Source organism: Onychostoma macrolepis, chromosome 23, assembly GCF_012432095.1.
Source record: "Onychostoma macrolepis isolate SWU-2019 chromosome 23, ASM1243209v1, whole genome shotgun sequence".
Taxonomy (NCBI): domain Eukaryota; kingdom Metazoa; phylum Chordata; class Actinopteri; order Cypriniformes; family Cyprinidae; genus Onychostoma; species Onychostoma macrolepis.
Window position 1 is genome coordinate 26,053,607 of NC_081177.1, and position 288,358 is coordinate 26,341,964.

At 37.8% G+C, this 288,358-nt stretch overlaps 9 protein-coding genes and 1 long non-coding RNA gene across 21 annotated transcripts; 4 read left to right on the top strand and 6 right to left on the bottom strand.

The window, feature by feature from the left end:
• Window positions 1–1,994: 1,994 nt before the first annotated feature.
• LOC131531861 (alpha-2,8-sialyltransferase 8E-like) lies at window positions 1,995–31,166 on the bottom strand. Its single transcript, XM_058762981.1, has 7 exons — window positions 31,051–31,166; window positions 14,238–14,315; window positions 14,036–14,122; window positions 13,476–13,620; window positions 11,777–11,889; window positions 11,290–11,373; window positions 1,995–2,472 (listed from the first exon to the last, which is right to left on the bottom strand). The coding sequence occupies exons 1-7, from the start codon at window positions 31,161–31,163 to the stop codon at window positions 2,010–2,012; spliced, it is 1,083 nt and encodes a 360-aa protein (XP_058618964.1). The 5' UTR covers window positions 31,164–31,166; the 3' UTR covers window positions 1,995–2,009.
• A 4,953-nt stretch (window positions 31,167–36,119) lies between these two features.
• Window positions 36,120–49,470, top strand: LOC131531862 (uncharacterized). 4 transcript variants are annotated; one of them, XR_009268800.1, is made up of 9 exons: window positions 36,123–36,448; window positions 36,876–36,970; window positions 37,233–37,294; window positions 39,942–40,038; window positions 40,126–45,163; window positions 45,419–45,491; window positions 45,820–45,874; window positions 48,223–48,343; window positions 49,253–49,470. It is a non-coding gene; the product is annotated as an uncharacterized LOC131531862 (long non-coding RNA). The 4 variants fall into 4 exon arrangements; XR_009268799.1 differs by having other exon boundaries at window positions 36,122–36,448; window positions 40,126–45,491; XR_009268798.1 differs by having other exon boundaries at window positions 36,120–36,448; window positions 40,126–45,874.
• A 762-nt stretch (window positions 49,471–50,232) lies between these two features.
• tgm1 (transglutaminase 1, K polypeptide) lies at window positions 50,233–59,777 on the bottom strand. 2 transcript variants are annotated; one of them, XM_058762976.1, is made up of 14 exons: window positions 59,654–59,777; window positions 58,375–58,607; window positions 57,972–58,163; window positions 56,820–57,071; window positions 55,962–56,080; window positions 55,706–55,813; window positions 54,357–54,534; window positions 54,137–54,275; window positions 53,792–53,984; window positions 53,547–53,700; window positions 52,231–52,515; window positions 51,984–52,144; window positions 51,692–51,828; window positions 50,233–51,068 (listed from the first exon to the last, which is right to left on the bottom strand). In XM_058762976.1, exons 2-14 carry the CDS (start codon window positions 58,604–58,606, stop codon window positions 50,924–50,926), a joined length of 2,295 nt encoding a protein of 764 aa, XP_058618959.1. In that variant the 5' UTR covers window position 58,607; window positions 59,654–59,777; the 3' UTR covers window positions 50,233–50,923. The 2 variants fall into 2 exon arrangements, with proteins under 2 accessions (XP_058618959.1, XP_058618960.1); XM_058762977.1 differs by having other exon boundaries at window positions 50,331–51,068; window positions 58,381–58,607.
• Window positions 59,778–64,597: 4,820 nt separating this feature from the next.
• rabggta (Rab geranylgeranyltransferase subunit alpha) lies at window positions 64,598–83,218 on the bottom strand. Of its 2 annotated transcripts, none has more exons than XM_058762980.1 (17): window positions 83,086–83,218; window positions 81,916–81,939; window positions 81,716–81,826; window positions 81,522–81,646; window positions 78,258–78,445; window positions 77,905–78,153; window positions 76,597–76,680; window positions 76,426–76,508; window positions 76,253–76,348; window positions 75,584–75,689; window positions 75,388–75,439; window positions 73,656–73,744; window positions 73,449–73,537; window positions 73,021–73,137; window positions 66,929–67,042; window positions 66,736–66,823; window positions 64,598–65,528 (listed from the first exon to the last, which is right to left on the bottom strand). In XM_058762980.1, the coding sequence occupies exons 2-17, from the start codon at window positions 81,916–81,918 to the stop codon at window positions 65,380–65,382; spliced, it is 1,743 nt and encodes a 580-aa protein (XP_058618963.1). In that variant the 5' UTR covers window positions 81,919–81,939; window positions 83,086–83,218; the 3' UTR covers window positions 64,598–65,379. The 2 variants fall into 2 exon arrangements, with proteins under 2 accessions (XP_058618963.1, XP_058618962.1); XM_058762979.1 differs by lacking the exon at window positions 83,086–83,218 and adding an exon at window positions 82,279–82,409 and having other exon boundaries at window positions 64,603–65,528.
• Window positions 83,219–83,349: 131 nt separating this feature from the next.
• On the bottom strand, window positions 83,350–104,599 carry stxbp3 (syntaxin binding protein 3). The gene is made up of 19 exons (XM_058762978.1): window positions 104,489–104,599; window positions 101,413–101,462; window positions 97,776–97,857; window positions 97,474–97,550; window positions 97,313–97,385; window positions 96,774–96,874; window positions 96,540–96,685; window positions 96,349–96,442; window positions 93,255–93,379; window positions 93,038–93,136; window positions 91,924–91,990; window positions 91,755–91,820; window positions 91,522–91,602; window positions 91,302–91,437; window positions 90,302–90,408; window positions 89,920–90,021; window positions 85,807–85,892; window positions 84,300–84,448; window positions 83,350–84,199 (listed from the first exon to the last, which is right to left on the bottom strand). Exons 1-19 carry the CDS (start codon window positions 104,532–104,534, stop codon window positions 84,099–84,101), a joined length of 1,788 nt encoding a protein of 595 aa, XP_058618961.1. The 5' UTR covers window positions 104,535–104,599; the 3' UTR covers window positions 83,350–84,098.
• Window positions 104,600–105,803: 1,204 nt separating this feature from the next.
• Window positions 105,804–116,637, top strand: LOC131531562 (fibronectin type III domain-containing protein 7). Its single transcript, XM_058762398.1, has 14 exons — window positions 105,804–105,860; window positions 106,172–106,178; window positions 106,313–106,576; window positions 106,857–107,117; window positions 108,146–108,403; window positions 108,819–109,070; window positions 110,249–110,503; window positions 111,210–111,467; window positions 111,565–111,828; window positions 112,327–112,581; window positions 113,749–114,009; window positions 114,385–114,414; window positions 114,530–114,582; window positions 115,890–116,637. Exons 1-13 carry the CDS (start codon window positions 105,804–105,806, stop codon window positions 114,550–114,552), a joined length of 2,445 nt encoding a protein of 814 aa, XP_058618381.1. The 3' UTR covers window positions 114,553–114,582; window positions 115,890–116,637.
• Window positions 116,638–140,144: 23,507 nt separating this feature from the next.
• LOC131531563 (serine-rich adhesin for platelets) lies at window positions 140,145–192,624 on the top strand. The gene is made up of 54 exons (XM_058762399.1): window positions 140,145–140,195; window positions 140,358–140,379; window positions 143,364–143,624; window positions 144,804–145,076; window positions 145,175–145,441; window positions 147,743–148,003; window positions 148,087–148,347; window positions 149,259–149,522; window positions 150,939–151,199; window positions 151,319–151,579; window positions 151,691–151,951; window positions 153,601–153,867; window positions 153,965–154,216; window positions 155,877–156,131; window positions 156,415–156,675; window positions 157,512–157,772; window positions 157,876–158,139; window positions 160,929–161,186; window positions 161,322–161,585; window positions 161,666–161,926; window positions 163,016–163,276; window positions 163,889–164,152; window positions 164,599–164,859; window positions 165,713–165,973; window positions 166,053–166,316; window positions 166,417–166,677; window positions 166,764–167,024; window positions 167,282–167,545; window positions 167,722–167,985; window positions 168,379–168,489; window positions 168,547–168,639; window positions 168,965–169,222; window positions 169,305–169,565; window positions 169,687–169,953; window positions 170,069–170,332; window positions 179,497–179,754; window positions 179,877–180,137; window positions 180,282–180,542; window positions 180,684–180,944; window positions 181,666–181,932; window positions 182,949–183,206; window positions 183,790–184,050; window positions 184,174–184,434; window positions 184,529–184,786; window positions 184,990–185,253; window positions 185,918–186,178; window positions 187,874–188,134; window positions 188,230–188,490; window positions 188,626–188,886; window positions 188,977–189,237; window positions 189,761–190,048; window positions 190,173–190,409; window positions 190,839–190,904; window positions 191,569–192,624. Exons 1-54 carry the CDS (start codon window positions 140,145–140,147, stop codon window positions 191,844–191,846), a joined length of 13,185 nt encoding a protein of 4,394 aa, XP_058618382.1. The 3' UTR covers window positions 191,847–192,624.
• An 8,473-nt stretch (window positions 192,625–201,097) lies between these two features.
• LOC131531856 (NACHT, LRR and PYD domains-containing protein 3-like) lies at window positions 201,098–240,685 on the bottom strand. 7 transcript variants are annotated; one of them, XM_058762970.1, is made up of 16 exons: window positions 240,577–240,685; window positions 240,346–240,412; window positions 239,500–239,601; window positions 237,274–237,375; window positions 235,186–235,243; window positions 227,253–227,460; window positions 225,182–226,931; window positions 224,695–224,868; window positions 223,678–223,851; window positions 218,939–219,112; window positions 218,417–218,590; window positions 217,745–217,918; window positions 210,146–210,319; window positions 209,097–209,270; window positions 208,305–208,469; window positions 201,098–203,801 (listed from the first exon to the last, which is right to left on the bottom strand). In XM_058762970.1, the coding sequence occupies exons 2-16, from the start codon at window positions 240,390–240,392 to the stop codon at window positions 203,786–203,788; spliced, it is 3,666 nt and encodes a 1,221-aa protein (XP_058618953.1). In that variant the 5' UTR covers window positions 240,393–240,412; window positions 240,577–240,685; the 3' UTR covers window positions 201,098–203,785. The 7 variants fall into 7 exon arrangements, 4 of the variants coding, with proteins under 4 accessions (XP_058618953.1, XP_058618954.1, XP_058618955.1 ...); XR_009268796.1 differs by lacking the exons at window positions 201,098–203,801; window positions 208,305–208,469; window positions 209,097–209,270 and having other exon boundaries at window positions 210,179–210,319; window positions 218,436–218,590; XM_058762971.1 differs by lacking the exons at window positions 201,098–203,801; window positions 208,305–208,469; window positions 209,097–209,270; window positions 210,146–210,319 and adding an exon at window positions 210,347–211,542.
• A 27,594-nt stretch (window positions 240,686–268,279) lies between these two features.
• Window positions 268,280–271,613, top strand: LOC131532496 (inactive serine protease 35). The gene is made up of 2 exons (XM_058764188.1): window positions 268,280–268,399; window positions 269,725–271,613. The coding sequence occupies exon 2, from the start codon at window positions 269,735–269,737 to the stop codon at window positions 271,019–271,021; it is 1,287 nt and encodes a 428-aa protein (XP_058620171.1). The 5' UTR covers window positions 268,280–268,399; window positions 269,725–269,734; the 3' UTR covers window positions 271,022–271,613.
• Window positions 271,614–271,741: 128 nt separating this feature from the next.
• Window positions 271,742–285,115, bottom strand: tcp1 (t-complex 1). The gene is made up of 12 exons (XM_058764190.1): window positions 284,855–285,115; window positions 283,201–283,286; window positions 282,916–283,044; window positions 282,580–282,677; window positions 282,377–282,487; window positions 280,737–280,918; window positions 280,535–280,661; window positions 274,811–274,986; window positions 274,563–274,686; window positions 273,532–273,724; window positions 272,473–272,636; window positions 271,742–272,178 (listed from the first exon to the last, which is right to left on the bottom strand). Exons 1-12 carry the CDS (start codon window positions 284,934–284,936, stop codon window positions 271,965–271,967), a joined length of 1,686 nt encoding a protein of 561 aa, XP_058620173.1. The 5' UTR covers window positions 284,937–285,115; the 3' UTR covers window positions 271,742–271,964.
• Between the last annotated feature and the right edge of the window lie 3,243 nt (window positions 285,116–288,358).

A 288,358-nucleotide genomic window follows, 5' to 3' on the forward strand; every position in this document is an offset into this window, starting at 1 on the left:
AACAGAGTACAGTAAATAATCTTCTTGTATTTCAGTAACACATTAATACACTTCATTAAAGTTACTTTACAGTTTTTTACAGACGCTAGGACACATTTCTCAATACTTAGGTCACTTTTGCAAAACTCTTCACACAGTGAGCACAACAGAAGTCTATGTGGGCTAAACTGAGGATCAATTATCATTGCTTTGGCACAAAATGCATTCAATGACTACATCTCTCAAATTTCATGAATTCTTTTCTCACTCAGACACAACAACTGCCAAAACTCTTTGTACGTACAGGCCAATTTGCACATGCTTACATACTGTTTTCAAAACTGTTAAACTTATGTTCAAAACAATAACTATTATGTACAAAACTGAATAAGACAGCAATTTGCTACATTCCTACAGTAATATTTTAATGAAATATATTTTAAATCTTAAAATGCTTAAGATGCTCGCTGATGTGCAGGAAACTACCATTGTTGATATGGTCATCAGAAACAATGGGATAAAACTCACTGAGATTCGAGACAGAGTCTTGGCAGACAATGTTACTTTTGCAAATATTCACAGTGTAAGCATAACAACAATTTCTAGAGTCCTCAAAAAACATCAGGTCAGGATGAAACAGTTGTACACTGTGCCTTTTGAGAGGAACTCTGAACATGTCAAGCAACTCAGTAACCAATATGTCCAGGTAAGATCACAATAAAATACAGAACTGTTTTTGAACAAAACCAAACACACACAAAGACCATTTTTACAAATTTACTACTGTAACAGCTTATGTTGCCTTGTGGATTTATTTTAGAGAGTCATGGAGATTGAAGGCAGGCAAACACCCCACATTTTCATCTTTGTGGATGAGGCGGGTTTCAACTTGGCCAAAACACGGCGACGAGGGAGGAATGTGATTGGGAAGAGAGCCACAGTGAATGTCCCGGGCCAGAGGGGTGCCAACATCACAATGTGCGCAGCAATATCCACTGATGGACTGCTGTTACACAAACCACTAATTGGGCCATACAACACTGAACGTCTCCTTGAGTTCCTGCATGATCTCTATGGAAGGGTTGTGCTAGGTGAGGAAAGGGATGCAGAGAGAAGGAATCAGCCAACATTTATAATTGTATGGGACAATGTGGCATTTCACCACTCCCATGCAGTCACCGAGTGGTTTGCGGCCCATCCCAGAATGGAGTCACTTTTCCTCCCACCTTACTCTCCATTCCTCAACCCCATAGAGGAATTATTTTCCTCATGGAGGTGGAAGGTTTATGACCACCATCCACATGATCAAATGTCCCTCCTGGACGCAATGAATGCTGGATGCCTGGACATATCAGCAGAAGATTGCCAGGGATGGATCAGGCATGGCAGAAGATTCTTTCCTAGGTGTATTGCCCTAGATGACATAAGATGTGATGTGGATGAGAACCTGTGGCCAAATGGAGAAGACCGAGTAGATTAGCGTTACTATTGTATCTGTATCAGTGGATGGTGTGTATACAAATTGTTGTATTTTGAAATTACTTATAAAATAAATAAACGACATAAAATATTGACGAATTCTGCATCATGTCTGATTCATTCCAGTAACATATATTGCAGTGAATTATAAACAGAGATGTGTCCTTGTTTTACACAAGAAAACATTGTATAATGCTACATGTTGTTAGTGTTTTTTAGGTCATTGTTTTGTGGGTGACAAAGTGTGTTTGTCGGCTGTCAACCTTTGCTAGTGTTCTGGAAAAATGAGTTGATTTGAGACCTGAATAAAGTGTTTTGGTAGTTGTAGTGCATTTTGAATGTGAAATGAACTGCTTTGCCAAGCTGAAACTTGGTTAGGAGAACTGTGTGAAGAGTTTTGCAAAAGTGACCTAAGTATTGAGAAATGTGTCCTAGCGTCTGTAAAAAACTGTAATGGTTGTGCTATCTGATCTAGTTCAAACTTATTATTTTTATAGTAATATTCTCTAGCCAAAAATGACAGTAATCAGTAAATAACTGAAAACAGCAAATCATGAGCAGGGCTGCAGGTGTAATGTCAGAGCCCCCTGACTGTGGAACTGCAGCAAGCGGAGAAATTCCTCTGGCATGGAGTGAATACCAACTTTAGGTCCAATGTTGTCGAAATAGTGATGTGGAACTGTCTGCTTCTCCAGATTGATGTCAAACGGCCAGAATCCGTAAACATGCACATGATCACACAGCTCAAGTGCCGAATTAATTAACATAAAACCTGTGGAGAGGCGTCTCCCTTTCAGGCCATGGTCTTTCCAGAAATGGTCCAGTGCCTTGAGGTAGCTGGAGCTGAAGAAGACGACCCGCAGCTGAGGACTCGGCGGCCAGAGCGCTTTGAGAGTGCTGATTGACGTTCGAGTGTTTAACGGGCTTGCAAACGCAGGCATGATTAGAGATGCATTACCATAAACACTCACACGCTGCATTAATGGACCTGGTTTCTTTTGTGCGTTTCTGTAGCTGTAGAGACACAAACAAAACCACCAACATATTAACACACACTCGCTGGACCTTATAGACAGAAATTATTGTACACAAAAAAACAATGTAGCTCCCAAAACCTAGTGAGCTGCCTTGTTGCCTACATAAGCAGCTGGCCTCTGATAAGTCATTGTAACTGGAACTGGAAAGCTCTACTTAGGCAGCAAATCTGTGCATTATAAAAGTAGTGAAACACAGAAGACTCTGTGCCTGTTCTCTTTTTCACTGGTTGTGTAAGTATTTTTATATTTTTATAGTAATATGTTACAAAATGTGCACAGTTGAACATAAACAACACTGATTACGTTGACTACGTTCTGGGGTACTCTCCAAAATGGTGGAAGACAGTACCTCGGGGAGGAGTATTGTTGAATAAATTATGTTATTATTGTTTTCTTTGTACACAAAAAAGTATTCTTGCTGCTTTGTAAACTTACGGTTGAACCCGTGATGCCACATGGACTATTTTACCGATGTCCTTGCTACGTTTCTGTGCCTTGATCATGGTAGTGTCCTTGCTGTTTGGTTCTGCTATTTGAGTGTCAGGTTTCAGAAATTGAGTGACAAGTAAAGATTTTGTGTGTAAGCAGTTGAAAAAAACTGTAAAGATATTGAGTAAGTTACAGGCTTTTGCAGGTAATCTATTGTGTGGTGCTGTTTGCACAAATTGTTTTGAGAAATGCACATACTTCTTTGCCAGTATTACCTTAAGGATAATTCAAAGAAAAACTGTAGGTTTTGAACAATGGATGCAAACAACGTATTTCCTTTCTTTCTTACTGTGTAATACTGTATTCAGAACCATGAATGCTTAACAGTTAAAAAAAATAAAATAATAAATTTTTAAAAAGTTTGTTTTCAATCTTGCGTTCATGTTTACCATGAATTTTTCATGGAATTGTTACAGTTTTTGCCCGTTGCTTGAACACTATAGACCCATGCTTAGACTAAAGTAACACAACTTGAAGCTTTTGTTACCATACCTCAAACACATGTACCCATACCTTAAACAAAAGCGCTGCTTTGCACTCTAGTTGCAATTCTGCAACTCATTTACTCCTTTATGCAACACACTTGGTCCTGCATACTACACTCTATTTCATACATAAGACACTTTGTTCAAAAATGAAATCTCAGGGTGCCATTTAGAAAACACATGTATCCAAAATACAAAACACATCGGGCAATTGCAACCACTCAAATACACACCTGAAGGCACTTACTTGCAAAACTGAATACCAATCAGCCAGCTACAAAAAGCCCTCAGTTTAGCCATTTCAAGAACTTTGCAAGCATGGATGGAGGCAGAGGCAGAGGCAGAGGCAGAGGCAGAGGCAGAGGCAGAGGCAGAGGCAGAGGCAGAGGCAGAGGCAGAGGCAGAGGCAGAGGCAGAGGCAGAGGCAGAGGCAGGCAGAGGCAGAGGCAGAGGCAGGCAAGGCAGAGCAAGGCAAGGCAAGAGCAGGCAAGGCAAGGCAAGGCAGGCAAGGCAGGCAAGAGCAGGCAGGCAAGGCAGGCAGGCAGGCAAGGCAAGGCAAGAGCAAGAGCAGGCAAGAGCAGGCAGGCAAGGCAAGGCAGGCAGGCAGGCAAGGCAAGGCAGGCAAGGCAGGCAGGCAGGCAAGGCAGGCAGGCAAGGCAGAGCAAGGCAGGCAAGAGCAGGCAAGGCAAGGCAAGAGCAAGAGGTCAAGGTCGAAGAGCCCATGCACGGACCCCTATTTCTGATGATATAAGAGCAACTTTGGTGGACCATGTCATCAACCATGGCCTGACTATGAGGGAAGCTGGGCAGAGAGTCCACCCACATCTAAGCCGCTTCACAGTGGCATCTGTAATAAGAACATTCCGACTAGAAAACCGGTATGTCTTCACCTCTCTACCTTCTACTCTACTCAGATGGTATTTACAGCAGTGTACTACAGTATATCACATTACTACATCACGTGTACAGGGTATTGCAGGGTGCTAATGCTCCTTTTGCAGCCAAAGTGGTAGTTTTTGTGAAACATACCATGATTACTTGCAGTATATTGAGATGTTTCAGTACAGTGGATGATACAGTATATACAGTAAAGTACTGTAAGAAAAAGACAATTTGTGGTTGCATTTCTCTAGCATGACTAGAAGACCTTCTGGGGGAGGACGCCAACGCCTGTTCACACAACAGCAGGAACTTGCCGTTGTGGACCTAGTGAGGGCAGACAATGCCATCCGTCTCCACCAGCTACGACAGAAAATACTTGCAGACAGCCAAGTGTTCAACAACATAAACCATGTGAGCATCAGCACCATCAGACGCATCTTGGGAAAACACAACATCACCATGAAGCAGCTCTACAGGGTCCCATTTGAGAGGAACAGCGTCAGGGTCAAAGGACTTCGAGCTGAATATGTACGGGTAAGTGTAACTGTCCTTTACATTTACAATACAGTATTGCTGAAATCCAGTAGCAGCTGAATATGTACCATATCAGTACCACATGGATCCATTCGGAGAGCTACACAGGTACCTATGTGATGGGGTGAGGGTTCTGTATGTGTAGCACTGGAGTACAGTAATATGTTTTTTTTTTTTTGTTACAAAGAATCTTGGCCATGGATGGAGCTGCACAGCCTCATGAATTCATTTTCATTGATGAAGCTGGATTTGACCTGAGCAAAACAAGACGACGGGGTCGTAATGTAATTGGCCAAAGGGCAATTGTGCACGTCCCGGGCAGCTGGGGAAATATCACATTGTGTGCCGCCATAAGCCTTCGGGGGCTTCTGCATCATCATGCAAAACTAGGTCCATACAATAGCCAACATATACTCACATTTCTAGATGCTCTCCATAATATAGTTGTACAGAACAGACCAGATCAGCCCAGGTTTGTGGTGGTATGGGATAATGTCAGTTTCCATCGGGCTGCTCTGGTCCAGACCTGGTTCACCAACCACAATCAGTTTGAAGTGGTATACTTGCCCCCTTACTCACCATTTTTAAACCCTATAGAGGAATTATTTTCGGCTTGGAGATGGCGTGTATATGACCGCCAACCACATGCCCGCATGCCTCTTCTGCAGGCAATGGATCAGGCCTGCGGCGACATTCAGGTGACAGCAATCCATGGATGGTTTCGACATGCTAGGGATATTTTCCCGGTGCCTAGCGGAGAAGACATTGCTTGCGATGTCGATGAGGTCCTGTGGCCAGACCCCAACAGACGGCGGGATCCATGAGCCCACGTATGCAATTGCCATGATTTTCTGTGTTTACAGTATAGTGTTTTTTCTATTATTATTATTTTTTTTGCTTTATCTGAATTCATGTTACTGCAATGTACAATATTGAGTATTTTGCTTTTTTGGTTGTTTGAAAATGTGCCTCCTGAAAATATGCCTTCTGAATAAACAGTGAAAATCAAAGACTGCAGTGTTTTATATAAAGTAAACTAGTGTGTTCCCCCTGATCTGAAAGTGTATGCATATGATGCAAGTATGTGTCAATTTGTCATCAGAGTTACATTTTGAGAAAGGAATGTTAGGTTTTGATAGCAGAGTTTAGGTTTTGATAGTAGAGTTTCAATTTGACACAGATGTGAATGGTATATTTCCTAGTGTTGTGTCATGTTTACTTGTGTGTAGAGTTTTGGCACAATGAGCGAAGTTTTGCAAAATGTGTTCAAGCAACGGGCAAAAACTGTAATCTCTCTGCCAATTACTTTCAATCTTGTACATAAATGTACATAGGAGCTCATGAAAGAAGAACTTTGTTTTGAATAACTGTGTGTATATGATATATCCAAAAATACAATATTATAGCGAAAGTGTTTGCAACGTAAGACAAATGTTTGCTTTTGAGATGTGTTTGTGATATTTTGAATGCAGTGCTTCATTTTGCAAGAGATGTGAGGCATTTTGCATTTTGTGTGTGCAATTCTTGGATTTGTGTGGAAAGTTTTGAAAAAGAGTGGCAAAGTTTTGAAAATGTGTGTAAGCAGCTGAAAAAAACTGTAATTCATCTCTCAAAAGTAAGTATTTGTCAATGAACATATTAGTGCCATCAGATCAAAAAGTCCTTGTTTCATTGTTCACAAACAAGATAGTCAAAATGCTTAGTCGTGTTGTCAAAATAACACTGCACTCTGTTAGTGTTACCTGATGTAAACTATGGCAACAGTTTAGATGATGGTTACTGTACTGAAATGCAGAAGGCTGAGCTTCTTATGTATGCCATATATCCATTTCAAAAGTACAAATTTACACTACTGTATGTGTGATATTGATTGAAAGAGACTGGGTCGAATTCACAGTTACACTTTTACTAGTGGTCTGACTTGCACAGATAACTATATAATACATTTTGAGCAACATGATATTAGCAACTGATAATGTAGGAAACCATAGACAAGTGTACATAATCAGCTGCATGAATGTACCGAAGCAATCACAACTTGTTCAAAAGAATGGGAAACTGCTTTTATGATGTGCACAAGTGACTAGATGATGTGGAGGTTGAACAAAGTAGTTTTGAGAATTTCATTTTTGATCTGAGAAATCCATCAAAGCGATGAAGCAAGAAAAACTGTATAACTTGACCTGTGGCCTATTTATAGACCTATTCTAAAGCCATGATTGGTTGGTGTTAAATAAAGCAATGAGTGTTTGTGCATGTGAGAAGTTAGTGTGAAGCACTGATTAATTAGTGTGGCATTTTAAATGGTTGTGTTTGAAAAAGGAAATCAAGATACTTCCTGTTAGATGTTTGTGTGTTACATAGAGAATTGTGTGTTGTGTTTTTCAAAAAGTGTTTTCTGAAATTGAAAACTGAGTCAAAGGCCGAGAATTAGTGTAAGGTTTTGCAGATTTGGTGCAAAACCTTACACTATCGACCTATGACTGTCATATCTGTAACTCTGTATCAGAAGGTACTTTTCGCCACATGTTTTAGGAATGTCCAATTGTTGTCAATCTATGGACTCATGTTTTGTCCTTTTTACTACAAATTGAAATTGAAATTGTTGATGGTGTGTCTGTTGTTCCCCCTCCCTGTTGTTTGTTTGAGTGGATGTTGTTTTGTTGATTTGAAAAAATAAAAAGTTGATCACAAAAAAAAAAAAAAACACAGTCCTGCCATTCGGGCTGTCCCTGGCCCCACTTACGAAGTGCATAGATGTGGCTCTTTCCCCTCTGAGACAGATGGGAATCCACATTCTGAACTACCTCGACAATTGGCTTGTTTTTAGCCAGATCAGAATGGAATTAGTCGTTCACAGGGCGATGCTGCTCAGCCACCTATAGCCCTTCGGGTTGATAATCAACCCACCCAAGAGTCATTTGTTACCCAGACAGCGAGCTGTCTTTCTGGGGATGATTATAGGCTCTGCACGGATGTAGGCATGGATTACGCCGGAACTGACTATTCAGTGACTGGTAGCATATTTCATACTAGGGACAACATGGCCCCTTTAGGGTTTTACAGTGGATGATTGGCCTCATGGCGGCCACCTCCTCTGTGATTCCTCTAAACCTGCTTCACATGCAGCCTCTTAAATATTGGCCCAAAGCCCATCCCACGCCTGGTGACTGGGCTGGTTTTACATCAGGGTAACCCATCGCTGTATCCAAGCTGTGGCTCCCTAGACAACTTCTTGCCTGTTTCAATCAGGTGTGCAGGGAGAAGTCGATTAGTCACCAGAAGAGACGGACGGCAGCGCGTAAGTATTTTAATACTTGTTCGTAGTTCTGTTGTTTAAATTAATTACTTGCTGCTAGGAAAGAATACTTAGTTTCCTACCTATTTCTATTCTGCTTTTTCGTTTTGTGGTTTATATTTTTGATTGCACTTACTGTGCAATCAAACTTACTTAGCTTAGCTCCTTTCGTGCACTTAAGTGCGAAGTGTTAGTTTCGATTTGAGCCATTGGCCCTGCTATAGGCTGGTGGCTGTGCTAATTAAAGGCAGCCACAGCTTTTTTTCACTCTAGACTGTGTATTTGTTTGAGGTCAGCCGTCGTGTTCAGCCTCCTCATGTGAAGACCTGCAACTTTTTCCTGCGCGACTTTAACCGAGCAACAACATCGAGCTACACACTTAAGTATCCTTTTTCTCTTCCCTCACACTCTCCTTTCCTATCCTCTTTCCTTCCACCTCTATCATGTGTCTCCAAAACATTCTGGTTCTCTCTCAACCACGCTCTAACATCACACGCAGACGGCAACGTAATCCTGCTAACCTACGCCCTATCTCTACATCTTCCACTACACCTCTTGCTTTCTCTGTGGGTCTCTGGAATTGCCAGTCAGCTGTCAACAAAGCTGACTTCATTTCTGCTTCTTCTTTAAAATCCACGCTCAGCATCTTGGGCTTGACTGAGACCTGGATTCGTCCAGAAGACTCAGCAACCCCAGCTGCTCTCTCTAATAATTTCTCTTTCTCTCACACTTCGCGTCAAGTTGGCCGGGGTGGGGGCACTGGCCTGCTCATTTCAAACAATTGGAAATACTCAACCCGCTCTACCCTATGCAAGGGTAGGATGGCACTCCACTCTTAGTCTTTGGTGATTTCAACATTCACCTAGACAAGCCTTATGCTACAGACTTCCATTCACTCCTAGCTTCATTTGATTTCAAACGCCTTACCACTACTAGCATGCACAAATAAGGCAACCAACTTGATTTAATTTACACACGCAATTGTACTGCAGATAACATTCTGGTACAACCAATACATATCTCCATTTCTTCATTACATTTACACTACATTTTGTTACCCGTGTGCCACCAACCCCCCTACCAGTTACTTTTAGACGAAACCTATGCTCCCTTTCTCCCTCCCATCTTTCCTCTGTAGTATCCTCCTCTCTTCCCTCACCTACCCATTTCTTATCTCTGGATGTAAACGCAGCTACTGACACTTTATGTTCTACCTTAACCTCTTGTCTAGACGATATTTGTCCTCTCTCCTCTAGGTCAGCACAGGCTGCCCCTTCTAACCCCTGGTTATCTGATGTTCTTCGTGAACATCGGACTAAACTCAGAGAGAAAATGGCACAAATCAAACGATCCGTCGGACCTGAGCATGTATCAGTCTTTCTCAGGTTGCCTGGCGGATATCTCGACATGGATGAAAGAACATCACCTGCAGCTCAACCTGGCAAAGACTGAGCTTCTTGTCTTTCCCGCCGCTCCGACTCTACAGCATGACTTCACGATCCAGTAAGGGTTATCAACAATTACCCCATCAACTTCGGTCAGAAATCTTGGTGTAATCTTTGATGACCAGCTGACCTTCAAAGACCACATTGCAAAGGCTGCTCGATCTTGCAGGTTTGCACTACACAACATCAGAAAGATCAGGCCCTTTCTGACGGAGCATGCTGCACAACTTCTTGTCCAGGCCCTTGTCATTTCTAGGCTGGACTACTGCAATGCTCTTCTGGCTGGACTTCCATCAAACACAGTCAAACCTCTACAAATGATTCAGAATGCGGCGGCACGACTGGTCTTCAATGAACCCAAAAGAGCCCATGTTACACCTCTCTTTATCTCATTGCATTGGCTACCAGTCGCAGCTCGCATCAAGTTCAAGACACTGATGCTTGCTCATAGAACAACCACAGGCTCAGCACCCGCCTACATGCACTCACTATTAAGAATCTACATCCCCTCCAGAAGTCTGAGATCTGCTAGTGAGCGACGCCTCGTGGTACCATCACAAAGAGGCTCAAAATCACTCTCCAGAACATTCTCATTCACCATTCCTGGCTGGTGGAATGATCTTCCCATCCATATTCGGAGTGCTGGATCCCTGTCAATCTTCAAGCAACTGCTGAAAACTCATCTCTTTCGACACTACTTGACTTCATCCTACACTTAAAAAATAAATAAAATAAAATAAAAAAATCTCTTTTTCTTTACTTATTCCTTCCCTTGCTAGCTTGTACTTATTTAAACAATGCCTGAGACTAGGTGTTACAAGCACTTCGTCTGTCTGATCGCCTCTTCAAGATTAATCGCTTAATGTATTCCCCAATTGTAAGTCACTTTGGATAAAAGCGTCTGCAAAATGACTAAATGTAAATGTAAATGTAGGTGTGCAGTTGGGACTGGCCTCCAGGAGGAAGGTCGTCACAACAAACTCCTCCAACTCGGGTTGGGGTGCACTGTATAAGGCCAATCCAGCATTTGGCACCTGGTCAGCCCCAAGCAAGGTCTGCATATCAACTGCCTTGAGATGATGGTAGTTTTCCTGGCCCTAAAAACCTTACTGCCAGCCTTAAAGGGGCACCGAATCCTGGTCCGGTGGGACAACATGATGGTGGTAGCCTACATCAATCACCAAGTCGGTGTCAGGTCACATTACTTCTATTTCTATATTTAGTCTCACTGCAATTCTGATAGATCATTTTGCAATGAACAGTACTTTTTTTTTTTTTTTTGTGACTTCCAAGTAATTAAAACAAACATTCAAATTTAACTTTTCGTCATTCAGGCTTTATTTTGTAGTAGTTTTACCATGTCGGTATTGACTGACAGGTGGCTGCTTTCAGACACCCCTGTGTATATTTGTGTAAGTGCTCTGTGAAGAACGTTAGAACTTTCTATTTACATGTTTTCACACTCAACTCATCTCCCACTCAGACTGGGACTCGACTCTGACTCAACCAGGTAGACTTGGACCCAACACTATTCCTTTAACATTTTGCCTATATAAGCTGCTCACTAGGTTTTAGATTCACTATCAAAAATATAATATAAAAAATGAAATCAAAAATAACATTTAGAATGTGTATATATTATTTTGTTAATGTTTTCTCACCCTCTCAAGATCTGACTGGGATTGACTGTGATTAGATCAGTCTTTAGCCCAACATCACTGTTATTAATGGGAGCCATGTTAAACCTGAAAGAAACAGGGCAAGGTTCACTGGTTAGAGTACTTTTTCAAATACAAATGTTCAGTATGTTATGCTGAAAGAAGCTTTTAACAAAGCTTTTCTTTAAAAAAATATCTGTGATGGTATGTGGTCTCGCACAAAACAGCAAAACCTTCAACAAAGGATAACAGATGAAAAAGATGACAGTGACATTACTGGTATGTCTTGTTTTACTGCTGCACCCTGCTAATATTTGCAATATTCCGATAAAATTCAGATGGTTTTACAAACCAAGCTGGGATAACATACTCAAACAATAAGTTAATAACTACATTCTGCTCTTTGAATTTGACTGGCCAAGCAGAGTTCTGAGTTTCTGTAACAGTGCCATGATGTGTGTGAGCATATAGTAAGGTACTGTAGTTCTACCTGATGACATAGTCAGCACTGTCAATCTCTCTTCCACAATTGCTGTTCTTCAGAATCCCTCCACTTCCCACCACAGCACACCGACCCAGACGACGCTCACTCCAGGGAAAAGCCTTTGATCCAAAACAAGGAGGTGGGTTTTCAAACTAGGGTGCTTGCAATTTCGGGACTGTTAAAGGGATAGTTCACCCAAAAATGAAAATTAGCCAAAGATTTACTCACCCTCAGGGCATCCTAGGCGTGTCTGACATTCCTCTTTCAGACAAACACATTCGGAGTTATATTCCATTTTGTTCTGTTTGTTCCAATCTGTATAATTGCAGTGAATTGTGCCCCTGTTTCTGATTCTGAAAAAAAAGTATGCATCCATCATAAAACTACTCCACATGGCTTCGGGGTGTTAATAAAGGCCTTCTGAAGCGAAACGATATGTTAGTTTAAGAAAAATGTAGATTCTTAAAACTTTATAAACTATAATGTGCAGCTTCCGGTCTCTCGAGCAGGTGCGTTCACGACAAGGCGGTTGAGCGTATGACGTAGGCGTAACGAAAGATCCAGAAAGAAAAACTGTAGTCTTGCGAGAGCAAGCTCCGGGGAGAAGCGTGTAATCCTGCGAGAACAAAGTTTTGTGTACAGCACAGGGAAACTATGTGAACAAGTAAATTGTATCTGTTTAGATTAAAATGGTGTGTTCGTGTCAATACCCAGAATGTTTAAATAAGTTCATGAGAGGTGTTTTGTTTTGCTTTCTCCTCTGTGCATGCACGGTCGTCACTCTCTCCCCGGATTTTACGTTCGCCTTTCGTTACGCCTACGGCCTTGTTGTGAACGCACCTGCTTGAGAGACCGGACGCTGCACATTATAGTTTATAAAGTTTTAAGAATCAACATTTTTCTTAAACTAATGCATCGTTTTGCTTCAGAAGGCGTTTATTAACACCCGGAGCCGTATGGAGTAGTTCTATGATGGATGCATACTTTTTTTTTCCGGAATCAGAAATAGGGGCACCATTCACTGCAATTATACAGATTGGAACAGACAGAACAATGTGGAATATAACTCCGAATGTGTTCGTCTGAAAGAGGAATGTCAGACACGTCTAGGATGCTCTGAGGGTGAGTAAATCTTTGGCTAATTTTCATTTTTGGGTGAACTATCCCTTTAAAGTTATTGTGCACTTAAACAGTGTTGTTCACCCAAAAAATGACAATCATTTAATTATTTACTAACATTTATCTCATTCCATATCATTGTGCAAAATGTCTCTGTTTTTTTCTTAAACAACAGAAGTTATTGTTGTTGTTTCTCAGAAGAAAGAATGTCATAAGGGTTTGAACAACATTAGATTGACCAAATGATGACAGGTTTTTATTTCTGAAATATCCACTTAAGATATAATTGTGTTTAACAGTAAGATATAGAAAGTGCATATTAATACATATATATATATATATATATATATACATATATATATATTAAGTGTTTATCTTATTTCTGTCACCTCTGTAAAATCTGCTTTGGAGCATATTTGGTGAAAAGCCCTTTATTTTGAATATTAATACAAGGACAATATAAAAGCCGGTTATTTAATATTGAGAACAATATTATGTCTTTATGTCACACCTGATTTTACTGTATTGCAGACTTTTTCATATTTTAGGAAGAGGGTGATTAATTTTGGCTGTATATGACACATACCTCAGGTAGCAAGTTGTGAAGAGCTTCATTCATTGTGTAGTTGGGATATACATCAGACTCATAGGGAAGTTTTTGATGCACAGCTGTGTTTTGCTTTGTCAGGTATAAATAGTCTGTGGCATTACAACAGGAACGCAGCAATGCTCTTATGTAGAGAGGAAGAGAGAAAAACTAAATTCCATTATTATAATGTACTGTGTACAATTTTTTCCCTCCGATTTTTAGACATCCTTGCATGTATCATGTACCAAATTCAGTGGAGAACAAAAAATATAGATAAAGCCATAAAAACTGTAAATATTTACTATACTATACTGATTTACACGGTAAAATATCAACATAATAAATAATAATAATAATAATAATAATTTTGACATGGGTTCCTTGCACAATTTTCTCGGAGGTTTAAGAACAGTGGATTCGAAGCAGCAAGGAAGCTCAAGGGCTTTTGGAACAGAGTCAGCGTGTGTTGATGTCTGATATGGTGAATAAATCCATTAATCAATCGTGCTTACCTGAGATAAAGACTAACAGACAGACAGTGAACAAGATTTACAGACCTGTTCAGCTCTTTCTGGATGATATTGGACTTGTACGGGCAGCTCAATAACTCAGAGACTTTCTCAGAGAAGCTCATCATATCAGTACTAAAATGAATGGATCATCAAGAGCAAACTATAGAATGCAGTACTGTCAAAACATTTAATTTAATCATTTGCATGAATGTATTGAAAATGCATGAACATGAAGTGTTGGACTTACATTGCTGGAGTGTAGACAGAAAATGTCTGACGAACTTTTGTGCAGCGCAACTGTGAAACATCATTTCTGGTCTCATCTCTTTCATGAAAAAAAAAATCCACATTAATAACTGTCCCGCCTGGTTTTGTTTCATGTTGTTGTTTTCATGTCTTTTATTTTGTAATTTGATTAAGTACATTTACATTTAGTTATTTAGCAGACGCTTTTATTACAAGCGTAATACATTTTTATTGCGACTTACAAATGAGGACAATAGATTCATGCTGTTAGTGTCATGCTTCCCTTGCCCTCATGTATTTCTGCCTTGTGTGTGTCATGTTTTGACTGGTTATTGTCCTGTCATGTGGTGCTCAGTTCTGTTTGCTCAATGGTTGGTTCTTGTCATGTGACCCTTAGTGTTTGCTATAAGTAGCCCTCTTGTTGTCAATATCTTGTTCGACTTCATGCAGCACTGCAAAAATTGGTTGCCGCCTGACAAAAGCAATGCATTCTGATTAGAACATTTGTCCGACTTTGATCGGCACTGCACATGTGCCATCAAAGTACCGCGAGAGAAAAACGAGGCCAGCTGCCGAGGTCAGGCACTGCAGTTGCTCAAAATCGGCTGCAAGAGCCTTGATGACGACACATTTTATCCTTATTGGTTAGATTCTGTGATGACAAGCACGAGGTGTGTTGCGTGTTTATTCTAACAATTCAATTCCAATAATTCTCACAAATCTGTGTTTTTTTAACAGTAAAATCATTTTTAGTGTAGTCACACTGTTATATTGAATCACATTTATCAATAAAACACAGATAAAAGCATATATACCCCCACTTTATTGGTATTTAAATAGTTAGGTTGGCTTGAGAGAGCCAACCTACTGATCTGCTACTTAAGCTTATTATTAGTGGTGCTTGCCAAAGGCAAGGCATCACTATTGTTATCTTGCATACTTATTATTCTGCTTCTTCTTCTGGACAAAACTTCGGTTCGCTACTCCTCCTGCACCGTTTGTCACAGACCCATGAATGAGACGTCAAATCGTGCGGCTTATTGAGGAATGGTGTGCTATATCTTTTATAAACGATCGGGCGTACGATAATCGTACAGTGGGCGAAAAATCGGCCGAAAAATCCCATAGACTTAACATTGCGCCAACTTTGACGACTCGTAGCTCAGAGCGAGAATTTCGAAGAAACATATGAATCACCACATTTAGAGAAGCTATCAAGCTGTGCGAGAACATACCCCGCAATGGGGTATAAGTTGTACCCCTGGGGCACAAAAGCGCCCCAAAATTGCCCCATTGACATACTATGGTGAGGGACGGCCCATGAAACAGCACACGTTTTTTTCCTACTATGGTAATTTACATAGGAATTTTGCATTGAACATAACTCTGCATCACAATATCATAGAGACATGGGGGTGGGCTCATTTTACTCAGCCAACCAATCAGACTCTCAGGATCATTATGAAGCTATCAAGCCTCCTCCTAGAGCTTTTAAGCTAGAATCACCAAACTCAGCCCAGCTGTTCAGACTGATCTCACTTAGTGTGCTATATCTTTTTTAACTGATTCGACTTATAGTTTTCATAAAACTGAAGATTAAAAATCATAAAATCCCATTGATTTACAATTACGGAATGTTCAAATGAGCCAAGACAATTCAAACTCCAACTGTCAAAATACAAATTTTAAACTCCCAGAATCTTTGAGACTCAATCAAGCTTCCCTTCTATGTACTATTTGTAATCCATTCAAACTCATCTATCTAATATTTCTAATCTTTCTATCTATGCTAGCAACATACTAACCATGCTAGAAACATGCTAGCGACATGTTAGTCACATGCTAATCATGCTATATACATGCTAACGACATGCTAGTCACTTGCTAGTCATGCTAGCAAAACATGCTAGTAGCATGCTAATCATGTTAGAAACATGCTAGTCACTTGCTAGTCACTTGCTAATCATGCTAGCAACATGCTAGTAACATGCTAATCATGTTAGAAACATGCTAGCGATATGCTAGTCACTTGCTAGTCATGCTAGCAACATGCTAGTAACATGCTAATCATGTTAGAAACATGCTAGTGACATGCTAGTCACTTGCTAGTCATGCTAGAAATATGCTAGTAACATGCTAATCATGCTGGAAACATGCTAGTCACTTGCTAGTCATGCTAGCCAGATGCTAGTCACTTGCTAATCATGCTAGCAACATGCTAGTAACATGTTAATCATGTTAGAAACATGCTAGCGACATGCTAGTAGCATGCTAATCAAGTAAGCAACATGCTAGTAACATGCTAATCAAGTTAGAAACATGCTAGCGACATGCTAGTCACTTGCTAGTCGTGCTAGCAATATGCTAGTAACATGCTAATCATGTTAGAAACATGCTAGCGACATGCTAGTCACTTGCTAATCATGCTAGTAACATGCTAATCATGCTATCAACCTTTTTCTGTTTTTTACCTTTTAAAAACTAGTAAATGAACACTTAACTAGCCTATTTCAAACTGAAAACCTTTAAACTTGAAGCTTTCACAACTGCTTTAAACATTCAGGCTAGGCTTTCTCAAGCCAACCTAAAGTTTGTCTCAACGAACTTTTTTATCTAGTTTATGTTAATGTTGAACTTTATTCATGAACAGATGGCGCTGTATTAAGCAGTATATAAAAAGTATTTCTGTTGCTCATGAAAACGTTTCTGTGTATTTTAAAAATATAGCATTTAATTTACTTCATCTGTGATAAGACTATGCACGTCTCCACTTTTAATTGCGCCCCGACTGCAAGCGGCTACTCTCGCCAGCCGGTGGCAGGCTAGTATAGTGCATCTCGAACGCACCTATTGTCTCTCGTCGTGTATTGATGTTGTAACCTGCTGTCGGTGAGTCTAGTCTGTTCAAGTCAAGTCAAGTCAAGTCAAGTCTCTGTTTGGATTTTGGATTACTTTTGTAAATAAAGCTGCACTTGGGTTCTCACTACATTCGCCTCCAGTGGACTAATCATTACAGAATACTCGACCGCTACCATGAACCCAGCAGTTTCACGCCTCCTCTGCCTTCGTCAAGGTAATAGGGGACTATGTGGAGGACTTTTGTGGTTTGTGTCATCTTGTGGATTTTAATGATGTGGCACTTAAGGACATTTTTTGTTTTGGCTTGAATGAACCCTTACGTTCTCAGTTGCCAGGGGGAAAGATCATCTGGTCTCTGGAGAGATATATTGACTTTGCTTTGTTGCTAAGTGGCAATGATGTCAGTGCGAGCAGCTGGCATCCCCAGGACCTCAGCACAGGCTATCACAGAGACTGTTACCCTATACTCAGCACTTCCTGTTATGGCGATAGCCATCCTGTGTGTTTGAGCTACTTACTGCTCTGTAACCCAAGTCCACGAGTCTGCCCCAGAGGCCTCTCCTGTCCATGAGTCTGTGTTTGTTTTACTCAACTACATTTATATCAAGGTCCCCAAGAAGAAAGTCTGTTATATGTCGCAGTTTTTACAGTGTGTGCATTTTCAGATTCACTGAACCCTTTTTTATGCGAAAATCTGGCCTGCGATCTGCCAGGACCAACCTGTGTTGCCAAGTCTTACAGTATTTCTAAGCCTGCAGTTTTATGCCTAGCTTTGAATGGACATTTGGCTGATTTTTTTACGTAAATCTGGCAACCTCAGGATCTTCCCCACTAAACTAATGTAAACTTCTGCTTTTAGAGTGCTTTTAGCTACTGCACAGCTAAAAGCACTCTAAAAAGGCATGTGTTAACTCATTAAAGCCCTTTGGAAAATGAACTATGTTTTTACTATAGTAACCATAACTATGGTATTTGCAGTAAAATCACAGTATCCACAAATTTACTATTATCTCACTATAGTAACCATAATTATGCTATTTGTAGTAAAACTTCAGTAACCACAAATTTACCATAGTTTCATTATAGTAACTATAATTAAATTTTTGTAGTTAAAATATGGCAATACAAATGATTGGCTAATATATCTGTCAAAAATGACTGCCCTCACTTTACCATATATATATATATATATATATATATATACATATATATACTGTATATTAGGGGTGGCGCGGTACACAGATGTCACGGTTCGGGGGTCACGTTTCGATACGATTTCGGTACAACAGGGGAAAAAAAAGAAATCTACTATGCTCAGTTTCTTTTCATTTATTTTGAACAGACAGTAGTAAAAATTAAAAAAAAATGTATATGTTACATAAAATCTGTTTTGTTTTTATTGTGAGTGTACACAAATAAAAGCAGACCTTTATACAGTGATTATTAATAGGACAATAAGTGTTTAAAGTTGATTCTGCTGGTATAAGGAAACAGTTGAAGTGATCGCGCCGGAGCACACACACACACACAAGACATCAGTTCCAGCATTGCTAACTTGACAGCGCAGTTGGTACTTTATCAAAATAAAATACAGTGAGCCAAACATCAGCGCACCCACCTCTGTGTCACCGCTGGAACGCATCTGAAGTACAAAGCCTATCATTTACATAATAAATAATAGTTTCGCATTCAGATACGTTACATCGCAAATATGGAATATTTGGATTTGTGCCTAATGAGAGAGGTAGGATACATGAGCAAAAAGCTCCTTTCTGCAAACAGTTGAGTGTGCAAGCCTTTAAAGTATACTCCCTTGTTAGTGAGAGATGCGTTCAGAATCAGCACATGGTCACTGTCTAGGGGGCTTTGTTTTCAAGTGCGCAACTCATGGCATTCGCTGTTATTCTGCTGCCGCTGGCGGTTATCAAACAGCGTTGCATTACTGCGTTGCATTGCCTGTATTCGTCATAAGGCTTCATGCACCGAACTGAGATGTCCGTACCATGACGGTTCGGTACGAATACATGTACTGTGCCACCCCTAATATATATATATATATATATATAATCATGGTCAAAAATATCGGCACCCTTGGTAAATATGATCAAAGAAGGCTGTGAAAATTAATCTGCATTGTTAATCCTTTTGATCTTTTATTTAAAAAATGCAAAAAAAATCGAACCTTTTATTGGATAATAAGAATTTAAAATAGGGGGAAATATCATTATAAAATAAATGTTTTTATCTAATACACATTGGCCACAATTAACTGCACCCTTTTATTCAATACTTTTTGAAACCTCCATTTGCCAGTTTAACAGCTCTAAATGTTCTCCTAATGCCTGATGAGGTTAGAGAACACCTGACAAGAGATCAGAGACCATTCCTTCATCCAGAATCACTCCAGACCCTTTAGATTCCCAGCTCCATGTTGGTGCTTCTTCTCTTCAGTTCACCCCACTTATTGTCTATAGGGTTCAGGTCAGAGGACTGGAATGACCATAGCAGAAGCTTGGTTTTGTTCTCAGTGACCCGTTTTTGAGGTTTGTGTTTGGATTATTGTACGGTTGGAAGATCCAAACATGGCCCATTATAAGATTTCTAACAGAGTCAGTCACTTAATGATTTTTTATCTGTTGGTATTTGATAGTATTCATGATGCCATGTGTCTAAACAAGATGTCCAGGGCCTCCAGCAGAAATATAGGCCCACAACATAAAAATACAGCAGTATATTTCATTGTACACATGGGGTACTTTTTATCCCTGTGTTCACCAAACCCATCTTTGAGTGTTTGCTGCTGAAAAGCTAATTTTTTAGTTTCATCTGACCATAGAAGCCAGTCCCAGTTGAAGTTCCAGTCGTGTCTGATAACTGAATATGCTGGAGTTTATTTTTGGATGAGCTAGGATAATTTTTCTTGAAACCCTCCCAAACAACATGTGGTGATGTAGGTGCTGTTTGAAAATATATATATATTTTTAAGGTTTTATGACCCCGAGACTCAACTATTTTCTGCAATTCTCCAACTGTGGTCCTTGGAGAGTCTTTAGCCACTCAAACTCTCCTTCTCACCATGCATTAGGATGATATAGACACACGTCCTCTTCCAGGCAGTTTCCTAACATTTTATGTTGATTGGAAATTCTTAATTATTGCCCTGATGGTGGAAATGAGAATTTTCACTGCTCTAGTTCTTTACTTAAAGCCACTTCACAAATTTGTGAAGCTCAATTATCTTTTGCTGCACATCAGAAATGTATTCTTTGGTTTTTCTCATTTTGAGGGAATTTGGGCTTTGTTTTCCCTCCTATTTATATGTCTGTAAAACAGGAAGCCATGGCTGGATAATTTCATGTTCATAATCACCCAGGAGTGCTCAAAATTGTGAATATGAATGGGAATATACTTCAGAGATTTTTTACTCATAAGAATTTCTAGGGGTGCCAATAATTGTGTCCAACGTGTATTAGAGAAAAACATTTATTTCATAATGATATTTCATAATGATATTAAATAAAAGATCAAAAGGATTAACAATGCAGATTCATTTTCACAGCTGCCTTTGATCATGTTTTCCAAGGGTGCCAATATTTTTGGCCATGACTGTATGCATATACAGGTGCTGGTCATATAATTAGAATATCATCAAAAAGTTGATTTATTTCACTAATTCCATTCAAAAAGTGAAACTTGTATATTATATTCATTCATTACACACAGACTGATATATTTCAAATGTTTGTTTCTTTTAATTTTGATGATTATAACTGACAACTAAGGAAAATCCCAAATTCAGTATCTCAGAAAATTAGAATATTGTGAAAAGGTTCAATATTGAAGACACCTGGTGCCACACTCCAATCAGCTAATTAACTCAAAACACCTGCAAAGGCCTTTAAATTGTCTCTCAGTCTAGTTCTGTAGGCTACACAATCATGGGGAAGACTGCTGACTTGACAGTTGTCCAAAAGACGACCATTGACACGTTGCACAAGGAGGGCAAGACACAAAAGGTCATTGCAAAAGAGGCTGGCTGTTCACAGAGCTCTGTGTCCAAGCACATTAATAGAGAGGCGAAGGGAAGGAAAAGATGTGGTAGAAACAAGCAATAGGGATAACCGCACCCTGGAGAGGATTGTGAAACAAAACCCATTCAAAAATGTGGGGGAGATTCACAAAGAGTGGACTGCAGCTGGAGTCAGTGCTTCAAGAACCACTACACACAGACGTATGCAAGACATGGGTTTCAGCTGTCGCATTCCTTGTGTCAAGCCACTCTTGAACAACAGACAGCGTCAGAAGTGTCTCGCCTGGGCTAAAGACAAAAAGGACTGGACTGCTGCTGAGTGGTCCAAAGTTATGTTCTCTGAAGAAAGTAAATTTTGCATTTCCTTTGGAAATCAGGGTCCCAGAGTCTGGAGGAAGAGAGGAGAGGCACACAATCCACGTTGCTTGAGGTCCAGTGTAAAGTTTCCACAGTCAGTGATGGTTTGGGGTGCCATGTCATCTGCTGGTGTTGGTCCACTGTGTTTTCTGAGGTCCAAGGTCAACGCAGCCATATACCAGGAAGTTTTAGAGCACTTCATGCTTCCTGCTGCTGACCAACTTTATGGAGATGCAGATTTCATTTTCCAACAGGACTTGGCACCTGCACACAGTGCCAAAGCAACCAGTATCTGGTTTAAGGACCATGGTATCCCTGTTCTTAATTGGCCAGCAAACTCGCCTGACCTTAACCCCATAGAAAATCTATGGGGTATTGTGAAGAGGAAGATGTGATATGCCAGACCCAACAATGCAGAAGAGCTGAAGGCCACTATCAGAGCAACCTGGGCTCTCATAACACCTGAGCAGTGCCACAGACTGATCGACTCCATGCCACGCCACATTGCTGCAGTAATTCAGGCAAAAGGAGCCCCAACTAAGTATTGAGTGCTGTACATGCTCATACTTTTCATGTTCATACTTTTCAGTTGGCCAAGATTTCTAAAAATCCTTTCTTTGTATTGGTCTTAAGTAATATTCTAATTTTCTGAGATACTGAATTTGGGATTTTCCTTAGTTATCAGTTATAATCATCAAAATTAAAAGAAATAAACATTTGAAATATATCAGTCTGTGTGTAATGAATGAATATAATATACAAGTTTCACTTTTTGAATGGAATTAGTGAAATAAATCAACTTTTTGATGATATTCTAATTATATGACCAGCACCTGTATATGTATATGTATATGTATATGTATATATATATATAAAACTTAGGCCTACTGGTAAATTGCTGCTAAAAACTGGTCAGGGAAGTATATAAATCTGAACATTATTTTATTGTCAAAACACTGCACATAAATACATATATTTTTTTGCAAACAAATGATCAAAAAGTAGGCTAAATGAAAACTTTAGAATCTAAACTGGGAATTGATAAGAATTGAAATCAATAAGCAGAATCGGAATGGATAAAATTCAAACAATACCCAACCTTAGCCACATGTTGTGAAATTCACTGATTTCTGAGCATTTTATGAACATTGATCAGTTGATGGCAAAATTCAAAAAGACGGTTCTTTGGTGCAACGTGCACACCCATGGCCATACTGAGAAAGTGTTACAGTTTTTTGAAGAGACTAAAGATTTGTTTTCTTTTCAATGTTTACTTTGTTTGTCTAAAATTAAACATATCATAGACTTCAATATCTCTTTGAAAAAGAACTTTGTAACTTTTAAACAAGTATTAAAATGAGTTCAGTGAAGCTGAAGGATTGTTAAATAAAAAAAAATAAATAAACATGATTATCTTCATTCAGTTGTTCCATTTCAATAGGTTTTGTAACATTAAAAACTCTTAATTCCAAAGATAATACAAGCTATTAAGTGTATTCAGTTGGTTGCATTAGTGGCATAAGGTATTGTAAGTATACAACAATGCGACAATAAAACAATGCATTAACTTTTTACTTTTGATACTTAAGTGCTTTTAAAAACATGTACTTCCGTACTTTTACTTAAAGTCTGTGTAAAGAGAATTGTTTCTAAACACATTACAAATGTTAGAAATGTATTGCTGAAACACATTACAAAGACTCTGAACTATGTAGTACTGAATTGTGGAGTTAAACAGTTTTTCACCAATTCTATGTTCAGGATTTATTACAGGGGCTAAAATGGTGGCTCGATGAAGCAATGGAGCCACCGAGCGTGGCCCCGCCCCTAACACTATAATAACTATGTTGAGAGGTCAAGTTCTTAGTTCTTCTTTTTGAATATCTGTGATGTTAGATAAACAGATTCTAGGCAGGGACAGTTCTAGGGTGAATGGATACCTGGGTCTTAGCCCAGAGACATCAATATGTGGCAGAATACATACAATTTAAAAACATGGAGCGTTCACAATTCGCATCTAAAAACGCATGGAAACCATAGACTGTATAAAAACATGGATGTAGTGTCCGTGACGTCACCCGTAGGTTTCTGTAAAGCATTTTTGAAGCCTAAAGTGGGCGGAGCCGACCGCCGCCATCTTGGCAAGCGCGTCACCACGCGTCACTCCCTGATAATCGAAAATGGGCAAAAAGGGAGATACAAAAAGGTGGCACATGGGTGGAGCTCGTTGCTGAAACCAAGCCCACCTAGCTCGCCAGTGGTGACAGCAGCGGCAATCGGCCCGTCGCTCAACTGGCCACGCTCTTAATTATGCAGAACTTTAAGGGTCAATATAATTTAAACAGATGAGTTCTAAAAAAAAATCACCCCCCCCTCACAGTTGTCATGAAGGGCAAAATTAGCTATATAGACCAAAATCATTTTTTGCACCAGGCTGTAAACGTGTTTTTTTTCTGCTATAAAGTTGGGCATTTTAACATGGGGAGTCTATGGGATTGACTCCCTTTTGCAGCCAGCCTCCAGCGGCCAGTCGATGAATTGCAGTTTTAGTCACATCCGTGTTGGCTTCACGAGAGAGAGCGGGAGGTTGCCGCTTGCATAGATATAATATACGTAGACGCCTCATGACATGCTGGAATGTAATCCAGTGTCGCCGCCATATTGGTTGGGTCTCCTCACTCTAGGCTAGCTAGAGTCAACGGAGAGCGAGCAATTTATGCCCGTATTTTGTGCAGTTTACTGTTGCAATAACCCGCGCAGATACCAGATCGCGTGGGATTACCTTTCACAAGTAAGATTGAACAATAATTTTGGTTATTTTACCATTTATAATATTATGTAATCGTAACTAACGTTACTTACGTGTAACATTATTACAGCAGGAACTGGTACTCTCTCTCATTATCTCTTGCTGTTTTTTTTTTCTGTTCTTCAACTTTCAGAGGATGTGTTCTTACTCGGGGAGCACATCATTTCATGCTTGTGTCATTTGTGGTCAGTGGCGCCAGCAAGGAGGAGGAAAAGAGGAAACATGACAGCGGTAAGTTAAGTGATGGAGATTTTGCCTGGGGCCCCCACTTCATCTTGGTTCGCCTGCAGGTGTATGGTTGTACGCACTGTGCGTACCATGAGCGCTCAGACTGACCTGGGATTTGCCCCGCAAACATTTCAGCAGTAAATTATAGCCGTATTTCTATCGACTGAACCCTGCCATTAATAATGAACGTATCGGTCTTTTGCATGCCAAAGTCCATTTCTGCTTATAAACAGGTCAGGTTAGACTACCACAATTAATTTGTAGCCTGTTTTACAAATGAGAATACAACAAAAGTCATGACAATGTTTTACATTCAAGCTACCCGTGAAATGTATAGTGAAAATTTCTTTAAAATCATCTGGAATGCAATAAAGTAATTTTTACAGCTGTTTTTAAAGCATTTTGCTGCATGGATTAAAAAATAGGCGGTCACTCTTTATATTAGGTGGCCTTAACTACTATGTACTTACATCAAAAAATAAGTACAATGTACTTATTGTGGTCATATTGTATTGCAAAACACTATTGCTGCTATTGAGGTGGGATACGGGTAAGGTTAGGGACAGGTTTGGTGGTATGGGTAAGTTTAAGGGTGGGTTAAGGTGTAAGGGATGGGTCAACAGTGTAATTATAAATGTAATTACAGAAATTAATTACATATGTAATTACATATAGGTATTTTTTAAAATATAAGTACAATGTAAGAACACAATAAGTGCATTGTACCAAATTATTAATTTAAATGTAAGTACATAGTAGTTAAGGCCACCTAATATAAAGTGGGACCAAATAGGCTAATAAATAATTCACATATCATGCAGACAAAATTACGTTGCAGAAAACCCTTTAAATGTTAAGGAATTAAGGACAGAGCAACGTAAAAATCAGAAAAAAATATAACCGGGCCTGTTTTAGGCTTTTCCTTATTTTTATATTTTGGATGGTGATGAAAAATGACATGCCATCTCCTCATTGAACGTGCCTTTAGAGAGAAATGCATCTTTACGGATTACATAATGAAAGAGTTTTTATTTTCGATTTGAATTATTTCGTTTTAAAGTAGTAATTTAAAGCTTTCTATAGATATATTTATCATATTTGTGACTCAATTCGTTGAGTTTCATCATTGTGAAGCGCTCCTGTTCAAGACGAGACGGCAAGCCTATCCTCTCTTTTCCTATTTATTTTAATAAAAGCACAACGTTTTTTTTATATTGTGAATGCACACAAATAAAAGTAGACCCTTTACAGTTCCGAATCATGTATTACTCTTACCTTTGTGAGCAAACATTATGGCGTATTTTAAGTTGTTTCCACTATTATTTTAAGTTCTTTTCACATGAGTGTGTGTGTGTGTGTGTGTGTGTGTGTGTGTGTTTGAGTGTGTGCGTGAGAGAGAGAGAGAGAAATAAATTCAAATGAACAATCAAACTTGTTTCTTTATTAAAATATAAAATTCATTCATTTATCAATATGCCATAGCCTACCATATGTCTTTGTTAAAGAGCATAATACAAAGTCTTTTAGCATGAAAGCACGTATTTTTCAATGTGTGACAGCGTCCTGTATCATAACTAAATTTCTGCAGTTTGTAACAAACCAAACCGTGCGAAAATCCGGTAAAAATTCGGGTTGTTATTATGATTATTGTAGTTGGGGATACACATTCCTCAATAGAAATTAATGCAGGGGGGGGGGCGCATTGGAGACCCATCCAAGATGGCGGCCGCGCTGTACGTCAGCTCCAGGCAGCGTCAGTCTATGAGGCGTCTACGTGTATTATATCTATGGCCGGCCGCTTCTCTTCTCTTCTTTCAAAGCACACCGGAGCTTGTGCTCTCGTGGTGTTTGCCGTTGCTAAGCAACCATGAGCCGCGCTCTCCTTGAAGACGAGAAGGTTTCAATTCACTGCAGCGCTGACTCGCGTCTACAATTAAATAACGAACTTGCACGCTCAAACATGTATGGCTGTGTAAATCCAATTAAGCTACCAGAGGTAGCATCAGTAGCATCCATTCAGGTTGTAGTGGTATTTTACAGTTGAGAGAAACGGCCGCTCTCCCGCGAGTGGGCGTGGTTTCAGCGCCGACAGCAGACACGCCCCCCAGCGTTTGAGAGCAGAGTCCTGCTTATTTTTCAAAGATTTTGATAACTTATTTTAGTTATTTGGCGGGGTTTTTTATCATTCAAATTTGGCTGGGTGGTTAATAACACATTTTTCTGTTGTGTGACAAACTCAGAGCACATATTTTAATATCACACGGGCTTTAAGTAAAAATCTGTCTTTACAACTTTCACTTGTAGTGGAGTAGAATTTGACCAGTGGTATCTGTACTTTCACTCAAGTAAGGAAGTTGTGTACTTTGTCTGCCTCTGCTTGTAACACTGATTCCAGGTATCCTGAGAGGATGGGCAATATAATTTATTTTATTACATTTCCTGAATCCAAACAAAACAGAGCAAAATGTCCCTAGGTATTCAACCCCAATACACATGAAGACAAAAACGTTCATTTTCTGGTTGTCATACACTCATTAAGTTACAATCTGCTCAAGCAGAACTTCAATGTTATCTTGTGCTTTAGAAAGGTATTTATGGCTAAAACTAGCTAACGTTAAAGTCATAGACTGTAAAAAAAAAAAATGGACATAGTTTCCGTGACGTCACTCGTAGGTTTCTGAAGAACATTTTTGAAGCCTAAAGTGGGCGGAGCCGACCGCCGCCATCTTGGAAACGCGTCACTCCCGGATAATCGAAAATGGGCAAAAAGGCGGGACGTGGGTGAAGCTGAGCTGAAACCACGCCCCTCTATATTGACAGCAGTGCTGCCGTGCAAAGACAAAACACCATAACTTCGTTTTTGGTCGAAAATGAGTTATTGATCATTTTGGGACATTATGAACTTTATCATGTGTTTATCATGGAGAAAAGCCCGGAGAAACCAAGGTAGAACACAATATAACATCAGTTACAGCTCTTTGATTTTGTTTTTGAACGCTCAAATTAAGTTACGGTGCTCTGCATTTGTTTGCATTTGTTCGTCTGTGCCAGCCTGGAGTTACACGCTATTCTGACTTTGTTTAACTTTCCAATAAAGTCTGCCAAGTTTCAATTACGGTGTAACTTGTGTACTTTATACATCTGTCGGCATTTCATTAGACAAACAAATTAGATCGCGATCTAACAAACTGCTCCATATAACAAAGCACTGTAAGCAATAACGATTCGATAACTTGGCAACAATAATTAATCGTAAATAATCTTTAAAGTGTTTTTATATATATATATATATATATATATATATATATATATATAATGCAGATTATTCACTCCGTGTCAGTCTGGGGCTGCACACTTCTGTGCGTGATCCTCAAATGCCGTGACAGCGTATCACACATAAAATCAATATGTTCGCAATTTAATCATTTTCCTTCCTTTTCTTGTAAGCCGACAAAATCCATTGCAATGAACGCCACCGGAGATGTTTAATTCACAATCATTCGGAGCATTATCCCTGCTGGCGTTCACATCAATCCACAAGTCGTTCTTAAACTATTTTAATTCAGTTCGATGTAAAAACAATAGGCTAAGTGTCGACTGCCTTTAATGTTAGCGAACATTGCAAATAAATTGGTTGCAAAACGGTATCCACTCACGTTTAACTATTTGTCTGGTTGTTATGGTCAGAAAAAAAAAAAAAGAATCACATTTCTAGATGTTATAGCCTAGCCAATGATCACTAGATTTTATCCATATGTTACTAAAATGATTCTGTAAGTGGTGATCAGCACCCAAATATTATTTATAATGTGGAAGTTACTGCCTTTTGCCTTGGCGTGACATCTCACTTTTTGCAGACAGTGCAAAAGCAGAGTACAATATCAATATAGCGGTAAAAATCAAGTTAGTGAGTCCATGCTGACTGTTCTCGCGTGTTTGTCTGAGGGAGCAACAATAACTAAGGGGGGCGGGGCTTACCGATAGGTCAATTGCCTGTTACAGTTGATCATTTGTTCACATTTTGAAGGACAATTATGATTATAAATGTTAATGTTAGTTCTAAATAATCACAGAAACTTATAATTAGTTTAAAAAATAATCAAGTCAAATATAAGCTATATTAAACTCTTGTCCACCACTGACAAAAATTTAGAGATTTTAAATATCTTCAACTACTTTTTATCATTCTTTAATCTATTTTCAATGCTTTGTGCGCACTGTTTTCATTTAATAGTAAAGAATATTACAATACAATACAAAACAAAACATCTAAATATGCTAATTGATACAGTTCAGTTGTCAGTGTGACGTGTTGAAATGACAGAGATATTACTTAATATTACGCTAAATATTATATATATATATATATATATATATACACACACACACACACACACACACAAACACCTAAGAAGGGCCGAAGAAGGGGGTACATTTATATATTGCATTATAAATGTACCAAATCCTTGTTATTGTACTAAATAAAGTGTGTATGATTGTACATTTTACATCCTAGTCTACATTTTAATATTAGAAACCATTAGTATTAGATTCCAGAGCCTATTTATTAAGACTCTGGATAATTGATTTTTACAATAGAGATCACAGTTCTCCTAAGATTCTGAAGCAAAACATTAGACAGATACAAAATAATATGTAGGCTAATTCACTTAGGTTTCTTACAAAAATGTTTTATTTAAATGAGTGTAAAATGTTATAAATGAGCCTATTAAAATAAAAATATGTAAAAATTATTTGAAATAAATGAACTTGTTTCGTTTTTGAACGAATCTCTTGATTGAATGAATTGGACATCAGATACTTTTTAACTGCCACCTTTCGCTTCTGGTATAATGTAACATTTATAATCGGGGCGGTGCCAGAGAATTTTAAATGCAGGTGCTCAGGGGATGCTAGATCAATGACAGGGGGAGCTGGGCAATAGTAATGACCAAAATAGGTTATTTTTATTATTATATTAATAATAAAATCGCTGTAGGTGCATTTCAAGTATTTATGAGGAGTGTAGGATTAGGCCTATTATCGCGCTTAATTTATGACATGGGGGCGCCCGCGCAATCTTTTTTTTTTTTTTTTTTCCTGCGGAAAGAACTTAAAATGCTTATTCATTTTTGGAAGTGCTTTTCTGTCGTCTCATGCAGTCTCTGTGGATGGAGCGCGTCGCAACAATGAACCGGCTCACAGACATAAACTAAACTGAAACAAATCTATAGACTGCTTGAAATGTCTACTACAAACTAATTCAAATAAAAAACAAATCTTCTCTAATTATGTAGTCAGTATGAAAATGTGCAGGTCCGTTAGCCTACTGTGGAGATGGAGAGTCAGTGCCGACGTTTGCAGCCGACACTAACTGAGAAAGCACTAGTTTAGTAATAAATAATTAAAATGTCTTTTTTCCCCGCTGCATTCATAATTATTACTTTTGCCGGTGTTTTTCAGAAAGCTTTATGAGCGCGCTTGAGCGCGGAATATAGGCTATAATACGCCTAAATGCTTTTTAAAAGGTGGTTTAGTAGGTTATTATATTAATCTATTTAATATAAACGTTCGACTAGTTTACTAGAAAAATCTGGGGCTGGCCTAGCCTACTTGGCACAAGGAACCGATCCATTTTTTAAATAAAATGCTGTGACATTACGAAATGTACGACTGAAAATCACGTCACGTAGTATTTCATTGCACGAGTTATGCATGTGTAAGTAGACAAATGTTATTGTATTATTTAATCTTTCTTAAACTATGGTCTTTTTAGGGGTGCTGGAGCACCAGCTAGCCCTAGCACCGCCCATTACAATCAACATCAGTTCCAAAGGTCAGTTTCTGATTTTGAACTCGGCTGCCGCAACATCAGAGTCTATATCCGGACTATAAACTTTTATCCCAATACTTTCATTATTATTTAATGTTTGCAACACAGAAATGTAGCCTACTGTGTAGACTGTTTGTAAAGCTGTTTCAAACATAAAGTTTATTTTAGCGCTGCTTTCTCTGGATCAGCGGCGGCGCGAAAGCAGGTTTAAATATTCCGATGTGATTGTGAGTGTGTTTAAAGATTGAGTGTGTTTAAATCGAGATCGCGATCGTTTAATGAGTAATCAATATGAGCCTGTATAGCCTATGTATTTTTGTATGTCATAATTTGTACCAGACACAAAAGTTACCCGGGCCCAGGCCCGGGCGGCCCCCCCCGCTTCCGCGATCCGTATATATATATATATATATATATATATATATATATATATATATATATATATATATATATATATATATATGCAAGATTAGACAAAATTAGTTTCTCAAGGCATTACAGAGTCTGTTGTCATGTCATATAAAACAGGGTGTGATCCTTTTTATGCATTTTAGCATTTTATTTATCCGTTGTAGTCATATGTATAAACACATGTATAAACATCTTATGTAATTAACTCTCTAGCTGCTGTACATAATGCAATATACATAAGTCTATATACCATTAGTAATAAAAATATGATAAAGTCTCTTCCTTACCCAGAGATGTTACGCTCCCTGATGTAGTAGAACAAAATCACGCAATTCAATATTAAAATAACGGTCAGCAGCTTCAAGATCCATTTAATATTTGCCATATTCATCTGTAACATTGACTTCAGTGCAGCGAAGGACAGGTTTCAGAGAGAGAAAGAGCGAGTGAGGGAGGATTCTTGCCTCTCACCTTGTTGGTTTCAGTGTAGCAGAAATGGGAGGGCTCAACTGAATACGCTTGACCGTAAATAGCACATTCTGTGCAAACTGAATTTAGTCTTCTAAAAACTAATACAAATAACACCCCTATGAATCATAAATGCTCCTTCACTTTTTTGTGATCTGGTGGCAAATCAAGGTGAAAATATATGTAATCTGTCCTGTCATTCGGTAATGCTGCTCATCTTGTTTGGACAGGGGTTTATATGCCAGTCCTAGACGTCTAAGCAAAAACTTGTCAGTGGGCCCAGGATCAGACACACTTTCAGACTGGGAAATCTCACACTCATCCAGGCCATCCTATACATCCAGACTGGGAAATCACATAAAAACGTCTAAGGTGTTTTCCTTTTCTTCATTTCCCCCAATATCTCTGTCTCTTGTGTGTGTACTGTTTTCTTGTTGCTGTCACTTCTTCACCAGCTGTTCTACTGTTATGAACAGGATTGTTTTCACCTTGTTGCAAAACAACCACATGAATGTTATTTATCTTAAAATGACGTAAATACCCAAGATTTAACAAACATTTATTTCATACAAATACATTAAAACAAATTTTCTAAAGGGCCTGTTTTTTTTTTCTTTTTTCTAAAATGCTCTAAAAATACAATACATTTAAAGAAAAATCCCAATACTGAACACACTATTGCATTATTAGACTATGACTCATATTTTTGTGTTGCTGTCTGCTCTAGCGCCTAAACTATAAATCCAAATCCAAAATATCTGTGTGCTAAATGTAGTAATGTAACTTTACAATAGATAATAATTATGTCCTTTAGCATACAGTATTCTGACTTTTGATAATAATGGGGTGCTACTGATAGCCTAACAGTTGCTAGCAGTTTAAAGAGAAAATATTTTCGGCCATACCAAAATGACTTGTGTTTTTTACAAATCTCTGCAACAAAGTCCAAATCAAGTCAAGGTTCAAGTAATTTATTTATTTATTTTTATTTTATTTTTTTTGCCTTAAGTGCATCTCGAAAAGCCACAAACCTGTAATAACATTGGTCTGTTTTCACATAAACCTATTGTATGAATTAGGAAGACAAATATAGCGTATATGAGTCCTGTGGACTAGTCTACTGCATGGATCGCGGAAGCGGGGGGGCCGCCCGGGCCTGGGCCCGGGTAACTTTTGGGTCTGGTACAAATTATGACATACAAAAATACAGGCTCATATTGATTACTCATTAAAAGATCGCGATCTCGATTCAAACACACTCAATCTTATTGCTATGTCGATGAGATCATGTCTATTAAACTATTGAAATCACAATCACATCGGAATATTTAAACCTGCTTTCGCGCCGCCGCTGATCCAGAGAAAGCAGCGCTGAAAATAAACTTTATGTTTGAAACAGCTTTACAAACAGTCTACACAGTAGGCTACATTTCTGTGTTGCAAACATTAAATAATAATGAAAGTATTGGGATAAAAGTTTATAGTCCGGATATAGACTCTGATGTTGCGGCAGCCGAGTTCAAAATCAGAAACTGACCTTTGGAACTGATGTTGATTGTAATGGGCGGTGCTAGGGCTAGCTGGTGCTCCAGCACCCCTAAAAAGACCATAGTTTAAGAAAGATTAAATAATACAATAACATTTGTCTACTTACACATGCATAACTCGTGCAATGAAATACTACGTGACGTGATTTTCAGTCGTACATTTCGTAATGTCACAGCATTTTATTTAAAAAATGGATCGGTTCCTTGTGCCAAGTAGGCTAGGCCAGCCCCAGATTTTTCTAGTAAACTAGTCGAACGTTTATATTAAATAGATTAATATAATAACCTACTAAACCACCTTTTAAAAAGCATTTAGGCGTATTATAGCCTATATTCCGCGCTCAAGCGCGCTCATAAAGCTTTCTGAAAAACACCGGCAAAAGTAATAATTATGAATGCAGCGGGGAAAAAAGACATTTTAATTATTTATTACTAAACTAGTGCTTTCTCAGTTAGTGTCGGCTGCAAACGTCGGCACTGACTCTCCATCTCCACAGTAGGCTAACGGACCTGCACATTTTCATACTGACTACATAATTAGAGAAGATTTGTTTTTTATTTGAATTAGTTTGTAGTAGACATTTCAAGCAGTCTATAGATTTGTTTCAGTTTAGTTTATGTCTGTGAGCCGGTTCATTGTTGCGACGCGCTCCATCCACAGAGACTGCATGAGACGACAGAAAAGCACTTCCAAAAATGAATAAGCATTTTAAGTTCTTTCCGCAGGAAAAAAAAAAAAAAAAAAGATTGCGCGGGCGCCCCCATGTCATAAATTAAGCGCGATAATAGGCCTAATCCTACACTCCTCATAAATACTTGAAATGCACCTACAGCGATTTTATTATTAATATAATAATAAAAATAACCTATTCTGGTCATTACTATTGCCCAGCTCCCCCTGTCATTGATCTAGCATCCCCTGAGCACCTGCATTTAAAATTCTCTGGCACCGCCCCGATTATAAATGTTACATTATACCAGAAGCGAAAGGTGGCAGTTAAAAGTATCTGATGTCCAATTCATTCAATCAAGAGATTCGTTCAAAAACGAAACAAGTTCATTTATTTCAAATAATTTTTACATATTTTTATTTTAATAGGCTCATTTATAACATTTTACACTCATTTAAATAAAACATTTTTGTAAGAAACCTAAGTGAATTAGCCTACATATTATTTTGTATCTGTCTAATGTTTTGCTTCAGAATCTTAGGAGAACTGTGATCTCTATTGTAAAAATCAATTATCCAGAGTCTTAATAAATAGGCTCTGGAATCTAATACTAACGGTTTCTAATATTAAAATGTAGACTACACTGTAAAAAAAATCCGTAAAAATACAGTACAATATACCGTAATAATTTGAAGGAATTTTCCGTATTTGGTTTTTACAGGTGTTTTTCCGGTGCTTGAGCAGACGCCATTATTCCCAGAGAGAGTCTCGGTAAAAATTTCATTTTAAAGTCGGATTTCGGGTTTGAGGAACCGTGTTTACACTTCCGTGGTAAATTATATTTTGTTAATGTAACAAACTGTAACGTTAACTTAGTTGTCTTCCTTCCCAGATAGCAAACTGACATAGAATCAACGTCGATTTTTGGTTGTAACGGTCAGTATCGATCGTCAATCAAATTTCGATGTTGAATCAATTTGGTCGGTACATCAGAACGTTATTACGTCGAAAATAAAACATCGATTCAACGTCGAAACCACGTTGGCTTATCAACCGACACAGCCGACGCATCTGATCGAAATCATAACGTCTGATACAGGTTGAAAATTGGTCAGAGGAATCAGAGATCTGCGCCTGCACTCTCACAGAGAGGAACAGGCCTGTAACTGTACCCGGGTAACTAAAACATATTTTTATTTCTCTAAATATTAGCGGAAGATGAAAGTTTTAAACAATGAATGACAAAACATTTTAACTCGAGCTTTGTCGAATGTTTTGTTATTTTTTTCTGCAGTCATTTTTTACACCGCTGGCATATATAGCCTACCCTATAAATTATAAAAATTAATTTATTTTTCCTTATTTTTCTTCATTACACCTCTTGTTTGGTTTTATTTCATATAATTGCACGTTAAAAATAATTTACTTTGTTATGCAGACGCAAAACGTGAAACTGCAGTTTTATTCGCAGCTCTATTTATAGCATTTACATAAATATTTGTAAGATATAATCAGCATATTTTCTTAACCTGTTTTGTATCTTAATTATTTAAACCATGAATTAAAACAAGTTTTTATAACGACATAATCTTGATCAACAACTAATGATAAATAGCGGCATCGGTCCATTGTCATTTTTAAACTCAAATAGCTTCAGTTTTAAGTTATAACTGCATCTGTCTCGGGTGTAGACTGGTGAATTATGTTAATAAACCTATAAATGTGTTCTAGTAGGCCTGGCCCATTCAGTGAATTGTGCGGAGTGTGGAATGCAGGACGGGGCGGCCGCGAGATCACTTGCATTTTTTTTTTCCTAATAATGAAACAACATCAGTTCGAAACTCATAATAGGCCCAACTCATATTAATAAATAATTAAAATTACTACTTTTTTCCCGAGACATTCATAATCATTTGGCGACTTTTTCCTGTGCTTTGTGGCAAACTTTATGCATGTGCTTGAGCGCGGAATTAAGGCTCACTGTGGATTATAAACGTTGGATAAACATGCGATTAGGCCTAGTTGGATTAAATGAACGACTAGTTAAATTGTTGGGGGCAGCTCTATTAAATAGCTACCCGTCTCTGCTTTTAGAACTGTCAAGTCCGTAACGGAGAGATCACGTTGACTAGGCTACATTAATCTTTCCTCTGAAACACACACACACACACAAAAAATAATAATTTATGAATAGACAACATTTCTACATCTGGCAGATATTGCTGCTTGGCTTGTGCATTGTAAATCGTACAAAATAGCCTATGTTATCTCCCCAAAAACTTGTATATAAATAAATAAAATAAAACACATTTATAGACTGATTCTTTTTTGAAGTCTGGACTCTATTTTCGGAAATTTAAAAAATATAAAGAGATGGTTCAACACAGGTCTAATGAATAGCCTATTTATATGAGAATTTATGTTTTGACTGCGAATGTCACGTCAATAACGCTGGAATTGCTCTAATGTGATGCTGGTCTTTGAAATACAGGTACTTGCTTTTTTTTGAGCAAGTACCTGTGTTTTTGAAACACTGCCAAAAATATTTTTTTTTGTTATTTATTTATTTATTATAAAGAATAGTTAGGTTAATCTGGCCCTCTTAACTGCCCAAGTTTCTCTTGGACCCTTAGGGAAATTAATTGCCCACCCCTGGTCTACATGCAAGCAGGCTTTCTAATAAAATAAGGTGGTTAAGTGTTCATTAAAAATAAATATATATAAAAGTGCTGCTTTATCCGACAATAACGTGCAGGGTGTCATAGAACTACATTTAAATAAATTAAATGTATAGATTTAAGTTATTTATTTATATAATGTTCTAATTTTATATGATTATTTATGTAAATTCTGCGTGACTGTGACGTGTTTTAATGCGTGCGTGCTGAACGTTCGAACCGCGTTGGTTCAAACACTGGAGCGGAGGGAGTTGCCATGGAAACGGAGCGGCAACACAACGACTGACAAGCAGGAAGCTCCGTTTCTCGCTGTTGTTTTCGGTAAGTTTAGTCCCTAAAATCTCACAAATATTAAATACAGCTATTCCTGACACCTCTCTTGCTTGTATTTGACTCGTTTCTGGTGAAATTAGTTCATAGAAATGGTTTAGTGTCTTCGAACAAGTCCGTTAGCATCTTAGCCGTTTTCAGAGGACGTAGGCTAACTCCGTAGACTGAGCTCTTTTTGAATGTTTGGGATTTTATTTACATCTTTATGTGTAGATGAGAGGTTTTGACAGTTCTGTAAAAGTTTTGCTGATAATTTTTCAGTGGGTGATTGGAAATAGGCTCATTTATTTAACCTACACTGTACCGTTAATCGGTGACGTCACTTACATCAGCGGGACAATTAACTGAATCTAGTTCAAACGTATTTTGATCTCTCATGGTCAACAAATATTGATAAAAAACTGTTCTGTGATTTCAGAAGAAAAACAAAAACACGGCAAGATGGGATGGCTCCAAGATTTCACAATTTCTGAAGGGAGCCGAGACGGAGAAGTAAGGAACACAAGTGAACAGGTGAAGCTTCTTAACATTTTAAGAGGGCTTTGACATCCACAAATAAGAAGTATGAGCAATATTAAATAAGTAAACCTAGAAGCAAATTATGTTATGTTAAAAGAACGTTTTCTGTATATTCTGTATTTTTCTACATTTCACCTGCTCTAGCTTGGTTCCTTGTAATAAACCTGGCTGACATTGTATACTAAATATTGTTGGCTCTGTGACAAATTGCTTCTTATGTTCCTACATTCTTCCATGTTGATGGCCTGCACCCCAGACTCAGAGCGGACCTCCTGTCGGACAACATCTCCCAGGCACAATGAACAATATGGTTGGCAAGTTAACCTCAAACATGCACTAATGTTCAAAATTCAGTAAAATACTTTGTTTTTGAAAAGAAGTCTGTTATGCTCTCCAAGTCTGAATTTATTAAAAAATTCAGATAAAAAAAAAAAAAACAGTAGTATTACAATTTAAAATATCTGTTCTCTGTGTGAATATATTGTAAAATGTAATTTATTTCTGTGATCAAAGCTGAATTTTCAGCATCATTACTCCAGTCTTCAGAGCCACATGATCCTTCAGAAATCATTCTAACATGCTGATTTGCTGCTCAAGAAACATTTCTGATTATTATCAATCTTGAAAATAGTTGTGCTGCACAATATTTTTGTGTGTGTGTGTTTTTTTTTTTCAGGATTCTTAGATGAATAGAAATGTCAAAAGAACAGCATTAGTTGAAACAGAAAACTTTACACTCATTTTTTATTAATTTAATGCATCCTTGCTGAATAAAAATAAGAATTTCCTTTAAAAAAAATCCTGATAAAAATAAACAAACAAACAAACTTTACACTGTTAAAACATTCACACAAAAATACAACTCAGCACAGGTTACATTCATATTTGGGTCATTCTACAGAAACATCGACTTTTGGTATGGCAAGATGTCTTAAAATGTATTTCTTTTTTTAACATTTAAACTTAGATCACATTATTAGATTACCTTTTTACATTACGAATACACATAAATGACAGCTTAATGATTTTTTAAATATTTTTATAATATTTATTTAAAGACCACATGTAAAAAAAAATAATTTTAACATCTTCTTTGTCAATTTTAGAGGTTTTTATGAAATATTATTTCTCGATTTATTTCAGCACATGTAGTCAGTTACAGAAAAACAATGATAATGCAACAAATAAGGAGATTATGTTTTATTTATTTTAATCAGGTTTGTTAAAAGTGTGATTGAATGATGTTAGTACATTTGCACAACCATGTATTTGTTATAACAATGAAAATATTTTTTGGGAAAAAACAGTAATAAACAAGTAATGATGCAATCCTTTAAATCTTAACTCTTGAGTGAAGCAGAATTCAATGGATGTAAAATTATTATCGTGCCACATGTGACACATTTTATGTAATGTGACAGAAAAAAAAACACGGTAACACCAGTGACACAATGAATCACCAGTGACATACATTAGACCAAAGATACTTATTCTTCAACTATAATTAATAGATGAGACTAAATTGTTACATTTGGCAATTAGTGAAAGCAGTTAGTAAAATAACATAAACATAAACTGATCTTCACTGGTGTAACCCATAAAGAAGCACTCACAAAGACTTCAGATGATGGCAACTAGATGAACATACAAAGCTGCCAAATAATCCTTATATTGTAATCATTGCCCTAAAAGGTAAGTTTGCAGATTTTCAATCCAGATTTGTATTGTTACAGTGATGGCAATAAATGTAAATGAACAAGGTTTACCTGTTCTCTGAATTACTTGTATAAAGATTTCAGCTATTTTTTATTTTATCTTTGTAATTATTAATATGCACCAATGCAAAAAAATAAAAATTATATATATATATATATATATATATATATATACAGGAAAGAAACAAGTAATGTATTACTTTTTTCATTTTACATCTAAACAAAAGCATTCAAGTAAGTAAAACAAATAATCAAATGTAAAAATCACTTTAGTGGGTTCATTATGAATGAACTGATTACAAAAGCAGTTCAATCAAGAGCAGCGAGTGATTCCCTCTTTTCTTTTATTATTAGATTAGAATTGAGACAGACGGCCTATATATTAGACCTACTGTACTGCACGGATATAATGTCACACATCTGATGTTTTTACCCAACATTTCCCCAAACGTTCACTTAAGACATAACATTATTTTTGCATGAATACTTAAATACTGTAATTCCGTGTATGTGTGTATATTTATCGGGATCGCACGCCGTCAGAAGCGCCGTTATGCGCTCGCTTCGGATGACAGTCAGCGCGAGATGCGAGCGGAGAAAAGGTACTCCTTTCAGAAAACATGCAAGTAAAGATATATTTAGATTCTTAAATAATATTTAGAGCATTGGGATCGCTAGAAGAGGGCTTAATGAACTCATTTTTGTGAAAAACTCAAATTCAACCAAAATCAACATCTTTCACTTCTTGAAATTAGCTCGTGTGCATTCCGACTCATTTTGCCAGCACAGGTCACATTTATTAGTAAGCAAAACTCTGCAAGATAATGCAAAATGTTAGGAGGTGATTGTATGTCTCATTTCTTTTTCCTGTGTTCTATAACTTCTGAACAGGAACTAATACTTCTTTGACTTGTTTGAGAAGATTTAGATGGAGGGTTTAGCTGTGTTTCTTCCTTTTCTCTATTCTATTCTATTCATTTTTTATATACTAATTATTAATCAGTTTGGAAATCTTTTTACCACGTTTACTAAGGAGCACTTTGGGACTGAGTATGTATTTATGATGCAAATGTAAATGACTGTAAACGAACCTAAAAAGCTGTTACATGCCTTTCTCATAAGGTCCCGCCTGTTAGCAATGCTAATATTATTTAGCGAAGTTATTAATGAGATCATTTAAAAAGTAATACAGTGACTTCATTAAATGATCCACTATGAAAAAACAGTTTTATCAATGTACTTTTATGGAGGAACTTGTCAACAAATCTACCGCACAGCGCATCAATGAAAGCAGTTTGACAATTACAGACGGGTGTGTTGGATCAGGGTTAGATCTGAATTCTGCAGGTGGGTAGATCTCCAGGAACAGGATTGGGCAGTCCTGTTATATTGGTTATGTATGATGGATTTTGAATTGTACTGTTTTTATTGCAGGTTTTCTGGATTCCCAGTTGAAGACATCAGTACATCAGATGTTGGCCTGGACAGCTGTATCTACAGTACACCACACTGACCTCTGCTTTTGCATAGATGGCTGACTAACTCAAGTTCAGAGGCCAAGCGGGCTGCATTTAAACTACATATTGCTATAATATAATATAATATAAACCACAAATTACAATTTGCATCATCAGATTTTAAGACAATATTTGCAGATTTACTGATTTAGAAATACAGTTTATTACTTATCTAAGTCTTGCTTGTCCTTGTCCTATTTAAAATAAGACTGAGCATGAAATAAATATCAATAAATATATATATTTTTTTAAAGAGTAAAAATCTGGAACAAAAAATTGGATTAAAAGTTTGTTTTGCTATATTGAACAGAGTAGCCTATTGAACAAACTCAAAATGCTAAAACTAAAAACATTCTTGAGCAAACATAGTTCACAAAGTACTTTAGGAAGAAGTATTATTATTTTTCATATTTATATTTTTAAAATAGATATCACTATTCTCCCACCATGATTCTGAAAAATGTAATTTACTAGAGTTTCTAGAAAAAAAATTGCTGCTGTCTATTTATAGAATACAATATTCAACGAACTGATAAAGTGAAACAAATGATTCATAACTCATAACTTCATGACTTGCTCATGAAGACTTCACTTTCCGACACTTTTCCACATTCCGAATGAATCAATGTTTTTTGAACGAATCTCAGTTTAAGTCACTTGTCTCCACCTGCTGGCGTTATGTTGTAATTGATACAATCTTTATTAGAATAAATAACCTTTTTGAAAGTGAAGATGCTTCAATTTTGATCGCTTCTGTATAACGATACAAAAGACTTTGTAAAGATGTTTCACATAAGTAAACTGCTCTCTGGATCAGCGCGAACGCAGATTTGAATGTTACATTGTGATTTAAGGCTTTAATAGACATATGAATCCTGTCATTTATGAACAAGATTGCGTGGGTGATTGAATCTGTTCGCGATCTGACTATTTATTTAAATATCCAACAGTATACGACAATAAACATACGACGCGATATGGTTTAACTGTGTTCTTCAAGCCATCTTTGGTATTTTCATAATAAAGTATATTTATAATCCAATGATAATTGACATTGGCTTTACTGTATAGTAGGGGTGGGAGAAAAAAATCGATTCTCCGATGCATCGCGATTCTCTCTTCAACGATTCTGAATCGATTCAGAATATTTCAGAATCGATTCTTAGCTTGTTTATTTTTCCCGCATATGGCACGTGTCCGCGCTAGAGATGCGGTGGACTTCATTGCACAGAATTTGTGCTGTGAGACAGACTTTCACGTGCGCTTTGTGTTTGTTTGTCCTGAAGCTCGATTGCGGCTGCGGTTAAATGCACTTGCATTTTCGAATACTTTTATACGAAATTGATGTACACACAGTCAAGTTATGTTTTCAGAGCAGGACAAAACATCTGCTATATCGAAATAGATCTGTGCATTAACTAGCAGTCATTAGAGTATTAGTAGTATGTCTGCTAAATATATGCTAACACTTTCTTTTGATGATTCCCCAACAGACAAACTGACTAAAAGTAACTTTGCAAGTACGTCAACATTCTACCGACCCTAACCTTAACCTGAGCCTACTAATACTCTAATGAGAGTTAGTTGACATGTAGTTGCAAAGTTGCTTATAGTCAATAGACTAAGAGGACCATCAAAATAAAATGTAATCCAACAAATAAACACTGCATTTTTTTTCAGTTGAAATTATTAATTAGCTCACATTAAAATTAATATTAGCCTCACAGGGAACACTCAAATAACACTCCACACCTAACCACTTACAAGATGTACTGTAGTAAGATACTATGTAGATCTTAAATAATGTCAAGATATATAGTCCATTATAAATGTAAAAGTAGATTTAATATGGTGTTCATTGTGTTATAAATAATCTTTAATCTTAAAAGTTATAACCACAAATGCATAAGCATTATAATGTATTGTAATTGTTATTATGATTATTTATAAGACGATATAACATATTATAAGGTTTTTTATAATGCATTATGCATTCATTATAATGCCTTAAGAATATCCTTATAATGTATTATAAATATGGGTTTCAAAGAAAGTGTTACTGTAATTTTATTTAATTTTTTTAAAGTAGCCTGCTTATATAATAATAAAAAAATAAAATAAAGTAAATTTTGAACAAAATAAAATTGATATGAAAATGTAGCCGTGTGCAGTAATATTGAAAACTGAGAATGTGACGCATCGTGATATTAAGTTGATAATGATAATTGTAATTGAATTGAATCATGAAACCAGTGAAGATTTACACCCTTATTTTTAAGATGGCAGTACTGACACACAGAGATTCCAACTATAAACAAAAAGCATGGAAACTGCAATTTTGGTTAAGATGTAAAGTTGTAAAGATTAATTGGGGAAAAAATGTAGATCAAGAATCGTTTTGGAATCGGATCGTGAAGCGCCTGAAGATTCCCAGCCCTACCGTATAGAATATATTATCTTCCTCGTTCTGTGACAAAAACCGCACATCAGCTCACAAAATGAAGTCATTTCAAAAACTCGACTGATGTTGTGGAGTAAAATCATGTTGTCCTCTTTTGTTGGACAACGCTTCTCTTTTAAGTTGTTTGGGGCGTGCCGCGCGTGGTTAGTTACAGCGCTTAGAGATCGAGCAGCTTTTACTACTGTGATTGTATAGGTTACATTTAATTTATAAAAAAATCAAACTGCCTAATATTTTGAGCGCAACCTGTAATAAAAATACATTAATCTTCAGCATGACGCAGGCCACAAATTTAATGCGGACGGGCCACCTGTTGAGTACCCCTGTCTAAGGTATTATAGCAAAACTGAGCACCTGTGACAGTGGAATTTGTAGGTGTAAAGAATAGTCACACGTGCGTATTACAGGTAGTAAATTTACAGTCGCAGAGAAAAGTGTTTTTTTTGTTTGTTTTTTTTTAGGAGTTCCAAATGTTTTTTTTACTCTTTCTCTCTAACGAACACAACACAACAGTTACATCATTTCAAATTCTGAGATTCAAATCATATTCTACAAATCACAAATTAAGAAACTTATGTGAATGTGGGGCAAAACACATTCACACACCCGAATCAAAAATGTGAAGTCATGAACAAATTTTGCACATTTGCATATATAAAGTCATAGTCAGAACTATTGGCACCCTTGGTAAATATGAACAAAAGTCTGTAAAAATAAATCTGCATTGTCAATCCTTTTTAATAAAAGATCAAAAAGTGGGTGGGGGGAAGCTCATTAGGAGTAATTTTTTTTCTCTCTAATACACATTGGCCGCAGTTAATGGCACCCTTTTATTCAGTACTTTTTGCAATCTCCTTTTGCCACAATAACAGCTCTGAGTCTCTCCTATAATGCCTGGTGAGTTTGGAGCTCACCTGACAAGAGATCTTTGGAGAGTCTTTGGCCACTCAAACCATCCTCCTCACCTTGCATATAGACACACATCCTCTTCGAGGCAGATCTGTGGCATTTTAAACAGTACAGATTTATTTTTACAGACTTCTTCGATCATATTAACTAAGGGTGCCAATAATTCTGACCACAACTGTAAAGTAGAACTTTTATGTGAGATCTCACATGACATCAGAATGTGAGATCCCACTTGCACGCTTGATTAGAATTTGAAATTCGATCAAACTGAATAGAATTGAACTGAATAGAATAGGTAAGTGATAGCATTAATTGGTCAGGTGTTGATGAAAAAGATGTGTCTTTAGACGTTTTTTGAAAATGGCTAAAGACTCGAAGCTAAAGCTGCTTGAATTGAGATGGGCAGGTCATTCCAACATGAACTTATCTACAAATACCACAGTTAAATTCTGGAAAAATGAAATATAGCCCTGCATAAATCTGGTATAACAGCCTGTGAATTTCGTAATTTGTAGAATAGGATTTATGCACCTGCAGTGAAGATTTTGAGAAGGTTTTGTTGGTTTGAGAGAGAAAGAAGCTAAATACAAGTTTGCAATTCCTAAAACATTTTCTTGATGACTTTACTGAAATATTCTCTACAAATACAAATTCCACGGTCGCAGGTGCTCAGTTTTGCTACAATAATTCTAGACACAATAGACATGTACTCTATGCAAATATAAAAAAGGGACATAAACAACTGAATATTCAGGGATGCAAACGTATCACCTTTAAGTGAAAATTGTAATTTTGAATCTAAAATAGATCATTTGCGTGATTTGTGTAGATCCAGAGTTTTTAAAAGTGTGAGTAGTAAGTAGTAAAAGTAGTATTGACTCGTTTTAGATACCTGCTGAAATTGACTTCTTTCAAATGCTCCTGTGTGTATATTTGTGGTTTGGAATTAGTCAAATGTGCTTAGAAAAAAAAATATATAATCCGAATATTGACTGGTTATCGACTATAATGCACGCTCTGCATAATCCATTCACAATTGGAATAGTGACAACTGTATTTACCCAATTACAGGAGTCAATCTGCTGAAACATTCTGCGAGTCACTTCTTAAACTGCTATGATTGAGATAATAGACTAATAGACTAGCAAAAGCAAAATTTAGCAGCTTCAACATTTAGATAAAAACTTAAAGCACTTTTTTCATGTAGTTTTTTTGTTTAAAATAGACCTATATGATGTGACAGAAATCGTCCACTAAATAGCAGATGGCATATTTTACATGTTATTTCCATTAATGAAGATTAGAAATGTACATTTTACATAAAATGTTGTCATTTTATATGAAAATATACAAAATATAATATTTTTGATGCAAATAATTAAAAAAAATACGTTTCACGTCGGATCAACACCCCGATGAGCAAACTGATGCCGGATCGACGTCGGAGATCAACGTCGTTTCGACGCCACGAGAAACATCGATTCTACGTTGATTCGATGTTAGTTTGCTATTGTTTGCCAAATGAATGTCGGAGCCGTCGCATTTGACCTTTCCAGCACACCGTCACATCTCACTCGACGTGGAGGTAAGTTACGTGTTACAGTGTGCTCACTTTCAGTTTTATAAATAAGTTTATTAACTTTTAATTGTTGTTGATGCGGTGTATTTGTTACTGCGCGTGCCGTAAAGCATCCGGCATGTTAATGTTACTGAGGTGATGTTAAGCAGCTGTGATACCGTTAAATCCTAAGTGTCGTACAACGGTGTTTAAAGCGCTGTGTCCTGTGTGCCTCCAACAGAAGATGCCATTACGACTTTTTTTTTTTTTATTCTTTAAAAGAGATTATACGACTAGGTGAAGATCTGATGTCGCGGAATTCTTCAAGGATAACGCAACTTTTCTGCCAAACGAGGTAGGTTTAGACATTTTATTGTCTTGTTTGTTACACACACACGCACGAGAAGTTTGTTCGGTAACGTTACTGGCACGCTGTCGGTGAACGCACACGCTTCAGACACGCGTCAGGAGCGCATCGAGTTCTCTCGCACTTATACGGACAAAAGCACACAAAATTATGTCAAAATGACCATTTTGTGGCTAGTGACAGTTTTAAATAAGTTAAAATGCCTTGACTGATGTAAAGTTGGGATGTGTCAGATGTGCGTCGATGTGAGTCATGGTTTAAAGGGACAGCAGTTCATGACATTCATTGTTTCTTCTGTTTTCTTTTCTAATGACAGGTCGTAATTGCTGCTGTATTGTGCATCCCAAGTACCCCCTGCATTCTTATCAAGGGTTTGTATTCTGTTTTATTTATTAACACTACAGTTTTTATTTATGGAAGCATATGGGGAGCAAAATTCAGTTTGAAATGCAAAATGCAAAATGGCAATGCATTTCTGTATTTAAATTGACATTTTCCCATACATACAGTTTGTGCAATATTTAGTGCAAAATGAAAATTCAATTATATAATTTACGTTTGCCATTTCCTACACTAGTTTTAATATGCAAAATAAAATCATATTTTAACGCTTTATAAGTTGCAAAATGAAAATGTATTACACAAATTGATTAGATATGTTTAATATGTCCAAGCCAAGACTGTAGTAAAATTATCATTTAATTGCTGTTTTTCCTAAATGCATTTAGACTTAAGGACACTTGGGATTGTATTTTCATCATAATACCGCATGATAATTGTAGAAAAATGCAGTGAGAATTTGAGGATGCGTTCTGAGCCAAGGGTGCAGCAAAAGGGTAGCAAAATGGTGACTTAAATGTCTTTTATTTTTCTTAAATGCATTGACGCTTACATATAAGACGTTTCAATTGCATTTTCATTTAATACCTCGCTATGAATTTAAAGTCAGTGTGGATTTGAAATGCATTTGAAAATGCAACACGCCCCTGACCTGTCAATTGTTAGGTGGGGCTCAGCAACAGGACGCACAATAGGTCAATATTCACCGTCAACCAAACGCTTTCCACATTGACTTGTTCATTGCGGGGTATTAAATGAAAATGTTATTGAAATGTCTTATATGTAAGTGTCAATGCATTTAAGAAAAATAAAAGACATTTAAATCAGCATGTTGCTACCCTTTTGCTGCACCTTTGGCTCAGAATGCATTCTGAAATTCTCACTGCATTGTGCTGCAATTATCATGCGGTATTATGATGGAAATGAAATCCCAAGTGTCCTACCCCTAAGTCTAAATGCATTTAGGAAAAACAGCATTTAAATGATAATTTTGCTACAGTTTTTGCTTGGACATGTTAAATCTAATCAATTTGGGTAATAATTTTTGTTTTAATTAACTTAATATTGTGAATAATTAGCTTATAAAGTGTTAAAATATGTTTTAATTTGCATATTAAAACTAGTGTAGAAAATGGCAAATGTAAATTATATAACTGAATTTTAATGTTACACTATAAGTTGCAAAATGAAAATGTATTACACAAATTGATTAGATATGTTTAATATGTCCAAGCCAAGACTGTAGTAAAATTATCATTTAATTGCTGTTTTTCCTAAATGCATTTAGACTTAAGGACACTTGGGATTGTATTTTCATCATAATACCGCATGATAATTGTAGAAAAATGCAGTGAGAATTTGAGGATGCGTTCTGAGCCAAGGGTGCAGCAAAAGGGTAGCAAAATGGTGACTTAAATGTCTTTTATTTTTCTTAAATGCATTGACGCTTACATATAAGACGTTTCAATTGCATTTTCATTTAATACCGCTATGAATTTAAAGTCAGTGTGGATTTGAAATGCATTTGAAAATGCAACACGCCCCTGACCTGTCAATTGTTAGGTGGGGCTCAGCAACAGGACGCACAATAGGTCAATATTCACCGTCAACCAAACGCTTTCCACATTGACTTGTTCATTGCGGGGTATTAAATGAAAATGTTATTGAAATGTCTTATATGTAAGTGTCAATGCATTTAAGAAAAATAAAAGACATTTAAATCAGCATGTTGCTACCCTTTTGCTGCACCTTTGGCTCAGAATGCATTCTGAAATTCTCACTGCATTGTGCTGCAATTATCATGCGGTATTATGATGGAAATGAAATCCCAAGTGTCCTACCCCTAAGTCTAAATGCATTTAGGAAAAACAGCATTTAAATGATAATTTTGCTACAGTTTTTGCTTGGACATGTTAAATCTAATCAATTTGGGTAATAATTTTTGTTTTAATTAACTTAATATTGTGAATAATTAGCTTATAAAGTGTTAAAATATGTTTTAATTTGCATATTAAAACTAGTGTAGAAAATGGCAAATGTAAATTATATAACTGAATTTTAATGTTACACTAAAATTTGGACACCTGTATGGCAAAATGTAAATAAAAATACAGAACTACATTGCCATTTTATGTATTGCAATGCATTGCCATTTTGCATATTTCAAATAGAATTTTGCTACCCATATGCTTCCATTTTTATTTACCTTTAGGGATGTTCAATACTGACAAAAATTAGTAATTGAGTCGTTTATTCAGTTGGCTTTGTTATTGAAGTTCTTTGTGTAGGAAAGATTTAATCAATGTTTGGAGTGGCTTTCTGAATTTACAATGTGTTGTTTATAATTTCTTATTTTTTTTATTGTTATTGGTGATTCCAGATTGCTGTCATTCAAGAACTCATTTCCTCCCCCATTGTGGCTGAGCTACACATTCTCTTCATTTTATTTTAAACAGAAAACATTCAGAGGAGATGGCACCTACGTTGGAATTCATACAAATGTAAGGAACATATGTGATGAAACTGTGTATAAAGCATTTTGTTGTGTTGCTGTTTAGTTGAAAATAATCAAAGGGGTTAGTTCAGTCAGAAATGAAAATTCAGTCATTAATTACTCACCCTCATGTCGTTCCAAACCCATGAGACCTTCGTTCATCTTTGCAACACAAATTACGATATTTTTGATGAAGTCTGAGAGCTTTCTGACTCTCCATAGACAGCAAGGGTCCTTACACGGTCAAGGCACAGAAACGTAGTATAAGGACATCGTTAAAACAGTCCATCTGCCATCAGTGGTTCAGTCTGAACTTTATGAAGTGATGAGAATACTTTTTGTATGCAAAGAAAATAAAAATAACTTTATTCAAGTCGTTATTTAACAAAAACAGCGTATCCGTGTGGTGCAGCTGACACAGAACAGCGTACGCAGTTTGCGTTCAGCGGATATTCTCCAAAATGACGCTACTGTGACGCAGATGCGACGCATTGTTGAATAAAGTTGTATTTTTATTTTCTTTGTGTTCAAAAAGTATTCTCATCACTTCATAAAGTTTGAGCAGATTGAACCACTGATGGCAGATGGACTATTTTGACGATGCTTTTCATACTTTTCTGGGCCAAAAAATTTTAATTTGTGTTCTGAAGATGAACGAAGCTTTTACGGGTTTGGAACGACATGGGGAAAAGTGATTAATGACAGAATTTTCATTTTGGGGTGGAGTAACCCTTTAAGTATATCATAAAACATTGTTGACAAGATCAGATGACGGATACAATTGGAGACCACTGGAAATGCAAGTTTAGCATTTTATAAACAGTGTTTGAACTGGAACTTGATAATTCAATCTCAACCTGTTCTGCACTTTACTCTATACTTCACTTTCATTCATTTAATCTCTTGTCATTTCCAGTCTTCCTGTGAAGAAATCCGGAACGAGGGTCGACGGTTCAGATGAAGGGAACCGATGCTTCCAAGACTCATGTATGAACAACTTTGAGAACTTTTGTTCTGCCTGGTGCCGTTTAAAACTAAAACACATTGTTAAATTAATTGATGTAATAATATTTTTGTCTTCACCTGTTAAAAGCAAATAAAAGCTACTGAACGCACTTTTAAGAATGTTTACATGAGGTAAAAATAAATCATGTTCAATTTGTATATATTGTGTTGGATTTATTTGCTACTAAAGATAGGCCTATGCTATAATTTTTTTGAAATTTCTGCAAAACGGATTGTCCGTTTATGGTACAGAAGAAAATGTAAATCTACAGAATTTTCCTTTTTAATGTGGAAGGAATTGTCCGTAAATTTAACAGAAAATGTCCTGGTAATTTTCTGACAGTACATTATCCGTTTTTTTACGGAATTTTTTTTTACAGTATAGGATGTAAAATGTACAATCTTACACACTTTATTTAGTACAATAACAAGGATTTGGTACATTTATAATGCAATATAATGCCGCTTCTAATCCATTGTACCAGTGTGCGAAGTCAACAGTACCCCCTTCTTCGCCCCCCCTTCTTTTGGTACGTTCTGCGATCCATGGTCTACTGTACTATTTTACAGTACCAGATGTGAATCATATAGGAAAGATATGAGTTAATCACTGGTTGCCATCTACTGGTGTAATGTTGAACTCAAGAGAATGAGTCACTGAACGAATCCATGAATGAATATTTTTAGTGAATTGATTCAGTGAAGATTCCTAGAAGCTAACAATACATTTAATTTTCTACCTATTTGATTGTTTTACACCTGTGCGTTTACACCTACCCCAACCCTAAACCTACCCCTTACAATAATGCAAAAACATTAATTATTGTTGTACAGTGTGGCAAAAATTACACTATGTTGATATGTGCATGTCCAGTAGCCGTAGCTTTATCCCTTCCAGCCGTAACCCCTAACATTTTGACCATTTTTTATATCCTCCAGTAAATCCTATGAAATGTGAGATAACACCTATGAAACTAATAGGAATAATTGATATAAATATTTTTCTGTATATAAAAGTATTATATTTACATGCCTCAAAAACATGTTCATATAAAATTAGACATGGTTGACAAAACATATTGCCCGAGCCCAGATGTCATATGATTTGAAAATGCTTTTGAATGTATTAGATGGAAAATAGTCCTTTGGCTCTTTGTCAGATATCAGATTACTAACTAAGAACACAAACATGGTTGTTTTGACTTAAATATTTATGAATAATCAGAAATATCTGAAAAATCACATTCTGAGAGAAAAACATAAAAGGATGAATACATTCAACATAAAAAGCAATGTTTTAAAGCAACAAAAGTTCATACAGACATTTTGGTTCATGTATAACAAAAATAAATTATATTTTAAATTGTTAAATAAACCTATTTAAAATGTGCACACGTTTATTCTACTACAATATGCAAAAATGCAGTTGTATTTGATAATGAGTGCCAAAAGACCCACATTCTCAAGCTGTTTACTATAAAAAAACACCCTTCAGATATGTCCTAGACAGAGATTTTCCTAATGAAATTCAGAGCGAATGAAGTTCCAGTGCAGTGCATATTTCTCCTCCTGAAGAGATGTCTCACAGTGCTTTGACAATGATGTTGGTGACTCCATGCACCTGAGGTAGCTGACGGCAGTCGAGTGACACCAGAAGTTTCTGTGGGCCGGCCTCCAAAGGAATAAATTTCTCTGTCAGCGTCACCGTGGCCAAGCTTTCTATATTTCTGAGAAAGAGAACAACAGAGAGAGGAAGATAAATCATGTTGCCATGTTTTTGGTGAAATTTCATACACAGATATATATATATATTTATCAATGACATATTAAATTATTTCAAATGTATTTCAGTCCATTTAAAAAAAATGCTGTTCTTCTGAACTTGCTATTTATCAAAGAATCCTGAAAAAAAAATCACAGTATCATGGTTTTCACAAAAACATGAAGCAGTGCAACTGTGTTCAACATTGATGATAATTGAATAATAATAAAAAAAATAATAGTAAATTATAAATATCAAAACTGTAAAATGATAAGAATTATTATTGTTGTTGTTGTTGAACTTTATGATAATTAAATCATCAACTTTACATCACAAGAATGAATTACATTTTAAAATATATTCACATAGAACTTTTTTTTATTGTAATAATATTTTACAATATTACTGTTTGTATTTTATATTTAATGTTGAGCATTAAAAACATTAAAACATCTTATGGACCCCAAACTTTTGAATCAAAGTGTAATTATATGATGTTTTACCAAGTGTGTATTGAAAGCAATCATAGACCATACTGAAGACAACAGCTAACAATTTCATTATTTAAGTTTACAATGACCGTCTTACCCGTAGGAAACCTCCCTGACACTCTGCATTCCCAGTCCTTCAAAGCGAAACTTCACATTCTTCAGTGTGAGCTTAAGTGGGTTCCGGTAATCAACAATAACCTTCATTTCTTTGCCAACTACAGCGTCCCCTTCAGGCTGGGAGGTAAACGAGCACACAGATGTAAGTGAGATTTCAAAGTTGATCTCATTAAACGAATTCACCCAAAAATCTAAATTAATTTACCACACACATTAACCTCCATGCATACACATGTATAATTTTTAGTTTAACAGAAGTCTTTTAAACTCACTTTGACGTCTAGGTCTGATGTGCGTAGTCTGAAGCGAAACTGAGTAGCCAGAACCTGTTTGGTCTCTGTGACGCGTCCAGTGAGTGTGAGCATCAGCATGGCCTGATCCACCAGCTGGTCTTTATAATGATCATAGAGCAGACACCACTCCACAGTCTCAACTATTATGAGTAAGAGAGGAAAATTCATCTCTAATTGGCAACAGTAATCCAATTTGAATGCGAAATTATTGCCTGAGTTCTCTCACCTTCATTGGGTTGGAGTTCGACAGGTATCTGGTCTTTCTTCACTGTAGCTTTATACACCCCAGTATAGTACATAATGATCACCTGGCCGTGCAGGGTGAACGTGCGCAGTTCTGAGCTTGTGTTCTTTACGGTGATGGCCAGTTTAGCATCTGCACCAAGCTGAGGCTCTTCTCCATCCATGGTGATCTGGATGGAGACATCGTTAGCACTGGAGATGTTGTAGATCGCTGCTTTAGAGCCATACTGACAGGCAGTTTCCACAGCAATGCGCTCTTCTTCTGAATCTAATGAGAGGGACAGCAAATATATGGAATAGTGATGTGGAATAGAATATGGAATCCAGAAGATCTGTGGCAATGTCTCCAAGACACCAGCAAAGCTACCTGAAAACTATGTATTCTGGACAAAAGCTGTTTTAAACACAAAGGTCACACCAAATGTTGAAAGCATCCTCACTTTTACAGCATTTTTACACAAGTGCCTAAAACCTTTAACAGTACTGTAGCTTTGCAGATAGGTCTTGGAGACGTTGTCACAGTTCTTCTGGATTGATTCTGTCTCAGTTTGTTCTGTTTCTTCATGTACAGCACTGGCTGTACTCAGACACAAATCTCACTGGATTATTACAATTAATGGCAAAATGAATGTTTGGAAATGTAAACTGATATTTCCTACTCACACACTGCAGCAAAAGATAGAAATAACCGACTTTAAACCATTTTTTGTTGGTGAAAATACTAATGACCTAAAACATTTGCACAGTAGTGTATATTACTACTTAAGTACTTTTTTCCAAGTATCTGTACTTTATTTTTTACTTCACTACATTCCAAAGCATAATATCATACTTCATACTCCTCTCCGTTTCATTAAAACATATTGTTCCTCGTAATGATGTTCAGTTTGTGAACTAGCTGATTCTTTCCAAAGAACCCGTTTAGTCGATTTGCAAATTGCACTAAATGATTAATTTGCAAATTGGACTGATCAGATTGCAGCTGTTCAACAACTCATTGACTCAGTGATCCAGTCAGAGCAAGTCTCCTCCAGTTAACAACTCTAAGTACATTAAAAATCAAGTACATTCATACTTTTAGTCAGGTATATAAAAGAAGTACTTTTACTGGAATAGTATTTTATTACTTTTCCTCAGGTAATTGATTTACCTCCACTGATGAATGCAACATGCATGTTTTTTAAACTAGATTTAGATTTAAACTAGATCATGATTCTCAGATGGGTGAAGGAACCTGGAAATTACTAATGCCTCATAACATCAGAAAGATTCAATTCAAGTCAATTTTTTTTTTTTTACCTTCTGGATGTTTGTAGAGGTGTGTGATATCCTCACGTTCATCAGAGCCAACTGCTTTAGTGCTGATGCAGCGACCTATTGCTTTCTTCTTAACTTGGACGGGACTAAAGGTGCCATCGGCAGTTCGCTGCCAGTACACTTTATCACTGTTCACCTTGAACAAAAAGAGCAAAGCATTTAGTACCTACAAGTCTCTTTGGGCCTCATTTAAAAAACTAAGTCATAATATAGAGGTTTAGGTATACCTCTGCAAATACAAATGGTGTGTCATGCTTGAGGTAAACCTGTCCATTTCGGACAGCTGCGACGGAAGCAGGACCGCAGCGGAAAACGCCCTGACTGGTCTCCTGAGGGGTGGCATCTACTACTTGCCACCCCCCCATACCCGCGGGTAGGTCTGGACGAGCCATCCAGGAGTCATTCCACACATGGAAGTTCCTGTAGACAGGGACATTTGTATGTTTAATGCCATTTTTTGAGAAGCTAATGATTTACCAGTTTGAACAGTACAGTATATGCACTTTCAGATTTGTGCAATTATAGTGTACTCTTCAAGGTTTTAGACAGTTTTGTGAATGAATTTAACTAACCAGACAGAATCTTGATTGAGCTCCTCAATCGGCTCGTAGTTCTCATCTAAATACACATCTGTTGTCAAGGAAACATCTGTGTCATGAGCAGACTCGAAGTTTGTAACGCACCGGGTTGGAATCCCTAAACACCTCATCACTGAAAATTGGAAAGAGGTTTGAGTGTTATGCTCAAGTCAAATGGATGTGTTCTTACTCATTCTCAAACGCATATTCATACCTGAGGTGGTGACCCCAGAGAAGACCCAACACTGTCCATATCTAACCGGTGTTCCTCCACTTTCATAGTACTGTCTCAGAATGTCACTGCTACCGCTCCAGAACGTGGGGGCTGTGCCATTATCGTACGTACCCGACCAGTTGCCTACCAACACACCGTTGTCATCAGGAGAGTTAATCTGTCAAACGTAGGACAAAAATTATTCATCTGTTGTATACAGATATATTTAAGAGGCTGCATTTTTGCATAGTTCAGTCATGAAACTCATTTTGAGTTCTTTCAAGCTGACAGCAGTCAATCAATCTCTCTTTTCTATCTATTTATTTCCTGCTGTGTGCCAAGAGAATTTTCTTTAGCCCTCCTCCTCCCCAGCACCACTGTTTAGATCTACTATATTAAAAATAAATATTCCAAAAAGGTTTTTTGTTGTTGTTTTTTGGTGATGCCGTAGAAGAACCCCTTTCAGTGAACTGTTCCTAAAAGAGCCTTTCTTAGTGCAAAAAACAAACAAACAAACAAAAAATAAATAAATTTTTAATATTCTAAAGAATTTTTTTCCACTACAAAGACTCTTTTGTGCACTGCAAAGGTTCAACAGATGTTAAAGGTTCTTTATGGAACTATAAATGCTAATAAATAACCTTTTTGAAAGGTTTACTATGCAGCATGTATCCTAATCCCTGTAAAGCTGGTCGCACATGCAGGTATCGCACAAAGGAGGCATCACATTCAGTTCAAGGCTGTGGTACAAATCTAATCACCAAACTGGCAAAAGTTCACCTCAAGAATGAACAAAATGGTGTGGAAGTTTGAGTCTGAGGTTTGAAAAATATTGCAAATTGAAAAAGAAAGGTTGATATAATTCTGTATTGTATTCCTTTAATTGTGACCCCCTTAATTCTGAGTATGTTTCAGCACCACTGACTCACTCCATTCTTGTAACAAAATACTATTAAATCTATTTCATGAGTTGTCACGATTGAAGTAAAACATGATTCAAATGACCGAACATATCTGCATTATATGTTTGGTCGTTTTTAGAAGAAATTTGTTTTTAGAAGAAATGTGTTTATTAATATTAGAAATTAATAACAATCATTTATTAATAACATAGCAATTAAAGGATTGGAATAAGATAGCAATGTTTATGTTTACATTTATTTCAATCATAGACAAGTCATAGTTTTAACTGTAATGAATCCGGTCTATGGGCTTCCATTCACTCACCACCAGAGGTCACCGGCTCACCACATGGACTTTCACACTACACAGCTGAGTGCACTGATTACACACACACAGCTGGAAGATAATAATGATATGACCCATTTAATAGGATCATTCAAACTTACCATTGCAGACAAAAGCCTGACCACATTGATAGGATCTCCACATCCTGAAGCTGGGGCTCCACTGCGCTCCAGCAAAAACAGGCATGCAGGAAGAATGTCCTTATCAAACTACAACACAAGAAAGGAGCAAATCTTTGGATTTTTGAAATCTGGAGAATTGAGATCTGATTTTCTGCCACACGTTAAAGCCAAGAAGGAATCTAGTGACTTTATATTTTATTAAAACACTAGATGTATATGGATGGGTTGCTCTGACCTGGCCAAAATTCCACGGCCTGTCTCCGATCTGGCTGTCAGTTCCATAATAGATTATCCCCATGTCATTTAAAACATACTCTTTCCTCTCTTCCTCATTATCCATGTACACAGAGTCATCTAGGAGAGACAGAGAAACCGGATGATTCAGCCTCTTGGATTGATTTCTTTAGAGTGTACTGAAAGGAAAGAACAATAAAAAGGCGGTCCAAAAACAGGACAAAATAGGCCCTGAAACTTTAACTCCTACTACTCTATAATTTACTTATTTTCCAGGAATGATATATTTGTCTTAGTTATTTAACTGATGTACTTGTATTTACTTTATTTATTAGTCCAAGTCATTTTTGTCCAAATAATGCTTGTCACAATTTAAAAAAAACTGCTTCATTTTTGTAATCATACGTTATGGAGTGAGCAAAATGAGGGAGACAGCTAAATATTATGCTAGTGGTAATTATAATTTAATAAGTGAATTAATTGAATTTCAGTTAAATAGATTATGTAAACATTATAGTAATTAATGGATACAGCTGCAAACGTCAAGATCTCTGAACTGGGACTGGACAAAATTCTCATTTTTAGGCAGGATACAGACATTTGATGTGTTTTAAAACAAGCTACTTTTCATGCTAGATTAATTTGTTAGATAAAATATATCTAATGTCTAACATACAGTATCTAACAGATTTACAGTTAACATGAGATTTGTGCTTTAATGTTTTTAAGAATAGTCACAAGTCTCTAAAGGGTACTGTGCATATGGAATGTGCCAGATAATATCACACTACAACAATTTTTTCATATGTTTTTTTTTTTTTTTTGTATTCCCTCTCTCTCACCCCACCCTTGTTAGTACCTTCACACCAGGGGTTGAACAGCATGTAGATGTCATTGTCAGAACTGTATGGGGACATGGCCTCGCCAGTTGGGGAAGATGTTGCAACACAGAACTTGTATTTGCCAATAGCAGCAGTTGGTGGAGAGTTCACAGACAGTTTTATTCTTTTGGCTTTCTGCTCAACTATCTTGGCCTCCCAGCAGTCATCCTGCAGATCTTCAACCAAAGGAACAATCACATGTGTGCCTTTGGATACATCTGGGAGATTACCTGAAAAATATATGCACACAAACATATAGTGTGACAAATTCAAAATTAAGTAACATGACCACATCCATAGACACATTGATGTATACAGTAGTACCATTCAAAAGTTTGGGGTAAGAATAATGTTTTCAGTTTTTTTTGAAACAAGTCTCTTATGCTCAAAAAGGCTGCATTTATTTGATCAAAAATACAGTAAAAACTACAAAAGTGATACATTCATTGCCAAAAATATCGGCACCTTTGGTATATATAATCAAAGGAGGCTGTGAAAATTAATCTGCATTGTTAATACTTTTGATCTTTTATTTAAAATAATTCACAAAAATCTAACCAGAAATCTAATCATATTTACCAAGGGTGCCGATATTTTTGGCCATGACTATATTGCAATTTATAATAATCGTTGTCTGTTCGAATATATGTTAAAATGTCATTTATTCCTGTGATGCAAAGCTGAATTATCAGCATTATTACTCCAGTCTCTATTTCTTCTTATTATCAATGTTGAAAACAATTGTGTTGCATAATATTTTTGTGAAAACAGTGATCATTTATTTTCAGGGTTATAAAAAAAATACAAAAAAAGAAAAAAGAAAAGCATATAATATATATATATTTTTTGAACATTGTAAAAATCTTTACTTCCATTTTTAACCAATTTAATGTGTTCTTGCTGAATAAAAGTGAAAAAAATAAAACAAAATATAATAAAATAAATAAAATAAAACTAACCCCAAACATTTAAATGATAGTGCAAGTCGATCAATTAAATTAGATTTTAGCTTAAACAAGAAGAATGATAGCAAGTGATGTTACTGTGCACATATACACAAACAACACACAGATTCAAGGTTAGTATGCTTAGGTCTCGTGTTGGGCTAGTAGTAAGGTGGCAAAACTGACCTAGTTTCAGATCTAATTGAAGTTTATCTTTCTTTGAGTTGAAAGCTCGTGAGAGCTCAATAAGCATCTGGAAGGTCTGGCCTCGGCGGATGATGAGGTGTTCGCTGTGATAGCGATCGGTATGATGCTCCAGACGGTTCTGTTCTTTGTTGGATTTCAGAAGGTCTATGGAACGTACCTCCAGTAGAGAATCTGATAGAGAGAGCGAGTTTAAATGTGATGTGTTTTATATTTATACAGAAGTGAGAATTCTGTCATCATTTGACTGTCCTACTTCTATAGAACACAAAAGGATGTTGTCCACATAATGTTAAGTGAATGATGTCAGAATGTTCATTATTAGGTAAATATATACTGTAATATTTATTCAAGACAAGCCAGAACACTTGTCTGGTTAGGTTACCTGTACCTGTCATCCCAATGCTGCCTCCATTATTCGTGGTATCTGTGGCGTCTTCATCAGTTTTTTTGCGGCAGCAGCAGCGCAGGCAACACTGCCGGAACCATGTGCTACATGTCCACTTTGTGTCTTGCTTCTCTGGCTTCACCTTGTCTGGATCCTCCAGTGTAAGAGTACCGGATGGAAAGCGGCCAATGGCAGAGCGGTTTCTGATTGATAATGTTTCTACAGGCATACTGGGAAATAAAACAGAAAACTGGGCATTTCTGAAGGTTTCAGACAAACCCACAATCCCCAATATTGTTCCATCTGACTCATTTAATTGTTTGTCTTGTATAACATGATATTTTTGAGTAACATTTACATCTATTCTTATTTAAAATACACTTTTACATTATTTTTTATTTAATTTTTTTTCACAGAGGAACTCCAGCCCCTTCAACTGATCAGGGTTGTTTTTTTTTAACCCAAAAAATACTTTTTTTTTTCTTCACTATTCAACAATTGCTTAAGACTGTTGATGTAATCACTTTTTCACATTAACGTATTCATTTATTTGGTGAGCATAGTGTAATAATAATGTACAGTTAGCCGGTTATAATTGCAAATCAAACTCAGATTAGTTGACTAATATTCGAAAGTTGATTTCCTGGACACAGTTTCGCTCAAATTAATATACGTTCAAATTAAGTCAATATACTGTTTAAAACTTTATAGTCATTAAGATGTTTTTTTTTTATTATTATTGAATATATTAAACAAAAGTGACAGTAAAAACATTTATAAAAGATTTATATTTCAAATAAATGTTGCTCAAATGTTGTTCAACTTTATATTCATCAAAGAATCCTGAAAAAAACACACAATTTTCACTAAAATGTTATTGTCAATATTAAAAATGAACATTATCTTAAAATGTATTGAAATATAAAAAAAGGTGACTTTAAATTGTAATAACATTTCACAATATTAAAATTTTACTGTATTTTTTTTACTGTATTTTTAATCAAATGAATGCTGCCTTGTTTAGCATAAGTGGCAGTTTACAGTTAGTTTACAGATATTACAGATAATTCCCCATACAATTTTATTTATTTTTTTACAAAAATTGACACCGCTAACTACAGTTTCCAGCAAAATACCATTGTAGTGCTAATGTAAATACAGTAGTAATGGTGATCTTATGATGGAAACTAATTATTATATTTCAAGTTCTGTCTGGTTTTAAACAGGAATATTTTCAGTTGAGTTTCTTTCATATAATGATAAAGAGTTTTCTTACTTGTTTGCAGTCCTTAGATGTTTGTAGAAGTGTCAGTCCTGTTTATGCCCGTCTCCAGTCTAAAAATACCTGTAGACTCATGTGAGTGATTGAGCAGCGTTCAGTGCGACTCAATCAGCGTTTAATTTGGCATTGAACTGAAGTTTCTAGCTTTTAGCATTATATGTAAGGGGTAGGGCTATCAGCTGCAAGGATTGCATGAGAACTGGTTTAACAGGATGACTTCGAATGTGTATCACTATGACATGCAGTGCAGTTTAGCAGGAATCCAAGGGTAAATGTGAATGGAAGATGACACACAGATGGAAGATGATTAGCCTGGTCAATCTACCTACCTACATACCTTTTCTCTGAGAAGGCAAAGGTGGCAGTAAGACTATTTTTATAAAATAAAATAACAAATACTAAATGTAAAACTGAATGTATGAATCATTCATTTTCATAATAGTGCACCAACATCAACGGATGAAGTTATAGAGGGATTCAGCATCACTGTGTTCTCATGTGTGCTAATGAGTGAACTTGCATATGAACAAACTCATGAAGACCAAACACAAGTCACTCCTTAATTCACTAAAACAACCACACGTGAGCACGATTACTTATGATATCATTTCTCCAACACACGTTTAGTGAAAGTTTGTATATCTGGTTTTCGGTGATGTTTGGGCAGGGCACAGGACATAACAGAGAGTATCATCCTAAAGAAAACATTTAATCACAGCTTCATCACACCGCTGGCAGCAGAGTGTGTCACATTCACAAAGATTAATCAGTTAAGTCAACACAAAAGTGCATTCTGTGTGAAAGGCACCTAGTGCTATATTCTACTGTACACACATGGCATCTGTTTACATTCATTCATTACAATTCAACTGATGAAACATTTTTCATTTATACATATTTTTTTTCAAGATGGAAGGTCAAGATCAAAATCAATTCAATATTATTTTAAATCATTTAAATAGCATTTATGCTGACAAGGGTAAGGTTTTTGGTCTGTCCCTCACTATGATTTTTGTGAAGCAATGTTTTTGGCATAAGTATCCATTTTTTCTATAAAATATAAATAATTTTATTGGTGTCCCTTGATTTCATGTCAGCCCTGTTACCTTCATCAAAAACCCTTGTAAAATAATGTACATTCAAGTGACATCACTTCTAGGAGGTTACATCTTCTCTCAACCAGGATTTCAACACTTAAAACACAAGCTTGTTTCTCTCTCACTTCTATATTGTTCTATTTTTGATGATTTATGAGGCTTGCCTGAGGTGGGCCATCATGCATTGTCAATACTGTTACCATTTTTAAAATGTAAATTTAAACAATTATTTCTTAAATTTAATATAATCAATATCTACAAGTAAAATCCTTTCAATGTGTACATCACGTGCTTTTGTGAACTTGACTATTAGCTAGAAATTAGCAAACTAGTTTGAAATCATCAAACCTGTTACTTTTCAGGGTATCAGGTTTTGACGTGGGTAACAGGGATGACATATGTTAGGTGTCACCTTGTTTTTAAAGATTGTCTGTGTAAAATTCAAACATTTTACGTCACCCTGGCTGTATTATTGAGCTAAGTCAAACCAAATTTCACCGTCAAGATCTTGGTCTGGTTTCAGATGATCATACAACCCGAATTCCGGAAATGTTTAAATTTGCATAAAATGAAAACTAAAAGACTTGTCACATGATATCACACGAGCCAGTATTTTATTCACAATAGAACATAGATGACATAACAAACGTTTAAACTGAGAAATTTCACACTTTTATGCACAAAATGAGCTTGTTTCAAATTTGATGCCTGCTACAGGTCTCAAAATAGTTTAGTGCATTATCTAATTACAGTACCCTTAAAACATTACATCTCTTAGAAATGTAAAGTGCTAAATCAACAATGAACTGACTTAAACTGAAAAACTGACTGTTTAGATTGTCATACAACTATGCCAAGTAAGTGCGGAACAATATAATGTAATTTAAAATTGTAAAATTCTACAGAATTATGTAAACAAATATGTGCAGTGTGCTGAAGAATGTGTGTCCTGTCATCTCTGTTACTCTGTCAATTCTGTTTCTGTCATCAATTTCATTAAAAAAAAAAAAAAAAAAAAAACACGTAAAAATGATATTTGATACAGCCTTGCAGGTTTTTCCAATGTAACTTTAACTATATTTTATTTTGGACAAAGCCATTTTTTTTAAACATCTCTCTAAAAAAATAATAATAATAATAATAATAAAAAAATACATATATTTCTTAATTGGCATGTGGTCACCCTCAAAAATTAGGATGTTTTTTGGCCATCTGAATGACAAATATAAAACTAAAAAAATCAAACATTTGAAACAATCCCAGTGAAAAGAGGGACTCAGTTGCTGCTCATATAGGTGAAAACTATCACACAGTTCTAATTACACTATAGTACCTAGTAACGCTTGTGTCAGTAACAAGGTTGACAAAAATACCAAAACATAAGGTAGAAAAATATTTTTATAATGTTGATTAAACTTATTTTATTTTTATTTTATTTTTTCACAAGGACAATTTTGTGGATCGGTCAGATCGATGGACCGATCCATTAGTCAGCAGCTGTTAGTCACCTGAAACATTTTGCAACCTTCAATAGTGAATACAAATGAGATCAATACCAGCGGAATAAACAGAACAATATTGAGTTTCTTAACGTCTATTATGTAATGACACTTGAGCAAAATGATTTCTTACAAAGGAAAGCTACTAATCATGTAACTGAAATACATGATTCACCTCACTGATTTGAATTTTTAGTCTTTAGTGAACATAAAATGCAACACAATATGAAATGAAAACCTTGTAATTACTGTAAAACATACTGTGATTACTGCTCAGTAAACATAACTGCTTTAAAATAATTACTAAACATCTACACATTAAATGTAATTTGCCTTTTGTAGTCATAAACACCACAACTAACAATTATTTACTCCAAACGCCTACCTGAACCCTTGCGCTTACAATGGCCAAACACATCCGTCTAGATAAACAATTAAAAGCAGCACAGTGGAATACAAAACACCTTCTGTAAGAAACAGCCCTAAAACATGACTAGAAATGTTCATAATGTGGCTATGCTTCTTGCCTCCTTCTACTCCTGCTTACTTGCTAATATTCAGATTATTAATGTGAGCTACATGTCTTTTCAAGATATCTTTTTTTCCTCTAAGTTATACATAATGGTATATCTACTTTTTACTTTTGAACTTTATATGTATATCTATAATGTCCGCACAAATCCTTATAATGCACATACAGTATCTCACAGAAGTGAGTACACCCCTCACATTTTTGTAAATATTTTATCTTTTCATGTGACAACACTGAAGAAATGACACTTTGCTACAATGTAAAGTAGTGAGTGTACAGCTTGTATAACAGTCTAAATTTGCTGTCCCCACAAAATAACTCAACACACAGCCATTAATGTCTAAACCGCTGGCCACAAAAGTGAGTACACCCCTAAGTGAAATATTACACCCCAATTAGCCATTTTCTCTCCCCGGTGTCATGTGACTCGTTAGTGTTACAAGGTCTCAGGTGTGAATGGGGAGCAGGTGTGTTAAATTTGGTGTTATCGCTCTCACTCTCTCATACTGGTCACTGGAAGTTCAACATGGCACCTCATGGCAAAGAACTCTCGGAGGATCTGAAAAAAAAGAATTGTTGCTCTACATAAAGTTGGTGTAGGCTATAAGAAGATTGCCAAGACCCTGAAACTGAGCTGCAGCACGGTGGCCAAGACCATACAGCGGTTTAACAGGACAGGTTCCACTCAGAACAGGCCTCGCCATGGTCTACCAAAGAAGTTGAGTGCACATGCTCAGCGTCATATCCAGAGGTTGTGTTCGGGAAATAGACGTATGAGTGCTGCCAGCATTGCTGCAGAGGTTGAAGGGGTGGGGGGTCAGCCTGTCAGTGCTCAGACCATACGCCGCACACTGCATCAAATTGGTCTGCATGGCTGTCGTCCCAGAAGGAAGCCTCTTCTAAAGATGATGCACAAGAAAGCCCGCAAACAGTTTGCCGAAGACAAGCAGAGTAAGGACATGGATTAATCATTACTGGAACCATGTGCTGTGGTCTGATGAGACCAAGATAAACTTATTTGGTTCAGATGGTGTCAAGCGTGTGTGGCGGCAACCAGGTGAGGAGTACAAAGTCAAGTGTGTCTTGCCTACAGTCAAGCATGGTGGTGCGAGTGTCATGGTCTGGGGCTGCATGAGTGCTGCCGGCACTGGGGAGCTACAGTTCACTGAGGGAACCATGAATGCCAACATGTACTGTGACATACTGAAGCAGAGGATGATCCCCTCCCTTCGGAGACTGGGCCGCAGGGCAGTATTCCAACATGATAACGACCCCAAACACACCTCCAAGACAACCACTGCCTTGCTAAAGAAGCTGAGGGTAAAGGTGATGGACTGGCCAAGCATATCTCCAGACCTAACCCCTATTGAGCATCTGTGGGGCATCCTCAAACGGAAGGTGGAGGAGCGCAAGGTCTCTAACATCCACCAGCTCCGTGATGTCGTCATGGAGGAGTGGAAGAGGACTCCAGTGGCAACCTGTGAAGCTCTGGTGAACTCCATGCCCAAGAGGGTTAAGGCAGTGCTGGAAAATAATGGTGGCCACACAAAATGTTGACACTTTGGGCCCAATTTGGACATTTTCACTTTTGTGGTCAGCGGTTTAGACATTAATGGCTGTGTGTTGTTATTTTGAGGGGACACCAAATTTACACTGTTATACAAGCTGTACACTCACTACTTTACATTGTAGCAAAGTGTCATTTCTTCAGTGTTGTCACATGAAAAGATATAATAAAATATTTACAAAAATGTGAGGGTTGTACTCCTGCGAGATACTGTACCATTCGGACTGCTTGTAGGTGTTTTTGAACAAACACAACACTGTTCAGCATCTTGATGAACTCTTATAAGACCCCACAGACTAACAGTACAGTAGAAGGTCCCCATAGAAACCAGTTAGACACAGACATGGGGAAGAAATGTTTCTTTACTGGCATGGAGACTCGTACCTGCAGCTTTCACACCACAAATGCTTGACTTTTGCAGAGCTAAAAAAAAGGTGTCTAATTTATACAGTACAACAAACTCATAGCCAAATATTTGCATCTTCACTGATACATTGCAAGAACAATATCTCTGCCCAAAACAGGACCCTCAGGACTTCAAGAGCTAAAAGCAGATGTGGCAAAACATTTTTCTCAATCAGCATGCAGTGTGTATAGAGGTCAAACTTTATTTGAAATGTGCACCGTCATTTATCACACAAACACAGAAAAACATAAGATGCTGAATGTTTTGAAAGGCATAGTTCAGCCAAAAATAAAATGTGTTCTCTTTCTCAAGTCTTTCCAAACCTGTATGCTATTTTTGCCTTTTAAGCACCTCTAATAACAGCACTGAAAATATTCCCCTCCGTTTTCATTTGCATTACATTAGGACTGTTATTGCATGGAAACGAGCAGCATAAACATTCATCAAAATATCATTCAGCCTACCAAAATACAGATAAATAACTGAATTTTCATTTTTGGCTGAACTATCCCTTTAGGTCCAGTACATGAGGTACAGTTTAGAAATGGTTAGTGAGCTCTAATTAGTCTCTACTGCATTACACACACAGAGAGAGAGAGAGAGAAGCTAATGCTGCACATCAAAGGGCCAGAGCAGTAACCAGTGGCAGGAGCTGGCTCAGTTCAGACTCTATGTTGGCAGTTTTGTGGACAGGGTTCCCACGCAGGTCCAGTCTGATCAGTTTGGTGCAGGACGCCAATGATTCAAGATCAGACAGCTTACAGATTTCTAAAAGATGCGTTAAGAAAATATTTTTTTATGGTTCAGTCAGAGTACCACAATAACATTTAGACGAGACATACTGAGATACAGTGCATTACAGATTCTGATAAAAGAGACATAAAAATATATTATGTACACTACTGATTAAAAATTTGAGGTTGCAAGATTTATTTATTTGTTTAATGCTTTTGAAATCTGCTCAGCAAGGCTGCATTTATTTGATCAAAAATACAGTAAAAACACTAATACTGTGAAATACAATTTACAATGTTTTCTATTTGAATGTATAGTAAAATGTAATTTATTTCTGTGATGTAAAGCTGAATTTTCAGCATCATTACTCCAGTCTTCAGTGTCACATGATCCTTCAGAAATCATTCTGATATGCCGCTCAAGGAACATTTCTGATTATTAGCAATGTTGAAAACAGTTGTGCTGCTTCATATTTTTGTGGAAACTTTGAAACTTTTTCAAAAATGAAGTTTGTAATTGTAAAAAGAATTTATTTGAAAGAAATCCTTTATCTCTACTGTTACTTTTGATCAATTTAATGCATCTCTGCTTAAAGTATTTCTTTAAAAAACAACTATATATTATGAGCAATATAATAATATACAGTATTTTTGTGGAAACAGGATTTTTTGATGGATATAAAGTTCAAAAGAGCAGCATTTATTTGAAATTGAAGCTTTTTGAAACATTATAAATTTACTTTACTCTCACTTTTGCTCATTTTAATGCATCTTTGCTAAAAAGGTATTGTATTTCAAAAACAACTATATATTATTCTGGAAAAGACCCTTGAAATAAGATGCTTTCTAGAGTTTGAAAGAGGAGATTGGTCATCATCAGAGTAAATTCAGAGAACATTAAAGCCATTCTTCATGAAATAGCCATGGGAACTTGGGGTAACTTATGTTGCCTTTTCAGATTTGTTGACCCTCCATAATCAGTAGCTGTTCATATAAAACCCCGAATGCCATCTAAAACACAGAAGAGAGAAACAGACATTGCCAGACTGAATCTAGAGAACAAAGCATTTCTGTCTGAAATAAATGGGTGTAACACAATTTGGCCCAGCTACATCTCTGTATCTGTTTATTAATGAAGAATGCTGAATCCTTGAAACAAGGCCAAACCAGGCACTAGCTCCAACACCAGAAAAGGGGTTTTTTATAAAAAAAAATCTGGATTTCTTTGGAGAAAAGGATACGGTTGTTCCTCAGAGAAACTTCCTCTAGTTTAGGCAAATGATACAGTCCTTCCAGACTTTCAATAGCATTATCATCGGCCTCCAGCACCTGTGTGTGCACAACAGTGTGATCATTCAAAAGAAAGACTGAGTGACAGTCGTTAAGGGAAGGGAAAGGGAAAGGAAAACGGAAAGGAAAGGAACATTAGTTCACCTCAAGGCATTGCAGCATGGCAAACTGAGGCGGCAGTCGCAGCAGCTGATTGGAGGAGAGGTTGATGTGTGTCACCAACAGAAGCTGATCAAGGTGACACAGGGTCGTCAGATTCTGTGTTAGGAGCAAGAGAAAGACAAAGAAAGAAGTTAATCTTTTGTTTCAAGCACTGTAACATTGACTGAAAAGAATGGAAGATTTTCTGGAGAAGTATGAGGCCACCACACTTCAAAAAACCTCAAGAGAATCTGACTAAAAACTGAGTGGTTGTTTGAACGCAAGAAAACAAGTAAAGCACGGATGAGGGATTGGTGTAATACCGGTAATAAAGATTGCGAGATGAATTCCTGTTGTCATCTATGTAGTTTGATAAGCAGGGTGTAACTGCTGTTGTCACAATGCTGATAGAAACAAGGAAGAGGTGTGTGTTTATACAGTGACTTCATCCAGAACACCAGCATGGGTGTTTCTACATGATATCATATTGACCTTAAATCTATTTCTTAATCCATTTTCTAAATCCTTTAATAGGCACACCCAGAAAAAAGCAGCATTAATTATTTGTAGTTTGTCATTCCTTTATAGGAGAGAATTGATGCAACACTGAAATTCAATCATTACACAGCAATAACAACATAATACAATACACCCACAACAAAACTTAATAAATTTACCAATTAAAATGACAATGAAAATTGAAATAAACTTTTTTTTTTATAATAAGAATGTTTTGATTTTTTATATATATATATATATATATATATATATATATATATATATATATATATATATATATATATATATATATATATATATATATATATATATATATACACACACACACACACAGTCGTGGCCATAAACATCGGCACCCTTGGTAAATATGATCAAAGAAGGCTGTGAAAATTAATCTGCATTGTTAATCCTTTTGATCTTTTATTTAAAATATTCACAAAAATCTAACCATTCATTGGACAATAAGAATTTAAAATGGGGGGAAATATCATTATGATATAAATGTTTTTCTCAAATACATGTTGGACACAATTATTGGCACCCCTAGAAATTCTTATGAGTAAAATATCTCTGAAGTATATTCCCATTCATATTCACAATTCTGAGCACTCCAGGGTGATTATGAATATGAAATTATCCAGCCATGGCTTCATGTTTCACAGAAATATAAATAGGAGGGAAAACAAAGCCCAAATTCCCTTAATCATCCATCACAATGAGAAAAACCAAAGAATATATTTCTGTTGTGCAGCAAAAGATAACTGAGCTTCACAAATTAGTGAAGTGGCTTTAAGAAAAGAGCTAGAGCAGTGAAAATTCCCATTTCCACCATCAGGGCAATAATTAAGAATTTCCAATCAACATAAAATGTTAGGAAACTGCCTGGAAGAGGACGTGTCTCTATATCGTCCTAATGCACGGTGAGAAGGAGAGTTTGAGTGGCTAAAGACTCTCCAAGCACCACAGCTGGAGAACTGCAGAAAATAGTTGAGTCTCGGGGTCAGAAAACCTTAAAAAACAACAAAAAAAAATTGTCAAACAGCACCTACAATCAGCACATGTTGTTTGGGAGGGTTTCAAGAAAAATTCTCCTCGCTCATCCAAAAACAAACTCCAGCATATTCAGTTATCAGACACCACTGGAACTTCAAATGGGACTGGCTTCTATGATCAGATTAAACCAAAAAATTTGCTTTTTAGCAGCAAACACTCAAGATGGGTTTGGTGAACAGGGATAAAAAAAGTACCCCATGTGTACAATGAAATATACTGCTGTATTTTTGATGTTGTGGGCCTATATTTCTGCTGAAGGTCCTGGACATCTTGTTTAGACGCATGGCATCATGGATTCTATCAAATACCAACAGATAAAAAAAAAAAATCAATAAGTGACTGACTCTGTTAGAAATCTTATAATGGGTCATGTTTGGATCTTCCAACCATACAATAATCCAAACACAAACCTCAAAAACGGGTCACTGAGCACAAAACCAAGCTTCTGCTGGCCATTCCAGTCCTCTGACCTGAACCCTGTAGAAGTTGAGTGAACTGAAGAGAAGCAGCACCAACATGGAGCTGTGAATCTAAAGGGTCTGGAGTGATTCTGGATGAAGGAATGGTCTCTGATCTCTTGTCAGGTGTTCTTTAACCTCATCAGGCATTATAGGAGAACATTTAGAGCTGTTAAACTGGCAAATGGAGTTTTCAAAAAGTACTGAATAAAAGGGTGCTGTTAATTGTGGACAATGTGTATTAGAGAAAAAAAAAAAACATTTCATGATATTTCCCCCCATTTTAAATTCTTATTAGCCAATGAAAGGTTCGATTTTTAAAGTAAAAGATCAAAAGGATTAACAATGCAGATTAATTTTCACAGCCGCCTTTGATCATATTTTATGATGGAGGGGAGGTTAGCTACAGTGCCATGGGCTGTAAACCTCTTGATGATATTGCGCACAGTGGACACAGGAACATTAATATCTCTGGAGATGGACTTGTAGCCTTGAGATTGTCCGTGTTTTTCCACATTTTTTTCTCTCAAATCCACAGACAACTCTTTACACTTCTTTCTTTTCTCCATGCTCAGTGTGACAACACAAAGGTTGAGTCACCTTTTCTCCATTTTAACTGGTTGCAAGTGTGATTACTACATTGCCCACACCTGTTACTTGCCACAGGTGTGTCTAAATACAAATTACAGGAGCATCACATGCTTGAAAAGCAATTATTTCTCACAATTTTGACAAGGTGCCAATAATTTTGTCCAGTCCATTTTTGAGTTCTGTGTGAAATGGGGACTTATTTAAAAAAAAAAAAAAGAAAAGAATACTGACTTCCCACCTATCTGTTTTTCATTTCAATGTTATTGTTACTTGGAGTAAAACTTCCTACACACACACCTTTTCAATTCTACATTGATATTGTACTACATATATTCATGCTGATATCAATGTAGAAAAAAAAACTAACAAACAAACAAAAACAAAAACAGTACAATGAATGTGTAACTGATCTGTTGAGCAATTTTTGGTTGAGCACATTTTTATTTAGAAAAAAAGAAAATTGTACCATTCTTTTTTTTGGGTGGGGTGGTGCATGGATGTTTTGATATTACATTATAAAGTATGCTTTTGAAATGATTCACAAAGGATTCACATCCTCTGACAGATTTCATTGCTGCTTACATCATAAAGTGATGCAAAGAGTTTTAACTACAGTTTAAACTAATGTAATTAGTAGTTATTTCTGTGCTTAACATTTAATACTCAAATGGATATGATGAGTACAAATATTTATTTTAGCAGGATTTCACATTTAAAACATGCTCTATTAAATAACTGAAATCCCCGTCAAAGATTTCGAGAGTCAAACAGCTATTATCTCTCACGTGCCAATGCTTGAGCAAGACTACTGTTCATTACTCATGTTTCTGTCATCAGTTTCTACACACGGGTGAGCATCTACACAATGCCGTCACTCATTTCCACAAGCACAGGAAGACATGACCTTTTTAAAACATCCTGATGATATCTGAGAAATATGTCGGAAAAAAAATCTGCAATACATTTAGGTTGGAGTTATTTTAATTTAATAAATACAATCTCAGATTTTTACAATTTTAGTTAAATTCATACATATTAACTAGGGCAAGATTATTGGCATAAACTAAATATTACACTGCATGTGTATATTTTATAACCTTTAATAAACTGAAATAGACTAAAATTATTGGGGAAAAAAGTGGTTACAGAACTAACTAAAATAAAAATATTTATTTTTAGTTAACATTTGTATAAAGATGATGATACACAAGGCAACATTTTGAGCAATGTTGCCGTCAATGGGCAACGAGGTGAGACACAGGGGTCTCATTGTCAATGAGAAACAATGCTCAAAAAAGCTGCCCCAAGTTTCATCACCTTAAGATTTGAAACTAGATGTCTCTGTAGAAGAGACACTACTGACACCCAAGACAATTTCAAAATCATTTACAACCTTGATACTGAATGAAGAACTGAGTTCACAGCCTTGCATGTCACAGACTTTATGGCATTCTGAATAAATATTATGAAATAAAAAAAAATACAAAAATAAGACCTGCATTAAGAAAATAAATATAGTAATTTTTATTTCATGCTGACTTTAAAGCTAGGGATGTAACGATTTATGATACTTTTTTTTAATAAATAAAAGGTGTCCTTTTATTATTTCTCAGACAACATGTTGCACATTTCTTTGTGAAATTGAAATATGTCAAATAACAAAACTAAACTGAACTTTTATAACAAATCCCAAATAAAATAAAATACAAATTTAAAAAAAAAAATCTCCTCATATAAACAAAGTAAGGCTTTGCCTGTGCTCTTTACATTTGAAATGAGAGGTAACCACTGTATTTTAATCACGATATGAACAAAGATGCTGCATAAGCAGTTTTTGATTTATTTTTGTGTAGATTGTAAAATAGTTAAATTAGATGATATAATTTCGAAACTTGAAGCAAAAACTGAACTTTAGACTTTGTTTTGTTCAGATGTTTTATGTAGTATAGTTTCACAAAGCCAAAAACAGCAGACGGGCTGAATGACAATGCAAATCCACTCTTTGACAGCAGGTGGCGCTTATGGAACAGCAGCGATACAGCATTTTTTTGTTGTTTTTGTTTGTTTACCCGCCTTTAAACAAAGCAGCACTGCTTATAAATGCTACTTTAAAGGTCACATATTATGCTCCTTTTTACAAGGTATAAAATAAGTCTCTGATGCCCCCAGTGTGAGCATGTGAAGTTTTAGAAGAGGGCGGAGCTTCAAGAGCTCAAATGGCATAGCGGCATTAACAAGCAATGTCACGCACTGAAAATGTCAGAAACCCTCAAGCGGTCGCCTTTCGCCTTTCGGTCGAGTTGCTTTCACATGCACAATGCGTTGGTGTTGATTCCTTTTTCGGTATCAATATATATCCATGTAGGACTTTACCGATGGAGACTCCTATGTTCATTGGTGCATCCCTAAACACAACACTTGTAATTAGGGAAGCACTGATACCATTTTTGAGAACCGAATCGATACCAAAAATTCTGAGTATCAGCCGATACCGATACAGATGCCATACCAGCACTGTTTTTTTTTTTAAATCAATGTAGAATTTCTATACCTCTGTGTGTTGACCTGATCACTGCTTTGTGTGTTAAACACAATCTACTAAATATAGAGAACTTAATTTTAAAGAAAAATAACATGAAAAAAATATATAATCATAATCTATGACAGACAGCTGCAGCGGAGAGAAGAGTTTCCGTGAACTTGAATTTAACGACTTAAATATTCATCTGTACTTCACATTAAACTATGGAACGGCTTCAGAACATTTGGAATATAGTGCACGGAAACTTTATGGTGCTTTATAATGTTTTTTTGGGGGTTTTTGCCTTTCGTGGGGCTTAACAACACAGAATAGTATAAGCAGAATATCGGCAGAAAAAAATACAAGTATCAGAGCCGATACAGAGTATCAGATCGGTGCATCCCTACTTGTAATGCCTCTTTGGGGCTGACTTTGTATCTCCAGCAGCTACAGCAGGAAAACAGTAATGGCGGTCTGCTGCTTCTCACTCAGGGCTGTGTTTATGCTAATAGGGCAGAGACCGTTACAAATGGGCGTGGGACTTTTTCCCAACGATGACGTATACATAGGGAGATTCTGAAATCGCTTGTTCAGAGACTGTTTATGATTTATTGGGATTATAAAAAAAAAAAAAAAAAAAAAAAAAAAGAAGTGGGTGGATTTTTACCATTATAGGCTGGTTGTTTTCACTGCAGCCACACAACTGTGTCCAAACACCTTATAAAAGGTGTTTTTTGCATAATAGGTCCCTTTTAATATGCATGATAGGGAGGCAAGATGAAAAGAAAATACCATCTAAACTTTTCTAAAACAGTCAGTTCCTCTCAGAGATACATTTGTATAAACCCCCACCACCAACTGTATCGTGATTTGTTTAACATCTCAACTGAAAAAAAAAATTACAAACTAAATTAAACTCTAAAAATGGTCAGACCAGATTTGGGCTCTCTTACCTTATTTGACAGGCTAAACACTCGCACCTCTGCATACTCCATTTTCAGAATGGTGTTTTCAATCAGAAACTTGCTGCACAGGTCACTGTAGTAGGTAGAGCGCATCGGGTCCACTTCCTGTGAGAGAGAGAAAGAGAAAAATACCAATTAAACTGCCTTCTTTTAAGTGGTGTTTACAAAGCCAAAAATCTATTACTATATTGCTCATACTGAGGAGTTAGTGATTTGAACTGTGTTACTTTAACGTGTAATTCATCACAGACATGGATGACACATTATTAGAGAATAAATCAAGTCATGAGATTTTAAAATGCATGTCTTATTTCCAGAACCCTAATATTGATTTTGTTATTATGTATATGATCTGATAGTTATTTCCTGCTGCCAGAGCATCTTTTATTGTTGAGGTTGTGATAGTATGTTCTCACTTTAAGGGTTTGAAAATGTGCCAATGTCTCTTTCTCATGGCCTAGAGGATCCAGAGCTCTCATGAGCAGTATGATTGTCAGCAGACACCCTGAAACACACACACACTTACTGACTTACAATAGTTTATTTTGAAAGAATAAGGCAGGAAATACAAATGCAATGTGAAGTATGCATGTACAAGAGACACCCAAATAAAACACACTTACATTTGTTCTGCGGTTCGAGCTCCAGCAGCTGATTGCAGGACTGAAGCTCTGCCTGTAACACTGAACTTTTCTCAACCGATAACTCACTCCTGCCACAAACACAAACACACACACAAGCAATTGACCTAAGGTCTGGTAATAAATTAGTCAACACAATCAAACATTAGTAAGGCATTACTCTCCTCATCACAAGACCTCTTGGACACATGAAACAATTGTGTTGCAAATAACTGGCATAAATCTGAAGTGATTATTTTACTTTATGTCAACGACAGTTAAAGTGTAATACATACATCCACACTTTAAGAAGTCAATTACTCACAAAGTGATAACTTGGATACTGTATGTACAAAATGTATAGGGGTAGTTTTAATCAAAATAATTTTAGATTAAATGCCATTATTATTATTTTTATACACTGTTATATTTTAGACATTATAAGAGTTTCATTCTAACCTCAACCAAAACCCAGCCCTCTAAAGATATGTGAGCAAACCTGAATCTGTGAAACGATTGACAGGCAGAGGACAGGACAACACCCTGACAGCCATTTACTGTGAACTGGGGTGTGATTTCTCAGGACACCTATATCAGTGATATCTGTCAGGCCGTAGGGAGTTTATTTCTGTTTTTTCAAAAACAAATCACCAGCAGTTACTTTATGAAAGTTCAACAAACGTTTCATTCACGAGTGAAACATGAATATGGACAACGGAGCAGTGCAGCAGCAAAACATTACATATTACACATGTTTGATAGTCCATTAAGGAGGAGACATTTTTTATAATATTCGGTTTTTGCAGATCTGAAGGTTTTCCTGTGTCTTGAGAAAAACAGAATATGTTATGGTGTTTAATTAAAACTTCAAATTTAATGTATGCGTAGACAAATAGGACAGGAGGCGGTCTTTGCAACGTTTCAATGTATCAAAATTAATTTGCTATGCTTTAACATCAAATTTTATATTCAATGTATTGTTTGAATAAAATATTTGAATTTAATATATATATATATAGCTTTTATTGTGTGTAAATGTATTGCTTCTGGTTATGACACACTGTTGAATTCAAAAATACTTATTTTTTAGAATTAAATATTTTAATTTATTTAAAAGTTTGAGGTCTGTAATTTTTTTTTTTTATGTATTTACTTTATCAAAAAAATACAATAAAAATTTTAATATTGCACAATATTATTAGAATTTAAAATAACCGTTTTCTAATGTCAATATATTTTCAAATATAATTTATTCTCCAGTCTTCAGTGTCACATGATCCTTCAGAAATTATTCTAATATACTGATTTGCTGCTCAAGAAACATTTCTGATTATTATCAATGTTGAAACAGTTTTTTTGAAGACATTTTTCAGGATTCTTCAAAAGAAAGTTCAGAAAGCTCCAAAAAAAATAAATAATATATATTTCAAATAAATCGTTTGTAGCATCATAAATGTCACTTTTGATCAATTTAATGCATCTTTTCTAAATAAAAGTTCCCAAACTTTAAAATGGTAATGTATTAATTAGGCTAAGGTTGATGGACATGTGTGCGTTGCCAATAAAATGGCTTAATTCAATTGTTTATTGCATATGCACAGTATTAATCTTAAGAATCAAGCTCATCTTCAAATTTTAGAGAAGAATGGTTTAGTTATTGTGTCAAAAAAGTAAAAAATAAAACAATTTAACATCATCTCTTAACATGAACACACATACAGACACACAGCAGTACCTGAAAAGCTCCTGATCGGTGGCAGAATCTCTGCACCAGCTTTCAGCAGAGCCTAAAACATGACAGAGACGTTTACACTTGCTCTCTCTGCCCATCTTCATCCGTCTCCATTCAATAAATACAAAATCATCCTCCTCCTCAGCTGTTTTTCCCCTGCAGACCCTCCATCACGGGCATATGTCAGTGTGGCGCTCACCTGTGTAGAGAGCGCAGTCTCTGTGTGTGTGTTTCTCTGGCCAGTGGATGGTCAGGTTGTGTTCATTACTTAAGTCACTGATGGAGCTGGGAGGAAGATCACACAGCTGACAGAGACAGTTAAAGATCCGTGTGTGAGTGTATGAATAATTAAAACTATAGATCAAGTGCTTTAAAAAGAAAGGAAGAGCTCATTATATAAAAAAGTATCTGAAACATTCTGATAAATGTCTTTTGTCATACAGGTTTAAAGGAATAGTCCCCCAAATATGAAAGTGTGCTCAAAATGTCAGAGTCGGAGTCTCATCTCCCATTCCCTTTAAGAGCCAGTTGCGCTCGTGCCATGGTGGATTCGCCATTTACACGGCGGGATTTGCAAGAGCAAAGACTGAACGCGTCTCCAGAGAGGAAACAGATCGCTCGTGCGCGAGCAAATAGGTAGACTCATTCTGATACATGCAATGACTATCTATTATGACATGTAGGCACTTTTATATTTATATAACATATTGGATGGCCTGAGGGTGAAAACATTTTCAACACATTTTCATTTTTGGATGAACTACTCCTTTAAAAAGAAGCACTGGTGATTAAAGAATGAAAAAAAAAAAAGACATTTTGATCGGTTTTAAACAGGATTGCTGATTGGAGAGGCTGAAGTGAAGGATACCCAGACAGGACTGTGACGGAGACGTGGGTGGGCACTTCTCCACTCCACCTGTTGAGGCTGCCCATCCAACACCAACATCAGACCCTCCAACTGAGCCTGAGAGAGAGAGAGAGACTCATTCAGTCGTAATGTGGTTAAACACTGCTGTTGAACTTCTCTCAGGATTCACTTACATGAACAGGTTTGGAGAAGGCGACAGACACCCTCTCTTCCTCCCGGCTGACATACACACAACTAATCATCTCCTCTCGCTCCGCTAAACACACACACATACAACAGGGGTGAGCAGATGCGTCTTCACAAATACATAGCAATTCTAAACACACACACACACACACACACACCTCTGCCCAGCAGCCAGCGGTAGTAGAACCAGGCGCTCTGGTCATTGGGGTCGGTGAAGAAGGCATTATGCGCCAGCTCATACTCTAGTGGAAAAAAGTCACATGGAAAAAATTTAACACATGGTTCACCAAAATTATTCTGAAATGCTAAACTGAGAGGCAACCTAAGGTCAAATATTTTTGTTAGTAGCACAGCATCCTTAGACGCTTGATTCTGATTGTCTGACAGATACTCTGAAGGGCTGATTATTTTTCTAACTGCAAAGATAGAAGCAGGTCCAGGTCTTGACCATATTACCATAGCCTTTAACAGCAAAAGAGCCACAAAAATACAGACACGTGTCAACAAAAAAGAAACAATAAAATAAAAATGACCTTTATTTAATTATTGTCTTACAGGGTCTCCTCACATAATAAAAATTAATTTAACTCAAAGCTATATTTAATTTAATAATATAATGAGTCATAATGGCATAATGACATTATTATCTCTATAATAATCACATAATCACCAAGAACATGTTTTAATTTTAAATTACAACTAATTTAAATAATAACACCACCAACAATAATAATACGATTAAAATGCTTTTTACTGTACAAAAACGTATGAATTATTTATTTATTTAGTAATGAATTAATTGATTGATTATAGGCCAGATTCAAACTACCGTTTAAAAGTTTGGGGTCAGTAAGAGTTTAATTATTTTTTAAAGAAATTAATTAAATGGCAAGGATGCTTTAAACTGATTAAATAATTGACAAAATATTTGTATTTCAAATAAATGCTGTTGCCGCTTTCAACACTGATAATAATCAGAGATGTTTCTTGAGCAGCAAATCAGAATGAATTAGAATGATTCCTGAAGGATCATGTGACACTGAAGACTGGAATAACGATACTGAAAATTCAGGTTTGCATCACAAAAATAAATTTTATTTTACAATATATTTAATCAGAAAACTTAAGTTGCAATTTTATTTATTAATATTTAATTATTACATTTTAAATTGTATTAACATTTCACAATATTATTTTATAAAAACAAATAATATTTATGAAATATTAAATATATACGGTCTTGGTGAGCATCAGAGACTTCTTATTAAAATCACCAAACTTTTGAGTGGTACATAGTCTGTACACCATGAGCTCATGTACTACTGCTGTGTCATAAATTCAGAGATTAAAAAAACTAATAGTGTTCTGGACGTGCTGCAATTATCAGTGTGGAATATAAACTAAAGCACAATCTCGAGTGCCTTATTGCTTACATTATGTATGCTGCTCTAAATGAGTTCATGTACCTTTAAGAAGCTGCTCCTCGCAGACTCTGTGTGAGTGAATTTGAGGCGACGTGGTGGGGGAGGGGCTTGTGTTGGGGGCGGAGTCAGGGGCAGGCTGTGGGTGGAGCTGAGGTAGCAGCGTGCTCCTGTAATGCCAGCTGGAGTAGTTGGAGAAATTGGAGCCGATCAGACGATCTGTGAACTGCAGCTCCTGCTCCACAGAAACACCAGACTCCTTTACCACCACGCGCCGGTAATCCCAACAGTGGACTGAGAAAAAAAAACAATACACATCAGAAAAACAGAAATATAAAAATCTGAATGACACTAAGTCCATTCTCATATCTATCTTGTTCAGTCCATGACTCTCTCACAGTTGCGCTCGTCCAGGCTGAGGCAGCGGTCGCAGAGGCCGAGCTCTCGTGTCCAGTCAGGCTGTGGCAGGTGCGTGTTTACCCAGGAGCGGTGGTGCCAGCAGCCGTAAGATTTGGGGTTCACTTTCAAACAGGCCTCGATAAAGTGCAGCTCAGACTCATACAGCTTCTGAACCTCGTCCTTCTCTCTAGAGGATGCAGCAAGAAATATATTCGGTCTTTTGCTCATATTTAATGAGGGGTTGTCATTTTTAATGATTATATATTTATTATATTTTTTGACTATTTATTTTTATTTAGTAAAATATGTTTACAGCCTGGTTCAAAAAGTGTTTTTGGTCTATATACAGGTGCATCTCAATAAATTAGAATGTCGTGGAAAAGTTCATTTATTTCAGTAATTCAACTCAAATTGTGAAACTCATGTATTAAATAAATTCAATGCACACAGACTGAAGTAGTTTAAGTCTTTGGTTCTTTTAATTGTGATGATTTTGGCTCACATTTAACAAAAACCCACCAATTCACGATCTCAACAAATTAGAATACTTCATAAGACCAATAAAAAAAATAAAAAAAAAACATTTTTAGTGAATTGTTGGCCTTCTGGAAAGTATGTTCATTTACTGTATATGTGCTCAATACTTGGTAGGGGCTCCTTTTGCTTTAATTACTGCCTCAATTCAGCGTGGCGTGGAGGTGATCAGTTTGTGGCACTGCTGAGGTGGTATGGAAGCCCAGGTTTCTTTGACAGTGGCCTCAGTCTCTTGTTTCTCATTTTCCTCTTGACAATACCCTATAGATTCTCTATGGGGTTCAGGTCTGGTGAGTTTGCTGGCCAGTCAAGCACACCAACACCATGGTCATTTAACCAACTTTTGGTGCTTTTGGCAGTGTGGGCAGGTGCCAAATCCTGCTGGAAAATGAAATCAGCATCTTTAAAAAGCTGCTCAGCAGAAGGAAGCATGAAGTGCTCCAAAATTTCTTGGTAAACGGGTGCAGTGACTTTGGTTTTCAAAAAACACAATGGACCAACACCAGCAGATGACATTGCACCCCAAATCATCACAGACTGTGGAAACTTAACACTGGACTTCAAGCCACTTGGGCTATGAGCTTCTCCACCCTTCCTCCAGACTCTAGGACCTTGGTTTCCAAATGAAATACAAAACTTGCTCTCATCTGAAAAGAGGACTTTGGACCACTGGGCAACAGTCCAGTTCTTCTTCTCCTGAGCCCAGGTAAGGTGCCTCTGACAAGAGGAATTAACAAGAGGAATACGACAACTGTAGCCAAATTCCTCGACACGTCTGTGTGTGGTGGCTCTTGATGCCTTGACCCCAGTCTCAGTCCATTCCTTGTGAAGTTCACCCAAATTCTTGAATTGATTTTGCTTGACAATCCTCATAAGGCTGCGGTTCTCTCGGTTGGTTGTGCATCTTTTTCCTTCCACTCAACTTTCTGTAAACATGCTTGGATACAGCACTCTGTGAACAGCCAGCTTCTTTGGCAATGAATGTTTGTGGCTTACCCTCCTTCTGAAGGGTGTCTTCTAGACAACTGTCAGATCAGCAGTCTTCCCCATGATTGTGTAGCCTAGTGAACCAAACTGAGACACCATTTTGAAGGAAACCTTTGCAGGTGTTTTGAGTTGATCAGCTGATTGGCATGTCAACATATTCTAATTTGTTGAGATAGTGAATTGGTGGGTTTTTGTTAAACGTGAGCCAAAATCATCACAATTAAAAGAACCAAAGACATAAACTACTTCAGTCTGTGTGCATTGAATTTATTTAATACACGAGTTTCACAATTTGAGTTGAATTACTGAAATAAATGAACTTTTCCACAACATTCTAATTTATTGAGATGCACCTGTAGCTAATTTTGCCCTCCATGACAACTGTGAGGGGGGTGAATTTATTTTATAACTCATCCGTTTAAATCACATTAAGCCTTAAAGTTCTGCATAATTAAGGGCGTGGCCACTTGAGTGACAGGTGGATTGCCGGTGCTGTCACTACCGTCGAGCTAGGTGGGCGTGGCTTCAGCAACCAGCTTCACCCAAGTTCCACCTTTTTGCCCATTTTCGATTATCCAGGAGTGACATGCTGCCAAGATGGCGACGGCCGGCTCTGCACACTTTGGGCTTCAAAAATGCTCTTCAGAAACCTACGGGTGTCGTCAAGGACACTACGTTTATTATTATTATTTTTTTATAAATAGTCTATGGTCCTGACACTAGGATTTTTTTATAAGCATTCAAAAAAAAAAAAAAAATCTTTCATAAAGATTCATAGCTGTGAAATATTTCATAGAGCAGTCAGAAATATTTAGACCACAAAACTTATATAATTTCTGCATTTAAGCAGAAAAACAAATTTTCAGTAGAAAAACAAAATGGATTCACAATTTAGTATGTGTGTAACGCGTAAATATGGTTATGTGCATCATAAAAAAATATGGTATAAATCTAGTCACTAATTATATATTATTTTAGTAAAATATGACAAGATTTAGAATAAAGCCCTGGGTAGAAATAAAAATAAAGTTGATTTGTGTATTCAAAAAGTTGATCAAATTATTTATTTATTTATTTGATTTTGCATTTAATACATGTGTGATTTGTATCATAATATAATATAATATAATATAATATAATATAATATAATATAATATAATATAATATAACTAATTTATAGAAGCCCTGGGCAGAATTAATTGAAAAATAAGGATTTCAAATCAAATAAAAAATATATATTTTTAATAATAAATGTTTTGGCATTTTCATGTGTGATTTGAAAAACAAATAAAATATTATATAAATCTAGTCAATAACCATATTATACTGGCAAATTCTAAAACATTTACAAATAAATTTAATCAAAGTTTAATAAATTCAGTAGATGTTGAAAATCAGAGGTAGAGCATTGCATTAGCAGTGCAAAAGGTCGTGGGTTCAATTCCCAGAGAACACACATACTGATAAAAAAATTTTTTTTAAATGTATAGCCTGAATGCACTGTAAGTCACTTTGGATAAAAGCTTCTGCTAAATGCATAAATGTAAATGTATTTAGATACAAAAAAAAAAAAAGAAGTGAGAATGAAAGAACCGGGCGGTTAAATGATTCATCGGCCATCCTAATTTACTACATTCACAACAGAGCAAGCCTCTCATACACTATATCTTAAACAATAACCTGCAGATGTTGTAGGTTTGCATTCTGGCTCGAGGTGTCCCAGACGTGCAGCGGTCTCTTACCGTAACGTCTCCAGGTGTAGGAGCACTTCTCTCCTGTAGTTCCACAGCGTGGCAAAGTCCGGGTTCGAGGACAGGAGCTGCTGAGTCAACTGCAGAGCCTCCTCGTCATGTTCCCCAGCACTCCTCTGAGACAGACAAACTATTACAGACTTCAGCTCCAAACCTGACTTCATTCAATACACAACACACCAAACCTTTTTCAAGACGGCATCACGAGCAGACACAAACGCTTTCAACTTCTTCTCTCTCTCTTTCCTCTTCTCCTCCTCCTGCTGCGCAGTTGACTTTATCTTCACTCGTCCGTGCTGACAGTAACAGAGAGAGACAGATGCCTGATATACAGAGGGCAAACTAGAAGAAATCCCATAATACCGTGACAGAAAGAACAACTCACCATAATTCACCACTTGATGGAGATCTAGAAAGAAAACAGTATAGATTCATTTGTGGCAATAAGGTAACGTGTGTGTGTGTGTGTGTGTGTATATATATATATATATATATATATATATACACACACACACACACACTCAAATGAATTCATATTCATTCAGATTTCTATAAGAGTATTATAGTCCACCAAAAAGATAATGCATAGGTCTGAATACATCTGTAATGATTGATCTGTGACACTGAGGCACAATCGCAGATACTTCTCAACATGCGTTAAACTGTGCTTCACCCTGCGGGTGGAGTTTCGAAATGAACATTATATCTATTAAACAGCATTATATGTTAAAGAGTGTTTTTGTTTTACCTGTGTCTTTGACTTTAGGATGTGCTGGACGTGTAATAAACGCAAGCTGCAACGTTACTACAAACCACTCTTCCGTCGCATCAAAAACACGTCATCGCGACGTCCACTAGCGGGCCGCTTACGCTACTTCTATTATTACTTAATTTCTGTCTTTTGATTTTAGAATTTAATACATAATTGTAATTATACGGGAAACAAGCCTGTTTTTAACAATATATAAAAACAAAATAAAAAATAAAAAGCTGTAGTGCTTCGTTAACTTCGTCTTTTGATTTTATTTCTTTATTTGTGTGTTTTTGTTTATTCTAATGTATCCTCTGGTTACATTCGTAATTACTTTAAACCAATAATAATAATAAAAGCTGATTGGCAGTTAGTGCCCAGAAACAATATCTGCATCTGAAAATATTATGATATTATACATTTGGTTAACAATATTCCTATATTGGCAAATATAACATTATATATACTAATAACATATTAATTAAAATGAAAAATTAAACACTGTTTTAGCATAGATGATTATTCTTGGATACCTTTTTTAATAAAATAGTTATACTCTAGGTGGCAGAAATGTGTTCTTCATTTTCTAGTGCAATCTGTTTGTTCCCACAAATAAAGGTCGTATCAGTTTTCTGTCAGACAGAGCTGTGTAAATGTATACAGGCTTTCGCACAGTATGCATTCAGATGCTCAACACGCACATCCATGTTTTCACGCGTTTCATTAAATCCCAAAATAGGCCAGATTTGATAAGATTAGATTACTCCGCATCACCGGTTCCTCCGAGAGGGTTATTGTAGTTACCTGAGAGCACAGATCTGCAGTAATCAAACCGTCCGCTCCCAGTCTTTTATGAGCCTGATGCTTCTGAATGTTTGCTGAAAAAATATCTTGTTACCTTTGTGCAGTCTGTGTTTTTTTTTTTTCAACTCTAGCAGGAATTTCATAGCTAATGTCTCAAAAAAGCTCACTGGATATTAACAAACAGCTGGTGCCGTGCCTGCCTAAAAATCCCCTTTTGCGTTTTCTTCAGAAATGGCATTACATGCAAATCCATGAAATCACACATAGAGACAATATATTTTTATGTAGAAGTACAGTTGGCATTAGACAGACCATATTACAAACCAAACAGAAGAATTGAACCACGTCATTCATGTTTTGTCAGTTGTTCAATATCAAATATCAAGCATTAAATCTGTTAAATCCCTCATTTTTTCATTCATGAGTAAATGTTTTATACAAGCCAAACACTCCAGCAGCACAATACATATGTACAATTCAACCTAATTCAAAAACAAACTGGAAAATATTAAAACATCTTTTCAAATTGACAGTCAGGAGGATTTTACAAGTAACTACCGTTAGTGTGCGAGATATAAATACAAAAAAGTGTTACAGAAAGTCCAGTGCAAGCGTTTCACTATCACTGGTAAATAAAGGCACCAGTTTGTAAGGCTCTGGTTATGAGCCGATCTATTTTTAGCTTTTGTATTAAAGGGTTATTAAACTAATTGGGTGTTACGCAAGTCCTTAATCATGATGCATATTATTGGATAATGTTTTAATTTTTAGTATTTTATAAAGCTATTTAACACAATTAAAAAAGCCTTAATACCTCAACTACGTTGATCACTGGTTAATGTTAACGTTATATATAACCTAAACTGAGCACAACACAGTTTTAGAAATGAAATGACCTCAAAATGTACAACTATTGGTTTGTTATTTTCACGTGATAAGCTTTTAAGTAAATGAGAAACAATGCTGTATGAGATCTGTTCCCTTCAGTCCTGAGAGGAGGAGGAGGAGGCCGCTCAGGGTTTGTCCTCCTCGATGGTGAAGCTTTCCATGGGCTGTTTGCCCAGGTTATAAATGTCCTCCAGCAGACTGCGTGGAGTCAGGATGTGCGTCGAGCCTACATACAACAAAAAAAGGCATTATTTAAACCTTTTCAAAACACAGGCAGCATTTTAAGCCTCTTTCAGGTTTAGTGAATCATGAGTATGGACTCTTACCAATGATGACTTCGCAGGATTTATTAGCATGTGTGACTTCATAAGCACAGCGCATTTCTGAGTAACTGACCCCACCCAGAACAAAGACGATGAGCCGCGAGCCGCTCCTGAGATCATCCGGAGAGCTGCCCTTGTGCTTCTGCCGCGCACTGACAGGACACAGACCGATCCATGTAGCACACGTTAAACCACACGCTGCATTAGAAAATACTTTATGTACACACACATTACTGTTCACAAGTTTGGGGGTCGCAAGATTTTTTTTGTGTGTTTGTTTTTGAAAGGTTTTTTTTTTTTTTTTTGCTCACCATGGCTGACTTTTATTTGATCAAAAACCAGAAAAACAGTAATATTGTGAAATATTATTACAATTTAAAACAGCTGTTTTCTATGTGAATATATTGTAAAATATAATTTATTTCTGTGATCAAAGCTGATTTTTAAGCATCATTACTCCAGTCTTCAGTGTCACATGATCCTTCAGAAATCAATCTAATATACGTATTTGCTGCTTATAAATAAAATAATATTTATTATTATTATCAATGTTGAAAACAGCTGGACTGCTTCAACTGTGATCCAGGATTTTTTTTAAAGGATTTTTTGATGAACAAAAAATATTTATTTGAAATAGAAATTTTTGTAACATTATACATGTCTTTACGGACACTTTTCATCAGTTTGATACACCCTGATTTATTAATTTAATATTAATTTCATGCAAAATAAACAAACCAACCAAACCCTGGTTATATTTGTAATTCTTTAAAACCACAAAAAAAAAAAAAAAAAACTGCTAAGCAATTAATACCTGGAAACAATCTCTGTATCTGAAAATGTTATATTATATTACATTACATTACATAAGCCTGGTGTAAATTTGGTTAATATTTTAAGTGAATTCAAATGATTAAATCAGCATTTATTTGAAACGGAATTCTTTTATAACATTATAAATGTCTTTTCAGTCATTTTTGATCAATTTGATATGCCCGGAATAAAAGGTATTAATGTCTTTCCATCAACCAGTCAATCGATATTTCTGACCCCAAACCTTTGAACGGTAATGTATGATCTATGATACCATGCAATTAGATCATCAGCAGGAATTGAGAAGCCTTTAAACTTTAGGTAGGCCCATGTTATTTGATAAATAAATAAATAAAGCAACACAAAGAAATGAAACCTAATATGTGTAATGTTGTGTGCACACAGAAAGAACAGGCAATAACCCAAAGGGCCGATCTTCCCTCTCGTCTTACCTCACCACTCTGACAGCCAGAGGAATGAAGAGAGAGACATTGAACTTCACACTCAACAATTATAATGAAACATTCGGGATTTACGGTTTCAAACTGATGGATGAGCTGCCATGAATGTATGCCACAGCTGCTGCTGTACTCACCGTACAATATTGATTTAAGGGTGTATCTTAAGCAAAATTAAAGTTAATAATTTGTTATGTAAGAGACTTGTGAAGTGTGTGAATCAGTCTCTCTGGCCCTACCTTACAGCACGAGAGCCGTTCCACGCAGACGGACATTCAGACTGATACGGCCAGTCTTTGGCCTCCAGTTTGTTCTCCACGGCATCCTGCCAACACACACACACACACACACACACACACACACACAGAGACAGATTTAACCGACACGAGCTGATTTATCAATATACAACAAGACGTTCATCTTTATTGGCTCTTCTCACTAATGACTAAAACGTAACTTTTACATAATATTTGTGTATTAAATCCATTCAAAGTCATCGTGTCTCCTCAGAAGATTTGAATTAAACCACTCGATTCATATGAATTAATTTTACCGTGTCCTTACATATTATTTAAAATTTAAAAATGATGGTGGAATGGATTTTCAATGGAGGGACAGAAATCTCTCACATTTCATTGCAAATATCTTCATTTGTATTTCACAGAAGAAAGCAAGCCATAGAGATTTGGGGCCACATGAGGGTGAGTAAATAATGAAAGAATTTTCATTTCGCAGTTTCACAACTATGAGCTCATTTATATATGACCACATATGTAATATATTTTAAGTATTCAGCAACTTGATCTGCCTTATGCAGGGATACATAGTTATTTACATAGAAGACTTGAAGCTACAGTAACAAAAACAGTCTACAGTTCAATAAGGGGCATTATAGAAGCTACAGAAGTGTACAACAAGAAACTAAGATCAATACTATTCTCATGGTGGCTGCTGTGAACCTGTCTAGGGTTGCAAAATTCCGGGAATTTTCAAGACTGGAAACTTTCCATGGGAATTAACGGGAATTAATGGGAATAAACTGGAAATTTGCTAAATTGCAGGAACTGGGAACTTAAATGTAGTTGAGAACAAAAACTTAATTTGAAGAACAGCATAATCTTGGTTAAAAACAACCAGATTTAATGCAATTTCAGTTTAATTTCTACTCTACACATTGCTCAATAGCACACAGCACACTGCTTACTGCAGGGCTACTGAGGCCACACCCCCTACATGCACTGTGCTTTCCTCCTTAACATGCACAGATCATTTCTTAAATCCTGCACACAAAATATCAAAATGTCCATCTTGGTAAATATTCATATAAATTACATGAATATTACAAAAATGTTTAAAACTTCCTAGTGCTGTGTGTAACATACTGTGCAACTAAATTAGGCTATACCATAGTAAAAACAAATACACTGACTGAACAAACGTTTAGGTGAGAGAATAATAAAACAAAAGTCTAAAAATGACCCTCCCCCCACACACAATCTTTCCTGTAGCTCAAATAGTAGAGCATGGCGCTAGCAACGCCAAGATCATGGGTTCGATTCCCAGTATGTAAAATGTAAAAACTGTAACTTGAATGCAATGTAAGTCGCTTTGGATAAAAAGCGTCTGCCAAATGCATAAATGTAAATGTAAATCCTCTCTAGTCACCTAAGAGAGGGATTCCCCTCCATTTTCTCTGAAGCCGCACTTTCTGCATTTGAGCCCAAAGACTACATCTAAGTTTTGATATTCTAAATATATTTGATCTATGGGATTCACGTTTAACTAATAAATACCAAAAAGTGTTTATACAGCAGCTAGACATTTTATGAGGTATGTGCTATATAGCTCAAGCTGTGATGCTCTTTCTGATAGCAAGTTTTCTGTTATCATACAGAAGTGCAGTACTGGTCAAAAGTTTGGACACATTACTATTTTTAATGTTTTTAAACATTGCATATCTTTTGCTCATCAAGCCTTCATTTATTTGATCAAAAATACAGAAAAAAAAGTGATATTGTGCAGTATTGCCGGTATTACAATTTAAAATATTGGTTTTCTGTTGTAATATACTTTAAAATATAATGTATTTCTGTGATGCAAAGCTACAGTCTTCAGTGTCACATGATTTTTCAGACATCATTCTAATATGCTTATTTATTATCAATTTTGGAAACAGTTGTGCTGCTTATTATTACCTGTGATTCTTTTTTCAGGATTCTTTGATGAATAAAGAGTTTAAAAAAAAAAAAAACATTTATTTAAAATAGAAATCCTTTTTTAACAATACACTACCATTCAAAAGTTTGGGGTCAGTATCTTTTCTCTTTTTTGGAAATAAATTAATACTTTTATTCAACAAGGATGTGTTAAATTAATTTTTAAAAAGTAGTAGCAAAGACTTATATTGTTAGAAAATATTTCTATTTTGATAAACTGTTCATAAGTTTTTATTCATCAATAAATCCTAAAAAAAGCATCACAGATTCCCCCCCAAAAATGTCATTATTAAAATTTGTATTAGTTTGCATGCAAGTGAGCCTATGATCAAAAAAATATATAATTCTGTTTGTATATGATACAGTTTTATAAATTTCCAATTAATTCCATAAATTCCCTTAAATTCCGTAAATTCCCATAAATTCCTGGTAAGTTTCAAATTTGGAATATTTCCAAAGTTCCCCAGATGAAGTTCCCATGGAAAGTTTCCGAAAATTTTCCGCCCCTTTGCAACCCTAAACCTGTCTGACCGAACTTGTGCAATTCAATGTTTCTTTTCACTTTAAAAGGAAACTGCCCTCCTGGAAATCAACACGACTGTCTAACCCTATGAATTTTACCCGTGCTATATATAGCTGACAAGAAAATAAGACATTGTCTTTTTATAATTTCGGGAAGCATGACATTTGATCTGTCAGTCATAACCTGTAATATAATGTCAGTAGCCTTAGCTCTGAACAATACATATGTGCAACAGGGTCTTATTCACATTATACATTATAACTGTAAGCTCATATCCTGCTGTATTATATATCGGGGCTCAACAATAAGGACGGCCTGCCAGCCCAAGGGCAGCGTGAGAGCGCTTCAGGACAGTTACTTGACTTGATGGAAATTTGTACATCCATTTTTATGTCTTGCAAACATAAATATTAAATTTTTCAGTATATAAATTTATGGTTGCATTATATCTATAATTCTCAACTTGTTGCTGTTTCAATTTGTGGCAAATATATTGTGGTTAATAAAAAAAATTAAAATAAAATAAAAAGGTTGGGTGTATTTAAATTTATTGCCATTTCAGCTGCATTGGCTATTTCATGGCAGATACAAATAAAAATAAAAAATCCATAAAAGATTTTTTAAATGCACTTAAATGTAATAAAAATTGTTAACATCCGATGTCAACGTCATTCTGAGTCAATAAATAAGTCCTTAAATGTTTGTTTTGATAGAAATAATTTAATCTATCTAATATTGTGTGTAGTGGACATAGCACAATAAAAAATGATCTGTGATGAAAACATCTTTACTGTTGAGCCCTGCTATGTTTGTATCTGCGCTTTAGACAGTTTGCTCTGCAGTGTTGGGCAGTAACGCATTACTTACTGTAATTTGATTACTTTTTTAGTAACGGCGTTATAATTTTCAAAATAGTAGTGTATAGTTACAAGCCGAGGTCTCTATACGTTACTGCCAAGTTACATTGCTGACAGAATGCAGTGTTTTATAATCTAGATTGTAAAAAGCGTGTTTGCAACATTGAGCAATGTTGATTTCAGGAACGCAATGGCCAATCAGGAATGTGCATGCTCACGAATCCTCTCGTTATAACACACTAATTGTAGACATTATGAAAGATTCATTATGCATATATTCATTGTGTTATAACAATATTATTGTGTTTGTAAGCAGCTCAAATGTATAGTTTTTGTCATGCCAATAAAGCACACTTGAATTGAATAACACTTGTGAGATCGTGATGAACTGAGATGTCATGTTTTTAGAGATTATAAAAGCATATATTTGCTGGCATTATGCCATGCCAAACCACGTATGCAGCAGCCTATGCTTGCTTCAGTTAAAAATAACAGTGTTCTGTGAATGTTGATGCTTTAACAACAAATATTTATTGTAAGCGTTTATGCTGGGATTTCATGTAAATTTCATGGATGTAGTCACAGAAAAAAGTAACGTAATTTGAAATAAAGTAATCAGAACAGTAACGTGATTACTTTTAAAAGGAGCAATAAGTAATCAGTAATTAATTACATTTTCAGAGTAACTTGCTCAACACTGTTGCTCTGTAACATGTGACTGTGGGCAACTGACGTTTAGGACTACGTGTCACTCACCTCCATTACATCTTTAATGATGGGTGTCCAGCGAGACACTTTGTAAGTCTCCTCATCTGACCGGTCTCTCCGAGATTGTTTTCGAAATGAGAACATGCTCGGCTGTTAAGAGGAGAGATGGAGGTGAAAAACTGAGTATCAGGAAGAATAAATTCCTGTAAAACAGCAGTTGTATTTCACACATCCAAACAGAACCGTCAAAAATCAATACTTCGAAAATGCCACTGAGTGTCATGAAATTTAGTTTGTATGGATAACAAATACATTCCAAACTACAAAACTGCAATTAACCAAATAATAAGTCACCAACATGAGTGAATTATGCAATATCAGTAGGAAAAGAAGCAGTGCCAGAGGAGACCGAAAGCATCCGTGGACTCACCGTGGATATGATGGGAACTCCCAGATGTTTCCAGTTCAGGATATACCCGCTCTCGTCCTCGATTTTCACATGCTGAATCAGTTTATTCAGGTTCTCCGCTGTCGTACCTGCTCATCACACAAACACACACACGTTCAGCTGCACTCATCCAGCAGGAAAACATACACTGCCGTTCAAAAGTTTGGGATCAGTAGGATTTTTAATGGAGTCTCTTCTGCTCATTAAGGCTGCATTCATTTGATCAAAAAAAAAAGAAAAAAAATAGGAATATTGTGAAATATTATTGCAATTCCTAATATTGGTTTCCTATTTTAATATACTTTAAAATATAATTTATTTCTGTGACGCAGCGCTGAATTTTCAGCATCATTACTCCAGTCTTCAGCGTCACACGATCCTTCAGAAATCATTGTATTATGCTGATTTATTATCAGTATCGAAACTGCTGTGCTGTTTAAAATTTGTGTGTAACGTGTGATACTTGTTTCTTTGATGAATAAAAAGTTAAAAAGAACAGCATTTATTCAAAATAGAACTCTTTTCTAACAAAATAAGTCTTTACTATCACTTTTTATCCATTTAACACATCATTGCTAAATAAAACTTTTGAACAGTAGTGTAAAAAAAGATTTGAATTTTAAATAAATGCTTTTATTTATCAAAGAATTCTGAAAAAAAGTATCACAGGTCCCACAACTGTATATGACACGGATTATAAATCATCATATTAGATTGATTTCTGAAGGATCATGTGACACTGAAGACTGGAGTAATGATGCTGAAAATTCAGTGCTGCGTCACAGAAATAAATTACATTTTAAAATATATTAAAATAGAAAGCAGTTATTTTAAATTGCAACATTTCACAAAATTATAGTTTGTTTCTGTATTTTTGATCTAATGATGAGCAGAAGAAACTACTTTAAAAAAACAAAAAATCTTACTGATCCCAAACTTTTGAAAGGCAATCACTACATGACAAGAAACGAGAGATGTGCACCGTTCAGACTGAAGATGTAGAGAAGAACGGCCCGGATCTTGTCAGTGGTGTCATGTGGGTGTAACAGCACAGGAAGTAACGTCCTCATGGGGTCCTTGACCTTCTGTCCTTCAGCATCTGCACCTACAGCCAGATCCTACATGCAAAGCACAAAGAGACCATGTGAGACACTCTCGACAGAAGAGGGCATCCTTTCTCTCAAGGCATCATTAAGCTTTACCTGTTCAGCTTTGCAGAGTTTTTCTACATTCTTCTGGTAATGACTCATCAGATCCTCAGCTAAACATAAGTGGACAGTTTTCTGAGGGAGAGAAACGTTAAACGGCAAGTGAGTATTTTAGGCAGCCTCGACCGCCACTATTGAATGTATAGGCAGTATGAATGTGATCTTTCACAGTCACAGGTGTCATGTGATAGCACGCTCTTTCAGGACATGCGAGGTGGCTCCATTACCTGAGTCATCTGCTTGCGGAAGCCTGGCATCTTCTTCATGAGCTGTGATAGGCCTCCGATTGAGATCTGCCAATGACAGGCATCTATGACACACTCATATGAGGGAATCTGCAACTGGACACTTCTGTTATTGTTTGGAGGTGTAATTAATTGTAAAAATATACTGTACCTTATCATCAGCCTGTTTCTTCTCACCTCTGCTGGCAGAGATTTCCTTCACCAGTTTGGGGATTTGCCTTTGGAATAAATAAATACAATACTAGTGCTGGTTGCATTCAAAAGGATATTTATGACAATATTATAGTAGGTTTTGTGCTTAACATCACATCTGCTTGTTTTACAGAATAGGGAAGTTTGTTGCACATAAACCCCATTTGGCAAATACCAAAGCTACAATGCATTTATCTTTGCATAATCATTTATACGTTCTTTAGTGAATAAAGCAATCCCATAATGCACTGCAACAAGCTCCAAGGAGAAAGGAGTTTGGGGTCAGTGTGATTTTTTACTAAGAACACTTTACTTTAATGTGCATTTTAAAGCATTATATCTTCTTAATAAATAACTAACCAAAGTTAAAATGCATTACAATATTTGAAAGTTTGTTTGTGTTTTAATGCATTATACTTTCTAAAGTTGTAACAATGAATGGTTAAGTTTTGTAATATATTATAACTGTTGTAATAATTATTCATGAAATCATACAATGCTTTATATGCTGCATTACAAGGCATAATTAATGCATTAAACCTACTTTTATAATGCATTATATATAAAAGTTTTTTTTTTTTTGACATTTATTCATCAAGGATGTATTGACCGCAAATAACATTTATTATCATATTACAGAAGATTTCTATTTCAAATAAATGCTGTTCTTCTAAACTTTCTAATTACCTGGAAATTACATGGCGGTTTCTCAAAATATGAAGCAGCACAACCGTTTTCAACATTGATAATAATCAGAAATGTTTCTTGAGCATTAAATCAGCATATTAGGTTGATTTCTGAAGAATCATGTGACACTGAAGACTGGAGTAATGATGCTGAAAATTCAGCTTTGATCACAGAAATAAATGTCATTTTACCATATATTCACATAAAAAAGTTATTTTGAACTGCAATAATATTTCATAAAATTAGTTTACATTAGTGAACTGTGGTGTATTTTTTGAATACAGAAAGGTACTGACACACAGTCCAGTTTAAATAAAACCAAGCACCCAATGTTTGTGTGTCAGATAGCAGAGATTGAGCTCAAATGAACAAGTAATTCTACTCACCCAGTGACCTCAGCAATGTGCATGTGACGTAGTTTGACCCATAATTCATCCTCGTCATTCAGTAGAGCGTCTTTCTTAGCGCCATCCTTTAACTTATACCTAAGAGAAGACACACAGAAAAACACCAATACACAGAAAAACCAAAATAAGAGCAGGGATGTCTGTTAAAGTAAATAAAGATTAAGTGATTTGGCTGAATTAAGTTGCGGTGTCATACTCATAGGTGTTGTCCTTTATTGGTATGAGGTCATAAGCCATGGCCTGGTAGGTGAGCTCGTGAAGAATAGGACTAACAGGGTCCAGCGCACGGTCAACAATCAGAAGCTGGGCCTGCGTTTTTCCCTGAATGCGAAAGGAAATTACTGAAGAGGCCGTTTGTGCAAGCAGAAATATCACTTATAAGGCCACATCAGAAAAAGAACAAGATTACAAACATTATAGCTTAAAAATATATATATATAAAAAAGCCTGATTTACCAATCCTACTACAGCCTCTCCTACAAAACTTGAGCTTATACAGTTGGCAATTCATTTTCCTCAATCAGTTCTTTCAAAATGTCTTATCCAATGAAACTGATTCAGTTTGTCAGCAATCCATCAAGCCACTGATTTTTTTTCTACCATTTTGTAACTTTTTTTTTCAAATTTAATTCCCATGTGTTTTGTACTGTATTTTACTTCTAGCTTTAAACACCTGAATTAAGTTAGACTTTCATTTCATATATTAATAAGTACAAATCTTGTCAAAAAGCCTGAAATACACCTTCGTTCAAAAGTTTGGGGTTAGTACGATTTTTTTAATGTTTAAAGTCTCTTCTGCTCACCAAGGTTACATTTATTTGATCTACAGAAAATATAGTAATATTATGACTTAAAATAACTGCTTTCTATCTGAATATATCGTAAACGTAATTTAATCCTGTGATCAAAGCTGAATTTTCAGCATCATTACTCCAGTCTTCAGTGTAGAAACATTTCTCAAGAAACATTTCTGATTATCATCAATGATGAAAAAAGTGGTCCTGCTTAATATTTGAGGAAAAGTAATTTTTATAAGATTCTTTGATGAACAAAGTTAAAAATCTCTTTAGTCACTTTTGATCAATTTAATGCATCCTTGCTGTAGAAAACTATTCATTTCCTTCCTTTAAAAAAATACCCAAGACTTCTGAACATCAGTATATCCGGTGGTGGAAATGGCCAAAATTCACTGGTGGGACGCTAGCTATGTAAAAATGTAGGTTTTTTTCTATGACATTTTGATTTTTAAATAATTTCAATCAAACACTGGTGACACAGCCACTTATGTCATTTTGAAGTAACACCACAGACTTTATATTGCAAGTTACAGTAACACCACAGACAAATCCAGACTTTTCTAAAATGAAGGCTGCCATCATGATGATTTCAAGATCAGGGGACATTTTGGAAATATTAATAAGTATGTATTTATCAAAATTTTGATTAAAATACGTCAGATCTGCAAGTTATCAACATAACACCACAGACACTAATAAAGTGTGACACATGAAATTGTCAGAAATTTAGCTAACTTTAAGAAAATTAATAAGAAAGAATGTACTCCCCATGATTCAACCAGCAATTGCAGTGACCTTTACACACAGGAAGTAGTCCAAATATAATTCCCCCTTTTCTTAAAGGGGCTACATCCATTGTTGTAACACCACAGACATGAATTTGGGGGACACCACCTTTTTTCTTAAATAAAATATGTATTTTTTAAAACAATTTAATAAAATTGTACATGTTAAATAAAATCTATATTTACAATATAACCACTTCAAAAGATTGATTAGTGAAATTAAAGAATGACTAAAAAATGAGAATGATTAGTAATCGTCTCTAATTGGCCTGTTTAACTAAGCCCTCAAAACACTTCTTTAGTGTTACAGTATTGCATGACTGTATAATATTTTTAATAGTTCAAACTTTGCATAACCATTTGTAATTAGTTTTTAAAAGATAGCATTACATTCTTAAGGACTCTACGCCACTTACATTTCTTTTCAGGAGCACTTGTGCTCCTACTTAAAAAAAAAAATTAAAATACCTTCTGATTGTTGACAGAAATTAACTTTCCCATTATACGGCAATATTTGACACTTTCAAGGTTTTTTTAACCGTTGTAATGCTTCTAACTTTATTAAATGTCATTTTTTGTGCCAAAAAATTTAGATTTATAAACTTATCAAAAACTTTAATCAAACAATAAACTCAATTAAAGTAATAAGATACAATCAGGACGAATAAGTTACTAGTCAAATGAAATCGACATCAACAATTCATCTTTGCACGGCACAGAAGAGCACAAATGTGGCATTAAGGAATATTTACAGACTTTTTGACAAGACTCAGAGGTGGCATTAATGCATTTAAAGATTTCATAATAACAATGTTATGAGATTAATGTTTTAAATATAAAGTGTTGAACATAGAAATATTAAACGATTTAAATGACTTAATTTATACTTTAGAAATGAATCTGAAGCGCCAGTAGGTGGCAGCAAGTCACTTTCTTTATCACTGAATCATTTATTCAATCGATTCGTTCGATCGGCTGATTCATTCAGGAATCAAACAAGTGACTCTCTTTATCAATGGGTCACTGAATCATTGACTCATTAGATCTGTTCAAAAACGCAGATTCATTCATAAACGAAACAGCTGTGTTTGCTTAAAGACGGGCAGCGGATCAGACTTCGTTTGGAACTATTTTCACTGACGAAATAGAGCTCAATCAGACAAGTGTTCCTAAAATTTAAGTAACTTAATATTAATATTGTATAAAATCAAAAATGTATAAAACTGTCCTATGAATTCAACTTCACGTTTGCAAACTCCCTTTATAATCATCAAAATCTGTCACTCGTCTTAGTTCATCGCGATCTCACAAACTGTCCGTTTTAATTAATGAAGCTCTCTACAAGGCATAATGAAGCATTTCCATTGGCTGCAGGTATTGTGGCCATTCACAAAAGACGGCATTGCACAGAGAACCATAGACACAAATATATCGCGCTAGGTTTATGTGCAGAACTGGGATCGCCTTCGTAGTCTTTTGAATGGATAAAGTATAGAAATCACTTTAATTTCCAAATAAACCTAACCAGTTGGAAATGAAACGCCTTCCCCTTGAAATTCACTCCTGAACTTCGACCCCCACATCCCCCCCATTTCCAGCCCTGAGTATATCTTAAAAAAAAAGCTATGTTGTCCAGCTCTAAATCCAACCTTATCAATCAGATACACAGTCATGTGAGGTTGTTGTAAACACTCAACAGCTCTCTCACCTTTTTTTTCGAATTATCATCCAACTCATAATGTCGTGCCAGTTTATTATCCACAAGTTCAGCCAACTTCTTTCCATAATAAAGATTCGGATCTCTACATAGAACAGAAAATGTATTACAGAAACGTAGATTAAATATCCATTCAAGCATCAGGTGTAATTTGAGCACATGTGAAGTGAGTAAGACTGTACTTCTTGTATCTGACTCCAGGGTACTCGTCCAGCGTGGCACAGAGCGCTACGATCTGATCAGCTATCATCTCCAGCGTCTGATCTCTGTCCTGACTGTTCGGACTGTAGATGCTCTTGAAGGCCTCTGCGTTATCACAGCTGAACACCTGCACAGGTGACCCAAACAACACACGCAGTCATAAACAACACAAGACTCAGCCATAACAGTCTAAATGAATCTCCAGATACACTCACCTGTGCTTCCAGAGGCAGAAACGAGATGTTGATCTCTTTACACACTTTAATGTGCTTGGCACAGTTCTTCTTCATCTTGTCGAAGAGACCATCAGGACAGTCTGTAGTCATTTTGATATAAAAGTAATAAAAACATCACTCTTGCTGAAAATAACACAGTGCTGTCAAATGATTAATCACATCCAAAATAAAGGTTTTGTTTACGTAATATGTGTGTGTGTACTGTGTATATTTATTATGTATATATAAATACACACACATGCATACATATGTTTTAAAAATATGCTGTTTATATATTAAATAAATGTATATTATATATAAAAATTACAGGAATATAAATACATGTAATTACATGTAAATATTTTCAAAATATATACTGTATGTGCATGTTTTTATATATGCAAAATAAATAAACAGTTCACACATACATTATGTAATCAAAAACTTTTATTTTAGATGTGATTAATCATGATTAATCGTTTGACAGCACTAACACAATCCATTCCACTTCTGAGATAATCAAATCAGTGTGAACTCACAGTCAGTGAAGAAGACATAGGCAGCTTTGTATTTGGGTTTCGGTTTGAAGTCATTAATAAATGCATCAACACACTGTAAATATAAAGCATCCGGGTCACAAACAGATCATCACAGTAAAGTAAGTGATATTATGCTTATTATTTGTCTCCTGAGCTCTGACCTTGGCGGTAGGTGTCATGAAATAGATGGCCTTCATCTCTGGAACTGGTTCTCTGTTTTTGCACAGGTCCTCCACAACTGTGAACAAACGAGAGGTAACACGTAATGACAATAATTCCCCATCCAGCACATGTCTATTCTTTTGCTTGATATGGAGGAAACGAAAAGCTTCCCTTCTGGAAAACACAGGAAGGAAGAGCATCCAACTCTCACTACACAATGAAGTTTAAACACTGAATCGGCAGACAGCTGGATGAACCGGATGTTCAACATAACTGGAGCAAAATCTCTTCTTTTACTTACTTGTGATGCCCTCCGACATGAGATCGGACATTTTGCAGCAGGAGGAGAGGAGTCGCGTGGTGAAATGGTCCAGTATGAGGATCTGTGAGAACAGATTTAACATCAATTACAGAATGTGAAACATTCATTGTATTAAGATAATGTGAATTGATGCATAATTACAAGCAATTAACCCTAAACCAAACCCTGACACTAACCCTATAACATTTATATTTAGTCATTTTGCAGACGCTTTTATCCAAATCGAATTATAAATGAGGACAATGGAAGCAATCAAAATCCAAAAAAGAGTGATATGCAAGTGCTATAACAAGTCTCAGTTCGCTAAACGCAGTACACGTAGCAAGGTTTTAGTTTTTTTATTAAATTATATAATAAATAAAAAGAAAACAGATATAATAGAAAAATAATAGAGCAAGCTAGTCTTAGAGGCCTTTTTTGATTTTGTTAAGTGTATAATAAACTAAAAGAAAAAAAATAGATAGAATACAAAATTTTTTTATTTTTTTATTTTTTTTGGAGAATAGAATTAGAATAGAGAGCGCTAGAGTTAGAGGGTCAAATAAAGATGGAAGAGATGTGTTTTTAGGCGATTCTTGAAGATGGCCAAGGACTCAGCTGCTCGCATCGAGTTGGGCAGGTTGTTCCACCAGGAGGGAACAGTTAATGTAAAAGTCCGTGAAAGTGATTTTGTGCCTCTTTGGGATGAACAATAAAGCGATGTTCACTTGCAGAACATAAGCTTCTAGAGGCACATAAGTGTGAAGTAATGAATTTAGGTAAAGGGGTGCGGAACCAGTGGTGGTTTTGTAGGCAAACATTAATGCCTTGAATTTTATGCGAGCAGCTATTGGTAGCCAGTGCAAATTGATAAACAGAGATGTGACGTGCATTCTTTTTGGCTCATTAAAAATTTATCTTGCTGCTGCGTTCTGGATTAATTGTAAAGGTCTGATAGAACTGGCTGGAAGACCTGCCAAGAGAGCACTGCAATAGTCCAGCCTGGACAGAACAAGAGCTTGAACAAGGAGTTGTGAAGCATGTTCCGAAAGAAAGGGCCTGATCATCTTCTGCAAATCTGCAGGACCGGACAGTTTTAGCAATGTAATAATAAGTATATGTTGTTAATTAATATTACTTATTTAATTATCTGTGTAATTTATGGAAGAAAAATAATGACAAATGTCTTTGAAACAAAAAAGCATGTTGAATTGCACTAACTGAAAAAATAATGCATTGTATTAACAGTGTTTGCATTTTAATGCCTTGCATTTTTAGGGGCTGAAACATAGTTGTTTATTTCATAGTAACTCCATATTTGGAGCTTCAGCGCGAGAGCACCCTCTGGCCTTCGGAAGGAGATTTACTACTGATCACAGAACCGTGCTTCACTGAAAGATACGCATGACAATCGCAGCTTCTGTCTAATCACGATTTTGATTTAATTTCGATCTATCGTGCAGCCCTAACATAAATAAGGAATTCAAGACTGCCTACGTGTACTGTAGCTGCAAATTTAAATAGCTTTTAAGCACTATAGCAATGTATTTGAATTAAAATGACTTTTAACACTTAAAATAACACACTGTCAAACTGCAAATCTTATTACTCGTAGTGATTTACTGCAGGTGAGATTTTGCCAATACCTCCCTTCATATATGTACAGTACACAATTATTTTCATAAAAAAAGATCCCTAGAAAGGGGTTCTCTCATGTTCCGACAGTTGTAATACGTTGCAAGTTACAAGACTGACTTTCTACTTGACATTTTGTCAATATCTCCCTTACTGTATGTACCATTCAATGGTCACTAGGAACATACTACAACATTTGGAACGCAAAAAACCCCGATTTGGTGAATTACTATAATTATTTTCTTAAAAAATATTTGTGTAGTGCACATACGTAGGGAAGGCGAGATTTTGCCAATATACATTTAGTCAGCTTGCCCTCTACGCATTTACTGTAAACATTAATTTGAATGAATTATTGGACCTAAAGCAGCCTCTGCGAATATACAGCGAATATCAGATCTAAAGCTAACTTTACCGTGCTTGGTTTTCTATAGGAGAAAAAAATGGTTAGGTGAAACTTTGTGGGTTGTGGGCTTGTATCTGCTTTACTGTACGTACTACGTAGTATATTTTATTAATTAGATGCCAAATTAGATGCCAAACCTCAAGACAGTAAGTATTTTCTTACTGTGCGGTATGAACGCGAATTTTGTTCTCATCTGCCTGTATTGCATCATCAGTAAAGTGTATTCTGAGCTTAGTCTTTTAATAGCTGTCACTGTTAGTCCACTGAGCCGCATGATGCATTTTTTTAACAGATGTTTGACTGAAACACTGTGAAACCTTGCGTGCTCGTTCATATTCTACATATGCTTAACTGTTTTGTTTTGGTCTTCATCAACAGCCGCTTGCGTCACCTGCTGGTGAGCGGCCGACAGCAGCTGGAGATCATGCATCGGTGCTCTACTGCTATTCCTGCAGATGTGCAACGCTGAATTTTCTGCTGAATTTTAACCACTGAATTTTTGGAAGCGAATTTGTAAAGTGAAATAAAATGGATCGAAAATTGCCTTATTATACATCGTATTTTTAAACAGACTGATTATTTCAGAAGTGAATATGAATTATTTTGAATTGAAATATTCACAGCTTAAATAAACAACTATGTTAAATTTCAGCCCCTAAAAATGCAAGCCCTGAAAAACAAGGCATTAAAATGCAATGTTAATACAATGCATTATTTTTTCCGTTAGTGCAATTCAACATGCTTTTTTGTTTCAAAGACATTTGTCATTATTTTTCTTCCATAGTAATTACAATGTACCTTAACATTTTAAGTTACACTTTATTTTAAGGTGTCCTTGTTCCGGTGTTTATACAGTTAAGTACTGAGTAATATTAAATAACTACATGTACTTAATATAGGGTTAGGATTAGGGTTTGGCTTAGGGTTACATGCATGTTATTATGTATAATTTATTGTTATAATAGTAAGTACATGTAACGGTCAACAAGGACACCTTAAAATAAAGCGTTACCAAATACTGTATCTCTGACTGACTGACTGTCTTCATTTAACCCAAAACCACGATTGGAATACTATAAATGAAATATAACATACTGAACGTCAACTTTCACTACATCCCAGTTTTCTTTAAAGCTGCGATGAACCTAAAGTAGCGACAGATATTTTCTTCTGTATTCTGACATACATGTGAATGTAACAGAATATTGAAGAAGAAGAAAAAAAAGGTTGGCACTTGGTTTTGTGTATTGGTTGTTAACTGGATGTTAAGATGCGTGTTGTACTCAAAAACTGGAGGCAGATAAATGCAAATTTTTAGGGGCTTTTTGGAGGAAAAAAAAAAAAAGATTTAATCTGATGAAGAGATAGTATGGTTTTTGTTTAGTATATAGTAAAGAAAATGTTGTGTAGGTGACCTGCTCAGATGAGCCAGCCTCTGTGTTTAGTATACAGCAGAGGATTACAGCAAGAGCAAACAGTTCAGCTCAATGGGAGTCCAATCAAGCCAGATGAACCTGGAGAGCCCTTAATGGCCATAAATGTGCAAAATATAAACAGAAAGCTTCAGGAGAAAACAAAAAAATCATTCAAACTGACCTTCCATACTTCTGACTTTCTGCAGTCGGCAATGAGGGTGTCCTTGATTCCTGTGATGCCGAATAAAGGAATCTGTTAGTTATGGCAATGAATCAGTTTTGCTGATGCACCATGGAACTGAAAATCAATGAAAAAAATCCAAGACGCTTTACTTTCTGTTTTAAGTTTGTTCTGCTTGAAGAGTGCACAGACATGTAAAAAACAGCTTATAAATATTATAAATGAGCATGCATGTGTGTGTGTGTGTGTGTGTGTAAAATACTCAGTGGTACATTTCAGAAATGTTATTTTACATGTAGATCTTGATCTGTGGATGTTTCTCCTATTCTGATTAAGTTATATAATTTAAAAATAATATATTTAAAATAGAGCTGCGAAACAATTAATCGCAATTAACTGCATCCAAAATAAAAGTATTTGTTTACATAATGTGTGTACTGTGTATATTTATTATGTATATATAAATACACACACATACAGTATATATTTTGAAAGTATTTACATATATATACTTATATTCATAATTTATATTATACATGAATATATTTAATATAAAAACATAACATTTTTCTGAAATATATACACACACAGTACACACACATTTATTATATAATCAAAAACTTTTATTTTGGATGCGATTAATCGTTTGACAGCACTAATTTAAAATAATTTGAGCCATTTTACAGCCTCGGAAATATGCTGAAGGCTGGAATCACTGCAATATTAGGGTCACCATACGTCCTCTTCTCCCCGGACATGTCCTCTTTTTGGACCTACAAAAATGCGTCCGGCTGGGATTTCTTAATCGCCCAAAATGTCCGGGATTCGGCTGTTTTCTTTATCCCACTCCCGATAAATTTCTGACCATTGCCGCCTGCTCCCGCAGCAAGTGTTTCACTCACACGATTTTCGTGTCCACTCCTTTAAACACTCTAATATTGTATATAATTTTGGTCCATCAGGGAGCCGCTATCTGTATGCGGTGTATTTAAATATTTTTGAATGAGCATTTGCGCCGTTTACTTTCACTTTCGATTTCGCGATCACACGCACTCTGTGTAAAGGGAGCACATCTTACAAGATCAGATATTTGTCAATGAGCTCAGGATCTGTTGAGCAGCAAATACTCAAGCATGGTCTTGTCAGTCATCTCTCCTTATTCTCGACCTGTGATCAGTCAAATCTGACTCCTGCAGCTCTTGATGGATGCAGGGTTGACAAGTCCTCGTTTTTTCCACAGAATTGGGCTACTTTTAAACTGTTGCCATGGGTTGATTTTCCCAACTGGGTTAAAGGTTCGAAATACTGCATAAATTACATTTGACTGAAATGCTTGTACTGAAACATTTTGCATTCTATCTATGATAAATCTTTCATGGACTTTTACATTAACTGTTCCCTCCTGCCCAACTGGAGGTTCAATGCTGTTTCATGCATTCAGAGTTGTTTACACCGTTAAAAGAGTTGGATTCTCATGCTAAGCATGGACAAAGTTTCAAAAACAATTTGGATGTATAACAGAGCCAAAAAATCTCACTTCCGGGTTCGTACAAGTTTCGGAGAGTTTTTCGATCGTGGCTTTTGCTGACGTAAACGAGGGTGGAACTCCTTATATGGGCATTTCTCCCGGAAGAACGCGCCCGTGCACTCATCGACCAGCGCGAGAGCAAGAGCGCGCCCATCTCGCTCGGGAAGGGAAGAATGTCTCTAAAGAAGTGTGTTTTTGGTTGTGAGGGAAAGATAACCTTGTTGAGCTTCCCGAAGAACCCAGCATGCAACGGAGTTTCTCAAGTGTGTTTGTTGATGAACGAAACAAGGCCCAGTTCGACGCTGGATTTGCACATTGTTTAATAATGAAAGATGGAGCGGTCCCTTTCATTCAGAACTGCAGATGATAAGTGAAACAGCATCAAATGTCTCTGTTTTGTTGGCGATCAGCGCAAGTGCTCATCACTCTTTAGCTCCGCCCACGGCGCGCCTCCAGGAGCTCGGTTTTTCGGAAAGAATCGTAAAGCCGTATCTTTCTTTTACAAATATGATAAAACTAAAGACTTTTTGGAGATATGAAGGATGCAGTACTACTCTATACGTACTCAAGATTAGCATGAGATTGGGTGAACTGTGTGTGTTATGCCCCCTTTAATATTTTCAAGTAATGGCTGAAAACACATCTGTTTCATCTTCATTCGACCCTCTAACTCTAGCACTCTCAATTCTAATGCTAATTCTAATTTTATCTGCTTTTTTATTATAAATAATGACCTTCTAACACTAGCATTATCTATTCCTTTTCTGTTCTATCTACTTGTTTTCTTTTTATTTATTATAAAAACAAAATAAGCAAACAAACAAAAAAAAAAAAGCCTTGCTAATCATACTGTTAAGCGAAGCCCCTCCCATGTCCCGCCCACTAACCCCGCCCCCTACTGCCCTCTTTTTGGAAACTAAAATATGGTCACCCCATGAAGTATAGATATATGAAAGTGCATATAATCATTTCTAATACTTTTAAAAACACACACATACACCATGAGCATCAGCTTATAATTACTTTTGAATCCATATCTTCAAAATAATTGTGTGTGTGTGTGTGTTATGGCCAGTTTTCATCAAATGTTGTGAACACAAATGCCAGTCCATAACTCTGCCGACCGGAAGTCATTGATAAAGTTCACAGAATGTAACGCACGCGCGGGAGAAGCCCGAGCTACGGACCCGTTCCCCGGTAAAAACGGAAACACCCGGAGCAGAATCATCAAAGTGAGCACAATTGAAACTGAACAGCACTGGCTAACGTTAGCACAGCAGCTAACGGAAACTGTGACTCAATGACACATGCAAGACATGTACTGAGACAAACACAGCGCAGAAAACGGAACACAATCCTTACTGCACCTTGTCTCCTTATTGACACCAAAACAAACGCCTAAACAACTTCATAAAACGACTGTAGCTCTCTGAGCAAACCCAGGATAAACGCATCTCTTTAAACTTCTGACAGCTCCTCCTCTGAGCTGAACTCTTAGAAATGACGATGCATGTAAGAAGTCTGTAGAAAATTACTCCATGAACTTACTTTGCCAAACTATTTTTTTCAAGCCGTGGTCTGCTCCAGTTGCCATCTTGAGTTGAGACGAAACACATGCGCGCCTCCGTCATCTGGGAGGAGTGAGAGAGCGCGCGTTCATGTGTTCATAGTTTTGACAGAGGATTTATAAAAGCATCAATATTTTTAAAATTATATGCAAAAAAAAAAATATATATATATATATATTTTATTGGGTTTTATGAACTCACTGTTTTGATGAAGAAATATTCCTCGGAATGAGTTTAATTTTGAAGGTCTTGATTACAAAAAGCTACGTTTCCATCATTAGGCTACTGCCCAAGGAACAAGATAAAGTTCATTAAACGGGTCATTCTTCAATTCTTGCATATGAAAGGCAGAATTTGTTATTTTAAATAACAATGTTTAAAAAAAATTGGCTAATGCTTAATGGCATTTTGATTTTTAAATAATGTTAGTAATACGGTGTTTCCACCAAGTAATACCACAGATAAATTAGCACTTGTTTTTTTTTTTTTTTTTTAATTGGGATGGCCATCATGACAGTTTCAAGATCGAGGTTTAATTGTTGCCTCTTAAAATTACAAAAAAAAAAAAAATAATAATAATAATAATAAAAAAATAAAATAAATTGAGATTTGGATTCCTATCACAAATATCCACAGAATTATGTAATGCATATGATCCAAAACAGAACAATGGAACAATTGTTCTTTACTTAATTAAGTACTTCTCTAATCTTTTTGTATTCTATCTATTTCTTTTCTTTTTATTTATTATACAATTAACAAAAGCAAAAAGGCCTCTAGCTTGCTCTATTCTTTTTCTATTCTATCTGTTTTCTTTTTATTTACTATATAATTAAAAAAAAACCTTGCTATGTGTACTGCATTAGGCTAACTGAGACTTGTTACAGCACTTGCATATCTTTGCTCTTTTGTTGATTTTGATTGCTTCCATTGTCCTCATTTGTAACCTCCTAGGATAAAAGCATCTGCTAAATGACTAAATGTAAATGTAAAACTAACTACACAAATGTGTATAAACTGCATTATTTCCATTAGACTGCATAGGCAATACAGCATTAGACTTCTTCCTCCAGTCTTCTGTTACACCTGTTTACATGCATGTCTAATCTTCACTTCTGATTGGCCAGCTCATTCTCATCCCCAGCTCTTATTGGCCAGCTCTTCTGAGGAGGCGGGGTTAGGTTAAAGTATCTGAGATGCCTTAAAGAAAAGCTCCATGTATATTCAGCCAAAACACAAGAAACAGAAGAGAGTGCAGAGTTTAGATTAAAAAAGAGAAATCAGGATTCAAACAGATGGCAGGCCTCGGAGGAATCAAGGGGCTGGTGCTTTTGCTCGGAATAGTCTCACAGGTAAAGTTATGTAATTTTATTTATTCACTTCACATTTCCTTTTATTCAGAAATTAAGTACTTTGTAACATGCAGCATACAATGATGTGAACGAAAAGGGAAATGGTACTTCTTTAAATACAAAAGAATGAAATAATAAAATAAAAGAAACATTTTCTATGATTCTGTCATGCATTAATACTTTTAATGCATTAATACTACTTTTAAATTTGATGCATTTATGAAAAACACTTGGAATTAAAAAAAAAATGTACAAATTATACTTGTTATGAATGTTTGCAGTCTAATAAAAGTGAATTGATTCATTTACAGGCATCAGGTACTGCTCATCTGGATCCAATTCACAGTATCTGTTCAAATTCATACTCATAAATACACTGTTCTTGATTATGATTTGCGTTATATTTAACCAGCATTAATGAATACCCCAGCTAAGTTTTTTGTCTTTTACAGGCAGCACAATAACCGTGAGTATTTTTACGGTGACATCAAAGAGCACGGTGTTGCGCTGGAGCAAATATGAAGGCGCATTGTCCTACAAAGTAACAGCTTCTCTCCGAAACACTCAAGTCCCTGTGGTCTTTGCCAGCTTTGGACAGAACACCATTATGGGCTCCGTTAATTCCCTGAATCCCAACACTGCATACACCTTTCGTGTCGAGGCCCTGGGCAGCCACATGAACATGCTCACAGATGCCACTGTGGACGGATCTACTGGTATGTACTGAAATCTACACATGGCTTGCTAAAGAGTAGTGATGGGATCTAGGAGGTAATATGTCTCAGTGTGAAAAAAACTGAATTGAGAGAATCTTTGTATGCCTGGAAGTGACCATTTTTAAATTCCCTGATAATTCCAAGTTTTCCAAATAGATCACATCTTGTTTGTTGAATTAACCTTGTTGCAGTTTAATATTTTGGAATCAGATTGGCTCCCAGTGTCAACCGACAATGTGTGAAATTAATGGTACTGTAAAATTTCTCATCTTTTGTTCAGCTCCTGATGTGCCCACCATTGTGATGGCCTCCTCTAAAGAAAGCCAGCGCATCACTGTGGAATTCACTTCGGTCTCCGGTGCCACTTCCTACATCCTGCGTGCTGAGACAAATGACGGATCTTTCTTCTCAGAGATCTCAGTACCTGGCTCTCCGGGGACTGTCACCAACCTCCAGCCATACACAGACTACACTCTCAGTGTCATGTCCGTCAACAGCGCAGGCAGAAGCCAGCCTTCCGTCTCCGTTGAAGCTAAGACAGGTATATTCTTCTACTCTCTCTCCACCCTCTTTGACCTCGAGGCCAAAGAAATGATCCATTCATGAAGGGACAGAGTTGGCTATTCTCTAACCCTCACCCAGTGCTGTAACCTTATCCTCTCATTGAGAAAGATCAGGATAAGCTACATGGCTGATCTCATGGGCTTGATTTTTAGCAGCATGCATAGCTTGTGTTCACATTTTCAATGAAATAGGTTTCTCACGCATGTATCCCTAAGTAACAATATCCGGGTTTGCTCAGTAGGCAAAATATGAGAAGTTGAACTATGACAAAAGGGCTGCCCTCCTCAAGGGACTGGGCACAGAAAATTAATTCTCTGTCTTCACCTCAGGGCCCTTAGCAGTTTTGTGTCATTGTTCAGGTAGCACGTTTTCCACCTGAGACATTCATCTAATCCTATCACAAATATCCAGAGAATTACGTCATGCATATGATCCAAAACAGAACAATGGGGTATTTTCTTCAAACCACTTAAGCAATCTGAGGCCTGTTCCAGTTCTGACACACCTGGAAGCGATAAGAGCAGAACCAATGCCTAGGGTTTAGTAAGAAGAACCCAGTTTCCAAACGAAACTGTGGAAGGGAAAGGATCAGTAAAGAACAGGAGAGGGACAGACAGGACATTCCAGAGGAAGCGCGGGACAGAACTAGAAATGGACGCGACTGGAGAGGGAAGGGAACAGAGGGACTGAAGGTGATGAAAGAGACCAGAAAGGACCTAAAGGGAATAGAAAGGAACAGAAATTAATGAGAGAGGGATGAATAGGAAATGCCAGGACAGGGCAAGACAGGAAAGAAAAGAAAGGATGAGACAGGAAAAGACAGGACATTAAGGAAAGGAATAGGTGCTGCTCTTATTACATAAAGCCATGCATCTGACACCTGTCAACCGTCCCTCATATCCATATCACTAAATTAATTTAGGATCTTCAATACTTTTGGTTACAATGCAGACGTCTGTCTCATCTCTCACTATTCTCTTTTCTCCCTCTTCTGTTGGACCCCAGTCCTTCCTGCTCCTCAGCTCAACACCAGCTCTCCCAGCAACAGCAGTATCCTGGTGAAGTGGGAGCCAGTGAATCACGCTGTCCTCTACAGTCTCAGCATCATCAAGGACGGCTCGTACAGCAAGATTAGCCTCAACACCACAGAAACGCAGGTTCACTTTCCAAACCTGGAGGCAGGAACCAAATACTGCATTAAAGGAAATGCCTGGAGTCCTGAGAGCATTCCCGGAGATGACTTCACAGTTTGCCAGATCACACGTAAGACAACAGAGATGGAAAGAGATTGTTTACTTCATCCTTAAGCAGGCAGAAACTGTAACACTTGATACACACAGTTTCTGTCATACCTGTAAATAACACTTAAGGAAAAGAAAGGGGTCAGTAAAAGAGCAGCCAAGTACAGCATGTTAGGCAGAGTTGTCCAATTCTGCTCCTTGGACTACAAAATGTGTCACAGAGTTAGCTTCTGTTTAACACACCTGAATGAAAGTTTCTGATAGAGGCCCAAGGCCTTGATTACCTGGTCCCGGTGTGTTTAATTGTGTTTGAAGCTAAACTGCGCAGGACAGTGGTCTTTCAGGAGCAGGAGTGGACACCCCTGAGGTTAGGAAATCTTCACTGCTAAAAATCTGCAATAACTGACGCATTAAACTTTGTGTCTGTGTCTCCACAGGTCCTCCCAATCCTCAGTCCATTGAGCTGTTGGTGACAAGCATCCCTGATGCTGGTATTGTGGTGTCGTGGGACCCAGCCCAGGGTGCAGAGCAGTATGTCGCCTTGAGCTTGACCGGACAGAACTGCTCCTCATCTACTAACTCCTGCACCCTGATTCCTCTGAGCTGTGGAGAGATAAACTCTGTCACAGTGATCGCTATCAACCAGGCTGGAAACAGTGCCCCCTCATACCCAGTACAGGTTATTTCATGTGAGTAAACCCATTCACAAGTTTGTCATTTCATCGATAACAGGACTTCCTTCCTCAATTTTGATGTACTATGTCAAGGGTGTCCAATTCTTCTTCTGAAGGACCACTTTCTTCAACACAACTGCCTGGTAGTTTCTAAAGATCCTAAAGACCTTGATTAGTTGGTTTAATCAGGGTTTAAGCCACTCTGCAGAATAGGGGGCCTTTAAGAGCAGGACTGGACGTGCATTTACTATATAAACCAAGGGTGTCCAATCCTGCTCTTGGATGGTGAATGTCCTGCAGAGTTTAGCCTGAACCAGCTCCCGCACACTTGCCTGGAAGTTTCTAGTAAATTCTGAAAACCTCGAATAGCTGGTTTAGGTGAGTTTAATTAGGTTTGGAGCAAACATTTGCAGTATAGCGGCCCTTTAGGAACAGGTTTGGACACCCTGATGTAGGCATACTGTAATGTTAATGCACAACACAAAGCTTCCTCATCAGTCCACCCAGACCATTTACTGAAACTAAAATCCAAAAACAGGACATTTAATAACTACCATTAACAACCATTACCACACAACATTTGACCGATCATATTTATGATGCATATCAACAGTGCCAGTCCACTGACTGTGTTTAAGTGAAAATTTAACAGACAGATATTTAGACTTTTTTTGTTTTGTTTTGTATTTCTCCATATAAGCCCACATCCAAAGCCCAGAGTAGCCTATCCATGTCTGTGTTTTTCTGTGTCAGATCTCGCACACATAAGGCCGTGGGAACTTTTTCGTTGCTCAATATGAATTTAACTCTTTTTTTTAAGTACTAAACACGTCCAGTGTTGGGGATTGACTATAGTTACGTGTAACAGATTTACATAAATTAATTACAAAATAAACGTAACTGCAATCTGTTACAATTACTGAGAAAAAAAAAAGTGTAATTAGATTACAGTTACTTATGAAAATATGAATGATTACAAAGGGGGGTTACATCCGAATATCAAAATGACAAGGGTCAAAGGTCAAAATCTGCTTTATTGTCAATTCTGCCACATGTATAGCACATACATACAGAGAATTGAAACAGATCTGCCCACAGGTCTGAAGAGCTACAACAGAATAAAAGTTAAGCTATTATCACTCTGAATCTTGCCTTTTGGAGTCTCCCTCACTGCCTAATCTGTTGTTTGTCAGTCCCCTGTCCCCCGCAGCCCATCTGGGTGGAGGAACTGGTGCCCGGTAACTGTTCTGTGAAGTGGAGTGCCGTCCCTCACGCAGAATACTACACCACCTTTATTAAAAGTGACGATGGCATCGAGGGGATGTGCAACTCGACCGAGCTGTACTGTCAGTTTCACTGCCACTGCGGATACTCGTACATCATGAGTGTGTTTGCACACAACCATGCAGGACAAAGTCCCCCGGGGCCTCTCCTCAACCACACCACCCGTGAGTGTTAAAGATGCTGTCAAATGAGTTTTTGTCGTAGTTAGCTCTGAAGTCATATGTGACCCTGGACCACAAAACCATAAAGTCATAAGGGTCCATTTTTGGAAATTGAGATTTATACATCGTATGAAAGCTGAATAAATAAGCTTTCCATTGATGTATGGTTTGTTAGGATCTGACAATATTTGGATACAACTATTTGAAAATCTGAAATCTGAGGGTGCAAAAAAAAAAAAAAAAACATTGAGAAAATCGCCTTTAAAGTTGTCCAAATGAAGTTCTTAGCAATACATATTACTAAACAAAAATTAAGTTTTGATATATTTACTTTAGCAAATTTACAAAATATCTTCATGAAACATGATCTTTACTTAATATCCTAATGATTTTTGGCATAAAAGAAAAATCTATAATTTTGACCCTTACAATGTACTGTTGGCTATTGCTACAAATACATATGCGCTATACTTATGACTGGTGAACTCCTTAAAGAAACACACATTTAAAATGTACAGTACTTTTCTTCTAAGAAACCAGGCAAAACAAATATGGATGACATCACGTTGCACTCACAGGTTTATTGTAGAACTACTATTCTAGAACGACCTTCCTCTATAGTAGCAATAGCTGCTTTCACTGACCATTAAAAAACAAAAAAAGCAATGCTTTTACATAAAACATATTCTTTTCCACATGCTATCCACAGTGCCTTGCTGTCCAGCGCTCACAACGGTTTCTGCAGCTTCTTGGGAGACTCTGATGATGGAGTGGTCTCCTGTGCGTGGTGCGGATCTGTACGAGACTCGTGCTGTGGATGCAAACGAAGTGATTCTGTGTAATGACACAGCACCCAGGTGTGCGCTCTCTGACCTCACTTGCAACAGCAAATACAGTGTAGTCATCATACCGTGCAACGACGTAAGTGGCTGCAACCTCACCTGCAGTCCACAAACACATGAAACAGGTATAATCATGCACACAAAGTGGAGTATACATCCAACATGTCACAGATGTATATGGTACACACACACTCTCTCTCTCTTTTTCTTTCTTCTGGAAAGCTCCATGCATGCCTAAGATCACCGGTGTGAGCCAGACTAACACGTCTAGTTCTAGTGTGCTGGTTAGCTGGACTTCTGATAACACAGCTGCTAACTACACCGTGAGTGTGATTGGCACAGTAGGCGACCCACACAAATGTCACTCAAATGGCTCTTCCTGTCTGGTGTCCAACCTGCCCTGTGGCTCCGTCTATGAAGTCAGTGCCATTGCATCAACCTCAGCTGGAGAGAGCATGCCCAGTTACACCTTTCCACTGGAAACAGGTTAGGGTTTCATTGTGATTCAAACAGTCAAGAAGCCAATTGGGTCAAAAAGAAAAGTTCTAAAACCTACAGTTACATTCAAGATGATTGAAACAAGAGAAAGAGACACGTTACCTTCTGAAAACAAAAAAACAAAAAACAACTACAATAGAAACCATCATAGAATTTGTAATAGTTTTACTGGTTATAATCACTGATCAATATAATTAAATTGTATTAGTTTTAATTGAAACTGTAATGGTTCCTGTGGGTCTCTACTGGTAATGTGTTGCCTTTTATTGGTGGCTTGTTAAAACCACTAAATCCTAATGGAACGTGTGCCAAAACACACTACAGAAAACTATTTTTAAATGGTTATAATGGTTAATAATTGAGGGTTTTTAATGGTATTTGTAGTGGAAACCATTAGAATTTAGAAATTAAAAACCAATATTTGTGTTTTGAAACACAACCCACACATTTTTAATTTTAAAATGTACTTTATTTGGGTTTTTTTCAGCACCTGTTGTTCAGACAGTCTCACGGTGAGCCAGGTGACCCAGGCCATGACTAACGTGACCTGGTCGCCTGCTAACGGCGCCCAGACGTACATCGCCTCTCTGTCTTCACCTCGCGGCCATGCGCAGTGTCACACTATGGAGACAGAATGCGTGATGGGATGCATCACCTGCGGCACTAACTACACGGTCTCGCTGGAGGCCATCAGTCGCACCGGGCACAAGGCGGAGTGCACCTACCACGGATTCTCTGCCAGTACGTCCTCAGAACTGACCGCGATGCCATTAGTGGTAGAACTAGCACAAATACACAGAGTCAGTGTCCAGTGAAAAGCATGTCCAAAAATGCATGACTCAAGAGCATGAAAACACTTATAAAGAATCGTACAAAATGTAATAGAAAATAACACGATTAGAGATATGTGTTTTTCATATGACAGCAATAATGTAAAAATTGCACTACTTTCTTAAATTTATGGAGTGATTTTTAAAGATGCCTTCATGTGCTTTTGGAAATTTCCTATATCCCATCCTTAATTAGAAGTTTTTTGCATTCAAGTGCTTTGTTGTCGTACAGAACAGGAATCATGGAAGACACCAGGCTCCTTCTTGCCTATTCCTTGGTAAAATCTTATTAAACCTAAAAAGTATAGAAGATACAAGATAGCAAATATCCAACAGAATTTGAATAAAATGTAATGTTCCATTTGATGGCACCCAAACTTTCATATAAACGTGCTTGATGGTCAGAATTCCATTCAGAATTCAGAATTAATGTCAGAATTCTGGTCAAATAAATTCTATTCCCTCTCCTTAAATATACATGACTGTGATGGCAAGAAAAAGCAATACACATTTTGAGGAAACCACAAAGAAAACTTAACACAACAAAAATGGTTCTCTCTTCTGCCATATTTAAAGTTTAATGTCCGTCTAACTCAGAAACTTGGATTTTAAAATTATCTCTGGGTTTCCCAGTTGTAAATACAACTTTAGAGGCCATTCGTGTCCAGTTTCTGACTTTTGAATTCGAATAGCATGTGAAGGCAGCATTACTTCTGGAGTCAACATGAAATCAGCATTTAGCCTTTTCATAATAAAAGTTTCTGGACAATTCTTCATTCAAGTGTACATACCCTAAAGAAAAAATAATCTACAATATTTTATTCAAATGTAATAGCTTGCTCTGCCTCTGAAATCCCTGTCCTTTTCAGCTGACATCTTCTAGGCCACACAGCTGGGGAAAATAATGTTAGCCAACAGCCAAATCTTTAGGCATTGTTGTACTGAAGTTAATACAGCATTTATAAAATTTTGCCAGTAATTAATCCCGGCTAATGTGTATAAGCAACAATGTCACCTGTTCAATCTGATCACAGCATGCAAGTGTGAAGTTTCATCAAACGTTCCCGTCTCTCTCAAGGTCAGTGCTGTCCCTCAGGCATCCGTCTCTATAGAGGAACCAATAACACGCTGATTGTGCGCTGGAGGTCCAGCAGTGCCCTCACTAAATACACAGCAGAAGTCACCGGAGGCGCCAGGACTCACGCGTGCAGCCCAGAGCCCGGCAGCTACACATGCACTGTGTCAGAGATCGTGTGCGGTCAGGTCTACTCAGTGGTCGTCGCCCCACTGAATTCAGATGGAAGCAAGGTCCAGTTCTGTAACAGCAGGCTGTATTCAGGTAATGCACTTTAGTGCAGAAGCCCAAACATGATTTAGGTCGTTTTTTTTTTTTGCTTTTCATTTCATCATTAGATAAAATATTAAACCAAATAGAAACAAATCATATGAACATGGAACCCGAAGTGAGACAATAATTTTTGTTTTCCTTTGAATCTGTTGTTATATAATTTTAAACTCAACAAACTTGTGTGAAATGTTTATCTTTCTTTGAAACAATCGCCACTTGCAGTGACATTCAGACTTTTCATAAGTACAGCACAGGTCCAAATATTTTTGAGCCACTATAGTTCAGAATATCTGTTGTGACTGAACAGTTAATAACTGAAATTACTTTAAAAATGCATGTTTTTGTGTGTTATGTTCTGTCATTCAGTCACATGTGTGGGCAGCAGAGTTGGAATGGGTAAGACTGAGAATTTTTACATTTCAAAAATAAAGCAAACATTCATATGAAGTATCATAATGCTCTGTTCCTCAAAACTGAGGACATGAAATATTTACTCTCTCTTTACCCTCAGTGCTCTATCAAGGAAAAAGATAATGATGGGATGGATGCACTTCAAACAGCGAGGTACGGTTGGTACAAACACATGTGTCTTCATTACGCACAATAGAGAGAGTGCTCCCTCTCTGAGCCCAGGACTGCCAGTCCCTCTACAGACTAATCCACAGTAAAGTCTGTTATAATACTCTTCTCTTGTCAGTGTCACATCAGTCTGCAAACCAGGATTCTGTTATAGACTTAAAGGGATAGTTCACCCACAAGTAAAAAATCTGTCATCATTTACTGTATGAGTTTCTTTCTTTTGTTGAACACAAAATAATTATTTTGAAGAATGTTGGTAAGAAAACAATTTTGGTTCCAAAAACATACTATGGCAGTCAGTGTGGACTCAAACAGGCAACATCCTTCACTTTATCACTATTTAGAAAACAGTAGTAACAGCAGGTCAATGTGAAACCAGCAATTACTGATCTGTCGACCTGTAATCAGAGTAATACATTTCCTCACTGGGAACTTTAGAAACAAAAGTGGCATAACTTATATTGTTGTAGTATTGATTTGGTTAATAATAAAATAATTGTATTGCAGTGGCACAATTATGATTTGTTTCATGTGTTGTTTTCATGCATTTCAGAAAAAAAATGACAGCATTTAAAAACTTTTAAAGAAACTTAAATTTAAATTTAAATTTAAACTTAAATTACTTGTATTATTATTAATTAATTAATTATTTTTAACCATTTTCCATTGTCATCAAGGTCTTTTTTATTTTGTTATTAAAGATTAAAAAATAGAATGCATATGCATATCTATAACGAAGTATGCAATCCCTTTTGTTTTTCCATGGGAATGAATGAATGAATGAAAATGAAAAAGTGACTTATCTCACTTTTTCCCCTCAAAATTGCGGGATATAAACTAGCAATTATTGGTAAGCAATCCAAATTGTGATAAGCAAAATTGCCATCTGCGAGAAAAATAAATAAATAAATAAAATGAAAGTCTGAATTGTGAGATAAAAAGTTACCAGTGTTGGGGAAAGTTACTTTTACAAGTAATGCTTTACTGTATTGCGTTACTCCCAAAAAAGTAACTAATTACATTACTTTTTACGGAAAGCTATGGGTTATGTTACTTTTGTGTTATACTTTTTTTCATCTGGGCTGGGCTTGCTTGTTTGTTTTTAATATAAAAAAGTTCTAATTTTGTCAAATTCGTGTCTGTACAGTAGAGGGCAGAGCTTAAACAAACCTCTCAGCTGTGCCGTCATTCTGAACTGCATGAAGAATAGAAGGCACAAAGATAACCCATGACCATACTGAAACCATAACAGTGTTTTAAATAACTTTGACTTATTGTTTTCTCTTGTGCAGCTTCTGATAATATTGGACGACTGGATCCTTCAAAAAATGTCCCCAAACCAGGAAAGAAAATGAATGCTCTGCAACTAAATCATTTTACTGTATGCACTGGCTTCTGAAGTCAGGCAGTGAACTCATTTGAATATAATTACCTGAATAATGTAATTAGTCAGGATTCAACACTGTCCAATCACTTATGTCTATATATTTAAATTGCTTTAAAGATGTAATGTAATTTATGTCAATCATGTAATATGGTTTAATTAGAAGTGACTCTGATTAATGGGAGAATTTTAAATAGGAATTTGCAATTGTCTTACAATGTGGTAAACACACAAAAACTATTCAATTCAACAATCAATGAATATATTTTATTATTTGAACTTAATTTTCAGGGATCCCTAATGTTATCTCAGGGATTTTCACTAAAGACAATTCATGATCTTGTGTGTCACGTTATTTAATTAACTCTGCAATTGGAAATTTCTACAATTCTCCACTTGAAAAACAGTTGATAGTAACTTTAAAAAGTTATTTTGGTGAGGCAGTTATGTTATGAAATAACATTTTGTTCTTAGCAACATCCGAACATCTCACTTTGAAAAAAATAACAAAAACGTAATTTGACAGTGGTTACGTCTAAGCATCAGTTTCCAGGAATAATTTAAACAAACATAAAATGAAACTAACAATAATTTCCCAAATTTTTAAAAAAGAACGATCAATCTGAGCGGTAACTGGATTTGAACTCCCCTACAGTACGCGGTGCCTCTGAGGGAAATCTACATCTTATTGTTAATTGAACTTCCCTTGGATGTTTGTCAAATGCATGATTTGTTGGAATGTGAATGAACATCTCTAGTTTGACAGTAAAATTCATTCCCTGCATTAATAATGTGTGTCTGTTTCTGTTCTGTTTACTTCCCCATTTCTAAAGAGAAATTCGCATACAACTGTAATAAACCATGTTTTCCAAGTGTGTATGGGGTGGGGTGGATTTAAGGCAGCTTCAATTTTAAAGTTGTAACAGACAGAAAAATTGATAGTTACAGACAGGGCCGGACTGGGGTGCAATTTCAGGCCGGGAAATCTCACACTCATCCAGGCCATACAGAATAAAGAGGCCAAAATGGTGCCTTTTGGGGTACAACAGCTTGTCACTGGAGCAGTACCCTTAAAAGAACATCTTTATACCTTTCTTACCCCTAATAGGTAGATATTATAGTAATTCATACACATAAGGCACTAATATTTATCTAAAAAAGGGGCAGAAAAGGCAAAAATACGTCATTTTTAAGGGTACTGCTCCAGTGACAAGCTGTTGTACCCCAAAAGGTAAAATTTTGCCCCTTTTTTCTGTATATAGTTCTATACACCCTCTACAAATTCTGAAAACACAGATAACACTATTATTTAAATGGCTATCACATAAAAAGGTCTAAATCCTTGGTCTGGGGCCCTAAAAAGTAATTAAAGGTTGTCTCTTGAACTGAACCCTCACTTCCCTTTCCCTTTTCTTCATTTCCTTCAATATCTCTGACTCTCCCTTTTTTTCTTGTACCTGTCACTTCTTTACCAGCAGGGGATTGGAACTGTGTCCACCTTGTTGCAAAATGACCACCTCATTGCAATTTGTTATCTTAAAATGACTTGAATACCCGAGATTTAACAAACCCTGTATTTCATACAAACATATCAAAACACATGTTCTAAAGTGCCTACAAGTCAAAATCAAAATCAAATTTTTTAGAAAAATCCTAATACTGAACACACTATTGCATTATTAGGATGTGATAATTTTGTGTTGCTGTCTGCTCAAGCTCCCTCCCTTCCTATACAATAAATCCATGTGAATATCTGTCTGCTAAATTTATTAATGTGACTTCCCAATCGATAATGATGTCCTTTAGAGCAGTATTCTGAATTATAATAGGGTGCCCCTGATAGCCTAACAGGTGCTAGCAGTTTAATACTCAACTAGGTTAATAAAGACAAAACTCTTTAGTGTATTTACAGATGAAACTGACCTGCACCTGAAGCCCTGGACAGGCATTTTTGCTACATTTCGCTGCTTCTTCTACAGAAACGTCCACTTCTGGTATAGCAAGATGTCTTAAAATGTATTTATTTTTCCATCATTTAAACTTTGACCACATTATTAGATTACCTTTTGACTTTATGAATACACATAAATGAAAGCTTAATGACTTTTTTGTGCATTTATTTAAACACCACATGTACCATTTTTTTTTTTTTTTTTTTTGTCACTGGTGTTACCTTACTTCTTTGGAAATATTAAGGTTTTTATGAAATATTATTTCTCGATTTTTTTCACCACATGTAGTCAGAGTTACAGGAAAATAATGATAATGCAACAAATAAGGAGATTATGTTTTATTTATTTTAATCAGGTTTGTTAAAAGTGTGATTGAACGATGTTACTTCATTTGCGCAACCATGTATTTGCTATAACAATGAGAATATTTGAAAAACAGTTTCTCTTATCTCTTGAGTGTAGCATTAGTCAATGGATATAAAATTAATAGCATGCTACAAGTGACACATTTTATTTAATGTAACAGAAAAAAACACAGTAACACCAATGACACAATGAATCACCAGTGACATGCATAAGACCAAATATACTTATTCTTCAACTATAATTAAGTAGATGATACTAAATTGTTACATTTGGCAATTAGTGAAAGCAGTTAGTAAAAGAACATAAACAACATTTTAAAAACATTTGAACTAAAACAACTAAAAACTACAACAAAGACGCTGTCTGTAAGGTCTCTGCTTCTCAAAGAACCAAAGCAGGATTAACAATGATAAAGAAAAGTTAGAATCACAACGCAGTGACAACTTTCATTATATATTTTATAATATTTATTTGGCATTTTGTTTTTTTATGTTGTCGGGGCAATTTTAACTGACTCTCATCAGCATAAGAGACAAACTCGCTCTTAGTTATTAAAAGGTTTTATTCTTTGCAAAGAAGGTCAACAGTCATACAGACACACAGGTTTCTGCAGAGTGCGACACACGGGGAGGGCAGTCCTCCACCTTATATCCTCACCCTAGGCACTCAAGGCCAAAAGCTCACACGTTTTCCACAGCTGTACTTTTCCGTACATGTTGAGAAAACAAATAACACCTATCTCCCTTATATTTAGGGCCTAAATAACCTTTCAGGTCACAAACGTACGTTTCCTCCGTCCCCCACTCATCTGGCTCCCAGCCCAAGATTACCTTGTCACCCATCCATCTTAGGCTAAAGGCCCCAGACCCATTTCTTTCTACACAGCCATACCTGAAAAGTTTTGCACTACATATTCTCATAAACATATGAAAAGTCAGCATAAAATGAATTTTCTTCAACAATTCCCCCTTTTATCATTCATTGATAATTGATTATATAAAAAAAATCATTTCTAAATCTACGATTCTTGAATTATATGTAATACACTCAAAATAACAATAAAGCAAATTTAAGCTATTACATCACATTTATACTCTTCGTCCCTGATATTCGTATAAATGATCACTCTCTTAAATTTGTGAAAGAAGTTAGAAAACCTGCGAAGGCTTTTTGTGCGGGGACAGACCCTAATTTTAAGCAAGCTAAACAGTATAGACACAGATGGGCTAAACACTGGTCAAACATCTTATGTTTCAATTTTCTCTTTACTTCCTTTAACACACGTCACTGTAGCTTTCACTACTAGTGGTATCTCCCTCAGTTTTCTCTTCGCACATGTCCACAAACATGCTGTCAGGATAAACACTCATTTTAAGCAGTTGATGTGACACCTTAGTTTTCGCCAGTCTCTGTACTGAGCTGGATATGAACTGAAAAATGCAAGGTAAACACAATAGCAACAATAATCCTGCCGCCACAAATGGTAACACAGTGTTAAACAACCAATATCCCCATCCTCCCCACAGATGTGTTAAGCATTCAAGCCATAGGCTGTTCACTCGTTCGGGCTCTTTTACGGCCATTCTCATGTGGGTGATGTTGGTAAAGGCACTCTGTGTTTATACAGGATCCTGGCCTTTGTTGACATGTGCCTCAGCTCTCTAACTCTCCCCGTTCCTCCTCCTGAGATACAGATGGAACTTTTCTGCAGTGGCTGGCGTGAATCCACGTTGCCCTCTCAGCTATCTTCACAGCCGTGTGGGTATCAGAAGCACCTGGAACGGTCCCAACCACCTTTTCGCCTTCCAACTCTTTCTCCTCAGATCTCGTACCACCACGAAACCTCCTGGTTTGATGTCGTGCAAGGGGGTTTCTGCAACTCTCCCCTGGGCGGCTTTTACCTGCACACAGACGTTAGACAACAGAGAAGACATTTCTTTGCAGTAACTCAACATGTCATGCTCACACAATTCTGTTGATGGCAGCTGTTGTTTACCCCCTTCCATTCCCATAAATGGTGGTTTACCAAAGAGAATTTCGAATGGGCTCAGGTTTACCCTAGATCGTTTTCTCATTCTCGTGTACATGAGGACAATTGGGAGCACTTTGACCTATGTGAGTCCAGTTTCCTCACAACACTTTTGCGTTCAACAGCGCCCCCCGAGGCGGCTCTGTAATTGCAGTGTGTCCTCAAATTTATTCCTAAAAATTCACCCACTCATTGACAAAATGCGTTTCATTGTCCGAGCTGATTTTTCGTGGAATTCCCCATTTCGGGACTATCTCGGTCAGCAGAGCCTTTGCTACCGCCGCTGCGTCCTGTTTTGATGTTGGGAAAGCCTCGACCCATTTGGACCACATATCCACCATCACCAAACAATATTTCTTTCCTTGGCATGGGGACAGTTCGATGAAGTCCATTTGTAGATATTCAAAAGGGCCTGTTGCAGGCGGTTGGGACACTTGAGACATTTTTATCCCTTTTGCCACATTGTGGGTGTTGCAAATGACACATCTCTTACAAAACTTTTCAGCAAAAGTTGTAAACCCCTTTGTAAACCACAATTCTTTCATTTGTGTAACCATTCCCCCTTTCGATGCATGGTCTTTCCCATGTATCGACTTAGCATAATGAGGAAAGAAGTGTCGAGGTAAACAAGGCTTGCCATCACAGCTCATCCAGACACCATCATTCAATTTACAGCCACACTGTGTCCACTGGTGCCTCTCTGCCCATGAGGCAAAGGCCTGCATGCCCTGTAAAGAAAAGGAAATGTCTGGGTTATTTTCAGATAACATAGTGAACTCTGTTTCTGTTGTCTGCTTAGCCGCCGCGTCTGCTCTGGCGTTTCCTGTTGATACGAAATCTTTGTTATTAGTGTGTGCGACACATTTGCAAATGGCTATTTTGTCTGGCAATGGAATGGCCTCCAGTAAAGCTGCCACAAGAGGAGCATTTAATATTGGGCGCCCATCTGACTTTAAACATTTTCTGTGTTTCCACAGTGCTCCAAAGTCATGCGTAACGCCAAATGCGTAACGCAAATCCGTATAAATTGTGATGCATTTCCCTGCCATCAGTTTACACGCTTCTGTTAACGCCACAAGCTCCGCTGCTTGTGCTGAATAATTTGGTGGCAATGAGCCAGAAGCCACGACTTCAAATTCAGTTGTTACCACATAGCCAACTTTATTCTGGCCTGTTTGTGGATCTTTGTAAGCTGAGCCATCCACAAAGAGGACATTTTCGCAGTTTTCAAGTGGTACGTCAGAAAGATCTGGACGCGGTGTACGCACTTGTTCTAGCGCAGTTAGACAACAATGGTGCTCCCCCCAATCCTCCGCCGTCGGAAGGAGAGTAGCAGCATTCAAGGTTGTGCATCGTCTAACAGTGATATTCGGCATATCGAGCAAGATAGTGTGGTATCGTAACCACCGAGACGTCGATAAATGCAATGTTTTCTGTTCTTGCAGGATCATGGACACAGCGTGTGGCACATTCAATATCAGGTCAGAGTAACCTACAAATTCTCTAGATGCCATTACGGCCTGTTCAGCAGCAGCCACTGCCCTCAGACAGTGTGGCAGGCCTGCTGCAACCGGATCTAGTTTGCTGGAAAAATAAGCCACAGGTCGCAATTTATCTCCATGATGCTGCAACAACACAGAAGTCATAAACCCATTTTTCTCATCCACCATCTGAACAAAAGGCTTAGTTGGTACCGGCAGGCCCAAGGTTGGCGCCAGAGACAGCTGAACTTTTATGTTCACAAATGCCTCCTCTGCCTCCCCTGTCCATTCAATTTTGTCACATGACTTCAACCCCTTCCCTGTTGTTAGGGCTCTCAGAGGCTGCTCAAGAATTGCATAATTTGGAATAAATGTTCGGCAATATGAACACATTCCCAAAAATGACAGCATTTGCTTCTTTGTGATTGGTTTTGGTACATCTTTAATGCCTTGAACTCTTTTTTCAGACAGGGATTTGTTGTTTGGTGTTATGACATGACCCAAAAATGTAACTTGTTGTTCTACAAACTGTAATTTAGACAAACTGACCTTGTGGCCGTCCCGAGCCAGATGCTTCAGGAGAGTCACAGTGTCCGCCACACACGTGGCTTCATCACGTGCACACAAACAAATATCATCCACGTACTGTAACAAAGCAGTTCCAGCTGTCAGGGTCAAAGGTTCCAGACTTCTCCTAAGTGCTTCGTTATAGAGGGTGAGACTGTCACAGTACCCCTGGCCCATTCTCGTGAATTTACAGCCTTTGCCATCAAATTTAAATGCAAACCAAAATTGACTGTCCTTATCCACTGGCACGCTAAAAAAAACATTAGCCAAATCTACCACTGAGAAGAATGTTGCATCTTGTGGTATTTGTGACAAAATCGTATATGGATTTTGTAACTGATGGAGCTCTTTGTCTGACAGCTGCATTTACTGCCTGCAAATCCTGCACAAAACGCCACTCTGTGGGTTGACCTTTGTCTCTTATCTTTTTCACAGGAAAGATTGGGTTCTTACTGGGGAATCACTGCACTCAACAATTATGCCTACTTTTAAAAGTGAGTCAAATACTGGCTTTATTCCCAGTACTGCTTCTCTTTTCAGGGGATACTGGCGTTGACACGGCCTGTAATCCGATTTTGGGGTGATTACAACTGGTTCACATCTCTTAATCAATCCCACATCATACTTATGCTTTGCATACAGCTCGGATGGCACATCCGCTAAAGCTGTGTGAATTTCTGAAGCGCAAATGTCTGCCATGCAGTGATTTCCCTTTGTGTTTTTGTCAATGGGTACCACGTCTCTCTCTACCTCAATTTCATGCTTGCACTCTGACATGAATGCTCCTAGACTCTCGCTGTGTTTCACACCAGTGCCTATCTCACACCAGACTGTAGCATCAACATAGTTTTTCACAAACCCCCCTCATCTCAGCCCATGTCTGCTCTCTGGCCTTGGAGAGTGATAAGTGAGGCACAGACTCTGGCATTAGGAAAAAGGGAAGCTGTTTTTCTGTCAGGCTTACTGAAACAGCACACATATTTTCTGTCCAAAATATCTTCTCACAACTCAAAGTTTCTCCTTTTTCTCCCTCAAACCAGTCTTTTTCATACTGGTTTTCCCGTTCCATTACGACATGTGACGTGCAATGTAAATTGTCAGGCAACATAATTTCTGTGTTAAATGGCTTGGTTTGACTTTTAGCTTGTTCGCACATCATTTCAGCCCAATCATGATTTATGATGTGCCATTCATATGCCCACTGAGGCTCTGCATGCAAACAGCTCCACTGCTCCCCCTCTTCTGTCACTCTGACACCCGAGGAGTCCGCAACTAGCATCAAATTTAATTTGCATAACAGATCTTGACCCAAAATGGGCACAGGGCATTTTGGTGAATAAATTAATGGATGTTTCAGCACTCTTCCCTCCTCTGTTTCACAATTTAGAGGCACTGTGAATCTTTCAAAAATTGTATGCCTTAATGCAGAAATAGACTCATTTGTTTCATCTGATAATGACGGTTGACATGGCAAGTCACATGGTCATATAGTTGACCTCGAAGCCCCAGAATCAGCTAAAAACTCAATCATTACCCCCTCTACCAGCACTTTTGTACATCATTAAACATTTATCATTCTATTTATCTATTTATTCTATTTACATAGAATCTTCATCATTCAATTCAGAATTACACAAAGAAACGCAAGCTTTTTCTTCATTGCAGAGAGCAGTATATACATCAGTGTATGTGTGTATGTGTGTGTGTGTGGTTAAAGAATTTTCACTTCCCTTTTCAGTGGCTCTCGGAGACTGCTCCCCCTTCGCCCGTCCCTGCTGCTCTCCACCATCCTCGCTTCAGTCTGCTTCTTGATCTTGCTGATTTTCTGGGCAATCCTTGGCCCAGTGACCATCTTTCTTGCACAGTCTGCATTTGGTACACTTGTAGATCACATGATCATCAGTTTCGCAGATCCAGCAGGCCCGCTTCTCAGAATTTCTTCCAGCCCCGTTCGAATACCTCTTGCTTCGTCTTTTACCTCTTCCCCTTTCGTCTGCTGACGGCGCTGCACAGAGGGTTCCCCCAGCCTCGAGACAGCTTGCACTAAGGCCAGCTGTAAATCTTTGTCAGTCTTTGCTTTAACTCTTTCTTTCTTTGCTGTCTGCAGTTCTTCTGCATGCAAAGCGTGAGCTAAAACAGCAGATAAACGTCCATTTTTCCATTCAATGTAGCTGGCTTTCACTGCTTGCGCAATCTCAGGTCTTAGTCCATTCAAAAACCAGCTCCGCAAATGACATTCCCATGTCTCAGGCTGATTTCCTCGGTCGGCTGGCTCTATTAAGCCGCTGTGTTTGTTGAATATTTCGTAGAGACGATGATAATAATCTTGAACATTCTCTTCTCTGTTCTGGCAGTAATTGCCAATCTTTGATGTGTCCGCACGTGCTGGAAATGCTGTTCTCATACTTTCAGCCAGCTCCTCGACAGCTGTGCGGTATTCCAGATTGTGTCTGTGTTCCCATTCGTTGTGTTCTCTTCGGCAGTCTTCCCTTTGCAGCCTTCCACTCACTTTGTGCCAGCTTGAAGCCCCCAGTTTCACTGCCAGCAGCCTCCTCAGCTCGTGCACGGTGGGGCTGAATTCTTTGCAGAACGTGACCAGTTCTGTGGAAAATATTTCACCAGCTTCATCAGGGCTTGGCAAATGAACCATTGCTTCTTTCATATCCGTCACAGTCCATGGTCTAAAAACCATCATTGGTGCTGTTACACTCACATTTTCTTCTTTCACCGTTTGTCTGGTTTTCCTTTTCTTTGTCGGGGGTGCTCTGTGCGCTATTTCCTCTTCAGCTTCTTCGTGGGGGGTTTCAGGAATCATGTCGGGGTCTTCCTCTGTTTCTTCTTCTACCCGTGGTGCTGTTGGTCTTTTTGGTGGAGAGCAGTCAAGGTCAGGGTCTATTTTCAGGACTCGCAGCTCCGCCATGGGATAGTGATGATAGGGCGGTGGTGCATGTTTAGAGACAGAAACATCAGAGCGGTTAGTAGTAAATGGACATTTTTCATTTTCTTTTTCAGCTCTACATGCTAATTCTTTTTGCATCGCTCTTCTTTCCCTCTTATCTGCCTGCTCACTCCAATAATTCACTGTCTGCTTACATTTATCACATATATGTTTCACACAGCACCCTTTCTGTTTTTTGCTTCCCTCTTCAACTGATTCCTTTACAGCATTTAATCTTGTGACACTTAATGTTCCCTCTTTTGGAAAATCATGATACTTAATTAGTTTCCCCATGTCTTGCATGCATTTCTGGCCATATAATTTTTTCATCTGCCAAAATACCGGTGTATCATATTTAGCAAGCTTGCTCTGGGACTTCCCCATACTGGCTATTTCTCTTTCTCTGTGGATTTTCCTTTAGGCGCCTAAATAATGGTGATCTCAGTTATGCGCTACCACAGAGTCAGACCCACCAGTATGGTTTATCCCTATCTTAATTCCAATTCTAATTTCAAAACCCAAATTCTTTAAATGACTGATTTATCTCCTACCAGAGAGTTCTGTTGCCACCTGGGTTCGTTTGCTGATTCCAGTGGTGTCCCCTCCGGGCCCCGGCGGTCGGTCCCTCGTCCCTCAATCTGTTCGGGGTAGGGCTGTGACTTCTTTGAGTCCAGGATGATCAGTCACCGTCCGCTCGCAGGGTCCAAAAGGCACATCCAAGGAATCCCACTTCTGACCCCAAATTGTTGGGGCAATTTTAACTGACTCTCATCAGCATAAGAGACAAACTCACTTATTAAAAGGTTTTATTCTTTGCAAAGAAGGTCAACAGTCATACAGACACACAGGTTTCTGCAGAGTGCGACACACGGGGAGGGCAGTCCTCCACCTTATATCCTCACCCTAGGCACTCAAGGCCAAAAGCTCACACGTTTTCCACAGCTGTACTTTTCCGTACATGGTGAGAAAACAAATAACACTCTACTATATCACGCATCTAAAAACCTATCTCCCTTATATTTAGGGCCTAAATAACCTTTCAGGTCACGAATGTACGTTTCCTCCGTCCCCCACTCATCTGGCTCCCAGCCCAAGATTACCTTGTCACCCATCCATCTTAGGCTAAAGGCCCCAGACCCATTTCTTTCTACACAGCCATACCTGAAAAGTTTTGCACTACATATTCTCATAAACATATGAAAAGTCAGCATAAAATGAATTTTCTTCAACAATGTCATTTACATCATAGAAGTCAGCTAAAATGGGCCAAATAAGGTTGTAGCATCATATCTCTTTAAATTTTTACAGAAAATAACAATAACTGATCTTGCATTGTTGCTTCAACACTTGTTGACATGTAACAATAATTTGTATTGGACTGAGTTTTTTAAGGCGGGCAGGGCAGAGTGTTACATGAAGCTCGTCAGAGAAATTGTACTGTAATTGAGGCTGGCATAGAAATTTTCATTAATCACTAATAAGGGTACTAAAGCAATTATAAGTAAGCTTACCAACAAAGCAAAGGTTTATGATCAATGTTTAGACATGCTCTTTCAAATAAAAAAGTTTAATTTATAAAATAAACTTAGATTTTTGTGAAAAAGGTCATTTTAGGTAGAAATGGCTGGTTAAGCTAAAATGGGCCACAATATTCAGCTAAAATGGACTGCGTACACACACACACTTTTAGACAGAAATGGAGGGTGAACATAAATCTATAGGCCTAGATATGTATCCATACAAAATCTTCACAGTCTTTAAAAAAAAATTGCATTGCAGACAGTATGGCAGAAAGACAAGCAAAGAAAGGAAACAGAGAGATGAGAAGAGAAAGGGAGAGAAAGAAAGATGTCAGTAAAATGGGCTGCACACATACACACTTTTACACAGAAATTGAGGGTGAAAATAGGTTTACTGGCCTACTGTAGATATATATCCATACAAACCCTTAACAGTCTTTAAAAAAATACAAGCATACACACATGCACACAAAAGACACCAATGCACAGAAACACACACCTATACAACATGATCAGTTCATTTTTAATTGCATTGTTTAATGAAATGTTCATTCAACTTTCTATTTAATGAAATACATTTATGGTGTTGCTATGGCACACTAAAGACAATAGTGTCAATTTACTGTTAAAAATAAAATTATTTAAGCTGAAATTACCTGTGTTGTTCTCTTTTTATATTGGCCCATTTTACCTGAATGTTGTGCTGTGGCTCATGAAAATACGTATAAATATTACGGCAAAAAACAAAAAAACAAAAAACAAAACTCGTGGTACTGATATGCAAAAAATTGACTTTGGTGTTTATACGCTATGCGTGTTTTTGGCGTGCACATAATACGCAGTTTTCGCGTACATATGATATGCATCTACACCACAACCCTAATCCTACCCATTGCGTAGCATAGACACGCCAAAGTCCATTTTTGCGTATAAATACCACGAGTTTTCGTTTTTATTTGGTGCACTATAGGCACTTTCATGAGATCGGGTTGCTCAAGAAGGTACCTGCTGATACTCTAACTCTCATAATTTTAAAACTTTTGTACTTTTTTCACATTAAAAATATATCAATATATTTAAGAGACCCATGCTAATTTGTAAAAATATCATTAGATCTCATGCTTATTTGATGGTTTACCAAAATGTGGCCCATTTTAGCTGACTTTACCCTATTTTAAATGGTAGAAAAACATGTTTTTGACCTCAAAATAAAGCACTTTCCCTCTGTTCATGGCTGTGGGGACGAGCGGTTTTGTGGTGCTTGGAATTCTTTCCCTGCTGAAAAAACCAATAGAACCCTGCCCAAAACACAATAGAAAATGTAATGGTTTTAATGGTTATAATGGGAATTGTATTGGTTTTAATGGAAACTATAATGGTGTCTACTGGTATGTGATGGATTCTATTGGTGGGATGTTAAATCCTATTGGAAAAATGAATTTTGTAATGGTTTTACTGGAAAAAGCTAATGGTTTATAATGGTATTTTAATGGAAACCATTGGAATTTCTGTGATGGTTTCTATTGGGCTTCTATTGTTTTTTTTTTTTTGTTTGTTTTTTTTTTTTTTTTTAGCAGGGTTATAATTAATTAAAAACAAATATTGCCACATTGATGGTTTAAGAAGGTGTAATTGTTCAAATAACACATATAAAAAAATTGTATACATATTGTATACAAATAAATACATATTTTAATACTGTTTTATACATTTAATAGTGTTGTTAAACCATTTATATTAAAATATTAAAAAATAATTATTAAAATAACATAAATGTTAATAAACATTATACACTATTAATAACCATGGTTTTTGTCATGAGTCCGGGTCCGCGATGATCCCTCTCACCACCAGAGGTCGCCACCTGCCGTCTTCCCGGACTCAATTGCCATTACTCCACACACCTGCCACTCATCACACTCCCAGCTGTTCCCCATCACTATGGACTATTTATACACCTCACTCCCGCTACTCTGTCTGGTGGAATTAATAATTGTTTGTGGTAGTTGCTGGTCTGACTCTGGGGATACATGCACTGTGTTGCCGTTTCATGTATCCCACTCCTTAACCTGTTTTGTTTTTGCCCTGTTGGCTTTCTCGTTGTTTATTAAAGTGTTTTTCCTGCATCTGGACCCAGACCTTGTTCCTTCCTTGCACATCCCTACCGTGCCGTGACAGTTTTAGCCTACTAAAAAAAAATATTACAAAAACACATGGTAACCACAAATTAACCATGGTTTTGCTGCACTAACCATAGTTTAACCATGGTATTTGTGTTAAAACTGTGGTTATACAAGTGATATTACATAACGCTTAACAATAGGTATAGGCGTTTAAATAGATCAATATTATGTTTCTAATTCATAATAATCTTATCTTTCAGACGAATTTCTTTGACTGCGATTCTGTTATTTTCTCCCAAAAAACAATCACAGTTTCATTCAGATAGATGAATAGTTGTACAGTAGCTGCTAGACAAGTGAAATGGAGAATTTCAGGTGATTTCAGATTCCCTCTTGTGGTACAGACAGTGTAGTGCATTATCCTATGAATCCAAAAGTCAATATATAAAAAAACAGCCTCCCAATGGTCAAATAGGCCATCATGACGCATGATAAATGTATTTGTTATAGACCATGTATTTGTTATAGACCGCTCCTATCAATGTGAAATAACTGTTCGTACATAGCAGCATAGCTCCAAGATGTCGTGGAAATCAGGGCTAGATGTGATGTTGTATAATTACATGTTTAAATCTGTAATAAATAAATAAATAAATAGATAAAAATAAAAAAAATTATGTAAAAGTAATAATTATTAAAATACCTATTATACAAACTATAGTAATAACAATTGAGTAATAAGTGAGCACAATAAAGTCACTGACAAAAGTCAACTTGTTTTGATGATTGATATCAGTATTTATATAAATATAAAGGGTAAGTTGTCACATCTTAAATGTTATTTTAAATCATGGTTTCCAGTTTTTGTTCAGTTTGTCTAAAAGCAAGTAACAGAGAAAACATTTTGCTTGACACCAGAGAGCTGGTTGGAAAATATGCATATTTTAGAGATATTACAATAAACATTAAGGTCTTTCAAGTTGTTTTTATAGTAAGGACAACATGTTTTTAGTTTTATGTTATATAAAATCTCAACTTTTAGCTTTTGTTTATGGTGAAATTAAGTTATTATATTATTATAATACAAAATATTACATTAAGTAACATTTTGGCTTATGTCTAAAGAAAATAGAATAGAATGCTTTATTGTCATTGTACACAAAATACAACAAAATTGTTGAGCTTCTGCATAAGGTGTCTCTTCCCAGTGTCTTTCATACAAATTACCTTCTGTCCCAAAAGATGTTAACTCGACTTGGTCAATGCAAATTCCAATTGTTAGTTCCTGTCTCCGTTTTGGGGGACGTTTTTCTTGGTCTGGGTATTTAAAGGGATAGTTCACCCCAAAATTCTGTCATCATTTACTCACCCTCAAGTAGTTCCAAATCTGTATGAATTTCTTTGTTCTGCCGAACACAAAACAAGGTATTTTGAAGAAAGTTTGTAACCAGGCTGTTCTGGGGCACCATTGACTTCCATAGTAGGAAAAAAAAAAATACTATGGAAGTCAATGGTGCCCCAGAACTGCTCTGTTTCTCACATTCTTCAGAATTCTTCAGATATTCATACAGGTTTGGAACTACTTGAGGGTGAGTAAATGATGACAGAATTTAATTTTTGGGTGAACTATCCCTTTAAGGAAATGTTGCAAGAAGATCGGTGCGATTCTGTAGCCAGAAGCCTGTAGTGTGGTGTGTATCCATACACTCCACACTATGTATTTTTTCTAGACAGGTATGCATCTCTTACTCTTAGATTCATCTTTGAGAATTTTATGTATTGTATTGATTTGATATCTCTGAATTGGCTATGTAATTGGCATAATACATATTTACCTGACTGATAATAAATTGTTACATTTGATTTTATTCTGACTTACTCTGAAATTATTGACTCTAGAAGATTACGTTGTATCCTTGTTACCGCATTTGTCTGTGTCAGGTTAGTAATGGACTACAATTCAGTTGAGATGGAGCATAGGGCACGCCAACTGCATCTTTAGAGATCCGGCTAACACTTGGTATTAGTTCAAGTGTACTTAGACTGTAAGGCTTATAGGGAATTTCTGTTTAGGTCAACTGGAGGTTGTTCGACCAACCTAAATAAAATAAAGGTGTTTCACAGCAATTCCATAGAATAACCTTTTTTGTCTAAATCGTTCCATAAAGAACCTTTAACATCTGAAGAACCTTTCTGTTTCACAAAAGGTTCTTTGTGGCGAAAGAAGGTTCTTCAGATTATAACAAGGTAAGAAAGAGACGGTTCTTTAAAGAACCTTTGACTAAATGGTTCTTTGTGGAACTAAAAATGGTTCTTCGATGGCATCGCTGTAAAGAACCTTTTAAGCACCTTTATTTTTAAGAGTGTAGGGTGAGCCTAACCTCTGTTTATTGTAATATTACTCTAGCTAAGTTTACATGGGAAACCATGGCATCACCATACCAAAAGCTCCTATCGGGGAAAGTTGATGTTGGTGTGCTTATATCTATAGTAGTGGTCGTGACCTCTGACTAGAAATAATGTTGCTTTATTCAAGTGTCTACAGATCTATGGGGACTAAATAAAAGTAGGCTACATTCAGAATGAGCAAGCATAGCAGTGGCCATCTAAAGTATTAGTCAACTACCTCTGTCTAATAACCAAGACTGGTGAGTATGTGATCGTGGCTAATGGCCGATGCAATATCCCTGAGCGACATGAGCACCCGAATGAACGAGTACAATAAGATAAAATAATTAGATGTCTAGATAAAGTATCCTATGAACAATCAATAACAATTGGCATTCTAACCTAAATTCGAGGTAATAATAAAATTGTCATGGTGCTACTGTGAGGAGGCGAGGAACGCAGAGACGAAGGAGAGTGAAATGCAGAGACGAAGGAGAGTAACATGTAACAGTCTTTATTCATCCAAACAAGGGCAGGCAGGAATACACATGTAGCACAAAGTAAGGACGACACCGGACAAAGGAAACAAGGAACGGACAACACTTTAAGTGTAGACGAGGGTAATTAATGGGACACACCCGTACCAAATGACTAATCAAATGAGACGGAGAAACTGGGTCACAGGGAGAACATGGGGAGAAAAACACAACAAAACAGGAACACAAGTCTGACATTACCTTTACATTACCGTTCTCGCGCCACTTAACTTCCAGAGGGGAGTGGGGGTGGGCGCCAGGGTGGTACCGGCTCCAGGAACCATGGAGGAGCAGGCAGCTCAGGGGGCCATGGCAGGACGGCTTCCGTGGCCTTGGCCTCAGCACTCGGCCTGGCCACTACAGCTGGAGACGTATAGCCCCCATCCCCCAAAATTTTCTTGGGGAGGTCTCCGGGTCCCCTGGCTGGCAAAGGCACTGGGCTGGGCTCAGGAGTCCACTCCGGGCTGCACTCGGGAACCGCAGCCCTCCTTGGGCTGCATTTGGGAACAGAAGCCCACTCTGGGCTATACTCAGGAACGGGAGCCCTCTCTGGGTCAAACTTGGGAACAGGAGCCCTCTCTGGGCTTGACGTGGAAACAGGAGCCCTCTCTGGGCTAAACTCGGGATCTGAGGCTCTCCCTGGGCCAGACGCGGGAATAGCAGCCCTCTCTGGGCTTGACGTGGGATCTGAGGCCCTCCCTGGGCCAGACGTAGGAACAACAGCCCTCTCTGGGCTGAACTCAGGAACAGAAGCCCTCTGTGGGCTGGACGCAGAAACAGAAGCCCTCTCTGGGCCAGACGCAGGAGCTAGAGCCATCTCTCGACTCTGGTCAGGGGCTAGAGCCCACAGTCTCTTCCTCCTCAATCTCCTCCTTTGGGCTGAGGTGAAGGAGATAGCTGCGGTCATCATCGAGCTCGGGAGTGAATCGGCCAGCGGGCTTGAGAGCGGAGCGACCAGCGGGCTTGACGGTGGAGTGGTTCTGGATCGGGGCTGGACGCTCTCCAGACACCGGAGGATACCTTCCCTCCAGCACAGTCCAGTGGTGTCTGGGAGGTCGACGGGATGATGGTAATTTGCTCAGATCCAGAACAAAGAATTCAGTGTGGCATCGTCTAACACTGTCAAAACGGTGAGCCCGTCAGTGCCTATAGCCTAGTGGTTAGCACACTGACATATAGTGCAACTGCACTTCCGGCCAACCTGGGTTTGAATCTCGACCCAGGGACCTTTGCCGTTCCCACTCCCCCCTCTCCACCCAACACTTTCCTGTCAATCTCCACTGTCTTGTCATGTGGAAAAAAAAAACACAAAAAAAACCCAAGCCCACTGAATTCCCTGGCAAACTCCACAAACGGAAGGTCCTTACGGGCTAGGGTGGCAAATCTCACGGCGATTTCCATTACAATGAAAAGAAAAAAAAAAAAAAAACTTTCAGAAAACGGAAACAAAAAAACTGGGAGAAAGGGCGCTGCTTATGGTCCTGTGTTCTGTCATGGTGCTTCTGTGAGGAGGTGAGGAACGCGGAGACGAAGGAGAGTAACAAGTTACCGTCTTTATTCATCCAAACAAGGGGTAGTATCGGGCAGGCAGAAACACACATGTAGCACAAAGTAAGGACGACACCGGACAAAGGAAATAAGGAACAGACAACACTTTAAATACAAAACTAGACAAGGGTAATTAATGGGACACACCTGAACCAAATGACTAATCAAACAAGAGGGAGAAACTGGGTCACGGGGAGCACATGGGGAGAAAAACAGGAACACAACAAAATAGGAACACAAGTCTGACAAAAATAGAATCAGATTAGAGACTAACTTAAATAACTTTGCGCACTGAAAAGATTGAACACACAAGAAACCTTCATCCACATTTGGATATCTTCCTTGGACCAATTGCGTGGACCTTACAATATGTCATAATACGCAACACAGTGGCCTATAGATTTTAATGACAGCAAAGATGTCTGAAATATTCAACATGACAAAATGTCATAGAGCACTATTTTCCAGGGATGCAAAATTAGATCAGTTAACCTCAAAACTGTTTTGACTGACTAAATCTCACATTCAGATGAAATGACAAAATTAAAAATAGCATAGCCATTCATCAAAAGTGCCGAGATGAGATTTTGTGCTGTCTTATGATCAAGAGAGAAAAAAATGAAAGGGAGGTCATCTTACCCTATATATGGCTAATAAATCAATATAAATTAATTGAAAGTGCTTGTGAAACAACCTTCAAGTCTTTTGGAAATTATTACTTGGGCATGAGAAGTGGTGACACTTCTTTTGTGTGATAAATGCTCCCCATGGAGTTCTGTTAATGGTGTCCACATCTTCAGCATTCACAGACGAAACCACCTTTTGTGTTCAACTCCCTTTAATACAACAAAGTCATGCTATTATTATAATCACGGATATAACAGGAAACATGTTGATGAGCCTCTGGGAATGTTGGGAGTCTTTCGTTGTTTGTAACGAAAAATTAACTAATTTGTAAAAATTAACTGAAACAATTACTGTTAAAAAAAATGATTAAAAGTTACTGAGGGCAATTTACAGTACCCCATGTCAGAGAAAACTATTTAGGCTCAACTACTTCTGTTTTCAGTGGATTCAGTTCATTTGCTTTATTTTCTCCAGAACTTTCTGTAAATCAGCCTGTATTTTTGACAATCGTATATTAGAACACCCAGTCATCAAATATGCTCCTAATCCTCTGGGAAACTCAATGCATGATTCTATACGAATCTCTTGTGTGGCAACGAGTATCCAATAACATCAGTAAACATGCTGGCTTTTTCAAGTTTCTTTGTTGACTCAACAATCAACCAAATCGTGTTTCTCAGATTTAACAGAACGTGGACCATTTGAGTAGCTAATCGACATACAATCTTGCAAACAGAAAGCTCAATTTGATGCTTTAGGTTGCTTGTTCATTCGAACCCTTTGACATGTTGGAGCCCTCAGGAAAAAAAGCAAGAAAGAGGCAACACACAACAGAGCGAAGGTATTCATGATCACATCTACTGTATACTCTCAACATTAAACGCCTTTCATTGTTACGAGGCCTTGTCTGTGGTATTCAGTTCCTCTTTGAACAGAAATGGGCATTTTTGTGAAATAGTGTAAAATAACGGAAGTATAAGACAACCAAACTGTTAATATCATGAAACAGATTGAGAGTTGTGTAATTCGACACACTTTTCTCAAACCGTGTTGCTTTAAGCTCTAAAAACACTTCAAAAGAAGTTCAAAAGAATCTGATACTTTCACCAACAGAATTCTTCATCTAACTTTGGAATATTTCACCCAAAAATTACAATTCTATCAATTACTCTTCCTCATGCCAGTATAACACACACTGGTTTTCGTGTTTTATGTGGACTCTCTATAGGCATAATGGTTTCTATACTGTACAAATATACAGAAGGGGTACTAACCCTACCCCTAAATGTACTCCTCACTCAAAACTTTCTGCATTTTTCTAAAAAATGTCCCCACAAGGTCAAAATGACTGGTATTACTATCCTTGTGGGGACATTTGGACCCCCTAATGTAGGGAATACCAGTACAACACACACAAAATACCCAAGGTGTAAATGGTGATTTATACTCCCAAACTTCAAAACGGGCAAAAAAAAGCACCATTACAGAATCATATTTCACTGGTGTGCTTTATTGCAAGTCTTTTGAAGTCGTTTATTTGACTAGTGTGCTTTATTCAAGTCTTCTGAAGATGTACAATACCTTTGCGTAAAGGGCAGACCGATATTTTGCCATTATTCAATCGACAATCACCTCCCTTCGCCAGAGCTCACAATATTCCATTGGTTTTAGTTTGTCACATGACCAAGCGTAACTGCAAATGGGATCCTGAGTGCTATGGTAGAAGAGATGATGCTAATGATGGGAGAAACAAACCTTTTTCGAAGCACTGAATCAAATGAACCAATTTGCTTTGCTTTGCAAAATTATTCACTGTTTCGAAAAGCTCGAAAGACCAAATGCTGGTGATGCCTGCTGGTCAACATTGTGTAAATGAAAACTCATGGCCTAACATGCATAAAAACAGCTTTTACAAACCAATTGCATTTGTTTTATTGAAAGCATAACATATTAAATGCAATTAACAAATGATCAAATACGATTAAATATAATTGTCTGCATAATGTGTTATATTAATTTGCAGGGTTTGTTTTGTTTGTTTTATAGAGGACAAATGTCTGTCACTGGGAGGTAATCATTCATGGGCTCACAGAGATCATTGTCCCCAATGGCGAACCATTGAAATTTCAAAACATTTCTAAATAGATATAACATAACTAGGCCTTGTTTACTGAAATCTTGTGACGTTAGCAGTGCTCCGAACCACTGGTCCGTTAAAGGTTTCAAAGCTTCATGAAGCTGTGCTTCAAAAACACCCATTACTACTGATTGCTAGCAAAGAACGACTTCAGTTTTGGCCTGTTTCTCAGAAAAATTGCTTAGGGGCCATTCACACAGAGAATGTTTTTGCATTAAAAATGCAAGATGGAGGTTAATTCTAGAGACATGTTTTTTTAACTTGAAAAACACAAGGCACGAGTGCAACAGTAAAACATGCCCATCTATTCCTAGTGCATGTTTACAATGGAAAAACAGAACAGCTCACTGGAATTAAAAAGGAAAAAGCATGCCCCTTAGTATAGTTTTATTTACTTTAATGGCATTTTTTGCCAGGTTTACATTACATTGTTGGTATCCTTCACCAACAAACGTTTGCATAACTAGTAAAATAGCTTCTCGTGTTATAATCTGGCCACTTGAGGTGTCATGTTGAACAGACTTTATTTTTAGTCTTTTAAAGACTTCCCCTCCCAACTGTATCTGATCTACATAATGGACGCCCATTGCATACAACAATCATAAAGGCCCACTAATGGACAGTCTGACAGTGTGAAAGAGTGAAAAAGTGTGAAAAGTCCCACTGCTGCTGGGCTGTTATATCAGCACTTTTGGCCCTTGTGAAACGAAGCAGACTTTAAAAGAGTACTAACTACAAAAAAGAACATCCTTAAGAAAGAACTGAAGGTGAAATTTTCTGACACTTATTTGCAATTATGTGAAAATGTATTAATAGTTTAAATTTATATTGAATGCTGTTAGTTGAACTTTAAAGTACTTTTTTTGACCCACTTATGAAGTACATCTTAATATATAAAATCGTAGTTACTGCTGATTGGTCTGGCAAGCATTTATGGTAAATTAAAATATACTTTAATGTAATTTCTATTGAAAATTGAATATCATGTATTTAAGTATATTTGTAATTACGCATTTGTACAGCTGCAATATAGTAGATTTAAAACAAATTACCTTTAAATATATTATCATATAAAACACTAGAGTTAAAATTAAAAATAAATCCATAACATGTGATTTACTATGTTAGTCAACACTAAAATGTAAAACATAATAAAATATTAACAAAACAATGGTTTAAAATGTATTTTAAAGTAAAACATTTAATTTGACACATTTAGCACACTAAAAAGAGTATCTAATGTATTAAGGAACATTTAAACTCGATTTATCTATTATTTCATATGTCAGGCTACAGGGTTAAGTATACTTACCTTGCCTTTTCTTTAATTAACATTACATCTGCAGTTTTTTTTTTTTTTTTTAAATATACTTTTAAGATTTGAAGTGCACATTTAAAACAGTTAAGCACACTTCTTTTTTCTCAAAGAGGAACACTGCTCAACTAATCACATTTGAGCCCTAGAACTAACTGTATCAATATTAATTCTGTTTGTGTCTTGTTTATTGAACGTTCATGTTTCATAAAACAGTATCACACTTGCAATCACGCTTTTGTGGCTTGAGGAGGGCCCATGAAGTGACATACATTGGAAGCATTTGTTCTCTCTGAGACCCAGTTTCCAAAGTTAACACAGATTGCTTTAGTTTCACCATCACCTTGATCTCAAAGCTGGCAGCTCCTCCCTGTCGGTTATCTGCATCTGTAACGGGTCAAGTCCTACTGTTCCCAGCCTTTGTATCCTGCATGAAATAGAGCAAATGATCTCTCACCTGCTATATTCATTACACATTGCGGCTGTAGGAAATAAAAAGTATAAAAGCTTATATGAGGGTGTTTTACACAACACTTGTTTCTGGGTTAGGCTGAATAGCCAAAGTCATAAAGTTCACAAACTATGTGGCAACTGTCATATTCATCTTCTCACAACATCTGAAAGAACTCCAGAAGTGGACATTCTTAGATAACAACATAGCTTTATCAAACAGTCGGACCAAGTCAAGAAGATAACGTTTTCTTACATAAATAAATATCTTTAGGTTACAGTGAATGCTTTAGGTCACTTATTAAAGCTTTGGAGTTCGTCCAAACATGACAATTCTGTCGTCATTTACTCACCCTCATATTGTTCCAAATTTGTATGGCTTTTTCTTCTGTAAAATGCAAAATTACACATTTTAAAGAATATTTACACTTCTCTTATCCATGCAGTAAAATTATACAGTGACCAAGGGCAGTCACAGATTTAAAAATCTGATTAAACTCATCATAAAAGTGGTCCATTTGTCTCATGAGCTATATAGCTGAAGCCATACAATAGTTTCTTTGAGGAACAGACCAAAGTTGTTAAGGCCCAGTATACTTTAAGCAAAGCTTTAGAGTTAAATAGCATGAACATCAAATTAACTGTGATTTTCAAGTAGAAGTACTGACATAATATTAGTAAAACATACTACAATAATCTCTTCTGTTTACAACTTTAAAATCTTTACTGTTGTTGAGATATTTTGAATTTCATTTTACCCCGAGCAAAGAACAATAAGGAACTTTGCCATGAGTATATGTGCTTTCATTCGATGAAAATCAAGACTCAGCTCTCAAAAATCATTTGTTCTTCAGTATATCCAAATGTGCTGCCATGCAGTGGTGTTTGGTGTCAATGATGTCAAATCTGGCTCTACACGTCGTTATGTGGCAAGCTTGAATAAGCACATATCAGAGCTGTGCTGGTTTGGGTGAGAAAATGATGACCAGAAATTTTGGGTAAACTAGCTGTCAAACTTATTCTGCTCACAGAAACTGCAATTATATTAAGTTCACTGTTTAGAATAGAAAAAATAAACGATTTAATGCAAGCTTTTCCTTAATGTCAGAATGAAATGGAAATTGAAAAAAAAAATTAAATAAATAAAATCGCTATTGTGACATAGTCGAGTGAAATGAGAAAAGAAATGTAGGCCGGGATTTAGCATTATATCACTTGCTCTGCAGTGAATGGGTGCCGTCAGAATGAGAATCCAAACAGCTAAAATATCACAATAATTCACAAGTAATCCACACCACTCCAGTCCATCAATTAACATCTTTTGAAGTGAAAAGCTGCATGTTTGTCCATTCAAACCCACCCTTAAGACATTCAAACTGTTGCTTTTGGCTAAAATACAAATCCATAATCCATAATAGTGCTTCATCCAGTGAAAAAAGTCATCTCATCTGAATCAGCGAAAACAAACATGCAGTTTACTAGGTTAATGGCTGGACTGGAGTAGTGTGGATTACTTGTGAATTATTGTGATATTTTAGCTGTCTGGATTCTCATTCTGACGGCACCCATTCACTGCAGAGGATCCACTGGTGAGCAAGTGATGTAATGCTACATTTTTCCAAATCATAACTAATTTCCATCTTGGATGGTCTTAGGGTGAGTACAAATGTCAATCCTTTTGACATTTAACTCTTTCTTTATGGTCCTTGTCTGTCCTGATTCACAAACACAAAATGTCTGCTTCAGAGTTTCTGTACTCTACCTAAGTGAAGGACCATGTTCAAGATTATTAAGATGTCTTACATACTTATGGTAGAAGATCTGAATCTCAGAATAGTTTTTATTTCACACAAAAGTCTTTGGAAGGATTTCACATAAACTAAAATGCCAGTTCATGAGAGCTGACTAACTCTAATAGGTGACAACAATTTATTTATTTTTTTTCTAATTTCAACCCTCTCTTTCTCTGTATTTTTCCCATCAGTCCCTCCCACTTTACTTTTTTTCCTGTTATTTTCTCATATCTCACATTTCCTCAGGGAATTAAGTAGGAGAGGATGGGGCCACATGGGCTCTACTGATTGGCCACAGGTGTTCCTGCTCGAAAGCTCAAAATAATCCTAAACACCCTTTGTGTCTGACTCCCATGTAAACCACTATTTGTAATATTTTAGGTACTGTCAAAGATGAGAGTGCTGGAGACACTAGGTGTTGTAGTTTTAGCGACTCTAACACAGGTAGATTTATAATTCTGTTCAAACAAAAATATTCACGTATGATGCTTTTTATGCTTTTTTAATGGATTACATGTCTATAATATAAAGTCCTTGTATAATTATTATTTTACATTGTTCTTAATTTCTTTTTCTTTTCTTCTTTCTTTTTTTTTTTTTTGGCAGATATGGACCACTCAGGCACAAGGTAAGTTAATTCTCCAGAAGATTTTTTCAAGTTTGTTTCATCGCTGGCTTAAGTCATTCAGGTGTCCTGTCACGTTTTTATCAGGTCTAATTTTGTGATTGTATTTAAGAAAGACATTAAAAATAGAGTTGCTCAAGGAGGTTGTGGGATGGAGTTATGATTCATGTGAAAACATAAATACATACAGTATACATGTGTATGGTATAAATAAGAAAAATCGTTTTATTTTGCATATCAACATAACAATGTGAAATTTCAAGATTTGAAATAGCACCTTTTGCTTTTAATTTCACATTTGTATGAAACCTAACAATCATGTTCTTTAACAATATGTTCCAAAGAACATCCAATCTTTTGTACGAATGAGTTCAGATTATTATACTCACAAATATTATAAGTGATTAGTGAGCTATATTCATTGTATGTAAACATATCATACTTCCGTTCTCCTTTTTGTTTATACATGTGGTTAGACATCAGTCTGCATAGGTTTATTTACGACTGGAAAATGAATGAATTATAATTACTGTATTTTGTTCCAGAACACAACTTTTACGAGTGACCCTTTTCTATTCCAGAATGCCCCATCGTTTCCATAAACTCTCCTACGGCTTCATCACTGTTGGTTCAATGGAACAGATTCCAGGGATTAACAAATTATTTTTTGGACCTTCGGGTTGTGAATGACTCAAACACCAGTCCAGTTGTAGTGTCGGTCTCAGGGAGTGTGTCAATGAAAGAGGTCTTTGGTTTGAAGCCGGGGACATGGTACAAAGTTGTACTTAAAGGGTTCCTGAATTATTCTCCTTCATGTACGGATTCAAGATTAGCATTAACAGGTAATTTGCTGTGGTTTTCTTTTTTTGATGGCAAGCCAACAATCTCAATCCATCAATCCTGCAAAATTAACATCTACACAATAAATAAATAACAGATACAAATTTGATTTGGCTTTCTTCACACAACATCAATAAATTGTCAGCAGATGATATGATAACAATACTCTTTTCCTTTTGTTCCTACTGTAGGACCGGGAACATCTCAGATAATCTATTCAAAAGCACTATCAAGTACAGCCATCTCGCTAGAATGGGACTGGGTGCAAACAGCACAACGATACTTTTTGCTAATAAATTCAACAGTGACTGGGGAGCGTTACAACATGTCTATTACAAACAATAGCATAGTGCTTGAAAATCTTCGACCGGCAACTACATATGACTGTTATGTGGTCACGTCTAATGCTGGAGGTCTAGGAGCAAGAAGCAGAATACGCACCATTACTACATGTAAGTAGGATACCACGTTGTTTCAATCAGTCTGAATTAATCTAATAGAAAGTTATTGATAAACGTTAACTCCCATTTGTCAATGTCTTGACTTTCAGTGATACAGCCTCCAGTGGTGATTACAGTACTACAAACCAGGCCCCAGTCTGCCCAAATCAGTTGGCAACCTGTGGACAAGGTTCTAGTCTACCAAGTTACAGTCAAGAATTGGAATTCCCTAAACATTACAATATATTCAAACACTGTGTTTGGCACTACATTGGATGTGCAGAATATTTCACCCTGTTCTTCATACCAAATCTCAGTGTCTTCACTTAATGCTCTCTTGGAACCTGGAGAACCCAGGCAGGTCAACTATACCACAAACAGTAAGCAAAGCAGTTTTCTTTTTTTATTTGTTTTTATTATTTGTAACAGACTTTTATAGTTACCTTATTGTCATATTTGATGGTTCTCTAGATGCACTTGACAATGGAAGTGGTGCACCATGGGATTTGTCCAAGTACAACATCTTTTTATTGGTCCAGGTACAAGAACAGGAGAGAGATGATAGGTTGACAAGAACCTTAAGCCCTGTTTATACCTGATATTAAGATGCTTTTTCATTGATTCGATATATGCTAAATAGAGGTGTAAACGGTCTACTTTTTTTTTAGCTTGTTCACTTTTTACAAAAAAATCAGAACAGAAGTGGTCACGAGAGACGCATTTGAAATGCATACTATTTCCACCTGGTATTAAAATGCATCTCGGATGACCACTTGTGATAAGATCACTGAAATGTATCAGGTGGAAACAGTGCCTAACTAACCTCAATCTGAGGTTCAAAGCCCAAGACCAGCTGTAAAACTAACCTTAAAATCTGACTGGTTATTTGGAATGATGTTCATGACTTAATTCTTTATCAAACCCTAGTTTTAATTTGGTTGTACCTTCCTTCTTTTAGCCTAGGATAGGAAAGTGTATGTACTAGATAAGAAAATTATTAGATAAGAAACCCAGTGTAGAAATAAAAGAGGCATGAACTGTTATAGGCATAAGAGGCATGAGATTTAATATTACATTTCAAGGCAATAACTTGCCATTTCATGGACATACCTGCTGGCCTTTGGAATTTGAGCATGTTATCAAAGAAGAGACCAGGGTTTAAACACAGCTCAGGGTCCTTCATTTAAATTATAGTAAGGTACCATTTATGTGGAAAAAATAACAAGAAAACCAGTTCTATCACGGAAGAGGTGGACTGTTTAGAAGTACAGAAAAACAAACAGAGAGAAAATTACATTTTTATTGAGAACTACTTCTGAGATGGTCACATTACCCTTAGATAAACATCTGAATCCTTGCATTCACCTAACTATAGAAACCCTTACCAAAACCCTACAGTCTGATCGGTTGATGAAAATGCTCTTCAAGCCCCAGCCCTAAACCTAGTCATAAACTTTAAATCTGATCATTTATTTCAGGACCAACAAATATAAACTTGTTTTACCTGGGTAAATCAAGTTCAGCTGGAAATGGTAGTGGAAATGCTAGTCATTTGGGGGAATTAAAAGGATTCTTCGCTTTGAATTATCCAAGCCTGGTATAATAGTAAATGTTCATGAATATTTAGTTTAAAAGGTTAGCCCTCTCTTCAAGGTCAGTTTTGTACATTCATTTGTACAAATTCTCCCACACGCCTCTCTCTGCCAGCTCTGGGTCCAGTGACATCAGTCTCAGTGAGCTACACCTGTGCTAGTGGATCTGCTGTGGTCTCCTGGACAGCTGTGTTTGGAGCCACTACTTACCGTGCCACTGCCGTGAGTCACAGCGGTACAGTTCTGTCCTGCTCCTCGAGCACTACAGAATGTGAAATCAGAAATGTAGCATGTGGGGAGAACTACATGGTACACGTCACAGCCCTGTCAAACAACTGTGAGAGCACCGGCAACGCCACCACATCCTTCCAAACAGGTGAGATGTTGGGACAACAAAATCTCAGACCAGTTTTCCTTTCATTCAGCTTTCATAACCTTACTGGTTCGTTCAGGGGAAACTAATCTGAACTAGAATCACCATTGCGGTGTGCATCCTGGATATCTATAGCACTGCAATTTTGATTGTTAATGTCCTCTATTTGTGCATGATGTTTGAAGACACCTGATCCACAACAGAGAAGTCACGCTTTCCCTAGAGATATCATTGTCTCTGCTGGGTTGTTTTGAATAGTCTCACAACAGCAAGTGTTCTTTTTGTTATGCTGACCCATTTCAGATCAATTTGTGTTGATAGACAAAGAGCCAGGTCACAGTTTGGGTGGGAAGCAAGAAATTGTTCTTTATTCAATAGAGGTGTATTTGTTACATGAACGATATGATGCTTCCAAGTTATTGCCATTTATCTTGATTGTGAAGTTATGAAAGGTGGCACGTCATATGAGAAGGCACTGATAGTGTGGTGATAATCCACTTTAATGGTGTCAATTCTCAAATAATTGTATTATGGATGGTTCCTTGGATGGATGAAAAAAGAGGCCTGACAAATTATCACTGTTGCTCCGTTGTAGTTGAGACAACGCTGAGAATGCAATGCATACTTGTGCTCTGACACATTTAGGAAGCTTGAAGCTTGAAGCTAGAAGCGTTTACTTGATGCACTTGTTCAGAATGTGTTTCGGGCAAAAACCTATAACTGGGCTATGGTTTCAGTTCTCTATGTCTGAAAAACTGGCCTTAAATGTGACATAATTCCACTGGGTCTGTGCTTTGTTCTGCCATAGACTTTCAGATAAGTCTCAAAATAAAGATTCTCTGTCTCTCATTTTTGAAAACCAGACAAGAGCTATCCCAGGTGTTGTTTGTTTTCAGGCAGGGAGCTGGTACACACCCTGTTCTCTGCCAGGGAAAATATAGTCCCAGGAGAACATTTTGACTCTTTTTGAGTCATATGGTCTTTGTTACATGCATCGATCTTTCCAGAGCAGCAAGAACGGTAGTAACAATACACTGAAACCCATTACAGAAATTCAAATAACAAGATTAAAAGATTGAAGACACCAGGGACTAAGGTTTGCTTTGTATTGCCCATTTTCTTTGTTCTGACTTTCATGCTTATCTCACTAAACATTAATACTCTTTCTACACGCACTTACAGTTCCTTGCGCCCCATCCGATCTGATGCTGTACCGGGAGTGCAGCAGCAATGTCATTGTCTTTTCCTGGGCTCCAAACAATTACTCAGCTTATTACTATGCGAGGGGTGTGGACTCCACTGGCAAGGTGATGGAATGTATGACCACGGAAACATCCTGCTTCTTTACCGACACCACTTGTGGACGCCTTTACAATTTCACCGTCTCCGGTTCTTCATCGTCGGTCAGAGAGCAGTGTAGCACTGCAACCAGTTCCATGATGCAAATCAGAACCGGTAACACTAAACATTTGATTTTAAGCTTAACCAAACTCATAATATGACACAGCACTAATATCTTATTGTGGTTATGTTCCTATAATCTCACCCCTCAGCACCCTGCCAAACAAGGAACATGCGCACATCAGCAGACTGTCAGACCGGTCTTCTGACCAGCAGCTGGGAGGGTGCAGATGGAGCGCTGCGGTACACCGTGGAGGCCTTTGGAAACCGTGGAAATCAGAGCCACTATATGTGTAGCTCACTAACACAGAGCTGCACAATCTCTGACATACACTGTGGAGAAAGCCTTACCATGTTAATTACTGCTACGGACAATGAGTGCTCCAGCGTTCTGTCTCTGGGAGAAGTAGGTCAGACTGGTGAGTGACAAAGCCCCCTGGTGGACAAATACGGTAGCGTACATATGACTGTCAGGGCCAAATTTGGCGCTAGCTCAAGTGATCAGTTTAATTGCAAAAATAATGGAAATGGGAAAAAAAAATTGTTTGTGAAATGGGTGTCATGGTGGCTAGTGAGTAGCACCTCCATCTCACTCCAAGAAGGTTCTCGAGTGCCTCAGAGCTCCAGTTTTCCTCATAATCCAAATACATGCAGGATAGGTTGATTGGAGACACTAAGGGCCAGATTTAATAAACAGGGAAAATTAGCATGAGAGCACAATCCCATAAATCTCACAAAAGCACTGACAGGAGTGGAAAGTTCTGCAGGTGATCTACTGCCACAGCCATATCACCCTGCAGGCCAAGACTGGTTGCCCACTGTAGCTAAGCATGTTGGGCCTGGTTAGTACCTGGATGGGAGACCACCAGGGAAAAACTAATGGCGCTTTTCCACTGCATGGTACAGCACAGTACGGTTCGCTTTTGGGGATTTTCCACTTGGTGCAGTACCTGGTAGCTGGTATCTAGTACTTTTTTCAGTCCCACCTCGGCCGAGGTTCCAAGCGAACCGTACCGTTACCAAAATGTGATGTGTAAACCCTGCTGATCACTGATTGGCCAGAGAGAATCGTCACTACCTGCATTATTGAACTTTCGATATGAGACACCAGACCCGCTATTAAATCATTTGAATAATTTTTAGCATTTTAATAGATTTAAATCAGCACAGCCAGCGTAGGATTGGACGTAACTTTTTTCTTTTTTTTTTGAATGAACAAGTGTTTTGAACGAGCGCACCTTTTTTAACAACCAAAAAATGTCTGTTTCATGGTCTGTTGAGGAAGTACAGACGTTCCTCTCGTTGATAGCCGAGGAGTGGATCCAGCAAGAGCTTAACGGGCGACATGGAATGAAAAAGTTTTCAGGAGGTCGCTCAGCTCTTGGCCGCGATGTGTATAATCCTGTCCATTTGAGCAGTACTAAACTGCAGTAGAAACGCAAACCAAGCTGAGCCAAGCCGAGTCGCACCACGTAGTGGAAAAACGCCATAAGTTGTTGCTGGAAGAGGTGTTAGTGAGGCCAGCAGGGGGTGCTTACCCTGCAGTCTGTGTGGGTCCTAATGCCCCAGTATAGTGACGGGGACACTATACTATCAAAAAAGCATCTTTCAGATGAGATGTTAAACCGAAGTCCTGACTCTCTGTGGTCATTAAAAATCCCATGGCACTTCTCGTAAAGAGTAGGGGTGTAACCCCGGTGTCCTGGCCAAATTCCCTCCACTGGCCCTTGTCAATCATGGCCTCTTAATAATCCCCATCCACTTCATTGGCTCTATGACTCTCTTTCCTCTCCACCTGTAGCTGGTGTTTGGTGAGAGCACACTGATGGTGGTTGAGGAGAGACCCCCCATATGATTGTAAAGCCCTTTGGGTGTAAAACAATACACAATATTGCGCTATATAAATGTCTCATCCATTTATTCATTTATCCATTCATACTGACAGTGCACAAATCAAAGAATTCAGTCACAGCTCATATCCATAATGACCACTGCAAGCTACCAAGAGCAGCACATACTAGCGTAGGGTACCAAACCAGCAGAGCCAATTAGGTGTGGGTAACACAGGCGCAGACATTTTTTGGGTGTTAAATAATGGCGCTAATACCATTAAACTGAATGCCACAAACCTTAGTAAAGCACCTTGCATGATTAATTGAAATACTCTCCTCCCATAAATGATTCATTTGAAACGGAATCTCCTACAAATGCATAAGCAATAACATCAGCTACAAAAATAACCATGCCTTTTCATTGCTAATTCGTGTCTTTAATAAATCCTAACAGTAGTTTTTAATGCCAAAAGAGGGTGTATTAGTAAATATGGCCCTAAATCTTGTGTGAATGGACTTCAGATTGAGAAGCTGGGTTAGGCTCCAAGTCCCTAGCTAGCACAAATGGTTTGGAGAATGTTAGATCATTGTAGCTTGTGTTTGAATAAATAATGTAGGTTTTTTAGATGTGCTAACCAGCACCTGATTTAGTCACTGAATTAGACTACCCTCTATCATTTCATCAACACACCTTCTTCCCAAAACCCTATCCTCCACAGAAATGCTAACAAACCAGAATGTTCAAAATGTTTGCGATGCAGAGAACATTTCTGATTGGCTAAAAATGTGAGGGCAGTGCTCAGGTTCATCCTTTTGCTGTTAACAGCTTATGTGACAATTTACACATGCCTTACATGTTCTTATGTGTGTTTTTTTTGTTCTTCCCAGCCCCCTGCGTACCTCAAAATGTGTCTGCATTGATGGACTGTGGTTCAGATTCCATCACTCTGACATGGGAGGCTTCATTAGGAGCTTTTCTCTACTTTGCCACAGCGGAGGATCAGTTTGGGACTGCTCACACTTGTACCTCATCAGATACGAAGTGCAAGTTCAGCAGGCTCCGCTGTGGATCCATATACAAAGCCTCTTTAATTGCATCCAACATCCACTGCAACAGCTCTGTCAGTGACTCCATCATTGTAGAAACAGGTACACCACATGTAAAGAAATACAAGAGTGCAGTTCTCTTTATGTCTGAGCCCTCATAACCAACTTCCTGCCCCCTCTCTCAGCTCCCTGTCCCCCTGGGAGTGTAGAAGCTCTTCTGGACTGTCAAGAGAACCAGGCGCTGGTGAGCTGGCTGGGAACTCGGAGCATGATATCCTTCACTGCCACCATGGAGGACCAGCATGGTGGTCTTCTCAGTTGTAGCACCACTGCCAACAGCTGCCGGATCCCCGACTTGAAGTGTGGCCAAGTTTATGACATTAGTGTCATTTACCATGATGGAATCTGTCCCAGTATGCCCTCCTATGCCATACAAATGAAGTCTGGTAAGAAAAGATTATTCCACTTCACTTCTGTTATGAGTTTTTGAAGGTGCGTTTACACTAATAAAGAATAAATCACTGGAGGTCACCAGTCTCTGCGCTGTTGGTTTCTAGTGGGGATTCTGACTGATCTAGGACTGGTAGTTGCTACAATGCTGCTTATTTGCGTAAACGTGAATTGTTAATCAAGAATGCATTCATTTTAGTGCTTTCTGTCTTGCAGAACTGCAACTCTGGCCCTCTAAGTCCATTTTCCTGCAGAGCACAGCCACAAGAACATGTTAATATTATCCCAGTCCCAATATTAAACAGTCCCAACAATGCTAGACTTACAGAATTATGACAGTTATATGAGAGATTGCCCATTTTTAAAGACTTGTTTACACCAAGAATGATAACTATACAAATGGATGATAATGTTATTTTTATTTGAAGCATGCACTTCGGCTATATACTATGAACATAATTGCAGCATGTACTTTAATATCAGGGAAACTCAGAATAACTCCTTCTATACCACTAGATTCTAATGTAGATAAAATAATTTCTCCACAGTGCCATGTGGTCCATCAAATGTTTGGGCTGAGGTGCAGTGCCCCTTAGGTGTTCTCTCACTCAGCTGGGACAGAACAGAAGATGCTGAGGGTTATATCGCTACTATAGTCTCGAGACCTCTGGAGAGCTGGTTTACTGCAACTCTACCTCACCTTCCTGTAACGTGAACAATCTGCAGTGTGGCGATTCGTACTCTGTACAGGTCAGGTCGTACAACGGTTCCTGTCTGAGCATGCCGAGTTCACCTCTAGTGGTTAGAGAAGGTGAGGCGCTGTTTCCTTTACTCATTTTATATCATTATTTGACTTAAGTTCTGCCGTTTGAGTGTTATGCTAATGCTTTTGACTCTGCCTCGCTAGTGCCATGTGTGCCCACTAATGTGACAGCCAGACGGACCTGTGGCAGCAGCACAGTGGAGATATCATGGAGTGCAAGCCGTGGTGCTAAGTCCTATGTTGCTGTTGCTGTGGGTGATGACGGGCATCGCACAAAGTGCTCCTCCAACACAACAACAACATGTAGTATCCTTGACCTGCACTGTAGCAGTGTGTACTCCATCAGCTTGGTGGCTGTAGATGGCAACTGCTCCAGCTGGGAGAGTCAGAATGTTACATTGCGCACAGGTGAGGCTATCAGGGTAGTGATGTCTGATTTGCAAAACAAATCGCTCTTTCGAAGCAGTGTTGTTAACTGACACTAAAATGAATTGCTTTTGTTAATCGAAATAAAACATAATACAAATATTATTTGATAAAATAGAACATAAGAATACCTAAATGAACATCAGAAATGTTGCCTTGACACCTAACTGAAATACGTTATAAAACTATTTAATAAAATAACAAAAACTCATATCCAAATTACTAATAATTTTTAATAATAATAACTACATTTTATTTAAATGTAAAAATAAAAGCTAATTCAATGTGTTAATAATATAGTAATGTAGTATATAGATATGTAGAAAACAGGCTGAGGCGTGGATCTACATGCAGGTACTTTAATTAAATAACAAAGCAAACAAAGAACTGGAAACAAGAACAGAAACACAAGCAGAAAGGCAACACTAACATTCAACACCTGACAAAGCACAAGGGAAACACAAGGCCTATTTATCCAGAGAGCTGAGGCAATGATCTAATCAATAGCCAGGGCAACTAACAGGGAGATGGGTGTGGTTCAATGAGTGTCCATGACAACAAACAAGGGAGCAGAGCAGCAGGGAAACAGGAGGAGAACAAGGCAACAATAGGGACACAGAACTACAAACTAAAAGTCCTTGAACACAGACAGGAATCGTGACAAGATAATACTAAAATAACACTGTTTTGAATAATTTGTGTGTATATATATATATATATATATATATATATATATATATATATATATATATATATATATATTTGTATATTACTTGACTGTAAAGGAGAAATTTATTTGTGAGCAAAATTGTTTTGTGGTATGTCAGGATGCAACCCCCCCCATCAACATCAAAACCTCAGGTTAAAATGTATTAGGTGCTATAAGAAGTCATAGTTTCTCCTTCTCATTTTTATGTTGTCCTTAATGTCCTATGTTAAATTTGTTTTTTTTACAAAAATTAAAACAAAAATAATAAAATTAGTAATATTAATAAAATTAGTTTTATTATGATTTTTTTAACAAATAATTTAAATAAATAAATAAATAAATAAAAATACATGTTTAATTTCGGTACACAAACTTTTACTTAACATTCACACATTTTTTGTCTATATAATTAAATGTCTGTGTAAGTAAATCATTTAAAGTCTTCCATACGTGAATTTGACTCTTTTGCTTTAAAAAAAATGGCTTTAAGTTTTAGATTTCAATGGATGAATTAATATAAATGTCAAAATGTCTTTGTATGTGTACAAAATAACAAAACTTCTAGGGCTTTGTAATACAGGGCACAAACATCTTGATGAAAAGGGTATTTAATTGACTTTTGTCTAAAGTGACACTGACCCACTCAAATTTCTTGTATTTCTCTTTCCTGTCTTTTTCTTGTTTAATAGTTCCCTGCCCACCAACTAATGTCCAGAGCACTATGAACTGTAGTTCCAACTCTGCCGCTCTGTCCTGGACTGCCAGTCCTAACGCTGTGTCCTACAGAGGCAGGGCTTCAGGCAGAGACGGCCACACTGTGACGTGTGATGTCAGAACCCCAGGGTGCCAGTTAAACGGCCTGCACTGTGGTCAGGTGTATGTGTTTGTCGTAACTGCTTCTGACGGAAGCTGTGAAAGTCCAGACAGCGTTGAGAACAGACATGAGACAGGTATCACGTTAATAATAATAATAATAATGTTTACATTTTCTTCAGCAATCACCATCACTGTTAAAAACTCAGAACATTACATAAAGTGTCTCTTTTTCTCCCAATGTGCTTTTTTCCAGCACCTTGTGCACCTCAGAGTGTGTCCAGATTCCTGGACTGTGCCTCTAACAGCCTGAACGTAAGCTGGGCTCTCGGTCTCACAGCTCTAAACTACACAGTCCTCGCCAGGACTACAGGTGGTGCTGTGCTCAGCTGCACCACAACGACCTCCAGCTGTATCATCACTGGTCTGCAGTGCGGTAAGAACTACACCGCTGTCGTCACAGCAAACAACGGAGAGTGTCAAGGGCCAGAGAGCATGACCCGTCCTGTCCAAACAGGTGAGATTTCTGGAACACAGATCCGATGACAACATGACAGATGAGTTTAAAACCCAAAAATCAAAACAAAAAATTACACATGAGAAACACTTTCTGTCTCTCTTCTGGCAGTGCCGTGTATTCCCACGTCAGTCCATGCCAACGTGGATTGTGTGAGTAACACAGTGAGGGCATCATGGGGTCCAGCAGCTGGAGCTTTGTCCTACACCAGTGTTCTGACCGGCCCGGGCCATTACAATGAATCCTGCCTGACCTCTGGCCTCTCCTGCTCCTTCAGGGGCCTGACCTGTGCGCAAACCTTCACGCTAAATGTCATCTCTCACGACAGTCAATGCAACAGCCCAGTCAGCCCCAACGTCTCTGTCACAACAGGTAGGAAACCACAATCCATTTCACCTTAACATGAGCACGTTGCTAAGCTAATGATTAGTGGTCGACCGATATATCGGCAAGTCATTGGCCGATATTTGGCATTTTTCAAATATTGGCATCGGCTGAAAATGTGTTTGAGGTGGGACTTTTATTTTGACGTGCTGAGTGACTGAGCACACAACAGTCAAATTCTCCCTCTTTATTGTTTGCTGTCATCGCTGTTTAACAGTTCTGTCTAATATGGATAGTAATAGTGATGGGCAAATGAAGCCTCACAAAAACAGTGCCATCTGGTGGTTAGTAAAAAATAAAGCAGCCAAAAGCCTGTGAAAGAAGCAGCCACCAGTTGTGGCTAGAAGGGATTCAGCTAACACCGGAAGCTAACAATAAATGTAAATTTCTACCTATTAGATTGTGTTTTATTAATGTCTACAGCTGCTCCTTACAATAATGCAAAAACAGTAATTATTGAATCTGTATACCATCTAGCCTCAACCGCAGCCACCACACAATCCATAGATTGATTCATGTTACATGTGCATATAAAAGCCTGGAGTGTTTGTGTGTGTTTTTTGAATTTCGTGATTAATTCATTTAATTTCTCTCCCTGATTAATTCATTTTACCCAGTAAACTATGGCATTACATGCCAGTGTGAATATCAAAATGATGAAACAGAAGAATAATATACACATACTGTATATATGAAATAACAACAGAGACGGTTCTGGATTCTTCCCCTGTTATTCACAAAACTGTCTGTGAGCATCTGTGACTCAGCAGTCACGCTGGGCATTTGACCAACAGTGCAAATCTTATTGGTTGAGCACTTTTCTTTGCATAGAAAACCAGTCCATAAAACAAAATGCATTGATATCATGCAAATGTTTGTCTCTGTCTAAACAGATGCATTAACTGCTGTTCATTTTAATAAAAACATTTATCACACTAAATTTTCACCTAAATATTTGTTTGGTGTGAGCAGATCTTTAAAGATTAAGCATTAACATACAAATATATCAAGACAAAGCAGATTTGATATTTAAATTTGCTAGTTTGATATAAGCATGTTGCTAAGCTAACAATGCAATACTTAAAGGGATAGTTCACCCAAAATAAAAATTCCTTCATCATTTACTTGCCCTCAAGTAGTTCCAAACCTGTATGAATTTCTTTGTTCTGCCGAACACAAAGGAAGATATTTTGAAGAAAGTTTGTAACCAGGCTGTTTTGGGGCACCATTGACTTCCATAGTAGGAAAAAAAACACTATGGAAGTCAATGGTGCCCCAGAACTGCTCTGTTTCTCACATTCTTCAGAATATCTTCCTTCAGCAGAACAAAGACATTCATACAGGTTTGGAACTACTTGAGGGAGAGTAAATGATGACAGAATTTTCATTTTTGGGTGAACTATCCCTTTAGTATTTGCACATTTTAATCATATTGAACTATTTGAACTAATAATTTGTAGTATTTTATGAGTTATATCAACTATATTTTCCCCTAAACTCATCATTTTCTGAGACTGTCTTCTCAGACAATGACATGTGATGCTGCCTTGGAAATTGACCAAACAGTGCTTAGAAGAGTGCATAATGTCTCTGTAGGTCTCTCACTGGACTCTGCACTAACCTTTGACCTTTTCCAGCTCCTTGTGACCCTGCGAGCGTGACTGCAGTGCTCAAATGTGACTCTCGTATGGTAAATGTGTCGTGGCATGCTTCCGCTGGTGCCAGCACATACACGGTCCTGGCACACACACAGAATCAGAGCATTCCTCCCTCTTCCTGTCGGACCTCAGCCACTTCCTGTGACCTCACGCAAATCCACTGCGGGGAGGTTTTTAATGTCACAGTGCTTGCTGATGACGGAACCTGCAACAGCTCAGCACGGGCCAGCACTACACTGGAGTCGGGTATAAAGAGCACGTGTTTAACTTCAGACTGGATTGGTTTAGTTTGGCCTAATCTGGCTTAATTTCCCTTCGTTTCTCTTCCTGTGTAATGTCTTAGCACCATGTCCTCCAACAATGATGTCTCCTTCACTGAACTGCAGCACTAATGCAGCACTGGTGTCCTGGGTGAAGGACCCAGATGCTGTGAGCGTCCGTGTCAATGTCCTGGGACACACTGTCACCTGCAGCTCTTCTGCAAACAACTGTTCCCTGAATGCCTTGCAGTGTGGTCAGACGTATACTGTGTATGGTGTGGCCCAGGGCCCTCAGTGTGAGAGTGCACCTAGTGCGCCATTCAATATTACCACAGGTAGGTATCCCACATATTCATAATTCAGCATCAGATGAGTTAGAAATAATCTGTTTCAGAGCACTGTACATATTTCTTTATATTTATGCTTTGAAAAAGATCATTGGTTAGTTTTTTAAACAAACGCTGCATGAACAGTAAGAGGTCAATTCTGGTTACCAAAACAGCTAAAATTGATTACAGCACCTTTAAATTCTTCATCATTAGCCAAGTTTTCTTCCAAAGATTTATTTTATTTAAAAAAAAATTTTTTTTCAAAAAAGGTTATCAAAATATACAGATATTGTTGATGGGAGTGCTAATTATCAATCAAGTTTTGACAATTTAATGCAAATAAATGTGGTGTCACATGACAGGGTTACTCAGGTTCTCAATCATGTTAAAAAGGGTACTTTAGACTTAATCATTTTTTCACAGTATCAGTATTTGTATGGTCCCATGAACTGCACATTGAATTTTACATATTAAATTTTGCAATACAAACTTTTTTCTTTTTTTTTGGATCAGACTCTTATGTTTATGTTCAGTTATTTATGGAAGCCCGTTTCCGCCACTGAATAAAAAAATAAAAAAGGTAATTGCGACTTTTTATCTCACAAAAAAACTCGCAATTCTGACTTTAAAACACGCAATTGCGATATAAACTCGCAATTCTGAGCACATATCAATCTTTTTTTCCCTCTCAAAACTGAACTTTATAACTCGAAATTTCGAGTTTATATCTCGCAATTCTGAGAAAAAAAGTCAGAATTGTGAGATAAAAAGTCGCAATAACCTTTTTTTATTTTGTATTCAGTGGCGGAAACGGCTTCCGTTGTTATTTCACTTAAATGGCAATGAAAAGAACCTATTCATTGCCATTAAAGTGAAATTACTGAACCTACACATAGGAGCCTGATAAAAATGGTCATTTTAGAAGAATATTTTAAACGGCACATAGAGGCTTTTTGCATCTGAACTCTTCATATATTATGCTAACAAAAAATCAAATATTCTAAATAATATTGGTTACACTTTATTTTAAGGTGCCCTTCTTCCTGTGTATTTACACAAATACTCTATATACTGTACTGAGTAGCACTAATTAACAACAGGTACTTACCATAGGGTTAGTTACTTGTAATTATGCATAATTCACCATTAACCATTACCATTATGTTATTATTTAAAATGTTTTAGTGGCTCAATAGTTGACACCAATGTACAATATTTATATATACTGTATACTATATTTTCATTGAAGGTACACTATGTAACTTTTTGTTCAAATTTAATATAATGAGTGAGTACATCTTGAATCAATCTGCCAAAAAGTCTTATCCTGAATCGCTATGGTACGCCAATAATAAGTGTTTTTATTCTGACTATTTTAAACCTGTCAGAACCCGCTATGCACAGCCCAATACCTGTGTGACTGGTAATATCTATAAACAAAGTGAATTAACTTTGGCTACAGTGTTCTTCCATAAGACACATGCAGTTTTGTTTATTAACCACTAGAGGACCAAAAGTTACAATGTACCTTTAATGTATAATCCATTGACAATTAAATTTAAAGTCAACTGTCTACTGCATTACTGACAGACAGACAGATAAATCAACCAGGCCAAAACAAACATTCAGAGTTTAATAAAAGCTATCTTCTGTTACTGTTTGCCAGCCCCCTGTACCCCTGCTCAAGTGAGTGCTAACTACAGCTGTGGCACCAGCACAGAGCTGAGCTGGACTGATAGTCTGGGCCGGGAGAGCTTCTATGTGTTTGCACAGACAAACGGTCACTCAGGCTCCTGCAGTACAGTCCAAACCCACTGCTCCATTAAATCACTGAGATGTGGAAGTCTGTATAATGTCTCTGTGGAATCCATCTCTGGACACTGCAACAGCAGCCAAGCAGCTCACACACAGCTACAGACAGGTGATCACTCATAAACACAGCCCTCGAGCAGCATGCACTGCACAAAAATTTGCAAATCTTTATCTGATTATTTACTGTACCTTAATGAAAACATATCATATGTAATTAATTTTAATTACCATTTTCCACAGTCTTTATGATTCTTAAAATTTAAACAGGCCTGTTTTTACTTTTAAGATTTCTATGTAAATTCCCTTATTACATATGTAATTAGTTTGAATAAATAAGAATTTTTAGAGAAAATACTCTGAGAAAACAATAATGGTACTTCCTGTCCACTCAGCCCCTTGTGCCCCAAAGAATGTGACTGTAAGACTACAGTGTTTGAACAACACCGCCGTTGTGTCCTGGGAGGGAAGTCCTGGTGCCGTGGGCTATAACGTCACTGCTGTCGGCCATGATGGGGATATCAAGCACAGTACCGTCACTGGAACCAGTTGTCAACTACCCAACATGCACTGTGGTCAGACCTATGACATTATAATTACACCCTTCTCTCAGATGTGTACTGGATTCCCGACCGCTCCCTACACTTTCAATGCAGGTGTGTATTGGCAGCTTCCACAAATGGGGTACAAATTGCTGTCTCGCACTGCCAAAAAAATGATTTTCTTCCTTAGTATTTTTGTCTTGGTATCTACAAATTCTGGAATTAAGATGCATTTACTTGACAAGTAAAATGACTTAAGATATTATGTCTTGTTTTCTGAAAATATTATCAACATTTTGTTAGTTTTTGCTTAAAACAAGTAAAAATATCTGCCAATGGGGTAAGAAAAATAATTGAATTAAGATTATTTTTTTTTTTTTAGATATTTATTTTTTTACACCATTGACAGATTTTACCTGTCAAGTAAATGCATCCTGATTCAAGAATCTGTAGATATTTATCCTAGAATACAAGACAAAAATACTAAGGAAGAAAACATTTTTTTGCAGTACATTGCTTTTGTAATAGATAATAAAGGGACAAACACCACATATTTTGCAGTGAGAACTATTAGATAAACTCATGTAAGATAAAATGACTGTGAGATGCATCTCAACTGTGTCCAACAATAAAACATCCCATTTAATTCTTTAAATTGAAGAAAAAGTTTTGATTTTTAATTATGAAAAATGCAACCCAGTTACCATATGATTATCATAAAAATGCAACATCGGATATCATTGTGACATCAAGAAATGTGAAATAATTTGGAGTTAGAGCATTGCGAAAAACCACTTGTTTTTGTTTTTGGGTGTACTATAAGAGTTTCAAGCTTCGTTTTTGTACCCTATCTTTGAAAAGTTCCAAGTATGAAAGACATTCTAGGGGTCTTGCAGCTTCCATATTTTTGGTACTAAGAAAACCATTTTCTTCCCTCAACACCCCTTCAGGTTCTTGTCCTGCCAGTGACGTTCAAGTTTTTCTACAATGCAATGGTAATGTTGGACTTGTCCACTGGACTGCCGCTAAGAATGCTGAAAGTTACATTGCCATGGCAACGGGTACGGATGGCCACACCCACACTTGCACCTCCAGTGGCACCAACTGCACCTTCAGTGATCTGCACTGTGGTGAGGACTACACCGTTACAGTGGCGACGGTGGAACGTGGCTGCCAAAGTCGACCCAGCACACCTGTCAATCTAAAATCAGGTCAGGAAACACGACACAAAGTATTATAAGAATGGTCTGGTCTGTGGCATTACACACAAATTAACGTGTCTAATCAGTTTAATTAAATTCCTTATTCCTCTAGCTATCTGCCCACCCTCAAATCTGGCTGGTCATACCAACTGTGCTACGGATGACATCAGTATTACATGGGACCCCAGCCCAGAGTCCGGAGTCACTTACTTCCTGTTCATCCATCAGGTGGATGGGCTGAACTCCACCTTTAACACAACACAAACATCATACGTTCTGACAGGGTTGCACTGTGGAATGAGTTTCATTGCACGGGCGGCTGCCCAGGACAGCACCTGCACCAGTCCTTACGGAAGCCCAACACAGATCTACACAGGTACAAAGACCAAACATTTTCAGTTTTCTCTTTACAACAGCTACAAACAGCATTAGTCTGCTTATTTTGTCAAATATGTTTGGAAAAATGTATAGTAATCCAGATATTATTGCAAAATAATCCCAGACACGATGATCAGTTTCTTGAAGAGGTTTATTTAATGCGGACTGTACATTGTCCTGTTTTTTACAAGGCTACAAACCAAATAAGTGAAGCAACAACACATATTGTTAGAGCAAAGCTGGCTCACTTGCATTACTATGAATGGGAAAAATTGCAACATGCATTATGGAGGAGTCTTGCTTACTAAATAAAAGAGTCAGTCACCAAATTGGTAAAGTCATCGCATTACAGTAGCTACCATTTGAAGCTCTGGTTCTCATTGAAAAAGTGTCTTGAGATGCGCACTTAGGACTGCACATGCACATTGGCTGGTACAACCTCAAATATATGTTTTTTTTTTACTGCTATTTGAGCATAAGAAACAACATTTTTGAAAATAACAACAAATTTCTTGCTGATTTTGAAATTTCAGGAGGTGTCACAAATATGGCCTCTAAGTGAAAGGGTTGAGTTTTTGAAAGGATTTGGGTTAGGGACCCATGAAGAAACCATGGAGTGAGCTATACAGGAATCAACAGGAGTTTCAGCATCATGTAGCTGCTAGATTGCATAAAGTTTAAAGTCAAGTTTCCTGACATGTCCACATTATGCTGCAAATGGCCAATGTCACTAAGGCCGTGTGTCCACCAAAGTGTTTTTAGCCAGCTGAAAGCACCAGGATCATTGCTGAAAATGCCTAGCTGTAAGCGCTAGAGAGCACTTCTGAGGTGCAGCATTTTCATTTGAGGTGCTTCGGATGCTATGATACAGAATATCCACTAAAGTAAAATGACCGACACATCACAAACAAAATGTTTCTCCAAGCGTTATTTTTGAAAACAAAATTGTGGTAGTCTGGGAATTCCATCTGTTGAAGACATGAATACTCGGAGACAAGCAATATTAACGTCTCCTCCATTGTTGTTCAGTTGTAGTACAAGGAGGCTTTGATAGTTGGTCGGTGTGGTAGTAGTCGTCTCGCCCCTCCTCCACTGTGATTAGTTAGCTTGCTAAAAAGTGACAGTGATGCGCGCTGTGTTGTACCCAAATTTTAACATTCTTCAACTCTTGGTGCTGAGAAAAAAGTGTGAAATGAACACTTAGCTCCTCGCCAAGCTTCTGCCGTTTTAAAAAATATGCTAGCCTCAGAAAAAACACTTTGGTGGACACGTGGCCTAATTGACTTGGTCGGTGTCGTGTCATAGCTGTGTGGGCGGAGTCAGCGTGGGGGAAAATGAACGTTTCCCTCTCATTGGAAAAGCATGGTGTTGACTCAGAATGGTGTACATAAAATCATTTCTGCTGCTCGATAGAGCACGATACGTCGAAAAAACTGAGCCGTATTGTGTCGGACTGTCGTACGGAATCTGTGACTGGACAAACGACCCAACGAAATGGCCAGAGGTGTCGTTTCCCGATACTTTTTGTTACCTGATTGAGTCTCCAGTCAAGAGACAGCTTACTACAAGCCTATACATGACGGCTTGTGAAAGTAAACATTAGTTGTTTTGTTTTGCTTAATCTTAATAAAGTGATAAAGACTAGAGTAAAAGCCTGTCATACTTTTTTATTTATATATTAAAAATTATTTTAACATTGACAAAACATAGGTAACATTAAAGGTCTACTGAAGTGCCTTGAAATGCACAGCATTATGTGGTGTGTGCTAAATGTATAGCCTAATCATTTTCACAAATACACGCCGCAAAATAAAAAGATATAAAATAACATGAAAATATCCCTTACGAAAATTAACCGTGGTTACAACCAAAAAAACATGGTTATTACCATGGTAAAAACAAATTAAACATGTTTTGCTACACTAACCATAGTTTAACCATGGTATTTGTAGTAAAACTGTGGTTATAAGCTATAACTGGTAATAAAAACGCGCAAAAAACACGGTTAGCCTATAGCCTACATTTACTATAGTAATACCATTGTTAATTTTCATAAGGCATTGTATATAATAATATTTAATGAATGTTTTAATATGACATTTACATCACAAAATATCAGGGAGTGACATTTATTTGATGTGAAGGACGGTTGTTGTAAACCCATCAGAACTGGGTTGCGGTGCAGGGGGACGGGACTAATGACAGGTCATTTAAGTTGTGTAGTCTATCAGTGCATATAAATATGAATATTAAGCTTGTTATGTTTCATACGTTGTATATCCATAATAACTGCTGTCGGAGTTCTGATGTTGTGTGCCACCCGCTCAGATGTGCTACCTCCGTCAGTTTATTCGGCAGTATATAAATCTTCAGATCGGGTTTTTATTTTTATTTTTTACTTATTAGAGGTACAGAACGCCACACAGCAACTTTTCAGCATTGCACCAAGCAAAAATCAATCGAAATCATAACAAAAAGTAAAGATCAAGCGTCTAACAAGGTCTCTGTACATTAATTTGAACGGTTTGTTTTCCCCCACGGCGTGAACGGATATGACATTTTTGTGGGCATTCCCAGCAATGCCGACCAAGTCAATGTCACAGAAAACTCCAACTCTTGTTGAAAAAGAATGACTTCCAGTGTCCTTACATGTTGCTGAGAGAGAACAGGGCTTTATAACTCCTTACTAAATCCACACAAAAGAAAATTAATGGAATATTAAACACTGTCACATAACAAAGGTCACTAAAAAATGTGTTGATATGAGTCTCATCCATTGATCCACAGCTCCCTGTCCACCCAGTAGCCTGACAGCTGCTGCTAGCTGTGGCACAAACAGAGTCACCATCAGCTGGCTGAATGGCACAGGAGCGCACTCCTATACTGCCACTGTTGTGGGAAACAATGGACAAACTGTATCCTGCACATCCAACACCACCTCCTGTTCTGTGAAGGTTGAGTGTGGACTTACATATACAGCCACTGTGGTTTCCACAGTTGGCCTCTGCAACAGCACCGCTAACAACAGCATCCAGTTTGACTCGGGTAATTTAAAACATTGATCTACTTAACTAAACAAACTGCAATTACTTTTAAGCAGATTTTTTTGTGCAAACCTGACAAAATTGGTATACCGTTTTACTCTTCGTAAAATGTCTATCCTCCACATGTGTTTCACAGCGGATTGCCTGCCTAGTAATGTGATGGCGCAGTTAGACTGCAATTCTGACATGCTAGCTGTACAGTGGGATGCCAGTGCAAACAACCCTGACTCCTATACAGCCCTGGCTATCAGTACGGATGGCACTCGACTTTCCTGCAACACAAGCTCTACGTCCTGTACCATTCAGAACTTAAGATGTGGCCAGACCTATAGCATTGCCGTGACCACATCCAACATCAACTGCGGAGTCATTGAGGGTTCAGACTACCAAATTGAGACAGGTAAACTGACTAGATTCTAAATTCTAAACCAACCCCTTAAAATGTATTAATGTAGCCATCTATCATCTGTTTCCCATCAGCCCCCTGTCAACCACAGAGCCCAACTGTTCAACTGCAGTGCAGCACTAACATTGCTACGGTAACATGGGACAATAATGGAGCAGATCAGTTTGATGTGGTGACTGCGCTCAACTTTACTGGTGGTGCGACAATGTGTAATAGCACAAATAGGTCCTGCACGTTTGCACAGATACTCTGCGGTGAGTCGTACTCACTCAGTGTGGTTGGATTCAATGGACACTGCACCAGTGATCCCAGCGAGAGCTTCAATCTCAATACAGGTAAAACACAAATCTGCACACAGGTGAAGGATACTTTAGCCTGAGACTAATATAGCTAGTAGAGACAGAGACTGATATAGCTTATTGCTATATTAATACAGCAGTTTTAAGAATTGTCCTATAAACAAATGTGATCAAATAAAGACACATTCCAGGGTATTTAAAACTTAAATGCAAACTCAGTTGGCAACAGAATAGAATTTTAAAAATGCATGTGATGAACTTACCATAAAAGCCTACAATGCATGGCAAGCCATTGTCCTCGAGGATGCCACCCACACACTAGCTCTGATTTTCCACTCACCATTAGTTAACGGAGATCATTGAGATAATTTGCCTCAAAATTGGAGGCAAATCAGTACTCATTCACATGAGTGATGATCACTTTCTTTGAATGACCAAATATGCAACCATTGATTCATCTATGGTGCCTGAGAGATATTCAGAAGGTTGAATATCTAGACCTGTCTGCGATCCAAATCCTAATGTTGATGTTTTTTATTATTACTGGAACTAACATTGGTGACAGAAGATAGTTGTTCAGTGTGAAACGAAACAGCAATCCAAAGACTTTGAAAGTAGTATATGGGTGGCATTAGCATATATTCTTGCATTGCTCTGGTGGTAATAAACTCCAGTACTCCAGGGGCGATAGCCCAGGGTTGCCATGTTGACAGTTTCAATAAACTAAACTAACTGAGCAAGATTTTCTTCAAACTGTTGCTTTGCCATGACAGAGAGAGAAAACTGACCATAGAAGAAGTTAACTTGCATTCATGCCTATTATAGTGACCCTTAAGGCAATGATAAAAATGCAACACACAAAGTCAGAACTTCTTTATGTGGTAACCAACAGCACATCACATCTTTAAAAAGTAAGCTTCAGTTTACACAGTTGAGAGGTACAGAGCAATATTCATGAAGACACCATATGGCATTATTGGGTTTATTCCTGAAAATCTTTTCCAAACTCTTGGAGTACACACAGTAGCCACATACCTTTCTTTATACAGCTTTAAACAAAAATATTTTCTGTCCATGTCTGTGGATCCATGGCTTTCTTAAGACATACACTACTGTCTCTTTCAGCTCCATGTGTGCCAACTTTTGTTGTGGCTACCACAAACTGCGACACGTCCATTACCACTGTAACCTGGGACTCTGCGCGTGGTGCCAGCAGTTACACTGTTCATGCCGTGAGCACCTCAGGGCGCAACAGCACATGTACCAACACAGATACCACCTGCTCTATCCCAGACCTGGACTGTGGACAAAACTACACTATAACAGTCACGGCTGAAGATGACAACTGTGTGAGCCTGACCAGTGCACCTATCACTGTCACAACAGGTACTGGTCAATGATACTTACAGTGGGATAAACTCATGGAGTTAGTCATATTTATACAATGGGTGTGTTTAATACGAGGACATAAGCAAACAGTTTTGCTGTGAATTAGCATTAGTTAGTGAACAAACTTCATACATCCAGGCCAGTATGTGTCAGTATAAAGTCCAAGATAATCGAAGATGAGTCAGTTAACTGCAAGCAATGCATTTTTCATTTAAAAAAACATTCCACATTGTTGTCATCATGCTGTATGTGAGTGGTGTCCAGCTGTCATTGGCCCTTTCCCAAATGCCACCATAAGCCCTCACAGACCACACTTTTCATGTTCAAGTGGCAACAACGGGGGTATTTGCGAGCAGCCTTCTGAAACTTAAAATGACAGCTGGGACACCCTACAGTCTCATAGACTTAACCAGGGGTGGCCAACTTTGGTTTTGGAGCATCCAGCAGAGTTTCACTCCAACCCTAATCAAACACCTGAACAAGCTAATCAAGGTCTAAGAGTTGCAAGAAATGAAGTGTGCCATTTGGGATAGGGCGATTCTAGTGGTGCAGAAATTTCACACAGAAGCTTTAACAAAACTACTACGCGTTTGTATCCCACTTCACTAGTTCCATGTCCACACTCTGATCTACAAGCAACTCTGGACTGCAGCACTGACTCTGCTCTGATCTCATGGACACCCGGTAGGGGCACTCTGATTTATAACGCTTCTGCCGAGGGCTTTAATGTAAATCACAAAGTGAGCTGCAGTACACCTGGCTCCAACTGCAATGTCACCAACCTGCACTGTGGCAGCCGTTACCAAGTCAGAGTGAGTGGAGAAGGGCTCACCTGCTCTGACCAATCAGATGACTGGATTGCCCTTGAGACAGGTAACAACCTCATAAACCACTAATTTATACAATTTATTGTACACAGTTTGTCAGTGTGCTATGCTTAAGATAAATGGTAATTGTAAACTATGAAATAATTTGCCTCTGAAACAACTTTTCATTCAATGACATTGCCTTGGCTTTGTGGGCTATTGGTTAATAGTTCAATAGTAATACTTAAAAGTTCTTAATTCTTACTTCTTAGAAGTAAAATGAGTTGCGAATTCCATTTTAAGTGGACTTAAACAGTCGTAATTTATATACTTGAGATATTATTAACAGGTAATTCGCTTGTCCTTTGGCCTTTAAAGAAAAGTACAATATCTGTCCTGTTTTAAATATTGATTTAGCTTGATGAGATGTCTTTAATTAAAGAATATTTCCTTCTAATAAAATGTCAACATTACTGATTAGCATGTTGCTTTGTTGTTCTTTTGCTTCTTCAGCACCATGTCCACCTACTCAGGTGTCCATCCAGTCATCCTGTGACTCAGACATTGTGTCCGTTTCCTGGCAAACCTCTCAGGGATCTGTGTCCTACATGGCTGTGGCCGAGAGCAGTGGAGGTCATAGGACAACTTGCAACACCAGCCACCTCACCTGTGATATTACAGGCCTGCAGTGTGGACAGACTTATCAAATTTATGTTTCTGGTGTGGATGGCGACTGTATTGGATCCAGAAGTGAAGTTCGCATTCTTGAAACAGGTGAGAGTTACAGTCATTTTTTACGATCATTTGCAATATCTATTGCTGCTAAAAACCTCTCAGACCACCTTAGAAACTGCATGGTGACACCTTTGCAACCACTCAAAACACCCTCCCATTTTGACTATGAGTTATGCACAGGCTATACTCACCATATAAATCACCTACTGCTAGTCTCGTGTAGCCAGACTTTCAGATTGATGGCAGAAGGTCTGGGAAACTTGGCTGCTTTGAAAGGACTAACAGGTAAATCAACATCTCCCGGAAATCTAGTAGAATTTGACCGATTAATTAGATCAGATGACTCCTTAAGTGTTTCCAATTTTGTGTGCCATATGCATCAGACGTTCAGCCAATGGCCCATGGGCGTGACGTCTGAGGCTGAGACTAGACGTGACACATAAAACTTTGACCATTGGACCATTGTTGAGTGTCTGTTGACCCAGGTTTTTGCAGTGTGTTTGGAACTCCATTGATGGCTTCAGATGATTGAGCATGTTGAACTGAAAGCACAGGTCTTTGGTGAGACAGATCACTGATTGACGAATGAAGACTACTGCCACCTGCTGGCATGGAGAGTTATTTCTTCTTAAGCAGGTGCAGAATGTACAGTTGACTAGAGTCTCAAGTTTTTGGCCCTGCTGCAAGCGACATGAGGCAACACCACAGTCTTCTTTAGTTAGTTCTTTTTAGATTTTTTTTTGTGAGTTGACAGGAAGTGATGTGGCAGAGAGGGGGGCAGGATCAAGAAAGGTCAATGAGCCAGGACTCAAACACAGGATGCCAAAGTGGATCTCGGCATTTAGGTGCGTGGTCCACTTGTAGTGACTTTTGACCTCTGTGTCCCCTTCAGCCCCTTGTGTGCCTCAGAATGTGCAAACTATCCTGGAGTGTGAAGCTACTGTTCTCAACGTTACCTGGCAGCAGACAGGTCAAGCCCATCAGTACCACGCCACAGTGCGGATCAGCGATGGCCAAGTGCTGGGGTGTGACTCTAATACAACCTTCTGCCAAGTTCCCAACATCCTTTGTGGACTGACTTATAGCGTGACGGTGGTCGCCTATAGTCAAACCTGCAACAGTTCCCAAAGCTCTGTGCAACATGTCACCTCAGGTACCCATATATACGTAAATAAAATATTTTGTATTTCAATATTTGGATGTCTCTAACATCTCTTTTCTGCATTCTTTAGCCCCTTGCCCACCAGATGCAATCTTTGCCATCTTGGACTGTGATTTAAACACTGTGTCAGTGTCCTGGGACTCTAGTGTAGATGGCGTCCTCTACATCGCACAGGCCTTTTACTCCAATAACAACAATGATTACTACATGTGTAACACCACAGAAACCAGCTGTGATATCACTGTGACCTGTGGAAAGGATTATAATGTGACTGTAGTGCCATTAAGGGATGGCTGTACTGGGGAGAATTCACCGGTCCAGTATGTCACGGCAGGTTTGTCATATTTAATGAAACTTTAACACATCACTAAATATTTATTTGTTTAACTGTTTGTCACAAAATTCACTTTTGGGATATGTGTTTGTGTATAAAGCTCCTTGCGTTCCCTTCATGGTGGATGTTGAAATGGATTGCCTGTCTGATTCGGCTTGGCTGACATGGGAAGAGTCAGCAGGGGCGGAGCTCTACATTGCTACAGCAACTCACAGTGATGGACAAGAGTACCAGTGTAACTCAACTGAGAGCCAGTGTACAGTTGAACAGCTACAATGCGGAAGATTCTACAACTTTAGTGTCATTGCATCTAACAGTCAATGTGACAGCCCCTTGAGCAACACGTTGCAGACCGAGACAGGCAAGGGAGTTAGACTGTAAAGGATGATTTTCGGTGTAAAAACAGACTACATAATTTCACACTTCCCATCTCAATCTATCTTTCAGCCCCTTGTCCACCTCAGAATGTGATCACGTCTGTGGGGTGTGACACTGATACAGTGAGTGTTTTGTGGGAAGAGAGAGTTGGCGCGTTAAGCTACACTGCCACTTTGGAGCGTACAGATGGAGAGACCACCTGCTGCACGGCAAGCTCCACTTCCTGTGAGGTCACTTCCCTTCCCTGTGGCCAGATGTATGTCCTGACAGTAACTGCTGAGGGAAGGACATGCAACAGCTCTCAGAGCCTTGAGGTCATTGTACGGTCAGGTAATACACGCTGATCATTCAACCCTGTTACCTATGCTGTTTTTATATACCTTTTGATTTTATTTATTGTAACTGGCATTCATCATAATTTTGGTAACAGGGTTGCAAAACCTTAAATTATCATAAAATAATAGAAAATAACATTACTCAATGCTAGGCTTTTCTCCATTTTGAAGAGTTTCCAACCCTATTATGTGAAAAATGCTATTTATCTTGGCTGTGCTTTTCCTGTCATCACAGTGTGTTTCAATCCACAGTTCCCTGTATTCCGGAGAATCTGGTGTCCAATACTAACTGCAGTGATAATGTAGTCACCATGTCATGGGTGAGCAATGAAGCCGGTGAGCTCTATACAGTCCAGGCCTTCAGTGCTGATGGGTTATTCTCAGACAGCTGCTCAGGGTTTGGTCAGTCATGTGATCTCACATCACTGATGTGTGGTGTGCCATACACTGCCACAGTAATAGCACAAGACAGCATCTGCACCAGCGCGCCAAGTCAAGCTGCTTCAATCAGGACAGGTAAGTGTGATTTTATTGCGATTTGCATTAGAAACACTCATATGGTGCAGAAATATCTACTATACAGTAGTTAATCACTGCAAACCTCAAACATTCCTGTTCCTAATCAGTTTTTCTTTCTTTCTAACAATCACGGATTTGATTCACTGATTCACAGTCATTTCTCTCATCTTTAGCGCCCTGTGTGCCAGATCATGTGACTGCTAATGTGAGCTGCCAAGGGAACGACCTGTCTGTGTCCTGGGAGGAGAGTGCAGGAGCAGACTTATACACGGCTGTGCTTGAGGACAGTAATGGCCAATTCACCAGCTGTCAGAGCATGAACCACACCACCTGTACAGTTAACAGACTTGCCTGCGGACAGACCTACCGTGTCAGTGTGATAGCATCAGACAGATACTGTGACAGCTTGCCTAGTGCTGTCACTGATGTTCATTCAGGTAACTGAACAGCAGTACAAAGATGTTAAACACAGTCACTCAAGAAACAGTCCTAGATATTTTGCAATAAAACCTTTCTGTGTCATATTAAATTTTTTGTTTGTTTTTTAAAACTACACTTCTATGAATTTCAGTACTTGCCATTTAAATTTGATTACACTTTTTGAAATTCACTTGGAATTTAAAATGCATTTGTAAGTAAATTCTGAATTTCACATACTGGTACACATGCTCCAAAGTACCATAGTACATTGATTTGTGGGTGTGTGTGCGCCATTGATAGATGCAGTCAATTTAAAAAAAATAATAATCTGGACCCTGAATTTTTGGTACTTTTGTGTTTTTGATGTAGCATGACATTGTCTGACTGGCAGATATTTGTCTGTATTACAGGTCCTTGTATGCCTCATAACATCCGGGCACTAATAGATTGTCAATCTAGTGCAGCTGTATTATCTTGGCAGCCAGGCACTGGGGCAATGGAATACACGGCCACAGCAGAAGGTAAATCTGGTCATATGCTCAGCTGTGAAAGCAACGATTCTAACTGTGAGCTGACAGGATTGGTCTGTGGAGAGAGCTACAACATCACTGTGTTAGCAGAAGGACAGACCTGCAGCAGTGCTGCAACCATGAGTGGACACCTGAAAACAGGTGAGCAAAACCACTGGGAACACCTCCTAGAATACAACCTAACAATACCCTAACAAACACCCTACTACACATAACACCCTAGCAACCACATAAAAATGCTCTCCACCTTCCATTGTCTTTACTGTAGCAACATCCTTGCATCAACCCAGTACACCATAGGAACCCCATAATAGCATGTTGCTTACCACTCATAACACCTCCCTGATTGCATAGTAATGCCCTTGCAACCACCCACAATTGCTAGCACGGTTGTGGCAAATTTTGTACCACTATACTGTATCTTGCAAATCTATAATCAATTTCTTTCTATTTGTTATGAAATCAGGTCCTTGTGCACCCCAGAATGTTGAAGTTCAGTACGACCTGTCTATTGGCCAGCTGTCGTGGGACAGAAGTGGAGGCGCTTCCATGTACACAGCACAGGCTGCCACTGATCTGGGATCAGTATTGTCCTGCTCCACCAGTGACACCTCCTGTGCCCTCTATAACATGTCATGCAGTCAGACATATGACATCACTGTGACAGCACACAACAACGTCTGCCGAGGAACTGCTGTGTCTGCGTCAACTACTCTAAACACAGGTGCTTTAAATTTGCCATTATACCAATGATTTTCGTGCTTTCTGCACAGGCGTCCAATAACTGACTCTGTATGCTTCACCAGAACCCTGCCCGCCCCAGAACGTGCAAACCCATTTGAATTGTGCAAGTGGTGTAGGGACTGTGTCTTGGGAGGAGAGTTTTGGGGCAGTGGCATACGTGGCTTTCCTGGAGGGTCGCAATGGAGACATCCTGTCCTGCTCCACAACTAGCTCCAGCTGCAGTGTGACAGGGTTGATCTGTGGAACGGTTTACAACACTCAAGTACGCGCCATTGGAGAAATGTACAACAGTACAGACAGCGAGACAGTTCTCTTCACATCAGGTTAGACATCAAAGAAACTACACCATTTAGGAACCATTTACATTCTTTGCCATAACATGTTTAAATAACAGAAAATTGTGCCATCTACCAAGCTGTTCATCGCTGCTGTTTTTGTGTCCAGCCCCCTGTAAGCCAGTTTACAATTCAGTCACTGTTGACGTGAACTGTGAGAATGCCACTGCATTGTTCAGCTGGGCTTGGAGCGGTGGAGCGGCATCCTATGAACTCCGTGCTATTAGTACCAATGGCTACATTGCCTCCTGTATCTCTCAAGAGAATTTCTGTAATATCAGCGAACTGGCCTGTGGACAGACTTATACGGTCACGCTCACAGCAATCAATGATGAATGTCAAATTAGCCAGGAAACAGGAGTGACCTTCCAAACACGTGAGTCACAATATTTTTATTTGCAAAAGGGACAGACTTGCAGTGTAGCTGTAGAAAATGGATACAACTGATAACTGGAATATCAAATTTAACTAATTTGTCATTTGACCTCTAGGCCCCTGTGCTCCCTTGTATGTGAACGTGGACCTTCAGTGCAAGCCAAGCACAGCCATAGTGACTTGGGAACAAAGGGACGATGTGCTATACTACCTTGTTAGCGCCACCCTCAGCACAGGAGAAGCAGATACAATTTGTAACTCTACAACTGATAGCTGTGAAATGAGTGGGTTGCAGTGTGGAGTGGAGTATGCCTTCACCGTCACTGCCTACAGTAGCCACTGCCATAGTGACGTCAGCAGCACTGTACACATTATAACAGGTAGACGATGCTATCCTTCAAATTTCATTTTGAGATATATATATTAGGTGTGTTCCTGACTAAGGATTTACACAGTCGAATCTGAATTTTTGACTCTTGCCGATAGTCGACTGATAGTCGAATCATATGTTTGGGGGCGGGCGGGCGGGGGCAAAATACATTACCAAGAGTCAAGTCAGACATTCGACAAAAAATCCAGTCTTTAACTCTGCCTGTGTCAGTTTGAATCCCGTCAAAGTTTTAAATCCCTGCCGCCAAGATACTCCTCTGTAAGTCACAGATTATGGAAAGTGAAACGTAAATCTATAGGAGTGGTTGGATTTATTCACACATGTTAAAATATTTATTTAAAGCTTCTCTCTTTTCAGATTCTTATTTACAGCATTATCATAATAGGCTGCATATTAACTTATTGGGAGAAAACCGGCAGTTCTATGTGAAATACGACATTTGAGCACCCCCATATTGCCGAAATGGCATGATCCTCGTTTAGTAACACCTCTGCAAATATTCAACTTTGAGATTGGTTGTCGAATCAGGTAGCCTCCTATCGAAGCATTGGATCTTTGACTATTCGGGGTCACCCCAAATATATAAACTACAGGGGTAGCCAACCCTGCTTCTAAGGCCTATTTCACAAAGTTGGTTTTAGTGGCTACCCAGGTGAGTTTGAGTTTAGTTTGAGAACACTCCTGTTTTTCTGGGTTCAAGAGGATGGTTTGATCTTCAGCAGTGTGCATCACCATGGTACATTTCGCTACAAGGCTAACCTTCTCTGAAGCAGGTTTTACTTTGGTGCACCCACCCCAGACTATGAGTCTGCTGAACTTGACCTAAACTGGGTTTGATTTCTTTGGTTTTATTAACTCTTAAATCTGAAACTCAAGAATTTGTTCAATCAAGTTGGTTAACAGGCCACTGGAGGGTTACCATCCTGCAATGTTCAGATCCAACCCTAAGCAAACCTACCTGATTGAGATAATTAAGGTATTCAGGATTACTTGAGAAAACAAGCAGGTGTTTTGGAATTGAAGTTTGCAGGAAGGTAGCCCTCCAGGAGCAGGGCTGCCTACCACTGATACAGAAGAATTCAACGTCTCTGATTGATGATTAATCTCACACTACAACCTAGCATACTAAAAAACAGATACTTGTCATGTTTATCTTTTTACGAGCATGCAACCAAAAGTGCCAGATTGTAGACTCCACATAGTCACACACACCAGATGATACATTTCAAACTTGCTTGAAAAAAACCGATAAAGGTGCAGTGTAAATGTGCATCCCACATAGCAATTTTTCTCTGGCCCAGCTCCGGCCCACACAATCAGCTTTTGCTTGGCCTAGGGTTGGGCGATATGAGCAAAAATTCATATCTCTGTATTTTTTGGCTGATTTGCGGTATACGGTATATATCTCTGTATTTTCTACGCTTTTGTATTTGGATTAAAAAAAATAAACAAATAAAGTGAATGTAACCATATATGATGTTTAAAAAAAGGGTTAAAATTACATTATAACATTGCAATCTAAAAACAAAAATAATACTTTTAAAGCAGAAGTTAAATTTACTGAACTAAAAATGAAAATAATAATAATAAAAAAAGGCACAGACTAAAAAGGCTGTTTTTATTACCCCATTACAGTCACTTTAGTTAGTGCTATCATACAAATACACTTACTTGTAGGTTTAAGATTCTACATATGACACATTTATTGTCCAACTACAAATATTTCAGCAAAATGTATATTTTAATTAGAATTATTGCGCTCCTATTACATTGCGCGTCTGTTTGGCGGCGCTCGTTCAATGAAGTCTGTGAAGTTTAGCGGAGAACCGCAAAGCAGAAGGCTCATGCACTTCTGACAGCAAAATGGAAACATTTCCATGGCTTTCTAACATTTACAGATGGAGAATATACCTGTGAAATGTAAGTTATGCATTTAGGAAAACGGCACATCCCAAACACATGACATTCTACCAGAAACGTACATTTCCACTTGTAAAAATCTTGGGAATTTTTTTTTCTTCTTATTAAATCTGAATGTTGAGTCATATGGAGGACATGTTAAACTATGAGAAACACATATCGTGCCATCTCAGCATGTTTTTATGATTGAATAAAATAAATTTTTAAACGCATTTCACCCATAAAATGTCAGGCCCCGTCACAGACAAATTTGTATATGTTGGAATGGTTACCTAATAAATTTCTTTGATACAAATAGCATTTTCTTACTGGTCACATGTCCCTGATTGTATTTAACATGGTTTTGTAATTCCTGTACGAAATATAAGCAACTTTTCCGTCAACTGTAGTACACAAAAATCACAGAATACGAGAGGAGGCTCGTATAATTGTAAAAAAAATACCTTTACATAGGAGATTTTTACAAAAACATAGTAGTGGATATATACCCCCATCTTCATCTAAACAGTTAAAGAGATTAATTCATCAACATTTCCTTAAATAGTACATTTTTATATCATAATTTCCTGTGTGACAGGACTGACATTGGCGTGACAGGGCTGACGGTGCTGTGACAGGACTGACTTTATGGATTTATTTGATGCAGAAAAAGTTGTGTTTTGTGTTCTTAAGTTTTGATAAGCATTCCTATTTTAAATTATTATTATAATCTTAATGTTAATGTAATATTAGACTGGTAAAGTTACTGTCACACAACCATTTAACAGTCATTAAAAGGTTACACTACTCTATTCAATTACTGTGTAGTTCTATGGAAATATAACTTCATAATATATAAAGTACATTTTACTATGATACAGCAAATGTAATCGATAGACATTTAACTGAATATCACAATGTAAAGTAACTGTGGTGCCACATCATATTATGGCTAAGTAACAACAGGGTAATACTATAGTAATATCTACATTATTACTTAGGAAATTACATGGTAATAGCGGAAATTGCATGTCATTTCCTAGGTAATAATGTAGATATTACCATGGTATCACTCTGTTATTACCAAGCTGTAATATGAAGTGGTACTGTGACCGTAGCCCTTTCTAACCTTGAAGGCCGTGGCCCTGGAACTGCGACCTTTCTCTTAAGCCTAGATTTTTTTCTGTAGCTCTCTCCATAATTTGCACCTATGTGTTTGGTCTCGCTCATTGAACTCATGAATACTTTTCCTTCTTTCCTTTTTCCGCCTCCATCTCTCCCTTTCGCTTTGAAGATGTTTTTCCTTTCTCTCAGGGAGTCTCATTTAGTCATTCACGACATTGTCTTTGTCTCTCAGCTTCACTAACTGGAGCCATCTAACTGCCACCTGTATGAATTGGAATAATTACAGTCATCATTACTCAAAGCTAATATAGATGAGAATTATATCTATATATCTATATAGACCTAGGTAAAAGAGGTACAAATTTTTTTTTTAATTGTCGATGAGCATAAAAAGCTTCAAATTTACAGTGTAATGTCTATTTATTCAAATAATGTTTTACAATGTCATGCGTTAAATACATATTATATGCAATAAAGGTAATAAAAAAGAACAATGCCATTCATTTGTCAGGCCGTGTCACAGGATCGTCATGCTCTGTCACAGAAGGATGTGACAGGGCCTGACGGTCGGCCGCTTTAAACTGCTATTACTCAGCCTGCTAGCATGCTAGCATAAAAACTGTTAACATGCAATCAAGGAATTTCAGTAATCTTTTTAGACATGTTTTGGATTTAAAACATTTTCATTATTTTCTGGGATGTTTTACCGTGACAGGGCCTGACCCTTTAGCTCGTCCTCCTCAAAAAAAAACATACAAAAACAAGCTTAAAATAAAAAAAATTAAATACAGAACTTATCCTTGATCAGTGTCAGCTTCACCTCAGTCTAATGATGTCATTTCCTCTGAGTCATACCCCTTAAAGGCTTATTAAACACATTTTATGTTGAGTTTTATGTAAACGTGACAGGACTGACCGAAAACATGGGGACAGTTGTAAAATAGAATTTATTTCTAGAATTTATGTTTAATTTCATGTTTTTAATCAATTGATGTGAATGATAACAACTTAAACTTGTTATTGATGAAGATTTTTTTCTAAATAACTGTTGAATGAAAGCTGCAGGTCTACTTTGGCTGAGGACAAGGACAAAGACGGGATTTGTAATTTTCAAAAGTGTTTTTAATACAGAAAAAAATATCTGAGAACCTAATGAATGACATATTCCTTTACAGAACAACTCACAGAAATCAACCATCAGTCAGTTTTAGAAATTTTTTGGATGAAATACTTTTTATTCACTGTAAGAAGTCAAGGACAGATAATGTACGTTTCTGGTAGAATGTCAGCACATGCAGCCTTTCTGTCAGAGCCGTTTTAAACTGAAACTAAACTATAGGCTTCTATATCTTACGAGTTTTTAAAACCCTTCATATAAAGTTTGTCACGTGTTTAGAACCAATTGTATTATGCACTTTCTCCGCAGTAGCTCAGTCTGTGTCCTCCGCTATATTTTCAGATGCGCTTGTTTTCAAACTACTGTATATCGATATGAACGGTATTGCCTTATATCGTATCGCTTATAAAGAATATATCGATATATCGTACAAACTTGATATACCGCCCAGCCCTAGCTTGGCCCATATACCGCAATGACTTACGGTCCTAGTGTGTACCAGGTCCGGATTCCAGACAAGGGCCACACATGGGTCATAACTGGCCCAAGTCTCAGCCAAGTTAATTACCCATAACTGGCCCTGAATTGGGCCACTTATGGCCCATGTGTGGCCCTTGTCTGGAATCCAGACCTGGTACACACTAGGACCATAAGTCATTGCGGTATATGGGCCAAGCAAAAGCTGATTGTGTGGGCCAGAGAAAAATTGCTATGTGGGATCTGAGGTCCTGTATGACCATAACTGGCCCTATTCTGGTCCTATACGCTGGACCAGATGGGTTCCACATGTCAGCCTCAACAAAACCATAACCAAGCCACTTGATACACACCCCTCCCAGATGAATAGTCACAACAACGACAATATTCTGAACAAATATTTAATCATGTTTAATCAGCAAACCAAGTTGAATGAATCTCACACCTACCATACAGCATTATGGTCAGTTCACACTTTCACAAAAACGATAAAAAACTATTAAAAAAAACATGCTTATTTGTTTTGCTTGGTCAGTGTGTTCACCCTGTTGGAGTATGGCAGTGTGAATTGGCTTTTAGGTGCTTTGGAAAACAAAACAAAAAACAGTAAATAAATATATATTTGTTTAATGTTCACGCAATTAACACAAAATTCTTAAATAAGGTAATTTCTCTATTTTTGCAATATTCAAGTGTTCATGTCCCTGAATAATATCTGCATGAACCTAAGTCTCAAGAGTACACATAACATCTAGTAGACAGCAATCCTTGTGAGTGAGAAGTCTGGTGTGGAGGCTGGATCTCAAACTGACTTCTGTCCAGGTTATCCGTCTTCACGAACTGCCCTGAAATACAATTCAAACAAACAATGTAGTGTGAGGCTCTTACATTCACAATGCTCATTTTGGCTTCGGTGGTGAAGTGTGCAGAAAATTCTGCTGGACTGAAATTTAGTTTTTGGTGAACAGTCTTCAAGAGTGCAAATAATATTTAAAATTTTAAGTATCTTTCAGGCTCGCGTGAGGTTTCCACAAGCAACAAAGTCTGCTTGAACAAAAACTTCACTACATTTAAAGTTTAGAAAATAATATACATACAGACCGTTACAGTTTGAAGTGAGGTACTCTGGTTCTGTCTTACCGTTATTCATTTTAATTTCAAAGAACGTTTTTATTATCATCTGTGTCTTTTTTTGAATTATGATTGACCCCTCTGTAGGTTGTTGTGTATGAAGAGTCCTCAGAGCAGAGTTAAACAAGACGGCCTTGTAGGACATACAGGAACCCAGACAGCAACATAGTGTTGGCCCAGATCCGGCCCACATCTGGCCCGCGTGAAATCCATGCGGGCCAGATCTAGGCTGACACTGATTGCTGTCTGGGAAATATTTAATATTTATTTGATATATTTTTTTGAATATTTGATAAACTTTTGAATGTTTGAGGTTTTACTTACTAGTCAGATGGTTCATGGCGCTTTGGAGATGTTCTTCGACAGGAGATCCGCTCCGCTCCAGCTCTGCAGCACAGCCATCAGCATGGAAGAATAGGAACAATATGTCACATAGCCAACAAAATGTAGTATACAATGTCAGGATTATTAGAAATAAACAAACTACAGCAGAGGTGAAATGCAATAATAATAATAATATACAAAACATACAAAAAATCTTAAGATACCAGAATTCATATTTTTAGGTTTTACAGATGTATGATGATATAGTTGAAATATATTGTGAAAAATTCATATAAAGTTATTTAATAAGATTTCTCAGATCACCTGTGTTTCCTGTATCTCTGTCAGCAGCTCCCATTACAAATTTTCTTGTAACTTCCCGTTTTAGGTATTTTTTCTGACGCTCCTGAAATCACAGTGCAATTTAGCAATATTTGTTTGCAATGAAAGTTCAAAACGTGTTTGAAATAGTTTCAGCCCATTAGTTCATGTAAGTGACGTCACCGATTGACCCCACAGTGCAGACTTTTAGGTTAAATTAATTAGCTTATAGTTACTTCCATTTATCTATTGACAAAGTATCAGCAAAACATTTACAAAACTATCAAAGCCGCTCATCTACACATAAAAGGTGCTTAAAAGGTCAAACGTTCATTAATAAGAGCTCAAATCTATAAATTAGCTTACCTCTAATTGTTAGCCTCTATAGTTAATGGTTGTGATGCTAACGGTCTTTTTGAAGACACTAAACCAATCCTGTAAAGTAAAGATTCAACAGAAACGTGTCAGTTACATGTAAGAAAGTGTCAGGAGCGGTTGTATGTATTACTTGTGTAACTTTAGGGACTAAACTTACCTGAAAGCAGTGAAAACAGCAGAGAGACAGCCTCTCACTACTTGTCAGTTGAGTGAGTTGACACCGTTACCATGGTAACCTCCTCAGCTTCAGTTTAAATGCGATTTGAATGCTCAATGCGCGCGCTCATTGGCCCTGTCCACACGAACGCGGTTATTTTCAAAACAGCAGCTTTTTCTATGCGGTTTGGCGGTTCGTCCTCACGCAAACGCTGCACCAGGTCACTGAAACCGAACATTTTGAAAACTCCTGCCAGGGTGAAGATTTAAAAAAACTCCGGTTGCAGTTATTGTGTAGACAGCAAAACCAGAGTTTTTGGCTTGTGACGTCGGAGCCTGCACTGTTATCTCCGCCTACTGGAAACTTTTTCAGGCTTCTGATTGGCCAGCATGGCCTACAACACATCAAAGTTATGCATTTACATAAATAATACATAAAAGTAAAATAAAATGTCCTGAAACTTCATCATGTATTGTTTAGTAGGCCTACATCAAACTGTAAATTGAATGAGAATATGAAAGCAGTGAATGCAAAACATGGTTTGAAGTCAGTTGTATATAAATAAAACAACAGGATATACTATTCTATAATATAACATATAATATCATATCATATGAGGCATGAATATCATTTCACATGTAAACACAATTAAACACACAATAGAGCTTTATGTTATGCTTTTAAAAATATATTTTCAAAATGTATTTCAATATATTTAACAGTGTTTCACATATATGTGAATATATTACCTTTCTGTATGGGAAAACATTGGGATTTTAGTCAAAAATATTTGAAATGGATTTTAAATGTGGGTCAAGATCGGCAATACTTATGTGGCCCACATATCTATATTTGACATCTGGGCCAAATACTACATTTGACATCTGGCCCATGTCTTCTGTGCCGTCTTAAACCCGGTACCATCTTTGCCAAACCCGGGCCATGTTTGGTCCACATGCTGTATGCCAGTGCCGGATGAATGCCAGCTGTGCCAGATGCATGCCAAATCTGGGCCAAATTTGTTTGCTGACTGTGATATCTATTGCCAGAAATACAATATAATATACACAACTATGATTTCAGAGGTGTATAAAGACCTTACATAATGAACCGTTATGTTTTTATTACATTACGATGAGCAATATCTATCTACATACACCACGGGCCCCCTTTCACCGAAGTTGCTATTTTGCACCTCCATTTTTCTGCAGTAGCCCTGAATGTACAAACTGCTCTACAGAGCGTTTCGTCACTATGTTGTTCTTGCGAGTAAAACACTTACACAATGATCAACATGTAACAATATTATTCACAATAACATACTGGTTTAGTGAATAATTAAGTAAATACAATTCCTTAATTTACATTTGTTAAGAAACTTCATTGCTTGACTGGCTACTCTTTGCTGTCTCAGACAACAATAACTTTGTCCCAACTTTGTAGCTTCTCTATGTGCAATTCGCAACCTCACTGCTAGCTGCTGCTAAAACTTACACTGCATCCTTTAAAGGGGACATAACACACAGTATTTGCCAAACTCATGTTAATCTTGAGTACCTATATAGTAGTATTGCATCTGTAACCCCCACCCGCCATCGACATAAATAAAACAGGAACAAAAACTATTGACTATTTTTTTTTGTAAAACATTTGTCACCAAAATGCAGAGAACAAACAAATAAAAACATTGCTGCCCTGGAGAAACAAACTGCATCCACTCTTTCCTTAACGCTGGGTACTTTGGGAAGCTGAAGAAGGTTATCTTTTCCCTCACAACCAAAAACACACTTCTTTGGTGACATTGTTGCTTTTGTGGTCTAAAAACAAAACAACAAATCCTTTTCAAGCAAGTCCTGTGCAGTGCTGCAGACAACTTCCGTATCCTGAATGAAGTGCTTTCGCTCTGGTTGATGTGTGTGCGCGCTCTTCTGGGAGAAGTGCCCATACAAGGATTTCTGTCCTTTGTGATGTCATACAGGGCCATACTCGTAAAAAATAAAATAAAATAAAAAAATACTTTACGAGACTTATATGAACCCTTAAGGACTGTACAGAAACTCAGTCATGTGTCCAACTAATTTTTCAAACTTTGGCCATGTTTAGCATGAGAATGCAACTCCCAGTGTAAATAAGTCAGAATGCATGAAACAGCATTAGAACACGTCTTTAATGTTCACTAGGCTTTAACATCACAATGAAACCTCCATCGTATCTGTTTCTTCAGAACCTTGTCAGCCAACTCAACCGACAGTTTCAGGATCATGTGATAATAACACGGTTATCTTAAACTGGAATCACAGCAGAGGTGCATCAAGTTACACAGTGCACATAACAAGCAACCTAGGATATAACGACTCCTTCCAGACATCTGAATCTACACTAACAGTGGAGCTTCTTTGTGGACAGACCTACACCTTCACAACACTGGGGGAAAATGATGTCTGTGACAGCATACCAAGCACTCCCGCACATTTTACCACTGGTAAGACCCAACACTCATAAAGGCTGTAGTGAAAGGCCAAACTCACAAATGACTAAACTGCTAAAGAAAAGTCTTTCTGACATTTATACCACATTTGTATCAATAACTGCTTTTTTCTATAGCCCCATGTGTGCCATACCACATTGAGACCTATGCAGAGTGTGAGAATAACCTTGGAGCTGTCAGCTGGGCTGGCAGTGACGGCGCAGATATTTACACCGCCATTGCCATAGGACAGGATAGCCACACGCATGTCTGCATAACAAATACAACTTACTGTATCTGGGAGGAACTGCACTGTGGAGAAATTTACTTTGTCCAAGTCATCGCCAGTGCCCAAATCTGCAACAGCGGGCCCAGTGATGACACAGTCATCCACATGGGTGAGTGCCTAAGAAAATTTAAGGAATACTTCTGTGTAAGACAACAATAACTGAAACTACTTTGCAGTTCTATAGCTGTAAAGTGATTGTATGCTTACAAAAATGTTTTTGGTAATCTAACGAGATTGTCTGTATTTTGTACAGCTCCATGCATCCCTCAAAACCTGGTGTCCTCTTTCCACTGTGACATGAGAGTGGGTTCCCTCACCTGGGAAGCAAGTGAAAATGCTCAGATGTACCTGGTGTCTGCAGAATCTGATAGCGGTCACCGGGTGGAACTGTCAACTAATACCACAAGTGCACAATTCTCTGAGTTCAAGTGTGGTCAGTCATACTATCTGACTGTGCAAGCTGTGGGAAATGTATGTCGGAGCCACCCCAGTAATGCTTCAGTACTGCAGACAGGTTAGCACCCTCTCGCACACACCCAAAAATATTGTGTCAAAAGAAGTGCATAACTTTTTTGCTTTTGAAAGGACAGCACAGGCTTGGCACAACGCTGTCCCACTTCTTGACTACAGATTATGCCACTCTGTCTTCCTGCAGAGCCCTGCACTCCCACATCTGTCTTTGGCTTTACGGACTGCATCTCCAACATTGCTACTGTATCCTGGGAGCCAGCTGAAGGTGCAGAATACTACACAGCGACAGTGCACGACCCAAATGGACCTTTGGGAACATGCATGTCCTGGTCATCGAGCTGTGGCATGCCCAAACTGTCCTGTGGTGAAACATACAATATTAGCGTGATTGCCTCCAGTCGCAAATGTAACTCCACTCCCAGTGTGCTGAGTGCTCTTAACACAGGTAATGCAAGCAAACAAACAACAACATAAATATAAAACACAAATATACAAGTATTATACACTAAAGCCACATACAATTTCTGGATCATTTGCAGAAAAAATGTTTTGTAACTGTTCTGGCACTGTGTGATTTTGTTCATGCACACACCGATCCTTCCTGTGTCTTCCTGGTACTGAACTGGATAATGTTGCTATGGTTTGACCCCATGATCAAATTTTCCATAGTTCCATAGTTCCAGTGAGTTGCATTCACAAAGAAGGTTATCTAGGAATTTTCAGCAGTCAAATCCCACTGTGAATGTAGCTTAATTAGCCTTAGTATAGATAATCTAATTGAAGTCTGGACTCTAATCGGCCTTAAGCATTATGCTCTATTTCCAGTGATTCCCAACCATATTACTGGAGCCCCCACCATTGCGCATTTTGCATCTTTCTTTTGTCTGACACTCCCATTTCAGTCTTTGGACTCTCTATAATGGACTGGTGAGTTGAGTCAGGTGTGTTTGATTAAGGAAACATGCAAAATGTGCACTGTTGGGGGTACTCTGGGAACATGGTTAGGAACAACTGCCCTATTCAACTAAATTTCATAGCACATAGACAAATTAAAGGAAGCTTAGACTTTTCCATTTGTCAGTAAAGTATGTATAGGGATTTTTTTCATTTGCTCCTGGCTTTGGAGAATTAAGCTGACAGTTTCTCTCTCTCTTTCTCTTTTGCAGTGCCCTGTGTTCCTACAGGTGTGTCTGTGGTGCTGGACTGTGCCACTGCTGAGGCACATGTGTCTTGGAATGCAAGCATGGGGGCGTTGTACTATGTTGCTTATGCCTGGAGCAGAACATTCGATTTCATGTCATGTGAGAGCTCTGGGCCTGTTACACATTGTACTCTTAATGATCTCATCTGTGGAGATAATTACACTATTCAAGTGATTGCTGTTGGAGATGAATGCTCTAGTTTGCCCAGTCAGACAGAACACTTCCGCACAGGTATAGTTATGTTTTCCTAGTTTTTCTGTTGTTGTTCTAGATGAAAGAAATCTGTTCTATCTTTTGATTTGTGTATATTATTTACTTTAATTATTATTGTTTAAGTAAGCAATAAGGTACGAGAGAGGCCTTGCTGTATCTTGAATAAATCACAGCTGAAGGGCGTTGTTAGGCACCTGCAACCCCTTCAGCTGTGATGTATTCATGATACAGAACGGCCTCGAGTACCTTATTGCTTTTATAAAAGGTTACCACACAATAAAAAAATAGTTCCTGACAGCAATAGTAAAAGGCAAGAAAATGTTCCAAACATGCCTCATCTAATGGAGCCTAAATAAAAACAGAGAATAGGATCTCTTCTTATTCGCTGTCTTTTTTTTTGTTTTTTTATCACTATGTAACGTTACATTTTCTCACACAAATACATCTGCTTATCTCTCAGCATGAGAAAACGTCTGTTTTCCATCTTTTAGTTTTAAAACAGATCGATTCGTGGCACAGGGCGAGTTTGCAAGCGTCATTAAAGTGTAAAATGATGGACATATAGACATACAGAATCATACCTGAAAAAGAAAACTAATAAATACAGTAATATTCCCTCCTCGCTTCGGAAACTGTGAGCTTTCACACAGACGCACGCCACACACACATCAGCATATCTCCTCAAGCGTTTAGACGGGGAAGGGCGTGGTCTCAAAATTAGATGAAAGATGCAACATAACTCCAGCAGGAGTCAGCTAATATTGCCGAAATACATAATACACGGAACAGCTTTAATGCTATATTATTGATTGTTTACGTTGCCAAGGGTGTTGCTCAGTGATACACAGAACCGTTGGGTAAAGCGGTCATAGCCGTGCTGTATTGTGAATAAAACACAGCTGCTGACCAATCAGAATCGAGGAATAGAACTAACCGTTTAATAATTATTATTATTATTATTATATTATTTACTTTAATTTTTGTCTTATATGGTTGTACGTTGCATAACTTGTATATTTATATGTTTCCTGTAGTTCCCTGTGCCCCGGAGGTTACTGCTACACTGGACTGCTACACTGACTCTGTGCTGCTGCAGTGGACTCCCACTGATGGGTCTATTTCCTACACTGCTAATGCCAGGGCACCAGAGGGGCTCGTCTCCACCTGCTCCAGCAACTCCACTAACTGTGAACTGAGGGGACTAGCCTGTGGACAAACATACAATGTTACTATGATATCATATGATGGACATTGTCACAGCATGCCTGGCACAGCCCTGGCAGTGGCATCGGGTAAGAAGGAGAAAATTCATTAAAATACAGCACCTACATATAGCGATGTAGTAATTGTGACATTTTTAACGATCAGAAATGTCCATATGATCGACTACTGATGCAGTCTGTAAAGCCATGTGATCTGTCACTCATAAAATTTACCACAAACATGAAACAAAAGAATACGCAAGTATCATTAGCAAATTTTGACATGGCTCAGCGATTTACTGCAGAGCAAATTCATAATTACATATTAGCATCATTTAATGGCAGATCTGATGACAAAGCTGTCAGTGAACAAAATACTTTTAATTTTACAAATACTATTTTGAAGATGATGAAAACAAAAATGTTTGAAAATGCATCAGAAGGTTCCCAATAAGAGCCAGATGCTGTAAGCGATGATGGTGCTAAATGCATTAAAATAATTTGCAAAGAATTTGCAAATAAATAAAAAAAATCTTGAGAATGACCTTTAACCTTTTCAAAACTGTATGCTAATCCAAATATTTTTTTTTAACTTATATCTTTTTTTGCCACAAAGCTTATCTCTGATATTTTGCTCTCTCTCTCTCTCTCTCTCTCTCTCTCATATGAACAGTGCCCTGTCCACCTGAGAACGTGGAGTCGAGTTTGCTCTGTTCTTCAAACTCTGCCCATGTGCAGTGGAATCTTGGTGCAGGGGCTGAATCATATGAGGTGCAAGCCATTAGCACAGACGGCCAGATGACAGGATGTGACAGCACAAATACATCCTGTGTTATGCCTAACCTTGTATGCGGTTCCATTTACAACATCAGTGTGCTTGCCATTGGCCATCAGTGTAATGTGTCAAGGAGTGAGATCACAACACTGCATTCAGGTTGGTGACCCCTAATAAAACACAATACAATGCAGTTGAAATTTATCCATATGACAGTGAGTGCTAGCATCTCCCACCACAACTTTAGAATGATCCAATTATCAATTCCCATTTTGTCCCCAGTGCCATGTGTTCCCAACAACATTCAGGCAAACCTGAGCTGTGGATCTGGTGTGGTTGATGTGTCCTGGCAGCCTAGCAAAGGAGCTTTCTCTTATACTGCTGTTGCTCAGGGCAGCGGGGGTTTTGCGTCTTCATGCAACAGCAGTAGCACTACATGTGAGTTTAGTAATCTACTGTGTGGACTCACATACAGCATCAGCGTGACTGCCTCCGACCATGTGTGTACAAGCGCACCGAGTCATAGCGCACAGCTGGAAACAGGTAGGATGACTGTGCACGCATAATTCATAGATATTTACTTGAAGACCCATTGATACAAACTAAATTTTGCCTGTCCATTCCTTTTTCGTCCCAGTTCCGTGTGAGCCACATGGAATCGTTGCTCAAATGGAGTGTGCTAGCCACACAGGGGTAGTGTCTTGGGAACAAGGAGAGCGTGTTGCCTCCTACCTGGTCCAAGCATCCGGTCCAGATGGGCACCAAGTATATTGTAGCAGCCCCACCACCAGCTGCAAATTAGCCAGCTTGCATTGTGGCCAAGCCTACAACCTCACACTCACCGCCCAGGACAGCCACTGTAACAGCCAAAATGCCTTTTCACAATTACAGTCAGGTACGGAAATTTTCTTCTTCAGCAACATGGAATGCAAAATATGGTAGCATTTTTGGAACCGCTGTACAGCAACAGCACTGTGTATAGACCGTAGTTTTTCTGATATAATCAGCTCATGAAATCCATCTTTGTTGACAAATCCAAACAAACTTTGAATGATCTTCACTATGCCATTAACGCCTCCTATTCCACCACTTCCTCAGTACCATGTGCACCTACCAGCATGCAGGCTTCTCTTGTTTGCCTGTCTAACTCTGCGGCTGTGTCGTGGCAAAGTGCCAGTGGGGCATTGTCCTACCAGGCTGAGGGTATCACTGTAGATGGCACCCATATGGTCTACTGCAATAGCAGTGTGACACACTGTAACCTAGAGCATCTGCTCTGTGCGGAGACTTATAATGTGTCTGTGCTGTCTATGGATCACACATGCAGCAGCGAGGAAAGTTTGTTCACACAAGTTCATACTGGTGAGTGGCACACTCAGACTGTTAAAATGCAGATTTGAGTTTAAAGATGGTGTGATTTTTTTTATTTTATTTTTTAAATGCTGAAATACTTTTGTGTACCCCATGCTTAGAGTTAGTTTGTCAGTAAGCCATTTTTAATTAGATTTTTTTTTAGAGTGTAAACCAGGGGTGTCCAAACTTGCTCCTGAAGGGCCAATATCATGCAATGTTTAGCTCTAACCAGCTCCAACACACTTGCCTGGAGGCTTCTAGAGATTCTGAAAACCATGGTTACTTTGGTTCAAGTGTGTTTAATTAATTTTGGAGATAAACTCTACAGGACATTGGCCCTCCAGGAACAGTTTTGGACACTGCTAGAGTAAACATTGACATTTTCAAAGAAGCCACTTCAGAACACTTTAGCACCACATAACAACATGGTTACAACATCCACTTAGAACACCAGTTAGCAACAAACACATAGAAACACCCTGGCAGCTACCATCAAGAACATCCTAGCATTGCGTTGTTTTGCATGGGCAAGAATCATTCTCATTTTCCTCAGTAAACATCTAGTTACTTTTGCCATAGACATTACACCCTTGACCGCCGAGTCAGGATGAGAGTTTAAGTACATTCTAAACCTCAGTAGAACAGATATATGAAAGCTGTTCTTCTTTTTTAGCGCCCTGTCCTCCTCACACTGTTGATGTTGAGGTGAACTGCTCTGCTGGCTCCATGACTGTCACATGGCCAGCCAATCCAGATGCAGAGTCTTTCCATGTGAGGGCAGAAACCAGTGGAGGAGCTTTCCTGTCATGTGATTCCACCAGCACTAGCTGTTCAATCAGTGGCTTGCCATGTGGACAGTCATATTCTGTCACTGTAACATCTGTCAGGGGTGGCTGTGAGAGCCAGCCCAGCACAGCTGTTAATGTCACCTCAGGTAATCTTCACAACAATGCACAATTACCAGCAGTCCACCGATATGGGATGTAGATACATACATAAAATAATTCAAGGACAGCAAATTAAAAATTGCTGCAATTTAAATTAACAAAATGTTTTACACAATCTTCTCTGAAATCTAAAGTTGTTTACTACCCATTGAAAAGGTCGGGAGATTTTGAAACTGCAGTACCACCGTGTCTACAGTAATTGTCCTAATAATCATTGCACTTATCGATTATCAAAATAATCCTTTGTTGCAGCCCAAGTGTAGAGAGTCTCAAAAAATGCAACAGTGGTCACGCAGGATGCACAGCAATCAACTAGTTGTTGATTATTTCACAGATTATTCAGTAAGCTTTGATTGATTATTCAGCTTTGCCAATTAGTTAAATTATTGTTTCATTGATATACTGTACATGTAGAGCTGCTTTACAGCAGAAAATCTAGTTGTAATTCTAACTGAAAGTGACACTGACACCATTTTTTTCCATGTTTAACATTGTATAACTGCTTGCTTTAAAGTAATCTAATGAATAAAGCATTATATCCTAGTCCAGCCCTAGTCCACACAAAGTTCAGTTCAGTTCAGAATCCATTTGTATTGTTGTCAGAAGTATCGCAGGGACATGGAGTATGTCAGGAATAGGGCTGAGTATCGTTCAGGAGACAGAGAAGCCCTCTCTTCACTGAGGATGTCCCCAGGATCATTTATATTCATTTTCCACTGATTTGTGCAATCTGATTAGCATTAGCTGCTTCTACCGTGGTATGATTGTGTTTTCTCTTCCGCAATCACTGATCTGACTCAGAGGAAGCTCAGCCGCTGTTCACATGTCACTCATATACGCACCATAACCCGCCCTGTCTCTGATGAAGGACATGTTACACTTCCAGAAAAACATTTATAATGATGAAACATGAAGCTAACAAACAAACGATTATGGCAGTATCTGATTTGTATGTGATTTTCATGATATTCTGCCTATTTTTAGAACAATACAGTGTGTTTACATGAGAAATGCTAAGCAGGTGTAGGTATTAGCTTGATATAAAAGGCTACAAATAACATATTTCTGCAACATTATATGACCAAAACCCTCATTAGATCACATTTGGAAGTTATTACAAACACTCGATGGTGGTTTAAAGTGAGTTATGAGTAAAAGCATGGTATACATTTTATACATTTTCTTATGTAGCATGATGCTACAATGTGAATGAATGGTCATGCAATATGCACTTTTTGCTTGATGCCTCGCCAGAGCCAATCACTGATTTAGGCATATAAGGCATGCTGCATGCTTATCACTGACTTTGAGATTCACCCCGTATTGAAATATGGTAACGGACGATGAGACATTTTCCGATACTTGATGGTATCGAGGCATTTGGTCAGTGCCTAAAAAGTATCAAACTCGATACTAGCCCTAGTCAGAAATAGAGCAGGGTATTCATTTACCATTGTGCTGCATCCAATGTAGACAGTATCTTGGGATCTCTTTGATTTGTGTTGCATCGCATGTGTCCAGTGTAAGACAAGGGAAAGTTGACGTTTCTCCTTGTAACTTGCATATGTATTGTACTGTATGTGCTGTGTTGGCAGAGAAAATACTGTTAAATTTACTGGATGTATTTGTGGAAATGCCTATTGATGCTAGCAAGCTAACAGACTGTATTTGCATATTTTTAGCTCCTTGTGTTCCTCAAGGAGAGAAAGGAAACCTGGATTGCGTTACCAACTTAGCTTGGGTGACTTGGCAAGAAGCAAAGGGGGCGGAGTCTTACTCTGTACTGGCAGTGGAAAGGGGCGGAACCAACTCCAGCTGCTCTGCTGCAGATCTGCACTGCAATGTTCCCGATCTGCTCTGTGGAGCCACGTACACCTTCCACATTACTGCTGTGAACTCCTTCTGCAGAAGCGCACCCGGCAACGCCTTCCAGATTCAGACATGTGCAAACACACTCAAACATTCTTGTTTTCCATTTTAAAATGTGGACTAGCTTTCTGTCATCACAGTCACTGATCTCTGTCATTTCTGTCTGCAGCTCCATGTGCCCTCACCTCCATCACTGCACACACGGACTGTTACAGCAACCATATCACAGTTGGGTGGCAGCTGAATGAGGTATCTTCCAACTATGTGGCTACAGCTGAAGGTCATGACCAAAGTTTTTTGATATGCAACAGCACTGGCACGTCCTGTGACCTCTCCGGAGCGAAGTGTGGAATGCAGTACACCATTATAATTTCCGCATCCTCCGACAAATGCAGCAGCTTGCGCAGTCCCCCTCTTAAGATGCACACAGGTACTCAACTACTCAACAAGACACTAACTTGTCGCATCAAAGCACACTGCATATGTGTGAGATTTGAGAGCTACATGTACTCTGCATAATTCACACTCATTTAGAGTATAATCTTTCTTTTAAATTCTCTTACAGCACCTTGTGCTCCTCAGAATATAACAGTGAACCCAGTGTGTGACTCAAACGGCATGACGGCAGCATGGTCACCTTCTCTGGTTGCTGATTCATACTCACTCACAGCCAGCAGTAGAGATGGAGATGTCCGCACCTGCACAGGCACAACAAACAACTGCACCCTGCTTCACCTGCACTGCGGACAGATTTATGACGTTAGCATAACCGCTTCGGCTGGAAACTGCACCAGCATGGCCAGTCAGCAGGTCACCTTCTATACTGGTGAGACCATATGTTGGCTTGAAGACAAATTGAAAAGCATTATTTGGGCGTGAAATTCATGCCATACTATATGTCTTCTGTTCTACATAGTGCCCTGTGAGCCACAGAACATGATTGTGGAAGTGCAGTGTGACACTGGGATTGCCACACTCTCCTGGGTGGAGGGCCAAGGTTCGCTGCAGTACTCCACAATGGCTCAAACCACGGATGGGCACACACTTTACTGCGACACCACGAGCACGTCCTGTAGCATTCATGGATTGACTTGTGGGACGTTGTACAACTTCAGTGCACTGGCTTCAGATGGAACCTGTAACAGCTCCCTCACTGTGCCGATCCAGAAGGGAGCAGGTACACAACCAGATATGTCTGAGATTGTTACAGGATCTATTTATCTGAAGCTTATAGAATGTACAACACAAAACCATAATGCATGTGTTTTGTATGACATTTACATTACTACACAATGACAATTTACATACCAATAATGATATTTCTTTGTGTTCTTGTGACATTATTTTCAGGATATATTTTCAATCAAGCACATTTCTCTCCCAAATTACTGCATCCAGATGTTTTAAATTTGAGTTTTTTTTTCACGTTTCAAAGTAGCTAAATTAATGTAATCTGTGTATGCATTTTATATATCATTTTCTCACATTTAGCAGTTTTCAAAATTGGTGGATGAGTAATGAGAGTTGGTGGATAATATGAAAATAATGTATTTTGCTCTTAAGTGGCTGTTTTCTTGAAGCTTTTATTTTCATATTTTTTTACATTTTTGTAATATTTTGATTAATGCAAATTATTTTTAATTAATAGTTAACAGCAATAACTCTATTACTAATTAACCCTCTGCTGATCTCTTCTGTAGTGCCATGTCCTCCTGCCACCGTGAGGGTGAGGACCCATCTGATGGTTGATGCCACTCTAATCAGGGTCTACTGGAATTTTGTGGACTGTCCTGACGTCATGTACCTGGTACAGGTGACGGGCAATATCCAGGACAACCCAGAGTCCATTATGGACATGTCATCCTACTGGACAGACATCAACTACTTTGAGTTTCCTGTTCCCTGTAGCACCACTTACAGTGTGACTGTGTTTGCACAAAACTCAGCAGGGATCAGCAGACCATCTCAGGCTGTTACTGGTGTCACAGGTACCAGACAACAAGTCAAACTTTAAATGCTGGAGAAAAAGAAGGTCTCAGAAGAATAAGAAGTTGGTATAGAATATGCTAAAATATTCTCTGTCTTGATCTATTACTCTGTACTCTCCTTCAGTGCCCTGTCCACCGATGAATATCACCTTCACGGGTGACAGTTCCTCTGCCACAGTGGCCTGGAGGTCCTCAGCTCTTACTACAGGATACAGGGTTTACCAGCTGAGCTCTGACGGCAGGGTGCCTGTCTGTCTCACTTCAAACCTCAGCTGTGAGGTCTCTGGCCTGCAGGCCTCTAATGTTGCTGTGACAGCCTGGAACAGTGCAGGAGAGAGTCTTGCATCTAGAGTAGCTACTGGTAAGAAAAAAAAAAATGGGCCTGTGGGTTATAGCCCAGATGGAATATGATTTTATCTATTTATTTATTGGATGAAAATGCAATTTCCTCTTTTACTGTAGTGCATGAACACAGGTTGAACATATGTGTATATATATAATATAATATTATTATTATTATTATTACTTTTTATTTTTTTATGTATTCACTCAGTAATTACATTTCTTGCGAGAAATACTTAGCATAGTGTTACATAAAGTAGCTTGAAGTTGTACTGACTATTTATTTTACTTCATTTTTTAATGAACAGAGAAAAATTAGAACTTTTTTATCTTGGAAATAGAGATTAGCTGTTATTTATATATGAATAAGTATGTGAATATTTGGCAAGTACATTATGTAATTTTTGCATGAACAAAATGAATATATTTTAACGCATAGATTTTACAGGTCAAACCTCAAACCGTCGGAAGAGAAATCTGGAATATGCGAGGATATATGCATCACTGACCCCTGGTGAGATGAGCTACAGACTCATTCACAGCTTACTTGCACAATAATTAATAGCATATAAAAATACACAAGGCTTTAAACATTCTGTGAGAATGGGAATTGATTTTCATGAAGTTTAAGGTGGGAGAAAGAAAAAAGAAAGAAAGAAAGAAGGAAAGAAAAGACAAAGAGAACGAAAGAAAGAAAGAAAGAGAAAAAGTCTATTTTAGGACCATTCATAATATCTTTGCATTATTTTCATTACAAATAAGCACAGTTTCCCTTAAATTCACATAACTGTAATGAGTTTAAATATGAAGAGTTCCAATGCAAAAGCCATCTTGGTCAAAAATGAGGTAACGATACTGAGTGAATGCTCTCCACACATTGTATATGTTCATCAAGTACTTTCACTTCAGATGTGCAAAATCCCAGCCTCAACCCATTCAGAAGTACCATAGAAACCTATAAAGAGTAGCCAGAAATAAATGCTCATTTTAAAGAAAAACATCAGATGTACTTAGAGGCTTTCGCATCTGAACTCTTCATATATAATAATATATAGATATAAGAAATATATCTTTCTGCATTACAAAATGTAGCAGAAGTGTGATCCATTGTCATGAAAATAATCTTGGATAGAAGGCAGATTGAGGTTGTTGTTAATCAAATGCTGTTGCCTCTGCAGAGGAGCTGGCCGTCCCTGAGGTGAAGGTTGCTGTGACAGGACAGTCACTACAGGTGGAGTGGTCTCGGGTGACAGGGGCGGAGTCCTACACTCTGATTGTATACGAGGACAGCGAAGAACAGCCGAAGGAGGTTGTGTCTGTGTACAGGACTGAGATTGCTACAGTTGCTGAGTTAGAACCTGCAACACTTTACTGCATCATCGTGTCTGCCAAAAACGACAACATCCAAAGCGCCTATTCCCAGCCTGTGTGTATCACTACTGATGCCTCTGAGTAAACGGCCTTCCTGCAGGGTGGACTGTACAGGACTGTAGATACAAAACAAACCAAAGTGGTGTTGAGTTCTCTGAAATAGCATCTTCTCTTTCTTATATTCCATGATTACTACTAAAAAGACAACAAAATCAGCCTATTTGTCGTAGAAGAAAATCTAAACAAATATAATTAAGAATTTTTGACTGATTATGTCTCCTTAACTAATCCTTTTCCAATGAACCCAATTTAACAAATTACTGAATTTCTATGATATAATATCTAATATATAATAATTTCTGTTGATTGAAAAACATAGGCAAAGTCAATTCAAATGAAGAATAGATGTAAAGAGATTATACCTTGATTGACCATATAGAAACACTGTACTTTAACACATAGTTTTTAAAGAAAGTTGTGTATTTATCTTGAAAAGTCATTTTCTGTAACCAGGTCATAAAATGATTTAATCAAGAATGTTTGTGTAGTTAGATCAAATAAATGGTTAATTTATCAAGCACTATTTTTATACCTTTCTAAACATTTCTGATGTATATGTGGCGCTGTTAACAATCTGAAACAGTACTTTTATACATAAAGCCATATGAAAGATTTAAAGTCTGTGAATGAAAACTTCAAACATGAAATGAAAACTTCACAAGCAATGTACTAATAATTTGAATCTTCATCTTTTATCATCACCTAGTATAATGCAACATGTTTTCTTCTAAAAAATAATGTTGCACGACTTTTCTTCAACTATCTGAAATCAAGATTTTTTTGCCCAGCCATAAAGCCCTAGAAGTGCATGATATTGTGATATAATTGAAATTAACTTAAATAAAATTGTACATTTAAAAAAAAAATTATTTATTTGAATAATTTTAAATGATCATGATTGATGAAAAATATTAACAAAGTTTTAATTATCTGTAAAAAAAAAAAAAAATGTTGAAGATGTTAATTATCAACATTACCTAATATTACTATATCAGTGTCCATTTCAAGTAAATAAATTGAATTGAAGAGAATGGGGTCGTAAATGATCAAGGGGATGAGTTTGGTCAGGGTGGTGTTTGTTCTCTTTGAAGATCTTTTGTCCTCTTTGGAGATCTTTCGTTGTCTTTGGAGATATCTTCTCCAGGTTAGTTTCATGGCTTTATTGCATGGCATCTGTCTGTGGGACAGTTCCTGAGTTTTGGCCTCAGAATTAATTTTATAAGGACATAAATTTGCTCCCTACAATATAAAATATAATCCTGCATCTTAATTAGAAATGAGAAAATTACCCTGTTTATTAAATACCCCAAAGGTTTTTATATTTAAAAAAAAATGCTCATAATTATGCTGCTGTACAGATCTTCTGCTATCTTAAAATATCCAATAGATAGATAGATTATCAACAGATGATTAATGACACATTATAATTGTTTAGATATGAGTAGACGCACTGGCTTTAGAGGTCTGCAAGCCCGTCAGATCCTATATTTTTTTTTTTACAGATCGGGCTCGGGTCGGACTCGGGCTCTATTAGCTTCTCTCCTTTTATTGTGCCCATAGCCAGAGCACACATGGCTACTGTATTAAATACTGATTATATTATAAATATTATACATCGCCTAAGCAATAAGCAACACATATACACAGACATTAGCATACAGGTGACCATGCAGAGCATCAGGGAGAACTTGGAGTGTGGAGTTACAAAAAGTTCCCAATGCTTCGGGAAAAGCTGTATTTTTGATCAGCCATGAATTTGATGATGATCCTGACTCGCCGTCTCCTCATTGGATGCGCCTTTAGAGAGAAATGCATCTTTAGGGATTTTATAATGAAATAGTTTTTGTTTTCGATTCGAATTATTTCATTTTAAAGTAGTAATTCAAAGCTTTCTATAGATACTATATTTATCAAGTCAGTGAGGCAAGTAGGCTATATATATATATATATATATATATATATATATATATATATATATATATATAATAGTGGCGTCCGTTGCTATGGCGCAAAGAGTGCTCCTTTCATAACCACTAAAAAGCTGTCACTCATCTTAGTTCATCGCGATCTCACAAAGATGCGTCATTATTAAAGTGACCATACGGGCCATTTTTACAAGACACACCCTTGCCAGGATTTCTATATTGCCTAAAATATCCAGGTTTTTGGCTGTTTGCAATGTGCAGATCGATCGTTGTATGACACGAGAGCTATAGAGAGCAGAGCAGAGGGCTAATTATGCTTTCAAATCAATCTGGCGGTACTTTGGTGTCATGCAATGATCAGTGCGCAGCTTCAAGTCGAACGAATGAACGAACAAAATATGCGCGTATTTGCATCGCTTTGATCATTCTCACCTTCTCACGCGCCACGATTGGTCGATTATGTGCAATACCTGCATGATATTGGTAAAACTACTTTGGATGTTTTAGGCAATATAAAAATCCTGGCCAGGACGTGTCCCGTATAAGTGGCACATATGGCCACCCTATAAGTTATTATCAATAAAGTTCTCTACGCTGCGCAACAAATCTCTTATTTACATCGCGTCAACACTTTGTTATAATGAGATGATTCGTGCTGAACCTGAACAAGAACTCCGGCGAATTGAGCGGTGAGTGGATTCTAACTTAAACGCCTCTGATTCAAGAAATCAACAGATATATGTGATTGGCTACATTGCTCAATGCTGCAAAAACACGTTGCACATCCAAAGCCTAGCCAAATCTAGCAACCATTACTGGGCCAGAGCTGGCTCACCGCTGCCAGAACACAGCCGAGTGACCTGACACTCAGCCCAATTGCGCTGGCTACCTGGGACTCCTAAGCCTTTTCTGAAGTAGAATTTACTATGTAAATTGGGGCGGCTGTTGAAAAGGCTTATTATATTTTACTGTTTTTTATTGTTTTTATTCTTATTAGTGGACTGTGAATTATTGACAGTGTAGTTTAGTCCCGCCCGCAGAGTTTGATGCAACTTTTCATGTTCCGCCTTCACGCGATGACGGGCTCGCGTATTCAAGCCATAGATGAGTAAAACCACACACGTTTGTAAACCTATTCATAACTGCTTTGTGTATGTCAGCTGGCTTGAAACTTTATTAAAAATGGTGATTAGGCTTATGGACTTCTGTGCATTCTTACCAATCCCCCGTGATGATCCCAACTAAACCAAACCAGTTCAAGAAACATACTTTACATATTTAGCGTTTTTGAGTGGATATGTTGAAGTGTTTTGTAAGTTATGTCTGAAGAAAAGAGGATATTTAATTTAAGTGTATGTCAAGTTTACACGTCAGGTACAGTGCCACCCACTAATATTGGCACCCTTGGTAAATATGAGCAAAGGCGGCTGTGAAAATAAATCTGCATCATTTATCTTTTTGATCTTTCATTAAACAAATTCTAACATTTCATTGAAGTAAAACAATTGAAAGGGGGAAACTTAAATTATGAAATAAATGTTTTTCTCCAATTCATGTTGGCTACCATTATTGGCAACCCTAGAAATTCTTAAATAGTAAAGTAAAATATAGAGAGTAAAATATCTCTGAAGTATATTCATTACATTTTGTAGCACACCAGGGTGACTGAAATTGTCCAGCCATGACTTCCTGTTCCACAGGATTATAAATATGAGGAACACAAAGGCCAATTTCCCTTAATCATCCATCACAAGGAGTAAAACTAAAGAATATAGTTCTGATATACAGAACAAGATTGTTGAGCTTCACAAAATAGAAAATGGCTGTAAGAAAATAGCTAAAGTATTGAATTTCCACCATCAGGGCAATAATTAAGAGGTTCCAAACAACTAAAGATGTTACGAATCTGCCTGGAAGAACACGTGTCTATATTTTCCTAATGCACGGTGAGGACGAGAGTTTGAGTGCCCAAAGACTCTCCAAGGATCACAGTGGGAAAACTGCAGAGATTAGTTGAGTCTAGGGGTCAGAAAGCATAAAACAATATATATATATATATATATATATATATATATATATATATATATATATCAGACAGCCCCTTCATCATCACATGTTGTTCAATTCAAATGGGTTTCAAGAAAAAAAAACTCCAGCATATTCAGTTGTCAGACACGACTGGAACTATAAATGGGAATGGCTTCTATGGTCAGATGAAACATAGAAAAGAGCTTTTTGGCAGCAAACCCACCAGATGGGTTTGGTGCAAACAGGGATAAAATGTACCCCATGCCCACAGTTAAATATACTGCTAGATCTTTAATGTTTTGGGCCTATTTTTCTGCCAAATGTCCTGGACGTCAGGTTGAGATACATGGCATCAAGGATTCTATCAAATACCAACAGACAAAAAATCTAAACCTGACAGCCTCTGTTAGAAATCTTATAATGGACCATGTTTGGAACTCAGAAACGTTATCTTGGGAAAAGGACGTTGCAATAATTGGGTGCCAATAACTGTGGCTAACGTGAACTAGACAAAAACATTTATTTATTACATTTTTTATAACACCCCCATTTTCCATTGTTTTACTTCAATGAAAGGAATTTTGTAAATATTTTGAATGAAAGATCAAAAGGATAAACAATGCAGATTTATTTTCACAGTCACCTTTGCTCATATTTACCAAGGGTGCCAATATTAGTGGGCGGCACTGTAAGTGGCAGTGAATAAATATTTGTACTTAGACTGAATTTATCAAAATGTATATATTAAAAAGATGTAAACATTTGATTTAAAACGTATTCATACACAAATGTAAAACATACATAAAACATTGAATAAGCAATGTATGAATATGTCTGAGGGAAATTAACTGTTTAAGTTAAGAGAACGTGGTATTTCACCTTGTTTAATCCATAAAACATTTGGGTTTAAATTTGGCGTGTTGTATGATATTTTTTAGAGATGCACCGATTCCAATTTCCAATTTTTTGGCCGATACCGATTTTTGCCGCTTCCGATTTTCTCTCTAAGAACTAAAATTGACAGCATATACAAACAAAAATCTATGCAAATTTTAATGCAAAAATTTATTTGTATAATAAAATAAATAATTCCCACAATCTGGACTAAATTACAGATATTCTCTCACTTAACTCTCAAAATAAAGTGCTCTGTGACTGGAAAGAAGTAGAAATAACAATTAACTTAAAATGAGTTGCTGTATGTAAAAAAACATGGTTTGTGTCATCTTCCACATAAAAATATGACTTTGTTTCAATTAATTCTGTCAGAATAATTAAAAACTGTAGAGTTGTTACCATTCAAATGAAATCAGTATCAACAAACTCCATCTTTCCACTGCAGGAAACACAGAAGCTGCATATGAAGTGGCATTAGATGTATTTACACAGACTGTTTGATGAAGCTGAGCATAAATGCATTGCAAATGCATAAATCATTTTATAAGATTAATGGTTTACATATTTTTTTAAACATACAAATAAATGTTGGGATAAGTGCAATGATACTTTTAAATATGACCAAACCACCAGCAGGTGGAGGCAAATTACTTTTTAATGAGTGAGTCATTTCGTAATTTATTCAACCGATTTGTTCAAACTGCTGATTCATTCAGAAACGAGGCAAGTGACTGTAAGAATGGGCCATTCATTCAGTAAGAAAACACCAATGTGTGTTGCTGGGAAACACAACAGTTCTGCTGTGGCTTTGATTGGAACTATTTTTGTCAGCGAAATTGAGCAAAAAGAGTCAATATTTTCTCTAAAATCTAAGTCACTTAATTTTAACTTCTTGTTTATTGAACTATTATTGTATAAAATCAGGGTCACATTGCAATCTTGTTGATATTGATATTCAGGGAAACATCTTGGTCGTTAATGTTGCTTACCTAAATCATATTTTATAAATATATATTTTTTTCTACCACAGTCTGCATCTATAACTTTCTGTGAGTGCTGTTGCGTTTATTTGTTTTGACGAGTTTCTCTCACTCACTCAGGCTGCAAGAGCCTCATCTGGCATGACATACATTATCAGTCGGCGTTTACACTGATTGCAATTAATCGATCGGTGCATCTCTAATATTTTTGTGTTTCCGTGAGATTGAAAGATATGAAGAGCTTGCGCAGTCTTTCTCTGTATGTTGATGCTTAATTTTGATATGACAAACCGCAATCTTTGAAATGTGTAATCAATGTTCCCTCTAATTTTTTTCTTGCTGAGCAAAACTTTTCTCTATTGGGCGGACATTTTAGCCACCTGAGCAAAAACATTCTTTATACCAGACCTGTACAGTGCGTGTAACTTTTAACTTTAATGTGCTATTTATATTTGATTTGACCCTTGATGTAACTAAATGATGTACATTTTAGGTTATCTGAGAAAACATTTTTACAGTACAATACACTGCCATTCAAAAGTTTGGGGTCAGTACATTTTTTTAAAGAAGTTTCTTAGGCTCATCAAGGCTCTATCTATTTGATAAAAAATACTGAATATTATTTCGCAAAATAATATTGTGAAATATTACTGCAATTTTAAATAAAAGTTTTCTATTTGAAAACTATTCAGCAAAGCTGAATTTTCAGTGTCACATGATCCTTCAGAAATCATTCTAATATGCTAATTTATAATAAATGTTGGAAAAAGTTGTGCTGCTTAATATTTTTGGGACCTGTGATACTTTTCAGGATTCTTTGAGAAATAAAAAGTTAAAAGAACAGTTATTCAAAATAGAAATTTTGTGTTACAGTATACACTACTATTCAAAAGTTTGGGGTCAGTCAATTTTTTCTTTCATATTTATTTTTTTATTAATACTTTTATTCAGCAAGGATGTGTTAAATGGATAAAGAGTGATAACAAAGACTTACATTGTTAGAAAATATTTATATTTTTAATTAATGCTGTTCTTTTAACTTTTATTAGCCTAATCAAAGAATCAAAGAAAAAGGTTCCAAAAATATTAAGCAGCACAACACTGATTATAAATCAGAATATTAGAATGATTTCTGAAGGATCACGTGACACTGAAGAGTGGAGTAATGATGCTGAAAATGCAGCTTTGCTTTACAGGAATACACTATATTTTAAAATATATTAAAATAGAAAACCAATATTAGAAATTGCAATAGCCTAAGAGTTCACAATATTACTGGTTTTATTTTTCTGTATTTTGATCAAATAAATACAGCCTTGATGAGCATAAGTGACTCCATTAAAAAACAAGGTCAATTATTTATTAGGTTTATAATATAGGCCGAACATAATATAATATATAAAAACAACTGAAGCATTTAAACTGACAAAAGAGAATAGAAAACAAACTGAAGCATTTAAACTGAGATCTGCAAGTTAAAAAAAAAAAAAAACGTGAATTCTTATATAGTTATCTAAACATCGCTATTAAGTACAGTTTGCACAATACACCTGTGTGTGACTGTAAATGTCTCAGAGTTTTGTTACCGTTCTGTTAATCATCCGCTATTTCCAGCACTTAACGTTAATCAAGCCACTCTTCTTTAATACATGAGGACGTTTTATTTCACATGTCACGGTGTTTGCGTTGCCTCTCGATTTGAGCTCTTTCATCCGCAACCATTGAATTATTCGGTTTCTACAGCGACTCATTTGGCGACTATAGCGGTTTACCCGAGCATTGCAATTCTTTCGTTTTAACTAGAGTACAATCAAATGGCTCTCTCAACTCATTTTAGCGTGTGCGCGGCACATTATTTCTCTGCGCGGCTGCGGTGGAAGAAGTGCGCGGCCGCGCGCGCGCGCAGCTTAGAGGGAACATTGCGTGTAATGTAAACCGCATTAATAAGCTTATTTGAAGTTAACATGGGCGTGTTGAGTGGGTTTTTGCTTGCGCAAACTTTTGCAATTGTCCCGTGAAATTATAAGACAACATTAAACGTGGCTATTAACCAGCCACGCTGAAATGGCGGTCTTTTCAAACAGGGCACATTACAAAAGGTGTTTCTGATCTTGTGAATGGCAGTTCGGAAGAGGAGTTTGACGTTCCGAATGAAAATGAACGACTGAATCCTTTCACAAGGCCATTGCCAAAGCAGGATGCATCTCAGTCAGTTCCTGTGTAGAATCAGTAACTTATGTTGTGCACACCAGTTTGTGCACTGGTAAAGACTGTGGCTCAGAAAACAAAGTTTTGCGTGTGCCAAAAAATGGTTGCAATTGTTTCATCATAAATTTAATTAACAGATATTGTTACATTGTAAATTATTTAAAAGGCATCATTTCATTTTTTGAGATAAATTGTACTTTTCTTTCTCCATAAGGGTATGGTCAAAGGTTTCATTGGTGCTTTTTCAGATGCAACCCAATCAGTTATTCCAAGGCACCAAACACTGGCTCATGACGAGACCACTCCACTGCAACTACATAGTGTGTGTGTACTTTCAAAACTAAGACTTTGCTGTTTTCATTTTTAGGTAATGTGTGTAAATGCTTAGAGATTTTTACTGCAATTATAATGTGCTTTATTGTTCTCAGTGGCATCTACGCTAATATTAGTCTGTTTTATTCTTATTCCGAGGTCACTGCAGTCATCCGGATCCAGTCCGTATCCAGATCGGATGGTGGATCAGCACTTAGAGAAGACCTCGACAGCCCATGAGCCCCAGAGACAGATCCCCTCTGAAGACCTCGACAACCATCGGGACAAGACCACAAGAACCAGATGAGTCCTCTGCACAATCTGACATTTGTTGCAGCCTGAATTAAACCACGCCATGCTGGTTTCATCTGGCCAGAGGAGAACAGGCCCCCTGACTGAACCTGGTTTGGTTTCTCCCAAGGTTTTTTCTCCATTTCTGTCACCAATGGAGTTTTTGTTCCTTGCTGCTGTCGCCTTTGGCTTGCTTATTTGGGGACATTTGACTGATTGCACTGAAACTATTGGAAGAGTGCTGCACTGGATGCATTGCAGAGGTGTAAAAAGTACTCAAATTTTTAAGTGAAAGTACAGATACTCAGTAAAATTTTTATTCAATTAAAACTACAAGTATCTGGCCAAAAACATACTAGGGTAAAAGTAAAATGTACAACTTTAAATTGTACTCAAGTATTATTAGTAGAAGTACTTTTTTTTCTGACAGGCATACAGACGTTTGGTTAAAGGAAGAAAACAAAACAAATTGCAAGGGCACAGGTCAAATACATATATTTAGTGCAACAACAACAATTAAAGAGCAGCACAGTGGAACACACACACACACACACAAAAACACTGTAAAAAAAATCCAGCTTTCGAAAAGTTCTTCCAACAAATGCAAAAAAAAAAAAAGTAGCCTGAACAAATAATTTTTAGTAGAAGTGAGTTTAATTTTTTTTTTGTGTGTGTGTGTGAACCAAACAAAAATACTCTAAACATGTCACTAGCAAAAGTTTTGTTTACCTTACTTAGATACTCAAATATTTGTTCACAACATATCCAAATGTAAAATGTAAACTTTTCAAATTGAGTCATCTGAACAAACAATATTACACTGAACAACATTGTACAAGTTACCAGCATGCATTGCAGCTTGAAAACATTTTATGTTCATTATTATTAAAATATTATCATAAGTATCATGTTTTACATTTTACTGGCTCAATTTATGCTGTTGTCACTGTCAGTTAGCTGTCATGTGGATCAGAGTTAATATTTTTACTAATTAAACATGTGTTGATCCTCACCATGGTTGAGAATCATGTGCTGAGGTACTGTATGTGTGCATCTCATTGCAACTGCTGGATTTAATACATGTATGTCTATCAGCATAAATGTTTACCTTTAGTTTTAAGAGGCACATACTACCTATATTAGGTAGTGGGCTTTGAAAACAAATGTAAATATAAAAGAAAGAGGACTGTTAAAAAATATTAGCATTGCTAAATATTAAAACAATCCCTGGTTGATCTGACAGATCTTTTAAAACTTAATAGACTGACTTTTATTCAATAGATGAACTAAAGTTTTTAAGTTGTTGGTTGCTAGTTGAGTTAACTTAGTTGAGTGCGATAGGTTGCCTTATTTTTTTGAGTTAGGTCAACTTTATTTATTTATTTTTTATTTTACGGTGTACAGGGAAAGGTATATATGACTTTCAACTTTCAAGAGCTTTAGGAAAAAAAACATCATCTCTCTTCATATAATGCAAGTGTATAGGACATCCAAAAATGACACTTCAAAAACTACATAAAGTGAATATGACAGTAACCCCTGTTAATGAATCAGTGTCTTAAGTGAAATGATATGTTACACATCCATATGTAAGAACAATACAAATACTAATATTTTAAACTTGACCGTCATGTTCACTTTGTGTGGTTTCTGGTTCTGGTTCCTGTCCCCACATTATACGGACTAAACATATTTGCTTGTGTCCATCTGAAGAAAGTACGTCATAAACATCTTCAATTTTTCTTTTTTTTTTTTTTTTTCTGGCAGTGATAGGGAAAGCACCTCTCTTTCTCCTACGTGTATACAACATCTAAATATATGTCTTGCACATGATTGTGTATAAATTTTTCATATATTTTTGTATTTTCACATTAAAAATTGCTTGTATTTTTAAAATACTTACATCAGTGTTTTGCATTTTATTTGGATAGATTTGATGAGGAAGTAACAAAATACATTTTTACAAAATTAATTTGTATCAAAATACTTTTTGATGTAATTGTACCCATTTCTGAACATCATATATGAGATTAATGCATGGGTAAAATGCACAAGTAAACCTGCACTGTTACATTCACTACTAGTAATTCATGATCTATTACAATATTGTACTCATAATCTTGTTTTATGATCTTAACATGTTTTTATTATTTTAATTAATTTTGTTAAGGTTTTTTTTATATACAAAATTTTAGAATTTTTGGTTTGTTTTTTCTTGTCCATAGAATAAAATGTTATTTTTGTTGATTTTGTTTGAGTACAGTTCTAAAAAATTTTTATCTAAAATTTTTGTTACTGATATTGAACAACACTAATGTGCATTGGAAGGAACTTCTAAACAAAGATAATCAAAGTGCAGCTCCTCATTCAAAATTGGGTTTATACAAAAAAATGTAATAATAATAATAATACATAATTAAAAATACAAATAAAAAGGTGTTGAGAAATTATTTTAAGCAATTAGTAAAAGTACTAAAGGTTAAAGTGCTCCAATTATGGATTTTTGGATTACCTTTCATGCAGTGTGTAACAGTTCTAAGTGAATGAAAACATCCTGCAAAGTTTTAAATCTGAAAGTGCACAGTGTATAAAGTTATTGTTAGGGTTAAGGTTATTATGATATGGAAATGAAATCGACCAATCACCGCAGATTAGCGTCACAAATCGTTTGGGAGTCATTGAGCAAATAAGATAAAAATAAATGCATATTATAAGACAATGAAAGTGTTTTTTGACCTTGCATGCATGCCCTGTTGTTGGGGACTCCCAAAACCAAAATATGAACCTTTTATTACCCATAATAGGGGCACTTTAAATATATACAGCTGATCAAAATAACAAAAACAAAATAAAACACAAAAACTGTAATGATAACAAATGTATGTGGTGACCAAGAGTGTGTAGTTATCCCTCAGTGAGCCAAATCTAGAATATAAAGAAGGATTCACCATGATAACACTTTTCAAAAGTGAAATGATAAACAGAGGAGTGTGTCTGTGGCTCTTATTTAGAAACCTAAAAATATGTATAAATACTGTATATATCACATATAATATATATTTCACATAATTAATCCTATTACTGCTATTTATTTTCAGGATCTTAGGGCTGTATTGATTGCTCTAACCACAAATGATCAGTGCTGATTTTGTGCTGTCCCAAGTTAAATATGAAAGCCTGGGTCATGCCTGGGTTATCCATGAGGAAGTGTGTCAACCCAGGGGCAGACAAAGAGATGAAGCTGTTAGAATGACTTTCATGATGGTTGCACATTGCAGTAGTAGACATAATATTTATCTTATCCAAGACACCTCCCAGTGTATTCACCAGTTAAAACATCTGGAATTGAGACATGAATAAACACTTATCAAAAAATTCTTATTACATACATGTTCATCAGTGATAAATATGGATGCTCGAGATAATGAAAAAGAACCATCTAGTTCACAATGCATGTGTTGGATTCTTAGAAAATATGTACTAACTGAACTATAGTAAATGTACTAATGATATACCAAACACGCCATGCTAAAGCGCTGCTGTATCTGGACCGATGATGAACCAGATAGTATCCACGGCTGGTTCAAGCAGACAAGACGTTTCAAACCCTGTTTCTGGGACAGCCTTTGGGAAATTACAGTTTTAAGGAGAAAATACTCAGCAATGGTGTTGATTCATGGATTGGCACACGGTCTGTCTAAAAGCATATTAAAAACCCCACACAGACAAATAAACAACTTAAAAATGATTTTCACTACAGGGGGACTGTGTAGTGAGGGGAACTACAAACAAACAAACAAAATTATTTTTTCTTCATTCTTTCTTGTAACTCTTCCCTCCCAGTCACACGCCTGACTGAAAGGCTCATTATGCAGCTCATTATGTGGGCCTTTGTCTTCTCAGGTGTGAATCACAGCATGCAAGATCATTCACGCCTCATTGCATACACCTTTTCTACACAAAAAGTGTCTTAGAAAATTTAAATCAATATATTGCTTTCTGTGAATGAGTAAGATGATTTTCACATCATTTTGAAGCAAAAACTCTAGACTTCAAGATCCATTTCTCAAAAGTCTTGTGAACATATGTGTTCTATATGTGTTTTATGGCCTTATTTCAGTGACTTTAACATTTTACTTTTTCACTGAACACGCATGAACGTTGTTTTCTCAAAAACACAATCACGTACATACATGCTGCGCGCATATTATTGTAGCCCAGTTTGTGCTGATTACAGTGTTATTAAACTTTAGCCATTAATGTGTTAATAAGCAACTGGAAAAAAAACAAATGTCAGGGCATGTAAAAACTTCTCCAGGGCCCCAAAACACCCTCGGACCCCAGAGGGATTTATTTGTGCATTTATTTATATTTTATATTAATTTATTCCCACATTCCCACATCTATTTACTTCTGGATTTATTTATTCATTTACTTTTTTGTACTTTCACGTGTGCAACATGGAAATGAGGGAGGCAATCCTTGTGAAGCTCTGGTGCATCATTGGTTGAGAGCTCACGCAGAAGTCAGATCTAACTAGTGATGGAGAACAAGAATGAGGTCTCTGCAAAACCAAAAAATGCATTTCCCAATTTCAGGCGATTTCAAACCAGGGTGGGCATTTTTCAACCGCTTTACGTGATTTGCTAAAATTGAGTGGGCGATTCCCCAAAAAACACTGAGCGAGATCACATATGAACTTAAGCAGATTGGGGTAAACTACCAGTTGCTTAATGTTTTTGATTAAATTGTGTGATTTTGCTCTCTATAGCCAACCAGTTAGTTTTAAAACGCTCCAAGCAGTCTACTTCCACTCAGTGGGCCTCATTCATGAAACATTCGTACATATAGGAGTAAATTCTGAGTAATTAGCACATAAAATGGATCTTCCAGAAAACTCTCCTCTGGATTCACAAACGCTTCGTAAACTTCCGATTTGACAGTTAAACGTGTATGTTAATGAATTCCAATCATTTGTAAATAGGGCGCTCGTGCACATTCATTCACAATTAGCATAATCCCCGCCTAAAAATTGTGTGTCCAGGAACACAGTGGAATATTCTGGTCTACTTTCTCAGGTTTGGCTCCAGTATATTGCATAAATTCAAAAAAGACTAATAGGCCATATGCCTAAAAATAAATATTCAATTAACGTGTCCATCAAAGCGTTTAGCCAGCTGAAAAATGCCAGGTGCTCTTCTGAAAGCTGGTGGCACTTGAGAATGCTTTGGTGGCACAGCGTTTTTAGCTGAGACGCTTTGGTTGCTATGATTAGGAATATCCACGGCAATAACGTATTACTGTCATGAAGCAGACTCGGGACAGATGATAATGGAAATACACAATCTTTATTTAACAGAATGAGTCAAGAGGCAAACAGCGTGAGGTGCAGGTGAGGAATTCTTCTAAACTGGACTTGCGGATGAACGGAGAATTAAAGGAAATATCTTTGCTTACAGATGCTTGGACGGATTTGGAGAGAAAAAAAAACCCCTAGCAAACGAACTTGTAAAATATTATAATGGCAGTGCATCAACATTCAGTGTCATCAGTTTGCCAAAAAGAACACAACGTTTTACGCACCATTTACAAGTGGTAAGGAGCAGGTGTACATTTATTTTGTACCAACTAACATTTTGAAAATACAAACATTTTCATGAATCTGAAAATTTACGTCAGAACAGCTTTGCGAACGATTTACACAAAAATTTGTTCTGCTCGTGTTTCATGAATGAGGCCCAGTGTGCGAGAATGTCAAAACATAGAACATATAAAGTAGTCTTGTAATATGAAGCTACCTGTAAAATAATTTCTAGCTCTTACAAGTTTTAAATCATAATTTTGGAATGTCACTTGATTTGTTTTAGTTTTGTCATCAGGTTGTGGGTACAGTGTCTATATGATCAAAAAGTGATCCTATTGTATAAAGTTTTCTGAGTGCCATTGTGTTCTGCGCTATTCAGTACCGCATCAACTGTAGCCTATGGCACAAAAAAGCAAAATATGATTTATGAAAGATTTCTATAATAAAGATATTCTCACAGTTTCATCATTAAGACTGGAACCATCAACGTCGTTGATGTTATTGTAGGTTGATGAGACCTCCATAAATACCCGGTGGCGGTTTGTAAGGCCCATGTTCATTTTGTAATTACAGAAAAAAACTTGTGAGCCTAAGTTTATAGTAAACCAACTACACTAAAGTTCTCTACGGTTTACTCATGCTCACAGTTTATTTTGGAAACACGTCTCTTGATTGTTCCGTTCTTCCTGGAAGCCATTGATTGGTTGGGAAACATAACCCAAGTCATTTCAGTTATTGCGGAGTCAAGAATTTCTCCATGATTACAAAATAAACTGGCATTAGTGTAGAAACCTACCGTCCACTGGGTGTCATCAACCTAGAATCTGACTCTGAGTCTATGATTCTAGGCTTGATGATGATGCTATGAGGAAGGATCACACAAGTAGCTGGATACAGATTTGTGCTTCTATTTGTGGAAAACCGTGCTCGCTGCATAATAATTCAACATAATAGTGAGAATCACTAAAAATAACTTTCCAATTAGCTGCCTCATACTGTAGAAAATCCTATTTCAATAGCTTAGTTAGAGCTGACTACTGACGCTTCTATATGTGAGCTTTTAACCAGTGATGCAATGGAGCTCCGCAAGGACCGCCTTCCTCATTTCCATGTTGCACATGCAAAGTAAAATAAAAAAATAAATGAATGATTGAATAAATAAATAAATCTTGAAATAAATACATGTGGGAATAAATATAAGAGTAAATGAATGCACAAATAAATATAAAAATAAACAAACTCATTAAAAATGTAAAATAATTGTAAAAAAAACAAATGAAAAAATAAGTAATAAAAGATAAATGTAAAAATTAAAAGGATATTTTTTAATAAAGAAAATAGGTAATAAAATAAATCCAGTATTAATTTTTTTATTACAAATGAATTATATTTGTCTTATCAAGTCATTTATTCCTGTATGTCATATTTATACTATCCTATTTATTTATTTATGCAGATTTGGTCCTCCATAACATTGTAGCATATGATGTGTTTTTACATGATCCTCAGTAGTTTAGTGTATGATGTTCAGTTTTTCTCTATAACCATTTACAAAGTTGGCAACTGTGTGATGCCAAGTGTTTTAAAATATATTCAGATTTTAGTGTATTCCAGCCTTTTAATAATGAAAATATGCCATCTTTTTGACTCTCTAATACATATTTGTGAACAATGGACCGAAATAAGTTTGCGGCCAATAGAATAAATGTTTTCACTGTACCATATGAATGAATCTGTACTGCAGCTGAACTTTTCAGATGAAGGGTGAGTTACAGTAATTTGGCAGTTTCTAGCATGGTAAGGTCAGTTACATATCAATAAATTCTATAGAATCTATATCTATATAAAATTATAGATGCACCAAACTATAGATTGACCAAACCATTCATTGATTAACCATTAAGGTCATTAGGAATAAAAGACAGAAAAATATTAAACTGAATAAAGAGAGATGCAAATGAATAGCAAAAGTATTATGAAAGGCTGTTGCTGTGAATGAAAAGTTGATACAGATTAAACACTTATCTATAGTGAAAATATATCTTTGTGATTTGGTGAATTCTGGTGACACAATTCAAAACGTGCTAAAATGTTTGAAAAAAAGTTGCATTTTTAATGATTTGTTGTGTGATACTAAGAGTTTTGAAAACTTGCCACGTTTGTGAAAATAGTACCGAAGAAATTTAAAAAAAGGTTTAAGTTGATTTGGATAAAATGTATATTTAAACAAATAAATGAAAACATGAAATGACACTCACTGTAGTTTACAGCATGGATCATTTCGTAGAGCATTGAGCTGCATCACTCCAGAATTTCCTGTTTTATTCTTACTTAGATTCAGATGTTTCAGGTGTGATGGGTTTGATTTCAGAGCTGAAGCAAGGACAACAAAATCTTCCTCTGTGATATTGCAGTTAGACAACCTGCATTGGGTTAAGAGAAAGCACACCTCAGGTTATCCTGTAAACATTTTTGTGGGTGTGTGACCTGTGTATGTTTTACAAATTACTAAAGCCCAAAGTATACTTTACTTTTTACTTGTACGCTAGCATATGCATACAGTGTGTGTGACGTGAATTTTGTCATCAGAATAGTATGCTCGTACTGTACATGCACCTCCCGAGTTCTGTAACCATGCAGGTTGGACATGTGCATTGAATTTGTTTTGCACTAATCAGTTAAGGAGATAACCGGGCTTATGCATACTTTGGACTTAAGCTTAAGCAGCATAACCAACACCCATGGGGGAGAAAAATCCTCAATATCCACTGCAATTATAAATATAGTTATGAGCATAGAGTTAACCAAATAGAGGTAAAAGAGATGCCGGCTCACTCGAAAACGTTGCCCACTGGTGCCACTGTTGGACAATGTTACTAAAAATGAATCTTTTACATATTATTTGAGCTTCAAAATTATTTTTGTATTTTTGCCAATTTCCATATTTTTACCAGAAAAAAAAAAAAAAATACTGCCTGGTTTGCCTCTTTGGATAAAATGCTTGTGCTTCTTCAGAAATATTACCGTATTTTCATAATAATATAACACACCATAGTTTTTCCAGTTTACAGAGTGGATTCTGTAGTAGATCAGAGATGTGCTTCACTCCTGAGTGCCCTAGTTCATTATTGCCCAAATTCAGGAATCTAAGGTGAGAGGGGTTTGACATTAGAGCTGAAGCCAGAACAATACAACCTTCTTCCCCAATACTGCATTCAGACAACCTGCAGAGAGAATCAAACAAATCCTCATTCCAGTGACATGACTTTCATAATTGCACAATATTATACATTATACAGAACAGGAGGTCTGTGTATTTGTATTAGTTCCTGAAAGGTACTTAGACACTAGGAATGGTAGAATTCACTAATTCGCATTGGTGCATTGGCAGAAAAGATAATGATGCGAGCTATGCATTGATTTAAAAATGTATGCATCGGATACAAGAGAGGTTAGCATTTGTATTGCGATGCATCATTTCTAATATATTTGCATCTGTAAAAAAAAACAATTTATTTATAATTATTCCCCCAGGTTCCCCGGGCCTGCGAGGGGGGTATGTGGCGAGTGGGACGGGGCAGAGAGCTGTGGGAGTGCAGCGAGGCCGGTGGAGTTTAATGATAATGAGCGACACCTGCGCCACTCACCAGTCTCGAGTCCCACAGAGGAGCTCTGGAAGGATAAAAGGAGGAATGACGACAGTGGAAGACGAAAGAGGACCAGGCCTGGACTTTTATTTTTGTGTTTTGTGTTCGGCAGTCGTTCGCATTTGCATTGAATCGCATTGTGTTGAATCGAATCGAAATCGGATCATACTGCATGGTAATGGGGTGAATTGTATCACATTGCATCAGTAGCTGCTTCATATGCATCTTTAATGTATCATATCATTGGCTATGCATCGAGATGCGCATCACCTCAGCCTTATTTACGGAGATACACCTCCCTATTAGACACACCTCCTCTTTTTAAACCCCTGTCCTACAAAAACACAATTGAGATCACTGTAGTTCTGCAATTAAAGTCAGTTGGCTCCATTGTTGCTTGGACATCTTCCCCAAATTGTTCTTTAATACATAATATATTAAAATATGCTTACATTAGTTTCTCCAGTTTGCACTGTGGATCCTGCAGTAGATCAGAGAGACGCTTCACCCCTGAATCACCTAGTTTGTTATAATTCAGGTTGAGTTTTCTCAGGTGTGAGGAGTTTGATCTTAGAGCTGAAGCCAGAGCAACACAGCCTTGTTCTCCAATTCTGCATTTCCAAAGCCTCAAGAAAGAATAAATATACTTTACACTTACATTTCAGCACAGCAGTCCAATACAGAAAATTAAGCATCAACATTTAAGTTTGAGTGTTTGGTGTGTATGTGTAAATATGCACAATGTGAACTATTGTTATGGGATGAAAGATGGAATGCATATGCCTGCGTGTGTGTGTGTGTGTGTGTGCATTTGTGAAACCAGTCCATTAATGGCGTGAATGTGCACTAACTTCGCCTCAGCAGGGAATGGAGGAACAAGGTAAGATTGGGGGTGTAAGTGCTATGCTAACCAACACAGAACTCATGAAATTACAAGAATCCTTACTTTTACTTTACTTTTTACTTCCGCCGGTGCCAAATTACAAGCTGCAGGGTCATCAGCTCTTTTGTCAATGCCTTTGAACAGAATTTGTGTGGCTCACCCCAGCCGAGACCCTGTCTTCCCTGATGGGTTTTTCCAACTAACTTTTGATGCTTCAGGTTGGTTATGGCATTGTCAATGCATTCCTCTGCCTTTCACTTCCTGCCAGTCTAAACCTTGGCACCAGCATTTCAAACAAAATGGTCACTTGAGTGTCTGAGCTCAAGTACCAGCCTGGTCTTCTCCAGCCTTTACCCAAGTGAGATGCTCTTTAGTGGGAGCTGAAGAGCATTTATTCTGAACAGTGCTGAAACAGAAAGACATCGCGGCAGGCCAAGCGACTTGCAGATATAGCTATTGGAAATGGCATCCAGCCTTGCTACTATTGTTACTGTTATTTCACTGATATCTTCAGCAGCCACATTACGTGTTGGTAGAGAGTGAACTGGTAGTACCAAAGTTTGTATTTTTTAGTTTTGTTTTGCAGTTCTGGTCAATTCTCTTAATGCCATATTCCCAGGCTTCTTACTGGTTGTTCAGAAAGCTCTGTAATTCTTTCCCCTGCCACTTGGAAAGAAACTGTATCCACTAGTCTGCCTTTGCGGATTAAAAAAACTGCAAGACTTGGCTGACTTGATTCTCATCCCAGCCCAGCTCAGCAGTTCTTCCATCCTGTTGATGAGCCGTGCTGTGCAAGCCGCTGTCTGGAGCAGGATTGTGACATCATCCATGAAGCACCGGAGGGAAGGCAATCCGAGTCCTGCACTATATCATGCTCGCCTCACCATGGTCCTTGTTCTGATCAGGATAACCTCAAAAGCTGCCATGAATAGAATGGGGGATATTGAACACCCCATAGCTATTCCCCTGCCAATTTTATTATAATTATTATATATAATACAATATAATATAATATACAAATTATTATTATTATTATTGTCTATGTAGATTCATCACTAAACCATCCAGGTGTTTGAAACTTTCCAAAAAAGTTACTTTTTATTAAAATCACTGGAAAACTTTATAAAAAACTTTAACAAGACGTTTCGGTGTCTATCCAAACACCTTCATCAGTTCACAACTGAAACAACCTACTCCCAAGGAAACAGCACTGGAAGATCTTGGAGGAACTTTCGTTGAACCAGCTGCACAGCCTATCAGTAATACTGATGCAGAAATAAATAAGTACAGAGCTGAAACATCCATTTCCCTCAATAGCTGTCCACTCAAGCAGTGGAAAGAGAATGCTATGTCGTACCCACTGCTCTCCAGTCTAGCAAAAGCATACCTCTCCACACCAGCCACCTCTGTCCCTAGTGAAAGTGTTTTTTTTTCATCAGCAGGGAATATTGTGAATGTGCAGAGATATCAGCAGAAAATGAAAATGTGGATATACTGATATTTCTTTAAAAAAAAAAAAAACACGTGAAAAAAAATCCAAGCTAGGAAAAATCACAGACAAAGCCTTAGCTTGTTTATGTTGAAGATATTTCTTTTATTTCTATTATTCATTTATTTACTTTATTTGGAATTTGTTTTAAAATTTCAATTTAGCTTTGTTATTTGACATAAAATATATTTCTATTTCCCAAAGAAATGTGCAAAATTTTGTATGAAAGAATAAAAGGACACGTTTCATTTCTAATTTGTCTCAAATCTCATTTTGTTAAAAAAAAAATTATAATGTGCTCTTCCCTTCATTCTTGTGCCCTGCTGTCTTACTCTAAGCCTTTCGCAGAGCTCTTCACTCTTTCACAAGCTGCAAAATTACACATAGTTTTGGGCTTGGTCGCCTTTCTCCTTGCATCGTCAAAGCTCTGAAGGCATTCGTTGTAAATGGTTTCGCAAAAGAGACTAATGTTGATCTCTACATTCCCTTTGAGACCGTTTATCAACAGTCTTGCCAGGTCATCGTCCAGCTTACTCCATGCTGCTTCATCTTTGGCCTTTGGCCACAGAATTAGCTTCTTCCTTCCTGTTTCTTTTTCTTTTCTTCTATTTTCTCTTGCGGGGGCCCATTCTTGGGTTTAGGAAATCACCAGGCTAATTGTGTCTTGGGGTTTTGATGTACTGTGACCGCCAGCCACTTTGGTGCTCAACCTGGCTCTGTGCCCTTCTTGTCTCAACTGCAAGCACAGTGCAAGGTTGTCTCAGATTATCCTGGGGACACTTCATTTTCCCCTGGTGAATCCTCAAACCTCTAAGGGCCAGTTTTACTAAACAGGGCAAATTAGCGTGAGAGCGCAATTACAAAACAGCGCCGATGGGAGGGGAAATTTCTGCAGGTGATTTGCTAATAATGCACAAATTAAAGAACACAGACGCAACATCTCATTTACATATCGACCAACACAATATACCAAGCGCAGCGCAAATTAGCGTAGTTGCAAATAAAGAATAAAGAAATAGAGAAGGCACGTTGAAAAGAACTGGAAGCCAAAAATGAAGGTTTGCTAGAAGTTTTGCTAGACCTGGTATTGCGTGACTCCTAGTTGAGGGTTCCGAGTCGTCTTTTATTTCCTGAAGCAAATTAAAAATAACATGGCTTGGCAAATGATATGTTTGGATAATTTGTTCTTCTGACATTCAAAATAAATTAATAGGTAACACTTTATAATAACTTTCATTAATGAATCATTAAAAAACATTATGTAATGCTTAATGAATCTTTACTTAATATATATTCACATATCTAGAAACGTTAAATAATGTGCTTGTTAATGTTTACTAATAAATGTATTAAACATTACCTAATAATTAAAATTTTTAATGCATAACACTTGCTGCTGTTGAGGTGTGATATGGGTAAGGTTAGGGACAGGTTTGGTGGTACGGGTAGGTTTAAGGGTTGGGTAAGTGGTCAGCAGTGTAAAGGGGTCAATTTGATTACTATAAGGGAACACAATTCAATCTGTTTATATTGCATTTTTAATAAATGATAAATTAAGTATTTTCTTGAAAATTAGTTTTTCCTCCCTCATGTTTATGTATGATTCAAGGAATATTCTGTTTAATGATTCACAATAGTATACTAATGTAAGTGTTGAGGCAATAAAAATGTATTTTGCACCCAAATTACAATGTGTGGAATGTCTTTACCAAGCATTTAGCTAAACTTAACTAACAACCCTTTACACAAACCTTGTTACAGTAGCTAAAAGTCCAGTGCCAATCAAGATGCTAAAAAATTAGTAAATGTTTATAAACATTTACAAATGATGAATAGTCTCAACTTTAGATTGGGTACTGAAAAACATAAACAAATAATTAATAAATGATTTAAGATGTGCAAATAGTAGAAGTTTACATAACAAACAAAGACCAAATAAATGACCTTTACATACTGTGATTATGAGTTAATTAATATATTAACATGAATAGTTTGTGAAGTGCTTAAAATTAATAATCACGCTATATTTTCACAACATTTGTAAATGTAAAAATCAGCATTAGCTAATATGTGAACTGAAGTTTAATAACACTTTAAACTTCATGACTGTAAGCATTCAATAGTACATTAACAAATAAACTTGTAATCATTGTGTCATTTCTGTTAATATAATTTGTAGATTTTTAAAACACATTGAAAGTTTAATGACATTTGTGAACATTAACTAATGATCAGTTAAGCATTATATAATGTTTGTTAATGATTTATTAATGAAACTTTTAATCATTGTAAACCATCTGCCAAAATCATTTGAATTTTTTTTTTTTTTTTTAATGCATGATCATGAAGCATGAAGTTTAATGACATCTGTAAACATTTCAATTTACAATTAATAATGATCTGTTAATAATTTGGTAATGTTTAATAAGTTCATTAGTTAACTTTAACAAGCACATTAGCTCATATTTCTAGATATGTGAATATATATTAAGTAATGATTAGTTAAAAATTATATAATGTTTGTTAATGATTTATTAATGAAAGTTATTATAAAGACTTCATTCAACAATTCTCAGAGTTTCTTGCTGATATCATGTCTCGCTGTGATAGACTGTTGATTCTAGGAGATTTTAATATTCACCTCTGCTGTCCATCCAAACCCCTGGTGAAAGAGTTTTTACACCTTATTGATTCCTTGCATCTGTCACAATTTGTGTCTAGCCCTACTCACAATTTGCGACACACATTGGATCTGGTGTTGTCTTATGGCTTCCCAATAACAAATCTGAGAGTAATTGATGCTGCCTTTTCAGACCATTTGCCAATTGTGTTTGAATCTGTCTGTGTTTCCACTATCTAGCACTATCTAGCAAACTTTGCAGATGCTGCCTTTTTCGACAAATTAAATAATTAAAAGAGATGTTGGAGGTTTTTACTAATTCCTGCTCAATTTCTATTGACTCTGTTGCTCCCCTTAAGCCAAGGAAAGTGAAGAGAAACACCATTACTCAGCCTTGGTTAAATGCTAACACCTGTGCTCTCAGACAGGAGTGTCGTAAGGTAGAGCGAAAATGGAAAAGGGACAAACTCCAAGTCTCATATCAGTGTCTAAGGGCATGCTTAGCTAGTTACCAAAAATCAGTCAAAGAGGCTAAGTCTGAATTTCTTTCTAAACTTATTACTGAAAATGTGAACCGGCCGAGGATGCTGTTTAAGACTTTTGATTTGGTACTAAATCCCGTACCTGCCCCGTCTCTTGATCCGTATCGGGAGACCTGTGAGAACTTTTTAAAAATTTTTGACAATAAAGTACAGGATATCAGAGCTTCTATTAAGCCATCAATATTTGATCCTCCATTGAGCTGTTCACCTACAGAGTTGTTAACCTGTTTTCACCCCATTTCCTCTGTACAGCTAGCTGGTATTGTTTCTAAGGTTAAATTGTCCACCTGTGAGTCTGATGTCATTCCAGCTCGCCTACTTAAGGAAGTGTTTGCAACCTTGAGTCCGGCTGTAACAGCTATCATTAATAACTCTTTGGAAAGTGGAGTTGTACCGGCTAGTTTTAAACATGCTATAGTTCATCCTCTGCTAATGAAACCTCATCTTGACCATTCTATTTTCAGTCATTTCAGGCCTATTTCCAAATTACCTTTTATCTCAAAACTGTTAGAGAGAGTTGTCTACAGTCAGTTGGATTCCTACATTAGTATGTCCAATGTTCTAGACACTTTCCAGTCGGGTTTTAGATCACTACACAGCACTGAAACTGCATTGTTGAAAGTCAGCAATGACCTTCTGCAAGTTCTTGACACTGGTTCTTATGTGGTACTTGTTTTGTTGGATCTTAGTGCGGCATTCGACACAATCGATCATAGTATTCTGTTACAGCGGCTGGAAAAGTTGGTGGGTATTCAGGGTGTCGCTCTGCAGTGGTTGGCCTCTTATCTTAAAGATAGAACCTTCTCAGTGAGTATTGGGAAGTTTTCTTCTTCATTGGCTCCTTTGTCATGTGGCGTGCCCCAAGGTTCCATCTTAGGCCCTCTTCTTTTTTCATTATACATGCTTCCTTTGGGTGTCATTTTTAAGAAATATAAAATCTCCTACCACTGTTATGCTGACGATACACAGTTTTATCTTGCAGCAAAAACTGACGGCGGTGGATCTTTCGATGTGCTGTACGATTGTCTTGAGGAGATAAAAGGTTGGATGGCTGATAATTTTCTACAGTTAAACGAAAGCAAAAGTGAAATTTTGATTTTAGGTCACTCTAGAACTTCATCCGATTTTAATTTAGGGTCCCTTTCCACTAGTGTTCAACCTTATGTAAGAAATCTTGGGGTTACATTTGATTCGTTTCTCAACTTCGATAAACAAATTAGTACAGTGGTAAAGGGCAGCTTTTTCCATCTGAGATCCATTGCTAAGTTGAAACAGTTGTTGCCTCATAAAGACTTGGAGACTGTAATACATGCTTTCATAACATCTCGCCTGGACTACTGTAATTCCCTTTATTGTGGACTGCCTCAAACGGCGATTTCTCGTTTACAAATCGTCCAGAATGCTGCAGCGAGGCCTCTTACTGGAACAAGAAAGAAGGATCACATTTCTCCTATCTTAGCATCTTTACATTGGCTTCCTGTAAAGTTCAGAATCGATTTTAAAATAGCTGTTTTTGTGTACAAGGCGTTAGCTGGCCTTGCACCAAAATATATCAGTGACCTTCTGATTGCTTACTCTCCTCAAAGAGCTCTTAGGTCCAGTAATCAGTTTCTCTTAACGGTCCCTCGTTGTCGCTGTAAAACCAAGGGTGGCCGGGCTTTTTCAGCTACTGCCCCGAAACTTTGGAATAGTCTGCCTGTAAATGTGAGACTCGCTTCTTCACTAGCTAGTTTTAAGTCTGCTCTCAAATCTTATTTGTTCTCCCTGGCTTTTGAATAATGCCTGCTTAAGGCTCTGTTGCCAATTTGGCTTAGATTCTGTTTTTTTTTTTTTTTTTTTATATATATATACTGTATTTGCTGTATTGTATGTGTATCTGTTGTACAGCACTTTGGTGCAACTCTGTTGCTTTTAAACGTGCTATAGAAATAAACTTTGACTTGACTTGACTTGAAAGTGTTACCAATTAATACGTGTGGAAAAAATCCTCTCCGTTCTACCTCGTGGTCTCTGTTCTCTGTATGTCTGAAAGATAAACTCCTAAAATGCATATTCAATAAGGTCAGGTGCAATAAAAACTGTGTCCATGCCTTTTCAGTGCTAATTCATCATTGTGCGTCTTTAGTAAAACCTGTACAATTTTAACACCAAAAGGCAGTTTGCCCTGGCACAAGCTTTTAGTAAAACTGGCCCTAAGAGATGTAACCTTTGTTACATCTCCAGCCACAACTGCATGACCTAGAATTTATCTTATCCATTTCCATTCCCTTCAATACCACGTAATCCATCCTAGATGGCCCTTCTCCCAGCCCACCCACCCCACTTGCAGTCTTCCCCGCTGAGAGTCAGCCTTACTTGACAGTCCTCCAGTCTTCCCTGGAGTCCAGCTGCACTATTCAGCAGTCACTGTTTTCCCAGAAAATATTGTTAGGAACAGGTTCATGGTAGGACCTGCTGGGCATCACTGCCTAACGCACCTTTGTCAGTGCCAAATTACTGTAAAATAATTACACTCACTTGAGCTTCTCCAGTTTACAATGTGGATCCTTCAGCAGAGCAGAAAGCTGCTTCACTCCTGATTCTCCTGGTTTATTACAGCTCAGATCCAGCTTTCTCAGGTGTGAGGGGTTTGATCTCAGAGCTGAAGCCAGAGAAGCACAGCCTTTTTCTTTAATACTGCAATTAGACAACCTACAGCATAATGGGGGACAAAACATATCACACATACAGCCAAACAAACACAAAAGTACAACAGAATTTTAAGTTATTTAGTTTCACTAATGATTTATATGTCCATTGAAGTAGCCATTTTAGATGAAACATTCAAAAATTCCCCATATGATAAAAACTGTCCAAATTGTCTAATATTATATAATTGCAGCATATGGCATCAAATATCTATACATACATTTTCCAAATCTCTGGACCTATGTAGCATCTCTTATGCAGATATCCTGAAATATTTGGTATACTTTACCATGACAACTTTTCAGTATACAAATGTTTGTCACTTTTCTCATGTGTAGCTCTCATTCACAGGAATGTATTGCAGTCTGAGAAACAGAGTCTTTATCTTCGTTAAAAATGAGTTTCAGGACTTTAGTTATACAAAGAATAAACAGGGAAAAAGCAATCATTATCCCCAAGTATGTTCTCCAAAAATAAGAAAAGGAAATTATGAATGCTGACTTTAATTTCTCCAGTTTACATTGTGGATCCTTCAGTAGAGTAGAGAGTAGCTTCACTCCTGACTCTCCAGGTTCATTGTAGTTCAGATTCAATTCTATCAGGTGTGATGGGCTTGACCTTAGAGCTGAAATTAGAGCAGCGCAATCTTCCTCTCCAATACTGCAGTCGTACAGCCTGTAACAAATCTCGTGACACTTAAAACAATTCTTATTAAACCACAGTAATGAATAAGAGCAAAGTAATAAATATTAATAAAAAGTTGTTAAAGTAGAAATAAAGTGAGTGGTTGTGTGTCTGTGACATGTATAAATGGATAATTGGTCCAGACAAGGTCTAACTGCAAACAAACAAACAAATAAATAAATTTAAAAAAAACTGACATCTCACACATACAGGGTTTGAGGAATTTGAATCTGTATCTGTATCTGTATCTGTATCAATTTGAGTTAATAAAACAAATAAATGAAAACTAACATATTAACTTGGAGTTTAATTATAAAATAACAAACTATATGCACTCACATTAATTTCATCAATTTGCAATGCTGATCCTTCAGTAGTGCAGCAAGTTGCTTCATTCCTGAACATCCTGGTTTATTATAGTTCAGGTTGAGTTCTCTCAGGTGTGAGGGGTTTGATCTTAGAGCTGAAGCCAGAGCAGTACAGCCTTCCTCTCCAATATTACAGTCCCACAATCTTAAGAAAGATGGATAAAAGCTTCAAAAAATTATGTGACAATTATCCACATCACTTGCGTACCCTTGAATATAAAATTATATTTCTTGTTGTACATGAAATGAAATTCCAGGTATTCATTACTTAAAGGAATATTTGATATAAAAAATGTCAGTAGCATCTCCAGCATGTTGTTGATTACCTTTAGGCGCCAGGGTTTTTTTGGAAAAATGCTGGATTTTGACATCAAGATTTCAAAAGCTTGTGGCTTGAAAGAGCATAAAGACAGAGATCTACTGTAATTTAGAAAAATGTTGGGCATGACCTAAAGTTTATGTGGGGTGTAAATATACTCATCTAATTTGCATATTATGACGTCATCGGGGGCAGCCCTCTTGAATTTCATAATATTCAGGAAATAGTAGATATTGAATTGATATTTGAACTTATTTGCATGTTTTTTTTTTGTCTTTTTATCCTCATTCCAAATGATCAGAAAAGAGAAAACAAACAATAAAACAGGAGAAAGTACTAAATTCAATACTGTGGAAATAGTATATTATTGTGCCATAGTAAAATACATGTGCCTATTTTTTGATAATTTGACCAGCTATCTGCCCAATCAGGTATCTAGGTGACAGTTTATAGTTCTTGAGAGTATGGTACCTCTCATTGCATGGCACAGCGCACAGTCCTACCCTACACTGACTGCACCTGTACTGTCTGCCGGCGGCCCTTTGAGCACGCGATTAGAAAAAAAGACGCAATCTGGCCGATCATCAGCAACGCAGAGCCTCTCCTATGGACACTAAGACCACGTCCACCCCTGCCACCCCCATCCCCGTCGGGCAAAGTGTCCAAATGATCACTTGATGGTGCTTCGTGAACACTCTCGCCTTTTACGGTGGCGCCATTGCGCATGCAAAGATGTACCGGGAGATGCGCGATCATTGGACGGCCGATCGTCATTTCCAAAAGGCAAATATTCCCCTTCAGAGTCAGAATCGGCGAATAACATTTGCAGCACATCCTCACGGTACAACTTTTTATTAGCCATTTGGCGATTTTCTCTCACAAATCTCACAATTCACTCACACGCTATGAACTGAACTGATTCCGCATCAGTAACACGATAGCTCACTTGCTTTGCTATTTCCTCAAACAATTTTGGTCTAGAATCGAAGTACTACATGTCTGCCATCTAGTGGTAGGGAATACAAATGAGATATTACACCATATTAGGAACTACAGTCTATTTAATGAAGTATGACGTCTTGTCGCAATTTTGCAACTTTGGCGCTTAGAGGGTTAATACTTGTCTCTCTGTTTTTTGAAGTAAAACACATTTGATGCATTGGTCCCACTATATATTAGGTGTCTTTAACTACTTATGTAAAAAAAAAAAAAAAAATACAATAAAATAAAATTACTTAATAAATTAAAAAAAATAAAATAAAACCACTATTAAAAAACAAGAACAGCATATTAACCAAAGCAGCAATATAAACAAAGCAGCACAGCAGAATAAATTAAAAAAAATCAGTCAATGAGGCAGAAAATTATTAAGTCTTAGGAATTCCTAAGTTATGTTTTGTGCAGATTTAACTACCCTCTGCAACGCCTTCTTGTCAGCAACAGAACAGTTCCCATACCAGGTGGTGATGGAAAAAGTGAGTGTACTCTTCACCACACACTGGAAAAAAAGCCATCAGGACCGGAGTACTGCAGCCAGCCCACTTCAGCCTCCTAAGGAAATACAGGCACTGATGGGCCTTCTTTGTAATACTAGCTGTATTAATGACCCATGGGAAGTCTTGGCCTAATGGTTAGAGAGTCGGACTCATAACCAAGTTGGTTGCGAGTTCGAGTCTCAGGTCCGGCAGGAATTGTAGGTGGAGGGAGTGAATGTACAGCGCTCTCTTCCACCTTCAATACCACAACTGAGGTACCCTTGAGCAAGGCACCAAACCCCCAACTGCTCCTCGGGCGCCGCAGCATAAATGGCTGCCCACTGCTCCGGGTGTGTGTTCACGGTGTGTGTGCACTTTGGATGGGTTAAACGCAGAGCACAAATTCCGAGTATGGGTAACCATTAGAGATGCACGGATGAGCTCAAACGTCACCCGAATCCGCTGCTTCAAAGAAATTATCTGCCCGCCACCCACCCGCACCTATATTTTTCTCTGATATAAATAACCGACCGACCCGCACCCGGAATGCAATAAAGTAATTTTAAAAGCTGTTTTTAAAGCATTTGCTGCATGGATTAAAAAATAGGCTAATAAATAATTCACATATCAGACAAAATTGGTTGCAGAAAATCATTTACATTTTAAGGAATTCAGAGCAGAGCAACATAAAAATCAGAAAAAAATATAATCGGGCCTGTTTTAGGCTTTTCCTTATTTTTATATTTTAGACAGTGATGAAAAATGACTCGCCATCTCCTCATTGGAAGTGCCTTTAGTTTAGAGAGAAATGCATCTTTACGGATTACATAATGAAAGAGTTTTTGTTTTCGATTTTAATTATTTCGTTTTAAAGTAGTAATTTAAAGCTTTCTATAGATATATTTATCATATTTCTGACTCAATTCGTTGAGTTTCCGTTCATCATTGTGAAGCGCTCCTGTTCAAGACGAGACGGCAAATGCATCTTCTGTTTTCCTATTTATTTTATAAAGAACAACGTTTTGTTGATATTGTGAATGCACACAAATAAAAGTAGACCCTTTACAGTTCCGAATGATGTATTACTCTTACCTTTATGAGCAAACATTACAGCGTATTTTAAGTTGTTTCCACTATCAAGAAAAAATGCAAGTGACCGCTCTGGTGCCTCCATGTCCTGCAAAGTGTGCTTCAGCTTCCACTCTTCACACAAACGATTAGATATGCACATATAGCGCACATTTATATTGTTCAAACATTTAAACTAACATTGTGATATGCTTGAACTGTTTATATCTATAGATTTTATTTTAGGCAAGTCGTGATGATTTGAGAAGGTTAGATTGATCAAACATAGGCTATGATCAGCTCACTGTCTGCCGTTGGCCGCTTGGTCGTTACTTAAAAAAATAAAATAAATAAAAAAAATTACATTTAACGAACAAAAAGTGCTCCAAACGTTTTTATAAATTAACTTTATAAAAAACTAAACGAAATATAATCACTTTACCATTACATACATACGGAACAAAACATCGTCGGAGCCGTAAGGGGTAAAGGTAACAGGCTAATACAATGATAATAGGTTGCTTTTAAATGAACATTTAATTAAAAAAACAAAAGTTCTTCTTTGGCCATATTATAGTCTACACTTTCTTAATATAAACACACGCTTTACTCCATTCAAACATTATCTGGAATGCCACTGTATCTGTCACTGCAACTTCCCGAACAGGCGAACACACACAAAAATGAAATCTGCGTGTCTGTCTGCCTGATGAAAAAATGAATTTAAAACATGTTCATATTTTAGAGAATATTTGCATCACTAATGATTTATCTCATCCACCCGCGACCCACCCGCAATTAATTAGAATTCATTTACATGATCCACCCGACCCGCGGTTTAACCACGGGCCCCGCGGATACAACCGCCATTCGCGCATCACTAGTAACCATACTTGGCCACATGTCACGTCACTTTTTCACTTTTTTTAAGAAGTCATTGAAAATGTGTACTCCAAGAAACTTGAAACTATTCCCACAGTTGCTCCTCTAATCAAGAGGGGAGGAGGAGTGTAACTCTTGTCCTAAAGTCCACAACCATCTCCTTTCTCTTCCCCATACTGATGCAGAGTTTGTTTGCTCTGTATCAATCCACAAGTTCTTCCACCTCCTGTCTGTAAGATGACTTATGGACTATCAGTCCACTACAATGTGTACAGCAGGGGACTCAGAACAGTGTTACTCAGCTGGTGTTAAGAGTAATAGACAAAGATGAAGTGCCATGAAATGTAATAGTCTGTGGTCTGTTCAAAAAAAGACTGAGATATTTCCTAGTAAAGGTGTCAGTTTGGAGCTGGGGGAGGAGTTTGAGATCTCAAAGCGGGATCCAACATCTCTCCTACTGTAATCAATTACACTCTTGATACTCTTCCTAATGGTCATTGTTACAAAAATGAGCATAACTACACTGTAAAAACCAATTAAATATTTCAAGCTGCTTAACTACTTCCACGGAATTTTTTTTGTTTGTTTTTTACGTTCACAAAATTTTTCTCTTCAAACTGTTACCTGAATTGTAATTTTTTTTTTAGTTTGCTCAACCTTTCCTAAACTAGTTTTATAGTCCATTCAACTAAATTTGTCATACAGACTAAACATGGGATAGTTAAACTTAAAGGGATAGTTCACTCCAGAATTAAAAAAATTAAAATAATTCTGTCAAATAAACTGCACATGGGTTCACAACTCAACTCACCTTTAGAGGATTAAAAAGTAAAATTTTAACATATGCTAAGAATATGTGACTTCAAATAAATTCTCATTTATGGGTTTGTGTTGACAGAATTGTGTAATCATTTCTATTATTCAATAACAAGCAAACAACAACAACAACAAAAAAACAACACTTACTGCAGTTTCTCCAGTTTACAGTGTGGATCCTTCAGTACAACAGAAAGAAGCTTCACTCCTGTGTCTCCAGGTTTGTTCCAGTTTAAATCTAGTGCTCTCAAATGAGAAGGGTTTAATCTCAGAGCTGAAGCCAGGGCAGCACAGCCTTCCTCTCTAATTAGGCATCCAGACAGCCTGCAGAGAAAAATGAATAGTTCTAAACTAGCCTGGTTAATAAAAAAATAAATACTGTTGAGGGGGAGGGGAAGGACACCCACACATTAAGTTGTGTACTTTTTAAAGTACCTGTTCCAAGCATGTATGTATTCCATGTGGTTCTAGTGTTCAAATTCCATGCTTTCTATAATAGCATTTTAAGTTGCTTCTGTATTTGTTTAGGTATTTACATGCTATAAATAATGTCAAACAATTGACCCTTCGCATAGAGCTTGATTGACAGGCGATCTGACCAATCATAATGCTGAATCCGCAATTTGTCCGACAAACAAACCTGACAGGAGAGTAGATTAACGTTGGTGGGTTGGACGTCTTTCCGCAGTTGAAATGAAATACCTTCAGATGTTTACTCATGTTTATTTCGTGCTTTAAGTACATTTGAAAAGATGATCAGTTCACATGCCACTTGAGGCACTACAGTGATCTGTCACAACACATTAAAGGGCCACAAAACAGTACTCATTATTTGAATTTCTGAAAAAATGACAAAATCTAAAATATAAGAGTTTGTTTCATACCAGAAGTAACCTGCTCTGTCTTGTCTGTTGGCATGTTGTCAGTGTCCTCTTTGCTCCGTGATCTTTCACTGCTCTAAGAACATGATAGCCGTGAGAGTGGCATGGCATGTCGGACATAGCAACAGTAACTAAGGGAGTGCAAGTCTTTGCGAAGGGTCATTTTTTTTACAAAGCTTTTATTTTACAACTTTATATTGCCAAAACAGGTCATAAATCCAAAAGTGTTACATTCCTGTTATCTGAGGCCAGTAAAACTTATTGTGACTTCTTTAAGGAATCTTACTTTAATGTCTCCAGTTTACATTGTGGATTCTTTAATTCAGTAGAGAGGTATTTCGGTCCTGAATCTTCTAGGTTGTTGTTGCTCAAGTTCAGCTCTCTCAGACTTGTGGAGTTTGAGCTGAGAACTGAGGCCAGTGCCAAACAACTTTTTTCAGTGAGACCACAGCCACTCAGACTAGGAAATAAATAACCATGTATTCAGCATGACCAGCATAAAATTGTATAGATTAATTCAAATCACTTCAAATTATATAACTAAATAAATAATAACACTGATTTATACAAAATAGTATTTATGCATTTTTGTGTATAATTGTGTTATTGTTAAATACATACACATTTTGTATATACATATAATGCATATATCCTTTATATTTCTATTAAATTTAGATTTTAAATAAATTCTGTACTGTACAGTGTTTGAGTATTGTACTTTATTATACAAAAAAGAAAGAAAAAAATATAGGCTATATATTAAATATACTGACTCTGCTTTTCTAGATGCTTTCACTACTGGCAGCAGCCTCAAAAGACATTCCTCTGACTGATCATATTTACTTAGATTAAACTCATCCAGTTTCTCATCTGAATTTAGCAACACAAACACCAGAGCTGACCACTGAGCAGGAGAAAGTCTGGCTCCAGACAAACGGCTTGCACCTGTTTTGCTCAAGTATGTCTGGACCTCCTGCACTAGTGAATGATCGTTCAGTTCATTCAGACAGTGAAAGAGATTGATGGATTTCTCTGGAGAGATGTTCTCCCTGATCTTCATCTTAATGTACTCAACTATTTCCTCTTGGCTTGAGGACATGCTTTCTGTTTGTGCCAACAAGCCTCGCAGAAGAGCCTGACTGGACACTGACGAGAGACCCAGAAGAAATCGGATGAAAAGATCCAGGTGTCCACTCTCACTCTGTATGGCCCTGTTCACTTCACTCTTTAGAAACTCAATTATATTTGAGTTGTTCTCTTTGTTCCCAATAAAAGAAATTAGCTTGAATAGAGCAGCAAGAAACTCCTGAATGCTCAGGTGCACAAAGCTGTACACTTTCCCCAGGTACAATTCAAACTCCTCTCTGAAGATTTGAGTACAAATTCCAGAGTACACTGATGCTTCTCTGACATCAATGCCACACTCTCTCAAATCCTCCTCATAGAAGATCAGGTTCCCTTTTTCTAGTTGCTCAGAAGCTAGCTTTCCTAGTGACAGAATATTATTCTGAGTCAGCTGAGGATCTACGTTACATTTCCCATCATATTTCTGAGACTTTAGTTTGGTCTGAAAGATCAGGAAGTGAGTGAACATTTGAGTGAGAGTCTTGGGGATCTCTGCACTCTCTGCTTCACACAACATTCTCTGTAGAACAGTGGCTGAAATCCAGCAGAAGACTGGGATGTGACACATGATGTAGAGGCTTCTTGATGATTTGACATGTGTGATGATTCTACTGGCCAAACTCTGATCAATGATTCTCTTCCTGAAATACTCATTCTTCTGAGGGTCATTGAACCCTCGTACTTCTGTGACCTGGTCAACACACTCAGGAGGGATCTGACTGGCTGCTGCTGGTCGAGAGGTGATCCAGAGGAGAGCTAAAGGAAGCAGATTCCCCTTGATGAGATTGGTCAGCAGCACATCCACTGAGGCCGGTTCTGTTATATCAAACAGGTTTGGATTTTTTGTGAAATTTAAAGGAAGTCGACATTCATCCATTCCATCAAATATGAACACAATCTTGTAATCCTCATAGTCTGGTGATCTCAGTTCTTTTGTATCTTTGAAAAAAAGATGAAGAAGCTCCATCAGACTGATGTATTTCTCCTTCATCAAATTGAGCTCCCTGAAAGGAAGTGGAAATATGAAGTGGACATCCTGATTGTCTTTTTCTTCTGCCCAATCCAGAATAAATTTATGCACAGACACTGTTTTGCCAATTCCAGCAACTCCTTTAGTCAGCACGGTTCTGATGGGTTTGTTTTGTCCAGGTAAGGCTTTAAAGATGTCATTGCATATGATTGATGTTTCCGGTGTCTCTGGTCTCCTGAATGCTGTTTCAATCTGTCTCACCTCATGCTCATTATTGACTTCTCCAATCCCTCCTTCTGTGATGTAGAGCTCTGTGTAGATCTCATTAAGCAGTGTTGAGCTAATTTGATTGAAGATCCCTTCGTTAATTCTCTGAAATTTGTCTTTAAGTTTGGATTTAAGTTTTTGTTGACATATAGGGGCACATTCTGAAAGATGAAATGACAATCAAAATGTATGTTCTTATTCACAAATATAAAACCCAAAATAAAGTCTCTGATAGACATGAAATATCCTCAATGCAGTTCTCATTTATAACAAGCTAATTATTTTATCAAATCTTTTTTTTAAATGTCATGTTTTATTTATGCTTATATTACTGACAAAACACAAATGGATATACATCATTAGCATGCATTTATCCAAGTAATTAAGTAAGTCCAAGTAAGTAATTTTGATTTCTCAAGTGATCATTAAATACAAGCTGTGTTTTAATGTAATAAAATAGTCACATGATACAGAGTTCTTACTTGTCTGTAATGTGTTTGCGATGTCTGCCTGGTTCATCTCCCTTAGGACATGCAGTGTTATTTTCAGAATCCCCTGTCTGATTCTGTCTTGACCTTTATCATCATCATCCCACTCTCTCCCAGAGCATACTGGGTAATCTGGATTCAGTAATCTCTTGAACCTTTTCAGCTCTTTTTTCACCAGAGAGATCATTTTGGGCTTAAGCTCCTGAAATAAGTGTAATCACAGTGAATATTCAAAAAAGAACCTCCATTCAGTAAAAGAGAGGCTGAACTGAAGGATTATTATACACAAGTTCAGTTGTGTTTAAATTATGTTTTATTTATTTATTTACTTTTTTTTTTTTTTTTTGGTTACCAGTTACCAGATTACCAGTTAATGGCACAATATGCAAGATTTATGTAATAAAATATCCAAAAACTACTTCCACAGTGTGATATATTTAATGCAGTTGTGTATTTATGTTATCCCAAAAGTTCCCAAGGATTTGTAAATCCAGAGAAATTCCAACTTTAAATAATGACTCGTCCCTGATCATAGTTGCATATCAATGACGTAATATCCGCACTATCCTCAGCTTCTGTTTGTAGAAAATATGGCAACACATGAACACAAATACTGCTGTACAGTTAAACTAAATCCATTAGGGCTGTCGTGAATAAAATGAAAATGAAATTGAAAAGAGTTGACTGTATCATTAAATTTAGATCTGCTCAATGTTGTGCCATGATTTTTTATGTGTTATTACAGCGTTGCACATTATAACCAATCACACAGGAGTACGTTGAACTTATGAATGCAATGGCTAATCAGAGGCGTTCAGATGAGTTTTTGTTGTGCACTGAACATGCTCGCTTACTGAATTCATTTCTCATACAAATTTTCTCATCATAAACAACAAAGTCCAGATGTACATATGATGTAAGAGATTCATTCATCAAACCGTGTATAGACGTCTTTACTGATTATAAGGGGAGTTTTTTGAGAGTGCTTAAACTCGCGCTAGACTTAAGCCAGTCATAATGTTCTTTGACAACATAAGTTCTTTGCTCTGTATAATTTATTCACTGTTTGAATAACTGTGGAAAGTACAGGTAATAATAAAAAAAAAATAATAATTCATCACCTCATCCATGAACATCCTCCTTCATAGCGTAATCAAGCTTCGCCTTTGTTATTGTTTTGAAAATGCGACCTCTAGTGGCGAAAACTTACATATTGTACCTTTAAATAAACCATTAATATTGTTCTTGTTGTAATATGGACAGAGCTGGATAGATTACTTAAAAATTGTAGTTCATTATCGATTACAGAATACATGATGAAAACATCTTGGTTTCATATGCCAACCCTTGTTCCCTGATGGAGGGAACGAAGATGTTGTATCAAAGTCCAAAATTAGGGGTTGCACTTGGGAGCCCAGACACCTCTGACATCATTGAGAAAAGATCAGTTAAAATTGGTGATAAAATTTGCATAGCTGGCCACACCCTAGGTGTAACGGGGCTGACGAGACCAGAGACATGCGGATCCATATGCAAGCTTTATTTGAGCAGAGATTTGAGATCATAACAGGTAGGGTCGAACAGTGGCAAACAGGTATAACATGGGTGAGACAAGAGTAAACAGAGACAAGCGTGGGTCGACGATCGGCGAACAGTATCCAAAGGGGCGAGACAGGAGAGGTAATCCAAAACGTTAGCGGTAGTCCAGGCAGGGGAAAACACAATCCGACAAAAGCAAGGCTAGGCGAGGCGAGGCGAGGCAAGGCAAGACTAGGAAAACTAACGGGGCTCTGTAGGGCAGCGATAATACACTATGGGGGCTGCTAAGAGAGTAGAGGTCTTCACGGGTCCAAAAATTCATACCCGAACCCGAGGAGACCCGTAAATGTGCTGCACTGAACCGACCCGGACCTGTATTTTATTTGAAAGTGGGACCCGAACCCGTGCAGACCCGAGAAATGCCTTAAATGTACTACCCGGACCCGACGCTGACTCGACCATTATTCGAAAGTTGGACCCGAACCCAGCTGGGAAGACACAGACCCGACTGCACCCGATCAGCATATATTGCACAGCAAACTGCTATTAAGTCAATAACAAGTTGCGAGAGAAAAAAATTCCCTTACTACTGTTAGTAGACTTCTCCCTGACTGCGATGCATACAATCCTCCTAGCCAATAAATTTCCATCCATGTTAGGCTGTTCGTTCCTCTCTATTTCCGATTGAAAGAGCCTTCTTAATCCACTGATTATTGCTTTAAAAGTCTACTTGCTGTCACGGTCAGTGACGGATGACTAATGCAACTTCGCAGTTTTTTTTTTTTTTACGCAACAATAACGATACTTTTTGTTGGTTGTAATAAAGACTCGGAGCAATTCTTTTTTTAGCAAAAAACGTGCAGAACAAGAAGTGCGTTACACTTTACTGCATGCGTGTTCAATAACAGGTGCGTCTCTTCAATTTTGTTTCAGCTTTTTTTTTTCAAAATCACTCATGAAGGAATCCATGATTACCGTCTGCGTGCAGTAGGCTACATTAACTTCACCCGCGCTCTGCTTCTGGTGGCTGAGGTAACGCGTGTTTTTTTTTCTTTCTTTTTTTTCCTAATTTTACAAACTGCAAGTTACAAAAGACACACATGCTGACTGACACTGATCTCTGGCGGGTGCGGTATTCTCCGATCGACTCGGGTAGGCTATTACACACAACACAATGTTAAACAGACCCGGGACCCGAAGTAATAGATTGGGACCCAACCCGGACCCGGCTGACAATTTAAAATATAGACCCGAACCCGTACAGGTCCCGGGTCCTCAGGTCTCGGGTCCTCCGTGAAGATCTCTATAAGAGAGCCACAATATATGGAGCACTAATCCATTACAAGAGTTCACTCGACGGATACTTATACGTAATGGTCTCTTGCAGTGAATTCCTTTGGCTAAAATTTTAATATTAAGACATATTGTGTGTCACCGCAGTTAAATGAGTGTTTTATCATGATAAAACCTCAATATCAAACATATACAATGAGTTTGGAAATTTGAGAAATGCATAATAAATGCATTACACTGTAATTAAACCCATTAAATTTTAGCTAACTAAATTTACAGTAGATTTAGTCCACAAAAATCTCATGATATTTATTCGACTAAAGCTAGACTGAAACTAAAACAATTCAGATGACTAAAATATGACTAAAACTAAATGGCATTTTAGTCAAAAGACTATGACTAAAACAATCAAAATTTGCTGTCAAAATTTACACTGGATCCAGATATTTTGGTGCAGGTGCCAGATTGTGCCCTTCCCCTGGGAGAGAAGGTCCCTTCTCAGGGGAATCTGCCAGGAAGGAGCTGATGACAACAGCACGAGCTCCGAAAACCAAGACTTGTTGGGCCAGTATGGAACCACCAACAAAAGCTGTTCTGTGTTCTCCCTGACTTTGCACAGTCTGTTCAATAAGGCTCACTGGTGAAAACATATACTTGCATAGGCCCCTGGGCCAGCTGTGTGCCAATGGGTCTGTGCTGAGGGGGTCCTTGGTCAGGAAATACCACAGTGGGCAATGAGTGGATTCTCGTGAGGCAAACAGATCTGACTGAACTGGCACCAAATCAGTTGAACAATCTAGGGGGGAAGCCTCTACTCGCCTCAGAGCATGACCTGCCGTGAGAGGGAGTCCGCTACATGATTGAGGTCTCGTGGAATGTAAGTGGCATACAGAGACCTGAGTCTCTGCTGGCTCTCTGCTGGCTCCAAAAGAGATAGCCATCCGGACCAACACGTACTTGCCCTGGATCAATGGCAGAAACCTCCTCAAGGCCACAAGCACCGTCAACAACTCCAGGCAATTTATCTGCCAATGCAGCTTTGTGCCTGTCCAGACCCTGGAGACTGGGCACGTATTACATACTGTGCCCCAGCCTGTCTTGTAAGCATTCATTGTTACAATGATGCATCTGGACACTTGCCCTAAGGGCACTCCTGCCTGTAGAAATGAAACGTCCTTCCAAGGATTGAAATTGTGGCGACACTCTGGTGTGATGCTCATACAGTGTGTGCCTTGGTGCCATGCCTATCTTGGGACTCAGGTATAAAGCCAGTGATGAAGTGTTCTCATATGCATCAGTTCCAATGGTGTAACCGCATCTGAGGATGACATATGCCCTCTGAAAGTATTTGAGAGGGACTGCTGTTTTGTGCTTGAGCGTTCTCAAGCAGTTTAGCACTGAATGAATATGATCCTCTGAGAGGCATGCTGACATAGTGACTGAGTACACATACACACAGAGAAAAGAGATACTCTGCAGAGGAGTTTTCTCTTTCCTAGTTGACCCAAAGTCTCAATCGGGCTAGGTGGTTGAGGACTTAAAGTGTCCCTATTATGTCTTTTCGAATATTACCTTTCATGCAGTGTTTCATGTAGCTGTATGTGAACATAAACTATCTGCAAAGTTGTGAAGCCTACAGTGCATGATAAATTAAGTTGTTGTCTATCAAAAAAAAAGAGTCGGCTCGCAATCACCTAAACGAGTCATCAGGAATTCGAATCTTATTCTGTTACAGCTGTATGTCACGAAGTAACACATTTGCATAATGTCTGCCCACGTTCTCGCGAACAACTTGCCCATCCACAAACACAGTAAAATTTCCGTGTGGTTAACATCATGTCAAGCAGTGGCGTGCACAGACCTCCGGAGGCAGGGGCAAAATGGGGGTGGGGGGGGGGGATGGGTTTGGTCCCCCTTGGCTAGGGGTGGGCGATTTGGCAAAAATATCATGATTTTCTTTAGAAATATCACGATCATGTTGGAATTTCTATTTTGCAAGTTGTTTGAGCAGTACAGCCAAACTAATTTCCCTATTATAGAGACAAAGCCTTTCAAGGTAACAAAATATAAAAAAAATATGGCGGATATTTAGGCCAAAGTGGGTGAAGATAAAAATTGTTGTCATTGTTTTACCATTGTTATTAAAAAATGAGAGCAAAGATACACATTACAAATACACATAATATACAAATAAAATAAACAGTGTTTTATTTTCAGGTAGTCTACAATAGGTGTATTTAGCAGGAGCATTCAAGAAATTGAATGAACAAATATAAAAATAAAACAATATATAGATTGATTCCTATTAAAGCAACTGTATTAAAGTTTTTCACTCAAGAGTAGTGGGTGATTTTTCTCTTTGTGTTTGGTGTTTTATTAACATTAAAGGAATAATTCACCCCAAAATTAAAATAGGCTAGTGTTTTATTTTTATACCTTCATTTACTCACTCAAAAGTTGGTTTAAACCTGAACGAGTTTTTTTCTGCTGAAAATAAATGCTATTTTGAAGAATGTGTAGAACAGTTGCTGGTCTACAGTGACTTCCATAGTATTTTTTTCCCTACTGTTAAAGTCAATGTGGACCAGCAACTGTTTGGTTAGCCACATTCTTCAAAATATATTATTTTGTGTTCAGCACAAGAAAGAAATTATTACAGGTTTGGGACAACATGTGAGAGTAAATAATGACAGAAATTAAATTTTAGGGTGAACTATCCCTTTAATTACAGTCGGCAGCATGTTTAGTACTGTCCCTTTAAGACCTGCACACATCTAATATACAGGCACGCATGCGTTTCTCTCAGCTGTTTACCTTCATTTTAGACATAACCAACTGAGTCTATACATAAACATTGTGTGTTTTGACAGTATTAGCACAAAACATAACTTAGTTCAGTAATCAGGCGCTGTTTGACAGGCTTTTTAGAGCACGCGCTTTGGGTGTATGTGCTCAGAAAAGGCGCTAATCAGAACAGCACACGAATGAAACATTTAACCAGTCTTTGAAGCAGATGCAAATAATGTACTTTTGTGACTGCGAATAAGTGCAGTGTCCCGTGAGAGTAACTCTACCGCTGAGTTAACACTGATGTGAATGTATGTGGCCTTGTACAGTATATAGAGACGGCGGCGCCAGAACTGCAGCTGATAGAATGCGTGCTGAAGTACCATACTACGATATTTCTTCAAAAAAGCAGATCGTGGAGACATTTTTATAGTCCACCATCAAAAATCGTCATATCGAACACCCCTACTCTCGGCAGAAATCGCATACCGGGAGCACCGGATTTCATCATCAGAATCCAGCTTGAATTGGTAAGTTACAATAGATACCATCTTTCCTATGTATTGACAAGTCTCCAGTCATTCCGTTATGGCAATGGGCTTTTCGTTTCCGACACTCGCTGTACACGGTAGACCAATGACAAAGCGCCATCTGACCAATCACAAGAGTGAGGGCTCACGGAAAGGAGGGGTTTAGAGAGACTGATTCTTTGAACTGCTTCGCATGAGTCGTTTACGAATAATTTAGAAATGAGGTAAAATTAAATTGATTTTTTGAAAAAACTAAAGTGTTTTTTGACCTTGGATGCATGTAAACCTGTTTTAGGAGAATCATAAAACAATATTAGCAACTGTAAAAATGGCATAATAAGGGCACTTTAATTCATTTTGTGCACAAACCAAACCTCAAGAGTGAACTACAGTAAGCCAGTCATTGAGTTGAGAATGCAAATGCCCACTTCCCTGAGAGGGGCAAGGTGCTAGGAGACAGGGACAGCCTGAAGGGAAGGAATTTGTAGTGATAGGCCTGTCCTTTGAAGGAAAATCGCTTTTGCTCTTCTACAACATAACATTACCTCCCATGCTATTATAACATCAACAACATTTCCTTTGAATTTCATGCTGTTACAGTCACACTCCCTGTAAAAATCCACATCGTAGTTAGCAGGATAGCAGTCATTTTATTATTACTTTTAATCTACATCTACCTTCTTCCACACCACCAACCCCTCTGCAAGTTTCGTTTAGACAAAATCTGAGGTCTCTCTCCTTCTCGACTTTCCTCCATGGTATCATCTTCTCTTCCCACCCCCACAAATTTCTCATCATTAGATGTGAATTGTGCTACAGATACATTATTTACTACCCTAACTAGCTGCCTAGATAATATCTGTCCTACTTCCTCCAGACATGCACATACTACTCCTTCCAACCCCTGGTTAACCAATGTACTCCGCAAACATCAGACTAAACTCAGGGCAGCAGAGAGAAAATGGTGCAAATCAAAAGACTCTGCTGATCTCAGCAGGTATCAGTCACTGCTATCTTCATTTTCCACCAAATTTCACGCTGCCAAAATGGCCTTCTTCCACAACAAGATCAACAGCACATCAGACACACGCAAACTCTTCAAAACATTCAATACCCTCCTTTGTCGTCCTCCACCACCTCTTTAACTGCTGACGATTCTGCTAATTACTTCACTAACAAAACCACATCCAACAGCAGCAATCAGTTCTCGGCTCCATTCACCCAAGAACTCACAGCAAACACTCACACAGCTGACCATCTTCTCTTCTCTTTCTCACCTCTTACAGAAGATGAAGTGTCTAATCTTATCCTCTCCAGCCACCCTACCACCTGCTGTCTGGACCCAGTTCCCTCACATCTCCTGCAAGCTATTTCTCCTGCACTTATGCCTTCACTCACACACATCATCAACACATTTTTTTCTCACAGGCATTCTCCCCACTGCATTTCCCCACTGTATTTTTGACTGTTTTGTTTGATTGGATTCTCTTTGGCTTCTTTCAGGACTTGTAGTTCTAGACCAAATTCACCTTCAGTGCAATGGGATGTAGGCAATATCAGCTGTTGGAATGTGCATGGATCCACACTTTGAAAATATACTTGAAACAGTAAACATCCAAGGACTTCTGGCATATTCTTTTCAACATACTGTGTTTTGCGACACATTTATTCTAATATCAAATACTATTTAGGATGGATAGTATGCACATTGTAACAGAGGGACACATACAATTTATTTTAAAAGTCCCAGCCACAAAAAACATAAAAACCACTCCTACCTTAAAAATGGCGTCCAACTTCTTCTTTTCAAGCAAAACTGATCCATCCTGCTTGTCACTGAAAATATTGGAAATTCTGGTAAATATTTATTCAAGCATGTAATACACAACACTACATATATGGTTTCATACAGTATGTAATTTTCTCAAATATAATAAACTGCACCAGTGTTTCCGCACCCTGTTTCTCTAGGGAACAAACAATACACATTATTGAACTTTTCCTAATTAAACACACCGGATTCAACTCATAAGCTTATTAGTAGAGAATCTCTCGCACCACATTAAAGCAGTTTATAGTGAAATAATTATAGAGCCAAAATTGCCCATCTTTTGCTGTTATTATTATTTTTTTTTATTATATTCATATTATATCCTCCTGAGGAGTGGTGGTTCATAATTCAAATATTCGAGGAGTGTTGCTGAAAGTTAATGCTCTACTGTTTTAGAAATATCCCCTACACCAAACCCAACCCTAAACCTAGCCAATAGTGTTAACAACTGCAAAAGTGATATAAAAATGCAGTTGTTGATGCAATCGTGCTATTTTAACTTCCAAATCCAGCTGATTTGAGCTGTTTTATTAAACTGTAGTTTCAGAGGGTTCGTACTGGAGCTCTTCAGCACTTAAGTGCAATGAGCAATGAGCCTATGTTGACTCTATGTGTGTGAGACAAGGCCAACTGTGCATTAAAACTGGTCAGTTTAATCACAATTCTATATTAATACGCTGCTTTAATTGACATGCACAAACACACACACACACACACACACACACACACGTTTCACTCACTCTGTCACGGCACGGTAGGGATGTGCAAGGAAAGAACAGGGTCTGGGTCCAAACGCAGGGAAAAAACTAATTTAATGGTCAACGAAAAAGCCAACAGGGCAAATACAAAACAGATAAAGGAGTGGGATACATAAAACGGCAACACAGTGCATGTATCCCCAGAGTCAAACAGCAACTACAAATAACAACAAACAATTGATAATTTCACCAGACAGAGTAGCGGGAGTGAGGTGTATAAATAGTCCATGGTGATGGGGAACAGCTGGGAGTGTGATGAGTGGCAGGTGTGTGGAGTAATGGCAATTGAGTCCGGGAAGACGGGAAGTGGCGACCTCTGGTGGTGAGAGGGATTATTGCGGACCCGGACTCATGACACACTTGGCTATTCCCCATATAGCTACATTATCTATGTACAGGAGCAGGCTTGCCCTGTGGCTACAGTGTGATTCACAACTGCATTATTCTTTCTAAATTGGCTTCTAATTATTTCATTATGCAATTGGCAAGATACAATTTTACCTGACTAATAATAAATTGTTATATTTTATTTATTCTGATCTCTTCTATAATCATGATTATTTCTAGTAGATTAAAATCATAGTCTGGTGTTTCTGCAAATCTGCGTCCAGGATAGATAATACTGAAGTACCAATGCATGGACCATGGGGGACATCTTTAGGGACTTCCGATTTCTGACTGTCACTTAACAAGTTACAGTTTTCGTGATTAGTGAAAAGTACACTTTTTGTTATGTGCTAGCAGGGTGCAGCCGACTTTAAGGTATCTAATCACATTGTATCCTCTGAGTAAGTCCAGAACTGGCGAGTTTGTGCCATGCGTTCACTGTTGGCCAAGTGAATTGCTAAATGACACTGGGTCATTAATGAACGAATAATTGAAAGTCTGGGATTTCCAGAATAATTAAATATCTAAATTAATATACAATCGATATTTGTGATCAGTTTTTAATTAGACATATTGTCTAAATTTAATGATCACTTGAAATAAAATCTAAAATCTAAACTAAACTCCTGATAAATTCAGAGGCGCAAGTAAAAGACCGAACAAGCATTAAACCTTCAACCAGGCTTCTGGCCTCTGCTTTTTGGGCCGGCCGGTGGATCCTTACACTCCTAACAGGCTGTGTAACTATGAGGAATGATTACCTCAAAATTAACATTGGTATGCAGTTTTCCCTATTGCTTGCGTGCCAGTGATTATCCCCCTGCGTGCCAATATTTGCACATGTGCCATAGGTTGCTGACCCCTGGTCTAAAACATAAATCTGTACTCACCTGGCATCAGCAGAAGATTCCCTAAAGTTAACTGGTGTGCCCTTTGATTCAGCACTCCTCATGGACACACAGCTGGGCTCAGGAGATTCACGCTGAATTAGACTAAAACACAGCAATGATTAGACACAGTGGGGTCACAGTTCTTTATACAAAATTAAAAATTAAACCACACACATGGGTTAAAGGTGTGCTAACACATATTGTTGCATCTTATGTGCAAGGTCATCATCAAATTTGATTAATCAAGATAGGGAATCCCCTGAGGCAACACAGGACACCCTCGCCATCTAATGGCCACCTGCTCAAAGACAGGGCAGGCCAAATAAGCAAGTCCAAGAGCCAAATGGAGACAATAGGCCCTTTCGCACCGCAGGAACCTTTTCATAGTACCCAAACTAATTGTGGAACTACCCACTTTTTGGCATGTTCGCACCACGGGAACTAGGAACTGTGTTAGTTCCCGGAACTCCGTTTGGAGGAACTAAATTAGCTCCTACTTCAGAGTAGGGTCTAAAACAGTTCCATAGGAACAGTGTACACTGATTGGCTAAGCGCGTACGAAAACGCCCTCACCCACCATGATTTAAAACGCCGTGTAAACACATACTGTGTAAACATCGCATCAACTTATATTTCACAGGAATGGAGAACAGCGATAGATGGACGGACGCTGAAGTGCAGGCACTTTTGAACATTTTGAACTCCTTTCCGATCTTTCAATCGCTTGACGTATAAGTTACGTCGACATTCCATGTCCATTATTGTGAACCCCGCAAGACACAACAAAAACACAGCTCCGATCACAGCGTCCTCCATCCTCCTGTTGTTAACGTTGTTCTTCTTTGTTTTCGTTGTTGAACGCCGTGCACAAATAACGTCGCTGTCAACCAGCTTACGTCACTTCCTAGTACTCACTGTCGGTGCGAATGCAACCCTTTAAATGGTACTGGGAAATAGTTCACGCAAAATCGTCCCAGTACTTTAGTACTGTACTTTTAGTTCTGTAACTAAAGCGGTGTGAAAGGGGCTATTGAAACAATGTGGCGGACCCAATATGAACAGGAATGTGCCAGGAAAGACAGTTACAGAAAATAATGCAACAAATTATCCAAAAATAAAGTTTTGCCCAAAACATAGATTTAGGTCTAAATTTAAGATGTATTCATTGTAGATCTCCTTGAGGCATAAAATTCCCGTCCATTTGGACATAAACGAATAAACATCATGTGATTTTTTTAGTCATACATAAAATGTAACCAGTAAGATTTCCACATTCAAAAAAAAAAAATTAATAAAAAATCATCACATAGTTTAACATTAACATTTTTGATTTTATTTAAATAATTATATTTTTAGAATGTATTTATTGCTTAGAATTAGCATAAATCTGCTCATTGTGAAAATTAAATTCTGTTAAAATGTTTAAACGGTTAAAATACTGTATGGCTAGCTGTGGGACAAGCTATATTAAATGAGATAAAATGTATCGATTACAGATTCTTTCCTGTTTCATTTATGTATGACTGACAAATATGCATCATGTTAGGTTTATTGGTTTGTTCATGTTAAAATGGTGTAATCCAAATGGATGTATTACATATATGCAATTCAACCACACAAATCCTAAATTTAGGCCTAAATATTTTTTGAGTGTAGTAAAATCAAAGCCAAAAGTTAATTCAGACGTATAAAGATTTGGATAAAAGATCCGGGTTGGTGATCCAATATTGTAGGTTCAGTCCCAGAAATATCTGATCCACGATAGGGTTTTACAATCACAGAATTAGACAAATCAAAGTGTCCATGAAAAAGAAAATAATAACTCTTGTACAAATCTCATTCAAAGCACATGTGCTAGGTGTCACAATCTACACTGAAGCAAGGAGAACGCAGGAGTCGAGGAACATAATCAAACCTTCTTTTAATGAAGCACAAACACAGGGAAACAGAGCACGGGGTAAAACGAACAATACCGGACATCAGACACGGGGAAAACCAAGGCTTAAGAATACAGGGGAATCAAATAAAGAGAACTGAAACAGGTGAGGCGAAATCAAACACAGACGGAGACTAATGAACTAATAAAGACAGGAACAGGAAGGACCAAATATGGGCATGGGGAACAAGACACACGTGACACTAGGTTCTTAAAATGTACTACTGTTTGTATTTGTTTTTATAAAAAATGTTTTTTTTAAATACTCCGGACCATGAGACTGTACTCACCTGACATCAGCAGAAGAGTCCTTTAAGTTAACTGGTGTGCCCATTGATTCAGCACTCCTCAAGGACACACAGCTGGGCTCAGGAGATTCACCCTGAATTAGACTAAAACACAGCAACAATCAGACACAGCGGGGTCACAGTTCTTTATACAAAATTGAAACCTCCCACATGGTGATAAGGTTTCCCAGAACATATATTACAGACAGTTAAAGAAAACTATTATCCAAAAATAAGGTTTCACCCAAAACATGATCTCATCTTACATTATTTAATTACAGCTGCCACGTTTAACTAATTGTGAAAAGTGGAATGCTGCAGTCAACACTTGAATCTGTTCCCGCTACTGCAGCTGAGCATTATAACCAACCACACAGATCCTTTGAGTAAAGCAACAGCATCAGTGATTCAGGTGAGTCCTTATTTAAGGAACCTGATCCACAAATGATTGATTTTTAATTCATTTCTGTACATAGTGGCATTGGATGAAGGAAAACTAAATATCTAATAAATAATGAACATTTAAGCTGGAAGAACAGAACACACGTTTTCTGATTTGGTTTGGCCCTGAAAATGATGTTTCAGGTCTTGATCAGAAAATGATCAAAAACTTAAGCTTGTAGCAGCACATCCAATCTGCTAAGTTATAATGCAATAATATTAGAGACTAAACCAAATTATTCAGTTCAGTGCTTTCGACTGAGTTGTCAGATTTATTTGGCAAACAGAACTAAATGATTATACAATGTGAATTTTAACATACTGCATGGAAAATGGATTTTTAGCTAAGTAAAAGCTAGGAATGCTTATACAATTTCATTATTGTAAAAATGCTTAAAATTCTCTCACCTCTTGACAGCGTTGTGGTCCCCAAAGAGACTTCTTTTGGCAGCCATACTGTAGCACTGTTTAAAAACTGCAAGCAGATAGTGAATCACAGTGTTAATCACCATAGAGTGTGCTGTTGTTGTTGTTGTGGTAGGCCCCACAATGAAATACTTAGCTGATGCATAAGTTGGTGAAGATAAAGCTCAAAATATGAACAACTATTTAGATACAAAATATAACTTTGGTACTTACTGTGTGCTTCTCACTTGTCACAACTTGAATTTCCTTCTAACAGCATGTGGAAGCTGCTTATCGTATCACATTGCTTGAAGGTGGTTTGTTCTAGTTCAGTCAGTCACAGAATGATCCAGAAAATGGAATCTTAACTTTCCAGTTTTACAACTTCAGTAAGTGTCATCTATCCACGGGGCGGATGTTGTAGAAAATTACGGTAACACTTTACTTGAAGGGGTGTGCATAAGACTGACATGATACCTTCATAATCATGACATGACACATGTCATGAATATGAGGGAGGTTGTATGCATGTTTATGACAACTGTCATTAAGTGTCATTCACTCAGTTATGTCATTTTTAATGCAAAGATGACATTATTTGACCTAACCCTAGCCCATAACAAAGACATCTCAAACAATGTCATCTTTGCATTAACTGAGCAAATGACACTTAATGGCAGTTGTCATAAACATGCATAAAAACCCTTCATATTCATGACATATGTCATGTCATGATTATGAAGGTGTCATGTCAGTCTTATGCACACCCCTTCATGTAAAGTGTAACCAAATTACTTATAAGGTAAGGGGTGGCTTTATGAAGGACTAAAATAGCACTTAAAAATAAAATGAAAGTATAAGTTGTCATGTTATTTAATAAACATATGTAACAATAATATTTATTAATATTTATTTATTAACATTATATAATAAACATTTGTACATTTTCTTAATTAATACACAGTACCACGGCCCATAAACCAGGCATGCCCAGTCCTGTTCTGGAGATCTACTTTCCTGCAAAGTTCAGCTCCAACCCTGATCAAACTCAAATGAAGCAGCTCATTAAGATCTTCAGAAGCACTTCAGAATTACAGACAAGTGTTCTCAAGCAGGACTGGATCTACAAGTAGATAGAACTAAATGGGAACTATATGCTAATGTTAGGAGAACTTTCTGTTTTCTGAGATTTTCAGAAGAACATACCACTAAGGGGCGCCAATGATCTTATTTAATCATTCAGATGGGACGTTGTGCATCTGACCTGCTGTGGAACCCACTTCCACAGTACTTGAGTATGAGGCTCGTCTGAGTATGAGTTTGAAATGGCTCTTGAGTGATTGTACAGTATATAGCGGTTGTGTGTCCTCTAGTGATGAAGAACTGAGAAAGAGCAGGTTTGTTTCTTTCTGCCACAAGTGTCTTTGTTATTCTGAAGCTGTTTTCATTTGCGTCACATAGTGGACTCGGTCAAAATTCAACATCTAAGTGTTCTCAGGGAGCACATGGAAAGTAAACTCAAAGGCTGACAGTCTAAAGCTTTTATCAGTGCTCAAATCTTAAATCTGCAAAACCGTTTGAAAAGTCCACCCTATATTTAGCATTTCTGGCTGAATGTTATGATACACATGGCTCCTCTGATTTAGACAAATATAATTTCAGACTCATAAACAATGTCCCTGGCCAATGTCAATGTTTATATACACTGCTATGAGCAATCACTGCATTCACTCACTCAGTCACAGTAATACAGCCACATGGTCATAATGTGGTGAACTGGGCTGGAACAGCTGATATTTGTAGGAATCTGGTCTGAATCTGAATACTGGGTTGTCATGTCTTTGCATGGCTTCGTGTTATGACTATCAATAAACACTCAGTCAAGTATCTTGCTTTACATTTCTGTGTAAAACTTTGATTTATGAATAAAAAGCATGAATCTCATATTAATAATTTTAACAAATATTATCACATTATATAATACCATATAACAAAGGGTTGTTTTATGTACATGTAAATATGAAAAATGTCATTAAGTATTACCTATATGTTTATAAAAAATCATTAAGACACGACTTTAAGAAAAGTATTATTGAGACCACAATAATATTTATATTTTATTCTGCTCTAAAACAAATTTCAATAGTTTTTAATCTGTATTTTTGATCACTGTCTTCTAAAGAAAGCAATTTACCCTTAAAAGGCTAAATATGACTAGTCTTTTTCCTGTGAAAATTGATGACTGCTCTTTTTTATATGTTGATCCAAACATCGGTTTGCTTGTCAAACTCTGAGCTTGTGTTTGTCCGTGTGGACACTGAGGCTAGAGAGGCTTTATTTATCATAGTGACCATTAAGATAACAGCACTTTGTGCAGATGATGTTCCATGTACTGTCATGCCATAGTGTACTATAATTTAATTCATATCAGAGACACATAATCATATTTTACTTTGGCTGATTCCTACATTATCAACTGCATATGTCACGTTGCTCAAAATATAATAATGGTTTTCGTTTTTGTTTTTTGTTCTCATGACTTTATTGCAAAATGCAAAAAATGCAACAATGAGAAAAAAAAAAAACTTGTTGTCATAATCTGTTCATATATGTCCCATACATTTCTATTAGACTTTCTTTTTTTTGTAAATGTGTCCTTAATTGATGAATCTCATAGGTGAATCTTGAATTTCACTAATGAAGGAAAATGTAAAGCATTAAATCAACCAATGAGCAACCAGTTCTCTAAAATAGCTCAGAGGTGCATATGTTTTTATAGTGGCTAATCCCACTCCTACATCTAAACCTCAACATAGTTATTTCTGTACAGTATAAGAAAAACATGACAGACAGATAAATATAAATACAATTACAATAATGTATTTATTGCAAAAATTTCAAAAGTACTACCAAAAGTAATCCAAATGACGATGCGTTGCAGCCGCAGTCCTCTCTGGCGGAATACAGTAGGTTTGTGTGAGGTGCAGAGCAGAATTTATGTTGTTAATTGCTGAAAATATTACCCAGATTATTTTCCTGATCCTCTTGTTCTCTCTGAACTCCTGAAGGCCCGCGCCTGCATCATTCAAATACACACCTCACCAGAAACACGGCATGTCGCAATCTGTGACGAATGCAGGCGAGAGCCAATGAACGTTCGATTATCCTGCAGTAAAACCTGTCGTTTGAAGCGGCAACATTTGAATTTGTAACGAACGCGTCAGTCAGCGCGGGCTTTGCTGTTTACGGTCGCTGGACTCCCTGCTCGGGATGGAGATGAAGATCGTCGAATAAAGGCTTGGATTTGGGTCTGTTACTCGCAGTATGGATTCTGAAGATCTGGATTACAGCGCACGAATAAAATCGTTTCATTTCGTAATTATGTTGCGGTTGTGGTGTTTTTTAATATATATATATAGTTCTGTTGTCAGTCACAGCATGTCGGAGAAAACGCCTTTTGTGGCCCATGGCAAACAAAGTAAACCTTACATGACAAGTAAAGGTTAAACGATTTCAAATGTTATTTATTTTAAGGTTTAAAGTGAAGTCTTAACATTATGTAGGCCTATTCTTGGAAACGAGCTGGCAGCAGAAATCACACAACAAAACGAAATGCTATCATTTCGTATTAAGTAAACGAGTAAACAATTTAATGATGCAATTGAAAACAGGGTAATTGATATGACAACTAAAAACAACTAATAATAAAATTAATGCCGCAATTTCAATATTCATAAGGATTCATTTTTAGATGTCGTCAATACGTCAGTTTTGTACGTTTAGATGCTGAAAATACGTAAGTATTGTACGTTTTAGTGCCTGTAAAAACAAGTAAATGTACGTTGTATAGAACCACATTTTACGTAAAATACATACAAATTATCATGAGATCACATTGCAGATCATGTTGGTTTAATTGCCTTGGAGCTAAACTCGGCAGGACAGTGGTCCTCCAGGAACAGTATTGGACACACCTGGTATACAGTAAATATATTATGTCAAAGAGGTTCAGCTGACAAAAAAATTGGGAATCCCTATGTTACATGTTAATGTGAATTTAAGTTAATTTGTGTATTTTAATGTTTGGAAGACAAAAGCCTTCCAAAGACATTGAAATACATGGTTAAATTACTCACTAAAAGATAATTCAAATAATAATCAAACTCTGTCAGGAGTTCAATGGATATTAGCATTGTTGCAATGTTAAGAAAACACTCCTTAACAAACCACTGAAATGATTTCTGTCAATCCAGTGGTCAAGTGTTGTGTGGCTTCTCTATTTTCTGACTAGTGGCTGGTCTGTGTGTTCAACTGCACAAATCTAGAAAATAAAAAAAATAAAAAAGATATAAAAGTATATATATATGTGTGTGTGTGTGTATATATATATATATATATATATATTATAACGGAGAATCAGTAAATAATTAAATATTTACTGCAGTTGTGTAAAATAATAATACCTAATCATTTCATCCATACAAAGTAACTGATTATGACAATCCTTTCTTTGTATTGGTCTTAAGTAATATTCTAATATTTTGAGATACTGATTTTTGACTTTCATGAGCGGTAAGCTCTAATCGTCAAAATTAAAAGAAATAAACATTTTAAATATATCAGTCTGTGTGTAATGAATCAATATAATATACAAGTTTCACTTTTTGAATGGAATTAGTGAAATAAATCAACTTTTTGATGATATTCTAATTATATGACCAGCACCTGTACATTGGGATCTGATTATGTAATCCAGATTACACATAATCAGTCATTACTCAGCACAGTCATTAGCACAAATGGTGCAGGATGAAAGTTTAATGCTTGAAGTTTGGGGTCTGTCCTAATCCCTAACTTCAGATATTATCACAAAAGATTAATTCTCCTTTTGTATTTATAGACATCTGTGTGAATACCATCAGCCATCTTAAAGCAGTTTAACCCATGACAGTCTATCCTTGTCTCTCTGCCAGCATATTTAAACTTTATTTAAACTTGTTAAAATACCAAACAAAATAATTATGCCAAGTAAAATGTCAGTGGTTGACACCCCAAAAATGGTGTGCTAGTGAAACTAGGAATTTGTGGGAAGAATCTTGGCTTATTTTTTTTTTTATATATATATATTTTAATGAATGAAATATATAGATGAACTTGTGTCATTCAGAAAAATGTTCCTTAAAGAGTGCTGTAAAATAATGAACTACTGTGCTATATGTATAGTGTAAGGATAGATAGATAGATAGATAGATAGATAGATAGATAAACAGATGGACAGATAGACAGACAGATAGATAGATAGATAGATAGATAGATAGATAGATAGATAGATAGATAGATAGATAGATAGATAGATAGATAGATAGATAGATAGATAGATAGATAGATAGATAGATAGATAGATAGATAGATGCAGCTGTGCAACACATACAGAAGAGGAAAACGTTGACACATGGCTGGCAGTGTTGTCATCTGAGTCACATGCAGCCCATATAAACATGTGGTCATTACAGACACTGCTGATATGTGTGTGGGAATTTAAGTAGAGCTTAAAAGAGTGTATGCTGAATGTGTACATGAATGTATCCATTCTTACTGGCATGTACATATTTATTTGTGTTTCTGTGGGGTTGTCTGTGTATGTGTGCGTGTGTATGTTTGTGTGTGCTAGTTGGCAGGTATTGCATCTATTTATTAAACTGAACTCTTGATTAGTCCCATATGTGAATCTCTACTGCTGAAATATCACCACCATGGCTGGGAAACACTAAGCTAGCAAATTACCAATGCTTGACAATCATCAGAAACATATTATATACCAGAAAATGCCAGTCGTTCAAGACAAAATGTCTTTTTCCATATCTTTTAACTGAATTTGTATAATAAATTTGCTCTTTGTTTGTTCATCTGTCTCTTAATCTATGGTGGACTAATTGAGAATAATCAGCAGTATGTTTGTTGAGAAATATATCAGGAATCAAATGACTGAATATAAAATTTATTTAAGACATTTAGCACATGCTCTTATCTAGAGAAACTTGTAAAACATCACTTATTAGACTATTTCGATCAATAGATCGAAAGGCAAGCATTAAATTGGAAACACTTCCTATAAAAATAAAATAAAAAAAGAAATCCATTCATTCCAAAAAGTTTTAAGTAATATTTGATCCACAATCAATATTCTGCCATTATTACTGATGTCATTCCAAACCATTCTGTGGAACATGCATGAGACATTTTGAGTAATGTTCAAGTTTGTCAAAAAAATTACAATAAAAATGCATGAATTGTTTATCCTCAACCCTCTGGAGACGTTCAGTGAATAAGAAATGTATTTGTTTATATTTATAATTTATTTATTATACTGTTGATTGGCAGTTTCAGTCTTTCAGTACATCAGTCAGTACATCGTGTAGTTGTACTACATGTAGTTGTAAAGATGTTCCTGTTTGCTTCTGATCTGAGATCCCTCTTTTCCCTCATAATGTGAGACTGCATGGAGATATCTATTCCCAGATAAAAAGGGGATGACAACCAACATTTAGTAATCATGAAACAATGCACAATGTTTAGAGCATTTATGGATGGATTAGATGGGTTGCAATTAATATATCATGAATTTTAAGAAAAGGATTTCCTCACACTTTCCCTCAGTATAAACAATTAGAATATACATATAAATTCAAATCTGACTAATCAAAACAATGACTTAAAAAAATTCCATCACATAAAGTGACACATGCATCCACAAACACAAACATCTGTCAAATCCATTCACTATCCAGCTGTAGGGTGAATCTAAGAAACTTTTTGACACTGAGCCTAGTTTATCTGAATTCACCCTGAATTTGGAAACTGATCTGCTTTAGAACGGACTGCTTGTGATAATGGTTTTGCATCAGGACCCAGACTTTATATTATCAACTGGCATCCCTATGGCGTTAGAACTCTGCCACAATTCTGAGCGCGAAAGATCATATTTTGAGCGTGCAAAAGTGCATTTTGCACGCGCGCAAACTGAGTTTTGAGGAGAAAATGTTCGTCTTGCAAAGAAGAAAGTACTTTGAGCGCACAAAAATCTATTTTGCATTTAAAATAAGTTTTTGGATGTGTGCAGACCTTCTCTTTTGTGCGTACAATGTTTCACTAGCTTGCTCCCCTGATGCCCGCCCTCAGTGCTATCTAAATGCCAAGGCTCGCTTGCTCAACACAACCCAGCGTTACAATACGCCATAATTCCAGCCAATCAGAGACATGGCTGCTAAATTCTGATTGGCTGCTTTGACAACCAATCACAACATTCCCTGCATTACTGACAACAGCAGAAGAGGAAAAATACAGTTCATATGTTGATATACCGATCATACTTTTTCCAAGCACAATTTACCAATTCCAAACGACATCAATATTTAAAACTACTATTAATCTTGTATTTAATCATTTATAACTGATATATGATTGTTCATGAAGGCTGGAAGTGAAAAACGCCTTATATTCAGGTGTGCGTAATTATTAAGCAGGTTTTCTAAATGCAAAATAGATTTTCGTGCGCTCAAAGTACTTTCTTCTTTGCGAGACAGACATTTTCTCCACAAAACTCAATGCACTTTTGCACACGCTCAAAATATGATATTTCACGCTCAGAATTGTGGCAGAGATCTAACCCCATACATCCCAACACAACAGACCCACCATAAATGTTGATACAGCACAAAACTTCAGTTGTTTCTTTCATGCACTTGGTGGCCTAGATAAAACAGCTCACTGCACAAAACACACTGTGGTCAACTTAAATCATACTCATCGCAAACGTGAACACAAATGTATTGTAGTCTGGGTTGTATTCTTTTGCTGTCCTAATTATGCATGATTTTATGGTTAGTTGCCTTGTGTTATTTGCATTTCGCATTGTTTTCGCTGGCTGTCCACAACCATATCAGAACAGATCTGCCCCCTATTTATGGTTTGCGACCCCACCGGTTGACAACCACTGGCCTATAAGAACACAATAAGAAAGAATATGTGAACGCACACAAACAGACAGACAGTAACACTCTCTCACGCCTGGATGCCTTCAAGCCAAGGAATATGTGTCTGTGCAGAGACAGACAAAGAAGAAATCAATGAGCGAGAAGATGAGGGGGTTAGAGATAAATGTGGAAGTGTTGAGAATAACTCAAGAATCAATCCGACAGCACAGGGGTCATGATTCCAGAATGGGTCACGGTATTTTCTGATAGCTATCATAGAATAACAACAACAACAATAATAATAATAACAATAATAATAATAATAAATATTAATAAGAAAATAAATTATATATATATATATATATATATATATATATATATATATATATATATATATATTTATTTTTATTTTTTGGACGCTGAGCAAAATGAAGTCACATCTATAAACTAAGTGATTTGAACAAATATTAGCTTATGCTGTTGTTTTTGCAATATTGTTTGTTTTCTAACTCATATTGTCATGTTGTTGCATTTTATTGGGCCTTTGCAGTTCATGGTAACATTAGCCAATGGTAATATTAGAAATTGCCATGCTTTAGATATTAAGTCGTCACCTTTATTTCAATACAATACAGATCACATCAAAGCTGCTTATCACACAGATAAACAGGAAAATAAAATAATAATTTAGAACAAGTCAGTTCAGATCAATAACAGTGTGATGTTCATCAATTCAAAACTAGGTCAGTTCAGCTATAAGCAGTTCTACAAAAGGCAGCAATGTTGTTATTCAGTTCAAATCAGTTCTGTGTTGAGTCAGTTTAGTTCAGTACCTGTGTCATTGTTGCGAGATGCGATACAGCTGTACTGTAGCTCTACAGAAGACAGCAGTGCCATCATACAGCTTAATTTAGTTCACGTTTTGTTTGTAATGTGGCTATGGTTGAAAAGAATGGACTATGCTTGGGCCTCAATTGAATAAACAGAGAGGGGTGACCTATGGCTGCAAGGTTCACCATTAAGCCTTCTGGAGATTGTTTTTTCACTTCTTGGGCGTATCATCGAAAGGAAAGAGGGTGCCCACCTGATGACCTCAATGATGCTGGTAACCACCCTTGGTATCCTTCTTGGTAACCTCTAAACTCTACTCTACCTCTACTTTATTTGGAAAGAACACATTATCCGAACATATCGTTTGCTAAGCCATGTTATTTTTAATTTATTTTCAATAAAAGACGATTTTGAACCCTCAACTAGGAGTCACGCAATACAGCTCTATCAAAACTGTTGCAACCCTTCATTTTTTGGCCTCCGGTTCTTTTCAACGTACTGTGGCTTATTTATTTCTTTATTCTTTATTTGCGACTATGCTAATTTGCACTGCGCTTGGTATATTGCATTGGTCGATATTTAAATGAGATGTTGCATCTGTGTTGTTTAATTTGCGCAATGTTCATAAATCACCCGCAGAAAGTTCCCCTCCCATTGGCGCTGTTTTGGAATTGTGCTCTCGCGTTAATTTTCCCTGTTTAGTAAAATTGGCCCTAAGTGTCTTTCAAACTCCAAAAAAAGCAATCCAGAAAACAAGAGTGGAAAGAAACCCAAACCCCATCACATGATATAAATGGAGAAGAAAATCTTGGGAGAAACCAGACTTAGTTGGGGGAGGAGTTCTCCTCTGGTCTAAGCGAATGAGCATGGTGTGATATTGATTGTGGTACGTCACACTGGCATTAGGAAAGAGTTGCAGTCTGTTCAGCATGTTGATAGCCATAGGGTTTTGTCCTGAGGGCTTGTTTAGTCATCGAGGTCTTCACTGAGGCTCTGCGCCAAGGTCTCGTCTCATTAAGGTCTTCACTGAACTTGAAGGGCTGCCTTAATAAGAACATTTGTGTTCATTTTTGTATTCTGAACCATTTTTGGTAGGCTACTGTGCTGCCCTAGTGAAAAATAAATATACTAAAATGTATTTGAATAAAAAATACAGTGAAATTGTACTTTTGGTATACTAAATTGGTCTACTTAAAGTCTGCTAAATTGGAACAACTAATTATGTACTTAAAGCACTTTAATTTTGCAGAAGGGCTGAAGTCCAACTAAAGATTTACTTAAGGATATTTGATTGTGCTAAAGTGGAACTATTGCAATTATACTTCAGGTACACATTACACATGTCTTGCATTTAAAGACTGATATTATTCAAAGTTCATACAATCCTCATCAATAGTGATATTAAAACACAATAGTGACAATTTTAGGCTTAAGTTGAAGTTAAGCTAAAGTTTTTACATCAGTAATTCTTGAGCAATATGCCAGTAAATATGTTAATAGATTTGAACTATTCTTAGTATGAAATAAATGTATATATATATATATATATATATATTTATTTCTTTTTTTAGGTTGGGCCTTGATGTCCTTTGTAAAACATGCATCTTGATGGGAAAATCAGTTGTTCTCAAATTTAAGCTGAGATGTATGTGTATGTGTTAGCAGAGACGCTCACATATCTACAACTGAGGTGAGAGTTAAATGGAGAAACTGTGATTATGTCAAATGATAGTGTGTCCTAAAATAAGCACTCATTTGGGTGTTTGTGTTTGAACTTGATAAATGGGAAGACACTGCCAACACGTGTATGTGTGTGTGAAGTCATATAATAAAAGAACGCTTCAAGTGTGTATTGCAAATGGTGTAGGACAAGTTGCAAGCTGAAATCTATTAATGCTGAGGGATTTGTCAGAGACCCGAACCCAAAGCTTGAGCAATAGTAGTGATGATGCTTGCCTTAGCACACAAGAAATGCTTACATTCTTTATTACTGAGACAGAGCTATATTAATCATGTCAATGTTTGCAACAAAATAATGTCAATAATAAAAATACAAATAAAATGCTCTTCTAACAAGCATTATGCACATGTGAGAATGAGTGTTTGCATGTCAATAATGACGCAGTGCATGAGTTTGTTGCCATTAGAGTGAATCACAAAGAATGCTCTCATCGTCAGTACTTTAATTCATCTTGCACTCTTTCATCACTGACAGACACTGTGATTAAGCACACGTGTTGTTGTGTGCATCAGCTATCTTGTGTTGATCATGCTGTCATACTGGAGTGGAAATCAAGAGGCAATGAAAGCGTGAGAGAGAGACAAATTACAGATCTTGCTGAGTCTGTGTGTGTCACTTGTCTGCCTGCTCTTAGTTTGGGCTTTTGGGCCACGTACACAAGTTTTGTGAGTGAATCCCCTGCAGATCTGTGAACATACTGCATATGTTAGAAGAAGTGAAGAATTGTGTTTTATGTAAAAATTGCATGGTATTTCTATCTATTTGAATAATGAATGGCTGGTCGCCATGTTTGGCAATATATTTAGTTACAGTAAAGTTCTTGAAGTTATTATAATGTCTGAGTTTTGGCTTTGTTTTCCTGTTGAAATGCTCTCTACAGCCCTGTTGCATTATATTCATGTGTGTTTGCATTGCTTTGTCTGTTCTCTGTAGATCCAAGCTTTTTGCATGCCACAATTGGTTGATTATGTACAATGCCTGCACAATATTGGTCAAACTACTTTTCAGTGTTTAGCGTCAGCAAGTATGACAATAGGAATAGGACAATAGGAAACGATAGCAAAACAAAGCCAAAAATTTAACTGAATTGAGCTGGATGATGACACTATTGTCTTATGTAGAGTGGCTTTCTAGCTGAATTGAATTTGTCTCATGATTAAAGAAATGTGCAACATCAAAAACATTATTCAACTGAATTGAATCAAAATTTAACTTGAGCTTAACAATGACACTGTTGTCTTGAATTGAAGCAACTATTCATGAATCAAGACACGTACCCCTGTTTCTGTGATTTTCTAGCACCACATCTCAGATGTCAAAAAAAGAGTGACGTCACTGAATTAACAACTTGTTTGGTTTGATAATGTCCACATATGTATGTAAATAAATAAATAAATAAAATGGAATAACTATACACATTTTACATTATAATAATTTAATTATTTAGCAGACCATAAGGGACATCACAAGCAATTTATCATACAAGAATCAACAATAGGTGCAGTTTCGCAATGCAAGTGTAAGCTAGAGCATTTACAGAAGTTAGAGCAGGGCTTAAAATTAGAGAAAAAAATATGACTTTTTAAGATGTTAAGGTCAAGACAAGAGTAAGAAGTGTGTCTTTAAACATTTCTTGAAGATTGTGAGCGTCTCAGCACATCTGATGGAGGTTGGAAGTTTGTTCCACCACAGGGAAGCAGAGAGAGTAAAGGCTCTGGAAAACGACTTTGTGCTTCATTGTGATAAAACCACTAGACACTGTTCGTTCACTGACCACAGGGTGACTAGAAGGAACTCTTTAAGTCAATCCTATTGTAGTTTTGCATAGTCAGACTTTGACTCAGGGCAAACAATCTGGACCTTTTCACTGCTCATTCTGGTCAAGAGCCATTCACTCTTTTTCTCCCCAGTCTGTATGCAAAGTATGCACACTGAGTACCCTGACATAACAGAATCAGAATCAGAATGAGCTTTTATTGCCAGGTATGTTTACACATACGAGGAATTTGTTTTCATGACAGAAGCTTCCACGGTGCAACAGAATGACAGCGACGGAACAAAAAACACAGATAATAAAAAGAAGAATTAAAAAATAGAACAAGTGAATAAAGAATAAAAATATACAAATTGATAATTGCATGTACAGGTATACAGTATAACAATAGACAGTTTTGTATGTACAGATATATTATGTGCAAATTGAAATGTAGACTAAGTATGTGTGTTAGATAAATAAGTGTATAAGTGTATAAATAGTGTGTGTTCCACAATTATTGTCAGGTGTTCATGAGATGGATTGCCTGAGGGAAGAAACTGTTTCTGTGCTGGCCATTCTGGTGCTCAGAGCTCTGTAGCGTCGACCAGAACAGTTCAAAGAGGGAGTGCGCTGGATGTGAGGGCTCCAGAGTGATTTTGCCAGCCCTTTTGCTCACTCTGGATGAGTACAGTTCTTGGAGAGTGGGGAGGGTTGTACCAATGATTCGCTCAGTAGTCCAGACTACCCTATGTAGTCTTCTGAGGTCAGATTTGGTAGCTGAGCTGAACCAGACAGTTATTGAAGTGCAGAGGACGGATTCAATGATGGTAGAGTAGAATTGTTTCAGCAGCTCTTGTGGCAGGTTGAACTTTCTCAGCTGCCGAAGGAAGTACAACCTCGGCTGGGCCTTTTTAACAATGGAGTCTATGTGAATGCTCCACTTCAGGTCCTGAGAAATTGTGGTGCCCAGGAACCTGAATGACTCCACTGCAGTCACAGTGCTGTTCATGATGGTGAGTGGGGGGAGAGCAGGGGGGTTTCTCCTGAAGTCCACGATCATCTCCACTGTTTTGAGCGTGTTGAGCTCCAGGTTGTTGAGACTGCACCAGACAGCCAGCTGCTTAACCTCCTGTCTGTAAGCAGACTCGTCACCGTCCTGAATGAGGCCGATAAGTATGGTGTCATCTGCAAACTTCAGGAGCTTAACGGAGGGGTCTTTAGATGTGCAGTCATTGATGTACAGGGAGAAGAGCAGTGGGGAGAGAACGCAGCCCTGGGGGGCGCCAGTGCTGATGGGGTGCTGGACGTGTATTTTCCCATCCTCACTAGCTGCTGCCTGTCTGTCAAGATGCTGTTGATCCACTGACAGACGGAGGTGGGGACGAGAGCTGAGTTAGTTTGGAATGGATAGTGTTAAAGGCCGAGCTGAAGTCCACAAACAGGATCCTCACATAAGTCCCTGGTCTGTCTAGATGTTGCAGAACATAATGCAGTCCCATGTTGACTGCATTGTCCACAGACCTGTTTTCTCTGTAGGCAAACTGAAGAGGATCCAGTAAGGGTCCAGTAATGTCCTTCAGGTGGGCCAGCACCAGTTTTTCAAAAGACTTCATGACGGTTGGGGATGATGGTGGAGCGTTTGAAGCATGAAGGGACTTTGCACAGCTCCAGTGATCTGTTGAAGATCTGTGTGAAGATGGGGGCCAGCTGGTCAGCACAGGATTTCAGACAGACTGGTGTAACACAATCTGGGCCTGGTGCTTTTTTCCTTTTCTGCTTCCTGGAAGACCTGGCACACGTCGTCTTCGCTGATATGAATTGCAGGTGTGGGGGAGAGGGGGGTTGCTGGAGGTGTTAATGGTTGTGTGGAGAGGTGTTCAGAGCAGGTGTGGGGTGTTTTTTCAAACCTGCAGTAGAACTCATTCAGATCGTCTGCCAGTTGTTGGTTCTCCACAGTGCTGGGGGATGGTGTCTTGTAGTTGGTGATTTCTTTCAGACCTTTCCACACTGATGCTGAGTCACTGGAAGAGAATTGAATCCTTATGTTTTCAGAATAATTCCTCTTTGCCACTCTGATCTCCTTTTCCCAACATGATCTCACAGAATTCCGTGTAATGTTCACGGACTTAATTAACCTCCGAATCTGTGGTGGCATCACGGAATCGCAGAAAATTCCGTGATGGGCTCACAGAAAAAATTCCGTGATGGGCTCACAGAAGTGATACCAATGTAAGTCAGTGACAGGCATCAGCCGTGCTCCACGCACGGAAACCCTTAGCATCAATATGCCAACGCGATACTGGGAAATTTATCATCATCATTATTGTTCAGAACTGGGTAGGTTTAGGGTAGGGGTGGGGTCAGGTACTCCAGTGAAAGTATAACTGCATCGGAGTCACTCTTTTTACGTGGTCCAATGCAGCGCTGGTGTTGAACCAGTGAATCCGTGCATGGACCACGGCTGATGCCTTCTGTGAGCCCATCACGGAATTTTCGGCGATTCCGTGATGCCACCACAGATTCGGAGGTTAATTAAGTCCGTGAACATTACACGGAATTTTGTGAGATCAGGTTGCCTTTTCCAGTGTGTATTTGGCCTGTTTATACAAGACTTTGTCCCCCTTCCTGTAAGCATCTTCTTTGGCCTGACGGAGCTGTCTGAGTTTTGCAGTGAACCATGGTTTGTCATTGTTGTAGGTTAAATGAGTCCTGGTAAGAATGCACATATCCTCACAGAAACTGATATATGATGTTACGGTCTCTGTGAGCTCGTCCAGATCGGTGGAAGCAGCTTCAAAAACAGTCCAATCAGTGAGGTGGAAACAGGCTTGTAAATCCTGCTCTGCTTCATTAGTCCATCTTTTAACAGTCCTTAAAACAGGTTTAGCTGATTTCAGTTTCTACCTGTAGGTCGGTATAAGATGAACCAAACAGTGATCAGAGAGTCCTAAAGCTGCCCGTGGGACAGAGTAACAGTGATCCAATATATTACTATCTCTGGTGAGACATGTGATGTGCTGTCTGTATTTTGGCAGTTCACAGGAGGGATTGGTTTTATTAAAGTCAATCTCATAATGAAACCAGCATTTCATTATGAATTCTGATATTAATTTCTAAATCATCGTCAGTAATCATGCATGTCAATAATTATTTTTGAAAGCAGTGGATGACTTTTTCATTGCCTTGTTTGTACCCTCCACAATTCAAAGAGAAAGTAAAAAATGTTTCATGAAAGTCTCTCAATGCGGTTCAGCTCACTGTGAGAATCTTGCATTCGCTCCTGCACCCACTAATACTATATGACTGATATGTTGAGTAACCAAACATAATTTGCTTATTTCAGTGTGACAACTGAGGCTGGTATGTACCAGATATTGACTACACTTTCTGAACAAATATGAAAACAATACTGATAGAAGCAAACAGGAACATCCATCGGTCTTGATTTTTATTGGTAGTTTTATTAAAGCATATGGTAAATGTCAGGTTCAATTCTGTGTGTGTTTGTTTACATGTAAGCTTCACATTTATATGACCAGATTCATCTGTTTGACCCCTGATTGCTTTTATTGGAGATAATCTGCATCGGAAACATGTACATTTGCACAATATTTTAATTTTAGCGAGCTATGACTTGAAATTGTGTGTGTAAGAGAGATAATTCATAGTATTTACAAATAATCCATTTGTTTTTCTTTTGGTGTTTGTCTAGATAAACTGAATTTGAATTGGACTGAGTTTAGTTTTTCCTGGCTAATAAACAGTTATTTGTTAATTGATGTTATTGTGCAGACTTGCATAAGTTTCCTTCTGCTTAATAGATCCCTCCATAATTTACTTTTTAGTGAATAAATAGAAAAGACGAATGCCAATATACACAACTAAATTGTTTATAAAACTGAACTGTATCAACCAAATGTTGAAATAGGTGGAAAATAATCTAAACTAATTTCTCATATGGCAAAAACTTGATTAAACAAGCCATGAGTTTGAGTTCATATAGCTCAGCTGGAGTTTCATTAAGAGAAGAGAACAAAGCAGCATTGCCACCAAAACGATTTCTTTGGGCATACGGCATATATTCTCCAAAATTCCTGAGACAATGCTAATATTAAAATCATGAATGAATCAAATCAAAGAAACATTCTCACGTCTGTTCTGCGAATGCTTTTGAGTTTTCTTCTGTGCTTGAATGCTCATATCAGCAAATCTCAAAAATGTGTTTTAGGGTTTCATGATCTTTAAATGTGTGTGTCTATGCACAATCAATTGTGGGTATGTTTCATCATCCAGATGAAATTAATCATTCTGAGAAATAGCTGCTTAATTATATTAATCAAGAGAAGCAGGCAAGAGAAAGCCACAAACTTTTATGTCTAAACAAGTCACACTTGTTCCTGATTCTGATTATGTGAGTAATTTTCCTTCTATTTTATATACTAGCTGTTTAAACTAAAATTTAAAACAGATCGATTGAACCTGCAAAGTTGGACTGACAATTCACAGGCTCATAAGACATAATCAGTTGCAGACAAAAACATCACCATTTATGCTGTAGCCTGAGGCTGCAGTTGCAAATATTCACAAAAAAACAGATGAAAAGAACATGTATGCATCTGTGTGTGTGCGCTGTTTCTAACATCTGTAAAATCTGTTTATGTCTACTAAAATGAGTCTTAATCAGCAGGAGCCAGGAATTTTCTTGGGGAGGGGGTTGATCATATGACAACTTGTAGTTAAAGATGATATGTTATAAAAAATAATAATAATAATAATAATAATAATAAATAAATGTGTATACCTAAAATACCAGTATAGGACCATTAACAGATATTTATCTTACTTTCTTGATGTTTTTGTTATTGAAACCAGGTTTTTTACTTGCACCAGAAAAACAATATCCTGGTCTGCTAATTTGATTGGAACAGTACTGATATTTCATATTCATACACTTTGCTGTGTAGAAGTTCAGTGCTTGGTTCTGCTCTGGCTTTGATTAAAACAATTATCTTTGACAGAGCAAAAATATACCATAAATAAACAAAATAGCTGGCCACATTGTGTTTTTCCACATCAATATAGATATCAATATAGATATATTCTATGTATATACAGTGAGGAAAAGAAGTATTTGAACACCCTGCTACTTTGCAAGTTCTCCCACTTAGAAATCATGGAGGGGTCTGAAATTGTCATCGTAGGTGCAAGTCCACTGTGACAGATATAATCTAAAAAAAAAAATCCAGAAATCACAATGTATGATTTTTTAATTATTTATTTGTGTGATACAGCTGCAAATAAGTATTTGAACATCTGTCTATCAGCTAGAATTCTGACCCTCAAAGACCTGTTAGTCTGCCTTTAAAATGTCCACCTCCACTCCATTTATTATCCTAAATTAGATGCACCTGTTTGAGGTCGTTAGCTGCATAAAGACACCTGTCCACCCCATACAATCAGTAAGAATCCAACTACTAACATGGCCAAGACCAAAGAGCTGTCCAAAGACACTAGAGACAAAATTGTACACCTCCACAAGGCTGGAAAGGGCTACGGGGAAATTGCCAAGCAGCTTGGTGAAAAAAGGTCCACTGTTGGAGCAATCATTAGAAAATGGAAGAAGCTAAACATGACTGTCAATCTCCTCGGACTGGGGCTCCATGCAAGATCTCACCGTGGGGTCTCAATGATCCTAAGAAAGGTGAGAAATCAGCCCAGAACTACACGGGAGGAGCTGGTCAATGACCTGAAAAGAGCTGGGACCACCGCTTCCAAGGTTACTGTTGGTAATACACTAAGACGCCATGGTTTGAAATCATGCATGGCACGGAAGGTTCCCCTGCTTAAACCAGGCCTGACTTAAGTTTGCCAATGACCATTTGGATGATCCAGAGGAGTCATGGGAGAAAGTCATGTGGTCAGATGAGACCAAAATAGAACTTTTGGTCATAATTCCACTAAACGTGTTTGGAGGAAGAAGAATGATGAGTACCATCCCAAGAACACCATCCCTACTGTGAAGCATGGGGGTGGTAGCATCATGCTTTGGGGGTGTTTTTCTGCACATGGGACAGGGCGACTGCACTGTATTAAGGAGAGGATGACCGGGGCCATGTATTGTGAGATTTTGGGAACAACCTCCTTCCCTCAGTTAGAGCATTGAAGATGGGTCGAGGCTGGGTCTTCCAACATGACAATGACCAAGCACACAGCCAGGATAACCAAGGAGTGGCTCTGTAAGAAGCATATCAAGGTTCTGGCGTGGCCTAGCCAGTCTCCAGACCTAAACCCAATAGAGAATCTTTGGAGGGAGCTCAAACTCTGTGTTTCTCAGCGACAGGCCAGAAACCTGACTGATCTAGAGAAGATCTGTGTGGAGGAGTGGGCCAAAATCCCTCCTGCAGTGTGTGCAAACCTGCTGAAAAACTACAGGAAACGTTTGACCTCTGTAATTGCAAACAAAGGCTACTGTACTAAATATTAACATTGATTTTCTCAGGTGTTCAAATACTTATTTGCAGCTGTATCATACAAATAAATAGTTAAAAATCATACATTGTGATTTCTGGATTTTTTTTTAGATTATGTCTCTCACAGTGGACATGCACCTACGATGACAATTTCAGACCCTCCATGATTTCTAAGTGGGAGAACTTGCAAAACAGCAGGGTGTTCAAATACTTATTTTCCTCACTGTATGTCACGGTTTCCCGCAGTCCCTCCTTGCTAAACTCACTCTGCTCATTGCTCACTGGAATAATCGCCTGCACCTGTTTGCAATCACCAGCTAATCAAGGACTCTGGCTGCGTCCAAAAGCTTAGGCAGCTGAATTGTTGTCCTGCTGCCCTATCAGCCAATGACTATCCTATAGGCAGCATATTGTTTTAGCTCAGCTGTGTGAAGGACATCAATACAGCAGTGAAGGATACAACAATGCTGCTTTCAGAAATCGATCAGATAAAGGTATCTCAGGCCACATTCACACTGCGAGCCTTATATCTCAATTCCGATTCAGATCTGATTCTTTTGTATAGCTGTTCACACTTTTGTTTTAAATGTGCCCAGTATCATATTTCCAGTGTGAAAAGATCATGGTTCTGAACTGAACCGCATGAACAGTATGAACAGGGTTGCCAGGTTTTCACAACAAAATTCGCCCAATTGTTTCTGAAAACTAGTCTAAAACTAGTCTAAAACTAGTCTAAAACTAGCCCAATCGGGTTCTGGGGGGGGGTGTTAGTGCAGTCGCTTCAACCCGCAGAGTTGAAAAACAAACTGTGGCAACAGTGAAAAAAATGTAGCCCAATTCTGCAGGAAAACAATGGACTTGGCAATACTTGCAAATTCCAATACGACTGTTCATTTTGCAAAACATCTGACCTGTATCAGATTTAGTAACGCATATGGAAGTGGCACAGATCGGTATTTAAAAGATCAGATTCTATGTGGTTTGTACTGCTCATACTGACTATGTTTACATTGTCAGGGATCAGTCACCATCACAACAGTCACCACCCAGCACAATCACCCGATCACAGTCACCTGACTTCTAATCGCACGCACCTGCTGACACCAATCAACACCACTATAAATACACACACTGCCATTGTCCGGTCTACCGTTAACTAGATGGACAGCTCTGGACTCACTCTACGCTCACGACGTACCTCAATGCTTACCAGTTGGATCCCTCGCTGATTCTCCCTTGAAGCCTTTGATCCTCGATCCGAACCTGCAAACAAAGACACAACTTCAACCACAGCTAAGCCATCTGAACTTCACACTAACTTGCTCACTCACCTGCTTTTGGTCACTCCCGATCCTGAATCCCCGAATCCCTTCAATAAATCCCTTGTGTGTACCGTGCTTTGTGACAGAAGACCGGACCATAACCGACAACCAAATGGATCCCCATCCATCCACACCAGCAGAGGTCCTGGAGGAACTTGTCACCATTCTCCGGGCATCCCTGGTTCCCCCAACACCTCTGCGGTCTGCCTCTGTCAGTCCCATGGCCATGCCTGCTACCTTCGCGGGCGACGCAGCTGAGTGTGGCGGTTTCCTCCTCCAAGTGGCACTGTATTTGGAGATGCAGCCCCAACAATTCTCCACCGAACGATCAAAGGTATCCTTCCTGATTTCTCTTCTTCGTGGCAAGGCGCTGTTATGGGCGAAAGCAATATGGGATGCAAATAGTGCCATAACCAACTCATACAGTGCGTTCACTAACCATTTTAAGGAGGTGTTTGGCTATGCAACAGGAAAGCTCTCCGTAGCCGATCAGTTGCTACGACTGCGTCAAGGCTCTGCTTCTACGAGTGACTACACGTTGGAGTTTCGAACACTAGCGGCCACTAGCGGGTGGAATGAAACCGCTCTGCTCAGCGCCTATCGACAGGGCCTGGATCCCCGCATTCAAGCACATATGGCCATCTAGTTCCGAGTCGAGACCATCCAGGGAAAGCCGTTAGGGCGTGGATGGGTGAAATACCAAGCACCTACAATAAAGCTCAAGGTCGGACAACTGCATGAGGAAGAGATCTCCTTTCTGGTACTGGAGGGACCCATGGTGGATATCATCCTGGGACGCCCCTGGCTCGTGCTCCATTCTCCAGAGATCAGAAGGGACCTGTGTGAAGTTACTCGCTGGAGCGAATACTGTCATCAGCACTGTCTCTCGTCAGTACCCACTCCTTCCCAGAGTTCCAGCATCGTTCACGTTGCCTCCACGCTCATCGAGAGTCCTGAACCCCAGGAAGAAGTCAAGGTCCCATCTGATTATGTGGCGTTCCAGGATGTCTTTAGTAAGCAGGCAGCCACCAAATTACCACCACACCGGCCATGGGACTGTGCCATCGACTTGCTGCCTGGAACAAAACTCCCCAAGGGTAGAGTTTACCCTCTGTCCATCCCGGAGCGCAAGGCAATGGAGGACTACATCAAGGAGGCTCTCAACCAAGGTTTCATCAGACCCTCCACCTCTCCGGCGGCTTCCAGTTTCTTCTTCGTGGGTAAGAAGGACGGGGGCTTGCGGCCCTGTATTGATTACCGAGCTCTTAATTCCCAAACAGTGAAGCTGCCTTACCCTCTTCCCCTGGTCCCGGCCACCCTCGAGGAACTCCGTGGGGCCCGCATCTTCTCCAAGCTGGACCTGCGAAGCGCGTACAACCTCATTCGAATCCGAAAAGGGGACGAGTGGAAGATGGCATTCATCACTCCGTCGGGGCACTACGAATATCTTGTAATGCCGTATGGGCTAGCCAACGCCCCATCAGTCTTCCAGGGATTCATGAACGTGGTGTTCCGGGATTTCCTCCATCGTTCCATGATTGTGTACATTGACGACATACTAATCTACTCCCGGAACCAGGCCGAACATCACCAACACGTCAAGCAGGTCCTCCAGAAGCTCCGAGAACACCATCTCTTCCTGAAGCTGAAGAAATACGAATTCCATCACCCCATGGTGCAATTCCTGGGATACATCGTAGGCCAAGAGGGGATTCAAATGGACCAGGGGAAGGTAGATGCTGTGAGGAATTGGCCTCGTCCCCAGACCATTAAAGAGCTCCAACAGTTCCTGGGATTTGCCAACTTTTACCATCGCTTTGTCAAGAATTTCAGCACTCACACAGCCCCTTTAACATCCCTACTCCGAGGAAAACCCAAGTCCCTGTCCTGGAACTCCACCGCCCACGAAGCCTTCCAGAAACTGCAGACAGCCTTCAGCACGGCCCCCATCCTACACCAGCCAGATCCTTCAGCTCCTTTTGTTGTTGATGTCGACGCCTCCACCACCGGTGTCGGGGCCGTGCTGTCCCAATACCACGGAGAGCCTCCTAGCCTCCATCCTTGTGCATACTATTCGAAGAAACTGACCTCAGCGGAGCAGAACTATGACATCGGGAACCGGGAGTTATTGGCCATCAAACTCGCCCTGGAAGAGTGGCGGCACTGGCTGGAGGGAGCAAAACACCCGTTCACAGTCATCACTGTCCATAAAAACCTCCGATATCTTCGAGATGCAAAAAGACTCAACCCACGTCAAGCCCGCTGGGCTTTGTGCTTTGACACAATCTGTATTGTTAAAAGCGCTATATAAATAAAGGTGACTTGACTTGACTTTGTTCTTCACCAGGTTCCAGTTCACCATAACCTATCGCCCCGGAAGTCGTAACAATAAGGCTGATGCCCTCTCCAGAATGCATTCTCCCGATACTCCCACAGATCCTGAACCCATTCTCCCTCCAGCCATGGTTGTAAGCCCCATTCAGTGGAACATAGACAAGGAAATCAGAGCCGCCACTCTCACCGAACCTGCTCCGCTGGGAGGCCCAGAAGGGAAGACTTGCGTACCGACCAGCCAACGACACAATGGGCTCAGTTTACAATGTAACGGGCTCTGGACATCCAGGCAGCCACAGGACCCTCTCGCTCCTCCAAGCTCGGTACTGGTGGCCTAGTATGACCCGGGATGTCATCAGGTACGTCTGCAGTTGCTCAGTCTGCGCCATGTCCAGGACCCCCCGGCATCTTCCAGTAGGCAAGCTAAAGCCGTTACCAATCCCTCATCGACCCTGGTCACACTTGGGAATAGACTTAGTGACGGACCTACCTAATTCCGAAGGTAACACTTGTGTGCTGGTAACAGTCGATTGCTTTTCCAAAGCCTGCAAATTCATCCCCCTCAAAGGACTCTTTACTGCCATGGAAACAGCAGAACACTTATTCCAGCATGTGTTCCGAAACTTCGGAATACCTGAAGACATAGTCTCGGACAGAGGTCCTCAGTTTATTTCCCACATATGGAAAGCCTTCTTCAGGTTGCTGGGCGTCACCGTGCAAGAAGCTGAGTCCCCGCTACATTGGTCCCTTCCCGATACAGAGGCAGATCAACAAGGTCACCTATGAACTCCAACTCCCACCCAGGTGCAGAATACATCCTTCATTCCACGTGTCACTCCTTAAACCCTGTTCTCCCTCTACCACCAGGACCCACAGAAGTGGACGAACCTCCTCCCCCAGAAATCCTCGAACAATCCTGGACTCACGGCGATGGGGCGGAAGACTGGAATATCTGGTCGACTGGGAAGGATACGGACCGGAGGAACGCTACTGGGTGGCCAGGGACGACATCCTAGACCCCTTACTGCTTGAAGAATTCCATCGCACGCACCCCGAGCGTCCCGCGCCCAGAGGCCGTGGCCACCCCCGTCGCCGTTCGAGGGCATCAGGAGCCGCCCCTGGGGGAGGGGGTAATGTCAGGGATCAGTCACCATCACAACAGTCACCACCCAGCACAATCACCCGATCACAGTCCCCTGACTTTTAATCGCACGCACCTGCTGACACCAATCAACAAACTATAAACAAACACACACTGCCATTCCCCACATTGTATACCGTTCACTAGATGGACAGCTCTGGACTCACTCTACGCTCACGACTTACCTCAATGCTTACCAGTTGGATCCCTCGCTGATTCTCCCTCGAAGCCTTTGATCCTCGATCCGAACCTGCAAACAAAGACACAACTTCAACCACAGCTAAGCCATCTGAACTTCACGCTAACTTGCTCATTCACCTGCTTTTGGTCACTCCTGTTCCTGAATCCCCGAATCCCTTCAATAAACTTGTTTGTTCTCACTCACCAGTTGTGTGTACCGTGCTTTGTGACATACATGGACATCAGTAATCTAATTATTTAATCATAAAATAACATGATTAAGGTGTTTACATGAGCTGCTTTTAGAATATTGCTTTCATGTTCCCGTTTTACATGTTATAGTATATAGATCGATTAATGGCACACGTCATTATGTTCGCACGTGACGCTATCTGACGTTCCCTCCAGAATTTCATGCATAAACATACAGTTCGTCTTCGTTATGGTAGATTACATAGTAGATTCTTATTGTCTTAATCATGTTAAAATCTGAATTTTGTTGTCCATGTAAACATACTGACTATCATGAGAAAAACAAATCTGAGTCACATGTGAGCAAAAAAATGAGATTTGGGCCACATTTGCTTGCAGTGTGAACGTAGCCTCAGTAGAGAGGATGTGTCACAATCACTGGATTCATATATACCTTGCAGAGGTTGCATTTTTCAGCTTTTGGACGCAGCCTCAATTTAAACCCTGTCATGACCACAGCTTTTGGTCTGAACTCGTCAGTACTCCTTCTGTCCATCCATCACTTCTCCTGTTCTTTCCACATCTCCTTGCCACGGATTAACCTGCAAGATAAAACTATTAACATTCATCCAACGCTTCATATTCACATTCATATGAAAGAGCAAACTCCGGTCCCACTTTATATTAGATGGCCTTAACTACAATGTACTTACATTTAAATTAATCATTTGATACAATGCACTTATAGCGTACATACATGTTTTTACATTGTACTTATATTTTTAAAAATACCTGTATGTAGTTACATCTGTAATTACATTTATAAATACACTGTTGACCCATCCCTTACACCTTAACTCACACTTAAACCTACCCATACCACCAATCCTGTCCCTAACCTTACCCATATCCCACCTCAATAGCAGCAAAAGTGTTTTGCAATACAATAGTAGTAGTTAAGGCCACCTAATATAAAGTGTGACCCAAACTCCTTACGCCCTCCATTCAAATCCCCAAAACACCTATGAAAATGTACAATATATGGCCAGACAGATCTTTTGCTTTGTCTTTGCAGGTTTGATCCTGAGGGCTTCTCCACCAGTTCTGTCCTTTCAGATGACTATTAGTGATTACATTTTTCATTCTGGTTGAAAAACAACCTGCCCTCAATCTTATTAAACAGAACAACTGACATCTTCTGCATTGGAGAGCTTTTATAGATCTGCTAATTACATGAATACTATTTTATGATCTGGTTTCCCAAATAATTAAGCTAAACCTAAACATGTGTTGTCGATTCAATTTAATAAGGACAGAATATATATTGTGGATTTCCTCAAAGACATTCTGATCAGCACAGAAATACACTGTAAAATTCCGTAGTTTTTACAATATAATTCTGGCAGCTGTGGTTGCCAGAATAATTTTGTAAAAAATACAGAAAAACTGTAAACACATTTACAGAACAAAACTGTAAAATCAACAAACAGGGAAATTTGAATGTAAACCACTACATTCAACAACACACACTGCTATTAAAATCTGTTTTGTACATTTAACATACTGACAACCACCATAATACTGCAGGTGGTAAAAGAGAAAGCCACATGAAGAATCAAAGCTCATCACAGGTAGCTTCACCACAAGCAGAAGTATATACATTAGTATATATATATATATATTAATATAGAAGGTGCACAGAGTCATTCATGCAAACACAAAACACCATCATGGTAACACACATGATACTTAAATAATGCAATAAACTTTCATTAAACAGCAGAAGATGTAACATAAAGCCCAAATGTACATAACTGATAACAAAAACTATTAAAAAACATGATTATTTAAACAAAATACTTTCAAATGTGGAGTGTCACACAGGGAATTCTGGGAATATCAGTTTACAGTTTTTGACTGTAAATTATACATTGATTTGTTATTTTTACTTCTAAAAACTGTACAATTAACAGCATTTTACTGTACAATTACATGAAATGTCTGGTTAAATCTTTTACAGTTTTTCCCTGTATATACAGGAACTCATTGTTAACATATTAACAGTTTTTTTCAGTAGCGTTTTTACAAAATTGTACAATTAAAATTACACATTACATTTTTTTACAGTGTAGATGATGGTCAGAGAGAGTTATTCTTTATGCTAATGGGTGTGTTAATTATGTGTTGAAGCCTCATAATTACATTTAGTTTCAGATTATTTATTATCAGCAGTTTACAACAGCTTGTGCGATAAAATCATATATGCTATTTTGTCTAAATACAGTCAGATTTATGAGCGTATATGGGTGTAACGTGTAAGGGGGAAAGTATGCTTGTAATTGCTACATGGGTTGTATGATTGTGAGTTACCGTCCATCTAAGCTGCAGCAAACAAATTGTAGTTGAATAAATGCTTTGCTCAAAGATGAGATGGCAATAGAGTGGATAATTTGCAAGCAGTAGAAGTGGACAGAAGTGCCAGATAGATGCATACCTCCACAGTCCACACATAAAAACAGGTAGTGGTCAGGCCCTGGCTCTCACAAGGCTGACTTTAGTGGTCAGGACAACAACTGGACACCACTGCATTAGTTTGTCAGCATCTTCATGCTTTGCGACTGCAGACATACCTGATTTAGAAAATGATGGCAAGATGAAAAGGACAGAAAAACAGTGGACAGAAAACAAAAACAGTAACTGATGCTAAAGGTGCGTTCCAATTGACTTACTTATGCACTATTCTGTGCTGTTTTGTAGTATAAATAGTGCAAGTAGTGCATTCACACTGAACATTCCAAAAAGAAAAGGTGCACTTTAAATACCTGGATGATGCACTTAATTAATTGGGGGAAAAAAAAGAAATGTGGAAAATTGGACAGCATGTACTCAACTGCCGCAGCTTTAATTACGAAGCACAGGGGGAGGGGCTCCGATTATGAATTACAAAATACACTTATAAAATTCATACATAACACGGTTGAGTACATATAAGTACATAGTGCATAGTGCATCATTTGGGACGCAGCTTTAGTTACCATGATTGGAAATGTATTCCATCCCAATAGGTGGCTAAAGGCCACATTAAAATTGTCTTGGACACTTTTTACTATCCTTTACTTTTCAAATGTCTTTTTTGTATAGTTTTAATATTTTTACCCTTCTTCCAGACCCAGACTTTTAATTAGATTTAAATTCCATCATAAAACAAGTAGGCTACATGTTGAAAATAGTGAGTGTAAATATTTATGATTTCTATTTTTTAAAAAGAAAAAGAAAAAACTAATAATGATTGCTCTTCAATTGTGGTGTTCACAAAAAAAAAAAAAAAAAAAAATGTAGGCTACAAAAGTTACTGTAGGTCTACTTGTAAAGGTAAATTTCACTTTTCAGAGTTGTCAAAAGTTGTAATTTTGGCAAATAAGGAAAATTAATTATCTCAGATAAAATTGGCTTAAAATCTTTAGAATGTAATTTCCACCACCTTTCTCACCTTTCAACCAAAATAAATGAATAAATACATAAAAAATAAACAAAAATAATAACATAAATAAAAACAATAAAAACATTACATCATTTGAGATGTGCTGAAAATGCTCATACATTTAATAGAAATATAACCATGCTTGATGCATATCAACTGATAGACATGTATTAGCAGTATGGTGAGTGTAAAAAAGTATGTTCTGGAAGTGCATGTTTAAAAAAAAAAGTTCACAAGTGTCCATATTTCACACATAGATGCAGAAATAACTACAAACATTGTCAGGGTGACATACAGCCTTAACAAAATAACATAAATGGTTTATGAATTCATATAATTTTTGTAGCAATGGTATATAGCCTATTTCAAAGAAATAGACTTACTTCGGTAATATCTCAGCTCGGGATGTTAACCGCTTTAACCCATGCCATGTATAATTAAATGAAGTGCCCGTAGCGTCGTTTGAACGGCGTGGGTGTGCCTGCCTCAAATGACTATATCGTTCTTCAGTCGTTCCGCCTCTTTCAGGCGCCACAGCACTCCGCTCCTCCGCCGATCAGCTGCGTGTTAAACACCGGGATACACAGACACAGCTGTCAGAAGAGTCCAGTTTTCTCTCGTCGGGTTCATTTGAGGGTGAGTTCGTATTTTAATAAAGTTTATTAAAATGCTGAATGTAAATTAGAAACAGACGGAGACAGTTAAATACAGTAACAGAATTGTCTTTTCACAATGTTGTCTCTGCATTATTTATTAAAAGGCAAAACAACCCTAGTAACCCCCCCCCCTCCCCCTCCTTTTTTTCTCACTCGCAGCATTGCTCTTTTAATAATAACACCACTCTTTAAATCAATAACACCAGCCTAATCTAAATCTGTTTAATGTATTACTTATTGCATTTTTCCTTTTTAATGCAGCAATTATACTACTTTACCTTTTCTACTTGCATTATTCAGGATGCATATTGGTAAAACTGTAAACTTGCTGATAAACTGAGTTATTTTAAAAGTCTCATACTCACACTACTGCATATAGTATATCCTACCCACTTTATTATTTGAATAAATAGCACAAGTAATTCTCTTTTTTATGCACTGCAGTACTCAATACATAAATGCAGCATAAGTATTTTACTTGTTTCAAACTGCAAATGCACCGTATTTCTGTTTCATCTATTTTCTTGTTCAAAATGTCATTATCAACATTCAGGCCAATATTAAGACTTTACCTATATACAGTTGTCAACATTGCACAGAGGTTTGATTGTTGCATATCAGTAACATCCTTCTTAGAGCTCCAACTGTAGTATTTCACTGCTGGCCTTGTCTTCACTCAACTCAACCATTTTCACCTCCAGGGAGATGCACTGGTGGTATCAGTTAAACTGCATAGCAGACAGTTGGTTAAAACGGTCTATCCACATTGACACATTTAGTTGGTGCTTTTATCCATAGAGACCTGCAATGCATTAAATGTAAATGTACACTTTATCGCTTTTTTTTTTCTTCTTTCTTTCCATTCTAGTATTTGAACCCCTTGACCTTGCCTTGCTCTACCAGTCGAGCCACAAGAACTAACTTAAAGTGCATTATTTATACTTGGTACATGTTTTTGCAGATTGTATAGCTATATTAACATGACTTTCAGAGATGGTTTGAACCAAAATGCGTCTGGTTGTTCAAGCCACATTTAAATTGTACTCTTCCCAAAATGCAACTGTCAGCATTGCCATTCCTGTGATGAGAGTAGTCAGGAATCCCTCTTCAGCAAACAGACATCTGTTCTTTTTTTGGCTCCTGTTTTTAATTTTCATTTGCCACATCAAGTGCACCAAATGTTTTAGCCCCATATTATCACTACCAGAAGTGAACAGAGTATAGAAGTCCAGTCTGTTCTACGACCATTAACTTGGTGTTATGAAACATAGCCTCACCCCTGAACTCTTGTGTCTTTTCCTTCAGGTAGAGCAAGATGACAGGTCCTCCATCTTTGTTGTTCAGTCTGACTGCATTGGCTGTGGTTGTATCGTTGGTCTATAGTGGTGCTTTTATCACAAACAATGAAGATGACTGCCTTTTGAGACACATAAAGATCCCAGTGATCCTGGACCAAAGCACAGTGAGGCTTGAAAGCCCAGAATTCACTGCAGAAAACTTCAGTGAGCCAGGAGCGATGTGTGGGATTGAGTGCCAAAGAAAGCTGCCAGAACCAAGGCCTGCGGAGCTGGAACGACTACTGTCTTATGAAACGGTCTACGAGAACGGAACACGCACCTTCACCAAAATACAACTGGAAGAGGTCGCTGAATTAAGAAACGCATCCTCTTCCATCGTCTGCAATGCAGGACACCTTAAACGCAGAAAACGGCAGGTATACGGCATGGACGGACGCTTCGTGATCACAGATAAACACTACACCACCAATTACCCCTTTTCTGCCTCAGTCAGGCTCTCTACAGGTTGCTCAGGCATTTTAGTTTCTCCTAAACATGTATTGACTTCTGCCCACTGTGTCCATGACGGCCAAGTCTATCTGAAAGGGACCAAGAGGCTGCGAGTGGGTGTCATGAAGCTTCGCTCCAAACGCAGAGGAGGACGCCAACGAGGAGGCAGAAGAAGAGGAGGAAAGAGGAGAGAAAGCGAAGTGGGAAATGAAGATGTAGCCACTGATGGAGAACTACTTCATAGAGAATACAGGAGGAAAAGGAAGAACCGTATTAGACGCAACACGGATTCAGTTCAGTCCAGGCAACCGGTGTTTAGGTGGACACGCGTCAAACTAACACAAGTGCCAACAGGCTGGATGAGGAGAGCAGGCAAGGAGATCTCGGCTGACTATGATTACGCCCTTCTGGAGCTGAAACGACCCCATAAGATGAAGTTCATGGAGTTAGGCATTGTTCCTGTAGTCAAGGACGTCCCAGCTGGAAGAATCCACTTCTCTGGTTTTGATAATGACCAATCAGGGAAAGTGGTCTACCGTTTCTGTTCGGTCTTAGAGGAGTCCAGTGACCTCATGTATCAGTACTGTGATGCACAGAAGGGGTCAAGCGGAGCCGGGGTGTACGTGAGGCTACGGGATCAGGGAGGAAAAGGGAAGTGGAAGAGGAAGGTAATTGGCGTGTTCTCTGGACACCAGTGGGTGGATGTTGACGGGATACAAAAGGACTATAATGTGGCAGTCAGAATAACACCCGCTAAGTACGCCCAGATATGCCACTGGATCCATGGAGATACTAGTCGGTGTAAACTGGCCTAAAAAAGGTCAAAAAGTCCTCAAGACTGCTGGGACGGTCTAGATGCAAACTGCTCATGTTTCACCACGGTGAGTAGTTGAGAGCACAAATGGAGCATCTGTACAGGAAATTTCGTTTTAACAAGAATTTGGATGCTGTATATTTATTTTTGTTTTCATTGCCAAAATTTGAGACTGTAGCCTTTGTAATGTCACGTTCAGGCAATGTTTGTGTTAAAAAGCCAATGTCACCAGCTGAGGCCAAGTAGTTAACTACTGAAAAACAAAACAGCTTGACATTCAGTATGATTTTTGTTTAAGTTCTTGAGGAGTTCACCCAAATATGAAAAATATCACCAGCTGCATGAAGAGGAGCCCGTTTTCCATACAAGAAAAGTACATGGTGATTCACACTACCTCTGAAAAGAAATGGGAGGATTATTTACTTACAGTAAGAACAAGGTGCACAAGCGAAGCCTGGCAGTATATAAATCATTATGCAGTAACTTAGACATTCATAGCTTGGAAGGACGTGGAGGTCATTTGTAACTGGGGTGATTGTTTGGTCTAACTGTATTTGTATTTATTTAATATTGAATGCATTTTCCTAATAAAGTCGGAGTTAAAATATAAAATTACAAATGTACTTATTCATACTAAAATATGTACTAAATGTACTAAAAATAAGCATTTGATTACCAAGTTGTTTTAATATTTTCTTTTCACAAAACATCAGAAACAAGATTCCCTTCTACACCATTCTGATTTATTGTCTTTGAAAAGGCAGAAAAAGGAACATTTGTTACATTACACATGACCAACAGCCACGTTAATAGCAAAAAATAAGTAACGCAAACAAAGTGCACATTCTACACTAACAGCTCATCAGATGGATCCAAATATAAATACAAAAGCTGAGCGGAGTGACACCAGAACCAGCCAATTAAAGATTTGATGCAGCTGGACTTTAATCCTCCAGAGATCCTGATTGGACAGCATCCTGGTAGGAGGGCCCGCCCTCTTTCTGGTCAGGGAAGAGCTTGATAAGATCATCAATTCGAAGGATGGTGATGGCTGCCTCTGTGGCGAACTTCAGACTCTTGGTTTTAACCATCGTGGGTTCATACACTCCCGCCTGCTTGTTGTCTCTTGGCTTACCATTTACCAGGTCCAACCCGATCCTAACAGTGCACACACACGAAAAGAGGTTTAAACAGAGTAATCCATCTTTTTTTAAACTGTATTGGCACTCGGCTTAATCCATAATAGGCTACATTGCTTCCAGATCGTCTGCACAAATCCCATTCATCTACCAAATCCATTTGAAGGACATTTTAGGGCAGTAAATCAAAACCTTACTTCTAAACACCATAGTTTTTACTTCTGATTATATGTTTGTCTGCTGTCTGACAGCGTGGTCATATTTCTAAGACCTGAGCAGCTTGCCTATGTGATGAGATGAGAGCGACACTAACCATTTGAGGTTCTTGCGTTCAGGGTTGACCTGAGCCTCATTGTGGAAGGCTCTGAGTTTGGCCACCAGGTCAGTGGAGTCTTGTGCGGCGTTGACTGCCAGAGTTTTAGGAATGACGAGCAGAGAGCGAGCAAACTCAGCAATAGCCAGCTGCTCACGGGAACCCTAGGTCAAACACACAACCGTTTCAATAATTCATTCATGCACACTAATTATTAAAAAAAGCACAATTACTGTATATTAAAGAGCTTAACAGTGCCCACAACATTTTTCCATTTACTCCCTATTCATTTTCTCAGTAAGAAATTCAGTAAGAGCTAAGAACCAAACTGAAAACACAAAATATTGTAAAATACAATATAAAATGTGTTACGTTACAGGCATGAAAATATTTGAAGTTTTTCAAAATACTGAAACATTCAAACAGACTCTGTTTCTGTGGCAACACAGACCATCCTACTTGAAGCTTTTTAGGACTGTATAAACTCGTTGCAAATTTGGCAAATAGATGTTTCCTCTTAAGAAATACAGCTGAAGTCATGCTGATGTATAGATTGATCGACCTCAAAACTAGAAAGCTATGGTAAATCACTACAAACCCATGATCATGAAGCCTGCTGTTGAACTGTGTTCTGAATTGTCTGTAACAGTTCACACTGCAGGCCTAGTGAGGGTTAATGCATCTCAGTGATAAATGAGGCATGTTTGTTCTGAGCAGGATGGAAGCAGCTGTCAGCAGAGCTGTTTATCTGTCCCTTTCCCCGCTCAGGACTCTCACTGTATCCCACGCGTATAACTGCACAAGCCATCAAACAGGCACGGCAGCAATTATAATGGGAGTGTGCATAATATCCAATTGCACAAAAAAGAGAGAGAAAAAAAATAAAAAACTGGTCTTAACATTATTACAATAAAAGCCTGTCTATCTATACTAGATTGTGCATTTATACACCAGCTATAATTTAACTGTTAGTTTGTTACAACATAACATTTTACCTAAAAATACAAATAAGACATCAAGAAAATAAAGATCCCAGCAGCTGTGAAACAGGGTCCTCACCATGCTTGTTGCATAGTTCTCCAGATAAATGGACAGTGCAGCCTCTACAGCGCCACCTCCTGGTACCACAGATTTGGACTCCAGCACCCTCTTCACCACACACAGGGCATCATGCAGTGAGCGCTCCATTTCATCACACATGAAATCATTCGCCCCACGCAAGACGATAGAGGCAGATGTGCGTACCTTTGTGCTGAAAGACAGAGAAAAATGAAAACGGCATTAAAAAAAATATGCTAAAATGTGATGGAAAACACTGCACAAGATCCCATGCAGTTAATAGCAATGCATTATTTTTCCGAATGAATCAGTTGTTGGCAAGTTAGATGAAATCAGTTCAAATCATACAGAAACGTTTTCTCTCTCCTCATGTTTAACACTTGGTTGTACTTAGGCAAAGTAATCAAGTTTAATAGTATAGCACATTTCCCACACTGGTAATGGAGTTTTGTTTTAAATTTGTTTAGGCTTGATGTTTTAAATGTTAATATTAATTTGGTTCTCATTCTTTTTTTTCTTCTGTATACAAATAAATTTGAAGGATTTTTGTGGAGCAAAGTAAATTAAAATGCATGATTCTAGCATTTATAATGTTTGAAACATTTGGTTTTATTTATTGGTATTGTATGTTTCTGAATGTAATAAAATACTTTTTCCCCTCTCAGCAATGCAATTTTGACCATGTGCAACTTATTTTCCTGAGAACACAATAGATAATGTGTTTAATGGCTCCTCTTTAACATGAGACATACAGATTATTCTGAAAATGCAGGATTTTGGGTCTGTACGAGTTCTGGAACTGCCAGAGTTATCCAGTTATCCAAGTACGAGGTAGAGTGATTAAAAGAAACCAGAACTGAATTAATGAGCCAGTTTCACTATACAGGCCGTGTGGACTTTTACATTCATGTGGCTTAACCTCTGGAGGATGTCATGTGCAGACATCCTAAACGCTGATCTTCTGAATGTAGATAATATCCGGCATAAATTCAATCCTACAGGCTGTTGAAGGAAAAGGAAGAAGATCTCACTTCTTGATGAGGATGAGCTCGTCGTCACACACTCTCTCCTGGACCACCTCCTCAGCCTGACCCAGCATGGTCACCTCAAACGTCTCCTCTCCCTCCAGGTTAGACAGAGAAGAGCAAACAGTGGCTATGGGGGAAATCAAAACATTGTTCATCAAAACTAAGACATAGAGAATAAATGACCTCTGTATTTCAAGAACAGAAGGTCTAGATCTTCTAAGCAAAGACTGAAGCAAGTGCAGTCAGCTGACCCCCAGTTGATTTGGCGATGCGTTTGAGGTCCCTCTTGAGCACCCTCCTCACAGCCATGGCTCCTACATCTACAAAGTATTTCAGACACATGTCATCAATGCCTCCTGTGGTCAGGATCACATTCGCTCCTGACGCCAGGATCTTCTGAATGCGCTCCTTCGTGATGTCTGATTCCCTGAGAAACAAATCCAGAAAGATCATCAAAACTGAGGAAAATTGACCAATTATACAGTCACAGCTTGAGACATCAATAGTCCTAATAATGCAAACAGAAAAAATTGAGAGACTACACTGATTTGCATACAAACAGTCAAAACAAAAGGTCTAATAAGGTAATTACATTTTAAATAAAGTATGTTAGTTGGAAATAAAAACCCTTCTGCTCAACCTTCTGAAAACGATAATGTCAACGTCAGGAGGTAAAAATAAATTATACAAGCGGTTCCAATTATTTCATATGAAGCTCACGTGTAACAGGTTCACCTCATGCTGCTCACAAGTGATCGGTGCCAAAAACAGACATAAAAAGGGTCCAAAATAATTGTAGTCGAATTACTAAAACCACATACAGAAAGCCAAGTGAGCATAATGCATTTATAGCATAAATACTAACTTAGTCTGACATATCAAATAGAGCAGTGAAAAAAAAAAAAAAAAAAAAAAATTATTTGTTTTTGTTTTTTTAATTAAAATTAGTTTAGTAGTAACTTTTAACATCTAAAATTTGTATTTTCTTTTTCAATCTTGGTTAGTTTAAGTTAAATTACATTTTAGCCTGGGCAACTAGCTGAAATAAAATGAATTTAAGATTTATATACACAATCATGGCCAAAAATATCGGCACCCTTGCAACTCTGTCAGAAAATGCAACACTTCTCTCAGAAAATTGTTCCAGTTGCAAATGTTTTGGTATTCATGTGCTTATTGTTTTTTGTTTGCACTGCAACAACAACAAAAAAAAAAACAGAAGAAAAGTCAAACTTGATAAAATTTCACACAGAACTCAAAATGGACTGGACAAAATTATTGGCACCTTGTCAAAATTGTAAGAAATAATTGCTTTTCAAGCATGTGATGCTCCTGTAATTTGTATTTAGACACACCTGTGGCAAGTAACAGGTGTGGGCAATGTAGTAATCACACTTGCAACCAGTTAAAATGGAGAAAAGTTGACAACCTTTGTGTTGCGTGTCACACTGAGCATGGAGAAAAGAAAGAAGTGTAAAGAGTTGTCTGTGGATTTGAGAGAAAAAATGTGGAAAAACACGGACAATCTCAAGGCTACAAGTCCATCTCCAGAGATCTTAATGTTCCTGTGTCCACTGTGCAATATCATCAAGAGGTTTACAGCCCATGGCACTGTAGCTAACCTCTCCTCCAGGTTAGACAGAGAAGAGCAAACAGTGGCTATGGGGAAATCAAAACATTGTTCATCAAAACTAAGACATAGAGAATAAATGACCTCTGTATTTCAAGAACAGAAGGTCTAGATCTTCTAAGCAAAGACTGAAGCAAGTGCAGTCAGCTGACCCCAGTTGATTTGGCGATGCGTTTGAGGTCCCTCTTGAGCACCCTCCTCACAGCCATGGCTCCTACATCTACAAAGTATTTCAGACACATGTCATCAATGCCTCCTGTGGTCAGGATCACATTCGCTCCTGACGCCAGGATCTTCTGAATGCGCTCCTTCGTGATGTCTGATTCCCTGAGAAACAAATCCAGAAAGACCATCAAAACTGAGGAAAATTGACCAATTATACAGTCACAGCTTGAGACATCAATAGTCCTAATAATGCAAACAGAAAAAATTGAGAGACTACACTGATTTGCATACAAACAGTCAAAACAAAAGGTCTAATAAGGTAATTACATTTTAAATAAAGTATGTTAGTTGGAAATAAAACCCTTCTGCTCAACCTTCTGAAAACGATAATGTCAACGTCAGGAGGTAAAAATAAATTATACAAGCGGTTCCAATTATTTCATATGAAGCTCACGTGTAACAGGTTCACCTCATGCTGCTCACAAGTGATCGGTGCCAAAAACAGACATAAAAAGGGTCCAAAATAATTGTAGTCGAATTACTAAAACCACATACAGAAAGCCAAGTGAGCATAATGCATTTATAGCATAAATACTAACTTAGTCTGACATATCAAATAGAGCAGTGAAAAAAAAAAAAATTATTTGTTTTTGTTTTTAATTAAAATTAGTTTAGTAGTAACTTTTAACATCTAAAATTTGTATTTTCTTTTTCAATCTTGGTTAGTTTAAGTTAAATTACATTTTAGCCTGGGCAACTAGCTGAAATAAAATGAATTTAAGATTTATATACACAATCATGGCCAAAAATATCGGCACCCTTGCAACTCTGTCAGAAAATGCAACACTTCTCTCAGAAAATTGTTCCAGTTGCAAATGTTTTGGTATTCATGTGCTTATTGTTTTTGTTTGCACTGCAACAACAACAAAAAAAAAAACAGAAGAAAAGTCAAACTTGATAAAATTTCACACAGAACTCAAAATGGACTGGACAAAATTATTGGCACCTTGTCAAAATTGTAAGAAATAATTGCTTTTCAAGCATGTGATGCTCCTGTAATTTGTATTTAGACACACCTGTGGCAAGTAACAGGTGTGGGCAATGTAGTAATCACACTTGCAACCAGTTAAAATGGAGAAAAGTTGACAACCTTTGTGTTGCGTGTCACACTGAGCATGGAGAAAAGAAAGAAGTGTAAAGAGTTGTCTGTGGATTTGAGAGAAAAAAATGTGGAAAAACACGGACAATCTCAAGGCTACAAGTCCATCTCCAGAGATATTAATGTTCCTGTGTCCACTGTGCGCAATATCATCAAGAGGTTTACAGCCCATGGCACTGTAGCTAACCTCCCTGGACGTGGACGGAAGAGCAAAATTAATGAAAAATGACAACGAAGGATTGTTTGAATGGTGGATGAATAACCCCCGATTAACTTCCAAACAAATTCAAGCTGATCTGCAGACACTGGGTGAAACCGTGTCAGCTCGCACTATCCGTCGCCATCTGAATGAAAAGGGACGCTATGGTAGGAGACCCAGGAGGACACCACTGCTGACACAAAGGCATAAAAAAGCAAGACTGGAGTTTGCCAAAACTTATGTGACAAAACCACAATCCTTCTGGGAGAACGTACTGTGGACAGATGAGACAAAAGTAGAGCTATTTGGTAAAGGACATCATGCACTGTTTACAGAAAAAGAAGAACACATTCCCTGCAGTCAAACATGGTGGAGGTTCAAAGATGTTTTGGGGTTGCTTTGCTGCTTCTGGCACTGGATGCCTTGACTGTGTGAACGGTATCATGAAATCTGATGATCACCAAAGAATTTTGGGGCGCAACGTAGTGTCCAGTGTCAGAAAGCTGCGTCTCCACCAGAGGTCATGGGTCTTCCAGCAGGACAATGACCGAAACACACTTCAAAAAGCACTCAGAAATGGTTATAAACAAAGCGCTGGAGAGTTCTGAAATGGCCAGCAATGAGTCCAGAGTTCTGAAATGGCCAGCAATGAGTCCAGATCTGAATACCATGGAGAGATCTCAAAACAGCAGCTGGGAGAAGGCATCCTTCAAATCTGAATGATCTGGAGCAGTTTGCAAAAGAAGAGTGGTCCAAAACATTTGCAACTGCAACAATTTTCTGAGAGAAGGGTTGCATTTTCTGACAGAATTGCAAAGGTGCTGATATTTTTGGCCATGACTTTATATTATTTCCATTTCCTTGTATTTTACTTCAATAAAAGACCAAATTTAAACCATTCCGAATAAAAGTACTGATTTCTTCTAAAAAAATAAATAAAATGATTTTTAAAAATCCTCCTGAGCCCAAAATTTTAGTGGTATACATAAAGATAAATGTTGTACAGCCCAAAGGTAAAACACAGACACGTGTATCTGTGTGTAAGAGAGGGTTTGGGCAGACGATGCTTTATCCCATGCGTATAACTACACACACCACAGATGTGTGGCAGCAATGTAAATGGGAAATTTCTTTGTGTGTGTGTGTGTGTAACATGTCCTCACCTCTGTCTGATTTGGTCAAGTTTCTCTGGATCGCTGATGACCACCTGAACACCCATCTTCATCTTGGTTTTCTGCAGGCTGAAGTCCAGACAGGCTATCTTGGCATTGGCCACACGCTTCACCATACCTAAACAACACAAACAACATTTACAAACACACTTACGCTTTGCAATGCCAACAGCAAGCATGCACACGGACAGACCTTGAGATCCGACAGTGCAGTTAAGTGCGTATCCGTTGACAAGGAAACTCTCTTTCTGGCTGCGTCCGTGAGCCTTCAGCACATTCACAGAGTTGATGGGATAGCGAGCAACACCTTTACCATCAACAAACTTCACAGCCAGGGCAGCGTCCACCACAATATTAGCAAAAATCTGCATCACTGACAGAACGTCAAGGAACAACCCTTTCATTTCAAATGATTAGTCAAGGTCCAGAGATCTTAATGTTCCTGTGTCCACTGTGCGCAATATCATCAAGAGGTTTACAGCCCATGGCACTGTAGCTAACCTCCTGGACGTGGACGGAAGAGCAAAATTAATGAAAAATGACAACGAAGGATTGTTTGAATGGTGGATGAATAACCCCGATTAACTTCCAAACAAATTCAAGCTGATCTGCAGACACTGGGTGAAACCGTGTCAGCTCGCACTATCCGTCGCCATCTGAATGAAAAGGGACGCTATGGTAGGAGACCCAGGAGGACACCACTGCTGACACAAAGGCATAAAAAGCAAGACTGGAGTTTGCCAAAACTTATGTGACAAAACCACAATCCTTCTGGGAGAACGTACTGTGGACAGATGAGACAAAAGTAGAGCTTTTGGTAAAGGACATCATGGCACTGTTTACAGAAAAGAAGAACACATTCCCTGCAGTCAAACATGGTGGAGGTTCAAAGATGTTTTGGGGTTGCTTTGCTGCTTCTGGCACTGGATGCCTTGACTGTGTGAACGGTATCATGAAATCTGATGATTACCAAAGAATTTTGGGGTGCAACGTAGTGTCCAGTGTCAGAAAGCTGCGTCTCCACCAGAGGTCATGGGTCTTCCAGCAGGACAATGACCAAACACACTTCAAAAAGCACTCAGAAATGGTTATAAACAAAGCGCTGGAGAGTTCTGAAATGGCCAGCAATGAGTCCAGATCTGAATACCATGGAGAGATCTCAAAACAGCAGCTGGGAGAAGGCATCCTTCAAATCTGAATGATCTGGAGCAGTTTGCAAAAGAAGAGTGGTCCAAAACATTTGCAACTGCAACAATTTTCTGAGAGAAGGGTTGCATTTTCTGACAGAATTGCAAAGGTGCTGATATTTTTGGCCATGACTTTATATTATTTCCATTTCCTTGTATTTTACTTCAATAAAAGACCAAATTTAAACCATTCCGAATAAAAGTACTGATTTCTTCTAAAAAAAAAAAAATAAAATGATTTTTTTAAATCCTCCTGAGCCCAAAATTTTAGTGGTATACATAAAGATAAATGTTGTACAGCCCAAAGGTAAAACACAGACACGTGTATCTGTGTGTAAGAGAGGCTTTGGGCAGACGATGCTTTATCCCATGCGTATAACTACACACACCACAGATGTGTGGCAGCAATGTAAATGGGAAATTTCTTTGTGTGTGTGTGTGTGTGTGTGTAACATGTCCTCACCTCTGTCTGATTTGGTCAAGTTTCTCTGGATCGCTGATGACCACCTGAACACCCATCTTCATCTTGGTTTTCTGCAGGCTGAAGTCCAGACAGGCTATCTTGGCATTGGCCACACGCTTCACCATACCTAAACAACACAAACAACATTTACAAACACACTTACGCTTTGCAATGCCAACAGCAAGCATGCACACGGACAGACCTTGAGATCCGACAGTGCAGTTAAGTGCGTATCCGTTGACAAGGAAACTCTCTTTCTGGCTGCGTCCGTGAGCCTTCAGCACATTCACAGAGTTGATGGGATAGCGAGCAACACCTTTACCATCAACAAACTTCACAGCCAGGGCAGCGTCCACCACAATATTAGCAAAAAAATCTGCATCACTGACAGAACGTCAAGGAACAACCCTTTCATTTCAAATGATTAGTCAAGGTCCGCAAAACTCTTTTAATGCAGTTTAAAACTCTGAAATGAAATGCAGGCTCTTTATGCAGCCTTCTTGAATGCTACAATCACTTAAGAAAAGTATCATGGTATTACCTTTTTGGATGTTGTGACATGATTTTTTTAGACACTTATATTTAAAGCTGCAGTCCGTAAGTTTTGCCTCTTTGTCGCCATCTGTTTGAAAACCTGGAATTGCAGCTCTGTGCGCCGGGTTGAGATCCGGTGTTCTGGCACGGCTTCAGCGCGGATTAATCTAATGTTTTGAGGTGAATGTGTAGCTGTTAGTCACCGGTGGTGTGGATATTTACTGTACATCGCAATCACAGATTAGCCTACATCTTGGAATATATGACCCAAATAAGAATTTTCAATGTATATTGCCATCTGAACAAGTAAGTAACAAGTCTGCCACGTTTGTTCTGACCAACTGAGGAAAAAATAATTACAACAAATCGTGCTACCAATGGTGATTTAATCTAAAGATCGGTTAGCTCATATCACATCAAACTGTGTAAATTATTATTATACTTTATTCTCAAATTATTAATGTTAACAACATCAGCATTGCGTGACTGTGAGTATAGTGTGTATTAGCGTGTAGATTTCAATTTCTGTACAGTCTAATCTCTAATCGTCATACCATTCGAATTTCATATTAAGAAATTCTTTTAATTTATTATTTATTTATTTATTTAAAATTATTTTATTAATTTCATTTACATGCGTTTCATAAACACATAATCCTTTCTGGATTACAATCCGCCATCAAAATGATACATTTAATTATAGCTGCTGTGAGAAAAGGCTATAAACGATCCGCCACCTGCAGGATCCTCACATGTGATAGCCTAGCAGCCGGGACAACTTCTTTATGTTTACAGACGTGACGTAATGATGCAGTGCAATGCTCAATTTTCCCGCGAAAACCTACCCGTACCACTCAAATTAGAAAAAATTATTATAAGCTAACCGTTGTGAATCGGGCTAAAGTAATGCGATAGTTTTGAACACTGACTGGTTATGTACTTGCTCAAATATTGATTCATTCAATATCATTTTTAACCAAAAAAAAAAAAAAAGTTACGGACTGCAGCTTTAAACACTAAATATTGTATAGAAAATAATATATACTATAAAATACTTTTAATAATAAGCAGAATCTCTAATAAACAGTTAATAAGCAGAATTTGTATACATGTGAAATTCATAAAATAAAAATATAACATTTAGTAATGCTTATATAGGCAATAATATTAAGATGAAAAATATAATGTTTTTGTTATATATTATTATACTCATTATATAGCATTTTGTTTATATACATGCATACACACACACACGCACACACACACACACACACACACACACACATGAAACATCACAAAAGAGGATACACTCCGATAATCTTAGAGGACATGGAAGTCTTGGCGGCATTGATGAGACACTCTCTGCCCAAATCATCAGTGCTGATGGTCAGGTTCTCATTGATGTATCTGACTGCCTCCCTGTGAACCACAGCAAATCAGACCGTTTCATTTAAATGGCAATCATGCTTAAACACACAAGACTTCCTGTTGGCACAGGAAGTGACTCTTACTTGCAGGCCAGTCTGTATCCACTGATGACGGAGGTGGGGTGGATCTTCTGTTTGACGAGCTCATCAGCACTCTTCAGCAGCTCAGCGGCGATGATCACCTACACACACACACACACAGATGAGTGGTTCTCACTTTAACTGATAGTCGATCAACACTTGTCTAATGTACTGTCAGGATGTGGAAGCTGCAGAGAAAAACCTGCACGCCCCGTAGTTTATGACAGGCGGTTTCTGTATCCTGCTAGCATAGCCATACATACTGATACTATATGGATGGCACTATAACAGGAAGTGTTTCTTAACAGAAACATCTATCCAAAGTAGCAAATGTCTCACCACTGATGTTGTGCCATCTCCAACCTCCTTATCCTGCAGCTCTGCTAGCTCACAGAGGACCTTAGCCGCCGGGTGCTCCACCTCCAGCAGCTTCAGGATGGTGGCTCCATCATTGGTGATGGTCACGTCCTGAAACACAGATCCAAAGCATGAGAAAATAAACCCAACAGGAACATCTACACTGCATTTGCGATCTACAAACAATTCTAATGTTTCCTATTAGGCAGTATAGAAGATCTGAACATCATGGGTTACTCTGACCGGAGGAAAAACATCTGCACTTACTCCGATGTCGTCCACCAACATCTTGTCCAGGCCGACGGGACCGAGAGAGCTCTTCACGATGTTAGCAATGGATGCAGCGGCCATGACTGCAAACCAACAAATAAAATTAATTTGAATGTTTCACTCTTTTCTGCTCGGCAAGATTTTGTATACCAATGTTGTCTGCACTGCAAGAACTGAAAGCAGAATATATTGTTGCATTCCACTGCACTGCTTTCTAAACCATTTTCTATGTAATATGCACTACATGGATGTGTTTGACCATTGCATTTACATCTTTTGCAGAGTTTTGTGATTAACACACCGTGTCCGGAGTTGGATACTGCATAGAAAACACTATGTTTAGTTTGTGACCATAAAAAAAAAAAAAACACAATATAGTATCAATGCAAGGAGCATATTTTTTTCTTCGGTTTTGTGAAGTTAAATTCAAATGGTTTAAAGGGATAGATCGCCCCAAAAATGAAAGTTTGATGTTTAAATAAATAAAGGTCTCTACGGTGACAGAGAGCTCAATGCGCTGCAAATAGAAAAAAAAACAAACAAACAAAAAAAACCCTGCAAATTAAGAAAACATTTTCATCAAATTGTCAACACGTACGCTGCAAATACACACACCACAAACGAATAAAGAACATTTCCACCTCGGACATGTTTAAGGGAACTGCAAAGTGATGAACATGGCTGAGACATACTTATCAATTTTTGCTCTGAAAGGTGAGATTTTTGTTTATTTTAACATCCCACTCATAAAATTCCTGTAAGCTTTTTTATTTTATTTATTATTATTAGCCTAAATAATCTGACGAAATGCACAATTATTGTTACTATGAAAGGTTATGTAAGCTGACTAATTTACTTTTACAACTTCCCTTACAAAAAATAACCATAGCCTATGGGCTTTACTATTAAAATTAATTAATAAACATTTATTATTTATAAAAAAAAAAAAAAAAAAAAGGTTGCTGTAGTTAATGCGCAAATTAACTAGCCTATGGATTTACTACACTAATCATAGTTTAACCATGTTATTTGTACAACTGTGGTTATACTAATGGTAATCAATACGCCATTCCATCTCAATCCGACGTTTTTAAACACAATAACGAGTTATTTGTGAATCGCTCCTTATACGGCAGCTACATGGACCTGAAGTATCAGCAGGTGGGGCGTCAATGTAGCATCACACAAAAGCAGAAGTCTTCCGTTACCAATGCAATAAAGATATGTAACGTTACACGTGCATTAACTACACGGATTTCTTCCATGTTACTGTAGTGTGTAGTGCAAGCAAGGGTTTTTACACATCACTGGCTTATTCATAGCTAATTTATAACATGCGTTCATTGGTCTGACAATGCAGCTCTAGCACACAGTATCAGAGATGCGATACAGTAACGTTACCGGCTCATCACGCCTCACTGTACAGCGCGCAGACCGACGGAATTAACTTGTTAACGACTTCAGAAGACATTGCATAAAGCTGAAGAAGTATTTTGGTGTAAATCAAGAATTACACACTGACTCCTGAGAGCCGCACGTGCTGCTCGAGACACCGGCCGCTATTCGGGTAAAACACCGCCACGTGCGGCCCGTTCACCGCGTCGCTGTTTTTTTTTTTATCGAGGGCAAATATGAGCGCATCCCGACTCACCGTTTTGAGTCCTCACGGACTCGCCGGTCGTCCTCTGGCCGAGCACGGTTAACGGACCCTCTGTCATGGACATGTTCGACATGTTGGAGAGAAGAATGGAGATGCGCGCGGTGGGTTATGGGTAGCGTGCGAGCGGGAGGGGCGCGTGTGGAAAGTTCCAGATTAATCCAGAGCAACAGCTTTTAATTCAGACTCAAACACACACATGAGCCACTAAACCGATCCAAAGACTCGACTCTACACATCTATGTTTATAAAGAGCTCTAAAACCACACAAATCAATCTACAGACTGATAGAGTTATAAAAACTACAATTCCCTGTTTGAATGCGGTAATTCGTTCGATGGTTTTCGCTGAGGCGTTTATTAGGATTGAGGGACCTCTAGTGGTCTGGCGGAGCAGCGGCGGTTTTTTAAAACCGGTTCCAGTGTTGCCAACTTAGCAATTTTGTTGCTAAATTTAGCAACTTTTCAGACTACCCTAGCAACTTTATTTTCCAAAAGCACATAGCAACAAATTTAGCAATTTTAAAAAAATTATTTGGCAACTTTTAGCAACTTTTGATAAGTGACTTAGACAATTAAAAGACACATTTTCCATCCAAATTACACAAAAAGAAAACCAAAGATGCCTAGCAGTACACACATCATGTGAATTGAGTTAGCTGCTATTTGCAATTCTTCAATTTAATAATAATAATAACTGAATAATTGTTCATTTATGATACACTTTGTTAGTAGCTTGTACTTGCGATTGTTGATCAGTTAGTACGCTGTAAGAAAAATGGAAAAGATAGGTAACTAGTAATTTTCCAGGATGTTATCCATTATCCAATGTAACCCTGTAACCTGAAAACACAATGCGTAATTTAAAATGCAGGTAAAAAACCAATACGGAAAATTCTTTCATATTAACATAAGTTTATTGTGCCCTATTTTTACAGCCTTTTCTTGGAGTGTAGCATACTAACTACTAATACACTGCTTAAAGCATTATTGTTGAGAATGTGTTATTACTAGTTTACTAGCTATAAAAAAAAAAAAAATTAATTGTAATCATTAAAAAATGTGTAAATGTTCAATAATTCAATGTATTTTAAAATACAGTTATTTATATTTTAATATAATATTTTGCATATTATTTTACAAACAAATCTAAATTAACATATATAAAATATATATATTTTTGCTGAGATTTGATGTTGTGACAATTTTGCGCCGTGATTACGCAATGACGTCATTGCGCAATGACATCACAACGTCATTTAGCAACTTTTAGCAACAAATTGACCTTCCTTTAGCAACTTTCTCTGAAAATTTGTTGGCAACACTGGTTCACTTCAAATAACCGGTCCAAAACAAGATACCCTGCGTCCTAATGTGCATACTGCAAGTCACGAGCCTCCGCCGTTTACGTCTCCTGACCGGTAGCGATCGTGTTTGCACTAAACTCGGAGCTGTTTATCACTGCTGTTAAATTTAAACCATTAATAAAATATTTCAATACAACCAAGTACAGCGTGCACAGGCAGTAGCTGTATTAAAATCTAGTTCGTGCAACGTCGGAAATGCCACCAAAAATAAATATGTGCCTCCAGAATTACTTATTCCTCGGCTGGGATCGTCTAGAGGGGTCATTCTACAGAAACGTCCACTTTTCTGTCCCTAGACTTTAAAGAAATATTACAATTGAAATACACATTAGGGTTACAATTTTTTTTTACATTTTAAAATGAAACAATATGTTATTGTCTATCACATTAAATAAATCAAACATAATCTCCTTATTTCTTGCATTTTCACTATATTTCTGTAACTCTGACTACATGTGCTGATTTTTTTATTTTAAATAATATTTCATAAAACTTTTAATATTGCTAAAGAAGGTAACACCAGTGACAAAAAAAATGATACATGTGGTCTTGAAATAATTGCACAAAAAAGCTAAAAAAAAAAATTAAGCTGTCATTTATATGTATTCATAAAGTCAAAAGGTAATCTAATAATATGGTCTAAGTTTAAATGTAAAAAAAAGTAATAATTTTAAGACATTTTGCCATACCAAAAGTGGACGTTTCTGTAGAATGACCCAGAGCCCTTTGAAGCTGCAACGAAACTGCATTTTGGACCTTCAACCCGTTGATCCCCATTGAAGTCCACTATATGGAGAAAAATCCTGGAATGTTTTCCTCAAAACCCTTGATTTCTTTTAGAATGAAGAAAGAAAGATATGAACATCTTGGATGACATGGGGGTAAGGAAATTTTTAGTCTGCAAGTGAACTAATTTTAAATTCCATTGAACTGATGCAGATAGTGCCACCTAGTGGAAAATAATAAAGAAAATCACCTGTAATACTGTGGTGTAGCAACTACAGCTCTATATACAACCCCTGGCAACAATTATGGAAGCACCACACTTGGATGATGTTCAGTGTTTTTTTGTTTTGTTTTTTTACTTCATAACAAATAAATGAATCACATATATCACACAAAACAATTTTTGTTTAATAATTCAACATTCTGGTTATGTGAAATATATCCTTAAACAAATTAGATTAAACTCCTTTAATTAATGGAAAATTGTTTCCCATAGCAAGTAGGTGAAACAACTATGGAATCATTCAATGTTGAGGAAAAAAATATGGAATCAACCAAAAAAAATAAATAATTCTTGCTCCTCTGGCTTTTATGATGGCCTGAATTCTTTAGGGCATGGACTTCACTAATGAAAAATAATATTCTTCATCAAGCTGGTTCCAACTTTCTTGAATAGCAGTTGACAGATCAGCTTTGCAAGATGGTGACTTGCCATGGACCAGTTTTTTTTTCACCATATTTTTTTTTTTAAAAATCGGATTGAGATCTGGTCTGTTTGCTGGCCACGTCATTGAGTTGATATGCCTTTCCCGATGAAAAGCTAAAACTCTTTGCTCTGTGGCAAGATGCATTATTATCCTGAAAAATGACATAATCACTAAACAAAATGTCAATGTGTTGACTGTTGAGGTAAGGATTGCCATTTCCCCTGGTCCTATACCTGACATGCAATCCCATATCATAAATGAGTTGGGAAATTTGATTGTTTTCTTCAGGCAGTCATCTTTATGCATCTCATTAGAATGGCACCAGACAAAAGTTCCAGCATCATCTCCTTGTCCAATGCAGATTTGTGATTTATCGCCGAATATCACTTTCATTCAATCATCCGCACTCCATGACTTCTCTTTAGCCCTCTGTAACCTTGTTTTCTTCTGTTTACTGTAGGTATTAATGCTGGTTTTCGTTTTGATTTTCTATATGTAAATCTCGTTTCACTCAGCCGGTTTCTTACAGTTCTGTCACATACATTGACTCCTGTCAAGAAGGAGTCTTCCACCCAAGAAGGTCCATTTCCTCCTTGAAGGAGTTTTATAATCCTTTCCATCATTTCAACTGACAGCTCTCTTGTTTGGGCCACGTTTCCTTTAAATTAGCCAAGTCCAACAGCTCGTTAAGGTGTGCAA

Coding starts and splice junctions, on each gene's coding strand:
- rabggta (XM_058762980.1), bottom strand. Junction 76,509..76,596: donor CCGCTGGCTGCTGGGCAGAG/GTGTGTGTGTGT, acceptor GTGTGTGTTTAG/CGGAGCGAGAGGAGATGATT. Junction 76,349..76,425: donor CCTTCTCCAAACCTGTTCAT/GTAAGTGAATCC, acceptor TCTCTCTCTCAG/GCTCAGTTGGAGGGTCTGAT.
- LOC131531562 (XM_058762398.1), top strand. CDS start 105,804: ATGGCAGGCCTCGGAGGAATCAAGGGGCTGGTGCTTTTGCTCGGAATA. Junction 107,118..108,145: donor CTCCGTTGAAGCTAAGACAG/GTATATTCTTCT, acceptor GTTGGACCCCAG/TCCTTCCTGCTCCTCAGCTC. Junction 111,829..112,326: donor CACCTTTCCACTGGAAACAG/GTTAGGGTTTCA, acceptor GGGTTTTTTTCA/GCACCTGTTGTTCAGACAGT.
- LOC131531856 (XM_058762970.1), bottom strand. CDS start 240,392: ATGGCTGCCAAAAGAAGTCTCTTTGGGGACCACAACGCTGTCAAGAG. Junction 235,244..237,273: donor GAATCTTCTGCTGATGCCAG/GTGAGTACAGAT, acceptor CAATATTTTCAG/TGACAAGCAGGATGGATCAG. Junction 227,461..235,185: donor AGTTGGACGCCATTTTTAAG/GTAGGAGTGGTT, acceptor CACTTATTTCAG/GAGCTTAAGCCCAAAATGAT.
- tcp1 (XM_058764190.1), bottom strand. CDS start 284,936: ATGTCGAACATGTCCATGACAGAGGGTCCGTTAACCGTGCTCGGCCAG. Junction 283,045..283,200: donor TGTTGGTGGACGACATCGGA/GTAAGTGCAGAT, acceptor TCTGTGTTTCAG/GACGTGACCATCACCAATGA. Junction 280,919..282,376: donor TCCTCTAAGATTATCGGAGT/GTATCCTCTTTT, acceptor ACGTTCTGTCAG/TGATGCAGATTTTTTTGCTA.
- LOC131532496 (XM_058764188.1), top strand. CDS start 269,735: ATGACAGGTCCTCCATCTTTGTTGTTCAGTCTGACTGCATTGGCTGTG.
- LOC131531563 (XM_058762399.1), top strand. CDS start 140,145: ATGAGAGTGCTGGAGACACTAGGTGTTGTAGTTTTAGCGACTCTAACA. Junction 143,625..144,803: donor CACCACATCCTTCCAAACAG/GTGAGATGTTGG, acceptor ACGCACTTACAG/TTCCTTGCGCCCCATCCGAT. Junction 149,523..150,938: donor GAATGTTACATTGCGCACAG/GTGAGGCTATCA, acceptor CTTGTTTAATAG/TTCCCTGCCCACCAACTAAT.
- stxbp3 (XM_058762978.1), bottom strand. CDS start 104,534: ATGGCAACTGGAGCAGACCACGGCTTGAAAAAAATAGTTTGGCAAA. Junction 93,137..93,254: donor ATAAAGGACAACACCTATGA/GTATGACACCGC, acceptor GTCTTCTCTTAG/GTATAAGTTAAAGGATGGCG. Junction 91,991..93,037: donor CACATTGCTGAGGTCACTGG/GTGAGTAGAATT, acceptor TTTATTCCAAAG/GCAAATCCCCAAACTGGTGA.
- tgm1 (XM_058762976.1), bottom strand. CDS start 58,606: ATGCCTGTAGAAACATTATCAATCAGAAACCGCTCTGCCATTGGCCGC. Junction 54,535..55,705: donor TCAGGCTTTTGTCTGCAATG/GTAAGTTTGAAT, acceptor TACGTTTGACAG/ATTAACTCTCCTGATGACAA. Junction 53,985..54,136: donor CTCAATCAAGATTCTGTCTG/GTTAGTTAAATT, acceptor CCCTGTCTACAG/GAACTTCCATGTGTGGAATG.
- LOC131531861 (XM_058762981.1), bottom strand. CDS start 31,163: ATGTTACAGATGAATATGGCAAATATTAAATGGATCTTGAAGCTGCTG. Junction 14,316..31,050: donor AGGGAGCGTAACATCTCTGG/GTAAGGAAGAGA, acceptor TTTTCATGAAAG/AGATGAGACCAGAAATGATG. Junction 11,890..13,475: donor TTCACAACTTGCTACCTGAG/GTATGTGTCATA, acceptor TTTGGATCAAAG/GCTTTTCCCTGGAGTGAGCG.